At 45.6% G+C, this 288,358-nt stretch overlaps 1 protein-coding gene across 6 annotated transcripts; it reads left to right on the forward strand.

Moving 5' to 3' along the window:
• The first annotated feature begins 11,507 nt into the window (after positions 1 to 11,507).
• On the forward strand, positions 11,508 to 219,503 carry DISC1 (DISC1 scaffold protein). 6 transcript variants are annotated; one of them, XM_069484684.1, is made up of 12 exons: positions 11,508 to 12,656; positions 18,948 to 19,017; positions 49,183 to 49,333; positions 62,332 to 62,461; positions 66,095 to 66,330; positions 82,320 to 82,374; positions 87,581 to 87,683; positions 96,855 to 97,043; positions 175,360 to 175,420; positions 194,280 to 194,556; positions 208,832 to 208,949; positions 218,085 to 219,503. In XM_069484684.1, exons 1-12 carry the CDS (start codon positions 11,595 to 11,597, stop codon positions 218,222 to 218,224), a joined length of 2,592 nt encoding a protein of 863 aa, XP_069340785.1. In that variant the 5' UTR covers positions 11,508 to 11,594; the 3' UTR covers positions 218,225 to 219,503. The 6 variants fall into 6 exon arrangements, with proteins under 6 accessions (XP_069340785.1, XP_069340786.1, XP_069340787.1 ...); XM_069484685.1 differs by having other exon boundaries at positions 194,280 to 194,490; XM_069484686.1 differs by lacking the exons at positions 62,332 to 62,461; positions 66,095 to 66,330.
• Positions 219,504 to 288,358: the final 68,855 nt, after the last annotated feature.

The following is a 288,358-nucleotide window of genomic DNA, read 5'->3' on the forward strand; positions in this document are numbered from 1 at the left end:
ATAGTTACAGTTTTATAGGAAGTCGCAGATAATAGAGGTTCTGCAGACCCTTTGCATAGTTTCCTCCAGTGGGCACAATATCGAAACCAGGAATGTGACACTAAGGTAATAATGTGTGTGCATAGTTCTATGTTGCTTGATCGTGTGTTCAGGTTTTGGTAACCACTAATGCAATCAAGAAACAGAATTATTCCATAACGACAAAGATCTCCTCTTGCTCTTCTTTTACACTCACACCCATTCCCCAGTATCCTTTTAGGATTTAGAGTCCTTTGGCCTGTCATTCATCGGCTATGAATCCACCTACCTCTGCCACTTGTTGGTGCCTCCAACCTCCGTTTGTGCACGGGGAACTTGGGAGAGGCCATCTCAGATCCTTCTGGTAAAGTCCAGACAGTAACGACTCCATCTTCCCTCTGATTGACCATGCCTGGCACACAGCAGAGCTCTCTATTGTCTCTTCCCCTTTCTTATTTCCTGTCTAAATAAAACAAAGTTCGTTTGACATGTCTTATTTCCAATAAACCCTTGTAGGCTCTTTCCATCTGTAAGTGCTCACAGATAACCCTATTTATTAATTTGCAGAAATCCTGTCTGGTATCTGTGTCACGCTCATTGGTTTGCAAACCACTGGCCTTCAATTTACAGCCACGGCCTGTTCCCCTTTTTAGAACATGGGAAGATACGTGTGTCTTTCTAGCTTATTGACACGACTCCTATCCTCCCAGATTCCTCAGAGACCACTGCAGCAATTTGCCGATCTCATTTTCACATTCCTTCAGTGTAATAAGTGAATTAAAGCCAATTTATTACCCAGCATTGCCTCATCTATTTCAAAATAAGCTGTGTACCAAGGAAGCTCCAGTCCCTCAGCGAGCGCTAACTCAAGTGTTAAAGCTCATTCTAGAGAAAAACAGACGTATCTCGTTTGCTTTAGCTATTAAAGACCTTTTTTAAAAAAGAAAAATTAGGCCTTTGGATGTTTCCCGAGGGTGAGAAAAATAGCCCAAAGACTGAAAAGGTAAATGAAAATAAAGGGGGACATGATTTTGAGCACGTAGAGTATTTGAACCTCTCCCTGAAGGGAAATGAGGAGATTTTTAAAGTAGTGTCTGGTCAGGGCACGCACTCGGAGAGGATTTCTGTAACTCTAGGGGAAAATATAGATCCATTAAAATTTTCATGAGTTTCTTATATTTCTTAGAAATTACTTACAGGTTATCTGATATTTTCCTGGTAGTTTGGGAATTTCCATTGACTCATATGTCTTTTTATTTACCCATTTATGTTCTCTTTACTGCATTTTACTTTCTTAGGAAGATAAAACAAAACAAAACAAACCCCTCCTCCAAAAACTAAGTCTAACGCAGACTCTTGAATAACATTACTTTAACTGATGAACAGATTTTCCCCCCACAAAGGAGGAAAAAAGGGAGGAAATTAATAGCTCTCTTACCTCTTTTAAAAGACTGTTCAGGAAAATTCTAAGGTGTTATGAGAATCCAAGGTTGACTTCAGGTGCCCACAAGAACTTGGGGAAAGGAACTAAGATTTGTGAAGTGTTATCATCACCTGCTGCAGGCTTTGATTTTTTTAAAAATACATATGCTTGGCCGGGCTCGGTGGCTCACGCCTGTAATCCTAGCACTCTGGGAGGCCGAGGTGGGCGGATCGTTTGAGCTCAGGAGTTCGAGACCAGCCTGAGCAAGAGCGAGACCCCATCTCTACTAAAAATAGAAAGAAATTATATGGACAGCTAAAAATATATATAGAAAAAATTAGCCGGGCATGGTGGCGCATGCCTGTAGTCCCAACTACTCGGGAGGCTGAGACAGGAGGATCGCTTGAGCTCAGGAGTTTGAGGTTGCTGTGAGCTAGGCTGACGCCACGGCACTCACTTTAGCCTGGGCAACAGAGTGAGACTCTGTCTCAAAAAAAAAAAAAAAAAAAAAAAAATACATATGCTTGATTTTGCTGTATCTTCACAACAGTCTTTCAAGATATGGGGACTATCCCCATTTTACACATGAGCAAACTGAGGCACGGACAGGCTAAGTTCAGGATCACACACACGGGAACTGACAGAATTAAGATCTAACCTATTCATTAGCTATAAGACTTTTCCTGAATATTAAACTGGTAAACCTTATACACAACAGATGAGACTAATCATCTACAGAAGTAACTCAGGGCTTGTCTGTAAACATCCTACACTCCAAGGTGACAGCGGTGTAACCTCAGGAAGGCAGGATTGGAACATGATTGTAAATAAGAAAACTGACATCTAATGCATCATCTTGGTCTTGCCTGAGCAAAAGCTTCTAGCAGAGAGGGATGGGCAGTATGGAGCTGTAAGCAGGAGGCTAAAGAGGCAGAATGTGTTGCTCACACAGAACCTTCCAGAACCCAGGGATCATAGAGGCAGCAGGAACTTTTCCTGCAGGCAGGTGGCTCCGTGTGGGGGAGACGTTTGCTCCCGCTGTCATGGTTGAGGACAGCAGACACAGATCATCTATGTGTTGGGATGAGGCAGCGTGGACAAGTGGCACAGACCACAAGCTCTCTAGGGAACCATGAGCTCGTGATCTCAGATCTTTAAAACCACCTTGCAGGGAAGATATTAGAACTAACTTTCCCCAGATGAGAAAACTGAAGCTGGGGAAAAAGTTATACTTTTAGCAAGTCAAGAGCTATAATAGATTCAGGTGGGTTTAAACCCAGTCTGACTTTAGAACTCCCCTGACTACATTGCTCTGTCTCCTAAAAGTCTTGTCACCCCTGCAATGCTGAGCATCAGTTTTCTCTTCTAATGGAGAGTTGATTGTGGAGACCGGTTCTCACTGGGTGACTCGAATTCCATGGAGCCAGGCAATGTCACTGTCCAGGGTGTCCCTGTTGAGAGATTCCCCGCTTTAGCTCCTTTGACTTCCATGGCCTGAGGACACACCCTCCTCAGTAAGCACCGCCATGGACTGCTGAGTGATTGTCCCATGGTTGGTTTCTGACCCATCTGGTGACCTAGCTCCGTACTGGTGTGTGCCTGGCCGAGATACCTAAGAACAAGAGATCACCATATTCTGAATTCGTGCCCTGAGGACAACAGCCAGCACCTCCAGGTCCTCGCCTCCTCTGGCAGATGGCCCTGCTCTGACAGTTTATGTGTTATCTATCTGACCGTAGTGACTGGTAAAGACACTAGCATCTCATTTTAATAATTTAAAAATCATAAAATGTGCCACTTTGAGTACAAAAGCTTTCAAAAAGAGTTCAGTGTAGATGTTTAGTTGCTTTCCACAATGCAAATACATGTTGATATAACCAAAGCACGCTTCAGATATTTAAGCATCAAAGCATCCCCGGAGACTTATTCTTAACAGTAGAATGTATTGCTTTGTTCAAGACGATTCCATAGTGAAGAGGCATTATAAAGGCAAGAAGAGACAAGAATTCTTTAGAATTACTGTATGAATGTAAATGAGTACTTGAAAACCGTTTATTCTCTTAAACATCCTAAGTATTCCCCACTGTCATCCCTCATAAGGTATTAATCTGTTTAAACAAACTCTCTTTTTTTAATTTCAAAATATTAAGGGGGAGTATAAATGTTTTAGGTTACGTGAATCACTTTTGTAATGCTTGAATCCTAACTATAGATGTGCCCATCACCCAAATAATGTTCATTGTACTTATTAGGTAGGTTTTTGCTCCTCCCCTCTTTTCCACTTCCCCCAGTTGATTTCCACTGAGTTTTACTTCCTTCTGTGCACGTGTGCTCACTGGTTAGTTCCAATTTAATAGTGAGTACATGTGATGTTTGTTTTTCCATTCTTGGGATATTTTACTTAAGAGACTCGTCTCCAGTTCTGTCCAGACTGTGCAAAAGGTATTCATCCTTTTTTTATCGCTGAGTAGTACTCCATGGTATACTTATACCACATTTTATTAATCCACTCATAAATTGATGGGCACTTGAGTTGTTTCCACATCTTTGCAATTGTGAATTGTACTGCAATAAACATTTGAGTGGCAGTGTCTTTGATGAAAAGTCTTCTTTTCGTTTGGGTAAATACCCAATAGTGGGATTGCTGGATCAAAAAGTAGGTCTACTTTTAGTTCTTTAAGGAATCTCCATACTGCTTTCCATAGAGGTTGTACTATTTAATAATTTGCAGTCCCACCAATAGCATATAAGCATTCCTTTCTCTCTGCATCCACGATGGAATCTATTGTTTTTGGACATTTTAATCATATCTTAGGCACAAAACAGTTCTCAAAAAATTCAAAAAAATTGAAATCATACCACGTGTCTTCTCAGACCACAGCAGAGTCACACTAGAAATCAATCACAAGGACATGGAAATTAAGCAACCTACTGCTGAATGATTACTGGGTCAAGAATGAAATTAAGATGGAAATCAAAAAATTCTTTGAACTGAACAGCAAAGGTGACACAAGCTATCAAAATCTATGGGGCACAGCAAAAGGATTGCTCAGGGGGAAATTCATAGCCTTAAATGCCTACATCGAAAAGACAGAAAGATCACAAATTAACAACATAATGTCACACCTCAAGGAACTAGAAAAGGAATAACAAACCAACCCCAAAGCCAGCAGAAGAAAAGAAATAACAAGGGTCAGAGCAGAACTAAATGAATTGGAAAATACACACAAAAAAACAATATAAGGATTAATGAAACAAAAAGTTGGTTCTTTGAAAAGGTAAACAAAAATGACAGACCACTTGCTAGATTAGCTAAGAACAGAAGAGGAAGGACTCAATAAGCTCAATTAGAATTAAAAAGGTGACATTACAACTGATACCACAGAAATAGAAAAAACATCATCCATGAATACTACATATTTATTGCTACATTTATTATGTACCTTTATGGCTTTTGTAATAAGAAAAATATAGCAGAGATACTTTACTTAAAAATTATACTTGCTGCATTTGGAAGCTTTTAATTGTACTTACATTTTACTCTTTAAAAATTTTGTTATTCTTTCAAAAACTATGAAGTGAGACTAGAGAAGTTTTATAAGAGAAGAATCCTCAAGCGTAGGTAAAAGACAATTGCATTCTGTTATAAATTTTCTTTTACATCTCAGACCCAGGTAAGTTACAGGTCGCGCTTGCCACCTGCCCCCGTAGGTACAGCAGCAGATCATTATAATATAGGAGGCATATTGTGCCGATTTCTTTCTTATTCCCTCACACCAGTGCACCAAGTTCCAATACTGAAATGTGGAAAAAAAAAATACTGAATTTCCCATTGGTTTCTAGGAGGACCATAGAGCAGGACATTTGCAATGATTCTATAATCGTATTATTTTTTTAAGGTCAGGCATTTAAAGCAGCAGAAACCTTTGATGTGGGCTTAACTTCTTAGTAATAGAAATGTAGTACAAAGTAGGGACTTACTCAAAAGATGCTTCAGTCTCCAGGGTACTACTTACGTGTGAAATGCTGACAGTTTGGGATCATTTTTTAATAAACACATCTCAAAGTTGGCATGCTAAGTGGGGCATTTAGAAAGCCATGAAAATAAGCCCACGCATAAAATATGGCATGAAAAAGGTAACTGTGAACTTTACAGATGGACTAGCATGGAAAAAGCTGTCTTTTGTTAGGGTGGATACGAGAGCTTGCAGCTCTTTGCAGCAAATAATAAGAGTAGAAACTTAAGTTGTTTGGTTGTTTTGAAATAATAGCTAATAGAGGGCTCCTTCTGGTTCATCCATATTTTATTAGGGCAGCAGTTAAAAAATTCATTAGAGACACCCATCTGTAGCTAGCAGCGCTCTTGAGGGAGGTTCAGATGGTGATTAGATTTTTGAGTTGCACTGTACATGAAAAGAAAAAGACAATCGTTTACGAAAATTAATAGCACAATGGAAAGAGGCAGCTCAATGTATTTCAGAGCATTCCCTTCCGTGTGGTTTATGACTCTCTTGCTACCGAATTCCTCAAGCACCTGCTCCAGTTGGGAGAAGGAGGTCCAGACATAAAAAGGAGAGAAAACAGATCCCAGAAAATTGGATCAGAGAGTCGGGAACATATTGGTCAATGGAGAGCATAGGTCGAATGTCCACGTGACTCTGCGCTGGGCTTTCTGTGTGTGTGTGTGTGTGTGTGTGTGTGTGTGTGTGTGCGCAGATCAATGTTGGTTCCCAGGAGCCTTGTCAATCTGGAAAGAGGCTTGTGGTCAGAGCCCTGGCTGCCTGGGTTTACCTTTGCCTTGAACTCTCCCTCCACGGTGGTAGGGTCCAGCTGCCCTTACTTCTCGAGGATATTTTTGTCTTTATTCCTGAATCGGAAGTAACAGTAGTTATGGAATGGTGATGTAGGGTAGGAGAACTCCCCTCTCTGCCCTCTTAGGTTCCATAGCTGGGTCTCTGACTTTGACGACAGGTAGATTAACAGGAGAACATGCATATGCATTTATTAATTTTTAATACTAGCATAGGAAAAAAATACTGAATACCTCCCCCCCCAAAAGTAGTAAGAGTTGAAAACTTATATACCCTCTTCATAGGGAATGGGTGGGGGTTGTAGGCAACTTAGGGGAGAGTAAAGGATTTTTAGGAACGGGCTCTGAGAACAATAGATGGGGGATAGAGTTTGCCGCAGAGTTTGTTGGGGTGTGGCATCCCCCTCTCCTGCGATCAGACTCCATCCTCTCTGGCTGATGAAACTCCCAGGGAGGGGATTCATGACAATTGAACTCCTTTTGGAGGCATCTATCTTTAGGCACTTAAAGGGAGTTCAGAGAGAGCCTCTCCCAGCATTTGCTGTTTTTCAAGTGCCTTCGGCTCAAAGTAATCCATATACCAAACAAAACAGCTTATTTTAGGTGGCATATTTTGGTTTCCTTCAGTGACTCTGTGCCCAGCATAGTACAGAGCAGTTACATTCATAATCTTACCTATCCTCCCAGCAATTCTATGAGGTGCAGTCCCATTTTACAGATGAGATAATGGAAGCAACAGAGACATACGTCACTTGACCGGACTCACTCAGAAGCAGCAGAGATCAATGTTAAACTCAGGCAGTCTGCCTCGTACCCTTTCCTACTGCAACACACAGGTCCACAAATCATCTCAGTGTGCACGTGTACGTGTTTTTTAGATGAGCTTTTTATTTTGGAATGATTTCTAGAAAAGCTGCAAAGATAGTACAGCTTTTCTAAAGCTAATAGCTTGTATAATCATCGCACATATATTAAGACTCAAAAATTAACCCTGGTGCAATGAACTAAACTATAGATCTTACTTGGATTTCACCAGTACCCTTTTCCTGTTCCAGGATCAAATGCAAGATCCCAGTCTGCATGTGGCATGCGTGGTTTTTGGCCATTAACCGTGAAGAGCGCTGCCTGTTGAACTGCTGGCGGGCCCAGTTCTCCCCACCACTGAGTAGGGAAGTGAGACGGTGTAAGGCAGCTGATGCCTTCTGGCACCCTCCTCGTGGGAGGTCTTGTTGTGGGCCCAGAACTCTCCTTGTCTGATTGAAAGCAGAAACTCTATCTAGGCCAGAAGATTTAGAACAGAGGTATGGAAACAAATTTTAAATATAGACCACATTTTGTCCACATGTGGTAGTTAGTAGCTAAAGCCACATTTCCAGAAACAAAAAGATGGGGGAAAAGAGAAGATTCTGCAAAGAAACAACTTCTCCAGCACTGTGAACATTAACTCTGTGATGCATTTGAATTCCAAGTGTACTAGAATGTTAAATAGGACTTTCCCTTAAAACGGAAATTTCTAGTCTTGGCTGCCCTCTGGACTCATCTGGGGATCTTCAAGAAACACCAGTGCTGGAATCCCACCTCCGATGCTGTGATTCCATCAGTCTTGGGGGTGGCCTGGACTTTTTAAAAAGATACCCTGGTGATCCTAATGCCCTGTTAAGTTTGGGTACAACTGTCTCCAAAGTCTCAGTGTTTCAGCTGAAGAGCAAAAAGCTGAGGGCACGTGTGACAAGTGTCTACACACTCAAAAGAACAATACTGGACACATCTGGAATGCATGTAGCATGCCTGACGTCCTACGGCCAATAGCTCCTGGAATCCCAGTATGGTTTCCTTGAGTGGTTTCTGGTCGCTTTTTCCCTCTTCTTCTTCCAGGATCTCTCCTTCTTTTTCTTCATTTTTTTTTTTTTTTCCAGACAGTGTCTGGCTCTGTTGCCCTGGTTGGAGTGTGGCATGATCATAGCTGACTGCAGCCTCAAACTCCTGGGCTCAAGCAATCCTCCTGCCCCAGCCTCCTGAGTAGCTGGTACTACAAGCGTGTGCTACCACGTCCAGCATCCTGTCTTTCACTTCCCTTCAATGTCAGAGCTCGCTGAGCTGGATGGGGGTGGAGATGGGGGTCGTATATGACCAGGGCCAGCAGGCTGGTGCTATAGAGAGGAAGTGAGGCATAGGCACCCTCCTCCCTAGAATTGATCAGCCCTGAAGCAGGAGGCTACAAGGAGCAGAGAAGGCAGCACCAGGCTGGCACCTCCTGCTCAGAGGGGCCAGATGGGCAGAATGAGGCCACCTCCGGGTTTCTCAGAGCATGGAGAACACCGCGGGTTTGCAGCCAGCCCTCACAGCCTGCCTGCACGCCGGCCTGGCCCTCGCCTTCCCTCCTGCCCTCTCAAACCTCCAGTCGTTGGGAGCTGAGTGCACTTAGGTGCTAGGGAGAAGTGTTTCTCTCCAAGGTCTGAATGCATCGCGACCCTTCCTGAACTGCAGGCTTGGATTTGGAACAAATCTAAGAGATAGGGTTTCAGGCAGGATAATTTAAGTAGGAATTGGTTTCTGGTCACAGGTCGCCTTAAGCATCCTCAAAAAATAAAAATTAAAAGAAAGAGTGGGAAAAAATAGTCTTTGGTTATGGGAAATTGGGGGTCTTCCTAAAGATCTCAGGTCTGCCCTATGTGGGTTTCCTCCAATCCTTCTAGCACGTTCTAGACGTGCCCTCCAGATCGGGCTCTGTTCCGGCCTCTGCCCTCTGAGGTTAGGATTAACAGTGTGTGACAGTCTCTACCTCTTGGGCTCCCTTCTGGGAAGGGCCACAGCCAGGAGATGGAGCATGTGACACTCAGGGGGGTGCAGGAGCTGGGTGGTCCCCATACCCTCCCCCACGTTGGGCAAACACTTCTCTCCTGTCTGGTCTTCTGGGCTTGTTCCACACAGGGCTGCGGCCCCTGCAGCTGACCAGAGCCCCAGCGGGAACCTGGCTTGGGGACTGCAGAGCCCTTGGTTGAGTGGCGTTGGAAGGGCTACTCAGGCCAAAAGTGCTCGCAGGCATTCTAAAAGAAATGAAATTTCAAACAAATTATTTTCCACTTAGCCTTGTTCTTTTAACTTCAGAAGTGTTATTGGGGTGACTGGTACTTGGATTAAAAAAAAATAGTTAAAAGTCTTTTTAAGCCAAAAGAGTATAGATTTCACTGGATTCATTCTCAAGATAGGAAATGGTTGAATTGTTTTCCTTTGGCACTTGAAGCCAGAATTCGATGTTCTCTCTAACTTCCTTTCAGAGGGATTTCTTGTTCTTTAGGGAACATTTTGCCAGTTTCTCAATGGGTGTGAGCGTCAGTCTTTCTCCGCCTGCCTCGACCCTGCCTGACTGCTCCCTCCCCTGGGTCGGGCCCTGCCGCTGCAGGGAGCTGCGTGTCTTGGGGTGATGAAGCACCCCGGGGAAAGGTTGGGGTTCCCATTGAACCAGAGCACGTGGCAACCTGATCTGTCCTATTAATTTTTCCTTCTGTACATTCCTATCATGCCCTTTTCTCCTGGTTCTAACTTTGCATGGCCTCTGTCTTGGAGAAAGAAGAAAAATAAATCTTTCTTCTGCCTTCCTGTCATTTTAAGCTATTGCCCTGATATGTACTTGGAGGCAAAGGGAACAGAATGAGAATGTGCTTTGGAATCAGACAAGCCTCAGTTCAGATCTGGGCTTTGGTAAATTATGATCCAGGAGTTCTGGGGCAAATTAAAGCTTTCTGAGTTTTAATTTTGTCATTTATAAAATGAGAATGGTACTGATCTCCTAGGGTTATAGTGTTACATGGCTCCCTCCCTGCCTTTACTCTGATTTTCTCTACCACCCCTTCATGATCCTGCCTCCATTCCTCCCTCCACTGCAAGCTTCCAGAATTCTGTGTACGCTGGGTGGCATTAGCCCTTCTGACACTCCCCGAAGTTGGCAAGAACAGGTCACCGGGTGAGCGTGTCTTGGGCTCTATTGTATTTAGATGCTCAGCGTCAGGGCACAGGTGGCTGTAGGTCATTGTGCTCATTTCCTTGGGGATTGTCAATGCCACCCCGCCTCCCCAGGGACTGGCATGTGCCATAATCATAGCTCAGTGGGATCCTCAGTGCCTAGCGATCTCTGCTCACCACGACAAAGATCCCAGGACCATGTGTCTGCCGGGAGGCAAAGCAGGGTGTGTGGGCTTGGAGTGAAGCTTTGTTCTGCTTCTCGCCATGGGCTGTGGTCTAACTGCAGCTGTGCCTCGTGCTGCCTGGTTTTACTTATGCCTGACGTATGGTGTGGCAGGCCCTGGGGTGAGACCACTACATGGGCCCGTAGAGTCGGGAGAGTTTGGCCTAGTCACTTGCAGGGATTTCTGGAAAGTCAGCTCTGAATCTCAGAAGTCAAAGGAAAGCTGTAATTCCTGGTCACTTGGAAGGCAGCAAGTGAAAGGAATGTAGATGAAAGCACCTGATGAGTAGCAAAGTGCTCGGCAACGTAAAAATAACAACTAACATTTGTGTTGCTCTTACAACGTGTGCCCGGCACTGCTCTGTCTACCTGTTGTAATGCGTTTAGCTTAATGGTCACGACAACCCTATGGGAGAGGTACTGATCATATTGCCATTTTACTGATGAGGAAACTGAGGAACAGAGAGGTTAAGTAACTCGTGGGAGGTCACGCAGCCAGCAAGGGATACCATCAGGGTTTGAACTGGGCAACGAGGTGTCAGAATTTGTTATTGTTCCTATTCCTATAGCACAGCGAGGAGGGGAGCACAGCCCCTGGTTTGGAGAACACATCCAGCCAGGCTCCCCTAACCCGCCGTGTGAGACGAAATGATGGTCCTACACTGCGCGACAGCCAGCTGCCCACAGTCCACAGCGACAGAGCTAGTGTGCAGGGACGTGGAGAGGTCGGATGATGAAAATCACATGTTGGGCAATGAGTAGCTGGAATAAATAACCTGGATCGCATTTTGAGGAGTGCGCTGCATCCCAGGTTCAAATCATTTGTTTACCAGACCTGCTCTGGGACGAAAGTGCTGATGCGCATCAAAAGACCAGCAGGCGGGGTGCTGGAGGGCGCGGGAGCCGCCAAGGTTGTGCCTCCGAGGTTCACGCTCGTGCAGCGGCGCCAGCTGCTCTGCTGAACAGCGGAGCCCAGACGCCGTGTCGATTTCTGCACGGTCAAGAGACGCGCTTCCCGAGGACTGTCGGGATTTTCATACCGGGTTGGCCTGGGCACCACGGAGCCAGCATCTACCTTTGACAGATGCAGACAGAGATGACCTTTCCACCTAGGGATGTCCTCCAAATGCAGCTCCAGCTGAGCCAGTGAGATCCGCATGTTTATGGTGCCGTTTTCTGTTTTCTCTTTCTTCCCAGGCAGCCGGGATTGCTTGCCACCTGCAGTGTCCTTTCGGAGGCGGCGGCTGGCACAGAGGCCAGACTACATGAGAAGCTCGGCTGGGCCCGGGATCGGGTTCCCCTCCCCAGCAGTGGGCATGCTGTCCCGGGTCCCGGGAGGGGCGTGTGGCGAGGAGTCCCACCGCTCTGAGTCCAGGGCCGGACAGTGCAGCCTCGACCCAGGAGGCCAGCGTCCAGGCCTCTCGGTCAGGAGCACAGCAGCCCCTGCTGTGACCTCTGTGGGCCACCTAGGCCTGGCTCTGGCCTCTGCGAGAGGAACCTCAGCACGCTTCGGGACTCAGCCCAGAGCTGGCACCAGACTGCCCGACAGGCCAAGCGGGCCCTGTGGCCCTGGGAACGCCGGGTGTCAGCAAGAGTTTCCATCCATGGACGGTCCCCAGGCCCTGCGCGCTAGCTGGGACGCAGCCTGCCGGGAAGGGGCAAGGGGCACCCAGGCAGCAGGCCCTGTGGCACCAGCGGAGTTGAGTGGCAGCAGCTGCAGCCTGGGAAGTGGCCCCTCAGCCCGCTCAGCCCCTCCCGGCAACCACGATGCCTTCACCTCCAGCTTCAGCTTCATCCGGCTCTCACTGGGCTCGGCCGGGGAGCGCGGGGAAGCGGAGGGCTGCCCGCCGTCCAGAGAGGCCGAGTGCCATCATCAGAGCCCCCGGGAGGTGGGTGCCAAAGCCGCCAGCTCGGACAGGCCCCACGAGGACCCTCGATACCTCTCCTGGCCCTTGGATCTCTCGCCTGCTCAGGGCTCGGCGGACCCTGCCTGGGCTGCAGGGAGCGGCCCCGGGCCAGAGTATGAGATGCCATCTTGCCTGGACGTGGACGCTGGCTCCTCCTGGTCCCCAGATCCCCTGTTGGCTGGCTGCGGAGGTGACGAGGGCAGCGGCTCGGGGGATGCCCATCCCTGGGACGCCCATCCCTGGGACGCCCTGCTCAGGAGGTGGGAGCCCGTGCTGCAGGGCTGCCTGCTGAGCAGCCGGAGGCAGGTGGAGGTCGGTGTCTGCTTGGCCACCAGAGCTCAGGCTAGTGCCGGGCAGAGGGCAGGGGGTGAGGGTGGCGGGCTGGACCAACTCCCCCCTCCCTAGATGCTGCAGCAGCTCCCTTTGTGGCTGCTGAACAAGGATGTCACTGCCCTTGTCTCTTTGAGTGCAAACACAAACCTCTCTCCTTTTCATCTCCTCTGTCCTGGGCTGCGGCTCCTCCTCAGCAGTCCCTGGCCTAGGTGAGACATGGCCGATTGGCCGGCCTCACTCTGCATTGAAACAGGAAATTGGGGGCAGGGCGGTGGGCTGGCTGATGTTTAGAGGGGTTGCGAGGTACGAAATGGGGTGCCCTGCGCTGGGGCGATCCTGGTCTCCATCTGCGTTTGCTCCACTCGTTTCCTCCCCTCCTGCTGCCGTGGGGGCCGCCCTCCGTGGAGTCGGGGGCTTCATTTCCGGCCATTAAACCTCGCTGGTCCTCAGTTTCCTTATTTAGAGATCACGGCACCTCACAGGACTGTTCTGAGGCTCCAGTGAGAAGTGGGTGCTTTGGAGATGAGGACAAGCTGGGGACATGTCAGCCGGCATTGTCACCTTGCCATCCGTCCAGTTACCTGAGAAGCAGGTGCAGCCGGAGGTTGGCAGGGTTCTGCCCCCCAAATTCCCAGAGAAGCTCAGGTAGATACTCTGTGGCCGACCTATTGACAGACTGTTTTCACTGTGGGGTGTGTGCGTGTGTTTGTATGTGTTTGCACACGTGTGTGTGTGTACATGGGCGTAGGGAAGCAGAGTGCTCACGTGTCATGCATTCGGTGAGAGTGTCTGAAATGCGGAAGTCCTTGTTCGTCCCCTGCAGTTGCATCTTATCCCCTTTCGATTCTTTCCCTGCAGCCCGGTGTTCCTAGCCCCTTCGTCCCTGTCTGCCCTGTTTGGTCCTCAGGGACCTCTGCCCAGCTCTCCGATTTGAGACTCGGAGAGAGAATGAAGGCAGAGCAGAGACGCAGGCCGTTTTTGGGGTGGTGTTTGGACGTGTCCAAAACTGATGGCATCTTCCTCCCTTGTCCTAAAGGGCCTCATGCAGGCCGCAGCCAGCTGCCACAGCTCCCTCCCCCTCCCTCCCCTCATCCTACTGCAAACCTGCCTCTCACGGCCATGGCCACAGCCTTGTCTCAGATCTGTGTTATCTTCCACCCGGGTTTTTGCAAGAGATCCTGTTGCCCTCCGGCGCTGTTTCTCTTCTCCAGTTCGTCCTCTACGAGGCCAGTGGAGTTGTCTTTCTAAAACACGGGTGGGATAATGCTGTTCCTTGGCTTAAAGCCTATGGTGGCTCCATGTTGATCTCGGGCTAGTCTGTGGGCCCTTATCCTGGCAATCGAGGCCTTGCCGGATGTGCCTTCAGCCAGCTCCAGCCCCTCACTCCTGTCAGCTCCAGCCACGTGACGCCAAAGACACCATGCAACCCTAAATTCCACAACCATAGGTCACTTCTCTTAGACATTTTCAGATGTCTGATGCCTGGCACGCTTCTGGGCCTCCACAGGTTGTAATTTTTTTTTAGTGAAATAATTAATCTTATTAAGATGGGCCAAAGATATCTAACTAACAGACTTCTTGGGTTGCATGTCCAACGCAGAAGAGAATGTGAGAGGTAGGCACACAAAGGACAAAGGCACTAAGTGGAGGTTGACATCATCATATTTTTCCAAGTCTAAATGTCAGTTTTCAACACTGCATTTCAGAGACCTTTTTAAAAGAAATCTTGGCAACATCTCTGCATTTCTCTATCTCGAAAATTCAAGTTTTGACCAAGTGAGGCAAATGTCAGAATTTTGTTATACGGGCCAGCTCCCCTCCCTCCCAAATAACCAAACAGAAACGGGCCTTGGCAACAATTCTGCTACAGTCCACAAGATTTGGCCCTCTGGGTTCTGGTAGCATCGACAGTTTCTTCCTTCCCTTTGACTCCCTTAACAGGATGCAGATCACGTCCCCTGAGAACCTAGAGTTGTGGGTAGACTGGAATCCGTTGGACTCTGAGAACATGTGGCTCTCTGGGGCACAGCCCCGCCAGGGGCTCACATGCACCCTCTCCGGACCACTAGGTCACTGGAGGGGCCTGGGAGCCGAAATCCCAGGGCCTGTGGCTTAACCCACTTTTTGGAGTTCATGAGGTTTAGTTTTAGAAAGAAACAAAACCAGCTGTACATGTATCCCTTCCTTACTCCTTTATTGCCCAAACTCAGCTTTTTAAAAGTAAATGAGGCCGGGCGCGGTGGCTCACGCCTGTAATCCTAGCACTCTGGGAGGCCGAGGTGGGCGGATCGTTTGAGCTCAGGAGTTCGAGACCAGCCTGAGCAAGAGCGAGACCCCACCTCTACTAAAAATAGAAAGAAATTATATGGACAGCTAAAAATATATATAGAAAAAAAAAATTAGCCGGGCATGGTGGCGCATGCCTGTAGTCCCAGCTACTCGGGAGGCTGAGGCAGGAGGATCCCTTGAGCTCAGGAGTTTGAGGTTGCTGTGAGAGAGGCTGACGCCACGGCACTCACTCTAGCCTGGGCAACAGAGTGAGACTCTGTCTCAAAAAAAAAAAAACAAAAAAAAGTAAATGATTGGTCATAACCCACTAGAAAGTTACTCCTGGGGAAGGGAGGCGTGGCGAGCCACGCATGCCTGGTGCTGTGTCTGCCACGTTCTTCCCGCACTACTGGAATTGTCCAGGGGGCCTTGCAGCCCGTGGGGTCCTGCTGGCGCATGTGAGCTGACCCAGGGAGCTTTGCAGCCTGGAGGGTCAGTGGGGCCACTGCAAGTGACAGCTGGCACTGTCCTTTCCCCGCTGTGTGAGCGTAGGCAGTTCACTGAATTGTGCTGTGCCTCAAGACGCTCCTATATAAAATGGGGACAATGGACCTCGTACCTACTTCATTAGACCAAGGATAAAAGGTGCTGACACAGGCAAGGTGCTGCAGGCAGGGACTGGCACCAAGCAAGTACCCTGAACATCGCCTGTTTTTAGCATTAGAGAGAGAAGTAGCTCCAAAGAAGAGTCTGAGTCAAAAAAAAAAACCAAGTTCTGCCTTCTTCCTGTAGCTCAGAGTAAACTCATATCTTGTCTCAGGGACAGGTGGTGGACACAATTTATCTGTAGTTTAGGTATTGTCGTCTCTGGTAATCTAACACTTGGGTGAGGGAAAACATGACTCTGTCTTTAATCACAGTCCTATGCCACACAGCGACATTTCGGTCAGCAATGGACCACGTATGTGATGGTGGTCCCACAAGATTATAATGCTGTGTTTTCACTGTGCCTTTTCCATGTTTAGATACATTTAGATGCACCAATACTTACCATTGCGTTACAGTTGTCTGCAGCGTTCAGTGCGGTAATGTAGGTTTGTAGGTTTGTAGCCAAGGAGCAAGAGGCTACCCCAACATAGCTTGGTGGGCTACACCGTCTCGGTTTGTGTCGTGCACTCTAGCATGTTTGCACAACGACAGAATCACCTAACAACATATTTCTCAGAATGTATCCCCGTTGTTAAGCAATGCATGACTGTATTTGAATATCTGTTGTGTGGAAGAAGACTTAACTTTATTCCGAGTAGTGGGAATGACAGAAAGGACTCTGTCCAGGGCATAGGACTTACAGGAAGGCGGATCTTGCTTGAGCAGGAGAAAGAACATCCTGACAGCGGGAGCTGTCTGCATGAGGGAGGCTATGGGGGGTGGGGGGGCGCGGCGGTGGGGAGCTATTTTTCCTCTGTGTTTATGCGGAGACCCGAGATCGCCCATTTGGGCTACTGGTGAGGCTCTCAGGACTGGCGAGAGGGTGAGTTGAGGATCTTCAAAAAGACCCTTTGAGAGGTAAGGATGCTAGTGTTTTGAGGCCTTTTGGACATTCTAATTCCTCAACCCCCTCTCCCTTCTACTTAAGTAAAAATGTGAATCTCAGGAATTCAAGTTTCAGCTCCTTTTCATATGTGGCTGATCCTCAGTATTTATATAGTCTATAAGTGTGTTCTACATGGGTACAAAATAGCTTTTGCCCTCCAGATGTGCAAGGTTGAATGATGTGCATAAACAAAACAAAAGGAAGCAAAAAGATAGCTATACCATGGTGTGATAGGGACTGAGATAATTTCCTGGAACTCCGTTCTTCTGGCGGCTCCGACCGAAAGCCCTGGTGTCAGGATGACTCCTCTTCTCACATCCCATCCGGGATTTATCAGCAAATCCTTTTGGCTCTATCTTCAGCCCGCCATCATCTGAATGTGTCCAGAGTCGGACTCCCTCTCCCTGTCCTCGCTGCTGCCGTGGCACTCCGTGCAATCCAGACTCCCATCAGCTCCCTTCTGGTGTGTTTCATGGCCGCTTACCCGATCTCTCTTCTTCTGCCCTCGCCCACGGCAGCCGGAATGAAACTGTTAAAAACATAAATCGGATCTTGTGGTCTTTTGCCCCAAATCCTCCAATGGCTCCCCATGAATTTCAGAGTAAAATTAGAACTTTTAAGTAGTCTTCACGTCGCATTCCTGATTATGTTTCTGACCTCGTCTATAAACACCATTTCCCCTTCACTCAATCCACGCTGACCTGGTAGGTTCTTGCTGTGACTGCTTTTCACGTCACTGTCACTTCTTGCTTTCCTACCAGGAAAACTTCTTCCCAGAGCTTTTGGACTGGCTCTTTTCTCTGGAGGACTGTTTTTCTCCAGGCAGCCTCGTGGTTCACTCCCTTACCACTTTTAAATCTTTGCTTAAATGTCACTTTCTCAATGAGATCATATTTAAAATTGCAACACTCGTCCTCTGCTAGCGTTCCTGAGCTCCCTTGCTTGGTTCTACTTTTTCCTTTTTTCATAGCACTGATCACTTTCCAAGACATCATAAAATTTACTTACAGTTGACCCTTGAACAAGAGAGGTATGAACTGTGTGGGTCCACTTGTACCTGGGTTTTCTTCTGTCTCTGCCACCCCTGAGACAGCAAGACCAGCCCTTCTTCTTCCTCCTCCTCCTCAGCCTACTCAGTGTGAAGATGATGAGGATGAAGACCTTTATGATGATCCACTTCCACTTAATGCATAGTAAATATGTTTTCTCTTCCCTATGATTTGTTTAATTAAATTTTCTTTTCTCTAGCTTTCTGTATTGTAATAACACAGCATATAAAACACATAACATATTATAAAATGTGCGTTAATATCGGTTTATGTTATTGTTAAGGGTTTGGCCAACAGCAGGCTATTTATTAGCAGTTAAGCTTTTGAGAGTCAAAAGTTATATGTGGATTTTTAACTGTGAGGGGCGTCTGTGCCCTTGCCCCCCATGTTGTTCAAGGATCAACTGTATAATGTTTATTTTTTTTGTCAAGAATGTAAGTCTAGAGGGCTAAGAATTTGGTGATGTACCCTCTGCACCTCAAAGAGTGCCTGGCACCTAGGAGTCAGTCAGTGAGCATCTGTTGCATGGTCTATGAGTAGAAGCAAGTACAGGTCATGACGGCGTATACAAGAAGGACATTGAACACAGACTGGGGGAGATAACACCTGAGCTAGTGTTGAAGGAGATGTCGGTGTGAGCCAGGCAAAGAAGGGGAGGAAGGTGTTTGTAGGGAATAAGCCCAAACTCATTCACTGATGGTCAGGCCAAGGATCAACCTTCAGGAAATCTCTGGGTTTCCTGTTGAAGAACGATGATTACAAGTGAACATATTGGTAATAACCAGAGGAGTAACTGGATCATTGAGTCTGTATGCAGGTTAAATAAGACAGTACATTTCCTCTAATGGACAATATTTGAACTTTAGAACCTTTCTGAAGGGTTTTGTGAGGGCCTCCCTGTCCTCTTACCCAGCCTTGGGGACAGCCTGCTATGCTTAAGTGCCTGCTCTTCTCTTGGTTTCCCTTCCAATTTTGGTGTGTTTACCTTCATAATTTCAATGTGATTTTTAGAACAGAGACCATTTGGTGAGGAAATTTGTATTCCTTCTCACTATGCATTTTTTTCATGCAGATAAGGGCACAGTGTGATGTTTTTCTTTAAAATAACATTCTAACTTTTTTCCTGTGGATTTTATGCTCAAATTACACTTCTTCTTTATATAATCTTTATTTTTTTTTGGAGGGGGGAGAAACAAATGCATCTGGCATTAGAAAAATGTACACTTGTGGTTTTTCTTTTAAAGGAGAATAAGTTCAGTTTTGAAATAGTTTCTAAATATTCTTAGTTTTCGCAAAATACGTTTGCTTGAATGCTATTGTAATTGGGTTTTCATTTTCCCCTGCTTCAAACCAACATAGGTAACTTCCTTAAGATTAAAGCTTCAGAAGCTTCAAGGAGCAGCAGTCGAGGATGATGATTATGATAAAGGTGAGTTTTAATTTGTTTACTTTTCTCCGTAATGTCCCACTTCTCTTCCCCTGCTGTCTCCTCTCGACCTTCCGCACCCCAGCGAATTGCGCAGCCTGCTCCTCTTGTCACTGCCACTGGGGCACAGTCGGCTGTCTCACAGCTCTACTGTGTGTTTCAAAGCACTCTCTGGCCTTTGGGTTAACAGTGCCACTTTGTTGATCTTCCAGAAGCACTTGGAGTATTTGCACAATAAAAATTACATTAACTTACCATTTGCCTGGACATGGCACGATATATCTATAATTCATTCATTCACCAAAATATCATTTGTTGAGGCCCCATTATGTGCGGGATAACGTGGCAGGCAGCGAGAGAGCGGACAGTGTCTGCCCTTGTGATGCCAGTAGATACGTGCCCTCGTGGGGCTTTCCGACCTCATGCCTTCCGGGACCAGAAATAGGAAATGAGAGATGAGAATTACGAGAAATAGGAATTCCAGAGATGTCTGGCTGGGCTAGAGGGGGTCACGTGCATCGAATTTCCACACATGTGGCCTAAAATACTCAAGATAGAAAGGAGAAGTTACAACATGAGGCCAGAAGATAGAGGAGTTGGTCAGAGGTTGGGAAAGAATAATTAAAATGAGGCACCAAAATAGGACTTGGGCCAGAAGCAAATGGGGGTTGACATGGGGGCTCACCGGGCCCAGGGTAGACTGAGTCAAAGGAAGGCTTTCAGGTGTGATTGGCCTGGGAGGAATCTTAAGGACGTCCGAGGCTGATTGTGCAAGATCTCACACCCATTCCTGCTGGAGAGAGGGCTTAAAATGACTTTGGGGTCCCCTAGACGCTCATCAACTTGATAGGTACTCCCGGTGATGGGCAAATTTAATACCTCCAGGGTTGGTCTGGAAATGGAATGCACATTTAAAGATTCTTCTGAAGCCGGTTAGCCTTCAGGCATGGGTCTCCAACCTTCCTGGCCTGTATTCTGATACTCCCATTGAATACGTCACAGGCTGTTAGAATCAGGCCACCATAGGAACAAGGTGAGTGGTTTCCAAGGGAGGCTGGAAATCCGGTTCTAAGGACGTGCAGAGCTGTCCCCTGTACTCACTGCCTATGCCACCGAGGTTGGGTTTGGAAATGGGATGAGGTGGGAGGAAGGGAGAAGGATTTGGGGCTAAGGGTGGGACCTTTTAAACTCTCCCACTCCTCCTCCTCCTCCAGGCTGCTTGATGCTGGTGGAGGACGAGGTTCCTGGGAGGGGAGGCCAGTCTGAGGCCAGGGAAAGGACCGCCACAGCCCCAGTGTTGGCGCCGCGGCCCTGGCCACAGCTGCAGACAGAGAGCAAGCGAGCTGTTCCCGGGCCAAGGTTCACCCGCCGACTTTTGTCTGCGAGACAATTAAACCTGGTTTTGAAGTTCCCCACCATTGCACAGATTTATTTTCCTTGCCGTGGGTCGAGTCCTGGTCCCTCCACCTTTAATGACACAGTAGCACACAAAGCCTGCAACACAAATAGAAAACCAGGCCCTATTTTTGGTCCTTCTCGGGACCTGGTGAACTTTCTTCACTTGGTTCTCTCAGTGGGCTTCATTAAACGAAAATCTCACCTCTTCAGTCTTTGTTCCCAAACATCTCTGCAGCACCCAAGGGAACGAGGTTTGATAGGGCACACCTCATCGGGGAAGCTGAAAGGCTAGAGGCATCTTTCTTTACTTTCTGCCTGGTTTTGTTCTTGTTGGTTCGCCACCGTCAGCTGGTGGGCTCAGCATTCTGTGTTTCCAAAACCCTTCCAGGTGATTGGGGTGTGCGCTGAAGTTTGAAAATTGTGGTGCAGGGCTTTACCCCATGGAGAGCCAGGCCTGGGGGGCAGTTGCCAGCCGAGTCCTGGGGGTGGGGGTCTAGTCTGTGGGCTGAATCCCCCCAATCCACGAGGAAGTCTGTGCAGTGGACGAGCACCCTGCTAGGCACTTAACACACTGACTCACATACCTTGCTCGCTCTATTGAAACTCTCCAAACCTGTAAACCTGGTTCAGTGTGTTGAGAGGCAAATGCTCTTGTGAAATGTGCAAAGTGCCTGGCATATGGTAGGTAGGCACTCAATAAATGTGTGAGGGAATTAATAAGTCACTTGCCGCCTGCATGCACAGAGGCCATGAACGGCAAGCTGGGGCGAGCAGGGAGAAAGGACTCTTGCCATTTCGAGGTGGGATCAGTCCCCGGCTCATCTGCAGGGTCCAGGGTGGGGGTGGGGGTGCACGAGGGGCAAGATTGTTGTGTAGAAGTCGGCTCATGTGAAAAATATCTATTAAGCATCCGCTCCCTACAACAGTACGTCTCAGACTTCAATGTATATATGAATCACCTGGGTAGGTAACTGGTTAAAATGCAGATACTCAGTCAGTCTGGGCTGGGGCTTGAGACTTTATTTCTCATTAGCTCCCAAATGCTGCTCACGCTGCGGGCTTGTGAGCCACACTTTGGGTAACGATGGTGCCTAAGGAATCAAAACCATGCCGTTTATAAAGACAATGCCACATGCTGTCCTCGAGATGGACATCTCAAGGAGTATACAGGTCAGGAGGGGAGAGGGCACAGTGCATGGTAATGAGAAAAAGCCATGCATAATATGCCCTTTAGAATAAGGAGCCACCAAGGGAGTTCCGGAAGGGGAGAAATCACTTCTGCCAGAGGTTTGGGGTTCATGGAGGCTCAGAGATACGGAGGAGGCGGTAGTTTAGCTGGGTCTTGAAGGATGAGTGTGATGCAGCCGGCGGGGCATTCTGGAGAACAAGAGAGGTAGGAAAGGCACTACCGCTGCTGGCCACCACCCGGAAGTCTGGCTGGCTTGAAACGAGCCTGGAATCTGGCTGCCGTCTGAAAGGGACCACAGCAGGGCCCAGCGCTCAGCCCTGCACATAGTAAGTGGTCAGTAAATTCTTGTACGTTGATCGCTAAGTCATTAGGAAAGTTTGGATGACGTCGAGGTGGAGAATTTGTTGCAATGAGATTTGTTAAAATAGGATTCGAATGCAGTTTCTTTTCCAATCTACTTTATCCAGGGTTACTGATAAATAATTTCAGAATTGTTGAGATTTTTCTTTTTCATACTCTGTGTTGGAACTTGCTTCTTTTTCACTGTTTTTTTTTTTTTTTTTGAGACAGAGTCTCACTCTGTTGCCCAGGCTAGAGTGAGTGCCATGGCGTCAGCCTAGCTCACAGCAACCTCAAACTCCTGGGCTTAAGCGATCCTACTGCCTCAGCCTCCCGAGTAGCTGGAACTACAGGCATGTGCCACCATGCCCGGCTAATTTTTTGTATATATATATTTTAGTTGTCCATATAATTTCTTTCTATTTTTAGTAGAGACGGGGTCTCACTCTTGCTCAGGCTGGTCTCGAACTCCTGACCTCGAGCTATCCACCCGCCTCAGCCTCCCAGAGTGCTAGGATTACAGGCGTGAGCCACCGCGCCCGGCCTTTTTCACTGTTAAGAGCCGCTGTGCAGCCCGGCTGTGTCTTGGGGGAAGGGGTCTGCTGGAATCCAAGAGCCAGGAGAAACGAGCGGGTGACCTTATCTCCCTTTGTTTTTATTGCTTTTTTTTAATCTTTCTTTTTCCTAGTTTCACTCATAAAAATGACTTTGTGTTCCAGAGAAAGGAGCAATTGGAACAGAATAGAAAGTTCCATGTTTTATCTCATCAAAGTGCTGGCAGATTTACCCACTAATGCCTTGTGGAGAAACCTTCTGAGGGCTCTAATTACATCGCTCCCTCACTAGGGAAGTAAAGTTAATATTTCCTTATGTGCTTGTAGAAGCCTGGGAGGGCTTGGGAGAAAAAGAATAACGCTTTTTGGTATTGGCTTAGGGTCTTTCTCCAAGAGGCTCTATCGGTTTCAACTCATTAATGCATGTCTCGTGGCTGCGGTCAGCCTAGGGCAAGTCTGACACCTTGGAGTCCTACAGAGAGAAATCATGGTCCCGACGTTGGAGATGAGGAGTCAGGCTCTGCAGGGAATGATTTTCTATGTTGTTCCTGCATTGGTTTGTGCCCACGATGTCCCCCTGACTGCCCACGTCCCAGGTCCACTCGTGACCATGCATGCCACTTTGCTTCCGAAGTGAGCAAGGGGAGATTGTGAGGAGGAAGAAGTAAAGTTTCCGGAATTCAGCATTTCAGCGATCAGTGGCACAGCCGGCTTTGTCCTGCTTGGTGAGAATTTCCTTCTTGGAGTCACCAGCCTGGAATTACTTTCTTGATCCTTTGTCTCAACTCATATCCATTATGACAAAATTCTAGCATAATAAACATTGGAGGCATCGAGGGAAAAATGATCGCAGCACAGGCCAACTATAAAAACACTCCAGGGTGAGAACAGCTCTTGTCTAAATTACCATAATCTCCATTTTTCTGCATTCTGTCTTGAATAAGATTTTTCTGTGTGCAGTTGCTCTTTGGGGATGGTGTGCAAATTACCCAACCCGACACCCCGTTCTTTCCTGGGGAGCTTGCCCTGCACCCCCCTCTGGGCCTGGCGTCCAAGTTGCTTCCTGGAGCCTCATGGTTGGAACCTAAACCTGTGCCACAGAACTGCAGATGTGACAGAGCACAGCAGAAAGCCACCGGTTCCTCTGCAGTGCGTTTCAGTCCAGGCTAGAAAGAAGAAAACAAGATTGAGTCGGATCCGGGCATTTTTATGTCCCCCAGGTTGCCAGGGTCAATGGGAGGTAGAGGCCACCTGGGGCCCATGGAACAGAAGGGCCACTCTTGGCAGCCTGTGTTGTTCTCCTTCTGACTTGTAAAGTGCATTTGGAGTCTGCCCAGACACGCAGGCCCAGCAAAACCGCCACTTTAACACGTCTACAGAGAACACAGCAAACGTGGGCACAGACGAAATTTCCGCCTGCCGCTCCCCTGAACAGGCACCTCCCTCCCTCCCTGAACCCAAGGGCTTTGGAAAGTTCTAGTTCTTTCCTGCTCTTTATAGAGCTCTGCCACCTTTTGCTATCAGGGCTGCTTACAGCATCCCCGTGTCTAGAGATAACACCAAAATCTGTTGATTTAAAAGCAAAATCTCAAGGAGGTGTCGTGAGCCTCACCGCACCATTGGCGCCCGTGAAAAATGCCAGGTTAGACCTGCAGACACAAATGAGCGATGCGCAGTCACCATTGGCCACTATCTCTGCCTCAACTTACGGAATTGTAAGTTCCCTTGTAAACGGGAGGACAAGCTGAGATAATGCGAGCACGTAAAGGAAATGCCATTTTGTATATATCCTCTTCCTGTGATATGTTTGTCTCACTGTGTAGCTGATGCAGTGGGGGCAATTATAACTCTGAATGTTGAAACCCCAAAGGTTAAAATTCGTAAGGATCAAATTTCCTAAAGTTTAAATCCCTGAAGTCTAAAATCCCGAAAATCGCAATCCCGAAAGATTAAAATCCTGAATATTAAAATCCTGAAAGCTGAATTCTAAGGAAGGGATTTAGTGCATCTTCAGCTGTACACAGGACAGTGAGTCATGTTAAGTGGGACTGTTACCTTGTTAATGTCTTCACTTGGAAATTAAGCGTGGTCTAAGGAGATGCGCATGGGGGCCACGTTGACAAGGGCTGGGTTTGTGCATTTGATTTTGGATGTTAACTCGCGTGGACTAAGGACTGCCTCGAAATCCAGCGAAGCATCATTTTGGGTGTGTCTGTGCGGGTGTGTCCAGAGGAGATGAATGTGAGTCTGGGTGGCTGGGGGCGGGGGCGGGGAAGATCCGCCCTCAATGTTAGCAAGCACCGTCCAATCGCCCGGGCCTGGAGAGAACAAATACAGAAGCAGATTGGTCTGTCTCCGAGAACCGGGACAGATTTACCTTCTGCCTCCATGGACATCAGAAATTTGACTTCACAAAAATGCACTGTCCCGCTGTTGGCTTTGTGCATGCGTGCAAACGACCTCAGTAAAGGAAGAGACGTCCTTTTGGTACTTCAGCGCTTGTGAAAGATAAAATTTATCAAGAGCTCTTCCCTTTGGGTGACTGCATGTGACTCCTGTCGCAGTTCTGCCCTGTGCTGGGCACTTCCCATATGTTGTCTGGTTACGTCCCACGATCACCGTGGGAGGAATCGTGGCCACAGAAGCCGCTCGGAGGGGGATGGCTGTGTGCTCTGGCTGCCCTACGGCTGCGCCTCCTGTCTCCTCTGGGTCTGGAACATTTCGTCTCCCAGGGTGGAAGTCTGAACTCTGTAGAAGTTGGAGGACAAAGCTTAGCTAGGAAGTTTCTGAATTCTACAAACTCTTACTTACACAACAACTAGGAAAGGAACCGACGAACACTCCGTACATACCAGGATGCACCAGGAAGACTTTCCAACATTTAATCTAAAAAATTAATCTATTAGGAAATTAACACTTGTGTAATTTTAATTTTAACCTTTAGCATTATTCTCAGAAGAGAAAAGCTTATATATCTGCCTCCTCTTCTTTTAACCAAAAACTTAAAAATTGGGAGATGAACTATACATGAAGATAAGCACATCGTGGAAAAAGAATCTGTACAAAATGTCATTTGTTTAGCTCGGATGTGTTGTCTTAGCTTCTTTCCCTCCTGTTTACAGAAGAATTTACAGTTCTGTAACTTAGGGCAGAGACCTTAGCCACCGGTTGAGCATCTCCCGTTTGTGTTTGCAGGTTTAAATGTTGGCATTTTTCATGGGTGCTAAGGGTGCAATGAGTCAGTGACACCTACTTGAGATTCGAGCTCTGTGCACAGACCCAACAGTTTATTTGCATATAATATATTTTCTTCTCATTGGCAGCATAAAATGTGATTTCAGTGTGCGACCTTCTCCCCTTGGTGCTCACTCCGAGTGCCCACTAAATTCTTTCTAGGTCTTGGTGGGATTTCTTAGAACTCCCGCAGCTCTGGAGGGAGCAGCACAGTGGCACAGACGTCTTGATGGCTGTGTCACAGTATGTTCCTCTCTGAGAATGTGGCCACACTGCTTTGCACTGACTGTGAGGAATCCATTTGTCCTGTAAGGATTGCTTGGAGCGTTGTCATGGTACATTATCCATGATAAAACCCGACAGCTCCAAGGTTAGATGTGCTGCTGAATACAAAACACCAAGCAACATGCACACAATTTTTTTTTCCCCTCTACCTCCTCTCCCTAAATAGGTGCTTAGCTGGAACTTGGACATACTTTCCTGCCAGCTGAGCTACAGAAGGCTGTCGTGCTAAGAGTGGACACAGTATCTTTCTCTGATTTTTTGTATCTGCCTGTGAGAATCTGCAGATGACGCAGGCTTCTCGTGCCATGGAGTCTAGTTGACTGGGCAGAGTGTTGGGTGGGAAGTCCCTCTTGCACTTAGAAGACTGAGTTTGAAGCTGCTCTCTTGGGTTTTCTGTGGTCCTGCCGCCCTCCTAGAGCAGCTGAGGGGCTGGCTTGGATCCCAGGTGGGCAAGCTTACCTGAGGGAATGTTCCTTCTTGGCCCCAGGAACTCACCTGCTCTGTAAAGGTGGCCAGACAGGACAAGGCAGTGACTTAGACTGTCTGGGGCCAGCTCTCTGGTCCAGAGTAATCGCCTTGCTGTGAGGGCACTTAGGACTTCAGAAATGTCAACAATTTCAATTTACTTCTCAAAGATTTTTGAAAGTCTTTCTCCTCTTTGCACAGGTTGAGAAATAGGGAACAGAGATGGAAGGGGTGTGCCTAGATCAGAGGCTAACACCTAATCAACACTGAACCTTCCCACCACAATCATCTTAGGTCCAAACGATCTGTATTTGGCACAAATGGTTGATTTTCGCTTAACAGGAGGGGTGTCTTAGTCTGCTCGGGCCGCCATAACAAAGTACTATGGCTTGAGTGGCTTAAACAACAGAAATTTATTTTCTCCCAGTGCTGGAGGCTGGAAGTCTGAGCTCAAGGTGTCGAGAGGGTTGGTCTCTCTCCTTGGCCTCTCTCCTTGGCTTACAGACGGTTGTCTCCTCCCTGTGTCCTCACGTGGTCTTCCCACTGCATTCCCCTGTGTCCTCATCTCCTGTTTTTTAATGAGGACACTGGTCATATTGGATTGGGATCCATCCTCATGACCTCATTGCAACTCAATTACTTCTTTCAAGATCCTGTCTCCAAATACAGTCACATTTTAAGGTCCTGGGGTTAGGACTCCAACATACAAATTTGTGGGCAGGGGACAAAATTCAGCCCATAACAAGGGGCCTGAAGGGCTCAGAACAGAGCTAGAGAAGAGAGGGAGGGTGACTTCCCTTCTTGGCTCCAGCACGCAACTTCTGGGGGAGCACTGATTTTGTTGTTCACTCCCCTGACCAATTACGGTAGCCAGAGCGGTGAAGCGCTGTGATTGGCCAAGCCTGGTTATCTGTCTGTCTGTGATGAGACAGGGTATATCTGCTAGGAGGAGGTGGAGGAGCTGGGGCCTAGCAGATGAAAGTAGTAGCCAGTATACTTACCGCCCAGTGAAACACAAACACACGAAGTAGTGGAGCATGATTGAGAGCAACCTCTGAATCTCAAAGTGAGGGATGTGAAAAGTACACAGAGAAGATTAAAATGAAAACACCCTGTACGGAGTTCATTCATTTAGTCAAGGAACATTTATTGAACACCTACTATTTCCAAGCACTCTGCTGAATGGTGGGAAACAACGGTGAATTAAATACTGTTGGGGAAGGAAATTCGATTTTCCTCCCCAAACCTGTCTTACAGATTAGCTTGAAGTTGCCTCCTGTTACAAACTTTCCGGGGACTTTTGTCCTGATCTGCCCCGGGAAGCACAGTAAACTTTGATTTGTAATCTGTGATTGCGGCTGTGTTGAGGGTGGCTTTGTGTGTTGGGCTCAGGAAAAGTTCAACCCGTTAACCGGCTGTCACACCTCTGTAGCGTGGAGCTGATCAGGGCCCCTTCCTCCCGCTGAACTGACTGACTGATGAATTCACTTGGCAGAACGAACTCTTCTGTGTCTACACCAAGTGACAATTAGAAACAATTCACTCAGCCTGGGCTAGTCACCACTTAAAAACACCTTTGTGAGCTGTGAAAATTTTAGCTGGTGTTTATTTATTAAGTTTTAATTTTTTATATATTGTTCTTGGGGCATAATCTACAAACAATGAGCTGTGAAATGTTTAATAGTCTCTGCACCTCTGGGCGAGGACAGCTCGGCGGGGAGAGGGAGGAGGACTGGACGAGGACACCAGATTGTCAGCATGGTGGCAGCGGCCCACTTGGGTTCTTCCATCCGTCCTCGAACAGCAGTTTGCTCCTGGATAAACTAAGGATCATAATACCCCTCCTGCTGTGTGGGTGGAAGCTTAGATGCGATAATGATGCGTATGAGATGACGGCACAGTGCCTGGAGTGCAGGTATTGAAGAATTATTTATTCCCTTTGCTTTCTGTAATCTCTACTTATTGCCCCTACCCCTGGGTGCTGCGTGTTAGAAAACACGGTGTAAAGTGTGGATGCTTCTGAAAAATCTCTCCACCAGCAGTTAGTGCCAGTAACATGCAGAAAATAAGATGGAATGATTTGGCTTCTCATTTTCTATTTGGCAACAAGAGGCTTATTTGCATGTAGCCTGATTTCTTTCAAGCTGCAAAAAAAAAAAAATCTGGAAATGAGGTAAAGCAATATATATTAAAACATGCAAATTCTAATGAAGCATTTGAAGCTTGACTACGTTTCCCGTCTTCCTATGGCCAACTATTTTTTTTCGTCTTGCAGTCTAAATTTTATGACGTTAAGTCTCTCATTTTCTGCCTGATACTCTGTTGGATGACACTGGGAAAATGAAATCGAAGCCCTGCTGGGCTTTGAAAGAATTGGTGACCCTGATTTTGAGAGTGGAAGGGAAAGAATGGAAAGGAGGAGGAGGAAAATGGCTCTTGTGTGGAGTTCTAAAGACAAGCCTGAAGAAGGAGAGACGGAAAGCCTTCTGTTTTCTGGTCATTTTTCTGTGGGCTTCTGCTTTTTTGTTACCTTTACCTTGATGGCTAGGGAGGCTTAAGGTGTAATGCCCAGATAAATGTTGGATCTTTGCATTTATTAATAAAACAGTCATTTGCAAACATGGCGCCCATTTCTGCTGTATGACGGCAACGATATGGCGCCCCCCTTCCCTTGTGGAGCTCCTTGCCCTGGGCGATGCATCATTGGACAGTTCATTCATTTTTATAAACTGTCCAGGCACTTAATCAAATCTTGTATCCCATCTAATTAAAAAATAGACAACAAATACACTGCTAACACATTCTGGGTAGCGGAGAGGCACACTGGGAGAAAAGTTTGAGTGGCTGTTCCCTCCAGATTGAACAAGCTCTATAGCTCGTTTTTGGCTGTTCCCTCTGCCCACTCCTTGGCCGAACTCCTCTTCCCAAGTCAAAAGGGCATAAAAGCATAGTGTGACTACATCAGCTACCCTAGAGACCCTGTCTGTGGGAGGCGGATCGTGACCCACTATTTCTCAAGTTATCTAGGGAAATTTGAATAAGTTTCCCGCAGGACTTGGAAATAAAAACCATTATGGTAGGTAAATATTTGAAGGTTTATCAAGGTCTTCAGTTGAAGGGACGCAGACACTCGGCAGGACCAAAGGGCACCTCGTGAGTTGAGGGTAGAAAGTTACGGGAGGAATTCTTCTCTGCTTTGGGGCTGGTGCTGGTAGCTAGGGGGTCTCCTGGCTGGCTGTGTGGTCAGGAGCCTTGACATAGTTTGAGGCAGCCAGAAAAGCCATGTTCTGCCTCCCTCTCCTGCCTCTGCCTCACCAAGCCGTCAGTGTGGGTCCTGCACTGGCCATTTCGGTCCTGGTTGTCAATGAGGAAAGATAGATCTCAGGGGCCGAGGTGGCCAGGCATGGATTTAGAGTAGGGACCGAGTAGGGTTATAGAATAAGAAGCAGTGAAGAAGAGAGATCACCCCAGCATCCTTCTTGTTGCCCAAAGTCTCCAAACCCTACAAACCGAACCCCATTCAATACTATGTGTTCTTTGAACACACACATCAGACAATTCTGTGACCTTCTTATCCCATTTTCCTGCTCATCCTAGCCTGGGAATGTTTTAGTTGCACATGTTTCCTGATAGATCTCTCCATTAATAAGGAAAAAAAAAAAAGACTTGAATTGGTGGCATCACTTCATTTTCTAATACTGTTGCGTAGAATGTCCAACCTTAGGTCCAAAGACTCTATTTTTTCCTGCTCTGCCTCTATAAATTTCTGATTTTTGTGACAGCTGAGCCCAGCTCCCATTGCTGTATCCCCTACTGTAATGAATGGCAGCTCAAGCAAGAACCACCGAGAGTCGCACTGGAATGTCACCCCTCCCTGGACACTGAGGCACTACGCCTTTTAGATTTTGTCTCCTAAATTTCTCTTTCTTCTGTCCTTCTATCTCATCGGTTTTTTGCCTGGACAAACACACTAGTCTCTTGCTGGGTCCCTGGTTACTATTCTTGTTCCCCTCCAGATCACCTTTCGTGTTGTGGCCAGTCTTCTTTCTAAAGTTCATTTATGGTTACTTTCCTACTTCACCTCTGTCCACAACTGATGTCATTGACAGGACAAATGTTAAACTTGACCTGCAGTCACCACCTTCCTGCCTGTCGCTTGCTTGGCTTTCTAACTACCCTTCCCGCCACCCCTCCCCCACCCAAGCAACTGTCTGTGGAGTCCCTCGGTAATTCCCGCAGGGCCACCGCCTCGCCCCGTCCTGTTTTGCACCTCTGCCCGCGCTGCCACCCCCTTCTCCTAGTAGGTCAGCAAGACCTGGTTTCAGTGCCCCTTCTTTCGGGCAGTTTGCTTTATTTCTCTATCCTCATGCATGTTATTAATACATTTTTAATATAGCTGTGGGCTGTCCCCTTGGCTGAAGTGTAAGCCTGCTGGGGAGAGAAAGAGATCGTCTACTTTTAACTTTACACTCAGCACCCAGCATAATGGCTCGTCCAAGTAGCCTCCCAAGAAATAGTTGTTGGATGAACAAATGAACGTTCAAAATACATCATATCTACAACCGATTATTATCACCATTGTGCTATCAATAGTTCATAATTCTACGAACGATAGTATTATAAAGCCTTTCATGTCGGCCTGGTTAAAAATCTGACAACAAAGTCAGGTTCTGCCACTGAGTAGTTAGTTGTATAAGCTTGGAGAAGTCACTTCATCTTTCCAAGCTTCAATTTTCCCATCTGTAAAATGCAGTAACAGGGTTATCTGGAAAATTAAATGGGATGGTGCGTGCTATCCTATTTGGATTATACATCATGCTGGGTGAATGTTAGTTACAATTATACTCACTAGTAAAATACTGAGATATTATGGGTCTAGGTAGGTAGTCCTTTTAACCTCCTGTCTTTGTGTTTTCCTGTTCAGATTTGTTTGCAAACTGGTTATTGTCTTAGATTACCATAGAGGGCCTAGTTAATGCCTTTTGAGAGCGGAGAGAAACCAGAAAGCCTGTAGGGGAGGGACTTTTTAATATTTCACAGTAGACAAACAAAGTTATTTTCCGTCACAGCCATGGATGGGGTGGAATGACCTTTAGCAGCTGATGACAGTGATGTAGCAGAAGGGACAGTTTTCCGCTTGACCTTTATCCAATGTGCCAGCTTGTCTCGTGACACAAAATAAGTTGCAATTGACAGGCTTGATAGCACCGAACCTGACAGGGCCGGCCCCACGCAGCCCCTGCAAGCGGCAGAGCAGGGCCCACGTGCACAGGGTGGCTTAGGAACAGCCACCTCCCAAGTCACACCAGAGCGTTTAGTCCAATTAGTTCCTCTGGGAGTTTATTTTAAGTGAGATTTGCTCAGAATGAACTTTTGTTGCCAAGGACTGGGGCGTTCTGCGTGCCCCGCTCCAGTCTCTGTAGCTCGCTCTCCTCTTCGCCTTCATCCCGGACGTTTTCTTCTGTCTTTCTAATGCTTGGATCTTGCCTTTGTCTAGACGTGGCTACCTCCTTTTCCTGTTCTACCGTGGGATGATTTTCCCCTGAGTCGTTTCCAGGTGAGGGCTGCAACGTGAGCTCTTTGCAAGTTTGCTGTTTGTCCCGCGTGGCCTGGGGGCAGGAGTGGCCCGGGGCTGGGTGAAAAATGCGTCACCATTTCCTCGTCACAGCTCGTGTCCCTCGTGCGGACACTGACTGCGTTTGACAACCTCAGGTAACTTACTTTGCCTGTTCAGGAAGTCAGCGGAAGGGTGACGTTTTTATTTGGAGTGAGCAGCCACTGTGGGTGCTAGTCATGCAAATCAAAAATGGACAATGGCCATGCCGTTCTGGCACTTTTCCTAGCTATTTCCCAGAGCCATGTCTACCATGACGTGAGAGATCACGTCCCCATCTGCTGAATGGGTACAGTAACATCAGCCCTGTCTACTTGCCGGGCCGGTGTGAGGAACAGGAAATAACACATAGGAACATTGTGCGGATTGAAAGGAACTATGTCAACACGCTCACTGGGGCCGTCTCTGGCTGGGGAGCTGTGGATGATGGTTTCTGCTGCAAAATTGGAAGTCTAACAAAACCCTAGTACCACAGCTGAGGATTTGGCTTCATGCTCCAAGGAAGTAAATCTCTCTGAGATTAATATTTTATGCATATTTATGGAATCAGAAATATCAAAACTGTATCAAAAGATGTAAATCTTTCATTTTTCTTAGAGACCTTATGCAATGAAACATTCACTTATATGAACTTGGGGCTGTAACAAAACCTTGGCAGCTTGGAGTTGGCAATATTTACGTTCAACAGTTTTGGATCTGTGTTTTCTTCCTAATTCCAGAAGGCTGTGATTTTGCAGCTGTGTCCTGAGGAGTCACGGAGTCGCCTTAGGAGAGGCTGAAAGGGAAACTCCATCTGGAGCATCGGGGTACCCTGGCTTTTATCTGTTAGTCCTGGAAGATTTCATCTCAATAGAGTTCCCTTGCTAAAAAAACAAAAACAAAAAACGCAACCAAACAAACAAAAATCCAAGAAGCAAACAAAGATACTTAAACAGCACAGCCTTAAGGGATTTAAAAAATATCTCAGATATTCAGAAACTATTGTTGAGAGGAAGGAAGAGATTTCTCTCAAATCCAGTCTTCTTTTTCATATTTGATGGATGCTTGACTTTTGTGTGCAAACACACAGTTACGCTAGAGGTGCTCAGCCTAGAAGGACCGCAGTATCTGATGCTATGGCAGTGAGCAGGCTTTGCTCAGCCTGATGTGGTAGGAAACAGACCTTTCCACTCCTCCACACTGGCACAAGTGTTTTCCAGCAGAAACTTCAGCGCGCTTCAAGCACTGTTAGTCCCAGTCAAGGATGTTATTCTGTGTCCACTCCACTTAGAGGTATTCCTTCTCTTCCTGGCAGCTGGAACCAATTGCTTTGGACGCACCATGCAAACCTCAACATCCTGAACCAAGCTGCTATTAATGAGACCCCCAGATTTAAACAAAACAAGACAAACAGTTATCTACACAGAATCAACCGTTACTTTTTTAGACATCATGAAAAGAAAAAGAGGATCCAGGTAGAAGAGTGTGCTCATTTAAGATAAGGGTGGCATTTTGTTTTCTCTCTCTTTCTTTTTTTTTCCCTTTCAGGGTAGCAGCTGTTTGGATGCTGGCCGTGGGCCTAAGAAATGTCAAGGGGACATTTCTGCCCACTTGTACCACTTCTTCCAGTGCATTTCCCAGTCCCTTGTGGTGGGATGAAAAACCACGATTGTTCTGTGTTTGAATAATTAGATTTTTGTAGGGAAAAAGATCCCCACCCAAAAGTGAATGTGCTATAGCCTGGCATTGCCAGGGAGCGGCCGACAGGAACAGGAGGCCCAGAGCAGGGAGCAGACAGGAAGAAGTATGTCCCCTCTTCCTTCTCTAGCCTCCTCTCCTCTCTGGAGCTGGTGGCAAAGTCAGAAATGTCATTGGTCTTCAGAGGCACAGCCCGGGCATCACAAAACACAAGATAAAAAGATGGGTTTAGAGGTGAGAGACAATAGCTTGATTACTGGCACAGCCCCCAAATAACTTTTTGCTTTTCCATGTTATGAATGGAGATGTAAATATCAGCTTTATTACCAATAACGCTAGCACTGCGGAATGTGGCTTGGGTAGATGGCAACGGTGGGCCTCCTAATGCCAAACCCCAGGATAAGAATCACCCTCCCAGCTGCAGGCAGATGTGAGCTGCAGGTGGCCCTTTTTGGGGGCCTGCCTTTGCAAACTTGAGTTCCGGGAGGAGCAGAGAATGAGTGCTCCCCAAGGGCGTCTGGGCTCCAACAGGAAGGGAGGGAGGGAGCACCGAATTACTCCTGCTCTTTCTTGCACCCAAACTCACCAGTGGGGAAACTCACTTCTCTGCAGATAGAGCAAAGTGGTAGGGCAACAGGGAAAGCCCCTCCTCCTGGGTGCCTAAAGAGTAGGGAAGAGGTATTTCCTCCCTACATACTGGAAAAAGACAATGTCCTCAAAAGCAGTCGACACCGAGGACAGTCCTTACAGGTTGATAGTATCACTCCACAGTGCATTCAGGTGAAACCAGTCTGCAGGTGGCCGCATGGTGTGGTTCCATGGCCGAGCTCTGCTGCTCTGTCTAGTTCAGGAGGTGGTTCTAGAACACCAAGAGAAGAGAATGGGTGGACTGCACTGTCTTTGTGGAGTTATCACATCTGCAATGTCTCTTAGCCTGTGAGAGATAAGGGTCAGCGGTGAGAAGTCACCCTCCACTGCAAGAATCTGGGGTGTGACTCTTTGGGAGTGCTAACTAAGAGAGCATTTTCACGCTTAATAGAATCAGTTTAGGAGTAGGGCTGGCATAATAATGCACTTACTACCTGGTAGTTAGCAATTTTATAATTTTTTTCTTTTTTTTTTTTTTTTTTGAGACAAAGTCTCACTTTGTTGCCCAGGCTAGAGTGAGTGCCATGGCGTCAGCCTAGCTCACAGCAACCTCAAACTCCTGAGCTCAAGGGATCCTCCTGTCTCAGCCTCCCGAGTAGTTGGGACTACAGGCATGCACCACCGTGCCCGGCTAATTTTTTCTATATATATTTTTAGCTGTCCATATAATTTCTTTCTATTTTTAGTAGAGATGGGGTCTCGCTCTTGCTCAGGCTGGTCTCGAACTCCTGAGCTCAAACGATCCGCCCACCTCGGCCTCCCAGAGTGCTAGGATTACAGGCGTGAGCCACCGCACCCGGCCTATAATTTTTTTCTTAAAACACCGGCACCCCCGTACCTGCTACCACTCGTCTGTCATTGCCTGCAAGATCATAAAGTGGTTCAACATGTAGGAAATGATTATCAGTGGAAAAGTCAGAAACTGTCCATCATGACTAGTCTTATACCTTGTTTTTTTCCTCTCTTTTTTTTTTTTTTGGAGGGGGGACATCTGTGTTCTTTGATGTCATTTTATGTTGCGTACCTGTAATGGACTCTTATTTTTTATTACTGATACTGTTGCTAATGCATTTGATGGGATTTAGCATATCAGTGTGTCACGGTGTTCCTTGAAGAGCTTTATGACTTCCAGGTGGTTCAGAATCACTGTTTCGCGGGGAGCTAAAGGGAGGCTGTGCCGCCTACACGTGTGCATGGAGGACGGAGAGAGCCAGGCGTGGGGACAAGAGTTGCACATCATGAAAAAGCAAGCCCTGAGCAAGGCTGGCCCTCACTCCTCTCTATTCGACAGTCTTCTAGGGGTTGGGCCACACTGAACGTCTGCTGAGTTTGAGTAGAATTGAATTCAAACCAATAAGCAATTAAATTCATCATAGCAATCTCTTGAAATCATTTTGGCATTTGTAACAACTCTTCCACTTTTATTTTTCACAACCATTTACGGCATTCTTTTCTCACCATTTCATCATCAGCTGGTGGCCCAAGTGGGGCTGGTATTCTTAATCTTATATATGAGACAAGGAAACTGGTTCTTAGAGGGGTTAAATAGCCCTAAGATCCCAAAGTTGGTCAGGATGAATTCAGGACTAAAATCTGGGTCTGCTGACCCTTAAGCAGATAAATCCTTTTATGGTTTTGATTTTCTTCTTACTCTGGAGGATTTTATGTAGAGATAAAGGAGTCACACCACGTCCCTTTACAGGGTTTACTTAATCATTTTATACATCCTCAGATGTTTATGTTTAGGGTAACATTTCATACAATCTATGCTGTTCACCTTTAAGATGCTAGATTTAAGGATTATAAAGCCCGCATGTATTCTTTGAGAACATATATGGCGCTCTTCACTCGGTCCATTAACGTTAAGTGCCTTTCACAGCATTTGGTGCAGTAGGTGCTGGGGAGACAGCCACCGACAAGGCAGAATCACCCTTCACCTTCAGGGGCCTCCAGCTTAGTCCTTGTGCTCCCGGACAGCACCTGCCAGGAGTTCCCACCTGGGTCCAGGAGATAGACTTCAATACCAAGTAAGAATCCTTGAGCTGTCATCTTCTTTTATTTTTGTAATTAGGGGTTTTGGATCTCTGTCCTTGGAGTTACACTTAACCAGTGAAGGACCTAATGGTTGGGGACCATGACTTCTCGCCATATGGAACCACAGGGGATCGGTTGGTTCTACCAAGGACTTGAGGTCCTTCTTGCATCTGCATCTGGTTACAATTGCATTTTTGCTCTGGAAAATGTTCCCATTAACTCGGTTTCATTTCTAAAATCTGCATGACATCTAAGAAGTTTGGGAAGGTCCTTCTATTAATAAAACTGGTCTTGCAGAGCTCCTACAGTATGTCCTTTAGGAAGGAGAACTTCGTATTTGCAGAGGTAAGCCTGGGGCCCGTACCCATGCAGGTTCGTGGTGAGCTAGAAGAATTGCTCTTTATTAGTTGTTCTTACCATTGGCTGCTGTTTTCTGATTTCTCTCTGTTAACATTACCTTTGAATTGAAGCTTACTGTTTTATTTATACTGCAGTGCTTCAGCCAGAGGAAAACAGCTTAATTCTAGTTTGTTCCAAGGAACTAATATTCTAGCATGCTTTATTCCTTCTGATTGGATTTCATCCTAATTGGAATAGCTCAGGCTAGTGGAAATAATTTATTTAATTTTCTAAGTTTTTTTTTTTTTTTTGACTGTGCTGTTTATCTAGATACCTTTATGCTACTCAGAGAATTTAAGCTCTTGTTCCTGCTGCCGTGTCGTTAACCAGAGACCGATTTAGTACAATCCTCTTGGCACTGAGCCTAACACTGGTGTGTTCCATTTGCCCATTCCAGACAGGGATATTACATCAATGTAATTTGCATTATGTATTTTTAAACAGTGGTGATGGTGGTTGCTCAACAGCGCTCCCCTAATACTCTGCATTCCATTACAGATGAATGTGCTAAAAAATATTCTATAAAAACCAATTATGTTTTGAAAGATTATAGGCTGTAGTGATTACCATTAAAGGGGTGAGAGAGCCTGTGGTTTCTGAGCACTGACAAGCAGCTATGTCCGGCTAATTTCTTACGAAAACACCAGCACGGCAAATTACTCATGAAAAGTGTATTCATGGGAACTAATTGAACGCCATGTTCAGTTTAATGGTGAAAACTGAGTACAGCCAAAAACCAATAGAGAGAAATAATGAATGGCATTTGTATGATTCCTAAAAATAACCTCAGTGCCAGTGGTCTCTCCAGTATCTGAGAGGCACGTCACTCTATTAAGTGTCCCCAAACCCTTTAACATATATGGACAAAGATAAAGGAGCCCATGAAGGGGAAACTTGGATTTCAGCAGCAGCATTCTGCAAAGTTACTGCCAATGTGACAATGGCCCCAGATTCACTCCCTGGATCTATGAGTTGGAGAATTGCTTGCCAGAAATTTCCCATGGTCTTGATGGTAGGGTGGGAGTGGGATACAGTAGCATATTGTGAAGAATTACTCTTTTAATTCCTCTCTTAGGTAGACTATCCCTAATAAACTTTAATATTCAGTGTACAGAATCGGTCCCTTTATCAGATGTGCGTCCAGATTGCTAAGCCAGCTGGTCGTTGCCTATTATTAACCTGTCTTGGTGACAACTGAATCGAAATTCAATTAAAATGAAGTATATGACATAAAAATATTTTATGTAGGAGGACCTGCCATGACATTTTAAAGAAGAGTTTCTCTTTGAGTTTACGTGTTTTTTTTTTTTTTTTTCCAAGACAGAGTCTCACTCTGTTGCCCAGGCTAGAGTGAGTGCCGTGGCGTCAGCCTAGCTCACAGCAACCTCAAACTCCTGAGCTCAAGGGATCCTCCTGTCTCAGCCTTCCGAGTAGCTGGGACTACAGGCATGCACCACCATGCCCGGCTAATTTTTTCTATATATATTTTTAGCTGTCCATATAATTTCTTTCTATTTTTAGTAGAGATGGGGTCTCGCTCTTTCTCAGGCTGGTCTCGAACTCCTGAGCTCAAACGATCCGCCCACCTCGGCCTCCCAGAGTGCTAGGATTACAGGCGTGAGCCACCGTGCCCGGCCTGAGTTTACGTGTTTTTAAATGGCTGGAAACATATCACAGTTCTGTGTATAGGTCTGATCTATGGCATTTCTCTGCAGAACCTAGAAAGGGGAGATAGAGGTTCTGACTTCTGGGCTTACGGTTCTGACTTCTGCTCTACAGCATTTTAAGGATTCGAAGGGACCTTGAAAGGATAATCTGTTGTAACCCAGAATCGCTCCCAAACCCTTATTGTATTTTTATTAGTATATCAAGGTTATGTTAATTTTATGTGTTGAAAGAACTGTGAATTTTATAAAAGCTTCCAAATTAGCTGGGAAGTGCCACTAAGAGATTTAGTCTATTCAGTTTTCCCACAAACTGCCTGCTTAGCACATATTCTATTTGGGCATAACTTTAGCCAATTGACTTATAAAGGGCCTTTAAACAAAATCTAACGCCTCCCCCCTCAAAGTAACAGCAATGGCTCCCACTAGCAGCGTGTAAACACTGAGCCAGGCACTGTGCTATCAATAATCACAGCAAAGTCACCAGGTAGGTCCAGTTTCACCATCCACTTTGCTGTCGAGAAGACTGGGTCTTAGAGAGGTTCCGACTTGTTCAAGGTCATGTAGCTCGTAAAGAGTAGAGTCAGGGTTTGACTTGGGGCAGCTTCTTCGGAACCCGTGCTCCTAAATCCCAACCTTACAGTGTGAATATTTGGGAACCATGAAGTCCTGTCTTGCTGCCCCCACTGTTAGGAGGACTATCCCAGGTTACACTGGCTTGAAGGCTGCATGAGGAAGGTAAGTGGGCATGTACTTTGCAGTTGAGTTTGCTGGCATCGCCAGGCTCCACAGGTAATGATAACTGAGTTCTGGGAAGCATCTATGTGCCTGGGGATTTCTATATTCCACATCATTAATGTTTCACAGAGTCATATCTAGTGTATGGATCAGAAAGTTCACACACATGAGAAGTGCCCCAGCAGGAATTTGGACCCAGCTCAGTTCGGCTTCATGGTCCATACACACTGACCCCAGATAGAGCCCTACTTACTAATGCCTGAACATGCCAGTTGGAATTACATTTATTTTTGAGAATGGAAATTGAAAAATTACTTAACACATGACACTGGAGAAAGATTTAGAGTGTTTAGATATACCATATAAGCAAAAGAAAAATATAGCCTTTATTCTTCTGTACAGAGAGAGCCACTGGAAATATTTTGAAGTGTGTTGCTCAGTGGCGTTTCCTCTTTTGCTGTTTCTATTGCATTATCTTTATTATAGCTACCTGGATACGATCTGAAGGATGTTCTTCTTTTACTGGTAAGTACTTTCAACTCATATATCTTAACAAACAGCTTGAAATTTAGATAGTTCTCTCTTTTCTAGAGGTCGTGGCCATGGTAGTGGTATTAGTGGCAGTGGTGATAGGAGTGCTTGTGGAGGTGATGGTCATAGTGGTGGTGGAGCTGATGAAAGTGTAGATGGTGGTATCAATGGTGGTATCAATGGGGACAGCAGTAGTGGTGGTGATGGTGGTTGTGGGAATGGTGGTGATTGTTTAAGGAATGGTAGTGATTATAAGAGTGATGGTGGCTGTAGGAGTGGTGGTAGTGGTTATGGGGATAGTAGGGATGGTAGAGGTAGTAGGAATGGTGGTAGGAGCGGTGGTGGTGGTAGGAGCAGTGGTGGTGGTAGGAGTGGTCATGGTGATGGGAGGCTTGATCATGGTGGTGCAAGGAGAGGTAGTGATGGTAGGAGTGGTGGTTGTATGAGTGGTGGTGATGGTGTAGGAGTGGTAGTGGTAGTAGGAATGGTGATAATGGTGGTAGGAGTGGTGGTGGTGATGGTAGGAGTGGTGTGGTGGTCATGGCGTAGTGGTGGTGGTAGGAGTGGTGGTGGTGGTAGGATTGGTGGTGGTGGTGGTGGTAGGAGTGGTGGTGGTGATGGTAGGAGTGATGTGGTGGTCATGGTGTAGGCATGGTGGTGGTGGTAGGTGTGGTGGTGGTGGTGGTAGGTGTGGTGGTGGTGGTGGTAGGTGTGGTGGTGGTGGTGGTAGGTGTGGTGGTGGTGGTGGTAGGTGTGGTGGTGGTGGTGGTAGGTGTGGTGGTGGTGGTGGTAGGTGTGGTGGTGGTGGTGGTAGGTGTGGTGGTGGTGGTGGTAGGTGTGGTGGTGGTGATGGTAGGTGTGGTGGTGGTGGTGGTAGGTGTGGTGGTGGTGGTGGTAGGTGTGGTGGTGGTGGTGGTAGGTGTGGTGGTGGTGGTGGTAGGTGTGGTGGTGGTGGTGGTAGGTGTGGTGGTGGTGATGGTAGGTGTGGTGGTGGTGGTGGTAGGTGTGGTGGTGGTGATGGTAGGTGTGGTGGTGGTGGTGGTAGGTGTGGTGGTGGTGATGGTAGGTGTGGTGGTGGTGGTGGTAGGTGTGGTGGTGGTGATGGTAGGTGTGGTGGTGGTGGTGGTAGGTGTGGTGGTGGTGATGGTAGGTGTGGTGGTGGTGATGGTAGGTGTGGTGGTGGTGATGGTAGGAGTGATGTGGTGGTCATGGTGTAGGCATGGTGGTGGTGGTAGGTGTGGTGGTGGTGGTGGTAGGTGTGGTGGTGGTGGTGGTAGGTGTGGTGGTGGTGATGGTAGGTGTGGTGGTGGTGATGGTAGGTGTGGTGGTGGTGGTGGTAGGTGTGGTGGTGGTGGTGGTAGGTGTGGTGGTGGTGATGGTAGGTGTGGTGGTGGTGGTGGTAGGTGTGGTGGTGGTGATGGTAGGTGTGGTGGTGGTGGTGGTAGGTGTGGTGGTGGTGATGGTAGGTGTGGTGGTGGTGGTGGTAGGTGTGGTGGTGGTGATGGTAGGTGTGGTGGTGGTGGTGGTAGGTGTGGTGGTGGTGATGGTAGGTGTGGTGGTGGTGATGGTAGGAGTGATGTGGTGGTCATGGTGTAGGCATGGTGGTGGTGGTAGGTGTGGTGGTGGTGGTGGTAGGTGTGGTGGTGGTGGTGGTAGGTGTGGTGGTGGTGGTGGTAGGTGTGGTGGTGGTGGTGGTAGGTGTGGTGCTGGTGATGGTAGGTGTGGTGGTGGTGATGGTAGGAGTGGTGTGGTGGTCATGGCGTAGTCGTGGTGGTGGTAGGTGTGGTGGTGGTGGTGGTAGGTGTGGTGGTGGTGATGGTAGGAGTGGTGTGGTGGTCATGGCGTAGTCGTGGTGGTGGTAGGTGTGGTGGTGGTGGTGGTAGGAGTGGTGGTGTGGTAGGTGTGGTGGTGGTGATGGTAGGAGTGGTGTGGTGGTCATGGTGTAGGCATGGTGGTGATGGTAGGTGTGGGGGCGGTGATGGTAGGAGTGGTGTTGGTGACGATGGCTGGAATGTTTGTAGTGGTGATGGTGGTAATGGTTAGGGGGCTTCTGGTATTGATTGCTGTAGTGTTTGTGTGCTAGGTTCCATGGTACTTAAAAAGAAGTGGAGAAAATAATTTCTCTTTTTCAGACAATTGTCTGTGGAGGTTCCTCGAGCCCTGGTTTTGAACTGTGAACTTGGACCATGTATAGAAGTGATCCAGGCACTCAGAAAACATATTTCATAGACAGATTTATTTTCTGAAACCCTGAGGGTTTAATGAAAAGTTGCCACAATTCAGTTGGTCAGCTACTTCCCTAGGACTTTGGATGATTGACAGTTGGCGAAAGAACATTTTATTTGAATCTGCTTGAAGAGTTGAGGCAGTGAGTATTTTGGAGTGACTCATAATGAAGTCCTCTGTTCAGAAGCTCAGGGTCTGGAGAAATTAGTCCTATTGACAACAGGTATGTACACTCACCTCTCTCTCTCTCTTTCTCTCTCTCTCTCTCTCTCTCACACACACACACACACACACACACACACGCACCCCCCCCTCCCCGAAAGACCTGGGGTAAATACTTGGAAGTCTCCTTAGTTTTTCTATTTTGCTCACTCACAATTTAACTATTTTGCACGTTAAATTCTCACTGGGGAAGAACAGATGCTTTAACTCCCATATTCTACTAAAATATGAAAATATGTCAGAGCAAATTAACGAATATTTATCAAGAATAAGGCAATAGACTGGGTGCTGAGGGGGCCAATATCACAGTTAAACTATTGCTTCCCTTTGAAATTTTTGTATCATTCCCAAAGGTTTGCTTTTCTTTTTATACCACAACAAAGTAAATTTCTCATTCTTCCTTCCACACATTGGCAAGCTTAAAATACAACATTCTAGAAATCCTCTTTGGTGTTCACTGAAAAGATCTATGCGCCATGGAAACCAAGCTTACCCTAAGCAGTTTAGCATTAAGAATTTGTGGAAACCAAATCTCCATTTTCATGCAGAAATCAAAGAGTAGCATAAGTAACCTGCAGGTTCTTTTAATAATACAATAATTTTGTAAATAAGAAACAGCTTAAGATTTTGCAGCTGATTTTTTAAGTAGAGAAATTGAGATAAAGTTACTCATAATCATACTGACTGATTGCCTAGGTTTTTTAAAAAAACATACTTATAATTAAAAAGTACAAATAATATGTACATATAATTTTGTATCCTGTTTTTATCTTATAATATTAAAACATTTCTTTGCTGTTTCCCTAACTGTTCTTTGACTTGCTGCGTACCATTCCATGGGTGGGTATGCCATTATTTACTTAACCACTGCCCCTGGAATTGGATAAAAGGATTGATATGTAGCAACGTGCTTGACACATTAATAGCTGCTATTTTCTGTGTTTACCATGCTCCTCATCCAAACAGAAACATTCATTAATTTATTTCTTCAGCATTTACCTATTGCCCATTGGATGTTTGACACTGAACTTGATATTGGCAAGACACGGCTGAATAAGGCTCAGCCTGGATCCCCCAGTCTCCAGGGACTGTGAATAATGAACAGATACACGAGACTCCTGTGTGACCGGGGAAAATGTAGGGGAGTAGGTGCTATTTCAGGGGGAGCTCTGGGGAAGCACAATAGCAAAAGCCCCCAGGCTGGCACCAGAAAAGATTAAGTTCAGATTCTGCTTTTGCTACTTACTGTGAAGCCTTGGGAAAATTACTTAACTTTTCTGAATTTCACTTTCTACATTTGTATTCTTACTCTGCAAGTTGTTCTAAAGCTCTAGAATAATGTATCTATAGCACCGGACATGTAGTTGATGCTCAGAATGATTGTTATGCTTGAAGCCTTCGGTGTTCCAATGGTGGCTGATTTTTATGAAAATGACCCAACGGATGCCAATATTCTGAAATGTCAAAGACTGGCTCAGTTGTGCTCAGGTTGGTCTGAAATACATTTTATTACAGTCGAATTCTTTGCAAAGTGGTCATCTGCTCATGATGTGTATGGTAATGTGGGATTAGAATATTCAGCTCTCACTGAATTGCATCTCATGGCCATTATGTAAAAACTAAAGAAAAATGACTTATGAAGACACCGATTGCTTCTTAGCGTTAAAGGGCCTCTTTACGGATGCAGAACGGCTGCACGGCCTCCACGAATATGATTTACACTGTATATTCTGTCCTCCTGCAGACAGAACAAGGCAGTAGGACTTGAATCTATTTAGCAGGATGTCTTTATGTGTGAAGATTTCTTGCTGCTTATAAATGCTCATTTACTTATTTATTCATGGAAGTAGAAAGCACTTTTCTTTCATTGTTTCCTTATTGTTGCCCAAGTAACAGACACTTCTTACTGATGCGCTAAGGAATAACAGATGAGTCCTGACCCTCAATTAAACATTAATAAATACGTTTCGGCAGCATAAATAAATACAGTTGCTCACTCCAAAGTAGAATAAGATGATGGTGAGCGTGTCTATTGCTGAGGTCCTATGAGTAAAACATGTTAGATCCATAAGTGGAACATGCATTATCAGTTACACCGTATTCCTCCATGTATCATTTTGGTTACTGCTTAGTGATATCTTCCTTTGTTAATTGTGAGTTTGTTTGCTTTTACTATTCAGCTATGCTACAAAATGCAACCAATGTTTCTAATGTTATTGTTGCTCTGTTAGTCAGATGGGCTCGACCACATTTATTCCCACCTGCTGTGTGCAGCACATTCTCTACCGAGGATGTGGCCTTCAACCTTGAACTACAGACTGAAATCACATTAACAATGTCTGCAGAAAGGCTGCATCAGTTTAAAATAAAGGAAAACCAGAGAAAATGAGTTATGTTTTCTTGACTACTGGGTTAAATAGGGAGAATAGGAGAGGAGGTTTTTTTTTCTTTTTTTTTTCCTAAAGGCACCACAGGATTCATACAAATAAGGGGACTTAGAGCATAGAGTCACAAATGCAGCATTCATAGTGCTGGGGTTATCTATTTATAGCTAGAAATAATTTATTTTGAAATCGCTTTGCATGTACAGAAAAGTCACAAGGACGGTACAGACAACTCACGTGTCCCGCTCATTCTGACTCCCAGCTGGGACACATACCCATCATCACAGCCTTTTTCTGACCACTGGAGAGTGAGCTGCAGTCATGGTGCCCGTCACCTCCCGAGTACCCCACTGTGTATGTCCCCAAACAAAGACGCGCTCCCACGCCACCACCCTGCATCTCTCCAAGTCGCAAGGTCGACATCCAGGCAATGCTTCTCGTCAGCCCACACGCTCCATTCCCCTGCCACCAGCGGCCCAGCGACGTCCCTTTCTCCTTCCTGGTTCGGGGACACATGTCGCATGCAGTTGTCATATCTCTGCAGCCTCCTCGTACTTGGGGCCATGCTTCAATACTCCATCTTTCCCTGTCTTCCATGTCCTCGAAAGTTTCCAGGAGTGCAGACCTTACGTTCTGTTGGACGACCTCCAGCCTGGGTCCATGTGATGTTCCTTCTGAGTGGGTTTGGGTCACGCGGTGCTGACGGGAACCCCCTGGACATGCCCCGCGTTCCCGGCCCCTCCCAGCACTGCCGAGGTTGACCTTCGTCACCTGGTCATGCTGCGGCTTCCAGGTCTCTCCAGCTCAGCATCAGCATTTTCCCTGGTGACCGATCAGTACATTGTGGGCGTGACATTCTGAGGTTGTGCTGGCTCCCTGCTCCCCACCAAGCCCCATTTCATCATCGCTCTGATCTGCCAGCTCTCTGCTGGCACGGACGCCCGGCTTCCTGTTCCCTTCCATGCTGTGCTTTGCTCCTGCGATTTATTTTCATTCTCAGATTACCCCAGATGTGGCCCACGGGAGCTTCATCAAGGTGTCTCTGTGTTCTGCTGCCATGACCCCATTAGCCTTTGAGCACTGCTTAATACTTTGGTAAAACACGGTGCACCAGACTCCTCTGCGCTACCCCTGCTGCAGCCCTGGTGCCAGCTGTTTGTCCCCGGAGCTCCGGTTCCCTTTGTGAGGACGGTGTTTAGAAACCAGCAGCCGTGTGCTTGGTGTGCTCACTGCTGCTGAGACGTCGTAGCTTCTAGCCTTCTTGGTGGGCAGAGAGAGAAAATATGTGAATGCACACACACACACACACACACATACCCCTAGAACTATTTCCTTATCTTCCTATGAGTTCGTCTATTCAAAACCATTCGTTCAAACCAGTGCTTCTCACTCCAATACAGCACATCAAAGTTCTGTCTACACTGCCTCCCCTTCCATGATTATGTGTATATTCTTCAATACTTAGAAACCTGGCCCTCTTTATCGCCATATACTTCCTTGCTCCATCTGTGTCCTTATTCTCAGGGTAACCTCCCAGCCGTCTGCAACCCGGGAGAGGGCTCCCACCAGCACCCGACTATGCTGGCACCCTGGGGCGTCTTCCAGCCTCCAGAACTGTGAGCAATAACCATTTGTTGGTTAAACTGCCCAGTCTGTGTACTTTGTTACAGAATCCCAAACTGATATAGCCAAATGAGGTCTCCAACGCACCTCTTTATTGTTTAATAATAATAATGATTTTGTTAAACACCTCGTGGGGGTATTATTCCCATTTAGGAGATAAGGCTCTGAGACTCAAATGGGGTAAGTGATTTGTCAAATATGATATGTGAAGTTAGTGTCAACGCTGGTGCCTGAATCCAGGTGCCCTGATCCTTGGTGCTGTGATTCCGTTTTCTTTCCAATGATGTGTCGTCTGCTGCCCCAGGGCAGAGTGCTAGCAAGCATGGGAGAGAGGCTGGGCAAGCTTGCCCATGGTCCTGTGTGCCAGGCACAAATGTTTGTCTGTGGAGGTCACACGGAGTCCTCCAGGACTTTGAGAACATTTTGTAATACAGGTTGAGTATCACTTATCTGAAATGCTTGGGATCAGAAGTGTTTTGAATTTCAGATTTTTTTTTTGGATTTTGGAGCGTACAATGAAATATGGTGGGGATGGGACCCAAGTCGAAACAGGAAACTCATTTATGTTTCTTATATGCCTTATACACATGGCCTGAAGATAATTTTAGGCAATATGTTTAAATACTGTCGTGCATGAAACAAAGTTTTGACTGCAGCCCATCACATGAGGTCAGGTGTGGAATTTTCCACTTGTGGGATCATGTCAGTGCTCCAAAAGCTTCAGATGTTGGAGCATTTTGGAGTTCGGATTTTGCGTTAGGGATGCTCAACCTGTGTCATATACAAAAGCACTTGGAGCGATGCCAGGCACTAGCAGATGTTTCTTCATTCCTTTGCTTGTTTGTTCACTTACAAGTTTGTGCCTAGCTGAGTGTTAGGAAAGTCACTCTGTTGGTGATGTGAAGAAAGCATGGCGGGAGCAAGAGAGATTAGGCAGGAGTGACGGTGACTTGGGCTTGGCGGAAGGGCAAGTGGAAATGGAGATGTGATGGTGGAGGGAGCCTGGGCTGGGTTTTTTAATTTATTGTGAACATTTGAAGACAGTACTTCATGGTACTGCTAATAATAGCCAATCCTTCTGGACACTTACTAAGTGCCAGGCATGATGCTAAAGGCTTTGCATAGATTATCTCAGTTAATCCTCAGAAAACCTTATGACGTAGATACTGTTATTAACCCCATTTTTTGCAGATTAGGTAACTGAAGATTAGAAAGGTTAAGTCACTTGAAGGTCAGACAGCTAGAAATGGCAGAATTGAGGCACAAACCCAAATTTTCTCCTAAGCCCTATGTAATAGATCTTGACGCATCTTTACATACGTAAGCACTTAGCAGGGTGTTATTTTAGAGCATGTAACTCCAGAATTTTATTGCTCTTCAACAAAGGTTTGATTTTATAGAGCAGGGAATAAAGTATCAAGCAATGAGTCCTGTAACGTTTGAATGCTTGGCGTTAAGGAATGGGCACATTTCAGTGTTGTCCTGGAAGATACCATCAATCCAGACTCCATTGCGTATTGTCAGTGGGGTGTCTGAGCTGGCTCCAGTGGTCACTTTTGAAGAAGGTGGCACAGACTAAGAGCCCTGGTAATTACCTGGGACTTGGTCCTGGGCAGATGACCCTTTCTGGCATCCTTAGAATGGATCCTTGGTAAACTCTCTTAGTTTCTGGCTATCAGTTCCAATGCATATGGCGGGTTTGTGGAAGAGGCTCTTGCTTGACAGCCCCAGAGACACGGGTTTGCTGCGCATGGCACCTGGTCCCTGCCTTTCCTCTACCCTGGCATGTGCCTTGGGGGTGGGCCAGCCCAGGAGAAAAGTCGTGTCAAGAGGCCAACTGTGACTAGTGTTGACCTCTACCGGTGTATGGTAAAACATTTTGTTCAAAATGGCATGCTTGCTGAAAACAGTGTTTTAATTTAGAATTGAGTCTTACAGAAATGGCCTCCTTGGAAAATGGCCTGTAGAGCTGTGCTGGAGGAACATATAAAGGAATTTTTGTAATTTAGGGTAATGCCTCTAAAACATTTTCTCATCATGCATAGACAAGGATAATGTTTGCATTGCACGCTGGAGTGAGTAGTAAGTGCTCATGGCCAGAGGTGGCTGCCTGGGATCTCGGGCTGCCCTAGGGCCACCCACTGCCCCAGGGTGGAAGGGACCAAAGTCTCCGTGGCTGCACCAGCCTGGCCAGGACCCCCAGGAGGGAAGCTCTGAGGAATGGTATTTTAAAACCCAGTCCTTGCATTTCTCTAAAAATTGCTGTTTGGGAAACTTTTCAATTCTCTAGGTATTTGATGATGAAGATAAGTTCTCATTGGAGGGGATTCCAATTTCTACAGCTTATTTTTTTTTTAAAGAAAAATTATTTTATAGGGATTCTATATTTATACCTTGTCCTAGGAGACCTAAGATTATTAAACAATTCTAGCAACCCTACTGTCTAACAGAAGTGGATATGTGGTCATCACAGCATGATGGCATTTCAACATTGCTTCTGTGGCCTTGGTAACTGTCTGGCTCTATCTTGCTGGGCAATTTCTTAAAATCAACACTTGGGCACTGACTTCTTCTTCAACCAATTTTATAGTTCCCATCAAAATTAGCACGTTGTTTCTGCCAAATGATCATTATGGTTTTAAAAATAATTAATATTAAGTATCACTCTGTGTGAGGCTCATGATTATGACCACTGTATAAATACATCAGCCATCATCTCCGAGAGTCAGAGGAATAAAAGGTAGTGGGAGGCTCGTGTTGTTGGTAAAAAGAAGATTCTTACAAGCACGGTCGGAGAGATGAAAGTGCTGGCCTAGAAACTGGCAACCTTCACGTGACGTCATTAAGGAAAAGGTTGACCGGGACTGGAGCTAGGAGACACTGGGTTATCTATTTTGAGTTTCATGGCTCTTTCTTCCTCTCTCTCATCGCCTTGGGTTTCCAGCGGAGACGCTAAAACAAAGATTGGAAGACCTGGAACAAGAGAAACGCAGCCTGCACTTTCAGCTTCCTTCCAAGCAGCCGTCTCTGAGCAGCTTCCTGGGTCACCTGGCGGCCCAGGCCCAGGCCGCCTTGCACCACCGGGCCGCTCAGCAGTGAGTATCGTCCTTGCTGCCACTTTTTCCTTGTGTCTCTTCCTCCCTCTCGGCTCCCGTGTAGCAAAGAGCTGGGAGGGACTTGGCTGCCTTTTCCTGGGAAGGATCCCTTTATTGCTTGGTTGGGTGGCGGGGCTGGGGGTACCCTGCAGAGTGAGGGAGCCATGTGTGGCTCGTGCTTCCCTGGACAGAAGCCCTTGCTGCTTGACTGAGAGACCCTCTGCAAATGCAGCTGCAGCCTGGGCGTTTCGCTTCCCCTGGGAAGCCGCACTTCTAGGAAGGTGGGTACCTTTCCTCTTGTCCAGGGCAGCTCTGTCTCCTGTGATTGTGTTAAGCCTGTGAGATCCACAGACGGGTCCCCTCTGACAGAGAGATGAAAACCCAGCCTCCTCCCGACTCTACCTCCAGCTCCTCAGCAACTTTTGCTGTTTGGACCACCCAGCGCTCTGCTGGGATTGGCAATGCATAGAGAGCAATTGCTATTTCTAATCCAGTGGCTATAGGTCCTGGCCGCACACTGGAATGAACAAGAGACATTTTATTTATTTGGATATTTTTTGTTTTAAAATAGTAATGAGGGCCAGGCGCGGTGGCTCACGCCTGTAATCCCAGCACTCTGGGAGGCCGAGGCAGGTAGATCGTTTGAGCTCAGGAGTTCGAGACCAGCCTGAGCAAGAGCGAGACCCCATCTCTACTAAAAATAGAAAGAAATTATATGGACAGCTAAAAATATATATAGAAAAAATTAGCCAGGCATGGTGGTGCATGCCTGTAGTCCCAGCTACTCAGGAGGCTGAGGCAGGAGGATCGCTTGAGCCCAGGAGTTTGAGGTTGCTGTGAGCTAGGCTGACACCACAGCACTCTAGCCAGGGCAACAAAGTGAGTCTCTGTCTCAAAAAAATAAAAAAGTAAAAAATAAAATAGTAATGAGGTACAAGTGTTTTTGTCACATGGATGAACTGTATAATGCTGAAGCCAGGGCTTTAGTGTGCCTGTCACCAGAGTAGTGTACATTGTACCTGATAGGTGTATTTTTATCCCTCTCCCCACTCCCACCCTCCCCTGTTCTTAGTTTCCAATGTCCTTTACACCACTGTGAGATCACATATACCCGCCATTTAGCTCCCACTTATTAGGGAGAACATGTGGTGTTTGTTTTTCCATTCCTGAGGTACTTCACTTAGGATAATGTTCTCCAGTTCCATCCAAGTTGCTGCCAAAGACATTATTTCATTCCTTTTTATGGCTGAGTAGTACTCCGTGGTATATATATGACATATTTTCTTTATCAACTCATGAATTAATAGGCACTTAGGGTGGTTCTATATCTTTGCAGTTGTGAATTGTGCTGTAACAAATATTCGGGTGCAGGTGTCTTTTTGATAAAATGACTTCTTTTCCTTTGGGTGAATACCCAGTGGTGGGATTGCTGGATCAAACGGTAGGTCTACTTTTAGTTCTTTGAGGAATCTCCATGCTGTTTTCCATAGAGGTTGTACTAATTTGCAGTCCTACCAACAGTGTATAAGCGTTCCTTTTTCACTGCATCCATGCCAACATCTATTGCTTTTTGATTTTTTTAATAATGGCCATTTTGATAGGGGTAAGCTTACCAGCTTACCCTTATCTCATTGTGGTTTTAATTTGCATTTCTCTGATGATTAGTGACGTTAAGCATTTTTTCATGTTTCTTGTCCTTTTGTCTGTCTTATTTTGAAAAACCTCTTGTTATGTCTTTTGCCCACTTTTTAATGGGGTTATTTTTTTTTTTGTGCTGATTTTTTTGGTTCTTTGTAGATTCTGGTTATTGGTCCTTTGTCAGAAGTATAATTTGCAAATATTTTCTCCCATTCTGTAGGTTGTATATTTACTCTATTGATTATTTTCCTTGCTGTGCAGAAACTTTTTAATTTAAGCCCAATTTATTTATTTTCAGGGCTGTGGTATTTGCCATTTGGGGCTTAGTCATAAATTCTTCACCTAGGCTGATGTCTAGAAGAGTTATTCCTACGTTTTCTTCTAGAATTTTTATGGTTTCAGGTCTTTTTTTTCAGGCAGAGTGCAGTGGCATCATCATAGCTCACTGCAACCTCAAACTCCTGGGCTTAAGCGATCCTCCTGCCTCAGCCTCCCGAGTAGCTGGGACTACAGGCATGTGCCACCATGCCCTGCTAATTTTTTCTATTTTTGATGGAGACGGGGTCTCACTCTTGCTCAGGCTGGTCTCAAATTTCTGACCCCAAGTTATTCTCCTGCCTTGGCCTTCCAGAGTGCTAGGATTATAGCTGTGAGCCACCAGCCCTGCCTGGTTCATGTCTTACATTTAAGTCTTTAATCCATGTTGAGTTAATTTTTGTCATTTATTAATTTATTATTTTTTGAGTTAATTTTTGTATATGGTGAGCAATAGAGATCCAGTTTCACTCTTCTGCATATGGCTATCCAATTTTCCCAGCAACATTTATTGAATAGGGCATCCTTTCACCGGTGTATTATTTTTTTTTTTTTTGTCTGCTTTGTTGAAAATCAGTTGGTTGTAGCTATATGATTTTATTTCTGGTTTCTCTATTCTTTTCCATTGGCCTATGTCTCCCTACTTTATCCCAGTACCATGCTGTTTGGGTTACTATAATTTTGTGGTGTAATTTGAAGTCAGGTAATGTGATGCCACGAGATTTGTTCTTTTTGTGTAAGATTGCTTTGGATATTTGGGCATTTTCAGTTCCACATAAAGATTTTTTTTTTTATAGCTATGTGAAAAATGGCATTGGTATTTTGATGGAAATTGTGTTCAATCTGTAAATCACTGTGGGCAGTACGGACATTTTAACAATGTTGCTGCGCTGTGCTCCTCTCTTACGTCTGGGCTGGCAAAGGCTTCTGCATTATTGTCTCTTTAGCCCTTCGTGCAATTTGGGTGGAGAGCGATGCTTTTGTTACGGTCTCAGCTGAGTTTCTCATAGAACTTGATTAAAATAAAACCAGTGTCATGTATTCTGAATTATATTAGGTTATTCCCCAGGACATTTCTTATATTTGACTGTTTGAAACCTATCAAAATAGCTATTTTATATGCTCCCTATAAAAGTATAGGTCTTTATTAAACATTTATCAAGCCAATATTAACTGTTGGCTAGCTTTATGAGCCATGATCCTCTCTCTTTTCCTCACAGGAGTTACCTGTATACTGTGTGTTTATGTCCCATTCACGTCTTTTTTTTTTTTTTTTTTTTTGAGGGTATGATAAAACTTTTATTTTCTTATTCTTTTGTTTCAAAACACAACAGTCTGTTCTAACAAAATATTTTTTTCAAAATAACAACTGGTCCTCGTCCACTTTGCCACAGATGCAAAGATCATGTCATGCTCAGTGGTCCCCATTGCTTTTAGGGTAAAATTCATGCTGCTTAGCATGACGTTCAAGGCCTTCACGGTCCAGCCCCCGCCCAGCTCTCCAGCCGCCCGAATGTGATTGGCCGTCACCAGCACCTGCACCTACAACGCACACATGCTGATGTATTAGAAGCCACCTCAGTGTTTCTGGATTCTGTGATCTTGCACATGCCCCATTGCCGTTGCCAACCGTTGCTCATTCTTCAAGACTTAGTGAAGCCACCATCCTCACAAAGCTCTGCCCATCAGCCACGCTGCCTCCCTCTGGCATTATAGAGCACCTGGAATTACTGCACCTGTCTTAGGTCTTTAACAAATCTGTTTCCTTGAGTGTCTGTTTACTCTGACAGATGAAAAGCTCGTTGAGGACAAAACTGTATTATATTTGTCTTTTTATTCCTAGAGACTAGAACAGTGGCTGACCCATGATAAGTATTAAATACTCATTGAGTGAGTGTAGCACATATGTATGTGTATCTATATATAGGTTCGCAAACATATATGGGGATATCCATTAAGAGAGAGAGAGAGAGATCAATCACTTTAGCTGGCGCAGTTGCGCTGGAGGAAATGGTTCTTCAGATTTGCCTGTGAAACTCCCAGCAAGAAGGAGTCGTGCCGTATCTTGACGGAACCCTGGACTGGGGGTCAGGAAGCCTCTCTGGTCCTGTCTCGTCCACTAACCAGCTGTACATAGCTTGATGTAGCTCCTAATCTCGCCACACTTCTCTCCCTCATCAGAGAACCAGGGGGTTGAATTAGATCACCACTTTCCAAACTTCAGCTACTTATGTAATATCCTGGCTTTTCTTTTTACCAAATCTACCTGTCCCGTTATTGCCATAACCAGAAAATCATGATTCGAAGTCAGCTTCTTTCTGACATTTTTCTAATGCACATTAACACAATTACATAGTTATTAATAATTTTTAAAAAATGATCTTTCAGCGTGCCGACTACCCACCTGGCCTGTGGCATTTGTCATCAGGTGGATTACAGGACTTGCAGGCTCCCCGCGTGAGGAGCTGCAGTTTTCGCAGTGGCCGCCAGGGGGACGTGGCGCCACGCAGGCGCCCACCCGCCCGCAGCCTGGACAGAAATGGTCTCAGCCTCTCTCTTAGTCCAGGGGGAAACAGAGTATTTGCAAATGATAAAAATAGTTGTAGCAACACGGAAGGATTTCAATCCTAATGAATAACACGAATCAGTGCCTCTTAACCTTTTGGGGATCAAGTATTTCTTGGAGAAGCTGATGCAAGCCATGGACTTCTTCCTTCTCGAAACCACGTGTACACACATGTGTACAAACCATGGGGCTCAGCTTCTGGAGACTCACAGATCTTCTGAATTATCCACTCACTCCTTAGCACGTCTTTGGATCCCAGATTAGGAAAGTCTAGTTTAGACTAAGATTCAAGGACATGTAAACACTTGAGTACAATCAGGCACTTGACTTTTTATTATTTGTATTGTCACTTTGTTCTTAAAAATCAGCGTTTCATTCAACTTTTTAATAAGCATGGTTTAATTCTCTGAACGTGTGTCGAGTGGCACCCTGGATCACTCTAGATTTGTTCAGGTTCTGCCAGCAGCCGGGAGAGTTTTAACTACCTTCAGGGCTTCATTGGGCTCCTCTATTGTGGATATTGGTACCCAGATTGTTTGGCCCTCCTCTGTGTGGGTTTCCTGGCCTAATGGGTGTGATTGTTGGGGGGATGACTTTTGTGACGTTCATTTGATTCACGGGACGCTCATGTATCTTTGGCACAAAAATGGTGGGCACTCAGGCCACCCCATGACAGACCCTCTGCTCCCTACCATGTGGCTTCCATTCCCTCATCCCTGCTCGAGGGGGCAGCAACGCGTCAGAAGTGTGTTGCTCAAGCAGCTTTTGCAGCAGACACTGTGGACGCTTGTGTCCCAGGCCCCTGGCTTCCCGCTGATGTCCTGCACAGCGGGGGACAGTGCTTACGGGGTGCCCCACTCAGGCACCCAGCAGCTTTATCAGGGTTCTCTGCAGCAGGGGTCTAAAACATAAGGGTGGGGGGTGGATGGTGCCCTTGAAGGTAACCCTTGAAGAATGTCCCTGCCTCCTCAGCCTCTAGGGGGACAGTTCTGAGACATGCTCCACACATTTTTTCCCCCTAGAAGGTTCCTAGTGGGATTGGGACCCATTTGCCCATGTAGTGATTGCCTCAATAATGCACCTCTTCTTGATTTTGCCTCCTTCTCACTCCCTCACTCCAGTTTCTCGGGAATCACTTCTCCAAAAATCAACCTGCATTCAAGATCCTTGTCTCCGGCTCTTCTGTTAGGAGAACCCAACTCCAGACAGATATCCGTGTTGGAGAATTAGACGCCTGTCTTCCTTCCTGCAGGGCACCCCCAGTCTTTAGGAGTGAGTCCGCTGGACTTTTTCCTCTTGGTTTGAGTCAGGGGATTCACTCCCTCGCTGCTCCCAGGAGACGAGGAGGGAAACACATCTCTCAGGAAGACCCCATTGCCTACACGGCCAGGGGTTGGGTGGGTGTTGAGAGCGGTGGCTGGTTGTGGCAGTGTACCGCTCGTGTAGCTCCTGGAGTGGGGCCCGCCACGTCCTCATTTGAGATTTAGAATGTGGAGGACATTTAAGCCAGTGTCCTTCAGCTTTAGTTTCTAATTCTGGAGCAAAAGGAAAAATTACCCCTCAATGTGCTGCCATAGCAAAGATCAGCACACAACAGAGAGGCTGTATCTTGCACGCAATCAAAGGCAAGTTATTTTTTCTTTCTTCCTAAGAGAGGGGGTTGGCCTACTATTTCACATTTTCCTGATAATTTTTTTTCTCAATAATGCTTTGCAGTTTTTCTGACTATACATCCTGTGTGTTTTCCATTGGCTCTTCACTAATACGTGTATTAACACTGGTCACTTCTCTAAGCTAAATTGTGTGCACATGTGTGCGTGCAAGCTGGTTTTTGTTTATCGAAGACGTTTTCCCAATGGATAACTTAAAACACAAGCAAACAAAATACAACCAAGTTTAAAACAAAGGTACGCAATGGCTTTCCAGGGGCGCTCATCAAGACAGAGCTCTGGGAGTTCGAGACCAGCCTGAGCAAGAGCAAGACCCCATCTCTACTAAAAATAGAAAGGAATTATATGGACAGCTAAAAAAATATATATATATATATATATATACATAGAAAAATTAGCCGGGCATGGTGGCGCATGCCTCTAGTCCCAGCTACTCGGGAGGCTGAGGCAGGAGGATCGCTTGAGCCCAGGAGTTTGAGGTTGCTGTGAGCTAGGCTGATTGCACAGCACTCTAGCCCGGGCAGCAGAGTGACACTCTGTCTCAAAAAAAAAAAAAGAAAAGACAGAGCTCGGGTTTGCCTGTCCAACTCCTTCCTGCTTGCGTCTCTCCTGTGAGGTGGGAACAGAGAAGATGAAGGTTGTGTCACGTCATGATACTTCCGGACTGAGCACCTCCTCTGACTAGGTCCTCCTCGATTCCCTTCGAAGCATGTGGTTCTTTATTTCCCTTTGGTTGCGACGTAGGGACCATGGCAGGATTCAATGGCGATCAGCTCACAGACTGGAATCCATACACACTGTGTGAGAGCAGAAAATAACTGTTAGAGACACATATTACCAAGGATATAAAGCAAGATGGCTATGATAAGGCGTAAAAATTCATCATTATTACCACAGTACAAGGATATGTTTCTGAACCCTGAATTAGAGCTGGAGATGGGGAACAGAAAGGGCTACTAGTGTGCCACGTGTCTTGCGCCCAGGAGACCGACTCCGGACCCGTTGTCTTGGCCGCAGGAAGGGACGGGAGAAAGGAAAATAAGACAAGAATACGTTGAGATTCGCACACAGCGGACTCCTCAGAACGTGTTTTGGGACTAGTGGATTATAAATAAAAGCTTCCAAATGAAGTTCCCCCGTGCCATCCTCTTCATTCAAGTTCAGCTGACGTCTGTCCTCGGGCCAGTGGCATCAGGAATAACTGTCATAAACCAAACAAATATTCACGTGTCTCTCTTGGAAGGTGGTCATTTCTAGGAGTGGGATAAGACCGTGTAACACAATGAAGATCAGTTTCCTCAGGAATATGTCTTCCACTCCGTGATCCTCATGTTTTAGACCCAAATCTTACATGTACGGAAGAACGGCAAAGTTACCTGTTGTCCCTGGAAATTTTTCAATATTCTCTGGTGCTTTCAGAGTAGGCCTTGGTGATTTATGACATTGTCTGTTGGATGAGGAAGCTATTTCTAGCTACTCCCGTGGTCCTATGACTGGCCCAAACCGCTTCTGCAGAACCATCCGCCGAAGAGGGAGAGGTGGAAACACACAAGTCCTATGACATACGTTTGATAGAATAGTCATCAACAGGGGGCTGCAATGAGCAGTGTTATTCGCGAGGGCCATGCTCAACTCTTGTTGCCAGAAACAGTCGTCTGGACTGGGTGGCACTCCCTCTGGGCCTCATTTTTCTAACGGTAACTAGGAGATCATTGGCCCCAATAATTTTGGTGCTTTCTGAGACTATAATGATTCCAGCAGTGGCACAAAACAGCATTTTTTCTGGCATTATGGGGACTGACCCCATTAGGGTCCGAGAAAGGGACCTTCTGTGTTATCCGTGAGGCTGCAGGAACCACAGCACGGCCGTGGGCAGATCCGGGGCAGGGTATCCTCCCAGACCAATTGCTTGGCCTCCTCCACCCCGGCACATTCTTCCTCACAAAGGCTTGGGCAGGCAGCCCACTGGGCAAAGCCAAGGGCACTGGAAGGCCCTGGGGCCCGGGTGCTGGGCTGGGGACGAGCCGGCAGTATAGATCCATCACAGGCGCACATTCGTCAGCGACCTGGCGTGGGAGCCACTGACACCCAGGTGGTTGCTTTATTATTTTTCAGTGTTACTGAAATATGTGCTCACATCAGTCACACTGTGAATGTTACAGCAATGGAATGAAAAATGTTTTCCTGTGCAATTGGGAGTTAAATTTTTCCCTGTGGCGTAAGTTCTTATTTCACAAATGGGTTTTATCCTTCTTTAGATTACTGCTAGAAAGGACAGGAGAGTAGAAGGGCCGAGATTTTTCCAGTACCAGGAAGGCCCAGATGGGGACCTGCATGGAACCCTGGGCCTGAGAGCGGCGTCTTAGACATCCGAGTCCTAGCTGGCACCGAGTGCTGTGCCAACGGTCTACGCTGCGTGTTTTTAATTCTTGCCCCTGAGGGATTTGCTCATTTCACATACTGATTAGTTTGTAGCAGCGACGCTAATTTGCACTGACGTTAGGGATTCCACATTGAGAATTATTAGATAGAAAGGGAACAATATTGTCGAAGGGAGAGGGAGCATGACTCAGAGGACTGCAGATTCGAGAGACAGAAGCCTGTCCCTTGCTTCATTACTGAGTGACGGTGTGTCCTGGGGCCATCACTCAGCCGGCTGTGGATCCCTTTCTGCTCCTGGAGTAAGGATAGGAGAGACAGCCGGGGAGTTTTGGTTGTTCGCCGGGGCTTTTCCTATGGATTAAGTAATGAATGTGATGAACGGTACTATAGAGCTCTGTAGCTCTTCTGTAGCTAATTTTCAATTCTGTGTTGATTTCTTTCAATAACTCCCATCCCAACCCAGATGGTATCTATTTAGGAAATTCAGGGAACTCTTAATATTAGCATAAGCAGAGCGAATTGGGAAATAAATTAGTGCAAAGAAATGATCTAATGCAATAGAAAAGTGAATATAAACGACTTCTGGATTTTCTAGGCCACAGACTCATTAAATCAGAACAAATATTTGCTAGGCCCCTCCCTGGTGCGGAGCACTGGGGACGTCACCGTCACCATGAGATGAGCTCAGTCCCTTTGCTCCCTGGGCTCAGGGTCAAGAACAGGAGACGGTGCACGGGAGGAAGTACGTGCCGCTCCCGCAGACGTCAGTAGCTGGGGATAGTTTAGTTCCAGAGGCTTCCTCTTCTTGGACGTATTTCATCTTTAATCTCTGCTCCCCTGTGGAGGAGCTGTGTCCACTGGACACGGGCACAGTGTTCATTTTCTCGATGCAAACGTTGCGGTGTGGGGAGGCCAAGAGGAAACTCCCCGAGGACACAGGTGCTCCGTCTCTGTCCCCAAATGGTCCCTCCCGTCCCCAAACGGTCCCAGTGGGAGGGTGGGGTCTGCATGCAGTCGGTGCCCCGCGGTCATTTGTTGAACAAATTTAACCCCTATAATCGGCTACGTAGGGAAGGCATGCTCGTTATGATCATGGTCAGCATTCTCATTTTAAGGCAAGGTTCAGAGAGATTGGGTAAGTCAGGGACACCCGGCTAGGAAAAGGCAGAAGCGAGGCCCAAACGCTGGCCTTCGCCTCCATGGGCTGATTGCTCGCCAAACAGCTGGGAGGGGGCTCAGTGAAGGGGCGTCGCGGGTCGTGGCTGGAAGCTGGGGAACCAAGTTGCTGATCTTGCTGAGAACCTTCGGCGTACGGTGCCTGTGTGACCATGGGCAGGTCACCTGACCTCCCTGCGACTCCGTTTCCTCATCAGCAAAACTGCAATAACAACACCTTCATCCTAGGTCTGCAGTGAGAAGCGAGTGAGATAAAAGAGTACCATATATTCTCAGTTCATAGCAGTTTACTTTCTTATTATCAGTTTACGCATATTTTTACTGCTACTGTTACCATTTGCCTTTAAGCACACGGAGCAGAAAATACGTTTCTACATTGCATCGTATGTTACAGTAAGTGAGTGACTTGCAAGATTATTCAGAGAATCTGAATCTGTGTCAGGAACAGGAATAAAAGTGAGGTTCCTTTCTCCAGAGCTACCATTTTCTGTCTTAGAAATGCTGAGGTGACATATTTTGTAGTATTGTTTCTAAAAATATTCGGGGTTGCTTCCTTGCAGCAAGGTTGGTTGGGTCGCTTACTTTGTAAGTGCCAATGTTGAGATTCAGGAAGTGGGAGAATCACCCCAGCCTTGAAAGTCTTCGGTAATTGGGGCCGGGCACGGTGGCTCACACCTGTAATCCCAGCAGTTTGGGAGGCCGAGGCAGAAGGATTGCTTGAGGTCAGGAGTTTGAGACCAGGCTGAGCAAGAGTGAGACCCCCTCCCCTGCCCCCGCAACCCCTCGTCTCTACTAAAAACAGAAAAATTAGCTGGGTGTGGTGATGTGCGCCCGAAGTCCTAGCTACTGGGGAGGCTGAGGCAGGAGGATTGCTTGAGCCCAGGAGTTTGAGGTTGCTGTGAGCTATGATGATGCGACTTCACTCTAGCTTAGGCAACAGAGCAAGACTCTGTCTCCAAAAAAAAAAAAAAGTCTTCAGTAATTGGTCTGTTTTTGGATTGAGCATTCCCCCATTGCCTTGTAATTTTTCTGTTGATACATTTGTCTCCCCTGCTCCCTGGAAGAACCAAGTTCAGTTTACTGTTCTGTCCCCGGCACGTACTAGGAGGGCTTAGTAATGTTTTTTCTTTTTCTGAATGAATGAATGACATGGGGCAAGACTGAAAGGAGATGAACATAACACCACACATATTGGGATCATTTTCTTTTCTAAGAAACGCAGAGGTGGTGAGACCCCATGTGTACATACAAATAAGAACATGCAGCTTCATGCTTGTCCCTGAGCCCCGAAGTAAGGACAAATGTGGAAGACAAGATCTAGCCGTGTGGAAGGAGAGTACACGGAAGGCGGCAAAGGTTTAATTTGGCCTTTTTTGGGCACTGCGTTTATGCCTCAAAGTGTAGAAGCTACAGATACCTGCTCCTCTGCAAGGGAGAGTGGCTTCGACGATGAACGTATTGATGGGATTTATTTAAAACACAGCCACGTCCAAGAGCCACAGGACAGGTTGGCTGTGTTGGAGTATTTAAGTCACTAGTGCAGCTGCTTGGTGTATGTGGTGGAAAACATTTTTTTATTATAGTTATGAAAATAAGACATGCTCACTCACTATAGAAACCTCAGAAAAGATTGACTGAAAGAAGTAATCCCACCACCCAGAGATAAGAACCGATGGCATTTTGGTGGATATTTTTCTGTCTTTTGTTTTATAAATGTATCATTTTTAGGTGTACATTATACAGACTGCCGTAAAACCTGCTTTAGAAAAAATAGCAATAAACGGTGAACATTTTCCATGGCGATACATCTTGTGTGACCTACTTTTGGTGGCTGCTTGGCCTTCCTTGGGGGCCGTGCCGTGGTTTACTGCACTGACCCTGATGTTGGGGTACAATGACTGTGATGTCAGTTTGGGCTACTAAGAGAAAATGGAATATTCTGGTAGCTGATCTTTGTGTACATCTACGATTATTTCCATATAGTTGAATTCTTAGAAGTGAGAATGTGGGACCCAAAGTTATATTAAAGTTTAACTCTTATTCCCTGTTCTCACCAACGAATTATGGTTTGTGCAAACCTTTGCCAGTTTGTTAGGTGAAACATGACATTTTATGTTGTTTGGATTTGCATTTAAAGCCATTTTTGGTGATAAACATTTTCCTCAACGTTCTACCCTTTGTAATTCCTTTTTTGGAATTTCTGATCGGTGCACTTGTCTTTTCCTTCTTGATTTAATAGAAATCTTTCTAAATTAGCAATATTATGCCTTTTTCTGGCATATATGCGGCAATATTTTTTCCCAACTTGTCTTTTACCTTTTAGTTTTAGTTGATGGTGTTTTCTTAGCTTCTTAAATTGCTGACCTAGTTCTGCTTAGGGGAAACTTTTTTTTTCTGCTCACCTGTACTGAGTTAGAAATTGAACATTTTAAGGATGAGTTTGTGGTTCTTTGATGAGAAATACAGACCAGACTTCTATAAAGGCAGGTGACCAGCGTAAGGCTCAAGGGTGTGCCCACATTTTCACCAGCATGGCAGTCACCAAATATGTCACCTCCAGCCGGAGCAAGAGCAGGAGCCAAGCAGGTTTCCAGTGGTTTCGACTGTCCCTTAGCAAAACTTTCTGAGGAGCTCTGACCGAAGCACCTGCAAGGCAGTCACACTTGCTTTGAATCTCCATCAGCTCTAGAACTTGGCCCTGTTCGGACGGTCCCAGGCAGTGCGGTCTAATAAAATATAATGCGAGCCACAGACATGATTTTAAATGCTCTAGCTAAGCCACATGAAAAAAATTAAGAAGAAATAGGTGAAATTCATTTTAATAATACATTAAATTCATCCCAGTATATCTAAAATATTATTTCAATATGTATTGAACTTAAAAATATTACTAGTGAGTTATTTTGCACTCTCTTTGTACTAACTTTAAAAAATCTAGTGTGTGTTTTGTACTTTTGGCATATTTTAATTTGGGCTAAGCACACGTCACATGTGGCCCAGGGCTACTGTAGGGGACAGTGCAGGTCTATTAACAGAAATTTGGCTATGGGCAAAAGCAAAGGTCCCAGCAGATTGTCATTAAAGCAGAAACTGACATAGGGACCTCCTCCTAAGGATGGGTAGATACCTCCTAAGGATGGGAATGGCTGGGGACTGCTCAGTGAAATGTCTTACTCTTAAGATACTTGTTGACCCGGGGGACTTCAGCTTCTCCCCACCTGTACTAATGTATATGTCTGTGTTATTTTAAGGGCCAGCAGTGATGACAGCCAAGCCCCACTCAGAATGGAGCCCTGGCCATTGGAACCCACAGCTCAGGACAATCTGCGTGTGTCCATCACGAGGCGAGACTGGCTTCTTCAGGAGAAGCAGCAGTTACAGGTGAGCAGGTGAAGGATCTTCAAGAAATGGGATGACGTTTTTCTTATCCGTTTCCGTCCAGTGCAGCCAAGTGGGTCTTTGCTTTGCCTGAGTATAGCAATTAGAGCCTTGGCCGTCAACCCGGGGAGGACTAAAAGGAGAGACAGTGGAATGACTAGAGGGCTTGTAGGAATCTCATTACAAACAAGAGTTGAAAGCTCAGCAGTGTTGGTGCTGTTTTCGATATTCCTCATTACCTTTTGAATTCGTGTTCCTTGTCTGCCAGGCCAATTTGTCACCTCTTATCATTTTGACCTTTAGAAGCTTCCTTTGAAGGCAGAAAGGGCTCTGTGCTGTGAAAATCCTTTATGGAAATTCCTATCATGGTGCATTGTGAGCAGCAGTTGTGAAGAGACAAGAGTTGTTAAGTCCTTAGCAGGCTACGTGGGAGCCCAGGGTTGGCCCAGAGCAGAGGATGAAAGCTGCCCAAGGATTGTGGGGGGCTAGAAATCTGGGTGCAGCACCGAGTTCCAGCCAGAGGCCAGTTGGGAGCTCTCCAGAGGCAGGGGACCTTGAAACTGGGTCCCTGCATGCCTGAGCCTGGAGGCCTGCGGCAGAGAGGGTGCATGGATTACAGGCAGTGTGACTTCAGAGAAGGAGCCAAATCCTGGCTTAGGCTCGAAATAGCTGGACAAGCTCAGACAAGTTACGGGAGCTTGGACGAGTTACTCCTGCCACGCAGGGTGTTCTTATCGTCTGAGCTTGGCCCATCCACGTGGCCACAACGGCGAGGTAGCAAAGGGAGGCAGAAGTCATTGCGATTTGGAAATGCTCCCCCATAAACGGAGCGTTGATGTACATATTCAGTGAGTGTCATTGTAAAGTTTGGGAAGCTGAAAACATGAAATCTGGTTTTTGGTTTTTTAACAACATTCACCACTTAAAAGTCTGCACAATTCCTGAGAATGTCAGTGTGTACAGAAAATAACCTTAGCCCGGGGCACTTCGTGGTTGAAGCACTCTGGGGAGAGGTGCTTGAACATTCATTGATTCACCAGATATTTATTGAGTCTCCACCATTTGCCAGACTGTGTGAAATGCTTGGGGTTCCCGGGGAGCTTGTGTCCCAGTGGGGGCAGGTGTGGGGAGATAGACAATAAGTGGTAAACGTAATAAACATCTACAGTAGATAACTAGCTTGGTGTAGGGTGGTAAAAGCTACAATGCATAGACCAGGGTATGGGGTGATAGAGTCTGCTCATTGAGCAGTGAGACTGAAGCCAACACTTGAGAGAGGAGGAGGAGAAGGCCGTGTAGAGATTTCTAACGAGAGCAGGCTGGGCAGAGGGACAGCCACACGGAGGCCTACACTGGGCATGTGTCTCATGTGTTCAGCAGAAGCCTGGAGGCCTTTGTGGCCGGAGTAGTGTAGGTGAGGCCATAGGGGAGGAAGTCAGAGGTACAGGGCCCTTGTGAGGACCTGGAATTTCCTCTTGTTGCAATCGGGAGCCACTGGAGGGTTTTAAGCAGTGAAGTGATGTGATCTGACGTCACTGTAAAGAATTGCTTTGACTCTTGTGTTAGGAATAGGATGTAGGACCACTATGGAAAACAGCATGCAGCTTCCTTAAACAATGAAAAATAGAATCCTCATGTGACCCAGCCATCCCCCTTCTGGGTATACACCACCAAAATGGAAAGCATGGACTCAAAGAGGTATTTGTATACCTGCCATGTTCGTGGCAGCGGCTTCACAGTAGCCAAAAGGTGATCGCAGCCCACATGCCCTCTGATGGATGAATGGGTCTGGACACCAGAACATGGTGTGTGCCTACAATGAAATACCGTCCAACCTTAAGAAGGGAGGAAATTCTGACACCTGCCACAACATGGATGATCCTTGAGGACATCTTGCTAAGTGACATAAGCCTGTTACAAAAGGACACGTACTGTGTGACCCCATTTATATGAGGTTCCTAAAGGAGTCACATTTATAGAGACAGAAGCTGGAATGGTGGTTGCCACGAGCTGGGGGTGGGGAGGAAAGGGCGGGGGTGGGGGTTATGGCTCCGTGGGTGTGGAGTTTCAGTTTTACAAGATGAAACGAGGTCTGGAGATCTATAGACGGTGGCGATGATGGTACAACAGCGTGAATGTACTTAATGCCACTGAACTGCACACTCATGTGTACCATGGAGTATTAGCTATAAGGAATAACAGTGATATAGAATCTCTTATGTTCTCCTGGAGAGTAGTTGGAACCCATTCTACTAAGTGACGTATCCCAAGAATGGAAAAATAAGCATCACATGTACTCACCAGCAAATTGGTTTCCCTGATCATCACCTAAGTGCACATTTGGGAATAACACTAACTGGATGTCGGGCAGATGTGGGGGGTGGGGGGAGGGGATGGGTGTGTACCTACTTGATGAGTGCGATGCGCACTGTCTGGGGAATGGACACGCTTGAAGCTCTGACTCAGAGGGGTGGGGGGACATGGGCAATATAGGTAACCTAAACTTTTGTACCCCCATAATTAGCTGAAATAAAAAAAAAAAACGGAAAAAAGTGGTTAAGATGGTCACTTTTATGTTGTGTGTATAGAAAAACTAAAAAAAAAAAAAAAAGAAGAAGAAAAGAGAAGAATAGGGTATAGGAAGTAAAGGCAGGAGTGAGGAGGTGAGCTGGGAGGCTCCATCAGTGATACTGCGCTCTGGGAGCCATGGCGACAGTGAGGGTCTTAGTAGCTGTTCAGTGCCTCATCCTCCTGCTCCCCATCCTGTCCTGGAAGTGGGTTCGGGAGGTCGCAGTTGTAGGTGCTCTGCACTTTGGAGAACGGGGATAGGAGATGGGGAGATGCCTAGGATTAGAGCTGTGCTCTTACCAGCCAGAAACCAACGCACAGGGCGTGGGAGGATGCTCATTCAGAGAGTCCGATTTTCCGTTCAGGGTCACAGGGGCAGTGAGATGGTTTTCTGCTTTGCCACTGTGCACGGGACGAGTGCGATCACCCGCTGCTGGTTTTACCTTCTGCCCTCAAGATTAGATGATACTTTACGGATTATTTGGACTTGAGCTTGCTATATTAATGGAAATTAAATTTATTTAATATTTTTATGAAGTTTAAACTGCATGACAGTATCCACAGCAGCTCATTGTTCTCTCAATCCTGTAGACGTAAGAAGCCAGGAAGTTTTTCGTTTTTTCACCTTTCTCTATACTCTAAATTCTTAGGTTTGGGGACAGACCCACCCAGGATTGTTTGCCTCTTTTGTTCTGGCCTGTGGCTAATGTTACCAGCTTAGCCTATGCGTTGCTGCCCTGGGTTCTAACTCTCCCTCCTAAAATGAAGTCAGTTGTGTTGTTATTTGCTGGGTTCTTCCAAGTCAAAATCTTGGCTCACCCCCCGCCCCCACCAGAGTTATTTAATGCTTGGGAGGGAATGTTTTTCCTTACGCCAACTCATTAGGAATATAAAGCTGGCATGATTTTTCCAGTTCAGCAAAGCTCCAGAAATCTGCCTGCCCTCAGAAGGGGAGCTCCGAGGCGCTGGTGCACCTGGCCAATTCTCATTTAAATGAGTCATTATCCATAGAGCAGCTTGCCATGAGCAGAGTTAATTTATAAAATCTGGTCTCCTCATTGTCTACAGAAAGAAATCGAAGCTCTCCAAGCAAGGATGTCTGTGCTGGAAGCCAAAGATCAACAGCTGAGAAGGGAAATAGAGGAGCAAGAGCAGCAGCTCCAGTGGGGGGGCTGCGGCCTGACTCCCCTGCTGCGCCGGCTGTCCCTGGGCCAGCTGCAGGAGGTCGTCAAGGCCTTGCAGGACACCCTGGCCTCAGCCAATCGGATTCCCTTCCGTGCGGAGCCACCCGAAACCATAAGGAGGTACCTACCGGTGACTTCCAAACTGATTTGGGATCACTCACCTCTTTGACCTGTCTATTGGAATGGTTTTGTCTGCTGTCTCTCATGCATGAATAGTTTCTAAGCAGTCTGTGTTTTTCAACGGAAGAACTATTGGTGTCTGGGTGGGAAAATGCCTCATTGTACGGGGCATTTCTGAGCATTGCAAATTATCTCACAGCCCGGCCACCCAGCCTGCTAAATGCCGGCATTCCTCCCCATCCCCAGGGGCACCCTCTCTCCCTTTGCGGGCTGCTGGAGTTCAGTAGGTTAGAGATTCTGATGCCAACCTCTGCTGGGGACCATAATCTGGAGAGAGGTAAACTATGCCAAGAGCAGGAGGGAGCCATGAAGAAAGGGAGATTCAGTGGCGATGTTTCCATCTGGAAGAGTGAATTGTTACTGGCAGCTAGGATTTACAGAGTGCCTGCTACATACCAGGTCCTGTGCTAAGCTTTGCTCTATAAATGGCTTCTGTTATTGTGTCCATTTTACAGATGAGGAAAAAAAAGTTTGAGAAGGTTAATAATTTGCCCAGAGTCCCAGTTCATAAGAGGGAAAACATACTTAAACTCCTGTTCGTTAATTCTCAAGTCTGGTTTCTCATCTACTCATCGGGAATGAGAATCTTCCCTGTGTTCTGTATCTGTCCATAAGACACACATCTACCTTGTGCCGTTCGGGAGCTCATCATCTTACTTTGGAGACAGAACGCTCACTTACGCATGCTGGACCGAAACGACGAGTGGTCCCCGAATGGGTACGCAGGTGGGTCACTCGGACTGCAGGTGCCGTGGGTGTAGGACAAGGAGAGGGACGAATGCTCCGCTTGGTTACTGCACTGAGGAAGACTCAATAAAACCCACCACCTGCCGTGCTTGAGAAGATGGACTCCGCTATTTGGTTGTCTGCGGTTGAAGGTTGAATCCTCAATCAAGCACTTGTCGGCTGATGAGGAGGAAGGGATGATAATAATGTACCTACCTTATAGGGCTGTCGCACAGATGAACTGATGCGGCACAGAGTCACAGAAATGGAGCACTTGAAAGACGCCAGTGTAGAGTCTTGTGGCTTAACAGGTCAGACAGGCTCTTGGGCCAGTATTTGTAACTAACTGGACATGCTCCTGTTGACTTAATTTTTGCTCTGAAGGATTGACTGTCTTCTGGGAAATACTGACTTAAGGGGTCTATTGGGTAGGTGCCCCAGCCAGAGGAGTCCATCTTAGCTACATCAATAGCTGCCTTTGTTGTTTGGTAGTTTCTTCTTAGGCCAGATGGAGAGATCTGGAAAAACTATGAAACAGGAAAATCCTGAGGTCTCACGAACAGAAGTTGTGGAGACCGATATTATGATGAGAGCCTGGAGCCACAGGCCATTCAGCATCGTGACTGTTATTATCATCTTCCATAAAGACTTTCGTAGCCACACACTCAGGGGCTGTCTGGAGAGAAGCTGGTTCTGATTTACTCAACTCACGGACGTGCGTGCGCAAAGGGAAGGGTTTGCTTCTTTTCCTGGGTAGACCACACGTGAGCTTGAGAAGAGACTTCCTAATAGCACAGGACAGTTCTGGGAGTATCACTGGTAGGGACTCGTGGGCTTGCACGGAGGCCGCCGTTTCTGATGGTGGCTTTTTAGGAATCTGCCGGCCAATGGTAGAGACGGGCTAGAAGTAGAGGGCGTGTGCTGGGGTCGGGGAGACCTCGTGGCTTTCTGTCTGGGTGTTGTAATGGGAATTTTCCTCTCTTTGAATTTTCCAATGTCTGCGTCTGGGATCCAATAACTTAGCAGGAGGAGGGGAAGTGCTGTCTTCTCGGAGACATCGTAGCTACCTTTGGAGTGGAGCCAACAAAAATGGTTTCCTTCCAATGAACGAAAGGAGAACGCTTGAAGCACCTGCAGAATCAGGACGTCCACGGTGTGGAAGCCGACGGGGCAGGGCCGTGTGGAGGGACGGGAGCCACTTAACAGACGTGTTCACTTGCACTTCTTTCACCCCTGGGATTCCAACCCCTCTGCTGTAAAACAACTCCTTGCTTTCTCCTGCAAGGCTTGCCTTGATGAGGGGGTGTAGGACGGTTTTACCCAGTGAGCCCGATTCTCTGCCTGTACCAACCCCATCCTCCTCGTCCCACCCCAGCCACCTCCACTCACGCTCTGGTCAGTGGGATTTCGATGTGGGGCTGGAAGAGATTGGGGGAGTGAAAAGACCAGGGATCCAGGGAGGAGGTGACAGTTTCTGAGATTTTCTGTGGGCCACATCCCTGCACGTGGGCGTGAGGTTCTGTTTATTTATTTGGTATAAATTGAGGAATGTGGCAATTTGCAGCTCATCTCTCTCCAGGGCCATGATGCTCAGCCTCCCTTGGGTTCTTGTTGGCTTTATGTGCCCAGAAAACCAGGGGAGCGTGGCCTGGGACCCTGCGTGTGGCTAACTGTAAAGTGGGGTGGGAATAATTACAGCACCGACAGCCGTGATGACGCGGAGGGCTGCGTGTGACGCTAACGTTCTTTAGCAATGCTCGCCTGGCGTGCGTTCGTCTGTGGTTGAGTTCTGCATTCCTCAGCTCCTGGGATTTTTCATGCTTCGTGGGAAATGTGTTCTGGCAGCTCATGGAGGAATTGTCTCTGGCCGTGCATTTGGAAGAAACATATCACATCTTTTTGCAACCCATTGGCACCAGGTGTGAAACAAACTCAGCCCCTGGTTGCAGGGGGGCTGGCTGGGCCTGGGTTGGAAAGACAGAGAGGAGAGAAAGACAAAGCCCAGAAGTGGAGGTTAAAGAACAACAGTTACCGCTGATGTGCAGGGTTTTCTCTGCCCAGCTGGGCCGGGGAGGGGGTGCGGGGGGAGGAGCTAGGCCTGCAGCTCCCCGCCCCCTATTGGCTGAAATACCCAGGGCTCCCTAGATTGGGGACCAGCCATACAGGGTGCTGGGGTCATTCTCATCACCCTCAGCTCCACACCACGTAGTCCCAGCTGGTGTCAGGCCTCCTTGCAAGTGAGATTTGAAATAATGAAATTCCGCAGCTCCCAACTGGCTGGGGAAGGGGGAAAAATCAATAATCGCACTTGCTGTTCAGATGCCTATCTCATTAGAGCGAGGAGACACAGCGAAACAGCAAGGCCTGAGTTGGAAAACAGAGCCCGAATCCGAGAGGAGCGTGGCAGAGGTTCCCAAAGAGGGTTGCACGGAGGCAGCTGTGTGCGTGGCGTCCTGTTAAGTCACCCCCTCGGGGACTGTGCGAGGCTGTGCCAAATTGGAATGACGCTGGGACAACTCAGAGGCTGTAGAGAGACGTCCCCAAGCTGCTTCTCCATTCGTGGTGATGGCTGTGCTTTAATCTCCACTTCTGGGCTTTGTCGTTCTCTCTTCTCTGTCTTTGCTTCCACCTGGTTGGTTTGCCAGAAACAATGGCTTTATGGGACCGAGGGCATCGCAAAACATCTGGAGGAAGAGGAGAGCTTGGCAGCTGTTCCGGGAAATTCTGACTTGTTTTACCTTGTTCAAAAAAGCAGACACTTTGCTTTTCCTAGGAATTTGTGAGGCAGATAAATATTTTTACCCAAGAAGTGAATGCAGTGAGACAGTTGCTTGTGAGCAATGCTAGACTGGTGGGTCCCCGAAGTAAGGCTTCGCTTCATAGGCAGCATGCAGTGTTTGGAAGCCCCCTGCAGGTATTAATCCTGTCTGTCGTTCTTAGATTGGTAATGGTACCCACGTGTTAGGTTTAATATCTCTATTGTTTACAAAATGCTCATTTTTGCTCGCAGTAATCCTACAAGGTATATGGGCAATGTAATGGTATTACGTTCATTTTGCAGATGAGGCTGCTGAGGGTCTGAACTCACACAGTGGTGCATGTTCTGACATCTTTGGCCAATTTTTGATTGGGTGTCGGGGAGAGAGGTGGTTGACACCGGTGGCCTTGGGCGGAGTGCTCAGTCACAGCAGTGGGAAGAAGTCCAGCCCAGCAGAGCATGGCTGGAAAAATGGATGTCACTTCAGGCCAAGGATAGTTGTCTCTGTGGCCCACAGAGCACCTGGTGTCACCTGAGAGGGATCCGAGCCGAGGGATCTCGAAAAACAGGCAGCCCAGGGTGACCAAGCAGGACGCTGTCTCACGCAAAGAGAGAAGTGGGAGAGGAAGAGCCGGTGGAACGCAAGGCCGGGCCCCAGGGCTAGGGACCTGCTGTTACTCATCTGTGGAATGAGGGTTTGAACTAGATGATGCTGAAGGTCCTTTCTGGTTCTAGAACACTTTGCACTTTAGGGTACGAAATAGGTTAAAATAAGCAACTTAAAAAACCCAATAATTCTGTTCCCGCGAGCCCCAAAATAAGGTCCCCTGCAAAGTTCACAGGGCAGACTGTGATCGTCCCCAGCCTTCGGTGCCCAGGGCGGTTCTTCCCTAAAGGCCGTGCCTGCCCAGAACCACGACCCGAACGGACTCGCGCTGCAGCCGCCGCTCGGAGCTTGGAGGCTGCCTTGCCGTGTCCTCCTCCTGTTTCCCTGGGAAGTCGCCATCACAGGCAATGAGAAAAGTTTACCAAACTGCAGCCTGGCAAAGAAAAAAAAGGGTTGAAGAAGAAGGAAGGGATTAGAAAATACCCCCTACCTGGGAGGGTACAGGTGCTGCTCACTAGGAAACGTGCGTCCCCAAGAAAACAGGGCCCCCATTTCTGGTTTTCATTGAGTGTATCTGAGAAACTCAAGGCAGGAATTCTATCCTAATTACAGATTCAGAAAAATACTTTTTTTTGTGCTACAGTCAAATTTATGATGATTTTTTAAAAACTTAGAACAAGGGAGGTGAATCAGTTGATATGTATTTTATAATGTTGTATTTTAATATTTTACAAATTCTCTGTGCTTTGTTTTCTTCAAGGAGTAATTATTTTCAACGGGTGCCCCATGAATTCTCAAAGATGGGAGACAGTCATCTTAAAATGCTAGCTGGTCTAATGCCATGGCTGCAAATCAACTCTGTGTACGTGAATGCATGTGGCCTGTTTTAAGTCTTTCTACTGCTCAATTTCAATGTTTAGTTCTCATTATTACCACCTGGAGAACTATTCTATACTTAATTGCTTTGTAATTTAGGTGTCTTCTACAGTCCTCTGTTCCCTGTATCAAATTCTCTGATTCTTTCCTGTTTGTAAGTTGTATGTGACTATTTCCTGATTTAACTTTTTAGATGTTAATTTAATACACCGGACTAAATTCTTCTTCATCCTTGAGCTGAAGCCCTGGGAGAAGTGCAGAGGTTTAAGGGTCTTCCAGTGGAAGGTAATTCAGCTCTACTCAGACAGTCCCCTTTCTAATAACCCAGGAATATGCCCAGGTTGGAAAAGCCAGCTCATTGCTTGCTGGGAATTTAATCAGTTAAGAGCACATCTTTCTCCAGCCGCTGAAGGGTGATTAATCTACCCCGTGCTGATTGTTGGGCTGCTGGGATGACCCGAACCAGAGCCAGACAGAACCTCTAGGTTTCCTTTAGGTGCTTGCAGGGGAGCCCTGTGTCTTATACGCAGGGATCGTTTTTGCTAAGCATGCATCGCGACTTTCACTATCATTCATTCCTGTTTTGTGCTTCCTGTTTGGCAAATTTCCTCAGCTTCCTCTTTGAGTCACACTGATGTTGGTGTTAGAATTGCTTATTCAGTTACTTTGTTCAGCCAACTGGGTTTTTTCCTGCTGTTCATTTTGTTCATCAAGGGTCTGTTTTTGCATTCTTTATCCAATAAAGTGTGTCCATCTTTAGTTTTACTCTTGGAAACATTTTAGGAAATGAAATCTACAGTGTCCCCCAGTTTCAAAAATCAGGCTGATCTGTTGCTTTGTCAATAGATTTTGAGTGATGCCGGAGAGAAATGTAAGGTTAAAATTGTCTCTGCAAACTTGAGCTGTGCCTATGTTTGTTCTTAGCCAGACGGCAGATAATTGAAAATGATTCCAGAGCAGAAAGTGCAACCTTTCCGGCACACTTCATAGTCAGGGAAAGCATACATGCTTAGAAACATAGCAGAAACAACATGTATTAAAAAATTAGCATTAAATAGAAATGCAAGCGGTTCAGGGTATTTCTTTAAAATTCATGGGAGCAATTGGGCATTACTTACTAAATACTCAGAATTAAGTGGGGAGTAGTGATTGAAATGGAAGTGCCTTTGGCTCAGTTAGGAGAATAAGCCTGAAGGTGGGATCCTTTCCCCCTTGGATCAAATTGCTGTGTTTTAAGGATTAAACTCACAGGAGTTTGGAGGAGGGGAAAAAAAAAAAGTCCTAGAGTCCAAGTACTGAAATCTTGTTTAAATGGTGGAGCCCGCTTGATTACCAGTCTCCAAAAAATAAAAGGCCAGTAACTTACTTCCTTATTGCATGTAAAAGGTCTTAGGAGACAGCTGGAAGGAATGGGTAGAGGGGAGAGCAATGATGATCTGAACCTAAGGCCACTCACGTCTTTGACGCCTCTCATGTCTTCTTTATCATAAACAACCGCAATCTCCCGCAGACAAACGTTTGTGAGTCAAACTGTTTTTGGCACATGAATTTTCGTTTGAGTTTGGAATACGGTTGTTTGCGAGGCGCCGAGAAAGATCTGGTTGAATTAACACTTGGAGTATTTGGATAAGCCAAATACCGAGTTAATCAGTTAAAAATAAAGCTGTGATTTGTGATGGAACTGGACTTCGATGCGAGCCGTGACTCAGTAACGTCAGGCTGAGCTTCCCAGTGGGCCAGGGAATTGGCAAGAGACGGCGCGGGATGAGAGTGTGCACGCATGCGTGCTTTGCCCACGTCAGGAAAGTTGGAAAGTTTAGCAGATCTAGTAAACTCAGTATCAGGGCTCACTTCTTTCCTCTGTTCACTCTCTTTGCATCCACACCTCTGAATCACATGAAATCTTTTCCAAGAAGAGGTTTGAAATCCTTATGTTCTCCTCTCTCTCTCCCTTCCCCTGTGACCTCTTTAAGGAGTACCTGTAGGAGTTACCTTGGTTGTAGTTTACGGTCTTATAAAATGTGACATCTCATTCTCAGTTTGCTTAGTAAGTTGAACTTGACTAAAAGGGTAACAGAGTGTAGCATCCTAAAGTTCAGACGCAAGATCCTTGGAAGTCAGAGAAAGATTCAGTGCAGCTGTGAGTCACAGATGTATGTGATCTACATCCAGAGAAAGAATCAAAGGGTTACACGTCCAAGTATTTCCCTGGCCTATTTTGCTTTGTTTTTTTTTTCCACTTAATCTCCTTTGCCTGGGCTAGCGAGAAAAACTTCAAATATATTTACTTCAGTTAAAAATGTGTGTGCACTTGATTCATGTCAGATCCCTATTGTTTTACTGTAATATAGGCATGGTTTGGTCTGGATGATTTTTATTTTTATTTATTTTTTTTTTTTTTGAGACAGAGTCTCACTCTGTTGCCCAGGCTAGAGTGAGTGCCGTGGCGTCAGCCTAGCTCACAGCAACCTCAAACTCCTGAGCTCAAGCGATCCTCCTGTCTCAGCCTCCCGAGTAGCTGGGACTACAGGCATGCGCCACCATGCCTGGCTAATTTTTTCTATATATATTTTTAGCTGTCCATATAATTTCTTTCTATTTTTAGTAGAGATGGGGTCTCGCTCTTGCTCAGGCTGGTCTCGAACTCCTGAGCTCAAACGATCCGCCCACCTCGGCCTCCCAGAGTGCTAGGATTACAGGCGTGAGCCACCGCGCCCGGCCTGGATGATTTTTAAAACAGTCTTTCTCTACGTGATTCCTCTCAAGATCTCAGAAAGATGAGCTATTTGATGCGCATGAAGGTGAGTGTTTGACTTGGGTCCAGCACGCTGTCTGGCTTTGGCCGTCACCGAACTGGAAAGAGGTGACGTCCTTCAGCAAGGGGGACAAAGATGGCCAGCAGAGGTACCAGCACATTTATCTTTCAGTACAAATCCCTCTCCACTGCACCACCCTGCCTTTCCCGAGAGTAAAGGTCTCAGATGACCCGCTCTGGTCATTTCTGCAGTCATACAGGATGGTGCGCCCTGTCGTGCTTTATGAGATCATCTAAAGTCTAGAGGAAATTCGTGGCATTTTTGTCATCTGTGCCCCATGGATGTCCCACTGGTGTCGTGTGACATTATCAACTGTGAGGATCAAAGGGTCCAAGGAAGGCAAAAGGCCAAGTGGCTAAACCTGTACTTCCTAAAGCTGTTTCTACTGTCACTTTCTTACCTGCCTGTCCTCTGACAGAAGGCTTAGAGGACTGAGAGGTAATTGGCCAGGTTGTTAATGTCAACGGATTCCTGTTTTTTTTTTTTTAATTCAAGGCCTAAGTAGTGCCCATGTTAAGACAGCTGTCCTTTGTTCTCTCTGTCATTTTTAGTTTGCATCAGTAACAATCTCTTATTTCTTAAACTGATTTTTACTAAACAAGAAATGGGATGGAACAGGGAATTGGGAGAGGCAGAGGGGAGTGAGAAGGCTGTTTGGAGATGAAATTGATCTCCCTCCTCTCCTGCAGCTTCGTGCTGAAAGGGACATCAGTGTTAAGCCAGGTACACACAGGCAAGAAGATGGATGGGCGGCTGTCAGCAGGACCTTTGCACGACTCGGTTCTGAGGGCTGAGAAATGTGTGCCTCACTTAGGAAAAAATGACAGGGATCTGGCCTGTATTTCTGCCTCTGTCATTAATGTTATCTGGTGCACTTTATGAAACTGATGTGTGTTTTAGATTTTCTAAATATCTGCAAATAAAATAAGGCTAGTAAAAGAATTTTCAGTGGTAGAACAGTGAAAGAATCTTGGATGGCAGGCCTGGAGGGTCTTAGAAATAGTCTAGTCCAACTTCATTTTCAGGTGAGAAAAGGGGACCCCAGATGAAAGTGACTTGTTCAAAGTCTTGCAGAAAGTTAGTGGGCTGGTGGTGTCGCTCTGAGTGTCACTAATGTTCTTTTGCAGCAGAGGCCCAGATAAGAGCAGGAACGGAATTTGTTCTTCACAGGATCATCTTTGGGGCAGTGGGTAGTGGCCCTGAGTCTAACGCTGGGGGCCACGACCTCACCTCTTTGGTGCCTGGTGCTGGGGGAGGTCATGGCTGGGTTACTGGTGGCAGGAGGAAGTGTCAGTGATCCACAGAAGAGCACATGGGGTGAGAGGTAGTTTCCCTTGGGCATAACATTAAAGGAGTCCATTCAGGCCTGCCTGAGACTGTGTCCCAGAGCAAGGGGACAAATGTAACTGTCTACCTGTCTTCCTGCCCCTGCGTCTGTCCCACACCACGATGGGTTTTCCATCTGGACACCTAGCCTGTGTGTCCAAGCTGCATCCTCACCCTTCAGAGTAGCCTCTGCTTGGCCACTACTTGGGCCTATGCCCATGGCAGCGTGTCAGCAGTGAGGACCCATTTGGTGCTGGCGAGAGGTGGGCTCTTGGCTGAGACCTTCAGGTGCCCTTCGCCCAAGCCTCGACCTCACTTCCAGCCTCCCAGCTCTTACAGTCCAAGGGGGAGCAATAAGTGGCCCTCACAGGCCTCCTTTCCAGTGCCAGTCTGTATTAGTTTGCTGTCATAGCAAAGCAGCCCCAGAGCCAGGTGGCTTAAACACAAACTTATCTTGGCCAGAAGTCCAAGAATCAAGGTGTCAGTAGGTCTGGTCCCTTCTGAGGGCTTTTATGGGAGGATTTGTACCAGGCCTCTCTCCTTGGCTTGTAGGTGGTCATTTTTTTCCTGTGTCTTTTCACATTGTCTCTGCTCTATGCATGTCTGTAAATCCAAACTTCCCTCGTTTATAAGGACACCAGGCGTGTTGGAGTCGGGCTCATCTTAACCGAGTACATTTGCAATGATGCTGTTTCCAAATACAGTCACATTCTGAGGTATGGAGGGTTAGGACTTCAACATGTGAGTTTTGAGGAGAACACGATTCAACCCATAATACAGTCCGTGAAAAGACACCATCCAGCAGAAGTAAGCCAAAGAGAGCAGGACTCCTAGGAGATGGAATTGAGAAAGAGGAGAGGAAGGCTGATGAGTTGACTCCAAGTTTTTAATCTCTTTCTTCCCCTCTCATGCAAACCGCTACCCCTAGCCGTATGATCGCGAGCAGCTACAGCTTCAGTCCCCGCTGTGCCCGGGCATCTGCAGGAGGTGGGGAGGAAGAGGGAGCTGCTCACGGCGCTGTGCTTGTGTGCACGTCTGCTAGAGCTGAGGAGGCTCCACCCCACCCCACCCCACCCCACCGGCTCATTTCTTAGAGGAAGACAAGAATGTGACATCACTCATTATGCAGGTACTGATTAGGTACCCACCGTGTGCCCAGTCATTCTCTAAACGACATCCGCCCTCAGGGAGCTTTCTTTCCAGTGGGGAAAGGCAGAAATGAATGATAAACATAATAAATAAGTAAATCATAAGGTCGGTTAGTAGGTAATGAACGCGGTGCAGGGAGGAACAGGAGAGGAGGTGTGATTTGCAGTCTGAGACGGAGCGGTCGGGCCAGCCTTGCGGGGAGGCTCAGATGTGAGCAAGGCCTTGCAGTGGGGAGGGAGTTGGCCCAGCGTGTGTGTGCTGGGGCGCGGTGTCCAAGCACAGGGGCCTGTGCCAGCCACGGCAGATTCAAGGAGCTGTTCAAGAAGCCTCTGCGGTCAGGGTGGAGCCGGCAAAGGAGGGAGTTGTAGGAGAGGTGGTCAGAAACACTGGGAGATGGGCCATGCTGGTTCTTGTGGACCTAGCTGGACCCAGGTGTGATGGAACAGAGCTTTGTGACATTTTATCTAACATGTTTGCGAAGACTCACCCTGGCCACAGTCTTGAGAATAGATTGTAAATGGTAGAAACAGAACAGTTTGGAGGCTGTTCAGCATTTCAGAGGTGAGGTGCCCAGGGCCCGCACCAGGCAGCAGCGGCAGAGATGGTTCTTTGCTTGGAGCAGTTGCCCTGAGAGCTGCTTCTCACTCCTTGAATCAAAATCGCCTGGCTGTATCCTTCTGCATCGATGTCTCATTCTGGCCCTTAACCAAGTCTTGGCTAATACTATCGAGATTAGTGACTGTGATTGACTTAAATTCCATTTCCCCTTCTAGTTATTGCTAAAAAGCAATCTGTCCCTCCCCAAGTTGCATTTTTATGACTGATATTTTTGACATCAGTGATAGCGTTCTGTTTGCGATATTGTAGGAGTATTTAAGGGAGCCCCTTTCACTCCTAACCTGAAGGTGGGGCAGTTGTGAGCTTCTGTACTAATCCAAGGGTCCCATAATCATTTTTTTTTTTTTAACTCAAAGACATTCTCACACACAGTTTTCTTAGAGCCACATGCAGAAAGCTCAGCTCCTGAGCTCTGCATTCTGCACGCATGCGTTAGTGCCGCTACCCTCAGGTTCCCGGTCGGGCGGGTTGGGAATGAAGCAGTCTGTCAGTCTGGAGAGATAAAAGAGCTGCCCTGGCTTCTGCTGACTCGCTGCTGGAGCACAAAGTAGCAACTTTTCTTTTCCTTGAACCCTGGAGCACCAGTCATATAGGATCTTAATGACACATATAATTAAACATACCATTAGAAATGGAAAATTCCACGTGCATTAGTTTGCTAGGGCTGCAGATGGGGGGTGGCTTAAACAGAAATTTATTTTCTCACGATTCTGGAGGCTGGCAGTCTGAGATCAGCATGTCAGCAGGGTTAGTTTCTCCTGAGGCCTCTCTCCTGGGCCGTCTTCCCCTGTGTCCTCACATGGGCTTCCCTCTGTGTGTCTGTGTCCCAATCTCCTCTTCTTATAAGGACACCAGTCAGACTGGATTAAGGCCCACCCTCATGACTTCATTTTAATGTACTTACCTCTTTAAAAGTCCCGTCTTCAAATATAGTCACGTTCTGAGGTCCTGGGGGATAGAACTTCAAGCTGTGAATTTTGGGGGACATAATGAGCCTGTGACGGGCCCCTTTATGTTCAAGTTCCTTTGCCGCTGTGGTCCCCGGGTCCATCTGCCACTGATGGGCTTTCTCTGAAGCACATGCATGTCACAAGCCTCAACTTTTATAAGGTTTCATTTGTTGAGGATGAATTTTGGACATATGATTTGAACACCAGTTTGTGAGTAAAGCACAATGTGTGTTTGCAAATAATGGCATTGATGATATTGTATATTTTAACACAATTCTAAAATAGAGTTCCAAAGATCAGCCTGAAGAATGACAGTACATTTCAAATAAGCGCATAGCTTCTAGGAGAGGTAGTTTAGTATAGTTTAGCGGTTAAGAGAGCGGATAGCTTGGCTGTCTGGGTTAGCATTGAAACTCCCCTAGTTACCAGCTGGTTAATCCTGGAAAAGTTACTTAAATCTCTCCTAGTCTCTTTGGCGAAGTTTTCTTGTCTGAAAATGTGGATATTTATAGTTCCTACTTCACAGAGTTATAATAAGAATTTAAAATGCTCATCTATGTAAAGAATTGGGAAGAGCGCCTGGTACATAGTAAGTGCTCAGTAAACGTTGGACTCTATAATTTGCAGGGCAGCTGCTTTGAATGAAGATACTCATTTGAGTAGGTTAGGTCTCATATGTCTCATAGAACATACGTGCTACTTTGTGTGGACAACCTAACGAGTTTCCAAGGTGCAGTGTAGTGTGATCTGAGAGGATAGTTCTTATTCCTTATGAACAATTTGCCAAGTGTAGAAGCAACTTAGGGATGAGTTTTAATCATTAAAGTACGTCGAACTCTGCTGGTTTTCAATTTGTATTCCTGCTCTTGGAATTATGGTTGGGGACCGCAGTGTGATGGCAGGAGATACATGTGTGAGGTGGACTAATGTGACATTTGTATCCCAGGCCAGACACCCACTTCAATCCGAGCAGATCTCCTGTTACCTGTAGTGTATATTACAGTCCTGTGGAAACTTTTGTTTGAGAGAGTTCTACTGCTAAAAATAGCCCGAAACCCACTAGTATATATATAGTTTACTCATATTCTTCTGCCCCCCCCCCCAATTGCTTTTAATCTGTGAATACCCCAGGGATGCAACTAAGGTTAATATTAGCGTGAGCAAAACATAATTAGGAAGGTAAATCTCCTGCAAAGATAATATACCATAAATTAAATTAATTATATATAACTCAAATCAAATCTAAAACAATGTATTCAATTATCTGCATCACTACCTGCTTCCTCTAATGTGGATATTTGAGAGGAGACTAATTTTCTTTCTGGTGTAAGGCCAGACAGGAGCCAAGACCAGTGAACTGCATCAACCCCTGGAAAGATGGTGCTTGACTTATTTTTTTTATTCGGTATTTTGGGCGTTAGCTAAAGGCACTGCCGTTTTGGTGAGCTCAATTTTCAGTATCAGTAAGAGGACCTAATGTCTGCCTTCATTGTTAATGCATGAACTGGTCTTTGTGTGTGGCGGGGAACACCTGTTTATAGAATACTATAAATGCTCTTAGAGATTCAATGTGGTGAACCATTTATTAGTTGAATGGACTCCCATGAGCCCAGCAAGGGCAAGTTCGTTTCTGCCCAAGGAAGGTTTTCACTCTGGACAGCAGGCAATTAGCAACCCAAAGCTGGTGCTGCTGCTAGAATCAGAGGCCGAGCCAGTCCAGGCCCGTGTTCGACACCTTCTGTGCTTCCCAACATCCCAGTTGGTTTAATCCGCTCTGCTCTCCATGTCAGCATGATGCTCAGATTTACTTGCTCTCAAAATATCCGATCTCCAGCCAGCCAGAGTCTAGAATTCTCCAGGCAGGATTCCGAATGTTGTTTTCCCCTGTGCCCATTGAGTACACTAGTTTTTGTCAGGATGGTGACTCCTGAACTCAGAAGAATCTGGTGTCACATGCCCTGCCCATTGTCAACTCTCTCTTCCTCCATTTGGGTTGGTCTCAGCTCAGCTGGAAGACCCTCCTCTGGCGAAAGTCGGTCTAAAGTGGGAATGATCGATTAGCACGGACCTGCACCAGTTCCCAGGTATTTGCAGCTGAGACAAGTTTGCCTGTACTCAGAAATCACAAGTTGTTGGAGGTGATAATATCCAAAAACAGTTCTTCCAGTTGAAGAACAACCGGGCAGCTTATTTTTCATACTTTGCAACCCCTGCTACAGAAGCTTTTCCTGACGCCTTGCACCCCTCCCTTCTCCCCTCCTAGCACGTACCCCAGGAACTTCGACCTTTGCCCTTTTGCAGACCACTGTTTAATCCAGTAAGCACTCCTCTTCTTGCACCTATAATATTTTCTTGCCTTGCTGGCAGCAGTAAGTGGTTGAGGGCAGGGACCACGTCATTATGCTCTAGGTCCCTAACCTACGGGATGCCCAGTGGATACTGGAAGAATGCATGCAGAAATGCAAAGCTCTGGATGGGATGTTCTCACTGCGTTTCAGCATCGACATAATCAGGGACCCGCCCCTCCCTTTCCTTCCTGGCCCCCTCATTCGCTCTGTGTAAGGCCCTGGACCTGAAGACCGGCTGACGCTGCCGGGCCCTGCCTTGGGTTGTCACGTTCAGACTGTCTTCCTCCAAATCGTCTCTCATAGTGCTGCACAGCTAATTTTCCCAAAACAAAGCCGTTTCTTTCATATTGCTCCCCTGCTCAAAACCTGAACAATTTCCCATTGTTTGTGGGATAAGGCTCAAAATTCCTTAGGTTGATATTTAACACTAACGAGAGCTTGTCTTCGATATTCCTTTAAAATTATCTTAATTGCAAATATTCCAAACATATTGAAAAATATAACAGATACTCATTTACCCACAACTGAGATTAAACAAATATTAGCATTTCCCCCATATTTACTTTGATTCTCTTTCCCTAAATAAATAAATAAGCATTATAGGCACAGGCAGGGCCCTACCTCATCCCTCCTTCTCCTTCCCCACCAGGAATGATCATCTCCCCATTTATCTTTCACACTCATGTGTGCGAACCACCCGGTCCAGTTAGATTCACCTTCTCCCTGGAATTTCATTCTCCCTCCGTTTTCTGCTTCGAGGCCCAGTTCACTTTTGACCTCTTACGGTTAAGCTTTCCCCGCCAATCCACTCGTTTCTAAATTGCTCCACAAGTTATTGTCTCCATTGCTCAAGGCAGACAACATTCTGCCTTGTGACAATTCTTATGTGGCAGTTTTCTCCTAGCATTGGGGTTTCTATTCCCCTTCTAGTAATTTTTTCCTCTTGCTTTATATTATAGTTGATTGCCTTCATGCATTTCTTCTCTACTAGGGAGTGACCTTGAGAATAAGATCTGAGCCTTGGTTGCACTGATTCATTCATTCCACAGATGTCAACCGAGTGCCTGCTGAGAAGCTCTAGGAATTGTTTTCAGCACTGGGGATACAGGCGTGAACACGACAGCCCATCCCTGCCTACTAGGAACTTATATGCCAATGGGAGAAAAGGAGAAACTACATGAATAGATGAATATGTCAAGGCGAAAAGTGCTAAGGAGAAAACAGAAGCAGGAAAAGCCCAAGGGGGTGCTATTTCAGACATACTTTATGTATATGTATGTATGTGTGTGTGTGTGTATCATCTATGCTCTGTGTCAATACTAAAAGTGGAAGGCACTCGGTACATATTTGTGGAATTGCATAGTAGGTCCAACAGATACCATTCGATTCCCTGCCAGTGAGACCCCACCCCATGTTAGGCTGTCCTTCTAAGAAGGTGGTTATAGGAATGCAAATTTTAATCCTTTGCTGCCAGGAGCACATCTGAGTTGTTCTTCCCATTATCAGTAGATGTGCACTCTGGGATGATAAGAGATTCTACTGCTAGCCTGAGTAAAGCATGATTAGGGAGGAAAGACAAGCTTCCCAGCAGCATATAATTCCACAGTAGGATGAAACCAATCTGGTATCATCTTTCCTCCTGCTCTCCTCGGCCATCCAGCCGATGCAAGGGTCACTGTTTGCAGAGTTCCTGAACGTAGTGGTATCAAACGGTGGTTACCAACAATACCAACCTCCTCTTTTTAATTCTTCCAGCCTCCAAGAAAGAATGAAATCCCTCAACTTGTCGCTTAAAGAAATCACTGCTAAGGTAAGTACTTTTATACTTCCATTTTCCAAAGACGTCTATAAAGTTTTCTTTTGACTTAATTTCACATGAACCTGTGGGCTTAAGGCCACATGTGGCTTTCTAGGTCCTTATATGCAGCCTTTTGATGAATCTCAATTATACAGAACAAATCCTTTTATTAAAAGGGGTGCAGCGGAGAACGATGAAGCTTTCCTTGCCCCCTTTGGTGCTTAAAAGAGAACGATCTTGAAATCAGCAGGCCGCAGGTTCCCCACCCCGATAGACTCTGGAAGAAACATAGACTTTGCCAAGTTCTGCAGCTCCAGCGATGAGCCGGGGGAGGGCTGCTATCGTGGTGGAGGTCTTGATTTGTGCTCCCCCCGGAAATGGACGGGTTTGGCCCTTGCTTCAGAAGGAGCTGTCAATTTGGGGACGGGAGAAGGACGGTTGCTATGCAAATCGAATGCCTCTGCTTAAACAGGCTTTCGGGATGGGAGTAATTTGAGGAATTAATTACTTTTCCTCCCAGGAGGGCAATGTTCAGGTTCTTCACAAGTGGAAACGGTATAGTAGGTGATTGTTTCTTGTCTCGTAAAGTTTTTCATTTGGCTTGAGAACCATTTTGCCTCCTTTGTCGGCTGCTTATATTGCCCTATCAAGACCTGGGTTTGTGTAGAGACAGAACATTTCTTCATTATTCCCCGAGAGCACATGGTCAATTAAATGAAATAGTCAATGTGCCAGTTAGTTAGGATAACCACAGTTTACAAACAAAAGCCCTTCCCCACCCACGTGGTTGTACCCGACCCAGCCATTGGCAGACAGAGGAGCAGGATCAATTACTCTGTGAATTACTGCTAACTGCTGTGGCAGAGAACTGGGTATGAATCATTAATTATGTGCATTAATTATGAATCATTAATTATGTCTGGGACCAGAGGTGGTTATAAGATGGTCAATAGAGAAAGGACAGTTGCTGAGCAGACAGCAAGGTAACAGAGGAGACCTGCTGGTCTGGAAGGAAGTTCTTCTTGTCTCTGTGCCCAGGGAGAGAAAGTCCTGGGCCCTCAATCAGGAAACATGCTGAGGGTCTTGCTGTCACTGCAGCTAAGCTGGAATTGGGGGTGTGTTGTTGGCAAAAATGTCTGCAGTTACTCTGGCCTTTTTCCCATTTTTTTTTTTTTAATCGAATTCATTTCTGAAAATGGCACCTTATGATGTTGCTGACGCAGCAGCAGATGGTGGGTAGTTAAACCTTACATGCAAGGAGAGCTTCCTGTTAGAGCGAGTGGCGTTCGTAACATGTCATCAGGACCGGGGACCCGGGAAGGCTTGAAACCTGCTCTGCCGTCCCTAAGAGCGTCCTACGAATGTTCTCCCAAAGACGGTGAGCAGGATGAGATTAAGAGCAGTGGCAGGACCCGAGTGCCCAGGCACAAGGCCCAGGTGACGGGCCACGCAGGGGCTGGACTTTTATATATCTCCTCTCCCCACTCCCCGGAATCGCATCTGAGGATCCCACGTTGGCTGGGGCTGAGACCCTTTCCCCTGCCCAACTACAGGGGTGTGGGAGACTCTCACTCGGTTTACCAATTTTGTTATATGAAGCAGGAGAGGAAATGTTAGAGAGTGACCGGAATTTCTGCCTCGAAAGTCACAGTGACACGGCCCACTAGTATTCACAGCCCTGTCAACATCTGCCACTGCGACCTTCGGTGGAGCCAGTAGGGCGGTGGGGAGAGGCAAAAACTTCTTGGCAAGGAAGAGGTGGTAGATGTTCCCTTCCCGTACATATTCTATTATAAATATAGGCCATTTATGTTTTATTAGGTGCTTCCTAATTTCTATGTAGAATAAAACGGTGAGAGGATGCTCTTGGGTCTGGGTTTGTTGATTATCTTTAGAACACACTGTCTTGGTAATATGATTGAGTCTATACACTTGCCGTGTGTATACAGGTGTGCATATCATGTAATACAGATGGTGCTTATATGCATGTGTGTGTTGATGACATTTTATGTTGTGGACACACATATACACATACACAATATTGGAATTTGTTGATAAGCTTCAACCACTGTTAAAGATCTTGGATTTGCCCGAATGCTAAATACAAAGACAGTTTACATACTGTCTTTGTCGACGCAGGCTGCTATATGAAAATACTGGGTGGGTTATAAACAACAATTTATTGCTCACAATTTTGGAGGCTGGAAGTCTGAGGTCAGGGTGCCAGCATGGCTGGGTATTCTCACACAATAGAAGGAGGGCAAGAGAGCTTTCTGGGGCATATTTATAAGGGCACTAATCCCCTACATGGGGGCTCCACCCTCATGACCTAATCACCTCCCAAAGGCTCCACCTCCTACTACCATCGCCTTAGGAGTGAGGATTTCAACATGTGAATTTTGTTGGCAGGGGGCATAAGTATTCAGACCATTGCATATACCTTCTCTGATGCATTCGCCAAAAACTTGTGATTAATTTGATTTTCCATAAAATTAAGGACCTCGTGTCTTGGATTTAAAAATGTAAATGTAGGCCGGGCGCGGTGGCTCACGCCTGTAATCCTAGCACTCTGGGAGGCCGAGGTGGGCGGATCGTTTGAGCTCAGGAGTTCGAGACCAGCCTGAGCAAGAGCGAGACCCCATCTCTACTAAAAATAGAAAGAAATTATATGGACAGCTAAAAAAATATATATAGAAAAAAATTAGCCGGGCATGGTGGCGCATGCGTGTAGTCCCAGCTACTCGGGAGGCTGAGACAGGAGGATTGCTTGAGCTCAGGAGTTTGAGGTTGCTGTGAGCTAGGCTGATGCCACGGCACTCACTCTAGCCTGGGCAACAGAGTGAGACTCTGTCTCAAAAAAAAAAAAAAAGTAAATGTAACAGCTCCATTTGACAATGAGTTCCTTAGGGTCCAATTTCATTTGTAAATAAAAAGGAGATGCAGATTTTCTGGGGTGTGTGTGTGTGTGTGTGTGTGTGTGTCTAGGTGGACTGTATGTGTGCACATACATGACTTCGTGTATGTGTGTGTTTGGCCTATAGTAGTCTACAGGGAATTAAAACAAAACTGCCCATCACACAAAACATCTTTTTTCTCTGCTCTAGACTAGATTTACAGGTGACAATGAGGTAATAGTCTCAGCTTGACACAGTTTTCTTTCTCTAGTGTGCTAGACACCCCTCCCCCCCCACACACACACCAGGTACTGTTTAGATTACTCCCGCAGACGGGGAGATGGAACCTTCATTGCCCTCATTACGTTGCTTCAACTCTTGTGGGTTACCCAAACCAAAGGTAATTAAGGGATAAATGAGGTGGAAGAAATAGTTGGAAATAAATGGGATATCTGGAGATTGGTAGATATTAGATTATATCCAGCAGAGCCTAAAAGAATGAACATTGGAATTTAATAAGAAGAATCAGAGAGGTTGTTTCATATTAATAGTGACAGTTTGAAGGATAGATTTGCTCAACAAAGGAGAAACTGACCCAATTATGATTAACAGATACTGTTAACTAAAATCAGAAATATTGGACAGAGATTGGATGAGACATAAGAATTATGGCTGGTGTTATAGAGTTAATGGAAATGTCCCCAGACTTCTGGTGACGTTCGTAAATGGATGAGATGGGATGTGTCAGTCACTGGGCATTCAGCCGACCAGAGGCTTGGTGCTGAGGGAAAGAAAGGTGTCTGGGACATCTTCCTTTTAACTCCGGTTCTGACTTTATGACAAATCTCAGGGCCGTTGAGAGGGTCTCGAAATTAATGACCATGGATGTGTCGATGCCCAAGACTATTGGTGCAGGCTTTGGTTCAGAGGCTGCCAAACTATTGTCTTCATCCAGAAAATGAGCTTTATAAAGAGAGGTTGGAAAATTACAGCCTCTGGATGGAAAAGAACACGTGGAAGTCCATGAGCGATATAGTGGAGTATTATAGGCAGGAGGGGCGAGGTTTTCTTTGACTCTAAAAATGATCTTAATTCAGTCTGAGATAAGCAAAACATTTCAAATTGATAATCTCCAGCAAGACCCAGATTCTTCTGGGAAACTAAATTTTATATTTTCTCCAGGCTCTGTGAATCCAACTGGGTTAATTTTAGTTTTGAATGGAATCTCAGATTTTTGGCAAGAAAAGAATGATGCTTCTAGGTAACATCTTTTGTGGACAAGCCCCAAATATCTCCACAGATGTATTCACTCTTATTAAATCCATGCTCTGTGCTTTCGCTGAGCTGGAAATTTTTCTAGATAGCCCAATAATCTGAGTATAGACAACATTTGAATATGAGATTTTAGCCTTAAATGAGAGGGGAAAAAATGTGATGTTTTAACTTCCAACAAAATAAAAGATAACCTGAAGGCATTTGGAAAAAGAAATTGAGATTTAAGATTTTTGCTATTTTTGCAAAATCAAAGAAAAATGTAGGAAGTGTTTGGCGTGTCATGGGAAAATAAATGATAAAAACCCTTAAAACTCACTGAGAGTTACTTGTCTATTTTTCATATCTAACTCGCCAGCAAGTATCTATCTGTCCTCAAATTTTCCTAGGCAGTGTCTCCTAGTAATTAAGTTTATCCTGAAGCTCTGACCTTCACCTAGATGGCCTTATCTTCATTGCTGCCCACTGTGTGCCTGGTACAGAACCAGGTCCCTGCTCACGGAGAGCTCGTGTCCTAGCAGAGAGACACTGTAAACACAAAGCAACGTCACAGAGGTATGTCAGCTGGGAAGGACGCCCTGGAAAAACATCAAAGGCAGGGGACAGGGAGGTTGCTAGGTGATCAGAAAGGCCTTTTGTCCCAGGTGATGATTAGGCAGAGAGCCCTGAGGGGTGTGAGTGAGCTACAACACCTGGAACAAGAGTGTTCCAGACAGAAGGAGCAGAGATTGAAGGCCCCGAGGAGGGACAAGACAGGAGCGATGAAGTTGTTTTAGTTTGGGGTGGCTCTCTGCTGTGCTAGCTCATTGGTTTTGTGTTTGAGTGTCGCGAAGGGGCACAGGATCTACTCTTGGAATATCCCAATGCCTGTCTGCCTTGCTATTTTTCTTTCTTTCCTTTTCCATTACTTGCTTTTTAAACACTCTCCTCTGATTACTCTTTATCATCCCTCTTAATTACTTACAAACCCAGAAGTCTCTGGCGAGCTGCTCCATTGCCTTCTGGTTTGTCACTGAGCACGTGACGACTCCTGGCTGTTTCTCTCTGTCCAGGTGTGCATGAGTGAGAGGCTCTGCAGCACTCTGAGGAAGGCCGTTAACGACATTGAAACCCAACTCCCAGCGTTGCTCGAAGCCAGGATGCTCGCCATATCAGGTAACTGGCCACGGAGGCGATGCCGAAGTGGTCAGACTGAGATGATGACAACCATGTTCTGTCCTCGATTAACGCTTCCTCCGTTGTGTTTAGGTCATCCTCGGACATTTCAGAGCTTTTCTGGGGGTTTCACTAAAACCCAAGGAATAAGTGGGCAGCATGATTTCCTTACAAAGGGGTGGACACGACTCTTAAACATATGTATGCACACATAAGACAGCACAAGTTGTTTATGTAGGCATCAAATCTTGCACTTCCAGTTCCTGTTTCGTGAAGAGTTTAGAGACTCGTGTAGTACTCTGCATGTTACATGATTCGAGCAGGTGTGTATACCGCACCGGGTCCCTGCACTTGCTCAGTGAGGACTATTGGACCCATCTCTTCCTACAGGGGCTGGATGATAACATGACGCAAATGTGGAGGCACTCAGTTTAAACATCTATCACAGAACTTGGAGAATTCTCAAGAGCTCGTAGCCCCTCCCTACTCTGGCAGTTAAGAAGGGACCTCTTTTTCCATTAATCAGTAGCTTGATAAGTCCGTAAAACCAGTATCTCACCCTATCATTTGAATAGTGCTTTCCAATATTCCTCTGGATTTGTTATTTTATTTTGTTTGCACAATAGCTAGGTGGGAGAGAGACTGTTCCCACAACAGTAGGCGGGAGAGAGACTGTCATCCCTATGGACAGAAGGGGAAACTGAGGCCGCCATGGGGTGTGTACTTCGGTTAAATTCGCTCAATTAGCTAAGCAGGGGCAGGTCAGGGGCCAGAGTCCAGGCCCGCTCGGTGCGGGATATGTGGATTTTTTACCCCAGTTATGTGATGATGGCCTCAAAGAGTTCTCTGAGTTTTATAGGTTGGGTGAACCCACAGCCCATCAGCTTCAGAAGAATCATGAAAATTTAACAAAAAGGTCTAATGATTACACGTATGGGTTTTAAATGATATTTTAAGAAGGAATACAGTAATTGGCAGCTTCTGCTCCTCAGATCATTAAACATCTAATGTTGGCAGCTAACGAGCAATTTGGTGCCTGGTGCAGTCACGCGTGTTATTTACAACACGTAGAACATCACCATGCGAATGGGAGGTTTGGCTCTTAACAGCTTCACATGCCATTTCCTTGGAGTTATGGCCCCATTTGCTAAGAGAAAAAAAGAAGATTGAACACAATCTTGCTTCTGAGTTAGGGTTTTTGCCTTTCTTAATCAATATATCTTTCCCAGGAATACAGGTGGCTGAGTTTCTATTAAGCCCAAGGGAGAAGATGTATAATTCAGGCAGCAGAGATAGCCTCGCTCCAATGTGGATAATCTTCTTAGAATCCCAGGGAAAGTTCTTCAGAGGCTATACTGCATGTGGAATCCGGGTGTTCTGTTTTAACTCTTTGGTCAGCTGAGAAAATTGGTGAGGCCCGATCTGCTGAAGGATGACCTGGGGTGACCATGATGGGAACTAGTCTCTTGACCTTGCTATTTCCAAATTACTCTTTAGGTGAGAGGGACTTTCCGTCAATAGGCTGTCCCTGTGTGTAGTGCTGGTGGCGGAATGGTCATCCTGCTTTTGCAACTTGTGCATGCAAGGCTATTTCTGTTTTCTCCTATTTCAGTAGCTTTAGAATGGCAAACCCTCACTCCATTAGACAAAAACCACAATGAACAGCCTCTCCAAGAGAAGGCCTTCTCTATTTTGGGTCCCTTTGAGAATACCGAGGGACAATGGCCTGGAGATTCTTAGAAGCCCTATTGAATGGAGAGGAACCTAAAGGATGCCCTTAAGATGCTTAGCGGGTCTGTTCTATGTCTTGAAGTTTCTGTGACTCACTGTCTTAGATTTATAGACCTATCCCGGATTTGATGTATGGCCTGAAGCTGTTTCTTAATTCGAGAATCATTGACCATCTGAGGAGCCTAGAAATAGAAGATAGTTTTATTTTTAAACCAAGTTCTATAGCTGCTTTATATCTAACAGTTTATTCTTTAATTCATCTGTCTTCTCTTGCACTGTGTCATAGGCAGTGACCAGAAGCCAGTAGGCACTTCTATGTTCTGCCTGGAAATCTCCTTGGATTTCTAATTAAAATTATTAAGAACCCTTTTCTGTATTAGGTTAGGTGATAAAAGAGTGATGTTTTGCCACTACAAGCTTCCTCTTTCCTCCAGCTTCCAACACTATTTTTCTCACTTTCCTCTCGGCCTTCACAGATGTCTATTTGGCCTCGGCCTACTACCTAGTCCCAAAGCCAATGCCTCGGATTTTAGGGTTTTGTTATATACAGCAGCACCCCATATCCAGATACCAAAATCTGTTTTTATATTATCTATTGCTGCATAATGAACCAGCTCAAGACTTAGTGACTTAAAATATCACCAATCATTTATTTAGCCCATGAATCTGCAATTTGGGCCAGGCTTGGCAGAGGTAGCGAGGACTGGAGGCTCCACTTCCAAGATGGTGCACATGGACGGTCTGGCTCCTGGTTGCTCTGAAGGCAGCCTGGCTTCCTTACAACATGGCTGCCAGGTTCCAAGAGTGAGTGTCCCAAGAGACTGCATAAGAAATGGAAATGTCTTATTTCTTAAGGCCTGGACTCAGAAACTGACAGGCATCTCTATGAATGTGTAAGAGATGATAAATGACCCCAAAACTTCAGAGCTTGAAACAACAAATCTTTATTATCTCTCATAGGCTTGGAGAGTCAGGAGTCCAGAGTGGCTTAGCTGGGGGCTTTTGGCTCAGGGTTTCGAGAAACTGCTCTCCAGGCGTGGCCGGGGCTGGAAGAGCAGTCTCCCAGCTCATCCGTGTGGGCGTTAACAAAAGGCTTCAGTTTCTTGCCACAAGAGCTGTACCAGAGGGCCACTCACAGCACGGCAGCTGGTTCCCCCAGAGCGAGTGACCTGAGAGAGAGTGCGCGCACGCACGCATGCAAACAAGATAGAAACCACAACACCTTGTTCGGATTTAGTCTTCGAGGTCACACACCATCACTTTGGCTTTGGTGACCAGAAGCTTTGTCTGCGTTTACAGCCTGAGCTCCACCTGCCCCCAGCCTGTCCCCTGACCCACCTCTGGGCAGTGGAAAAATTGTCTTCCATGAAACTGGTCCCCGGTACCAAAAAGGTTAGGGACTTTATATGGTCTGGCCCTTGTCCCTTTGTATACTGAGTCTGCACCCGGCACCGCATTTTATCCGGCTGTTAGAATCAGTCTGAGTTTTATGTAAAATCCTGCGTGTCTGGCATCACGTCCCCTCCGCCTTTCGTGAAACACGGGGCTGTCTGAGATGTTCCACGTGCAAAACCAGCCATGGGGCTCCGCTCACGGGAAATGCTCCTGGCTGTCCCAGGAAATCATGGTGAGCGGAAGAAATCCACATAACTGACCGGAAATGGCAAATGCCAGCTTCAGGAGCTTCCAAGGAGAGGTGGGGGCGGGGAGCAGTTGGCTGGGGCTTATTTGCTGCCTCAGTTGCCCTTTCATTCAGCCAACCCAAGCTCCCAGCAGGCAGCCCTGACTGCACCAAGGGAAAGCTCTGAATGGCCAGGGTGAGATCTTGCCTAACCACGCCCTGAAGCTGCTGGTTCCTCAAGAGATCCGGTGTCATGGAGGAGAAATGACATAAGACTTAACAGTTTTAGGGTTATTATTTTCAGCACTGGCTGTATTTCCTTTTTCCTAGTAAAGAAGTACAGCTCCAGTGTAGGTAAACGTGGATAATTTTAGGAGGATCATTATACCCTGAAATGTCTATGGACCGAGGCAAATGCCACGAATATGAGGCCTTCCCCCAGGTGAGGGGCATCTTGAAGCCCGAGGACCCACCAGGTGCAGGGGACCTGTGAACACAGGATTCGAGATCAGAAGAACCAAGTTTAAGTTTAGCACCCCGCCGCCCCCGGCCTTCGTGGATTGTTGGGAAGATTCAGTGAGACAGTCCAAATAACGGGAGCGCTGTAATCTATAAAATCAAACTCTCAGGTGAAGGAAGAACTCATGAAAATGACCCCCTAGGTACTATCAAGTGGAGGGGTAGGTATTTGAACTCAGAGATGCTGAGGATAAGTAAGGTAGAAAGAACAGAGTGGGTGAAATTGGCTTGGGCTTTAAACTGTATTATTTGCAGAATGCAATATGGTGACAGGTGCTTTAAAAAACCTATGAAGATACTCAAGTTCCATTCCCTTGCTGAAGAGTAGACAGGTCCATGTGTGACACGATGCCAAGGGTGGCATATTCACCTCCACACCCCCCGGCCCCCACGGCATCTGGAAAGGACCCCTTAGAGCTACAAAGATGGGGGTCGCGGGTCGCTGATGGTACTTCCTTCAGGGGTCAATGCTGATTTTCTGCATTTTCGTCACCGAGCTCTTGTCCAAGTTCAGCAATCAGGGAGGGGCTGCGTCAACCAAGATTTACCTCATGGGCTTGGAGCTGAGGTCAAAATGCTTATAAAATATTAGCCAAGGGCAGTGTAGTGTTTTATCGTGGCGGGTTTTAATATGAACTGTCACTTTGGGAATTCACACTTGCTCTGCACATATGAAAAGTTCGCTTCTATTACTATGCATTTCCCTAAGCCCTGTTCTTCAGGATCAAGGAAGGGGCTCAGGTTTTAAAATTAATGATTGTTCTCATGTTTTATTAAGGTCTTTAGAGTTTGCGATGGGTTGCAGGGGATCAGAAGGTGTATTTCCAGCAACCTTCTGTACTCACACTTGTTCTGTGTATGTAGTCTCTTCCGACTTGTCTTCAGAGCTCTTTTCTTTCTGAACTGTTTGTAGGAGGAAATGGCACACTCTGGCGTGGTCTGCCTGGTGGCTCTGGAAGCACAGCTGGTGCCCACCCTACTTTTTGTTAACTCTCTGGCTTGAAGACATGGCCCAGCAGCAAGGTTGGGGCTCCCTCAGCCCAGCCTAAGAAGTAGCATTCGAAGGCACTACATTGTGCACGTGGCCGCCTGGCCCCAAAGCAGTCACCTGTCCGGGGCTGATCCTTCTGCAAGCTCCCGAGAGCACGGGGTCTCTTGGGGCTCTTTGTGGGGAGCTCCACCCCCAGCCACCCTGATGTGGTCATTGCTCAGGATGGAAATCACAGATCTGGGAGAGGTTTTAGTTGTGTTTCTGTTTAAAACTCAAAGCTTGTGGAAGTCTAGATTGCTCTCCTCTAGACTTTGTTGTTTTTTTCCTAAACGGGCCCAGACTCATGAGCTTGGCATTGGGGGCACCGCCATTTTGATCCAACTTCCTTGTTATTCTAGTCTTCACCTGAGTCCTCTGCCTCCTACCCTCTCTCTAACCAGCGTTTCTGTTTCTGCTTTTGGAAATCTTACATTCTTCCCTCCTGAGACCTGCCTCCATCTCTCCTTCTGGAACAATCTCTCTTTTCCTCTGACTCCTTCTGGTGCGTATTTGTCTGTTCTTTGCAATACACTGTATCCCCTTGATTTTTTGGTTACTTCTTGGAGAGCAGGGGCGGTACCTTGTTCGGTTTTGCGTTTGCCACGTTGCCTGCTACAGTGATGGGCAAACAAATAGAGTCTCAGAAAGATATTTATCCAGTCATGGAATTGGAAACTATGGATTTCAGTGACAGATGATGCGTGCTTGGGTGTTCAGAATGCCTTTGAGGTGGGAAAGCATTTTGTAACATTTTCAACATTTATATCGGCTTGAAATAAGCCTATTTAATAGTACAGAAGTAAATGGCATCACTCAGTATTTAAGAGGAGGGGTTCTGGACTTATGCTAGAGTTGGAAACTTGCCCTGTGGTTTACTGCTGTGTGATCTTCAGCAAGATATCTTAATTCTCTAGATTTCCGTTTTCTCAGCTGTAAAGAAAAGATAACACCACGTATTTCAGTGAGCATAAAAAGCACCATTATTTTATACACTGCAAAGAAAGAAAAATTGCTGTCAGTCTAACAATGATGCAACGCTTTCTGTGGCTTAGAAAGAGCTGTTGAAATAGCTCTTTTAGGTATATTTAAGCTTTTAAAAGATCACGTCTTTCCTTAAAAAGGAAAAAATTTGTTAAGGTTTTCCTAAAGCATCTTCATATTTAGTCTGAGCCTTCTGAAACATACAGTGTATCGACTCAAAGATGTCGAGGCTCACGTGTCCCACACCCCAGCCTCCTCTGTGCCATTAAAGCTGTTGGCGATGCGACTTTATTACCCCTCCCCCACCGAGAAGGAACTACCGTTTTCTGTAGGATTTTCTGCCAAGCTGCTAACGCCATTCCTCAAGTTTTAAATGCTAGAGCTTTCCTGATCTTACAAATCTATGTTTGTAACAGAAGGTTTTCAGATAACAGCCAGGACTCAGATGGTGCTGAAATAGTATGTCCATGCAAATGTCAGGGTGTCGCAGGTGGTCAGCCAGGCCACCAAGTCTGACAGTTGAGTTGCATCCTGACTCTGCCTTCTGGCCGGTAACGATTGTAAGACACATCCCTGTTTCAGGGATGTTAAAATGTAAAAAAGAAAAAAAAAGTACATCTTAGAATTAATAATATAGGCTATCATCTATCTCCCAAGACTGCAGTGAGATTTAAAGGAGAGAAGGTTTAAATCTATTATTATTATTAGTAGTAGTAGGTATTATTGTGATTATAGTTACAATACATTCTTAGAAAACAGTGGAGCCTTTTAATAATAGTAACTATCATTTATGGGGCACTCTCTAATGTGATATATTTATTAATTTATGGTTTAATTTCCATGTGTACATTTTCCCAATTTTTTCCCCTTTTTATTGAGGTATGATTCACATTTAAGGAAATGCTATGAGTTTTGACACCTGTGTTACCGACAGCCGTAACAAGATACAGGACATTTTCATCACCCCAGAAACATGACCCTCATGTCCCTTCTCAGTCGCTGTCCCTCCTTCCCAGATGACTTCTGTTCTGGTATCTTCTACCATGCATTAGTTTTGCCTGTTCTAGAACTTGATGGAATCATATGGCATGTACTCTTTGTGTCTGTATTTTTTTTTGAGAGCTACACATGCTGCTGCACGTGTGAAGAGTTTGTTTCTTTTTATTGCTGAGTGTCTTCCATTGTGTAGCTGCTCCACTGTTTTTGTGTTTGCCTGTTGATGGATTTGGAGGTTGCTTCCAGTTTGGGCTCTCATGTGTAAAGCCACTATGAACATTCAAGTACAAGTATTTTGATTGTATGTTTTCATTTCTCTTGTGTAAATACCCAGAAGTGGAATTGTTGGATTAAAGGGTAGGTGCATGTTTAACTTTATGAGAAACTGCCAGAACTTTTCTCAAAAGGGCTGCACCATTTTATGTGTATGAGAGTTCCTGTTTCTCCACATCCTTGCCAAGGTTGACATTTTTAGTTTAGTTCATTTGAGCCATTTCAGTGGCTTTGTAAGTGGAATCTATATGGTTTTAGTTTGCATTTTCCTGATGGCTAATGATGTCAAACACTTTGTCATATGCTTATGGCCATTTGTATATCTTGCTTGACAAAGTGCATATATCTTGTTGCCTTTTTTTCAGTGACACCATTTGTGTTTTAATTGTTGAGTTGTAGAATTCAAGTCTTTTGTCAGATATATGTGTAGCAAATATTTTTGCCAGGTTTGTGACTTGCCTATTCATTTTCTTGATAGTGTCTTTTGGTGAGCAGAAATTTGTAATTTTGATGAAGTCCATTTATCCATGTTGTCCTTTTATAGTTAGTGTTACCTGCGTCCTATCTAAAGTTTTTGCCTACTCCAAAGTCAGCAAGATGTTCCACTATATTTCCTTCTAGAAGCTTTATAGTTTTAACTTCTACATTTAGGCTTCTTATTTATCTTTAATTTAATTTTGTGTATGGATCAAGGTTAGTATTTTTCTCATATAGATAAGCTAGTTTTTACAGCACCATTTGTTGAAAATACTTTCTTTTCCTCATTGACTTGCTTTGGCACTTTGGTTGAAAATCAATTAACCATACAAGTGTGGATCTGTTTCTGGACTGTCTGTTCCATTGATCTATTTGTTCATCTATCTATATGCCATTGCCAAACTGTCTTTGTATTTTGGCATTAGTCTTGAAATCAAGACTAACTTTTTCAGGATTGCTTTGGTTTATCTAGACCTTTGCATTTTCTTTTACATTTTCCCTTATTTTATCTTTTTTTAGAGACAGGCTCTCACTATGTTGCCCAGGCTGGAGTGTAGTGGTTATTCAAAAGCATAATCATTACATATTACAGCTTCAAGTTCCTGGGCTCATTATTCTTTTACATTTTAGAATAAGCTTATAAATTTCTACAAAAGAGTCTCATGAAATTTTGATTAGAGTTGTATTAAATCAATGAATCAATTTGGGGAAAATTGAAATCTTAGCAATATTGAATTTTCCGGTATATGAATGTAGTATATCTTTCTGATTATTTGTCTTTAATTTCATTCAGCAGTTTTAGTTTTCACTGTAGAGCTGCACATATTTTTAAAAATTTATCCCTGAGTATTTTGGGTTTTTAAATATCTCCTAAATTTTTAAAATCATCTTCTAATTGTTTGTTTTTGATATTTAGACATACAGTTGATTTTTGTATATTGACCTTGTTTCCTGCAACCTTGTTACATTCAATGTGCCATATATTTTGCTCAGTGCTTTACAGAATTTCTTGTTTAGTCTCACAATCACCTATGATTCAGGTGTTGCTACAATCATTTTTTATAAGAAGTGTGTCCCAGGTGTGCCAATTTCCCTGCTCCAGGTCATGCAGTTTGAGTGAAACAGAGAGTAGGATTTTAATTGAGGTCTAGACTGACTCCAAGTCCCAGTCCCCTTCCCCCCCTGTTATAATATGTCACCTCTTTCACATTTGGATGTTTGAATGGTGTGATACACTGTGGCTTCCCTGGGTTTCACTGGGACATTTTTTCGCCATCATGTTTCACTGGCATGGCTTAGCCAATGGAACCCCCAAAACAGACATAACAAGAATGAGGTGATAAAGAGCCACTGGTGGTTTTTCCTGTTTGAGGAGGTCGGTGTTCTTCCAGTTAGTGTTGCCCAGGACTGTTACAGAAGCAGTTCCTCACTGCAAAGGTGGGCTCCCTTAGCCACGCTGAGTGCATGCTAGCTGTTGCATCTGCTGTGTTTGTGCATGCCGTCAAACCTGCTTTCTCTCCTCCTCTCCCACGATGTGCTGCAGGAAACCATTTCTGTACAGCTAAGGACCTCACCGAGGAGATTAGATCATTAACGTCAGAGAGAGAAGGGCTGGAGGGACTCCTCAGCAGGCTGTTGGTGCTGAGTTCCAGGAATGGCAAAAAGCTGGGAAGTGTCAAAGAAGATTACGACAGACTGAGAAGAGAACTGGAACGCCAGGAAACGGCCTACGGTAAGGAGTGCACACTGTCGTCTGGTGGGATATTTATGACATTCACTGTGCTGTGTGGCCAGGCCACGTTCTGTGCTTCACGTGAATGTCACCGTGGAGAGCATCATGGAGCACGTGACCCTTCTCCTGGGAGACCTTTTTGGCAGGCGCCTTGGCAAACAGGGTGGAATGACTTGTCAGCTTTTGTTTTGATATTCACATGTGACATCTTTTCTTTTTCTAATCCTCCCCCCTTCCCCCACTGGCATTTGCGAAGGGTCTTGTGATTATTTAGAGCAATCTCTCCCTTGGCACAGGTTGGGAGCATTTTCTTTGCTTGATAATTATCTTCCTTTTGTCCCCTGGCTCAGTCCTCTGGCTTTGCACAATCACAGCCTAAATCAGACTGACTCTGAGACAATTGGGAAAAGACCATGAAGTGCCTCTTCCGTGTTTGTGCTTTTCTGAGAGCTTCTCTCCGCAGGAAGAATGATGTAGATGGTGCCAACGCTGCCTTAGCTGAAGCGTCGGCTCATTGGTGGAGTTAAAGTATTCTTAAGTCCTTTTCTGTTCCAATTGTGAAGAGTAACTGAGGTCGCCTTGAGATTTACACCCTAGGGGATAGTCTCAGAAGATGCTGGTTCAGTTCAAATTGAGATAGCAAAAACATATTCTTAAAAAAAAAGTAAGAGATTTCTGATGATTCAGTTTCTAATTTGCAGAATGACATCATTAAAAGCAAATTTAGATTTAAAATACATTATATGCTGGAACCTGTTTCTTCACCAGTCAAGTGAGAAGAATAACATCTATGTCATAGGCAGATTAAGTGGTACAGATTAATTTACAAAGATCCTGGAGTGTGTGTGTGTGTGTGTGTCTATGTGTGCGCGTGCGTACACACCCTTCTATTCCTTCCTAGGAACTAGAAGCTGCTCGAGGGCAGAGGTCATATGTAGCGTATCATGGTCCCTAAAGAAATGTTGTTTACTAAAAAAAAATTGACAGACATGTATATGAATAAATGGCTATATTTAAAAAGTCTGCTTATTTAAAAAGAAATAAGAAAAGAAATGGGGCTGTTAGAAGCCAGATTTGAAATAGGGCTGTTTGAAAATATTCTGCAAATTGAAGTAAATGAAGATTAGTATTTAAAAAAACCAAATGCAAAAATATAAAATCAGCTAGCAGAAATTAAGTGCATCATTTGGGGATGAATATATTTTGTTTTAAAGGCTTACCAAATTGTGTAGAGAGTTGTTTGCATCACAGATAGCATGTTCAGCGGTTATTATGTCTTCTCTGCAATGAGCACTCTTAAGTTGGCTCAATAACTCAGTGTTTATCTTTTCTTTTTACTTTTAAAGGTCAAGCCTTGTTTTTGCCAAACTGGAGACTGTACAGTTGAACCTAAATAACTACAGTACTAAGGAATGACAGCATGCTCACCCTAGACATGAGAGCCTGGCTCACTGCATTCTGATAGGAATGAGCATTGTATACTCTAAGTAGATCCTTGCTATAGATTTTTAAATATATAAGCAATGAAAACTATGGCATTTCTCTTGCCATCACCACATAATTTGGGGCACAAAACGGGGAATATATTATATCTAAGAATAAAGAAGATGTGAACAAATTTGAGCAAATTTGGTCCAGCTATATTTTCATTTGAATAGTTGAGCTCTCGAAAGCCATTAATATCTCTTTTAAAAAAAGGCCTGTGCAGTATTTTTTTGAATCTCATCATTGTCACTTCACTAAGTATTTTCAAAATGATGAATAAAACATAAACAAATGGAATGAGGGATTGTTACCATGGATGATTCTAAATTGCAGATGGCTCATTACTGTTGCAAAGGCTCTCTTTATGTTTCAGGCTTGGATTTTGCTGGATCAGCTACTCTTTTCCCTATATGTTGATTTCCACGTGCTTTAGGCTGAAGCTAATTTTTAGCCCATCTGAGGTGACTTGCCTTTGGGTGCACCAAATTAATAACCTGCAGGTGGTGAGAATGTGGGAAACAAACAATGAATTCCTGAAAACTTGAAGCTTTTATCTATTGAAATGTGAAAAATCTAGGCCAAAGTCCATAGTCAGCTAATTTGGGGTTTTGGGAGTTGAAACTTGAAAGGGAACTCTGTGTTCAAGTCTCAATGTAGAGCGACTACAAAGGTAGGTTATGCGTGTGCATGTATGTGCCACGGCTCTTTCTGTCTTAGAGAAAACATTTGCAATGAAACTGTTTCAGAAATGAGCAATATATGTAGTCTTCCTTAAAAAGATTTTGATTTCCAACAATGGTTGTAGAATGCAGCGTTCAGGGGACAAAGATAACCAAGGGATGGACAAACAACCCTGACAGTTAGGGACCTAGACTTTTCTGTTTTGTTCTTCTGTGCCCCTCAACCTGGGGCATTCATTCCAAGATGACTGGCCCGGCCACGTGGATGTCCAACTCCAGGCAGAAGTTCCTTCTGAACTAAGAAGGAAGAGAGCTCACCTATCTATCCCCTTTAAGGACCCTTTTTGGAATCTGTGGCCACCTCTGCTACTGCCATATCCCTGTAGATCTAACCTTGTTATATGGTGACAGCTAATTACAAGGGGGACTGGGAACTGTCCTTACCCTGGGCACCATGTGCCCTGCTAAAGTCCTAGGTTCTGTTACTATAGAAAAAGGGGACATTTGCAGTCGTAGGGCATAACGAGCAGTATCTCTCATACAGAGAACTCTTACTGACGTGACGTGTATCTCTAATGACTCATCTGAGATGAACTTGCATCACTTGGATCACTTAGGATTTCCTTATGTCTTGTGTCTCTGGCTAGTCTGAGTCCACTGAAGTCAGAGCACTGTCCTTTGCTTTCATTGTATTGCTTCTGTGTCCTGCCTGGTGTGTTTTAAAATCACAAATGCAGTATACTATAAATATTTGTTTGCTGGAGCCAGATGTTGAAAGGAAACATCAGTCCTGTCTTCCTTCATTTTATATTACAGATTTAGACCTTGACTCTTCCGCTGCTCTATCCATTTTCCAATTTAATGAGAACAGTGATAAGTTTGATTATCTTTCATGGAAGATGCTGAAGTTGTCTGAGTCGGGTGTTCAGATTGGGGTGTCAGGAAAAAAAAAAAACGATCTGATGATGGAAAAGGAGCTAAAATATGCCAAAGTCCTCAAGGGCAAAGGGAGACAGACATCAGCACTGAATCCATTGGCTGTTGTCACCATGACACAGGCTCTGAAAAGGAGAGAAGAAAGTGTGCTTTAACGCCCATCAACTGTTCCTAAGATTCAGGAGAACACATTTGAATTCTGAGCAATTTTAAGTGCTGTGAAATAGAATGAAAAACTAAACCCATCTTCCAACCCCTGAATATTTATGGAAATTAACTATAAACCTTTAATTATTGTGGATGTCAATGTATTTTTTAAAGGAAGGTGGGGTAAAAAAAATCGGTAACTTTTTTTATAGTTTGCTACATCTGCTTTTCAAGAAAAAAGACAATCCTCAGATTTACATACCTGTTTTCCATCCCTTGTGTATACAGTTGGTAATCTGTATTGTACTTTATTAATATTGTTGATTTCGCACTGCGACTCAGATATAAAGGAAGCCGATGTCAAGGGGAGAGATTTAATCACAGAATAATCGGGGCTAGAATTTTAAACAGGACATCATTAGCATGTTAATGAATTTGCCCACCTTACGCCGGCTGCCTGAGTGGGGAAGATCCTGCAGATACAGCTCTAAAATCTGCCTGGGTCCGAGGCCTGGTGAGCCGTCAGAAATCCATGTAGGGGACCCAAACACCACGTAGAGGGATTCTCAGTGAGAACAGCAGGCGGCAGGGTTTTGTTGTCCTGGGAATTATGGCTGGCTATGCTCAGATTAAATTCATTTGCCTTTCTGGGAGCGAGGGGGAAGCGGAAGGAAGAGAAGGGGCAGTCTAAGCATGATGAAGTTGGAGTAGAGGCGACTGTCCAGGTGTGGTCTAGCTTAGGACCACTGCTAGCTTAGGACCTTCTGCTTTATAGAAAAGCCACAAGGCCACATTGACAAGAGCCTGCTCTTATATTTGGAACCAGCTTTTGGAACTATGTTTGGAACTATTTCAAGCTCTTAAGTTTTGAGCTTGAAATAGCTAATAAAAGGAAATGTGACTGTCTTAGCCTGTTTGTGTTGCTGTACAGGAATACCTGCGGCTGGGCAATTTATAAAGTAAAGAGGATTATTTGGCTCATGGTTCTGCAGGCTGTGCAGGAGGCGTGGCAGCAGCATCTGCTTCTGGGGAGGGCTCCGGCTGCTTCCATTCATGGTGGAAGGGGAAGGGGAGCCGGCGTGTGCAGAGACCACATGGCGAGAGAGGAAGAGAGAGAGAGGGAGGAGGAGGCGCCAGGCTCTTTTTAACAGCCAGCTCTTTCGGGAACTAATGGAGCAAGAACTCACTAGGAACTCACTCATTACCAGGAGGAGGACAGGAAGCCACTCATGAGGGATCCGCCCCCATGACCCAAATACCTCCCATTAGGCCCCGCCTCCAACATTGGGGGTCAAATTCCAACGTGAGCTTTGGAGGGGCCAAATAAATCAAACTATAGCAGTCACCTACTGTAGTGAGATATTAGCTTCTTTAACTCTGAAGTTTATGGACACAGCTTCTTTCAGAAGTTTCCCTATTAAGAAAAGGCTTTTGGTTTAGAAATCCCGTGAGTTACAAGTTCTGCATATAGAAGCAATAATTGTCTTTCCATATTCATCAGGTATGTGTAGAAGAAACATTCAAGAAAAATTATAACAAAAGAATAAAATCTGTGTGTCTCTTTTTTTTTCTGGCAGAGGAAGGGAGGAAGGAAATGCAGAACTGGAAAAATACATATAACAAAGATATAAAAACAATAAAATTAACAAATAAGCTTGAAATTTAATAACGGAGAGAGAAAAAATGCTGATGACAAGTGTTAGTTATTTTGGTTTGGAATATGATGTGATAATGAGCTTCCTAGAAGCCAGAGCAAAAAAAGACAGTTGAAGTATCATCCGCCTTCCTCAATAGTGACTTTGAAAGCACACAGTTTTTAGGGAATACAGAGTGGTGCTAAATTCTTAAAGAAAATTTTCTTGAGAGCATAATGGAAAATCTTCATGAATAGATTTATAGTACATGCAAAAGCACTTTTCATATGGCTGTTACCTGCTAGAAAAAAATGTTAGGGGATCCTTCCAAAGCAGGAGAGGCTGTGGATGGGCTGTGAAACTGTATACAAATTTTAGATGTATGGGTGCGTGCAGTTTTTCCCACAAAAACATCCAGTTTTAAGGGACCATTCTAAGATTCTCCAAATTTTAGGAAACATTATATTAAAGTATGGCACCGTGCAAGTGAGTTAGTAAGAGCTCAGGCTCATGAAGTTTAAATATGGCATCCTCCAATGATCTGACATGATTCCAAGATGAGACTTAGTATCTACAAAGTGGCTGGAGAACATATCCTGTAGACTCACCAAATGTCACTTCTTTCCTCTAAGCTTTGGCTAAGACCTACGTAGTGGACAACTTAGCTCTCTGGACCAGACCAGTGGCAGCAGTCCACAACCGAGGGCCGAGCTGTCTGCTTTGAAACCAGATGAGTGTCGCAGGGCTCTGTATCTTGAGTAATTTAGGTGGTTATATGGGAAATAGATCTGTATCTGCCTTTCTAAATTAGAAATCTTTGTTTATTTAGATTAAAAAATATGTCAAACAGGATCTATTGGAGGAAAACCTTTTTTAAAAAAACTTCAAAATCTTTTCCCTTAGGTTTTTCGATGGCCTGAGTTTTCATATCTCTAATCATTTACCTTTTATTCACCTTATTAATTAATTTGTTACTTTATCAAGATTCTGGTTAAATATAGGCTTGCAGGTTTAATATCTCTCCATTTGTTTCTTTCCAATTATATCCTTGCTTCACTATTAGTATGGTTATTTCTCTTTAGCCAGTTCCTCCTGTGAATTTCTAAGCTTGAAATTTACAACTGACTTCCTTCCTCTTTTATTAAATAGCTGTGATAATTCTTTGGGGAGGCATCCCCATTTGGTGTAAAAAGCCTGGATTAGGATGTAGGAGGCCTCAGTTTAATTTTAGTCCTGCCATTCCCTAATCACCTACAGAGCACCTGGCGCATAGAACATCACAACATGGGGTTCAGTGAATAAATGATGTTCAGCGAGTCACTGAATTTTCTCAGTGAGTCTCAGTTGCTTCATATAATACAACACAGTAGAACCAAATCTTGAAGTTTCATTTTCATCCACCCATCCATCCTCTGCAAGCATTTACTGAGTTTTTACAGTAACGCAGTAATGCACCGTGTTAGACCCTGTGGTTCAGAGATGACTGAGATGGTCCCTGAGGCTACTGAGGTTACCATTTACTCTAGTCCCATAGGTGAACTCCTATGTTTCTATTCATCCTTTGTCCATTTCTTTTCTTGCCCTCACCTATTCTACTCTCCTTCTGTTTTATCCAGACGACTTTTTTAGAAGTCCTTCCTTCCTTTCCCACTTGTCTCTCCACTTGCTTTCTATGATATTTTCCCTTCACAATACTTCATTCATATACCTGCTAGGTGGGAATGCAATGGTGATTTGAGTTTTACTTTATGCCAAATTGCAACAGGCAGTTTTTTGGACATACTTACTTGCTTAGAGCAGGAACTTGACTCTATGTAATAGGATGGGTACGTGTGTCTCTTAAACATCTGCCAGATTTTCTGCTTTGTAGAGCATTCTTAGTAACCATTATGACATCTTTTATGAGGTCATAGTTTTTCCAATGACTAATTTTGTAAGAAATGTCTTGTTTTCCTCTTTGGCATCGCCATGAGTTATGGCTTCCTGTATACATACGCCCCTTCCATTTTAGCCGTGCACTTCCTCTTCTTTGAAACTGCCATATGTTAACAACCCAAGAGAGATGATATCTATTTGAGAGATTAGCATTTGTTGCTAATTTGATTTTTCAGGTTCTCTTAGCTTTTGTAAAGAAGAAAAGGTGTGCTCATGAATGTATTCCTGCCCTGACTGCTTTGGGGAGCCCGTTTTTGCTGCATTCTACTTTTGTATTGTTATTTTTTGGACTTGGGGATGGCCATTCTGACTAATCTGCTCCTCACTCAGATTTTTATGTAACTGGGGAGGGTTAGATCACTGTAGGGGTGGACGGCTCTGAGCAAATGCACTGCAATTTAATATTTATGGCCAGAGCAGAAACCATCAAGAGTTACTTAAGGATCTACTGACTTGGTATCATCAAAAATTTATGAGCCAGACATGCACATATTTTACATGCCCACTTGGTCATAAAATGTGATTTTATTTTTCTTTTGGCATTATACATTCTAAAGTCTTTATAACTCATTAACAACCGATGACATACTTTGCTTTTAGATTTAATTACGACCAAACTTTATTTGCCAAAATCATGTTAAATTTTTGGCTCTTTTAGCCTATTTTGAATGTTTCTCTTTTCTTGTGTTTATTATGGCTAATTTACACTTCACATATCCCCAAATCTTATACTTTCCTTCCCCAGGAAAGAACCAAATGTAATTATATTGTGATAATGTGGTCAACTCAATGACAGGAGATCTGTCTTGCTTAGACAAGTGGCTGAAATCCTGAGCTGCTTTTTAACTCCGTGTTGAGTCCAGCATTTGACTTTGGTCCACACAGACCAACGGTGTTGGGTGAGACCGATGCATTAGAATTTGGCCAATGTGCTTACCCTTCACTCAATCTCATTGTTTTTTTAGGAACCTAGTGCCAGTCATGGCTGGATACCAGCTCCATGTGTGCCTCAAGAAGGTCACCAAACACTGACATTTCCCAGTGGTCTGGAATCCTGAGAATTTGTCAACCTTTGGAAGCAAAATGATTCTCTGCTATGGGGTTTCTCGTATCCCTGTGGTTGGGAGGTGAAGAACTGGAATGAGGCTCATTTGCCTGGTTTCAGAGCCGTACTCTTCCTTGTACGGTGACATTTCCCTGCTTGCAACATAGTATTCCAATTTATCATTTATTATCTGTACTGCATTCAAAGAATCACTATACCATAATGTACTTAATTGTCCTCTTATTTTGAGGTATTTAATGATCATTTCATGATTTTCTTTCTGAAGATAAAGTGCCAAGTTGGGATTAATGGCCCAAAGAGCATAGTCATTTTTATGGCTTTGCACATGCTGCAAATTGCCTTTCAAAAGGATTATTATATCAATTTAATTGATACTACCAACCCCTCCTTTGCAATACTGAGCATTACTCTTAGAAGTCTATTAGTATAACAACAATAATAAAGTGGTATTTGATTCATGCCTTATTTTTACATATCTTTGACTAATAGGTTGACTTTGCTTCTTTGTGTGCCTTTATAATTTTGTTCATTGTGTATGGTCCATGGCCTTTGTCTACCTGTCTTATTTTTGGGGGGATAACTTGATAGTTTCCTTATTTTTATATAATATAGTTATAAATAATTCTTTCCTATGTGTGTATGTGTGAAATGAACCCCTTATCATGATTAATAATGCACCAAGAGTAAAATCTTTATAAACCATGATGCCATGTTGAGATAACAGTGCAGAATGAATTCTGAAACTTCTCACAGCATTAGGGTGCAGACAATTTAACGAATAACAGAAGCAGGGCTTCCAGGGTAAAGGCGCTCCATTTCCACTCGGGCATTAATATTCATTGGGCCTGGCCTTTAAAACAAATGTGACATTCAGGGAGCTGCTGCAATGGGGACCTTAATAAACCAATTTCACTTTTCTTCAATAAATCTGTGGCAGGTATTATTTTACATTTCCTCCACCTTTAAAATTCAGAGGCTGAGAGAAGTGTGTCTTACCCATCACTTTTTTTTGTTCACAATGCAGTTCACGTTTAGCACTTCACTGTCTTTGGACTGTTTTTTCTTTATTATTTCCCATTTTATTAAATGGATCCATTCGGAAAAAAAAAAAGCACACACAAAAAAACTGCTGCCCATAGGAGTTTGTTTTCTTTGAAAAGCACGTTTTTATTTCATGGACTGATGCAGAGTGTCTGTGGGTGGTGCCTGTGGCCCCCGAAGCTGCAGGTTGAGGGGATGGTAGAGAAAGGTCGTCCCTGTCCTGGAAGGATGCCAGACAGGATGACCTTTGAAACTGTCACCACAGGCGTGAGAATCGGGTTTGCAACAGCTCCCTGCCCTTCTCTGCACAGACAGTGCGCAGCGTTTGGTACTAAGGCAAAGATCCCTTTGCATTGGTGACGCGTGATCATAAATCGTAAGAAATCGCTGTGATGGGGATTCAGGACGGCGCCTTCTTACCCGTTTGCAGCTGCAGGGACTCAGCAGCTCCCTTCCCTCCCACCACGTCTTCCCGCGGCTTTTGGCTACTCCCCCGATGGTATCCACATTCTTTCGTCCACCTTTGGCAGGTCCCATACCCTCATCCGCCCTCACACCTGCTCCCTGCATTCCTTCCCAGCTCCGCAGGACTGTCCCCTGCCCTCCCAGCTGCCCCTGCTCGCCCAGAGCTCTCGATGAAGCACACAGGCCTCACCCCGCATCTCCTCCTGTGGTCTGGGTCGGGACCCCGACTCTCCTGTTTATACCCCCAGTGTCCTCCGTGCACCCGTATTTATAGTCAGAGTCTTTTTGTGTCTCCCCCCCCACCGGGGCGTGGCACTTGGCCTGATGCCAGGAAGATGATGATCATTATCTCTCCCTCCCTGTTCCTCGGTGATTCATTCCACTGTGCCATGTTTAGTGGAATATTTAACAGCATCTTTGAAGAAGCTCAAAGACTATAAATAAATGCTCTCTTTGGTCTTGAAAGGGTTTTATACAATATAAAATTTAGAGCACATTTTTCTCCTCCGGAACCTTGACATTAATATTCATCATGAGCCCCAAAGTAGAAGCTATTATGCTTTAGCATAATGAAGTTTACCATGTGTTTCAAAGTCACTTGCAATTGTGCTTCTCATAATGACAATTAGAAAGGTCATCTTGTCTTGCAAGGCTCCATTAGATGTATAAACCAGCTCACGGCTGTCACTGTGAGATGTATCAGGGCACTTGTGTGGAAATACGAGGGGGAGACGCGATACTTTTTATCCCAAAGTGTAGCTGTTTACATCTAATTACCAAACATGGAATGTGCCTGTTTGCCTAGGTGATATATGGGCATAGAAACTTTTAAAGCACATTGTCTTCTGTCTTTTCATTAATTATATGAGTCCCCTCACCCCCTTTTTCCATGAAGCATGACATTATAGGTTCCCTAAGACACTGGATAGAGAAATTTGACATTAAGGCAGTGGTGTATTTCTGATCTGTATTTTTTTCTGCCTCATTTGAAAAATTGTTTATCTGCACTGAAGTATGGACACAGTATTGTGTTTCATTCTCCACATGTGAACTTTGATGAAGTGATTCGGAGGAGAAGAGGTGGCCATGTGTCAGAGCAAAGAGGGGTCTGTGCAGAGGGTGTAGAGGGGACGCGTCTCCGTTAGAACTAACGCAGGTTATTCCCGGTAACCTAAAACATGCCGCTGGAGCGGGTCACGGAGCTGGGGTGGAGAAAAATGATTCTTAATCTGGCCTGGGAACAGCAAGTTGGGCTGCCACGGTAAAAATACTAACATAGTTATGTGTGAAATATATAAAATTTGCTCTGAATTATGAAGGAGAGGCTGAACTTCTGTATTCAAGCCTTTAGAAGTTGCAAACGTTTATCGATAGATAATAAAGATAAATAAGAAAGTCTTAGATTCATGAATGCATGCATGTGGCCTCTGTCGTGTTCCAAGTCCTTACTTGGGACAATGCTGGAGAAGATTCTGTGGCCCTTGCAGCATTTGGTTGTTGACATTTCATACTATTCAAGCGCCTTAATTTAAAAAATTAATCTATTAATGTAACACATTCACGGAATGCAGACACTGTACAGAGGGCTGCCTCTGGCTGGCCGTGTTTGTGTCTGAGCTGTGTCTGGTGGTTTAATCACCCTCTATCTGGAACGGTTTGTGTTCAGGTTTGCCAGCGGAAAAAGGTTGGTCCATATTCCTCAAGGTGCTTTCCAGGCAAACGAATTAATTGTTATTATTATTTTTTAATATTAAAAATGAGAGCGGTAGAAAGAGAAGAATAAAAAATTTTAATAGCCCTGGTACCCATAAACAGAGGATAAAAAAACCACAACCACAATGCCAGTGTAAAGAAGAAGGAAACTGATGGTAGCATGACTATAATAAAGGACACCTTTCTTCTTTCTTCCACTTTTTTTTTTTTTGCCCTTTGGCCTAAAGCTGTTAACATTGGTGACTGTCCCTGTTGTCCTCTTGTATCATATCCCACGTTCTGTTTGATGCTGACAGGGATGGATGTCTGAGGCTGTTTCAAGAGTTGCCTGTAAATTTGTGCAAGGCCCTTTCTTTGCTTATAAGTTTTTACTCATATAATGCTCTACCGTGGATGCATTCTGCAGGACTCTAAGCTTGTGTTTCAAATTCCTCTGAAGCAATGGACTCCTGCCCCACCCGCCTGGTCTCTTACTTAGAAGCCTTAGCTGTCCCTCAACGTCTGCGACAAATGTTGAGCACCTCCTTTGTGCCAGGCGCTATGATAGGCTTGGGGAGGAGAAGAGTGACGAGGGTTGACTCCTGGCCTCAGGGGCTTGCAGTCACTGGAGGGGAGGGCAGATGCACGAGAGAATAGGGTACCATGTGATGAGGGGTGAACTAAAGAAATAAACAACAGGGGAAGAGAAAGTGGAGACAAGGACGGCCAAGTGCATGTTGAAGGAGCCGTTGAAGGAGCCAGGGAGAGCTTCTCAGCCCAGGCAGAGCATAAGCCGTGGCTTGAGGGTGGGCGAGGGGTGGACACACTGCCGTCCCAGGCCAGAGGAGAGCACAGACTCAGAGGTCAGGGGGACATGTCAGTGTGGGGCACGATGAGACCAGGATTGAATCCTAGCCCGGCCATGTAGCAGCTGTGTAACTCTGAACGTTTCCCAATCTCTCTGAAATACTGCTGCTCCTATCAACCTCCCAGGGCTGCGGACAGGTGAAATAATACATGTCACGAACCGGGCTTAGTGCCCTGGCACACAATACGGACTCAATCAATCTTAGTCCATATGATTATTGATCTGGCTGGACTGAAGGGTGCAAGAGTGAGAATGGTAGGAGGTGAGTCTGGAGAGGTGGGAAGAGCCAGATCGTGAGATGCCTTTTTGCCATGCTGGAGTTTTCGAGATTTTTCCAGTGGTGCTGGGTAGCATTAAAGAAACTTGATTTCTGTGTCCTCCACTGTCCCTGAACATTCTTATCATATAAAGTGGATGCTTAGACTCGATCTCACATAAATGTTTCTATCTTTAAAAAGCAACTTTCTATCTTTAGAAAATAACTAACACCGCACCCCTATTATGGGTAAGATAAAAAACGCTGACAATACCGAGTGCTGGCGAGAATGTGGAAGTAGATTTCTCATACATTGCTGGTGGGAACAGAAGATGGTAGAGCCATCTATTTGGAAAACAGTGGCAGTCTCTTGTGAAGTCAAACGTTATACTTGCCATTTGACCTAGTGGCTCCACTTCTAGATATTTACTTATCCTATAGAAATAAAAAGTTATGTCCAACAGAAACTATAGTGATTCAAGTAGACCTACCATTCGATCCAGCAATCCCATTATTGGGCATCTACCCAGAAGAACAAAAGTCATTCTATAAAAAAAGACATCTGCACCCAAATGTTTATAGCAGCACAATTCACAATCGCAAAGATGTGGAAACAACCCAAATGCCCATCGATTCATGAATGGATTAGTAAAATGTGGTATATGTATACCATGGAATATTACTCAGCTATTAGAAATAATAGTGATATGGCGTCTCTTTGGTTCTCCTGGAGAGAGCTGGAACCCATTCTATTAAGTGAAGTATCCCAAGAATGGAAAAACAAGCACCACATGTACTCACCAGCAAACTGGTTTCCCTGAGTGCACATTTTGGAATAACACCAATTGGGTATCGGACAGAGGTCGGGGCTGGGTGGAAGGGATGGGTGTATACCTACTTGATGAGTGCGATGCGCACTGCCTGGGGAATGGACACGCTTGAAGTTCTGACTGGGGGGGATGGGGTGGGGGGAGGGGAGGGGTGCACACCTACATGATGAGTGTGATGTGCACTGTCTAGGGAATGGACACAATTGAAGCTCAGACTCGGGGGGGATGGGGAGGCATGGGCAACGTATATAGCCTGATCTTTTGTACCCCCATAATGAGCTGAAAAACAAACAAAAAAAAAATAAAAAAAAATAAAACTGTGTAACAATGTGGGAAAAAAAACTATAGTGAATATTTATAGCAGCGTTATTCATAATTGCATGAACCTGGAAACAAGTCAAATGTCCCTCACTGAGGGAATGGAATCGTAAACGGTAGTGCGTTCTCATAATGGAACACAAGTCCGTAATAAGAGGGAACAAACTATTAACATACACAACAGCCTGGCAGCATCTCAAGTGTGCTATACTGAGGGAAAGAAACCAAGGGCTGTATACTGTAGGACCCTGTTTATGTGACATTCTGGGAAAGACAGACCCCCAGGGAGTGGGGGAGGGAGAGGATCTCACTGAAATTGACAGCTCAGGGGAATTCTTTCGGACCCTTGGGATCATTCTCTGTCCTGCTTGTAGGGACGGTTACAAGAACCAGTCCGTGCGTTAAGACCCTAGAACTATACAACAGCAACAAGGACAAGTGAGTGATACTGTGTGTAAATGAAAAAAAAGTCTTAAAAACTTTAAAATAAATGGTTCATTTACCATATACATTACCTGTTTTATCTCATTCATCCTCTCTATGGGGTCGATGTTATTCTTGCAGGTTGAGCATCCCTAATCTGAACATTTAAAATCTGAAATGCTCCAGAATCTGAAACTTTCTGAGTGCCGACATGATACCCAAAGCAAATGCTCATTAGAACATTCCAGATTTCAGATTTTTGGATTAAGGATGCTGAACCGGTAAATATAATGTAAATATTCCAAAATCTGAAAAAATTCAAAATCAGAAACATTTCTGGTCCCAAACGTTTAGGACAAGGGACACTCAACCTGTGTCTCTATTACTGTATAGTTATCTACTGCCAATATTATTATTCTTGACTAAGTGGAGGCATCATGAGGTTTGGCCCAAGCCCACGTACTCTCCCAAAGGCAGAGCTTGGCTCACACTCTGTAGACCCCGCATTTCCAAAACATTGCCAGTCACCCTCGAGGAATCGCAGAGTGGGTGGCAGATACTTTTCTCAGCTTCCGGTCCAGGCTGTCCCTGTCATCTAGCTGACTGGTCAGTGTCATTGTCCTGTGCATCCCACTGATAACAAATTTTACAATCAGGCAAATATTGTAAATGCTTAATGTCAGAGAGAGAGTTGCCTATTGAATATTTTCTCTCTAACTTCTTCTTTTTTTTTTTTTTTTTGAGACAGAGTCTCACTCTGTCACCAGGGCTAGAGTGCCGTGGCCTCAGCCTAGCTCACAGCAACCTCAAACTCCTGGGCTCAAGCGATCCTCCTGCCTCAGCCTCCCAAGTAGCTGGGACTACAGGTGCACACCACCATGCCCGGCTAATTTTTTCTCTTTTTAGTTGCCCAGCTAATTTTCTATATTTTAGTAGAGAACGGGTCTCACTCTTACTCAGGCTGGTCTTGAACTCCTGACCTCAAGCTGATACTCCTGCCTCAGCCTCCTGGAGTGCTAGGATTACAGGCGTGAGCCACTGTGCCCAGCCTCTCCCTAACTTCTTAACTTGTGCTGTTGGCAAAGTTAAATTTGGCCTCTTTTTGAGGAACTACTACTTCCCTAGGGGGGGTTTAATGGTGATACCGGTAAAAATCTTATTCAGTGTTTGTTCAACTCACAGCTTTAACTCAGTCTCCTTAAACATCATTCAAGTTATAACCGAAGGCAGCTCTGTGGCTGATAGAACTGTTAATTAACTAACACAGTCAACCTCAGACCAGAGGGCAAGAGATAATTCCTTAGAGAAATAAAACAGAGCAAAATATTCAATAAAGAGAAATAGTAAAAAGGATGAAGATATTTAATTCTTTTTGCATGCTTTATTCTTATTTGTTTATATGTCTATTTCCCCCGAATCTGTGCCTGCTTTATGAGGTCATTAGTCTTCTATCCCCAGTGTCTGTGTGCTCTTTGTATACAGTAAGGGCTTAGTGAAGGTTTGCTGCGTTAGAACTCCGTATCAATAGGTACTGAATTTGAGGACTGAATGGAACTTGCGGTGTATGGTTTTTCAAAGTATTATTCATCCAACAATCCTGTATTTCAGAGTCATTCATTTGCCGACTCTTACGTAGGTGCTTTAGAGATATTCTTTGAGTGATTCCTATGAAATCCTATGAAGAAAATATTGAGGAAACTGAGGCCAGGAGTAATGAGCTGACTCGCTCGTTAGTGCACGCTGGACCGAGCGTGAGCTGTGTAGTTAGACACGTGCGAATTCAAGTCCTCATCGTGTCACGAAGAGGGACGTGAGATGGGGTCGCTGTCTCACTTCTGCCATCCTCAGTGTCTGCCTCGTCCATTCTTGTAACCAGTGGTGGGTCCAGGTGTTGTGAGCCCTGGAGCTTATAAAATTTGGAGGTGAGTTTTATGTAAGGAAAAAGTATCACGACTAACATGATGGATGATTTTAATTGAAACCGGAAGCGGAGGGAAACTCGGGTGGGATGACTTGCTGGGGAAACGCAGGCATCGTCCCGGGACCAGTTTAAGAGCTGTCGGAAGGACTGTCGGAAAAGGACTGTGGGAATCAGGCAGAATTGGAGTTTAGATCTCTGGCCTGAAGGACATTTAAGACCAATTTTAGATGTGGAGAGAGTTAGAAACGTTAAGCCGGCATTTCTAAGAACATGGCCCATTCGAGTAGCACAGAGGAACTTACTGTTTCCTGCACGTGGTTATAGAGATCACAAATTCTTCAATTTACGCGGGTTTGCTAGGGCTACTGCAGCTAAGCACCGCAGATTGGGTGGCTTCAGCAACACAAATTTATTTTTCTCAGAGCTCTCGAGATGTCAGCAGGGTTGGTTTAGGGCCCACCCTCATGACCTCATTTCAATTTAATCACCTCTTTGAAGACCCTGTCTCTGAACACACTCACATTCCGAAGCACTGGGGGTTAGGGCTTCAACGTGTTAGTTTTAGGGGAGACACAATTCAGTCCATAACAGCGTATTCAATACTTCATTGTATAATGAGAGGATTTAACATCAGATCGTTGCCTAACACTCTTCCGGTCACACACAGGAATTAATCCAGAAGGTTCCCTTGGCTGCTCAGCCTTGCGTGGCTGGACCCTCCCTGGAGATGAGGCTTTATCTGACCCTTCTCTCCCCTCTATCCATTATGCACCCAGAACCTTCCCCACCTGCCTGGTTGCACCACGCTTGTTCACACCTGGGGGGCGGGGTTCCTCATCCTGGAGTGGTTTCCCCTAAGTATTACACGGCTCTCTCTTTTTTGCCATTTGGGTCTCAGCTTAAATCACGCTGCTCCGGGAGGACTTCCTGAACCCCCAGCTGGAATCAGCCACCCACTGACACCGGATCTCATCACCCTGTCTCAGTGCTCGGCGTGGCATTTATTGCTGGCTTGTAGGGCCTCATTTATCTTGTCACCAAGGCATTCCCAGCACTGAAGCCGTCCCCAGCAGATAGTGTCGCTCAAATATTTGCCGAATGAATGAATAAAACCAGATACATTAGGGAGAGACTAAGAAAGCTGGGCAGAATCTGGTTGTTCCTGAAGTCCAAGGTTTTGTTTTTTCAGGTGGGACCCATCTCGGGGAGGGAGTTTGCCTACAGTCCTGCCCCTGGGTCAAGATAGCAGCAGGCCTGGTCTGACTCTAGGCCTATCTGCCACCTTGATTATTTTAACAAGCAGATGACATTTTTGTACCTGGGTGACTTGGAGATGTGTGTGAATGCCGCCTTTCTTCCCTGCCTTTTGTATGTTAAGCCTGGTATCTTGGGTCAAGTTTTGGGCAGCATCAAACTACGCCGCTAGACTGTATTCCGTGATGCAGGGATTATATCGTATTCACACCCCCTCGGTGTCTTGCACGTAGAGGGCTTACTGCAAATATTTGTAGGGTGAAACAATGAGTGAATGAGTGAATATTTCAGTGGTAAGAGCTGACAGTGGTTTGAAGTTCCCCTAGCATGGTGCCTTGGAGATGTCGCCCTGCATCTGAACCATCTGGCAAGCTAGTTAAAATGCCAGTTCTGATTCAAGAGGGCGTAGGTGGCCTGAGACTATGCATTTGTGATGAGTTTCCAGGTGACGCTGTTGCAGCTGGCCCTTGCCCCTCCTTTTCGTAGCAGAGCTCTAGAAGGTGTGCAGGATGGTTTGTCTATGGGGTCAAAGATAATCTTGTGAGTTGACGAGTCATCAAAAGACCTAGGTCCCTGTCTCCATTTGTCCAAAAAATGACACAGGCAGCTTTTGGCAAGTTACTTAACTTCTCTGATCTTCAGTTGCCACCTCTGAGGAACCTGGTCTAGATGTCGGCGGATACTATTTGTGGAGCACGTACCATTTGCCGGGCTCTTGACACGTGTTATGTCAACTGTCACAACAATCTTTCGAGCTGCATTGTTCCCATTTTACAGCGGAGGACACTGATGCTCAGAGGTTAGACAACACGTCCAGGGTCCCCAAGTCAATAACCCAGTGATAGGTAAAAAAAAAAAAAAAAAAAAAAAACTGTAGAGATATTGATTCTGTATGAATGCAACGTAAGTGGTTGCTCTGTTAAGAAATGTCTCTGGAGTTCTCCATGTACTAAAAAAAAAAAAAGAAGAAGAAGAAGAAGAAGAACAAGAAGGGGGAAGAGGAGGAGGAAGAGGAGGAGGAGGAGGAAGAGGAGGAGGAGGAAGAAGAAGGAGAAAACATTTCTCTGTTTTATATGAAGTTGCAAAAGAATACAGTATCAGAATTGTTTTAAATATGATAAAAGTAGGAAAACTTCTGTTTGAAGGGAGCACGTTTGGTTTATTTTTATTTGGAATTGTTCTGCTGTCCCTTCCTTTGGGGAAATCCGAGGCCCGGGCTCTTTGCTCTCTTTTCAGCCACCAGTAGGAGCGGGGGCACAAACAGCTCGTTGTTTCAATTTTAGATTTCCTTGGGCTCTCCCTGTCACCTAGTCATCTCAGACACCCTTACGGGGAAACCAGCACTGGCGGGGTGTGAAGGTCACAGCAAGGGCACAGTGCTCCCACGGGGACACACCTGGGGCGGGCCACACAGCCCTGACGTCCCCGGGGCCCTGCATTCCACAGGACAAGTGCTTACCAGGCATGTCTGCACCTCCCGTATGTTCAGTTCCATACCTGAGTGGTTATTGCCATCAAAGTCCTAGTGCATCTCTGGCATTTGGGTGACAAGAGCTTCTGAGTGTATGCTTGAACTGAATTTCTCTAAGACAGCGTCACGTGTGTGGGAATCCAGGGCATACAGGCGGTGTTGGCTGTTGGACGCACAGCAGTGTGCGAGGGGGTGACACGCTGCTTTTCCTCAACTCCGTGTCCCTGAGAACCCGCGAATGTGCCTATGACTGTCGTCACCTCCTGAGCGTCCCTCACAGAGCCGGGAAGACAAATATGCCGCAAAACCTGGTGTGAAACAGCGTCTGCCCTGAGCGGCAGGCAATTATTATTGTCACCTGCATAGCCTAATGCAGGCTGGGGGACGCACGTTCTCCACATGGGTGGAAATGGGACCCCTGCATACCTCAAGTGGCACTGCCCACCCAAAGGAAGAGCAGGTGTCCCCAAGCACAGATACGCCATTTATATATTTATTTATTTATTTTCCTTTGAGACGGGGTCTCGCTGTGTTTTCTGGGCTGGAGTGCCATGGTGTGATCACAGCTCACTGCAAACCTCAAACTCCTGGGCTCGAGGGATCCTCATACCTCGGCCTCCCGAGTAGCTGGGACCACAGGCGCGCAGCACCGCGTCCAGCCGGGATATGCCTATTTTATAGGTGTTGAAGGATGTGGCAGAGACAGGGACAGGCCGGGAGGTCCGGCGTGATCTGTCGTTACTGAGCAGGGCCGTGGGGAGGGAGGCGCAGAGGGCGACGAGGCCAGCTGGCCTCCCCGCAGGCTAGTTCGGGGGGAAGGCGGTGGGTTCGCTGGGAGGACTCGTGCTTCTCCGGGCAGGGGTTTGTGGAGAGTGGAGCTCCCCACTCCTCTGGGCCTCCATTGTACAAAAGGTTTAGAATAGAAAATTGGGATATTGGTTTTGGAATAGGAAGGATCAGAGTGTTAACCTGGGCGGCTTTGCAGGACAGGACGAAAGGTTTACGGGGGCACACCACTCTGTCCCTCGTGGGAGAGGGTGCTTAGGAGGACACCTTGCCCGCTGAGACGTGGGGCCTGCCCAGGGCCTTCTGCCGTGGCAGGACAGCACTGTCGGGGAGGGACGGATACTCTTCCTCTGTTACAGTAATGACACGGAGGCCTCAAAAGGGTTGGCAACTTGCTCAGGATCACGCAGCCAGTAAGTGGTGGAACGGGATTAAACATCGGTCTGCTGACCTCCAAAGGCTCGACTGACAAGAACAAATCTCAGATCATTTTACCTTTTCTCTGTCATAGACGAGCGAGATCTCATTTCACAATATCTGCAGGTGACATTTGGAGTCGCTCATTGATTCAATGACTCTGAATCTTTATTTCTGAGCTTATTTATCTTAGGCTTTAGATGTGGAGGGCTCCAGAGCTATTCATTGGTTTCCTTTTCCTTTGCATTGCTGAGTGAAGGCAATATAGGAGAGCAGCTCCCGGGGTCGGGGGCGAGGGGCGTGGGTACAGCCACGGTACAAAGGGTATAAAAACACGCCTGGCTTTTCTATGCATCTTCCTTATACACATTAGATGTAACCAGAAAAGGCTGTCAGGACCATTGTTCGTTTTCCTAATACTTTGTAAAGCATTCAGATATCATCGTTCAGGGGACGTGGTTCTGGTCTTGTTTAAGGTAGGGTAAGAGAGGCTAATTCTTTAATTTCTCAGGCTCCAGAGTTTAAACCAGTCACATTTATTTTTCAGTTTAGGTTTCCTCTCTGTCTTATGTGGCATTAGCATCATGGGCTGCACTTGGCCCACCAGCTTGGTGATATTAATGAATAAGATAGCCACCAATTCCATCTCCCCTGCGGGACGGAGTCAGGAGGGAAGGCGGTGGAGAATGCATTGGCCAGACTGTAAATAATACTGAGTAGAAAGAAGTAATAAACTTTTTTTTTTTTTTTAATGTGAAAGGGAAATAGAATTGTAACTAAGTTTAAGTTACTCTACTGTGCAAATCCCATCTTAAGGGACAAGAGATTTTGCCAGATAGTTTTGGATTTGGGCCCAATATTTGACCTCAAAGCAACTGTAAAAGATTAGACTGCAGTTTGGTAGAGAAGGCCCTCTGGATTTGATTTTTAAACAGAATCGAATGAATTGCACTCTTTTCTGCTTTTAAGAGTAATACTGCTTGGGGAAGCGTCAAAGCTGTGCTAGACATCCTTGCTGATACTTGCCTTCAGCATTCTTTCTGGAGGTATTTAAACTTCTTTGATAAAATACCGTTGTCCTTGGAAAGACTGAAGAGAAAAGCTATTTGTCAGAAACCAAATAATCAAATACAGTCACCCATCGTTTAACGATGGGGATACATTCTGAGAAGTGTGTCATCAGGCAGTTTCGTCATTGTGAGAACGTCACAGAGTTGCACACACCTGGATGGCATAGCCTACTACGCACCGAGGGTATATGGTGTAGCCTACTGTTCCCAGGCTACACGCCTGCATAGCATGTTCGTGCACTGAATCCTGCAGGCGATTGTAACACAGTGGTAAGTATTTGTGTATGTAAACATATCTAAACATAGAAAAGGTATAGTAAAAATATGGTATTATAATCTTATGAGACCACTGTCATATACGTGGTCCACTGTTGACTGAAGTGTCATTAAGGGGCGCACACCTGCCTGCTCTGGCATTTGCAGGGCTTCCGAACAGAGAGGGGGCTGCAACAGGCACAAGCTTCTTATTTAAGGGCTAAGTGGTGAGCGACTGACCACGCGGAGCAGTAGGCTGAAGATGGACCCCAGATGGGCTCTGGGTTTGACCTGGGGCCAAGATCCAGCAGCTGCCCTGTCCTGGCTTAGTGCTGGCTTGGCATCTCCTGTCCCTGTATCCCTGAATTTATGGTTGAACGTAAGGTTTGGAGGAGCTTAGTGGCCCCGATGAGACTATAGAGACTTCCCTTAACAACCTTCTTTCGCAGCTACGTGACAATAACAGTCTGCTGTCCACTACAGAGGACCGGGATGAGTATAGCAACATCCCCGGCAAAGGGCCAGGCTGCTCACCCACATGGTTAGGGTCAGGGTGGCCCAAGGAGCCTCCTGTGTGACAAAGACCTTGAGGTTCAAACAGACCCACAAACAAACAAACAAATCAACAGAACGAAGCCGGCTTCTACATGGGCTTTATTGCTTGGTGGACCTGAGTTTTAATCCCGGTTACTCCTTACTGGTTGGTTGGTTGTGTGCACGTCATTTAACTTCTTTCTCCCTGAGCTCGGATTCCTCATCTATAAGGTGAGGATGAAATCCTGTTTCAGTCATTGTGAGGGACAGCTGAGGTGAGGTAAGTGAACATATAAAATATAATAGATCTTATGCTGTAGAATGTGTAAAACTTTTCGCATAATGCCCATTAAATTATAAAATATATGCAAAACTCTTAGCATATATACCTACTAATATTCATTTGCATATAGTGCTCTTATGTGACATAGAGAGCTATATCTATAAAACTTCTAAGAAAATTCCTGGCTGCAGCTGTGAATGCTCATGTGACCTCCTGATCCGAGCCTCTCATCCTTTTAAATCGTGGCAGGGGTGATCTCTGGTTATTATGAACCGAAATGTCCAGCTTTGCATCCTGAGACTTCACAGTTATTTCTATAATTCCATGTGGTGTATAGTGTATCACCATGTACTTACTGGTATTTGATGGAAGAAACTAATAAAATAAAATAATTCTTTAACCTAAGGAAATATCTAAGGAAAAATGAAGAATTTTAGGTCAGGAAAGAATTTTATGTAGCCGGTTTTTAAAACGTTGGAGAAAATAGTAGTTTTCAATGTCAATGCAGTTTCCTCTGAAAATTCTTAGCTTTGTGAATGACGCTTTTGAAAACTTACACTTATTTCAGGCATCTTCGTTCACTTTATACTAGAGCATAAAGAATCACAAAAGAATGTATTATATTTAAATAATAACTTCCCACACAACATGTACATGTTTCAAAACATGTTGTACACAATACATACAATTTTTATCTGTCAAATAAATGAAAAAGGAAAAAATGACTGTCTGTACATGAGCTTGGCACTTCACCCACAGTGATAAAATGTTCCCCATTTGATACAAGCAATGCAACTTAACTTCCGCTAAAACAAACAAAAATCCTCCCTCCAAAACTTGAAATTCTACTTCTTTTTTTTTTGAATGCTCTTCATAAAGTAGTCACTTTTCTTGTATTCACGATGTAAAACCTGAGCCACAAATATTGGAGGGCAAGGTTTGGGGTCAGCAATGAAACAGAGATATTACTCATGTCCTTAAACCAAAATTGTGTTATGCTCTTTATTTCCTGAGTCGGATTTGTCTTCCTTTCCACGAAGTTATTTGATGGGTGATTTTACCTCAAGGGAGGTGCTGCTTTTCCTTCTGTTTCTTCAGCGGATCGTCCGCAGAAGGAAGCCCCCAATTTGGATCTTGATTCAGAGTCTGAAAAACCGTGGATGCGTCTGTCTTCGTTGAACACATCCACGTGCATATTCCAAAGGACGTTCTCGTTGCTCCGTCAGCCATTAATTTGATGTAACATCCAAATCAGGCAGCCCCCGTGCTGTTGAAATTCAAGCCCTCGCGTTGCCCTCAGAACGTGAGCGTCGTGAAGTTAAGCTGCGACTGTCCCCGCCATTGTCGCCTATTGTACTCACAGCTTTGTTCCAGCCTCCGTGTGCATATGCCAAAGGCTTCGGGGAACATAAACTCCTACAAATGTTTGTCAAGCTGTGTGAGCCTAAACAGCTCATTAGCTGCTAGAATGATCAGATGGGAGATGTGTCGCCCAATTTGGATGGTGACCTTTATGAGCTCTTAGTTGGATCGCATATTTATGTGTCACAGAGCATTGAAACTTAACGAATCCTGTGGCATGTGGGATGGTGACAGGCAGGGCAGAAACTCCGCGCAGTGGGAGGAAGAAGGTGGCAGGTCTGGGTGCAGGAGGACAGTGAAGCATCCTCTGTCCCCTTCTCTGTTCTGCTCCGTGTCTTGGGGAGCAGTGGGGAATGCAAATTCTGTTTTGAAATCAGAGATGTTGAAACAACTTTGTGGAAATCTGTCCTGCTTATTTGAAAGGTGGGTTTACTCATATGTTCTCGTAGCTGCTGCAGTCCGGTTCGTTCCCGTGCAAGGATTTTCTCTTGTATCCCTGCTCCGGGGTAATTCTCACGTGCTCGGGAGCACGACCATCCTGAGAGAAGCCTGCAAGTCCTGACACAGCTGCGACCCGGGGAGCTTGCTAACCCTGCGTCAGCGGGTTGCGGCCACAGGTCCCACTTCTGCTTGGTGGGGAACTGAAGTCAGGGTAGTTCTCCTCATGTTTTCTTGGAGCTTCATTTCATGACCTCGTGTCGTCCTGGGAAACCTGAGGCTAGAATGGCCCCAAGAACGGCGCCAGGAGAGTTCCCGCAAGGGAGTGCCCCAAACCTTCCCGAAATGGGGCTCCTTGGGATTTCAAAGAAACACAAGCACTAAATGTGGGGGTGATCCGTCCAGAGCATTTATTAGGTGAGCTTAGAGAGCTGCCGTAACCCTGGAGACGACAGTGACATATCCACCTCGGCGTGTCTGCAGCGAGGGCGTCGGGGTATGGAGTTTATATAAGGGTGTAAGGAATTTGGCTCACGGCCGGGGCCAGTTTCTTTCAGTGTTTTAGGCAACAACTGAGACACCTTTATCAGTGCCTGGGAACGTTCAAGGTCCCAGTCTGGGTTCAAGCCTGCTGGGAAAACCCTGCTGCTGGCTGGGTCGCAGAGCGGTCAAGGCACTCTGCGGTTTTGGGTCAGGACAGAGAGACAAAGTGAGTGGGGTGGGGGTAGGGGAACGGGGAGACCCTACAGACTCCGATGTGGCACGAATCCAGCTCAGACGTGAAAGTGCTACTCTTACTGCGTTACAATTTTCCATCATTTGTTGACACCGATGGCCTGTCGAGCATGGAAAAGCTCTGGTCTGCTTCGCTGATTAAAACATTGTATATCCGATGATCTGGATTATTGTCATCGATGGAGCTCAAGGGGTGTGTAGAGGCCACCCGCCTGGGGATTACGACCCGTGGGTTTTGTCTCTGGTGTCCGAGTAGCATCATTCCTGTCATTCACACCCCATGGGCCTCCGTTTCCTCTCAGCAAAAGTAAGGGTTATTTATACTAGATATTCTCCAAGGACCTTGCCAGTATCTTTTGGGATGCTGTGAATTTGTAACTAACACAAGTAAACGATAACCTGGAATTGTGAAAGAGTCTTGAAGTTAGCTGAAGCCTGTTTTACTTTCTTCTGCAATCAGTACAGCCCCATGCGCTGTGATTTCTCATTGTCCCGACCAGACGGCGACAGGGACGGTCGCTTAGCGCCTTCCTCCTTCCCACCATCCTTTCTTCACCCTCCTACTTCTTAGTCCACTCACTCGCCATTTTATGAGACTTTTGTTGTTGTTGTTCAACTGAAGGTTGCAATTTGGATTCGATTCCAGTGGTCTTCCTTTTTCTCTTTGCTCTCAAAAGAGATGCCGTAAACCCAGGTTTCCTGTGCACGTTCATTTGCTCTGGGGAATACCGTAGGAGCTACTGCACTTTCAGGCTTCTGGCCTTTTCAGTATTTTACTAACTCCTGCCTGCTTCCTTGGTCGTTGTGCCAGATATCTGGGGAAGTGGAAATGTCAGAAAAGGTGTCTTGGAATGTAAGGTGTTGGTGAATTGCGGGGCGACCTTCGCGAATGGTATTGATTGGTCAGAGGTTTTCAGGAAAGGTCTCCAAAATCCAAAAGGAGATTTCTATTTTAAAATACAATCTGTAACTCTAGAGCGCTGCAGCTCTGAGGAACAGCGTCTGCGCTCATTGTCTCTTTTATGGAAACTGCGTCTCTGCATCTGTCTATTTGGAAACCAGCACACTTCTGCGAATTCAGCTTAAAAACAATCCCCTATCTTTACATTTTGGCAGATCTTCAGTGGTTATGCAGTTTAGTGATGCCATTCGAAACCAAGTTCAGACCACAGGGTGTGCAAGAGGTTGTAGTAACCTGTGGTATTTTTCCCTTTTTGCTTCTTAGGGTGCCGGCATATTCCTTGCATTGCTAATAAAGTGAATATTCTGCTGTCTTCTTTTGGATTTAACATGTCTGATGGAAATGTGCTACACTATATCTGATTATATTCCTCCTTTAAGAGTCTGATTGAGATATATCTCCTCATAGTAGATTCCTTTTTGCTCACTCTTCTGTAGGCCTAGGAAGTTTTAATATACTTATAACAGCAACTAGAACCAGCAGTGTGCTGGTAAGTGGTTAATAAGCCGCTCTCCAGGAAAAAAAAGAAGTCCTGATTTGCAACGTCTGCCCATTTCCATGGTGTAAATACTCCCATTGTGGCTGATTTCAGGCTACTAATGGTGTAACAACTGGTTCATAAAATTCTTGAAAACTTATCAATTGGCTCTCACCAGGAGGTATAAGCTGGCTCCAGCACACCATAACTGACAGCAGTTATATTATTTTATAGATTATAAAAAACTTTATAATCATTTCATTTCTGATTTACAAAACAACCCTGTAGAGTAGGTGGTATGATACATGAGGAATCTGAGACTCAGAGGCCTAAATGGCTGGAAATAGCTCTGACAGCTATTATTAGCCAGAACAGGGATGGAATTCTGGCTTTGAGCTTCGCATTCTTGGTATTCTTGTCACTTACGGCAACTGTTTCCCATGGTGAGAATTCCTTTAGTGGTGTCATATTTGTACTCTAGAGAGGTGTACTCAAGAAGTGACTACTTAGATTGTTTTCCATTGTTTTAGCAGATTGCTCATTTTTAGTTTCTTGAGAATGTCCTTCAAGAATAATAGCCTGCTTATTTGAGTTTGGTAAACTGTTCCCCTCTTATCTTCAGACGTCATTTCTGTCTTTAAAGGATCTTGAGTATGATTGCTTTGTAATATTCTAATTACTTAAGGTGGTATTCAGGCAACTCTCAGTTAATGTTACAGAAGCAGAGCAAGAAGGATTTCTTCATTCCTCTTCTTTAATAGAAGATTTGATAAATGTCTCTGGTCATTTATTAGTTTAATAAAGGTAACCTCAAGTGACTCAGGAAACATTTGGATGTATTTGTTGCATTTGGAAAAACATTTAGTTTGGTGATATTTTCAAATCATAGACGTGATCATCTCAAAGTGACTTGCACCATGGAACGATGACGGTGATGATAGCAGCAGCTGCTGTTTACCGGAGACTTCTTGTGTGCCAGGCGCAGATGGGAGTACTTCATAAATATTACTTTGTTCACTCCTCACCTTGAAGGCAGACACTAAAATTTTCAGTTTGCTGAGACTGAGGCTTGTATAGGTAAACATGCCCATATATTCACATAGCAAATAAGTGACAGACCTGGTATTTGAACCAGTTTTTCTTGACTGCAAAGGACTTACATGGTTTTCATATGATAAAGCTGTTCATCCCATTTTGTTAATAAAACAAACATACCTTCATTAGCCTACAGATAAGCTCCAAGTTGCAGCACATACAAAGTTTCTAACATGCCTCCTGAGGGCCTGCAGGCTTGTTGCCACAAAAATACCGTTCTAATAAGAATTCAGTTACTTTTGACATAGCTTATAAAACATTCTTTTAACGAAAGATTAGTTTCGTGTCAAACTCGGAAAAATTTGTACCATTACTTTTAATAAGACAATATGGTTTCTTTCAGACCCGTTGGGTAGATTAAACCCATAAAACTATCATGGGACAGATTGCAACTTCTTTCCAATACCGGAATCTTTAGACTAGTTCATTTGTTTCTTCGCCCTGGACTTTTTTGAGGAAGTAGGGTAACGAGTCCCTTGTGTCTGATCTCCGTAAGAGTTGAGATGCGGCAGCCAAGATCGAGTCTACTCCCAGTCCCTCGAGGCATAATGAAGAGGAAAAGGACTAGGGTAGATCAGAAGTCTGGAGTGGAAACGGAGCATCAAAGAGGGTATTCAATTCTTCCTTTTCTTGGGGGAAATCACGGTGTCCCCTGAAAAGAAAAATGACCTTTGCTCTTGCGCTCGAGAGTTCTGTTTTAATGCCTTTCCACACAGAAGGACTGTACTAGCTCACACCACAGATATTTTTTTATGAAGATCTTTTCCATACGTCCTTTTGCAGAGTATAGCCAGCTAGCAGTATAGGACCATTTGCGCTGAAACATAGTTTCCATCGTACAAAATTAACAGTATAAAACACAGGCAACTCATCCTACTTATAAAATGGTGCTTGTAACTTTTCACTCATCTCATTTCTGAGGGGAAATTTTCAGATGAAGGCAGAAAGGAATGTGAAAAGTTTTCATCTTTTTTCCTGCTTCTTGCTCTCGTGTATCTAGTCTAGATTTCAAGAAAGCGTTGTTCTGTCATGTCTCATGTATGGCTTGTCAGAGTTGTCTCTGATTTCTGCATATCCGTAGTGTCAGTAGAAAAGGTAAGGGGGTGGGACCCAAGTTTTGGGGATTGAATGACTTACATAAGTGGGTCTAAAAAGAAAGAGTGGGTGTTAAAAGGGCAATCTGGCACAAAAAATCTTGTATGTTGTGCTCACCAATTTTCTTTTTGCTTTGATATGTGAAATCCTATGTTCAGTCTCCCACTCTACATTTGCAGATGATTCCAGAAAGATAAATAGCAGTCTAATTTTTTAATGTGTTCAATCAAATTGTATTCTTAGTATGATTAAATTTCATTTGAAAGTTTTTCAGTTACGTAGTTGTGGATCGTACCCTACCTCACAGCTATGGTAGATCCGGACCAATATTGGGCCCAGGTCATAGAATGAAACTATGAAAGACTTTAGGGGTTACCTCATGAGCCCCTTGTTTTAGAGGAGAAAATCTGAGGCCCAGAGAAGTCACTCCACTTGCCAGGGTCCCACAGCAAATGAATGGGTGAGCTGGAACCAGAACCTGGTCTTCCCATCTCTACTCTGAACCTCTTTCCAAACAAACACGCCGACCGGGTGAGTCTGGTGATTGCTATATGCTGATGTTTCATATTTGAAGTCTACATGTCTGTTTGCTTTGGAAAAGAGTTTTCTAGTTTCCTTCATTAATGGCCACTGTTCATGTTCAGAGACCACAAAATACTTTGGCCAGTTACTATGTTTATACCAGTTTGTGTGTATATCAGCCATAGGTGCAGTCAGAAAATCCAGAGGGGATTAAGAGACACCAGAGGGTCACCCAAAATGGGACCTTAAGCCTTTGGTGTATTATGAGTCTTAATTCAAGAGAAAATAATCTTTAGCCCAACAGACATTAAGTCGAGTAACTAATCTGTAGATTGGTGTTTCATTTCCATGGCAACATTGGCCACACCCATTTAACAATAACACCCCATTCTCCCTCCCCCAGCCCTGGCAACCTGTGTTCTACTTTCTGTCTCTGTGAGTGTTTGACTGTTGTGCGTAGCTCATGTAAGTGGACTCGTATAGTATTCGTCCTTTGGGGATATGGTATCTTCTTTAAAAATAAAACAAATAGAATCTTTCCATGAGAGAAGTCAGTTTTGTAGCCAGCATGCCTCTTTGTTCCACACTCACACAACGCCCTCTTGGAACCTGGGCCTTTGGAGTTGGGTATTATCCAGAAGACGAGGAGGGCTAGGACTCTGGCGCTCTGGAAACAGATTTACAAGCATGGGATGTATGCGTGTTTGTGTGTATGTGTGTGTGATCATTTAAGTCTTCCTGAACGTGGCAGAGGCCAGTATTTTTAGGTAGACTGTCACTCAGATCATCCTATTCTCTCACAGCCTTGGATTAAAGATCTCATCGTCATGGCACTATCCTAATAAAAAAATGAATAGGGATTACTCATTACTCCTGTGCCCGGAACGCTGAGCCTGGTATTTGAATGCGGCTCGGTACCGCGCCTGCAGCATCCTGCATTCCCCCTCGGACCCTGCGGGAAGCCTCTCGGAGCGACAGGAGTGCTTCTCAAAGGAGCCATCTGCAGGAAGGCCGAGGACCTGGGCCCCGTAGAGCCAAAAGAATTAAGTTCTGATTTCAGCTCTGCCATCAGTCAGATCAGCTGGGTCACTTTGCTCCTTTGGATTGGAGGTTTATCAGCTGAAAAATGATAAAATTGGACCTAATTATCTCTGAAGTCTCTTCCAGCACAAATGTAGCAATTCTTTGACTTATTTTAAAAAATAATAAAGAGCAACAGCTAACACTTATTGCAGGGCTCTAGGCACTTTCAAAGTCCTTTATGTCCAGTGTTCAGAACTACCCTGGGATCTAAGTCCTGCAATGCAGAGTCCTGGACACAGAGAAGTTGGTAACTTGCCCAGGGACAGGCTGCGCGCCAGCCGAAGAGCTCCGATTCCAACCCAGCGCGTCTGACTCCAGCGCAAAGCCCTCCACTACTAAACTACTGAAGTGAAAAAGCGTTGAAAAGAGATGATTTTGCAATAAAAAGAAAAAAAAAAAAAGAAAAAAAGCATGTCTTCTGCTTTCTAGCCGTCATGCTTTGTATGGATTCTTCTTCTACGCTTGATGAAAGGGTGTAATTAATCTGTAATTAGAGTAATAATAGAGTTTCTTCGACAGAAAGGTTAGGAAACGGCGTCATGGCGCACTGTGAACACAAGAGGGCGCTGAGGCAAAGCTCACTGCCCGGGCAACCTCTGCTGCAGGAGGGAGCAACTTCCTGGGAGGAACTTCAAAAGAAATTCGGCATTTCTAACACCTCCTTTATCGCCTTGGGATAGTCCGCCTTCATTCCTTTAAAGTGCAGAATAAAAATAACAGAGAAATCAACACAATCACATTCCTCCTTGATAACATCACCCGTCTTCCCCAGGCCTGGAGTCAAACCTCTGGTTCCAATGCTACACGGTGGGGCTCGTGCCTCCTTAATACCCACCTTGCCGCGCTGCTCCAGACAGCTGTCTTCTTAGCAATGCAGAGAATTAAGCACCGTAATGAGGGATATTTTATTTAAATCTGCTGCTGCTGCTTTTCTTCTTTTTTTTTTAAATCTTCCATTACTTATTCATGTCTGCTTAGCTATCACACTGCCATTCCATGTGATCGGAAATGAGAAAGGTTTAAAGAAAAGTAATTGTTTAACATTCCACTGATGCATGTATTTTGCTTCAGTTGAGAATAGGCGGCACAGAGGAACTGGGACTGATTTGTGGAAGGCTCCCCATGGCTAGACCCTGGAGGCTGTAAAAAGGCTTGGAACTGTGTTTAAAAAATAATAATATTAGAGGGACTAGCGAGGGACTAGCAAGGGACTCAGGAGAAGCAGAGAGCGCCTGTTCCAGCCGAGGGAGCGTCCCCGTCAGACACATAGATGCTTCTAATTAATTAGGCTGCTCGTAAACCCTCCTGAGTGTGCAGGACAGGAGGAATCCATTTTCAAGCTTTGAAAAAAGATGAGTCTTGGGCACACAGCCTCGTGGTCCATATGTTATTGTCGTGTTACCCATCAGTCAGCAGTTTTCCTCTCCTGTGTTGATAGATCTTTCCATACAGTTAGATTTGTTTAGAAGAAAACTTTCAACTCCTTGCAAATGATTATAAACTGATGAACTGGAAACTCTGATTCGGAAAGCATCAGAGCGCTACGTATAGCTCAGCACAAGGATACGGTCCTTTTCATCCACCAAGCCTTGAATCATCAGCTTGGTTAAGACCATCTTTAGAAGGTGAGCAGAACGCTTAAAACTCCTGTTATTGGGAAGGCAGAGAAGAAAGCTCCCCCCTCCCCTTAGTGCTCCTCTGCTAATCTTCTGTTTGTGTTGCAATTGCAGCGAAGTGTGTTTTGGCACTGAGCGAGTTTTAAAGCTCCTGACTAGTTGGGTGGGGGACAAGAAAAAAACAAAACAAGGCCTCAGAGAACACACATCTGTGGAGGAATAAAAAAATAAGTAGTTATTTCTGCTTCTGAAAAATAGCTGTGTGCATGTGGCTGGGATTCAGGGGCGGGCAGACGAGGGTGTCATTAGCACCTGGCCCCAGATACTTTTTCCCCTTGAGATCCAACCATTGTCTCCTCCCATCTCTCTGGTTTTTAACCCTCATCCCTGTTTTCTCTTTTTACCTTCTCCTGTCTTTACCTTCCACTGTCTTTCATTCTTCTTTTCTCCTTTCATACATTTTCTCTTCCTTTATTTTCTTTTTCATCTCTTTTTCTATTCCTTCTCAAGGGTTTGTCGATGGTTTTGATGGTTTTGTTGGGCACCATTTGGCTCCAAGACCACCCTCCTGGAAATTTCCATTCCTGGGCTGTGCTTACCCCAGCCTCTCATTAGGCATCTTCAAAGCAGCTGGTAACCTAATCGAACTTTAATATATTTTTTTTTTCTTTTTGCGAGAGAGGTGAAGAAGATCAGACCATGAGGCCAAATGCAGGACCGTTAGAAAGAGTCACCAATTAGACATTTTTGAGATGAGTAGTAGCACATGAAATCGTGGAGTTAGTAACAATGGAGACAAGAGCTGGGGTGTGTGCATCCTCCCAACCTCCCCGAGGGGCAGGAGGAAGCCACACTGCGGACCCCACCATGGGAAGCCGGGCGGAGGGTTCGCAGAGAGAACGCTGATCTTGAAGAGACGCAGCGTAGGACACAGAACACGCAAAGGCGTCGACTTGCTGGAATGAGTGAGCGAATGAAAGGTAGTGAAAGCAGCACGTGGCTGGGCTTGGGAGGAGAATCTTCTGGAAGACACGCAGCCACAGGTGAGTCTCTCCTGTCTCCGCGCACACTAACTCAGAAACAGACTTGCTGGGTGTCTCGAGTGTGGAACGAGACAAATAAAAATGGCCCCTGACAAAAATGACATAAACCGAGGCCTGGAAGTGTTCACTGTTAGCATCTGTCTGAGACCGTTTTGCGTTGCTCAGGACTAACCGAGGCCGGGTAATCTATGAGGAAAAGAGGTTTGTCTGGCTCACGGTTCTGCAGGTTGTGCGAGAAGCCCGGCACCGTGTCTGCTTCTGGGGAGGGCGCCAGGGAGCTGCCGCTCGTGGGAAGGCGAAGGGCAGCTGGAGTGTGCAGATCAGGAGGTGTCAGCTCTCACGACAACCAGTCTCTGGGGGACTGTTTCCTAACAGAGTGAGAACTCGCTCGTGCCTGCTGGGGGCATTCACCTGCTCATTAGGGATCCTCCCATTAGCCGCCCCCTGCGCGCCCCCAACATGCGGTTTGCAGGGACAAATATCCAAACCACAGCAGAGTCTCTTTGTAAAGACTTTGAGATGAAAGGGTCTGGGCTTTGGCTCCTGAGAGGGGTCTTGCCTTATGTAGCAGGCATGTTTTGTCTACTATAAAGCTCTCGCTGTCCTTTGCCCATGTCTGACAAACAGAACACAAAGCTGAATTTCAAATAGGAAAGTTAGCAAGGAGACCACCGCTAGGGGCGCTACTTGAGTAATGGGTGCAAGGGTCCAAGGGTACTGGGGATCAGGGGTCAGGTGACTTCTTTGGGAGGGGGAAGGAAGCAAGAGGAGGAGGTGGAGGAAGGCTCAGAAGACAAGGTTTGAACACCTGGCTGCCATTTTGCCTGGGACCATTAGGAGGTGCTCTTGATGTGGGGACATCGTTCCCAGGCAGGACACAAGGTGGCAAAGACCCGTACGCTCTGTTCACTAAGGGGCAGGACAAGATCAGCCTGGCAAGCGCTTGGGGCCCCACCGGCGTCCAGTTGAATGGTCAGAATGAAAGTGACAGACCACCACAATTTAAAGCCCTTCCTGAGACCCGCTAGGCAGAAGGTCCTAATGATAGACACCCGTCTTCCCTCTCGTTACACTGCATCCAGTGACTCACACGGCATCTCACCAGCTTGTGATACGTGGTCGGCCAGCCTGCGCTGGCCTGCCGCGAGCCGCAGCCCTCCGAGGGGCCTGAGCTGTCTGTTGGTGATTTCCTGGACCTGTGCTGGGGGGGGCTGCTGGATCAGGGAGTGTCGTCCAGCTGCGCCTCCGTCAGCTCCCCTACGGCCTCAGCTCGATCGGTGTGACAGGGACGAGTTGCAAATTAGGAGCTGGGGAAATTGGCAGCGCCCTAAAGGGCCCTCGGAACATGGTAGGAGACAAAGTAGTGCGTGTAAGAAGCTATTTTTGCTTATTTCTGCTCGCCAGCGTCATTTTGCAAAGCCCCTGGCTCTGTGATGACGTGCAGCTCTCTGGAGAAATGCTTTGAAAACAGACCAGGGCGGAGCACACGGCCCCCACGGCCCTTGTCGGAGTCACAGCATTCCTTAAAAGACAAATGACCCCAGTCCTTGCCTTTTCCTCCACGTAAGATAACTTCTGAAGGGGTAATTGCGCCTCTGTAATCTAGGACCAGATGTCCTCTGACACCCACACCTTGATGTGATTCTGCTTTGGTGCAACTTCTGAGCAAGTTTGACGTGACTTTGCACGTCCTGAACCCCCACCGCCTGTGGGTAAGCAGTGGGCTGAGCTACGGTGCCGGAGCAGTCCTCAGTAAGTCCTCAGTCTACAGTCCTCCCTACGACTTCTGAATAAAACCAGCTTTAGCTCTTTAGAAGCTTGACTTCTTCCCTTCAGTTGACAATGGTAAAGAAGAGAGGCAAGAGTGCTGGACATGTCTTCACGATCGCTAACCTGTTAACCTACTGCAAACTGGCTTTCGGAGATTAGCAATTGGTGTTTCCTTCTGAAATTATTATGCCATTGTCGTTTCCTCCGCAAATCGAGATATGCCTGGTGAAACGACTTAGTTTAAAAACCGATTGGGATGAGGTTTCAAAGGATAAATAATTTTTCTCAACGTTATGTGATTTTTGGAAGACCGTGACTTTCATTGTGTGCTCTAGTAATCCAGTTTCTGAGATTAAATGGGAATCTCAAGTTTCGTGTTGCATGCCTAGAATTCTTTTTTGTTATAGCTATTAGGTGTGCACTGTTGGGAGTGCAGTGGCTGCTGGGAGTGCGGTGGGTGCTGGGCCTCCGTGAACCAGGGCAGGTGCTGAGAGATGTTTAGTGAGGCTGAGTGAGGCTGAGTGAGGCTGGGTGAGGCTGGGTGAGGCTGGGGGAGGCTGGGGGAGGTTCTCTACTTCTCAGGGGAGCTTCAGCGGCGACTGGACTCCTCGCTGCAGCCAGTCCGGGCCTTGCCGTGTTTCCTCCCTTGTTGGTGGTGCTGGGAAGTCTACAGCCACGGCCGTTTGGATTAGGCTATAAAATGCACGTGTGCTTTGCAGAGAGCTATTCGTTGTCATTTTCTCCTTCAGAGTGCAGGTAGGTTCTGAGGGCAGCACTTGATACAGGTAAGAGAGAATAGAAGGTTCTAGGTCTTTGTAGATGGAAGAGACTCTCTCAGGCAGAGGGAGAAGGACAGGGAAGCAGTTGTGGGGACTACCACAGTCATCCTCGCTCTAATTCATAACTATCCCGTGAGCAGCACCAACAGTGAACACAATGGCACACACTTCTGCCCACAGTCGTAAGTGGGTTCTCTCTTGCACCAGAACCTGCCATTGGTGTGGAAGTACCGTTGCATTCAACAGATTTGTGGCTGGGGCTTTTCTTCGTATGGTTCAGTATAAACAGCACCTTCCTCGGAGTGGGTTTTGCCGTGTTCGACCAGTCGTGTCTTAATCTCCGCCTCTTTGCCGTGTTGCTCCATTTCTGTCCCAAAGGAAGTCGGTGCCCCCGAAATTGCAGCTGCTCAAATGCACCTGTCTGCTGAGGGTGTGGTTTCCCAGCAGTGGCTGGGTCTCCAATAGTGTTTGAACTTGCTTTCGGGGTGCACCTGCGGTGTATGCGGTGTGTAGGGTCAGGAGGAGTGAGAGCAATTCTGAAATGCTTCCAGGGTTGCTCCGTGTCCCCCTGGCCAGACCCTGCATGTGACATTTACCAGATACTCTTTTTGGTCTCTTGCTGCCTGTCATAACCCCAAAGGAGAGCCACCAATTGCGGTAGATCCACTTTCAGACACTCGAGATGTCCCATCTCACTATTAAAGGGGCACCCGAGCTGCCTTTGGCTTTTGCTTGGGGACGGTGCCTTGCAGAGGCCCTCAGCCGTGCACTAGGACAGTTGTGCGGGCAGCAGCTGGAAGCCTTTGCCCTGACTGAAAGGCACGGAGACAGCCTGATGGATGTGACGTCCGGGGATGTCATCGTCTGGGCAGATCAGTGCCTGTGTCTCCAGAATGAGAACTTTCACTTCAGTACTTGATCACTTTCTCTATTGAATTATGTAAGCGTTCAATTCCCTTTAACACTGGCTTTCTTTCATTGTTTGCTTTTTTTAATCCCCCATCTCAGTAATGAAAAAAAATGTACGTGTCATGCTGATTCTTGTCGTAAGGTTATTTCTCTCCATTTGCTTGAAAACTTTCTTATTACTCCCAACTCCTTGTATTGATTTTGCAACACTAAATGCTCCCGCAAGTCTGACCCTGATCTGGTGACACCCCCAGTCTCTAGGGCCCACCAGACCCCACAGTCTGATCCGTCGCTGAAGGTGGGGAACAGAGGTCCTTCATCTTGAAAGTGTCTACGTAGTAGATTGGAAAATGCCTTTCCAGGGCTGAAGTTGTAGCTATTTCCTAGACTTCTGTTTATTTTTCCTCGCTTTACCCACTCCTGTTTGAGACTCTGCTGTTGTTTGCATACTGTTTGCCTTTGTGTCCCTCTTTCCATCTGTTCTTAAAAAAAAAAAAAAACCAACCAACTGAGTTTTATTTTAAACCAATCCAGATGACAGGCGCACGGTCTTGACAATGCTTTGGAAACCAGCAGAAGAAATTCTCGTTAAATTACTCATCCGCTCAACTCATTTTCCATATATGATCTCTTGGTGGGGTTGCTGCGTATTTCCAAGACAAGTGCGTATTTCCGAGGCAGGTTCCTTGTACCCTGGATAAGCAATTATTTAAGAAATTGGCTTTGACATTTGCTTTCAGTTTTAATTTTTCCCTATGCATTCTAATATCATCTCCTGTTGCCTGTGGCTTCCCTCGACCATATATAAAGATGTGTTCCAGGCACCCGCTCCTGGCTTCAGTTTATCCCACGAAGAGATCGCTGTGGAAAAAGATGGAGAAAGGGCCCGATGTCCTTCACATGCAGCTACCCAAGGGGCTTCGCCTCCACCACCTGATCTCACAAGTGCCGTCTCTGCGCCCAGACTTCTAACAAGATCGTCTGCTATAAAATGGCCCATTTAAAAAGCAACCTTGGGAAGCAGAACCCGTTATCTGATATCGAGTCACTACAAAAGATTTGGGAGTCCTTTCCCATGAGTTCCTTGGCAAGAGAGGCAGAGGAGGATTAGCTGTGGTTACTGATTACCATTTCAAAACCAAGACCAGGTCAATGATTTATAAGAGGGCTACAGAGGAGAAGCAAAGTGGAATTTGGCCTGATAGCAGTCGTAAGACCTGTGTTTCAGCACCTTTCTGTGATGCCCCTTGCTCAGTGCCCCACCCTGCATCCATCCCCTTCACCCCATAGCATTAGGTCTTATACAGGGGACCAATTAGTGAATTGCAAACCAGAGCACATAGAGTACTCATCAAATTTGGTGGAGCACTCATAGAAGGAAATAAATGAAGAGGATTTAGAAATTATAAGGACAAGTTTGGCAGTGAGAAGGCGTGTTGGGAATGCCATGAAGGAAAATTCAAAGGACAAATTTCCAGCTATCAAGGAAAATGAGTTCCACTTCCTAATTGGATCATTCCTGCAGAGCCGGGGAACTGAAAAGGCAGGGGTCCTCCCTGCCATGGGGAGACTGACGCTTGGAACAGAAAGTCGTAAGAGGTGTTCTGTGCGGAAAATGTAATTGGAATCCCCAAATTACGATTTCTTACCACTGAAAGAGGGCATCTTAATCTTAACCAGTGATGTTTAAATGTATGGCCTGGCCAAAGACTTCCTAGCTAACTCACTTCCAGTGGTTTTGTCTCTTCCACTCAAAAACACTTGTTTTCATAGCCCTCTGATTCAAAAAGATAAAACACAATTCATCCCTGTATTAACCATTTGAATTATTAAGAATGCCACAGTTTGAAATGAGATGCTAATGAAGGCATTAAAATAATTTCCATCGGAAACTAGAGTGCAAACCTCATAAACCCCTAGGATTCACGCAAAGCATCAACTGAATGTGAGCGTAGAGCCCTACCTGTCTCTCTTCTTCACTTGGACCGCAAACTTGCCAAACCCACGGACATAAGCACGGATAGGGAAATCAATCTCTATCTTTGTAAATATGCCCTGTCCATGGCAGGCCGAATATTTACGAAGGCCATGGTGGACGTTTACAGCTGTGATATGGTCGGTGCAAAAGTAATCGCAGTTTTGGACTGTGAATTTTAGATCATTATAACTAGGCTCCAACACACCTGTATTAACCAAAATAGGAACCATTCCAATCAGCACATTTTTGCCCATGAGAAATAAGTTTGTTTATTCCTGTAGCGTAAAAATCCGTGCTTCCGGATTCAACGAACTCTTGGAGAGCATTCCTGCATCCTGCAGGTTGTGGAAGCGTTTTCCCTGCAAAAAGTTGTTGAGTTGTTTGAAGAAGTGGCCGTCGGTTGGCAACAGATGAGGTGAATATGGCGGATGAGGCAAAACGTTGTAGCCCAATTCCTCAACTTTTGAAGCGTTGGTTGTGCTATGTGCAGTTGGGCGTTGTCGTGGAGAAGAATTGGGCCTTTCTGGTGACCATAGCCAGCTGCAGGTGTTGCAGTTTTCGGTGCATCTCATTGATTTGCTGAGCAGACTTCTCAGACGTGATGGTTTTGCTGGGATTCAGAAAGCTGTAGTGGATCAGACCGGCAGCAGACCACCCAACAGTGACCATGACCTGTTTTTAGTGCAAGTTTGGCTTTGGGAAGTGCTTTGGGGCTGCTTCTCCGTCCAACCCCTGAGCTGGGGGATGCTGGTTGTCATATAAGATCCACTTTTTGTCACACATCACAATCTGATGGAGAAATGGTTTGTTGTTGTTGTGCATGATAAGAGAAGATGACACTTCAAAACGATGATTGTTTTGATTTTCGGTCAGCTCATGAGGCACTCACTTACCAAGCTTTTTGACCTTCCCAATTATTTGCTTTAAATGCCAAATGACTGTAGAATGGTCGATGTTGAGTTCTTCAGCAACTTCTCCTGTAATTGTGATAGGATAAGCTTCCATGATTGCTCTCAATTGGTCATTGTCAATGTCCTATGGCCACCACTGCTCTCCTCATCTTCAAGGCTCTCGTCTCCTTTGCAAAACTTCTTGAACCACCACTGCACTGTACGTTCGTTAGAAGTTTCTGGGCCAAATGTGTTGTTGATGTTTCGAGTTCTCTGCTGCTTTATGACTCATTTTGAACGTGAATAAGAAAATTGCTTGAAATTACTTTTTGTCTAACATCATTTCCATAGTCTAAAATAAATAGCAAGTAATAAGTCATTAGCAAAAAAACATGCAGCGAGAAATGCACATTAAAATGATGTATAATGTAACCACATTTACTGAAGAATGTATTCCAATATCAAATGGCAAATGTCAACAATGCTAAAACCACAATTACTTTTGCGCCAACCTAATATTTGGAGGAGATGATCCAGGATGCTGTTGGTGGTAGGGAGAGGGGTTTCTGCAGCTGAGCCTATGGGGGAGTGAGCCACCAGCCATGGGCCTTGGTGGGTGAAGGCCACCTGTCAGCGGGGTGTCAGCCAGCTCCTCCTGCTGCAGCCTGGGTGCCCTGCGGGAGGGTCTGCCTGCTGTGGTGACGGCCAGCTGCCTACTATTGCTGCGGCTTTGAAATCGCAGACATTATTGACCACCCTAGGGGTCTCGGGCAATTCACTTCCCTGAGCTTGACCTCACTGTTTTCTCATCTATAAATGGGAAAAAGAGCTGAGATGAGCCATAAAATCCCATCTAGCTCATCTGGGTCTGTCATTATCTAAACTCATCAGTTTGATGGAACTAAATAGTTCTCACTCTAAAGCATCAAGTATACGGCCCCATGGTCATTCCCACTCTCCTCTTTGGTGATAGCAGGTGCAGCTTGGCTTTGTTCTCGCCCTTTCTTCCACTTTTCTCCTTAATCCATAATGGACACCTTAGATAATTCACGATTCCCCAATATGGCTTGGCCTGGGAAGTAGGGCCACAAGTAAATAGAACCAAAGCGGGAAAAAGAGTGGAGCAAACTACATCAGAAGGCATGTGACCAGGAAGGCCATGGTACCTAATAAGACCATTTTGCAGCCCATTAGCTGGGCTTCCGAGGCTCGCTCCTGCACTGGCTCCCGAACGGTTGGTACGCGTTTGCCGCAAAAGGCCTGAGCGTCCCAGCCTGCAGCAAGGATGCCCTGAAGGACCCCCTCTCTTCTCGTATTTCTTTTAGCATCTTACATCTCTAACAATATATAGCAACAGTGGTGGCAGTTTACAGAGCAAGCTCGACTTCTGCAGGCACAGTGTGGGCGTCCCTGATCCACGGTAGCTGCAATCTGGCTGTTAAAGCTTCGTGTGTGAGCACCCCACTAGTTTCAACCTTCCAGCATCCCAGAATTCTGTGCAGCAAGTGAGCTGCTTAGAGGATTCGTGGTTGTCAGGGACCATAGTAGGCTGTCTCTGAAGCCAAAACAGGGGCAGGCAGATTACAGCTATGGTAATTATGACTGTGATTCTTTTCTGCTGCTGCGTCAGTGACAGGTGTGTGGACTTCTTTTGTCCCTCCCCCCTCCCCTTGTCTCCCCTCCACCTTGTTGTTCATGGTGACATGAAGGCTTAGGGGGATGTTCTAGGTATGTAAAGGGTGGCCACGGTTTAGGAGGGATGGTTCTATTTGAATGGAGACAGCTCCGATGGGAGCCAGTGAACAGGTGCTGATATTATACCCAGCTAAAGGGCCACTCTGGAGGAAGAGTGAACTGGGGTTACGTGATCAAATGGTCAAGTCAGCAATCACGAGGAAATTTCCCCACACGTGGTGAACTATAGATGAGAAGGGGGACATTTGGTTTAATATGAGGACCCCTTTCTCATCAAAAGATCTGTGACACCCACCAGTCTGAGGGATGGCTCAGATGAGTCTGATTGCAGAGCCCAGCCTTGTACTGTCAGGAGGATTCACTGGATGTCCCCAGGTGTCTTTGTCATTTATAACCTTCCTGACCTAGGTTATTGACAAGCTCTGTTATGGTGTTGAGCACAAAGGGAATAAAATCATGTCCTACTAGTGAATCATCATAAATTAATGGCTAAATTCAATGTCCAATGAAGGACTATAACTTATCTCCTTTCACTCTTTAAAGAAAAGTCAAGATATAGGCATCCAGAATTTTGTGTTTTTATCACTCTCTTGTTGGTGGAAGGAAAATAATAAGTATTGATGTAATCCCACTGAATAAATAAATGTTAAGGTGCTCATGCTAGGTTGCTTACATTCAAGTCCTATTAATATTTCTGGTTTTGGCTAGCTGAGTAACTTTCCACTTATTACCTGAGTACTGTGAATTTCTGGTTCCTTTCCCCACTGGTGTTGAATTGATGTTAGTTATTAATATTAATTTAGGTATGTGCTATGGGGTTATGTGATGCAACTGGCCATTGCTGGAACATACATGTTCAGATCAGTTTTTTCTCCTCCATGTAACTTCACATGGCTGAGTTTACATTCAAGCAAAAAATGCAGTTGCAGACTAGGAAGGAACGACTGATCTGCGTGGAATCAGCTTATTTAGACTGAATAGATGAAAATCAAAAGTGACTCAATAGCTTAATTCAACGATGTAAAAAGAGTGCGTGGTAAATGGAAATGGAGTAGTAAGTACCTCGATTCATATTCACTGAGGGCAAGATGAAGATAAATGAACTCAAACTGCAGCAGAAAGGAGTGAGACATTGAGAAGGAAGCTTTGTAACTTTGGAGGGTAGTTTTTTTTTGTTTTTTTTTTCTTTTTGAGACAGAGTCTCACTCTGTTGCCCAGGCTAGAGTGAGTGCCGTGGCGTCAGCCTAGCTCACAGCAACCTCAGACTCCTGAGCTCAAGCAATCCTCCTGCCTCAGCCTCCCAAGTAGCTGGGACTACAGGCATCCGCCACCATGTCCGGCTAATTTTTTCTATATATTTTTAGTTGTCCAACTAATTTCTTTCTCTTTTTTTTTTTAGTAGAGATGGGGTCTCACTCTTGCTCAGGCTGGTCTGAAACTCCAGAGCTCAAACGATCTGCCTGCCTCGGCCTCCCAGAGTGCTAGGATTACAGGAGTGAGCCACCACGCCCAGCCTGGAGGGTAGTTTTTTAAGATGTCTGATGCAAAGAAACAGCGTTATTGTTTTATAACAGCTCATTCTGTCATTCCATCGGTATTTATTGAGCACGTACTATGAGGCGAGTGCTGGGCTTGGTGCTGCAGGTATAGTGACGAACAAGACACATGAGCACCCTGATCACATGGCCTGTGAGTCCAGTTGGAGAGGCAGACGTAAATCAAAGACAGACAGGTAACTCTAAGTTGTGACAAGTGACATGAAGGAGAAAGTACCAGAGTGTGAAATGTGGCACCTGACCACACTGGGGGCTGGGCACAAGGAGGTTTCCCCCAGGAAGTGGCAAGGTGACATCCGAGGAACCTGTGGAAGGAGCAACTGAAGGGAAGGAAAAGAACGCCCAGACCCGCTGAGCCGGCAGCAGTGCAGACACCGAGGCCGGAGGGGCTGGGTTCAAGGCACAGCGGTTAGTGCCACCGGGGCGCAGAGACGGGCAGTCGGGGCAGCTGTGGCTTCAAGACACAGGCAGGAACCAGACCAAGCAGCTTCTTGAAGCAAGCTACGGCCTTGTTCTTCTTTATATAAAAAGCATTGCAAAGTTGTCAATGTTTTTGTCACTTTTTATACTTTTTAAAACTGAAGTATAGCATGTAAATAAGAAAGTGTCCAAGTGGGTCAGCTTGATGAATTTCATAGTGTGCACTCCATGTAACCCACACCCAGACCACTGAGCAGAGCGTGGCCAACTCCCCCGAAGCCACCCTGAGCCCCTCCCGATCCCTGGCATGTGCCAAAGGTAACCCCTATCCCGACTTGTAACATCATTAGGTTAATTTTGACCACTTTTAAGCTTTATATAAATGGAGTCACACCATGTGTATTCTTTGTGCCTGGTTTCTTTGACTCAACGCCACGAGACTCACCTTGTTTCTACTTACTTGTAGCCAGAATTTACTGGGTAAGTAGAACATGGTTTATCAATTCTCCTGCTGATGGGCATTTTGGTAGTGTTTGGCTATTTAGAATAGTGCTAGAGACTGAGTATCTCTTATCTGAAATGCTTGGGACCAGAAGTATTTCAGATTTAGATTTTTTTTTTGAATTTTGGAATATTTGCATTATACTTACTGGTTCAGCATCCTGAATTGGAAAATCTGAAATCTGAGATGCTCCAGTGAGCATTTCCTTTGAGTGTCATGTTGGTGCTCAAAAAGTTTTGAATGTCGGAGCATTTCAGATTTTGAATGTTCAGATGAGGGATGCTCAACCTGTACTATGAACTACTTGTGGTTCTGGTTCACCTTTCTTTTGGGTGAACTGTGGGAGTGGAATTTCTGGGACTTAAGGTACACATATGCTCTGTGTTGGTGGATCCTGCCAAGCAGTTTTCCAAAGTGGCTGTTCCGATTTGCACGCCAGCAGTCGTGTGTGGGAGTCCTCTTGGAAGGTTTTCTGTAGCCAGTGACGGGATCGGACCTGTGTTTTTCAAGGACCAAGTGGCATCCTATGAAGAGAGTGGACTACAGAGGCAGGAGTGCCCAGAGAGACCTACAGGGGGCTGTTATGGAGGGCCAGGCGAGGGCTGGATAGGTGAAGACCAGGATGGAAAAAAGTCCATGGGCCCAGGAGAGATTGGTGGGAAAATGGCTGATGGCCCCGGGAGAGGGAGATGTACTTTGTAGGGCTGTGGGAAGGGCGGCGGGAGAGGTGGCAAGAAGGGCCCTATGTCTTGACCTTGCATGACTGGTTAGATGATGGTGTTTTTCTGAACTCCAGAGTTGGGCCAGGGGTGGGGAGGTGTGGATCATAATTCTAGTTTTGGACACGTGGATTTGAGCTGAGATGCATTGGAGACATCCAAGTGGGAATGAGGGAAACAGTTAGACTAGAGGCCTCGACCCAGGTGAAGTCTAGGTGGACACGTAAACTTGAGGGTCATCACAGCAGCATGGGTCAGTGCTATGGTTAGAAAGTGTGTCCCCTCCAAAGCTCATGTGGAAATTTAATCCCCAGCATGGCAGTATTGAGAGGTGGGGCCTTTAACCGATGACTGGATTAATTCATTCATGGATTAACAGATTAATGGGTTATCATGGGAGTGGGACTGGTGGCTTCACAAGGAAAGAAAGAGAGACCTGAGCTAGAATGTCAGCACGCTCAGTCCTCTCTCCGTGTCAGACTCTGCACCATCTCGGGACTCCGCAGAGTCCCTGCCAGCAAGAAGGGCCTCACCAGAGGTGGCCCCTCGACCTTGGACTTCTCAGCCGCCATAACTGTAAGACATAAATTCCTTTTCTTTATAATTACCCAGTTTCACGTATTTTGTTATAAGCAACAGAATGTCACTTATGTTGAGAGTAGGGAGAAGAGAAGAATGTCCAAGTCTATTATTTCTGAGTTTGAGAGCAGTTTTTTCAAATTAAATGTTGAATACTTTAAAACAATTCTGCTCTCCATTTCAAGTCAAAGCTCATTAAGCATTTGTTTGTTTGGTAGAGTCGGTCATGCCCTGTTATAGGCAGGGGACAGGGGACAGAGATGTTTGTATTTGGTATACGACACCACAGTGGCCAGGAATGGAGTTTCTCCGGCAGCAAGAGCCTACAGAGTATCCCAAACTAGGTGGCTTGAACAAAAAACACTTATTTTCTCCCAGTTTAGGGGCTAGATGTCCGAGACCAAGGTGTTGGCAGGGCTGGAGCGCTGGGAGGCAAATGTCTGTTCCGGCCTCTCTCTTTGGCTTGTAGGTGGCCATCCTCTCCCTGTGTCTCTTCTCATTGTCTTCCCTTGATGTGTGTCTGTATGTGTCCAAATTTCCCCTTTTAATTAGAATGCTAGTCATATTGGATTAGGGGCCACCCTGATGACTTCATTGGAACTTTGATTACCTCTGTAAAGACCCCATCTCCAAATAAGGTCCCAATCTGAGGTCCTGAAGGTTAGAGGACTTTAACATACCCATTTGGGGGGACACAGTTCAACCCATGGACCCTCCCAGCCAGGGTCCTGCTTCCAGGTCAACACTTACCTGTCCTTCCTCCCCCCCCCCACCCCCGCACAGGGGCAGAGAACTCTACCTGGCACCCCCTCTGTGTCTCGTTCTGACAACCGCACTTGACATTCAAAATTCCTAGCACCAGTGAACATTCTCTCACCTCACAAGGCCCCCAAACAGCCGAAAGTTCCAAAGGAATAACATGATAATCATAAACGCCTCGTTTGTTACGTGCTGCGTTCTCTGACGTGTAACTGGCAAGTTCACGTTTAACCCTCACAACAGCCCTGGGTCGGTGCGATTTCCCATCCGCATTCAGTGATGAGCATCTGAGACTCAGGGGATAAAGGAACTCGTTCAAGGTCGGGAGAGACTCGGGGTCGGAGCCCCGGCTTGCTGTCCCATCTCCACTCCCTCCTGCAGTGGGCTCGGGGCACCGCGCCCACCGGGGACTTTGCTCTCCTTTCAGATTTGCAAGGACAGTTGAGCCGACAGAGCAAATATGGGCACAGTGATTTTTAACAAGTTTCCTTTCAGATGAGTGCACCATCCTCCCCATCTCAGGCTGATGGATTTGTAGGGCTTGTCGTCAGGTCTCTACCGCTGGGGAAGAGATAATCTCTAAATGCTCCCTGGAGCCATGAGAAATGGCCAGGTACAGAAGTATCTTCCTTCCGACCGGCCGGGTCATGCTTCCTGTCATCTCGAACCAGGTCATCTCCAGGATTCCCGCCAGTCCTGTCGCATTGATTCAGGCACGGAAAAGAGAGAGAATCATACTAGACTGGAATTAGGTTTGCAAATCTTTCAGAGAAAGTGTGTTTGATTTGTCTTCCCCACACCCCAAAGCAGTTCATTTTCTCACTGCATTCGTCGTGGGTCTCTTTGTCCCACTCTCCTTACATAAATCCTTCAGGCACCGTTTGAACCAACAAAACGTACTGTTAATAAACAGGAAATGCGGTGTTCATCGTACTGCAGTGTACCTGTGCCTTGTAACTTTTACCTGTTTGCTGTCTACACAGTGAGGAAGTTTTTGAGTTTCTGAGTGAGAAAGAGGCGTTCCCTGCCATCAGCAGGTTTGCACCGTGGAGCTGAGCGGGTGGTGTGCTTGGACGTGCCTTCGAGAAGGTCAGGCCCGTGCATTAGCCAGGGCAAAGGTTCCTGGTCGAGGTGTGAATGTGTGTGGTGTGGCTAAAATGTGTGGACAGCCTGGTATGTGCTCATCACCGTGCCTGGTGGTGGCCCACGGGGATGTCTGTGACGCTCAGGGGACAGGGCTGGGTGCCTGGCTGTTGGTATCAGATATGCAGGAGAACGTGGAATGGGGTGAGTCAGGGGGAACAAGGGGGGGAGAGAGAGAAAGAGAGAGAGAGAGGGAGGGAGAACACACAGGCTCAAGCATAAGACAGCTCTCGCTCCCCAGAGGCCTATGCTTTGGTGCTGTAGACACACGGGAACCCAAATAGTCACACACAGAATAACAGGTGTTACGAGACAGGTACCTGCAGGATGATGTGGGCAGAAAGAGACATGCAAATGAAGAGGAACAAATTTGTTTGTTGAAATGAAAAGAGGAATCAAGAAATGCTCCCAAGAGAAAATGATGCTTAACCTGAGTCTTGCATAAACCGTTCATTCATTATTCATTCTCTTTACAGTATTAGTCAGATTTCTGCTAATACGTACCTGAAGCTGTTCTAGGTATAGGAAATGCAGCAATGAACATAACAAAGGCACCCGGCCCCCCAACCCCTTGCTCTCGGGAGCTCACATTCCCCCAGGTGAGCGAGGGTGGTGCCGGGAAGGGCTGGCCTGGCGTAGAGGACAGCACAGGCCATCACACAGGGCCTTGTGACAAGGCTGGTGTGAGCGGGTGACCAGGTGGGGAAGGTCAGAGGGGCAGGCGTGGAGTCGCCAGGTGCCAGGCCCTGAATGAGGAGTCTGTGTGCCCGGCCAAGGAGCTTGGACTTCCTCCCGAGGGCCTCAGGGAGCCACTGTCAGTTTCAGCAGGGCGGGGGTCACATCATCAGACTGACATGGAGACAGCATGGGGCAGGGTGGCTGGGCACAGGTTAGAGGCAGGTGAGGAGCCCGAGGCCTGATGAGCTGAGGCTTGAGGAGAGAAATTCATGGAAGGATGAGGATTCCAGCATCATCGCACTTTCTAGCTCCCCTGACCATGTGGCGATGGTACCACTGATGGAGGAGCAGGAGACTGGGAAAGGAGCAGACGTAGGAGAAATGCGACAAGTTCAGGTGTGGCCACGTTGCCTGTGAACTCCAGAATTCTGCCGGCCTCACCTGGGAGCGCAGAGGGCAGAGGTACTTCTTCCCGTGGAGGCAGGTTCAGACGCCAACAGAGGGGGCCGGGCGAGTGATGACAGTGCCCGGTGGTCCGACGTGAGATGTCTGAGGGTCCCTTATCCAGGGCTCGGGATTTAAGATCCACACTGGGACAGGTGAGAGATATCCCTCTGGGGTGGGAAAACTGCGCCCCAAATATGGTACATCGGCCACCCAGTGGGGCTGATCATGCGATTCCCCGGATCTGATGTCCCTGCTCCGTGGAAACACCCTCTAAGCGCGACAGAACCCGAGTCTTTTCTGGGGCATTTTGCATCTGATGCATTGTTAGTATTTGTTATGCGAATATAACAGATATGGCAACAGGAAAAATCAGAATATAATTCTGGGCCATGTCTTTGTGTGATCCAGTTTTATAGAAGGAATCAGTCCAGGATGGGGGAAAGAATGCATTTGATGCGGGAATACGTGAATTGGCCGGGGGAGGTGGGGAGGGCTCTTCTGTCCCTTCCTCCTCTGTCTCTCCCCCAGATGTTTGGTCCTGTGGTCCCCCTGACCCATGGCAGCCTGGCTTTGGGAGTTGCTATTAATAGTTCACCATGCACATCTGCACAAAACAGGGAAGTCCAGCCTCTGCAGTTACTGCCTAGTTAGCGAACCAACAGTCTGACACCGGCTGGCTGTAACAGGCATTTTTAATAAAACTTACCTCGGAGTTAAAATAAAAATGCTGCCTCAGAGATTTTTTTCCCGAACCATATGAAAAACTGACAGGTGGGCTCTCTCATGCAAAACTTCTGCTAGGGCTACAGGAAAATATCTGATAAGGTTGTTTGCCCATGGGGGAAGGATTAATTGGATTTTCTGTCTTGCTTCTAGTGTCTGAACCTCTGTTATTATGAGAGGACCATAGACGTTTTAAAAGCTGAATCACAGTTTATATTTTTAGCATTTTTGAGCTATGGGGCCATTTGAGCTGAGAGTGAGGGAAGGAGTCTGGTAGGGGAGAGAATCCCCACAATACTCCTGTGATGGTTTTCGTTTGTCTGAAGACGTGAGACCAGATATTCAAGCCCTATGTAGCCCGTCCACACCGACCCAGTGGGGGCACGAAGGCCTCAGCTGCAAACCACAAGGATTCCTTCGCGACCTCCCTCTCGCAAAGTCCCTTCCTGTGCTACTGCGGGTGGTAGCCTGGGACCGTGTCTGTTTCACCATTTTCTCCATCTCTCCTGAACCAGGAAGTCCACGGGCTGACCCTGTGGATGTGCGTTTTATGAATGAGTCTCCGAGGAATTCTCTCTCTCGGATCGTGTTTGGGACAGCCGAGGACAAAGAGGAGGACATGGCGAGAGAAAGAACTGCAGGGAGCTTGAGCTCAAATCAGGAACCAAGACTGCCAAAGCGACTTATTCTCAGTTGTCACACTCCCTGTCTTTGTTTTGTGGTGCTGTGACAGAACACCATGAACTGGACAATTGACAAAGAACAGAAAGTTATTGCCTCCCAGTTCTAGAGGCTGGAAAGTTTGAGGTCAAGGGGCTGGCATCTGGGGAGGTCCTTCCTGCTGGGTTATCTCATGGTAGGAGGCAGAAAGGGACAGAGAGAGAGGCAAGAGGGAGGAAGGGGGGAGCGGCGAACTCGTCCTCTTATAATGAACCCCCTCCCCAGATGATGGCATTGATCCACTCACGGTGGCATGTCCCCAAGAACCAAACGCCTCCCCATACCTCCTCCTTGAGGATCAAGTTTGCATCACGTGAACTTTGGGGGACACATTCAAAGCATATCACCACCCGGTAGCAATGAGTCATAACCTTGTGGTGATTCTACTTAATAAATAATATGGGCAAGGCTGCTGCTCTGTGTTTGCTTGTGATGTGTCTTCAAAACTCTTGAGGAGTGTCTGTGGATTTAAAGTTCTAGGTGAGCGTAGAATTCTATGATGGAAAGGTATGTCTAGATTGGAATAAAAAGAGATAGACATAAGGACAACCTAAGTGTCCCCCCTGCCCCCCACGGCCTTTTTCCCTTCCTTGTCCCGGGCTCTTTCCAGACATGTGTCTTATGGAATACAAATAATATGTATTTCTCCTTAAGTTTTTTTGTTAGTTTCTTCCCCTCAGCTAAGTCTTACAAAATAATTTAAAATACCCAGTGCTCAACTCCACAAGCCTATAAAACAGGATGGAAGACATTGGGCGTGATTTGGAAACAAGCAAAACCGTACGGACCTGGCTACTTTCTAATATGATTTTATTCTAAATGCAAGTTATTATTCGACTCTCTCCAATATCAGACAGCTGGTTCCTTCTTGAGGCAGCTCTCAAAAACAGATGGACCAACTATTTCTTCAAAGTGCTGGCTTCGTCCGGGCTCCCATTTCCCGGTTTCTCTCAGAGCCTTGACTTCTTCATCTGCAGCCTCCGATCTCTCTGGCACCCAGGGCTGATGTCGAGTTGACTTGCTCTTTTCCATTTGAAGACGGAAGGATGAACATAAGGTGCCAGACTGGGTTATTTTATTCCCTGACAGATGGATTTGCTCCATTCATGTAAGGAGTTCCTTTTGTAGAATATCTGAGTCTGAGCCTGGTCTACTCTTTACACAGATGTATAATCCGTAACCCCACAGGGTTTTCCCCACAGTTGTGAGTTATTTCATCAAATCTTCATGGCAAGCAGTTAGTATGTGGTCATCCGTTCCGTTTTTCTGTATCCTACTATGAGCACTTGTCTCTGTTATTGAAAACGTGAGATTATTTGTAAGTTACCACTCTAGAAATGAATATAACTGAACTTACTGAGGATTTAAACTAAAGACTGATACCAAATTGGTTCGAGGCAGTGGGGAAAGTAAAAGCAGGATGGACAGCTGCTATTGCTCATTCCAATTTTAATGCCATTTAGATTTAAAGGGGGCTACTCCTTACTTTACAGTTGGAGTATTTGTTTTATGAATAAGTGAATTACAATAACAATTATGGTAACAAAACACCACACAGTTGTGAAAGCCACACATACCAACATGGATGAATCTCATACACATAGTATCGGTGAGAAAAGCAAGTTCTAGAAGAACTCATAGAGTAGGATACCAATTATTTAGTTTAAAAATATGCAAAACAGCATCCCATATGTCTTAAGGATACATACATATGAAGGAAAATGATAAATACCCAAAAATAGTTACTTCTGGGGGAGGTGCTGGAGCAGAATGCAGTCTGGGAAGTGTACCCAGGGAGTTCTTAAGTGGCAGTGGACGGAGGTGAGTTTACGAGCCGGGGAGAGGACCTGCATGGCATCTGGAAGGTGTGCCGGCCCTGGGTCCCAGGCAGGGGCTGTTTGTGTGATTGACAGACGGCAAAGCACAAGGGCTGAATGCTCGAGCAGGCAAACCACGTAAGAGCAAGGGGGACTTCTGGTGCAGGAAGGAGACAAGAGGCGCTGGAAGCCCCCCTCTTGTGGGAAGATGGTGACCCTAGGAGGCTTGGAGAAGGTGCTCCTCAGTGCCCCCCTCCGCTGAGCTGCTGTGTGCCCACACTCTTGGGGGACCGTCCCTCCTGCTCAGGGGTCTGGAGGATGCTTCCTCTCTTCTTCTTCCGGGGGACTTTCCCACATTGCTGCTGGATGCTGAGTTTGGGTTTGGAAGACAGAACTGCAGCTTGCTGTAGCCTGCAGCCTCACTGCCCTCCTGGGATCCTCTGAAGGGGGCTGCGACTCTGAATGTGAGAAATGTCTCCACCCTGGCCCTTGGGGGGTCCTGGGGCCATTTTCCTGCTGCCCTGAGCATTCTCCCTGCAGATGGTAGATTTTGTGGATTTCAGTAAGCAGAAGCCTCTAGGAAGCTCCAGCCAGAAAGCACCTGAGTTGACGCCGAGGGCTCAGAGGTCCAGGTCTGCCTCTGGGTGGCTGTTTGCCTCTTCTAGTCCCTGTGTCCCCGAGTGCAGTTGCAATGATTCGGGCATATGGACAGGACAAGCCACGCTGGTGCACAACGTCGGGTACGTGTCACCAAGACTGAGGCTGAAGCCTAGGCAAGATTGAGAGTATTTGGGGATGCAGAGGAACATCAAATTGAGACAGAGTGACAATGAGAAACTGAAGCCAGAGAACAAAGCATTTTGTACGTAGCATGTCATGTTCCAATCATGGTTAGTGCGATAAACATCAAAACTCACTGCTTATTAAAAGCTCCTAGACAGTGTGTTTGGTGATTGCATTATGAGTTTTCCTTTTAGGTAAGGAGAGTTTTAGCCTGTTTCTGGAATCTTAAAGAGCACCCGTCCCTGCTTTGCAGTTGAGGGACCAGAAGCCCTGAAGGGGCCTGAACCAGTTCACAGAGGAAATGATAGAGCCGAATCCCAAACATTGGGTTTCTGACACTCAACCTAGAGCTCCTCTTACCATACTTCATTTTATGCAGTTTTCTCTCTCTTTCTTCCACCTTTCTTCTCATCTACTGCCCTTACTCTCGGTCTCTCTTTCTGAAGCACATCCAGGCTGTAATAGAAGACATTATGTGAACCAATGGTGATGACATCAATTGTGACAAATATTAGGAGCTCCTTTTGAAAATTACCTTCACAGAAGCTTTTTAGAAAAGCAATGCTGTGTTTTGCATGCGGTCCATGATTCAGGTTGTGCTCAACAGACTTAACTTGGTCAGTAGTAAAGAGAGCTGGGGTTTGTTCCATATTTATTGTTCTAGTACTTCTTGGGTTTTTGGAAATGCAGTGACGAGAAGTTGTTTCTCTTAGACTCCAGCATTTGCTTAGGGAGTGCTTTGCTCTTTGAGTTGCTAAAAATTTGGTTTCCTCTCGCATGGATTTTTTTCGGGACGTGCCGTGAGTTGTGGAGTTGCTGCTCTGTGGCCCGGAGCCTCAGTGTAAACTGTGCGTATTTTAACTCTGTGTGAGTGATCTGTGCCTTCTACAGCTCTGATCTTGGGCTAGCAAAAAAGCACAATGACTGCTAAAATAAAGGAGGGAAATCTCTTTTTCAGTAAAGACGCTATGAAATTACATATTGAGCATACACAAAATACGGAATTGTCTGTACAGCATTCATCAGACAGAAATCCACCTTCACAAAGCAACAACAAACGTCAAAGGGAGAAGGCACGTTAGTTTTGTTTTTAAAAATGTTTGAATAATATCACTGAGTACTTGGAATTCCTTAAAAATGACACTATCTGTGACTCAACTTATATGAGATACCTTATAAGAGTCAAATTGATAGAGACAGAAAGTAGCGTGATAGCTCCCAGGGCTCAGGAGAGGGAGGGATGGGGAGCTGGCGTTTAGTGGGTACCAAGTTTAGGTGTGAGACGACAGTGAAGCTCTGTGGTTGGATGGTGACAATGGCTCGTGCAGTCGTGTGAGTGCACTTGGTACCAGTGAGTGTGCAGTTAAAAGTGGCGAAAATGCTAAGTTCTATGTTATATGTATTCTACCACAATAAGAAAAGGATAAAAAAAAATGACACTCTATCCTCATTATTTCAGACAACTCTCCTATTAACTGATAATTTCACTTGACAATGTATTCTCTTTCCCTATTGAGTGTGTTTTCTATTCTTTTCCTTTGGCTACTGTGTTCGGTATTTTAAATTTTTCAATAGTTAAAGCTATGCTCACATTTTCCTCCCACGATAAAGGGTGGGACTAAGCGAGGCCTGTTTGTCTCTGAGCATCTGTTTGGTAGCTCCACCAAAGCCTTAGGAAACCGAAGGGCAGAGATGCTCTCGCCAAGTTAGCCAGCACTGCTGCTTCCTTGGCCACTGGCGTGTTTGGGGTTGTGCCTGCTCTGCACCGTGTTCCCTTTTACCCCCATGTCCCTTCCTTCCGGGCTATGAGCTATATTTGTGCTCGCAATATCCCTATTTCAGCTTTTTCCTATTTTAGTTTGTTTGTCTTCATCTGTTAGGACCTTATACCTGGGGGAACCGAGAGGATTTAGGATGTCGTGTGAGGTAAGAGAGAGCAGCCTCCGAGCTGAATGCTAGGCTGTCCATGAAGTCCACACACTCTCCGACCGCCCTGTTCCATCCGGAGTATAATTTACACACGGCTCAGTGGCGCTGCTCTAGTTTTGTCGTTATCCTCAAAACTGCTTTGACAACAAGCTGCCACTTTGTGTGTGATTTTCAAGTCAGCATTAATGAGACACCATCCACTCGTGCTATCATCTGTAATCGTCAAAAACGTGCTTAAAACTTTACCATACTTGTTTTCAAGGTCTTGGTAGGTTTGGTTTTCCTCCTACGCTTAAAAGGTTTAATAAGTGAATTTAAGGTCAAATGGGGACAGTTAAGATCCTCCCGGGCACACAAGCTTTCCAGTGGATGTTTTTGTCACGGCGGCCTAAGTGCATGTCTTTCTGGCCGGTGCAGAGAACTTTGCTGTGGGGATTTGGTTTAAATTCATGCGTAGCTAATCTCCTAATTTTATTTTTGTGGCTAAAGTGCCTCAGCAAGCATATTGATGCTGAGACTGGACAGGAAGACCTTTTTTTCTGATAAGCTCTTAATCTTCATTGGACATCACAAAATGGGCTCTGTGATGGCTGCTGTTTTTGTCATAGCTATTGTGGTCTCACAATACCTGGTTCACACAAATAGTATGATTTTGTACACAAAATTTTGTGTATAAAACAATGTACAAAGTGATTAAAAATAATTTTAGATGTTCCCTAAGTACAAGCAGGGTTTGCATGCTTGTATTTTCCTATGGGGATCTATCGTTTGTGATCAGAGGCTTTAGTTAAAATTTCCAGGCTCTAAGCAAAATCTTGTGAGGGTTTCCCTGCCGTCCTTCCAGGACAGGGTTTCTCAACCTCGGCACTACTGACACTTGGGATCAGATGACTTTTTGTTGTGGGGCTGTCCTGTGCATCGTAAGATGTTTAGCAGCATCTCTGGCCTCTACCTGCTAGATGCCAGTAGTCCTCCCTCCCCAGCCCCAGTTATGACATCAAAAATGTCTCCGGACCTTGTCACATGTCCTCTGGGGATATCGGATTGGCAGAGTTAGCAAATAAAAACACAGACTGCCCAGTTAAATTTCAGATACACTACACATGTTTTTTACGGTGGTAAAATACACATAAGATTTATCATTTCAGACATTTTGAAGTATACAGGTCAGTGATATGTTCACATTGTTGTGCAAACACCTTCACCATGTGTCTCCAGAGCTTTCTCGTCTTCCCATACTGAAAACTCTATACCCATTAAACACTAGTTCCTCCTTCCGCCCTCTCCTAGCCCCTGGCAACCACCACTCTACGTTCTGTCTCTATGAATTCGACCATTCTAGCTACCTTGTGTAAGTGGAATCATACAGTATTTGTCCCTTTGTGTCTGGCTTACTTCACTTAATAATGTCCTCAAGATTCGTGCACGTGGTAGCAGGTGTCAGAATTTTTTTCTTTTTAAGGCTGAATAACATTCTGTTGTATGGATGGACCGTGTCTTGTTTATCTATTCATCTGTAGATGGACATTTAGGTTGCTATTGTGAACAATGCTGCTAGGAACACTGGTGCCTGGGAATGATTTTTAGTGTAAACATGTCCCATGCAAGTTTGGCACATACTTATGCTAAAAAATGATTCTTGTTTATCTGATATTCAAATTAACTGGGCATCCTGTATTTTATTTTGTTGCATAACGCTACCAGCTTAAGAACCACAGGGCCCAAGGACAGCGGTCATACCGTCCCATGCAGGTTATCTGTGACTTCCAAAGTGCGTGCAGAACAATGCCAGTGCTATAATATCTACACACCCTACATTTTTTTTAATTCTTATTTCAGCATATTGTGGGGGTACAAAAGTTTAGGATACGTATATTGCCCTTGCCCTCCCTCCCCCCCGCCCCGAGTCAGAGCTTCAAACGTGTCCATCCCCTAGACAGTGCGCATTGTACTCATTATGTATGTATACAGTCAACAGCCATTTGTTCTCCATTTGGAATGGTGATGGAAATATTGACCCTTTCTTTTGATCTTCTTCTCCACCACCTTACTCTTGTAAATTAATGCTTATTAAGGTGTCCGTAGAGAAAATAATATTATGATTGGGTTCTTCAAAAAGTCAACTTAAAGAAACAAGTTGGGATCCTCACTGACTGCTTGTCTCTATTTCAAATTATTTCCTTTTCCCCTTTTTGCTTCCCTGACCTCTACCCAGCTTTATTGAGGAGTGCTTGACAAATAAAGACTGCATATATTTATAGTATACAACGTGATGATTTGACGTATGCATACGTTGTAGAATGATTACCACAATCCAGCTAACTAACATATCCATTACCTCACCTAGTTAACTCCGCGTGTGTGTGTGTGTGTGTGTGTGTGTGTGGTGGGGACACCTGAGATCTACTCTCTTGGCAAATTTCAAATGTATGATTCACTGTTATTAACTATAGTCACCGTGCTGTCCAGATCTCCAGAATTTATTCACCCTGCATAACTGAAACCTTGTACCCTTTGACCAACATCTCCCCTTTTTCCTTTTTCTACTACTCAGAGAAATCAGCTAGTAGATAATATCTATGTAATTGAGGGCAGTCTAGGGCAGGCACCTAGGACTTTGTCTCTGAGGCACAGGGACTCAGGTGAATCTTGGCTCTGCCACCCACTTTGGACAAGTCACTTACCCTGAGCCTCCGTTTCTCCACGTATGACAAAGGAAGTCACACATGCCTTCCTCATGGGGTCACCATGAAGGGTAAAGGGACTAATGCAGCCACGGCTCCTACTGTGGGACGTTCGGCACGTGGCAGGTGTGCAAAGGGTCTCAGGTGTTGAGCGGCATGTGGTTTTGATGGGCAATAACCACTAACGTTTATTAAGTGCTTACTGTGCCCCGAGTACTGGTCTAAAGTTTTGTTGCTTTTAATCCTCACACCGAGCCCACGGAGCTCGTCCTGGAACTATTCCCCTTCACAGATGAGGAACGTGAGGCGTGGAGAAGGTGCCTGAAGCGTGGTGGAGCAGGGCTTGGCATCAGCGCCTCCGGATTCCAGAGGGAATCGTCCTGACCACTGAGCTGCGTTGCTTGCTGTGGGATTGCGCTCTGGACGGAACACACGTGTACACAGGACACACTTGGGGACCACTGAGGCAGGAGGGTGACACCTCCACCTTTCAAGTCCGCCAGGGTAAGCCTGGAGGGCCAGAGAGTGACACATCCCAGTGACCGCACCCTCCTTTCCAGGTTCCAGGTGAGACACCATTACGTCACCTGCAGCCTCGCCGCAGGAGGGGTGCTGCGTGCCGTGTGCAACCCAGAGCTTCTGCGCTTCCAGCCCGCTTGGAAAATTCAACCTGCTGAACGTCATCCAGGTGGTACCCAGAACTCAAAGCCACCAACCGCCAACTTGAAAAAGTGCAATATTTATTTTTTCTAAAAGCCAAATGCTTTTAGCACACCTGTGCTGACTCAAATAAGTAGTCAGTCATGTACCCCGATCTCTCCTGCTGGGTGGCAGGATTCTGTCCCCGGGCTCTGCCCAGCTCATGTGCCCGCCTGCAGACCCCTCCCAACGCCCCCGTTCGCCAGGTGTGGGGCGGTGCCGACAGTTTAAATTTCTGTTGCAAAAACTAGCCTTCTCGTTCCTTTTTCTGCAATGCTTTGCCTTAAGGCCTACAAAGGGATCCTCAGTCACCAATTGCTGTGGACAGATAGTGCCTCGCCCGGCGCGGGTTTCTCCGCCGAAGCTTCTCGCAGCTTCCAGAGCGCCCCGTGGTGGCGTTTCTCGGTGCTGCCGCTCGGGAAGGCGTCTATGCGGGGCTTGGCTTTTCCCCAGGGTGTGTTTCCCGCGCGGCCTCACACACAGGAGATGACATGTCAGAACGGTGGACACTGGGGCAGCCCGAGAACCAGAAAGGAGGATTCCGCTGAGGGCCGCTGTGCTCGCGTGCGACATTCTCACGACTCGCGACAAGTCCTGCTGGCTCTGCACTCGTTCGCTCCTGTATTAGGGGCTGAAGGGTCGCGAATTTCAATGTCTCCATTTTTCCCGAAAGCTCAATCGTGACTGAATCACGGAATTTACTTGTCCTATAAATACATTTAAAGTGAAAAAGATGAACTTTCCCCGCAGTGGGTAAAGGCAGCGATCGGTCAAAGGCAGCACCCTTGAACGGAAAAGCATGCCTGTCCCCCGGTCCCGTCTGTTGTCGCAGGACGGTCCACACGCGCTGCTCTCCGGCCCTTTGTCACCGAGCTGGCGCAGCTGCCACACAAAGGAGGCTGTGTGTGTGTTCACCGCGCGGGAACCCGGAGGGGAGGGCGCCTGCTTGTCACAGAAGGCGCACATGAGCACCATAGTTACGGGACAAAAGTATTTCTGCTGGGAGATCTATTGAAGCTTTTGTGTGATGTTCAACGGAGTGCGTGGGGGGTGGGTGTGAATGTATCCTCGCAGGTGAAACGAGGATAATGTGGCCATGTGAGCAATCGCAGGGAAGAAAGGGCGGGTGACATTGGGCACCCTAATCATCCCCACAGAGATGTGCAGGAGGGTGTTCTCGGCTATTCTGAAGGGCAAAGCGGCCGCTCTTGTTGCTGCAATGTAAGGGCATTGGCAATAGTTTTTAAGAAAATGATTCTCTCGCTCCAATTATTGCCCTAGCACCAGACGGTTCAGCGTCTGTCTCATGGTGGGGTCGGATGGCGAGGTTATTCTGGAACCTGAGGCTCGTCTTCAGGATGCTGCTGCGGGACTTTAGAATTCACCTGGAAATTCCACCTCCTTCCCGTCCTCTCCGTGTTGAATCAGAGTGGCACACAGTTAAGGACACGGCCCGAGCTTGAGTGCAGGACCGGATCCTGACTCAGTACTTGCAAGATCTTAAAAAGTCACATTCCGCTCCGCCCTTAGTTTCTTGCTCTGAAAAATAGTGAGGATAGAATTCCCAACTGCATGGTGAACTTGTGCACCGAGGAAAATCCTTGGAACCACTGGAGCAGTCGGTCTGGAGCTGGAACTTATTCTGAGTGTCCCTTGTACTGGAGAGAGTGACACTGCAGCTGAATGACTGCTGCCAGCGGTGCTGCCCGGAGGTCATGGAGGTGGTGGGACAAGATGACCTCGGAGTGAGACAACACATGGAAAGTACCTCCTATTAAACCTGTAATGGGGTGAATTACGGCCGCCAAAATGATATGTCCAGATCCTAACCCCTGGTAGCTGTGGGTGTGACCTTTCTTGGAAATAGGGTCTTCACAGATTTAAGGATCTTGACATAAGATCATCCTGGATTTCGGTTGGGCCCTTATCCGAGGACTGGTGTTCCTTTATAAGAAAGGAGAGGAAGAACTGAGACACAGACACACAGAGAAGAATGCCGTGTGAAGATGGAGGCAGAGGTTGGAGCAGAGATTCCTTGGCATTTGTGCTATCCTGACACACGATGACCCAGCATCCATTGAGGACCCACCATATAGCTCGGTTTCAACACTGACCTGTGATTTTTCTCACCTGAATGTCTGTTGTTCACAGTGTGGGGAGCCAGGCTATTTGTACTACGGAGGTTTTGCTCGGCACTGACACCTGGTGGCACTGTCCCAAATTGCAAGCGCAGTGTCTAGCATGAACTCAGGGTCCGAGCCCTGGCGTGACAGTCCATGATAGAGCCCGAGGAGTTATGCAGGGCAGTAGCCCTACCAGGGAAGATGTAATCTTACAAAATAACCTACCGGTAACAATGAGCCTCTTGTCTTCTCCTAGCACTGCATAATCAGCATCATGTGATTAAGTGGTAAGAGAAAAGAGCTGGTGGGAGATGCCATAATTTAAAAATACTTGGGAACTACTGGTCTAGTCTAAGTGTTTGTCCCACATATGATGTTAGAACTAATAGAACGACAGGAGTAATATCTATGGTAATATTAATAGCTACTAATTATTTAGCTCCTGTTGAGCACATGACTAGACCTTGTATATTTATTATTTCTAAGCCTCCCAGTAACCTAACACATAGGAATTATTTTTCATTTTACATATTAGAAAATGGATCTTAGGTTTAGTAACGTGCCTGAGTTCATGGTTGGGGCTGGGTTTGAATATTGATTTGTCTGACCTCAAAGACTACGCTCTTTCTCTGTGCCTCAGTGGTCCCCTGTACCTCCAGGGGCACCGTTCACATTGCAGCCAGCGTACACAGCAATTCTGGGATTGTGGGTGACACACAGCCATCCCCTTTCTACCATGACCACTACCTCTCCAGGAGCTAATCAGTCATGTCTCTTCAGTATTCTAAACTGAATAGGTGACTGAGGCTATGAAATAATCCTAAAATGCCTAATTTATCCAGTAGTCAATGCATTGAATATTTATTTACTGTTAGCATCCTTAAGTTCAAAATTTCAAATCTTGCAGCCTGTGAAAAATCATATTGTGCTTCTGATTCTCAACCCTGGATAGCACCAATTAGCTGTGAAGTTGCTTTCAAAATTAAGCCCAACTTATATTAGAAACATCCAGTGTAATAACATGTGACATGGAAGCTAATGGCCTTGTGCCACCCCAGGATCACTGTCATGATGTTGATGGTGGAAATGATGGTAATGACAATAGCAGCAATGATAATATTTAACTATTATCAAGTACCCATTATATCCTTGACTCCTAACGAAAGCCCTATGAGGAAGTAATAGTATTGTACCAATTTTCAGAGAAGGAAATGAGGTATAGAGATACTAATTAGCTTGCCCGAGCTCAGTTGACTGAGCTGGCGAGTTGCAAAGCTAACCCAGTTAGCTCAGTTTGGGTTTTTTTTTAATTTTTTTTTTTTTATTGAGGGAAGATACACTTATATAAGTTACCATCTCTACTTTTTTTTTTTTTTTTAAGAGACAAAGTCTCACTCTGTTTCCCAGGCTGGGATCAATCCTTCCTTGAACACCTGGCCTCAAGTGATCCTCCTGCTTCAGCCTCCTGAGTAGCTGAGACTACAGGTGCACACCACCACACCCGGCTAATTATTTAGAGATGGGATCTCGTCATGTTGCCCAGGCTGGTCTTGAACTCCTGGCCTCAAGTGATCCCCTTGCCTCAGCCCCTGCCAAAGTGCTGGAATTACAGGCGTGAGCCACTGCACCCAGTCCGTCTTTACCATTTCTAAGTGTATAGATCAGTAGTAATAAATATTAATATATTTGTATTCTTTGTGCTGAGTTTTAATGGACACAACATAACACAAATAAGTGAAGGAAAAATGGAAGTTTTTAAATCAAACACAATCAGTCACAACCAAATCAAACACAAACCAACCACAACAGGAATATTAAACTTGCAAAGGTAAAATCCTTTTAGTGCTAATCTTTCTTAAATATAAACTGCTTTGCAGTTTTAAGGTGTGTATTCTATATATTGTCACCTAATAGGATGAAAAGCAGCTAACTCAATGATTGTTAGGTATCTTATATGAGTGATCTGTTTGATGAAATTATTGAAAATGCATTTTTTTTTATTTTGATGAAATGGAAAATTGCTCAATTTCATAATTGAAGCCTGACTTCCATTTCCGAAGAGGTGATTCGAAGGTTGCCGGGGGTGAAGGAGGGTGTCCCAGCCCCCTCCCATCTGATGGGCAGAGCTTGCAATGGGGATGTGCGTCTTCCACGAGAGTTCACTTAGGGAGAGGTTGGGTGAAACCCAAAGGAAAGGTTTATCTCGTAGCCTCCTGCTCTTGTTTGAACAGCCTGCGGGGGATTAACTCGTGGTTGGGTCTGAGCCAGAGAGATAAATGACACAGCTCTGGTGTGCTCACGTTCAGAGGGAGCTCTTGCCAGATGAGACAATGAAGGATTGTGCTAAGGAGATTTCGGAACATCTTAATACGGCGAGATGATACAGTCTGCACCCTGGACTTTCTGTGGAGCACTGAGCCAAGCCTCAGAGGACCGTGACACGTCCTGAGTCTTTAATGTGCAGGTGACATGTAACGGGAGAAGCCAAGCCACTTGGGAACACTGTTGGGTGGGGTGGGTTCTCACCTGTTTTCAGGACAGATTTTTTTAACAATCCTACACACACACACACACACACACACACACACAAAGGAAGTAAACCCCCAAAAGGTGGGGTGGGGAAGGAAAGCTCTAACTTTTATTAAAGCGCTTCTCAAAATTCAGATCCCAAATTTGCCAAAGCAGGAAAGATTAGACTGAAGGTTGGGAATGTCTCACAAAGGTATGTATTGCCCCTCACATGTGACACAAGATTGCTCAACGATAGGCAATTTCAGAAAATATTAATATCAGCAGTGTAAAGCTTTTTATGAGGAAAGCTATGCAAACACCGTTCAAAGGACTTACATGCTTGTAGAATCTCGCTGTTAATTGGGCATACTTACAAAGCCCGTTCAATGAGTAGAGGGACTTGTGCCTTATACAGGGTTGGGTTCTGAAGCTAACACTTAAGGCAAACATTGAGCACGTTGAAAATTGCCCTTGAAAATTCCCTAAGTTGCCCATAAAATATACAAGGTTTGTGCGTATGAATCTTTTCAGTCATAGGGATGTGTCAGCATACAATGCACACCATTTAATAGAGTACACACGCAAAACAGAATTTTCCAGGAATTCTCTTGCATAAAACATTCGCACAGAGCACACCTGCTTGAATGCATGGACGTTATGTGTGCGTGGGATGTGATTGTATCTGTGGGTAGAACTTTTTACAGCTTCCTCCTTTCTGGAACCCGGCTGGTTCCTCTGTTCTTCTCAGTGTGATTAAACTGAAGGAGGAAGCTGGCATTGATTGCTGGGTTCACGGGGCTGCTCCTTTGAAAGAGCTGAAAGCTTGTCCACACTGGGGAGGGTCAGCTGCGGTAAAGGTCCCAAGTCGGTGGCAGTCTGACCCGGAGAATCACTCTGGGCTGACTCCCCAGTGTGCTGGTTCCTGCTCATCGGGCTCAGACCCTGTTGGCCCCTGGCTCTGGGGTCACCTGTGCCTCACTCAGAACTGGCATCTTTCGATGTGTTACCTTGGACTCTCATCCCAGCCACCCTACACTTCGCTTTTTGTCACTCAGACCAGCTGTTTTCATCCTGCCCATGCTCTGCCAGCATCCGGCCCCTGCCTGGTCCCATTCTTAGCTCTGCCTCACCTCCTGCAGGGCAGACACTGTGCAGTGTTGCTGTTCTCCAGCCAAGGTGGCAGGGCGATGGGGCATGTCCCAGAGGAGAGCAAAATGTGCTCTATCCAGGAGTCCAGACTGTGTGGGGTAACTTTTGTACCTCTGCACCCCTCCACCCCTACCGTGAAAAATAGGGAGATGACTGCATAGCATTCTTCATATTGAATGAGTTTGTTTTTTTTTTTTTTTTTTTTTGAGACAGAGTCTCACTCTGTTGCCCGGGCTAGAGTGAGTGCCGTGGCGTCAGTCTAGCTCACAGCAACCTCAAACTCCTGGGCTTAAGCGATCCTACTGCCTCAGCCTCCCGAGTAGCTGGGACTACAGGCATGCGCCACTATGCCCGGCTAATTTTTTCTATATAGATTTTTAGTTGTCCATATAGTGTCTTTCTATTTTTTTAGTAGAGACGGGGTCTCGCTCAGGCTGGTCTCGAACTCCTGACCTTGAGCAATCCACCCGCCTCGGCCTCCCAGAGTGCTAGGATTACAGGCGTGAGCCACCGCGCCCGGCCTGAATGAGTTTTTTTAAATGTTTTCTATTGGTAGAAGATCGCTGTCAAGAAGAGTTGCATCATTAAACTGGTACAGGGGGAAATGGCAGAGAAATTAGTTATAGAGCTGGGTTTCAATAAGGCTGACAAATCTGTCTCTGCAGGTTTGGGAACTGTTGTCGCTCGATGACAGTGCGTGACTGTGGCTGAGGTCGCTGCCCTTTATGTCTCGAATCTCAGCACCTGTAATGAAGAACAAGCCCGTAGTGGTTTCATCCAGGTTATTTTCTGATATTTAGACAAAATGAATGCATTTGCACAATCTCTTAACTCCAACCCCCTTTTAAAATCTAAATGGGATTCTAAGGTAGTAACAGGGCCTTTCTGATATTATCTGGAAAATCAAAAACTGGGCTTAGAGTTCCTATTTTTTCTTCTTCTCTTTGGTCAAAGGAGTCCCCATCCAACTCACATATTCATAACATGTCCCCGTGATAAAGAGAAACAGCTCACTTACCTCTGAGTCCAATGACAGAAAGTATATCAGAAAAAAGATACTCCAACCCCTCAAGCCCACAGTCGTGTGAGACGAAAATTACACTTTAATCTGCAGTCGGACAGGTTCTGTCTTCCATTAAACCAGTATCCCCGTTTTATTACAGACTTGAGCCAGTTATATATGACTCACTGGGAAAGCGCGTTTTATGATCTTGTTAGGAGGAATGGTTTCACTGGGATCATTTTAAGCCAATAATTTTATACCTACCTCCCCCTAAATATCTAGGACATTAACTTATTAGCCGTTTCTGGTGTCAAGCCTAATGCGTTTTAAATACTTAAAACAAATGCCAGGAAACGGCGGGGATTGGAGGATAGATTTTCCGTGGCATTTAGCGCCGTGGGCTGTCGGGGGATCAATTTCCGAGGATTTATTGGGGACGGGCTCTCGAATCTTGGCTTCCTCTGCGCACAGAGCTTTCGTTTGATCCAACAGGAGGGAGAACGTGCTCTTGGGATGAGAGCTGGTCTGATTATTTCAAAACGCAGGCTCACGGCTATTTGACTGACGAGGTCCTGGCCCCAGCCAGTGTGACAGCGTTGAAGTGTCGTCCCCTCTACGCAGCTCTGCTGACGGGTCCTGTGTGGAGGCGGGTGGACTGGGGGACGTCCAGGCAAAGGGACTTTCTAAACATACCTGCGTGTGCGTGCGCGAGTGTGCAAAGCCGTTGTCAATCACGAATAATTATTTTTATTGCAAAACCCAGGCGGTTCTTCCAGCCCTCTCGGCAGTACCTGATCCCATTGATAGCTTTGGGGACACTTTATTCTTACCTGGCCTCTACAGACACCCGCTCCTGGGTCTTTACTTCTCTGACCACTCGGTCTCTGTCCTCTTTGCCAGCTTCTCCTTCCCAGCCCCTGCTTAAGGTTTTGTTCTGTGGGATTCTGTCCCCGGCCAGGTTTTCTTCTCACTCTACATGCCAGTGTGGTAGGCAGATGTCCATGCCCCGATCCCCAGAAACTGTGAAGAGGTGGTGTTACAAGGCCACGGGGACTTTGCAGATGCGGGTGCGGCTGTGGATCCGAGGTGAGGAGAGCAGCCCGGAGCATCCGGGCTGGCCCAGTTGAGTCACCTGAGCCATTCGAAGGGGAGGACGTTCGCAGGCTGGCGCAGAGGAGGATCGAGGCAGGAGGGGAGTGAGTGGGGTCTGAGGTGTGAGGAGCACTGGGCGTGCCACTGCTGGCGTTGGAGAGAGAGGGAGGGGACACAAGCTGGGGAAGTGGGCGGCCTCTTGAGGGTGACAGCAGGCAGGGAGATGGGGACCTCAGCCTCCATCTGCAAGGAACTGGATTCTGCCAACAACCTGAAGAGGTTCAGAAGTGGATCGAACCCCAGGCCCCCAGAAAGGAACACAACCCTGCGTTCACATTGGTTTCAGCCTGTGCGGAGAGCCGGCTGAGTGTCTCTGTCTGGGACTTCTGACCTACAGAACCATGAGATAGTACATTTGGGTTGTTTTAACCTGCTGAATTTGTGGCGATGTGTTACAGCAGCGATAGAAACGAGTCCACCCATCTCCCGGTTTCCATTAGCCATGTGCATGGACAGCGGGTCCCTGAGCCCCACCTTGCTGAGTTCCAAACCCTCACGACGCCCTTCTTTTGGGCAACTCTGCTTGGATGTCTTCAAGACATATGCAACTCTACATGTTAGAAAGTCAACTCATTTTCTTTTTTTTTTTTTGAGACAGAGTCTCACTCTGTTGCCCAGGCTAGAGTGAGTGCCGTGGCGTCAGCCTAGCTCACAGCAACCTCAAACTCCTGGGCTCAAGCGATCCTCCTGTCTCAGCCTCCCGAGTAGTTGGGACTACAGGCATGCACCACCATGCCCGGCTAATTTTTTCTATATATATTTTTAGCTGTCCATATAATTTCTTTCTATTTTTCAGTAGAGATGGGGTCTCGCTCTTGCTCAGGCTGATCTTGAACTCCTGAGCTCAAACGATCCGCCCACCTCGGCCTCCCAGAGTGCTAGGATTACAGGCGTGAGCCACCGCGCCCGGCCTCATTTTCTTTCCTACCAGAGTTTTCTTCTCTGATGTTCTCCATTGCCCATTGACCAAGCCGCTCACCTGGAATCGGGCTGCACCTTTCCTCTCTGCTTCACTCCTTGTGCAATTTCACCTCCGTCAGGTCGTGGTTGAAATGTCACCATCTCAAGGGGGTCTCCCCTGACCATCTTTAAAACGCCAGCCCACCACAAATACATACATTGTCCTTTTCCCTTATCCGTATCTGGCATATTATATATTTACTTCTTTGCTTATTGTCTGTCTTCACTCTTGCAATGTCAGCTCACATCTGTTTAATTTTATTCATTCTCCTAAGCAAATAGTAATATAATAGCTCTCAAGCGTAAGGCACTGCTGTAAGCAGTTTTGCAAATACCCACGTCTCTAACACTTTTTTCACTGTTGTCGCTCTGGCTGTCGGACTAGGGCCCAGCACACAGTAGTTGCTCAATAAGTAGTTGTTGGGAGAGTAAATGAATGAATGAATCCAACCTAACACTAAATCCTGATATTTATTTCATAAATGTCTTTCATTTCAGCCCCTCTTTCTCCATCCCTGATGGCCATGCCATTCCCCTTTGTGGGACCCTGGAACGGCTTCCCTTTATCTGGGGGAGAAAGTCTGCTCCCACAGCGGTTTACACTCTCGTCTGGACCTGCCCGCTGTTGTCTGTCTCTGTCCTCATTTCCTGACACGCGCTTCTCACCCCCTCTCCTTCCTCGCTTGCTAGTCTTCAGCCAGCACTGCACACTCTGTTCCGATGTGCCCCGTCCTCCTCCTGCTGCCCAGCCTCTGCGTGTGAGCTCTTTGCCGTGGACGTTCCTCCTGCCACGTGCCCGTCCTCTGCTTGTTCTTCATATTTCGACTCAGCGGTTTCCCTCCATGACGCGACGCCTCCGGGACCTCCGTCTCCACTGAGCAAGTGCCTTTGCCGAGAGCTGGAGAGCGCGTCCGCTTGGGCACCAGGTGCAACCGGCTGGCACCTCGCAGGGGCTGGCAGTCACCTGCCCAGTGAGTGAACTGGCTTCCCGAGGCTCGGGGAGCCCCGGCCAGGCGACCTCACGAGCAACGGGGGCACTTGTTCTGCCACTGTTGATTTGTGGGCGCAATTATATGTGTAAATGCATTTTCCCTGTTCTGCCTTAGGACCCAATTTTTGAAAATTAGATTTTAAATGTCGTATTCTCCTCACTTACATCTTATGCTTCTCGACGTTCAGCGCATAATTGAAAACGAAAGGCATAGAGAATTGGACTCATTTAGTTTACTCCGTTTGAAATCCATGCTAGGTTATTTTTAAATTCTCACAGACCTTGTGCTCTTTAGGGTGTGTCTGAGAGGGAGGAGGGAGAGGGGGAGGGAGGAGGGAGAGGGGGAGGGAGGAGGGAGAGGGGGAGGGAGGAGGAAGAGGAGGAGGGAGGAGGGAGGGGGGAGGGAGGAGGGAGAGGGGGAGGGAGGAAGAGTGGGAGGATGCAGGGAGAGAGGGGCAGGAAGGAGAAGACACCCATCATAAGCTGTCCGAGATGCTGCCTGCCGTCGCACTTTGTTTTCATACATTCCGTTTTCGCATCAGTGTTACCTCAAATACGATGTCTAAAAGCCAAAGACTGAAAATGAGATTCTGCCTCATCGTTGCTGCTACATTACGTTCTTGATTGCAAAGAGGGGCCGTGGCCAGCTTGCACCCTGCGTCCCAGTGGGTGCAACGTTGCAGTTTCGACGTCCTTTCTTCTGCTTTCCGGCTGACATGTTCCTCCACTCTGCCACACGGCAGGTGGGGCGCGGATCAAGGCGTGGGCGTCGGCAGGGTGTACAGACCCCTAACTTGCAAACACCTGCTCTCATAGGCACTCGGGTGAACAGATGGGTGGGTGGGGGCTCCCCTTCTCCCATGGTTCTGAGTCTGAGTTTTTGGGTCAGAACTGGGTGCTGCAACCTTCAGATCTCGCAGATATCCCTACATGAGGCTGCTCTGCATGCCTGCGGCGTGAGATTTTGGGCTCCTCACAGCCAGGAGGTGCCGAGTGTTCCTACCAAGGCCTGGGCATGTGAGACACCAGCGACCCCTACACCTGTCTTGTATGACGCCCTCACACTGCCCCAGGGGCGCCTGCGTGCTTACTGCCAGGGCTCCCCCCTGGGAGGCTTCCCACCTGCCCTCTTCTGCTTTGCCAGGTGACAGTGAGGTTCCAGGAGCAAGGCCAGCAAAGTGAGGCCAGGCGCGTTTTGCAGGAGAGTTCACGGATACTCCAGCGAACGTGCGTGGAGAGCCCCGTGGGGTGCTGTCTTCGTGAGACTTGAATTCTAAGGGGAGAGACGGAAGTATGACAAACGGGAAAAGATTAATTGCAGTTGCTGTGAAGGCTGCGGAGGCAACAGTCACGGATCAGAGAGAGAATTACCGGGGCGGCAGGCGGCCAACGCGAGCGGAGGGAGGTGGCCCTGAAGGCGGGAAGGTGGAAGCGAAGGATAAGAAAGTCAACCCACGGGAGGCAGCAGCGCCTGCCAGGCAGAGGACGGGGAAGGAGCCTGTGCAGCGAAGATGAGGAAACCGGACCAGGGATCGAGGGGAACAGGGGACACGGGAACCAGGGAGAAGCGAGGTTGACCATGCTGTACCCCAAGGCCCTGGGGAGGGGTTGCATTTTGTTCAGGGAACACCAGGGCTGCCAGGGCAGGGCGCTCAGCAGGTTTTTCTGGGTGCTATTTCCAATGAGAAGGGCGAGTATAAAAAGGTTGGAGGTTGCAGGCTCCTCACCTATCGGGGAGCCTGCCGGGTGGCCCTGGAGAATACAGCACTCACAGTTGTCACCAGAGTTCTGCATTCCACCTTCTCTGACTCCCAGAGCCCTGTCTGTCTGGCCTACGGAGGCCAGAGGTGCCAAACGTCAGCCCCGGGTGCTGGGTCGCAAACGCTCAGAGCAGCACCGGGACAGACGCTCGCAGCCCCCAGCAGGCCGCTGCGCCCCGTGCCCGGCATGGCCTCCTTCCCAGGTGCTTCTCCCAGGAAGGTGCCGTCCGGGAGGCTCTTGAGACAGGTTGTTGCTTGGGTTTGTGGAAGATCAAGGCGTCTTCCCTGCCAGTGACTTTGCTAAGGTTGAAAGTCAGCTCTTCATAATGCCGAGCTCGCAGCCAATAAGGCTCTCCTTTGTTTTCCCCCTTGTCTATTTTAGGATCGACTGCAGATATTGGTGAAAGCAGGCTCATCGCTAACACATGTGGGGCTGAGGCCATGGCTCCACGTGAGGCCCATATGCCGTATGTCTGAGTATTTGCAGTGACGAATCAGTCTGGTGAACGGCTAAATATAGCGCGTTCTTTTGAGCCCCACGGAGGAGGTGGTTGGGGTGTGGGCTCTGGACCGGTGGGTGGGTTTCCCTGTCCAGGGTGTGCCCACAGGTGGACTGTTTACTTTCTCTAGGAATCGGCGAACCCTGCGAGGGGCCATCCCTCCAGGGTCAGCAAGATGGCAGATGTCAAACCGTCATAAAATACAGAAAATAAAAAACATGGTTAATGCACTTGACAAATATAACTTCTGAACAGCTAGGAGACCAGGTATGAATTTAGGATTCTTGGATCCCTCGGATTCTGTGTCAGAACGTGGAGGTGTCAAAGGTGTGGGAGAGGTGGGGCTGTCCCCTTCTGGGCACAGCTATTGTCCCCCACCGTGAGGGCCTGGCGCACACACATGCAGATGCCCCAGCTGTGTGTCTGGGCTCTGCCCACCCCCCTGTGCTGGGGACTCAGGGGCGCTGCCCAATGCCCCTTCTGGAAGCAGGGACCTACTTCCTGCAGCGGCTGGAAGTGCTGCTGAAACATGCCCTCGGCTGTCGGCCGCTTTCAGTTTTGCTGGGGCTCAAGAAGAAATGGCCTTGCTCAAGGCCACACCTGGGTCCAGCGCCCAGTCAGTGCAGGGGTGTAGAAGCTGGTCCCTTCTTGCAGCTGGGAAGAACTCCAAAGGGCTCCCCGACAGCAGAGCTCCCGTGGGTTGGCTGCGTGCTTTGCAGTTCTATGCAATCCTGTCTCAGCAGGTGCTACGCTGAAGAGACTCCCTGGTTAAACACTACTTCAGAGTCAGCTTCCTGGGGAAGCCCACCTGCCACAACCCCTTCCCACCCCACCCTCTGCCACACACCCTTGGCACAGCCACCCCAGCGCCCCCAGCCTAGGGGTGCACACTCAGAAGGCCAAGCTGGGGAAGAGGCTGGCTCGAGTTTAAGAAGTGGTTAAGATGGCGGGGAGGCAGGCGTGTCATTGGTGGTGGATGGAACCTCACAGCCAACTAAAAACTATCCTCAAATTGAAAATTGCTCCACTTTGTGCCTCCATGTGGCCAACTTGGCCTTTCCCCCCCGCCATTTCCTCTGTAAAAGACTCGAGAAAATAAGTCAATGAGCAAAGCTAGGTGGAATCTTCCCAAAATGCAGATGGAATGCTTATCAGTCTAATCTTGGTATTGCACCATGATGTAGATCACAAACTCACAGATGTTTTAATTGTCATCTTGGGGACATCCTATTCATATACCCGAGTCTGTTCACCCGTCCGGGCTCCTGAGTGCAGTGGGGACAGGCTGGGGTCCTGTGAGCTGCAGCCGCCGGCCTGAGCTCTTTGCTCTCTGCCTTGGAAGTATGCACCGTGTACTCCACGTCCTTGCTGTTCTAACCCCCCTGCCCTTGGGTGGAGGAATCAGTTTGCCATGGTGGTGACTCTGGCCTCTGTCAAAAAAAAAAAAAAAAAAAAAAAGCCTGGTTCGCTGTGGTCCTTGTTCCAGCCTGTAAGAGGTTGGGAACGTCTGTGTGGTCCGCACCTCATAAACCGGTTTCATCCCCCCGATTTCCACTGTGTGCGCCCCTAAACAGCCCCAGGCATAGCCATGGGCAAGGGCCCACGGGTCTTGTGGCAGTGTGACATTTTTGATGACTTGGTGTCTAAAGAAGGGATTTTTAAACTCTTCTCTCTTGGTCTCCTTCCTACCATACCTCCCTCGCTCCTCTTCCTTACACTTTATTTTGTTTGTTACAGAAACCCAACTATTAGTACGTCTCTATCACCGCTTTCCTCCAAGTTCACGGGCCCACAGGGCTCATCTCTCCACCCCGCCTGGGCTGCCTCTGAGTCCCCATCCTCCAGTCCCTAATTCTCTGATGGCTCCAGCTGCTCCACATCCTAATAGTCTGTTCTGATTTCTGTCACCTCTTCAGGTCGTTGGTTCCATGAGAACATAACCCGAATCAAAAAACTTTGTTAGATGACGTGTCGGGCACCTCACGCCTTCCTTGAGCCCAGGACTGCGCTAGGCACTAAGGGGGCAAAAGGACGGGATTCTCGACCCTCGCAGAGGATGACCCAGGCCCTAAGGGAACTTGGTGGCTATAGGAAGTCTGGGAGGCCCATGGGACCTCAGCAAAGAGGAGAGAGTGGCATGGGAAGAGGAACTGCGGGGCGAGAGAACAGGGTCTTGCCGACTGGAGAGGGCCGTAGTGGGTAGGAAGCAGAAAGGTTTTAGGGAGGTATTCGGGGCAGGAGGAAGGGTGGAAGCCAAGGCGTGAGTCGCAGGACTCAGAAAGGCTCTGCGTTTCGTTCAGGTCACCACGCTGGAGGCAGAGGTGAGGCTGGCAGTGAGACATCGGGCCCAGGGACTTGGAAGCTGACAGGACCAATAAGTAGAGCAGTTGGTGACGTTACAACCTTCCCTCGCCCTCCCTAGTCCCCATCCTGCCGGAACCTGCTGGGTGAGAAGAGCAGGCGGTGTCCGGGCTGGCTGCTCAGAAACTTCCTAGGACAGTTGAGGAGGCCACCTCAGACATGAGGGACACTTCGTAGGGCGGGCTCTGGCTGCCAGCAATGGTCGCGGTCCCGTGCCACTGAGCACTCTCTGAGATCCTACCCGCGTTCCGGAATTCTCTTCCACAGGCAATAGCTCAGACAGACCATCAGAACCCAACCCCTTTGTGTGTTTTTAGCAGCCACATATGTGCACCCTCCGCTTTGGGGGGGAAAAGTAAATTCTTTCCTTCTGTGAAATACAGAATTCCTTCAGTGAAATCCATAAATTCTATTTTTTAACAACAACTGGGCAACAGTATTGTGTATTTGTGAAAAACATAGCCTTTGGCGTAAAACCCAAGAGAGTCTGAATTTATTTAATCCTTGAAATAACTTCTCACAGCCCCATTCTCCTGATCCTCAAAAGGGATTTGGAGAGTTTTTGTGGGAATTAAACAAAATCATGACGCACATGGAGGCGTCCCAATGGCACCCAGCGTGAGCTCACTTGCTTTTAGCTTAAGCAGATCAAGTGTGGATTGCGGCTTTAAAAAAAACAACCAAAAACACAAATTGCTTCTGAAGATAGCGTTCCATTTAAAAGCAAAGTCCCACATTTTATTACTTATCCTATGAAAAATAATGGAGAGAAATAAAGTGTGTGTGTGTGTGTGTGTGTGTGAGAGAGAGAGAGAGAGAGAGATGCTTGCGTTCGAGGGGAGTAGAAGAAAGAATCAATGAGACTGCACATTCTCAGATGTTCACTGCCAGGCAAGGCACAGAAATACGCATTCCAAGCAGTTTCGAAAATATTGCAAATTAATTCCCAAGTCACAACTCTTTCAATTAAATGCACTAGAAAGCAAACCCAAGACAGCCCACTGCTGTCAGCAGGGCTGGCTGAGGAAAGTGAGCCTGTCTTTCCATTCAGTGAAAGCGTTTGACAAGGGCACGTGCGTGGGAGGCTGTGACGAGAACCTGCTTGGAACTGATCTGTGTTAGCTTTCTTCTGACCCGCTTTCCGTACCGCGAGCATTTGATTTTTCTTTCTGTCATTGACTCGTGCTGATTTATTAGGCTGTGTGCTTCAAGGGCATTGGGAGATTGCATCTAGGAGCAGGTCTCAACTGGGGAAGTGAGAATTACTGTATCCGATGATACCCAATTAACTAGTGACAAGCACAGCAGGTAAAATTGGAACGTGGGCTTTAGCTACCATGTAGCGTAAGCACTCGCTACATATTAAACATCTTTAAACCTGGTGGGGCTTACCTACCCCTTTCTCATTCCCTGCCTCCTGCCCCCTCTCTCTTCCCTTCTAAGCAGGAGCTGTTTCTGCATTCATGAGTCTCAAGACTGACAAGTCCTTGAGATGTGTGCCAGGGTTCAAGGGCAGAGCTTTCTGAGGGTGGTGTCTCGCTGGGGAGCCGCCAGCCGCACACCAGCCCACGGGGCCAGACGGCGGAAGCAGAGGCATAAACCTAGTTCAGAGTAGTTGCTTTCACTTTCTTCGTGGACAGCGGAGTCATATGATGACGGTCCAGCTCTGAAAAAGCTTTTCCACTCCTGTTCTTCGGGTACTTCTGCCGGCGTGAAGTTACTGGAGCACGACATTGTCACTCGACTCACCCAAAGGCGACATCTGGAAGACCGAGTCAATCTCTAGGTCCCCTTCCAAGTGTGGCCCTGAGAGCAGAGATGGAGGCTCAGAGCTCCGCCTCTGTGCCAGCCCATAGCTGTCTTGTCTTCCCTGGAGTGGCACCGTGCAGTGTATCGAGTGACCATAACGCAAGCTTAGGGACAAATGACTTGGGAATTAATGGGAAGGTAAAATGATAGGACATTATATGTCCGATATTCTAAAACCCAAGTCTGATTTTATGTGCAGCTACTGTTTTGGATTATCCTTGCCTCCCCCTGCATCAGCTGGCATGGAAAATCCTTTGCGATCGCTAACTCGGTCACTTCCTCCAGAAGTCATGTTTTTAACCCCCTCAAGCTGGCCCAGATCTCCCCTGCAATGCTCCCAGCATGACTGCTGCTCTAAGTTTTTATTACTGAATCTAACGCATTGCTTTTATGCGACTGTGTCTTTCACCAAGCCTGGTTTTCTTGAGCTCATGGGCAGCATCGTATTCATCCCTGCAGCCCCGGTGTCTAACACAGAATCGGGCGTGGGGCAGGCATTTAAGAAACATTGAACAAGAGTCAGATACAACCTCCAGGAGAAACCTTTTCTTTGTTACTATTTATTAAATCCGTAGGACCCACATCTGATAATTTTTCTTCTCTCTGTAAAATCTCTTATCAGCATCAGAGGAAAAGCGAGAGAGAATTAACAGCAACATCCTGAATGATGTCCTGCCGGTGAGCAATGAATCCATTGCTAACTTGGTAATGTCGCCTTTATTTGTTTCTGGCCTTAGAGAACCTACAGTCAAAAGCTTAGGAAGGATGGCGTCCTGTTTAACTCAGAAATCCTCTCTTCAGAGTTCTGTCTAACCTAGAACCGCCACATGTAGTGATAGCAGGAAAATGCTGCAAGTAGACAAATTTATAGATGCAAATAAACGTCTGCTAGTAAAATCACATATATATAATCTCTTACTGTGAAGAGTGAACCAATGAGGATATAAGCATTAGAAAATTGGCTGGGTGCGGGGGCTCACAGCTGTAATCCTAGCAGTCTGGGAGGCCAAGGTGGGCAGATCGTTTACGGCCAGAGTTTGAGACCAGGCTGAACAAGAGCAAGACCCCATCTTTACAAAAAAGTAGAAAAATTAGCCGGGCATGGTGGCGCATGCCTGTAGTCTCAGCTACTCGGGAGGCTGAGGCAGGAGGATCGCTTGAGCCCAGGAGTTTGAGGTTGCAGTGAGCTAGGCTGACACCACTGCACTCTAGCCTGGGCAACAGAATGAGACTCTGTCTCAAAAAAAAAAAAAAAAAAAAATTACCATTGCAACCTACTTTAAAGTCACCTTGGCCTATCGTCTCTCAGGAGCACATATGTATCTCTCAGTTTATTTTACCAAATGTTAATTTATTTTGTGCTGTGTTAGTAGCACTCTTCCCTACAGTTTACATATGATGAGGTTTTCATTTGCTGATGCCTGTTCTTTGCAATCGCCAGTGCTCTGACTTTTTACAGCACAGCCTTTGGGCTCTCCTGAGTTTACTCTGTCTTTGAACATCTGCTTCATTTTGTTGGTGCTGAAATTTCACATGCATCCATTCAGTGTGCGTTGACTGATCTCCAACTGTGTTGTGTGAAGTTGAATCTATGTGCTCTGTAACAGTGGGCGCTGGGACTGTCCGTCACTAGTGGTGTGACTGTGAGCCTCGCTGCGGCTCTGATCAACCAACTGTAAAATGAAGATCATGCTAGGGCTGCTTCCTGAAGTACTATTATCTAGTCAGTGTTTAGAACAAGGTGTTTAAAACAGGACCTGGTACACAGGAGGTGCTAAATGAAATGGTAGCTAAATTGGTATCATGCATTTCACACAGTGGGTTTCCAATGTGACAGTCAATATCGCCGCAGTTTGAGCAGCCAAAACTGTCTACGTCTTAGGGGCTCGTGGTTGGTGTCTGCATTTGACCCACGTAGGACTTCGTAGAAAGGATCTTGCCAGCTTTCACGGCCCCGCACAATCTTATCCTGCCCCACCCACCAAGACAGTCCAACCGCAAGGCCATTTTTCTGTATTGGTGACTTCTGGCCTTTGCTAGGACCACGTTACCACTCCGTCATCACGCCCGGGTTATTCATAAATTACCCAGACAGACGTCCTTTCATTAACTTGAAAAGAGACCTCAGAGTTCTAAAATTTCTCCTTTGTCTTTTACATCTTCCTTCTGAAAGGTTTTACTTGGTAGAAATTAATTTAATCTAATTTAATCCTAGAGTAGTGATCTTTAAAATCTGATGACTTCTTTTCGTAAAAGTAGGCCAGGTCTTGCTTGGTACTTTAGGTTATTTTAGAAAATTCCAATCACGTGACTAACGTTTGACGGATTTTTGTGACTTATGCTAAGCTGATGAGGTACCTGTGGTTTCCATTCTCAAAGGTGAGATCCTATTGTACTGATCCGATGTTGCCCTCCTGATTAATTGCGGGTGGAGGGGCTGAACTGTCTTCGAACCACTGCTCCATTGAGTCTGATAGCAAGTCTGCCTGAGTGCGACTCATTTCCTGTACTATTTTCATGACAAATACTGCTGTCCTTATTATGCAAACAAAGGATACAATTCACTGAAACCTAGTTGGACTTGCTTCTGCTTAACACCCTCCTGCCTTCCGTGTTGACATTCTTCTACCTTCCAGCCTCCATGTTTATGCTGCAAAGGCTCTGGCTGGGGAGTGTGGTTCTTTTTTTTCCATCAGACTCACAGGGATATTTTTGGATTAGTGGTTACGATGAATATTTATGGAAAATGTTGCTGTGCTGTCCAGCGAGCCATCAATGTCAAAGAGTCTGGCCCCACAGCTATCTCTGGGTCCCTTGAACCCATGCCCGTTTTACACTTAAATACTACCAAGTGTAGCACCTCACGAGGCAGGACCCATATTAAATTCTCTTAGCATTGATTTGTGTTTGTGCCATGTACAATGCTAAATGTTTTCACAGATTTATTGCATTTAATTGTCAATCGATTTTTGTTTAATTGGGTTCATAAAACTAATTGTATGAATTCCATTCTGATGTTAATATTATGGCCTGAATGTGTTTATCAGGTTCCCTTTGCAAATGGGAGAAGTGAATTACTCTAGCGTTTTCCTGATCTGGAGGCTGGGGGTCCTCTGGTCCTCTTTGTTTTCCTGGCATCTCCTTTAGCGTTCAGCATTTCGTCTAGCACCCTCCTTGGCTCTTGGAGCCGGGCTTCACCACCCCAACATTCTCACAGGTCTCTGCTCTAATGGACCCAAGACGGTAGGAAAAGGAAAAAGAGCAGGGAGTGAGCAGAGAAGAAAAGATGAGCACTATTCTCAGTCAGTGTGTCTGTGGGCGTATTATTTAGCATGTTTGGTAAAATCTAAACTCCCTGTCTACAGTCCTGGTCTGTCTTGAAGGTTGTGAGTCAACTCGGTAGACACGCGCAAGGCACTCTTAGGCTGCCTGGCTGGGAGATGGGTCAGAGTTTCGTGAAAGTAATGTCTCAACACAGCCTCCTCCTAAGGTGGCAGCCTCCGGGTGAGTGGCAAAGCGCACGAACCTGCCCAGATGTTTTCATGCAGGTCCGGTGTCACCAACCGGCGCTCCCGGTGCTTAGATGAGCCAAGGATTTAGCATTCAGTTTCTTAACAAAATGGTAGACGCCTGAATTATTCCTAAACCTAAGAGTGTGGCTTTCTTTTCCTCCAGGGAGGTGCTATCCGTGTTTGTCCTTTGGAGGGCAGGCGCTGTCACAGTATAAACGTAGTTGTATCTGATCACTAGGCCTCCTTAAGTTACTCCCACTTCCTGAGTGATATTGTCCAGCTCATTGCTTCACATGCCAATCCCAAATGTCCACCCCATTCCAGAACTTCCTCAAACTCCAAACGCAGATGTCTCACGTCACACTTGACGTCACCACCGGGTTGTCTAATAAACTTCTCAAATTTAGCAAATCCTAAGCTGAACTCTCGGCTGTCTCTCCAAACCGGTTTCACTTATCATGCTTCCCGTCTCAGCTGATGGCAGTTCTATTTTTTCCAATAGCTTAGGGCAAAAACCTGTAGTCATTCTTGACTTCTCTCTTTGTCTCCTGCCTGACATTCAACCTACCAGGAAATCCTATTGTCTGTGCCTTTAAAATAGATCTAAAATCTGTCTCCGTATCACCAACTCCTGCTAACACCCTGCTCTAAGTCCCTGGTGAGGCCTAGAATGTGCTACTCCAAAATACAGCACCTTGGAAACTGAGAAGACTGCAGACATGGCACCTGGCCATGTCTCTGCTTTGTAGAACCGTACGACAGCAACAACATCCCCATGTTAGCACAATACTTGGCACGTAGTTGGTGCTAAAAAAAAAAGCAAAGTATTTCACTAATTTATTTGGAAAAATACCTAGCACCGCTAAGTTTGTAGGTTAGGCCAAAGTAAGTCACTAAGATAAAGAGACCAACTTAAACAGTTGCTTTCATGGTATGAATTTCTCTTCTTATCTTTTATGGACTAATGGATCAGAACTTTTAATTGTTTCAAGGTCCAACTAAATACTTGGTTTCTTTGTGAGGAATTTCAGTGTACTTTTTGCAGTTCCAAATGTGTGCCCCTGTCCCTCACCCCAACACATGCATGTTGACCAAAATAGGAATCTGGAGGTCACCAGAGACCCCAGGAGCACAGACCCAGGCGGCCTGGCCTTGCCTTCGCACGTCCCCGACTCCAGAGTGCCTGTGAGCCCTTCAGCATAGATTACCTTTGAGAATAAAGGTTGGAATAAAAATAGTGAGAAAACCCTCAATAACAACAATAATAGTAACAAGAGAAATGGCAGCGCCGTCGGTAATTACAGCCACCATTTGCTGCAAAGCCCCTGGCGGCGGGTATTCTCCCAGGCACCTTGTGTGTGCCTCTGGCAGTCAGCACCTTGAGAGGAAGGCGTTTTCATTTTCAGGTGAGGAAATGCAGGGTATCAGAACTTGCTCCAGGTGCACCAAATCTCTTTTTTAGTTGTAAAGTGCCTCTCAGATGCATTGAACCATAGCAATCATTTATTCCCACCTCATTTGGTGATTTAGGAAGCACCGAGTTTAAGCAACGAGTTTATCTCAAGGAGTAGTTGATTTCATCACCCATTGGAGGTTGGCCAATCACTTTCTCGTTACGGGCAGCATCCCATGTTTCTGCTTGTTTCTCAATGGAAGGTTCTATCTACAATCCTCTACCACCACTGGGGAGCCCCCCCGGTTCATCCATAGGATGGGGGTTACTCCACTCTTGGGTGCTCTTTTCCTGTGTTCTACAGCTGAGCTTATGGCTTCCAGGTGGGAAAGGGGACAGGCACAGTGTGCACGTGATCCAGGGATAGACATCAGCGAGCCACCTTTGAAAGAACGCAGCAAAGGCGGCACTGTGCCATCGCCCCCAGCCTCTGACTCTCTCCTGCAGAGACACTTGGAGCTCAGAATCCTTCCCAATCCATGACTCCAGGCAGCCAATCCAATGGATCTGAGTGTTTTCCAAACATAAGATGTTACTATTACCAGTGGCTTGACTACAATCCTTTGGTTTTGGGCTTTTAGTTGAACAGTTCAGGGTTTTGTTCAATTTTGACTGCAATTGCATTCACTTTGGATTTTTTTTTTTTTTTTTTTTGCAGAAACATGTGTGAAGGAAAATACCGTGAAATACATGGAAATGCTTGAGGGCAAACTGTGCAGGTAAGGATAATAATTCCTGTATTATTGACTCCATGACACATCTGGAATCCTTATTATAACAGAATTTAGTTAAAGTGATGAAAAAGGCTAGCCAGTTTCTATAATAAACTAACAAAAAAGACACAAAAAGTCCTTTGAATCTTACAAGTGAAGAAGCAGGTGTCAGCCCTGATCTTCTCTTTTAAAAAGTAAATAGATTAAGACACTTAAAAGTGTCTTGGGGAGATCACAGGATGGTTTTCATGTTCTATAAGAAAGAGAAGAATCTTCTTTGGTATATTAAATTCAGAATTTATCCCTTGTCTGTTTTTCCTTTTTTTTTAAGTGTGTGATGGGGGTCTTAAGGATTTCTACATGGTTTAGAATAATATGGAAATGCACATCTGAGGTTCTGTTTTGAATCCTGAATCAAAACCAGCGTGAAAATTCCTGGTCGTTTTTTTTTTTCCCTAACCCAATTAGGAATTCAGATTGGAGAAATGTCAGGGATGCTGCAACATGTCAAGATGTTTCTGGCTTTTGTGGATGTGCACTTAGGAAAATAAATCCTAGTCATCAGGATCTGTTCCTGATTAAGGAAACAAGTACGAGAATGTAATATGTGCTTTCTTCCCTGGGAGTCGTTTAGTTTTATGGAGACCATTTTGCTACTATTTTGGAAATTGTTAAGTAATTCTTTATATAGGCTATGCCTTAAGCCTTTGTCTGCTAGGATAATGCCATCGGCTAAAATGCTGCTGCTTTCTTAAGAGAGGTGTAGAGGGCCTGCCTTGCTGAGCCCTGCTCTTCAGGGTAAGCAAAGTACTGCAGGATTTATTCCAATGCTTGGAAAGAAAGTCCTTTAACCCTCTGCTTGCTCTTTCTCTACCTCGCATGGCCCCAGACTTAGCAGAGGTGGGGGGTGGGTGGATAAGGAGGGAACACATCAGGGTCAAGTGCTCTGCTCTGAGCCGGGTCTTCCTCCTCTCCTGTGTGTTCTGAGGCAGGTTTCTGGCATATCACTCTTGGTCTTACCCTTGGCTATCATTGTTTTAGCCATAACCACCGCACACATCGTAAGTTACATTAGGTTATTGGGAGACAAGTCGTGGCCCTACAGTACATGGGTAATAGTAGAGAGATGACCGTTGACATTGTAGCTCTACCAGTTACAAGCTGTTAATACCTAACTTCAAGTAAACGCTCATCTTCAGCTTTTCTAGCTACCAAACTGGAGGAAGGGGACCTACCTCCCAGGGCCAGCGTGTGGATGTAGGTAAATATTGCATGTAAAGCACTCACATGGCTGCCACTAGGCAAACATTAGTTCCCTTTTTCCCTTCCCCTTCTCCTTATCCGCAGAACTGGTTGGACACACAATGCAATAATCAACACACAAGACTTCTGTGAGATTTTCCCCACCACCAAGTGAGCAACCAACTCTGCAGTGGACACCAGCTGGGTGTCCTCCAGTTCAATTCCGACACTACCTACCTGGAGATGGCACCTGATCCCACAGGTTGAGAGCTCAGCCCCACAAGCCTGCCCCCAACTTCCAATACTAATCACAAGTCCCAGGTTGTTTCCCGTGGTTCTCACGGACCCGCTATAAATCGGGGATCCCAAGAACCCCTCCTTAGATTCAATTAATTTGCTAGAGTAGCTCACAGAACTCAGGGAAACACTTAGATTTACTGGTTTAATAAAGGATATTATGAAGGATACAGATGCAGCGATGCACAGGGTGAGGTATGGGGGAGGGGCTTGGAGCTTCCATGCTCTTTCTGGCCACACCACCCTCCAGGAACTTCCACACGTTCAGTTATCCCAGAAGCTCACCATACCCTGTCCTCTTGGGCCTTTATGGAGACGTCATTGGATAGGCATGATAGAAGCGTGGACAAAAGGGTACAATCTGATACTGATAGGCCGAGTGGGGAAACCCAGCAAGGCCTGTGTGTTCAGATTCTTCTTGGCCTCTCTGAGCAGCGTCCCTTCCTCCAGGGCCCCTTCTGAAATGGGGATCTTATGGCCCACAATCAGACCAGGTAGGTCAGAGACAGAAAGGTAGGAGAGGATTAGAGTATATGCTTATTCTCCATGGCCTGCCTTGGGGAGAAATAACAAGGGCTGTGGGAGTTACAAGCCAGGAACCAAGGACAGAAACCAGCCGTCATGCCCAGCACGCATCCTCTGTCCCTCCACACCGGCTGCTCCTCCCGTGTACCCAGCCTGGTGCGCGGCCCAGCACGCCGCTTGCCTGGCTGCCCTGTGTCTCCCCTCCTGCTCAGCCCCAAGTCCTGCCAGTCATGCCTCTGGTCTCTCTCAAGCCCGTCTAGCTTTACCATGACAGTGTGGGCCCTGCTGTCCCCCTGAATGACCACAATAGCAGCTTCGTCTGCTTTCCTGGTTCCACTGTTTCCCTTTCATGCATTCTCCAGCTGGTCTTGAATGAGCATCTTAATGCCCATCTGGTCGTTGCATGTGGCTGCCTGTTGTCCTAAGGACAAAGGCTGAAGGCCTTCCTGTGGCTCCAGGTGTGCTCTTCCATGTGGCCTCTGTGTGTCCTTGAGTGCCACCCACCATGCCCCGTCACCACCCTACTCCTGCTGGACTTGTTCCCTTACACTTCCCAATGCCATTGTGCTTTTTCTGGAAAGAAACTAGTTAAGAAGGGGAATGGCTAGGGAGCATCATCCGGAGAAGTGTTAATGTTAGCTTGAACCACGTGAGACTACCGGCATTCGACCATTTCTGACCTGGACAAATGGCAACTTCATATGGTTCAACCCAGTACTTTGGGACATGAAGTCATCTTCAGGAGGGTGCTGTGGCCTGGTGCTGTGGCCTGGGACTGGCCAGTCTCCTGGCCGTGACACACTGGACATGCTCGCTCACCCTCTTGCTTTGAGTGTGCCCTGGTGGGGCTCTCCCAGCCCACCTTCTCCCGACCAGGCCTTCCTCCATCTGGTCCTCTTTCATCTTTTGAGTTTTAGAGTTCTCCTCTTTGAAGCCTTCTAGGACTCCCAAAACTGAGGAACATGCCTTCACTGAATTCTTCTCCTCATTAAGTGCTTCCTGACAGGCACCGTAAGACTAATCTGCCTTGTTCAGGGCTGTATCCTCAGTGGTTGGCCAGTGCCGGGTGGTGTAGGGGTGCCCAATAAACGTGTTGAATGAATGGTTGCCTAAATGAACAAATGAATGAATGCAATTAATTTATAGACATCCCAGTCTCACCTTCCATCGCCTCCCACCTCTCTCCTTGCTTCTCCAGCCAAGCCGACGTTCCAAAGCCACCGTGTGCTTTGCCTCCCGACTCACACACACCAGTTACCTAGGACCCCTCTGCAGTCTCACGCGGCCAGGGCAAGAGTTGGCCCCTCCTGCAGCCCATTTCTGGAAGGTTCTTTCCATGGCTAGTTCAAGCTGGTAGGAGACCTGGCTCAGTGGAACAGGAAGGGGAGAAGCAGCCAGAGCCCTGTAAGCCCCCTGGCAGCAGGCAGCTTTATTGCTGTCCCAGAACAGGAGGTCAGGGCGGGCACCGCAGATTCCGCTGCAGTTTGTGCCGTCCAATCCACAGTTTCTCTGTTTGAAAGCAATGGTAGGATCACTTGCCCAGTGACATCAATTTAGAAATCAACTAATATTTAAGGAGGTCCAAGAGACACGGCAAGGTGCCCAGTGATTGAGGAAAGAGGGTTCCTCTTTCTTTATTTTGTTTCGCTTACTTTGGCAGAAAGACACCGGGCTGTGACTACTGCATTAGCGTGAGCTAAGGCGGGCAGCCTAGCAGAGGTTATGCCCGTGACGTTCTGTGAGCTTGTGTGCCCTTAACTCCAGATATGGCCATGTGCGTCACAGCGCACACACTCTCAAGGTACGTGTCATAGTTTAAAAAAGACAGTTATAATGAATCAATAGCAAATGTTCAAGCTAGGATGATTTTTTTATGAACTCAAGAAAAACCATTATAGCTTGAGTGTTTCTGATGCGTTTTGGCTGGGAGTTGAGAAGTCTTAAAGAAAAATGAATTGCTATATCAATGGAAACCCCAGTAGGTAGATATCCAATTTGTCATTAATTAAATGAGAAGACTTTTCAGCTATTCAAGGAAGCGTTGTTGAGATTATACGATAGTCTCATTTGCTAACATGGTATGAACCTGTTAGCTTCAGACACATGATTAATAAAAGTAAAACTCCTCATGGAATTTCTCAGATGCTCACTTCTGGCGTGCAGTCGCTTTTAAGACTCTGCTCAATGGCCTTATCTCACTTTACGGATGACAGTTCTGCAGCAGCCGTGACAAATGTAGGTTAGACAAAATATTACGCATGGTATTTGCTATGATTCATTTTGCCCCATTTTCACCCTCCCCCTCCCCCAGCCAACCCGAGTCATACAACAGCTGCAGGGACATTAGCTACCAGGGAGTGGGCTGCAGACACTTCAGGTGCTGGGCTGTGTCCCCTTCTATCTGGGAGCTCACACCAGGATGGAGTCTAAACCCCTTATCACAGCTGCCTCAGGCGGAAAACATTTTTTTCCTTTCTTCTGCTGTTGATATAAAGATGACGTTTCTTGAGCTCAGAGAATTTTATGTGATTGTATTGTATGCTAAGCCTCAAAAGATAATTCTGTAGCTCCTATTCACAACAAAAATGGGACCTTTCAGTGGTGCTTCTTAAAAAAAAAAAAAGTTCCCCAATAGAAATCATAAAATTATTCAGGGGCCTAAGAAGGGAAAGAGAATCACCAAGATGATGACTTGTGACAGTCACACAAAGCAATCTGACTGAGTTACTTCCTTGATGATGCTGTAAATGGGAAAATGAGCTGACACCCTGGTGCTCAGCTGCGGTTTTGCAGTAGATGCGTTCCACTGGCGCAGACTGGTGACTATGCCACACCTGTCCCTTTGCAAATGAACTCAAGCCTGTCTCTTTTAATTGACTCTCTGTCTCCAGAATTTTCTTGATTTATTGCTGCTCAGTGGAATTGACTTTTGTTGGTGGTGGCATTTGTCAATTCTAGTCGTTACAGAAGGGAAATTGTTCGAGAGGGTTGCCTTGGCACAAGTGTGCTCATTTGTGTGGCTTATTGGAGTGTGAAGGAGAGACGTGTTTCCGTAAGGGGTCTTGCCCTTCTGCTTGCCAGAGGGGCAGGGTCTCACCTGGAGTATGTTTCTTCCGATTCCATACATCTGTAAGTGACTATGAATCCTTTCAACCGGAAGGGTTTAGTCAAGTGTAACTGGTCGACTTCAGAATGATTGTGGTCCTATCTTTGCTTGCTGGGTTTCCAGCATGTTGACCCTTGTAGAGCAGCTGTGGCGATGGGAGCTTGGTGTCTCACCTCAAACTACTTTAGTCTATCTGGCAAGAAGGATTCTTCTCTAAGATTCAGTGGGGCCACGTCTAGAGATTCAAATTTTAAGAGACAGACTCCTGAAAGCAAACCGGCTGCCCATTTGGCATCGGACTCCATGCTTACCTCTCCACATCTCACTCCTGATCATGGCATGGGACTCCGTGCTTACCTCTCCATGTCTCACTCCTGATCATACCCACCGCACTCACAACACAGGATTTTGGAGGCAGATAAAGAAAATGGGGTATCAGCCTGTTGCTGTGCTGGTCTATGCTGATGTGTCAACACTGTCTGAACCCCAGAGTAAGAAACAAGTGCAACCAGCTGTCAGGTTTAGGAAAAAGCAAATACGTTACCCCAGAGAGAGGTGGACCACGAGTTACTTACAGGACACGTGAGCCACAGTTCCAGCATGAAGACTGTGACACTGGGTTCCAGCTACTTTTCCGTCTGTGATTTGCCCCAGTTGCCTCATTTGATGGAGCCGAGTCAATTGTAATTTTGGGGACTGGGAGGCTAGCCATGCCAATATCTTGCACTTTACATAAGCATGTGGAAAATGGCCACAAAGTCTAGAAGCACCAATGTCAGGGACAGGGCTTATTGGTCACAAGTAGCTTTGGGCAGGGAAGGCTTTTCCAGTGTCCTTCAAATCAGTCACATCCTCTGGATCATGGAAGCTGCCGATCTGCTGTTGAAACACAAGAACAGGCATGTTGGAGGACGTGGTTTATAAACATCAGCAACCCACCAAAGCTCCAGTCTCTTCTTCTTCACACTTGAAGCCCTACATTCAGATCTTGCTCTGAAGCTACGGCTATTTCTGTGGTTTTGTGTTAATGGGGATTTCTTTTTCTTACAGGAGTAAATGTTTTATAAACATTTATAACAAGGTATTTCCTGCAGCCATACACACTAAGCAGGGCAGAGACGCATGATTCAGGGGTGTGAGCCAGGATGGGGAGGGCAGCGTGTCTGTGGCCTTCTCGTGGTCTTAGAGTGGGACCCATGAATCTCTCTCTGCGTGTTTATCTCTGACATCGCCTCAGAGTTTGAGCTTGATCGAAAACAAAACAAAAAATACTGGATGCTGAAACCACGACAGGCACATAAAACAAACTCAACAAATTTTAAATCAACATTATTGGTTATTTTTTTTATTGAGCCACTTTACTGGTCTTTTTTCTTAAATCAGGAAAATAAATATGTCCAGGTCCTCAAAAAAAAAAGTGAAAATGGGCCTATTAAAAACCTGGTAACAGACCAAGCAGCTCACATCCAGACCTTTTCACGTGGGTTTTAAGGGAGAAACATGGTTATCTGTAGTTTGTTAGAGTTCTGTTAGCTTAACTTCCACAATAAGACACCCTACCCAAATCTAGAGAAGTGGAGAAATTGGATGATTGAGGTGATTAAAATACTAGAAAATAATATTTCAAGTATAGTTTGATGGACTTTGGGCTCCTTCACCCTGACAAAAACAGAGAGGAGAGGGAAAGTTCAAAATCATTGTTATGAGTATAAAGAGATGTCACTCGGAAGATCTTGATAAAATGTTCGTCACCCCTAACGGGCATGGGGAGTAAAAAAACAAAACACGGAACAAGTGACGGGTTTTCAGGCAATTCTACACGGAGCTCTGCCCATGAGCCAGGCTCCGTGCCGGGTGCCAGCGACACAGGGATGAGTGGGGGTCTGGCCTGCTGTCTCGTGGCTGGGACATGAGGAAGATGTTATTATAGACACGCATGAAGAGCTGTAGGAGGGAAAAGGGGGTGGAAACTAGTTCTGCGTAAAAGGGAGGCCCAGGGAAAGTGCCAAGAAAGGGTCGCGTTTGAGTTGGATGAGTTGCTGGCTGAGCTGGCCAGGGACAGGGAGGCATCGGGATTAGAGGCTGGCACAGGGAAGAGCCGGTGACTGGCAAGGACATGAACTGAAGGGGACTGGAGGAAACAGGGTGACACAGGGTCAAGGATGTGGATTCTGGGATCAGATTATGTGATCCTGGCCTCCTCAAAACTTTCCAGTTTGGTGACTTTGGGCATGCTATTTGATCTCTCTAAATTTTAATTCCTCTATGTATAAAAGGAAATAAAATGGTGCCCTCCCCCATGTGATCTTATGCAGATTGAATGATATGAAAATCATGTTTTCACCATGCACGGCACATGCTCAGTCCGTGTTTGCTGCCAGTGGCAATCGCAGAAGGAGGAGCATTGAAACGGCTGGAGACTAGAGCCTTGGGCAGACAGTGAGGATTAGAGGTCGGGAAGCGTGTCATGATGCGCGTGCACATGTGTGTGTGTATGTGTGTGTGTGTGTGTGTATGCACACAGGATTTTGAAATAGTTTTCTGTTGAAATTTGGTGTTTATAACTGGCAGCATAGGGAAGCGTGTTCAGTTTTGCAGATAGTAATGAATGTCTGTTACGTGCGTTACCATTTGCAACTACTGCTATTTCTGTCATCTCCAGAGAAGTGTTTCTATAGTTTCACAAAAATGAGCAAGGCCAAACATGCACACACACACACACACACACACACACACAGAATATATCAGGTAAGGGTGGCTTTGTGTGTCTCATGCTGCGTATTTGACTCCAAACTGACTAGCCGTGCCAGTTCCTAAGTGTTCTGTTTGGTTTTAGTGTAGAGTAGGAGATTGTGTTTCCCAGGTGCAGAAGGAGACTTTGAAATGTTTCGCCTAAAATGAGCGAAAACGTGGCACCAGCAGACAATGGGTGCTCCGGGATGGGATCGAATCTCAGATCCACCAATCAGCTAGCTAGGAACTGAGCAAACACGGGACACTCACGAGCCCGTGTCCTGATATGTAGAGTTGAGATTATAATAATAATACTCACCTCACAGTGAAAATTGTACAATAGGATAAAATCACGCATGGAAAGTGCCTTGTACCCAGCTGGGCACAGAGAGGGGGACACATACCAGTCTCCTCCCTGGAGGAAGCTGCCATGTTTATGTGGACCTGGTACAGACATTCTATTGAAAATTCAGTGGCCGGGTAAGGTGGTGTAGGGGAACTGGTTTTTAGGGGAGCAATATAAAGTCAGAGAAATCACATTCTCTCATCTTTCCCTACATTCTTCATGGTCCCTTTTATTCTCTGAAGACAAATGTACTTCAAGCTGCCGAGTGTTTCCGCCAGGCGCTGAATTGATGGCATTGTTTTCCTTAGAATGAGCCACAACATCCCTTTGTTCGCAGAGACTGTAAACCCTGCATCCTCCAGATTAGATCATGTATGTTCAGTATCAGTAGGAAACAAACAGAGAAGTAAATATTTGCTGCCAAATGTCTTTCTGATGTCCTGGAAATTAGTTTCCTGTATCTGACAAGTCAGTTACCCTGATTCATCTGCCTCACACTTAGGAGTCAAAGGGAAAACAATCCCCGCAGCAAGGGGCCTGTCACTTGGTGTATCCAGTGGAGATAATGTGACCAGAGTGCAGTGGCACTGAATATTGATAAGGCTGTGACAGGCCGGGCTTAAAGTTTGGTGTCTTGTTCAAATGCCTGGCTGAGAGATGAAAAGAAAACAGAAATTAATCCCCCTCTTGGAATGTCCTAGAGATCCACTCAGTGGCGGGCGACTGCTCAGCGGTCTGTCTCATTTCCCCCCCATTAATAATCATAATCAAGTACCCATTATTGGTTTTCAGCAACAGAGTAATTGCCTTCCCTCCTGTCTTTTCTGACGCAGACTGTCTGTTCCCAAGAAAGGGCAGTTGTGTAATCGTTCTCTCTGCATAAACTCGGAGAAGTCGGTTGTGCCCTGCAGATACTGATGTCAGCCCGCAGTGAAAGAAGGAAATGATTTTATTGTGCTATTTTTAGACTTCAATTTAGATTTCAGCCTTTATGATACTTTGTGTTCTGGGGATAGAGCTGTTGATGCACAATTCAGCTGTAAGACACTCTGGATTCTACTGGCCGCTGATACATTTCCTCTCTGAGCCTGAATGCCTCAGGACTGCTCCTTCACGTTGCCTTCCTTGGCAGCTGGAAGCTGAGCCAGGAGGACGGGGCTGAGATGTGCATTGTATCGACAGTGTTTGCCAATGGCCTCGCTGCCAGCAGTCTTCAATCTGCCTGCAGAGTTTTAATCTGATCTCTTCTATGCATAAACAATCAACGCCATGCAAATTCTTTATAAACAACAGGAGTTTATTGACTGTCCTCGCTTTTCTAGATAGTTTCCTAGAGGTGGGAGATGAAAGTCAAAATGAGGAAAAGCTATTTCTTTGCTAGATTTCCTTCCGAACAGACAAGAAGGGTCTAGAAACCTGGTATTCTAGTTATCTTTTTCTGAGCTGCGATGAAAGGCCTGAATATATGCAGGCTTCCCAGTTCTTCGGTGTTAGTAATGAGCTGTCCTAAACCCTAAAGGTATCTTAGAAAGCCCCAGTAATACCTGTCTGAGCTTGTCCTGTTTCGTGTGCATGTTATCACATGTACTGAAATTCACATCAGTTTGTATCCCAGTCCTGTGGGTGCGTGTGCTTTGGCATTCCAGAGACTGTCGGTTTTAGTGTGTAAGACCCACAATTTGGTCCTTGCTATTCAAATTGTCGCCTGAGGACCAGCAGCACTGATAGCACGTGAATGTGTTTAAAGATGCAGAATCCCAAGGCGCCACCCTGACCTACAAATCAGAACCTGCATTTTAACAAGCTTCCCCAAGTGATTAATAGGCACATTCATCATCTTTTAATATCATATGCCTTTTGAAGAATCTGTTATGATCAGAATGTTTATGTCCCTCCAAAATTCATATATTGACACCCAAGCTTCATTGCAATGATATTGAGAGGCAAGGCCTCTGGGGGTGATTAGGTCACGAGGGCAGAACCCTCACGAATGATGCTTAGTGCCAAACTTGCTGGCACTAATTTGAACTTAGACTTCCTACCCTTCAGAACTTTGAGAAATAGACTTCTGTTGTTTATGAGCTACCCAGTTTATGGTATTTTCGTTATAGCAGTCAGAATGGACTAAGACAGAATTAAGTCTTCGTGCTGCTTCAGCAGACGGTACGCCGCGCCGAGGGTCCTCCTGGAAGCCCACCTCTGTGCCTTGCTCTGGACTTTGATCCCTCTGATCCCTGATGGAGGCCTAAGGAAAACGCAAGGCAGACGGAAGCAGCCCTTTAGGAACTGCTCACTCACGGGCTGATTCCTTTATCAACGACATGCTCTGACCTTGAAGAGTCCTTGCTTTGGTAGGGAAGCACATGTATGAGGATAATTCAAACATATATGTCAAAATAAAGGACACAGGGCTGTACCTACAAGGCTACAGAGGAAGAATAACCAACTTTTCCAAGAAGGGTTAGGAAGAGCATCGAAGAGCATCTTTTGGTCTGGGTTTTAAGGGATAAAGAGAACATTGCCCGAGACAAGGGCTGTAGGATTGCTTACTGTGAGAAACCGCAGAACGGGGAGGACGGAGTTGAGCTGGTCATGTGAGCAGCAGTGAGAAAGCCGGTGGCTGTGGGACACACACAGGCGTAAGTCCTTTACATGCAGTATCTTGTGCAATCCTCTGAGCGGTCCGGCGATCATTCCGTTACCGATGAGGAAATATCCGACACATAGCGAGTTCAGTGACTTGCCTAGTGGTGGAGCTGGGCTTTGAACCTACGCAGTCCAGCCCCTGTGCTGGACTCCTGGGCGGGGGGCCTCCCTTTGCTTCCAGGATGGAACTTGCATCACTGCCCAGTTTAGGATCTGAGAGGTACTGTTTTCTGCCCCCGCCCCCCGCCACTGGTCCTGCAGTCTTTCCAGCTCTTTCTACTTCGTCAGTGAGCTGCGTCCATCCTCACATCAGTAAGTATCCATATAACACGTAGGGCCTCTCAGTTACGGGGAAAGAGAAATGGGTATTTCTCTGGATTATCTAGTGGTTCTGTCATATCACACTTCATGGGACCCCGGTCACACCATACACACAAGGCACTGCCTGACTTGCAGCCCAGAGAGCCCGGCCCACAATCGTCCTTGAAATTGAAAGACAGAGGCAAAGGCGAGCAGAAGTGCGGGCAGCCCGAGGGCACCTCCCACCTGGGCAAAGCTCCCTGTTCTCCTGCCCCTCCCCGACAGCCCTGCCCACCCCTGAAGGTGTTTACACCATGGGACCATGGCGGAGTTGAGGGTCCAGACAAGGCTGCTTGGACCGGAAGCATGTGTGATTGGTTTGCACTGCTCCTTAACACTCTTGGCACATTCCTCACCCCCTCTGTGCATGTGGGGTGACAGGCTGACAGCCCATCAGGTCAGACGAAGCCCGGGTTTCTCCCTTCTCCCCCTTCCGTCCCATGCTTGTGCTCTGCCATTCATAAAGAAGTCACACGTGGGCTTCCTTTGCCAGAGGGAGGTGTTGCTCACATCTTTTGTTTTCAGGCACTAGAAATGACTCTGCTCCCCCTGCAAGGACACACTTCACGAGGCTGCAGGACTCGCTCTGCATCTTTTTCAACCTTAGAAACAGAGGCTCTCTCCCTCGACGCCCCCCCCCCCTCCTGCTCCTTGCTTAGTCAGAGACGTTTCCTGAGCCATAATTACCGTGTTTGGAGATGGCATCACCACCTTCTTTGCTTTGTGGGTGGGGAATACCAGCCACAAGAGAAAGCGTCTCTAAGATGTTAAAAATGACACTGCTCCATGGAGGCTTCACCCAGCCAAAGCCCCAGCTCTCTGTCCTGTGGTTTTCACGCTGAGCCGTCAGCCTCGGCAGGCTGGTGAGCGTGCACATAGCTGCATCGCTTATGCTTAAGACTTTGACTGTTCTCTCTAGAACACAGTCCTAGAGACATTTCTATACTTTCTTTCTCTGACAGCCAGATATACATGTCTACTTAGCCGCACGTAATCCTTGCCTCCTTAACTCTTTGGCCTGCACATTTGTCAGATAAAATATTTGGGGTGTGAGCTCTTTAGCAGGTCTGTCTCCACCCCACTCTCTTGGCACGTATTAGTGAGCGCTCCTTGGAAAGCCGCATGTTCTGAGAGATTGGAAGAATAATATGTTTCACCTACAGTGTGGGGTTTGGCCAGCTCCTTTTCTTTTTGCATCAGTTCCCGGAATGTATTCAGGAGATAAGCTGGCAGGCGATTTGCAAGAAGCACTCACTCTCTCCTTGTCTTGCTCCTGTTTCCCTTTAAAATTCGTTGGCTGCTCTTAGTGTGGCACATGTTTCCATTTATCCTGTAGTTCTCAGGATAGCTCAGCGTAGCTCTTGGACGTCTGAAGGGCACTTATTAGGAAGCCAGTCTCCCTGACTTTCAGCTTGCACCGATCAAAACGTGGGCGCTCCAAACCCTCACAAGGACTTCTGTGCAAAATGTGGGGGACGTTTAGCACCGAAATTAAGGACTGTGCACATTTTGGCAAAAATAACAAGAGGAAAATAAGTGGACAAAGTATAGTTTAAATTTCCTTTTTATTAGAAAAGGATGTCCCAAGTTTATTGGAATGAAAAATTAAGAAATACAACAGAAAGGAGTAAGATGTAAAGGAAAAGCTCCTTTGACCTTCCCCCAACCATGAGGACGCTGTTAACAGTTTCAGGTGGGTCCTTCCAGAAATATCTCAGTAGTGCATATGCCTATATATGCCTGTCCTTTTGTTACTTTTGAGAAATTCAGATGGGATTGTAACAGAATATCCTGCCCTGTCTTTTTCACTGAAGGCATTTTAAGAGATAAAAATGGCTGCATGTTATGTAACAGTAAACTTGGTTGATTTCAGTTTGCTCCATTTGGTTGTTTCCAGTTATTTTTCATGTTGCAATGATAACACTTCTTTGCGTATCTTTTTCCTTGTCTGAATCTTTCTATGGGGTAAATGCTTAGAAGAGGAATAGCTAGCGCAGAGAGCATATGCATTTTTAATTTTGACCAATATTGCCAAATTACTGTCCTTAAAAAGGCTGCTGACCAATCCCCCCCACCCATAAAACAGTGAATTATGCAACTTTCAGACCTTTGTCTCCTACTCTACTCATCTTCATGTTGAACACAAATCTTTTCATATATTGATTGGCCATTTCTATTTCTTCTTCTGCTTGTTTGCCTATTATCTCATGGAATATTTGCTTTTTACTTATTGATTTTCAAAACTCTTTGCTGGTTAAGAAATTTGACTCATGGACCATGCTACGTGTTAGAAATATTTTCTCCCAATATGTCATTTGTAGTTTGACTTTCATTTATGGCACTTTGGCCCTTTGGAAGTTTGCATTTATATGTATTTAGATTTATCACTATTTTTCCTTTTTGATTTCCAGACTTTGTGTTTTGCTTAGAAAGGTTTTCCCCACTTCAAAATTAGAGACAAATAATTTAAAATTTTCATTTGGTCATTGGGCAGCGTAGAAACCAATATTAGATGGCCAAAGGGAGCAGAATGGTGAGACTGTAGTTTTTAAGGTAGCCAATTTGTTGCGACCACTTATCAGCAGGTTGTTTCCCCTATTAACCTTTATTAGGGTGGATATTTTTAAACTTAATTGCTTTTTTTTTGCTTCAAATTTTGCACATGGCTTTCCTGAATGTTCATTCAGTTCACTAAGTGGTTATTGATTTCCTATTGTGAGTGACATCTTGCTAGAATATATCCTTCCTTAGAATTTGAAAAAATGAGTATGAAGTATTCTCGAACCTCCTTAAGTACAAACAGTAGAAGAAGGCGTATGTAGGAGAAACCCAGAGATCAAGGCGGAATGTAGTGACTGCTTTAGGAGCACTGCGGGCTGCCATGTGGCTCAGGGAAAGGAGATAGCATATGTGGTTCTGGGGGATCAGGGGAGGGTTTTTTATTGAAGTGACATTAACCCTGAGATGGGCCTTGATGAACTGGTTGGATTTTAATGGGGGGGGGATTGTGGAGAAGAAAAGGCACAAGAAACAGTCACCCCTAAGTAGATACCTGTGCATTTGTCCTGGGAGGGGTGCGTGGCCCGCTTTGCTGACATCTGGAGAACTCACAGGGCTGCCGTGGGTGGAGGAGCCCAGGGCAGGGCTGAGGTCGTCCTGGGAAAGGGCTTGCAGAACTTTGCTCTCCACTTGGCAAGGAATGGGGGCCGTTAACAGTTTTGGAGCAATGACAGACGGAGGCATGACATTATCTGAAGGCAGGAAAGCTCGTCATTCATGTAGTTTGCCTGGAATGAAGACATGAAATGCTTAATTTGGGGTAGTAGTTGAAATGGGGAAAAATAGATCTGAACAATATTCCCAATTTATAATCTGTGATTGGATATGGGAGCTAAGGGAAAGAGAAGTATTAAAGATGACCGAGATTTCTAGCCTTCATTCAGTCTCCTCTCTTAACATGCATTGAGCGTGTGGCGTATGTCAGCACAGAGCTGGGCACAGGGAAGAGAGGAGTTGGCACGAGACAGGCCCCCTGCCCATAAGTGGCTGAATTCTGATGGGACCAGAGAAAACGAGCCAGCCAGGATGATGGCAGGAATACAGAGACCATGAATATAAATAGCAAAACTAACGGGAGGGGCTGGTTTGATGGGGATCCCTGATAACTTTGATTTTGTGTCCTAAAACTGAGTGTTCAATACTTGCTCCAGATAATTATCTATCTAATTATTTCTGGTGTTATTCTCTTTCCTTCTTCACCCTGGTGTGCTGCCAAGTGATACAGGGAAAAAAACAACCCAGAAAAACTTGTTACTTTGAGTTTTAAGTAGGCTGCAGAGTTGGAAGGGACTTTAAAAATCGGTGACTAGCTGGCTTATCCACAAGAGGAAAGGGAAGCTCGTCACGCTTATGATCAGGATGTAACTTTGATTTTCTCCCCTGCAAAATAGAGGCCAGTCCTAACACAGTCGTTTTACTTTGCTCACAATTTGGTGAGTCCTCAATTTGCCTAGGCATTTCTCTGCACGGGCTGGCAGTGGGCAGTGGCCGTCCCCTGAGATCCCAGCTGGGGCCGTGGACCAATGACTGCATGTAGTGTCTCCAGCATGGTGCTCTCAGGGTAGGTGGATTCCTTGCATGGGAGCTGGCTTCCCACACGCACGTGTCCCAAAGGAACCAGGTGGAAGCTACAGGGCCTTTCTCTACCCAGCCTTGGAAGTTGCGTGGCGTTACTTCCTCTGTGTTCCATGGGTTATGAGGAAGGCACTAAGACCAGCTCAGATTCAAGGGGGGAGTACCTAGACACCAGCTCTTTATTGTAGGCCTGTCAAAGGATTGAAATTGATGCTATAAAAACACCACCATGTAGTAATGCTATCTACCTCATGAGGTTATTTTGAGGACCAAATGACATGTTATATCCTAGAACAGTACCTGAGCAACAACTGTTAACAATGGTGATGATGATGATGATGGTGGGGGAGGGGGATGGGGATGATGATGATGATGGTGGAGTGATGAGTAGCTTACTGCCCTTCTGCAAAAATATTTAATATCTCTTGTTGTCACTGGCAGATTGAATTTTGGGCAGAATGAACTATTGATCTCAACCAATCTATAGTTCTTGTGTAATAACTACAAAGACTTGTCCAGTGGGTTGTCATAGGTCGATTGCTTTAATCTCATCACATTCTAATGTCCTAAGGAGCCAGGGAGGGTTTCATAGCTCCCTATCTTGTCCAAAACTTGGTATTGTTAGGCTTTTAAATTTTAGCTATTTTGTTGATGTGTAGTGTATCACAATGTGATTTAATGTGCATTTTCCTGATGATTAATGGTATTTGAGCATCGTTTCATAAGTTCCTTATTGGCCATTCAGATGCCCTGTTTTATGAAGTACCTGTTCAGTCTTTACTGCCCGCCCCCGCTTTTAAAATTGGGTTTTCTATCTCTTTCTTACTGACTGGTTGGAGTCCTATTTATATTCTGCAGTCAGCCCTTTGTTGGTTATATGTATTAGAAATAATTTCTCCCACTGTGTGGCTGGCCATTTCATTCAGTTGATTCTTTTTGATCCATAAGTCCTTACTATGAGGGAAGCCAAATTTATCACTTGTTTTCATTATGGTTAGTACTTTTTACATTCTGTTTATATTGTTTTTATATTATTTTTATGTTCTGCTTGCCACAAAATCATAATGATATTGTCGTATGCTAAGTTTACTTGTTTTACCTTTCACATTCTGATCTACAATCCACCCGATATTGATATTTGTATCACGTGAGCCAGTAATCATAATTTGATTTTTTTCCTATAGTGATATCCAGCTGACATAATATTAGACAATATGTTCAAAAAACTGTCCTTTCCCCACTACACTTTATCTCCAATAATGCTTTGTCGTTATATCATTCCTGTCCTTTTACTTACAATCTGTTTGTACCCTTATGTTTATGTCTCTTGTAAGCAACATATAATTGGATTTTGATTTTTGATTCTAATCCAGAATCTTTGCTTTTTAAATATAGTATTTGCCAATTTATATTTAATGCAATTTCTGATGTAATTTTGGTGTTAATCTTTCTATTTTACTATTTTTCCTCTCTGTACCATGTTCACTCTTGTCTCCTCTGTTGCTTTTGTTAAAGCAGTATTTAATTAATTCTTCTTAATTTCCCCCATATTAAGTGAATAAAGAATTCTTTTAACCTCTGTGTTTTATTTTTACCATAAAGAGTTCAGTATGAATCCCTGAATTTTTAGCCTAATGTAAAGGAGTACTTTTACTACTTCTCGGATAATGCAAGTACCTAAGAATACTTTAATTCCTTTTATTCCCTCTTTCTCTTAGTGCTGGTGATCATGAATTTTAATTTTAAATATATCTTAGAGAAAAAAGAAATTATCATTGTTGTTTTGTACATTAATCTTCACGTCGACTTACCACATATTTACTCTTCCCATTGTCCTTCATTCCTTCACACATGTCTTTGCTTCTGTCCAGGATCATTTCCTTTATTACAGATGTACTGCCAATGAATTCTCTCAGATTTTGTTTATCTTAAAATGCCTTAATTTTACTTTTATTTTTGAAGAAAATTCAAAATAATTATACAATTCTAGATTGGCAGCTAATTTCTTTCATCATTTTTAAGATGTTGTTTTATTGTCTCCAAACTTTCATCATTTCTGTCACCCATAATTTTGTTCCTTTGAAGTTAATGTGTGTGGTTTTCTTTCCCCTCTGGCAGCTTTTAAGAGTTTTGTTCTGTCTTTGGTACTCGGCAGTTTCCTTATGATGAGCCTCAGTGTGTATTTTCTTTGATCTTTTCCTGCTTTGAGCTGTAGTGCTTCCTAAATGTGTTGTTTGATGTCCTTTGCCAATTTGTGAATGTTCTTAGCTTATATGTCTTCTAATATTGCTTCTGTCTCATTCTTTCTTTTTTCTTCTAATTTAATCATTCATAGACATGGGCTTGAAAATGATGATGATTAATATGTTCAAGAAAATAGAGGTCATGGTAGAGAATTTCAATAGAGAAGTGGAATATATAATGGAAAATCAAATCAAAAATAAACTAGATGGATGGATTGAATAGCAGATTAGATACAGTAGAAGGAAGGATTATTAAATGGAAGATAGATCTGTAGGAAATATCTAGCATGAAGTGGGATGGATGTGTGAAAAATATATATTTTCATTGAAAATTCCAGATTTGGGCTTTCTATGAAAAGTCAAATTTTTGTCAATATTGAGTCTATATTCCTCAAAGCTTTAGTTGGCCTGAGCTGATGAGCTCATGATGTACTCCCTATAAAGGATGTGTCCTCCCTGCTGCCACTGAGGCTGACCGTCAGATGTTATGGTTTATATCATCCCTGTTCTGCTCCACTCATTTACATTACATGCTGGGCATTCTAGGAATTTGAGTTCATGGTCCATGTTATGTTCTAGCCACAGAGTAGAGAACAAGATAGACATAAGCCCTACCCTCAAAGAAAAGAATCAATAATCACATAAATAATTAGAATTGTGGTAAATACTTTGAAGGAAAAGTACAGGGTGCAAAGAAACCTATCATAAATTTCTAGTTGGGAGGCAGGGAAGGTTTCCCCCAAGAAAATATTATTGAAGCTAAGATCTAAGGATGATATGATTTAGCCAGTTGGAGGCCTGGGGGGGGGGGACGGTGTGTGTTGGTGGGAGATGATGGGGGGAGACGGTGCAGGCACATGCAAAAGTATGTGCTTAGCCAGGGAGAGTTGGGAAGGTGTGAGGACTCAAGGAAAGCTAGTAGGGCTGAAACACAGACATGGGCAGAGGCTGTGCTATATTGGGCCAGTGAGTCTGAAAACATATACAGGATTTTGGATGGCCCTGTAGACCAGATAGCTAAGAAGGACCAACACATTTCATAGTGACTTAATGGTATACAAACTTGGCCCCTCTGAATCCTCTGATTGAAATAATCCATCACTATGTGAAATCAAGTCGTTAAGTATAAGATGACTAGCTGACTTTTAGCCAGGTGGACAAGCTATTGACTTGGCATGATGAAGCATCACTGAGTTCATTTTTATGCCTTGTTCTGCCCCCGCTGTGTCTTAGCTGCACGTGTCCTCTGCTTGGAAAAGTGTGGGAAGCTGACTTGGAAGCTTGTCGGTTGCTTATCCAGAGTCTGCAACTCCAGGAAGCCAGGGGCAGCCCGTCTGTGGAAGACGAGAGGCAGATGGAGGACGCAGAGGGGGCCGTCTGTGCAGACACTGCAGCCGTCCACCACAGGCCCCACTCCGAAGACGAGAGGAAGACCCCTTTGCAGGCTTTCGAAGAATGGAAGGCTCCCCGGATCCCCTCTGCGCATGGTGCTGCAGGAGAGCAGAAGGAGGTCTGTCTGTCCTTTCCCCACAGCCCGCTGAGCTCTGCTTTTTGGGGTGCTTTGGGACCACGTTCCAAATGGGGGCAGTGAATACCGGGAGGGCTTCCCATCAAACCATACTAACTCTGTAAAGTTTTAATAACTCTTGAATAAGAGTACAAGATACTGTAGAATGTTTGTAGAAGTTTAAAATATACAAGAGCAAAAAAAACCCCCAAAAAACCTTTAGCGTATTTAGTTCTAGTCTCATTCTAATTTAATGGCTAGAGTTAGAATATACAATCTAATATAGCATACATTACATATGTCATATATATAACAAATAGTTATTGTATATACTATATATTATATATCATATATATTTAATTATATATTTAGAATCTATATATTACAATATTATGTATTAGAATGCAACATTCAAATATATGCATATATCCCCTTAATTGTTTTTACTGAAACCAGATCATAATGAATTAGTTTATAATGTACTCTTTCTGTAAAAACAACAAGGAATACTTAGCCGGAGATATATGTATTACAAATTAAGATGTAGTTTTATGTAACTCTCCCTTTCCCTCCCCCTTCCCGCATTCCCCTCCCACCCCAGCTGAAGTCCTTTCAGTGAAAGGCCCTAGGAATTTCCCCCCATTTCTGTTCCGTGCCCTGAGGCTTCAGAGCTCTCTGCCTGGCCAGGTTCTCCAGCATTCTGAGTGTGAAAAGGAAAGAAAAGTGTGCGGCGCCTGGAAGAACGTGCCACTTGGCCTTCAGGTTTCATGGTTGATATTAGACGTTACCTGTGCCAGGACTCACTGCAGGTGGGTGGGGAGAGTGCTGCCCGCCCCCCAGGCTGGCCCCGTGGCTCGTGTCCTGTCTGCAGGACCATGGTCTTTGCAGAGCAGACACTTGTGTGGTCAGTCACTGCCTTCTGGACTGCTTAAAAAACTGATCTTTGACCCTATATTTGAATTGAATGACATTATAAGAAAGCAGCCATTACCACTCTGAATCCCTGCTGGCCCAATACAGAGGCTCTACCCTGAGCTACCAACCTCTGAACGCCTTTGTTAACCCAGGTCAGACAGGAAAGCCTGGCTCCCAGTGCCCTGGGTAGACGGAGGCGTTGAAAACCTACCTCCTGCTGCAGGTGGATGGCTTGGAAGAATATTCCAGTGTGGAGGGAAGAGCAGCCTAAGCAAGGGAATAGGAGCCCAGGGTGGATGGAACCACAGGCTGTGAGGACAAGTCTCTGAAGGTCGAGCTGGCTCTCCAAAGTGAGCTACGCGGAGAAGCTTGGGGTGGGGCCAGCGGCAGCCAGGCCAGCTGTGTGATGGTGTCCTCCGGGTCATTGACTCTGCTGGAGGTCAGGACTGATTCAGCAGAGCAAGTGTCAACCAGGAATTTCCTCCCTTCCTCCCTCCCTCTTGTAGGGGAGGAAAAATAGTATCTTTCCCTTGCCCATCGAAAGGAATTTGAGAGGGATGTGATAGAAGTCTTCTGTATCCCCAAAAGAGAAAGATTCAACAAAGGGAAAATCCTGCTTGTCCTGCAGCCCAGAATTTTAGACGGCTGCAAGCAGAGAAATGGTAACGAAGGGTCTCATCAGGAAGGTGTCATTGTTTTCCTGCCTGTGTTTTCAGGAAGCCATTGCCATCCGGGTACTTGTGCATTTATCCCGTGGCTAAAATGTCTATTTGCTTTGCAGCTCTGGGCTGGTTTAGCTTTGGAGCTCCCCGCTGGGCGGTGGCCATCCTGGGCTGGTTTCTCTATTGAAGCACGATGCCCTGAAGGCAGTCAATTTCTTTTTGACCCAAATCTTCCAGGAAAAATTGCTGACTTCTTATAGACGTCCACAGGGAGATGGGTTTTCAAAGCCTTTGCTGTGCTCATCTGGCCGATGCGGGCCCGTGCATTCTGGTGGTACTTGGTTCTCATAAGCGCTTTGTCATTTATTAAACCCTTCCCTGTGTTTATGATTCCTGCCAGGTCGTGAGCGCCATTTCCCCATTTTACAGCCGGGCCCATTAAGGCAAAGTAATTTGCTCTGGGTTTTGTTGCAGAGGAAGTCGGCACCAGGGCTCAAGGCCAGCATTAGCATGCACTTCCTCGAATTGCAAGAGCCCTTTTCTTTTTCGGTTTCATTGCAGCTCTTCTCCGAGCCTTTCCAAGGACTCTGGAAACAATCAGCTGTTGTTGGCCCGGTTTCACAGATGTCACAGAAATTGCACGGGGGCCAGACAGGAGCTGGGGAACTCGGTGAGCCAGGCTTCCTCGGCTGGGAAGGCGCTCTTTCTTTCAGACTGGCTGTTCTGCCCATTTTACCTGCGCATTTTTCTCTTTCCTGTCTGCGACCTGTTCTGCTGAGGTGCTTTCTGTTTCTACATGATGTGCTGGCCTCCTGCGGAGCTCTCTGGGGAGTGTCACTCCCCCCTGACTTCTCAGCCCGGCTGCTGCTTCCTTTCTGAGCCAGTCACTGCCACCAAAGAGGCAATGTCGCGTCATCCCAGGCAGTGTTTATGATAGGAATTAGCAATGAGACACAACCCAACAGTGCAGCTCCATTTGTTCGGATTTACGTCTCCCAAACTCATTGTAGGTTTAGGGGCAAAAAGGTGTGATACCTTTGCTCACCCATCGTAAGGGTCGCAGCCTGACTCTCCTATAACAAAAGATAAGTTAATAAGAGAAAAGCATAATAGATTTATTTAATCAAAGTTTTATATGACACGAGAGCCTTCAGAAACGAAGAGCCCAAGACCTAGGGAAAATTGTGAATTTTTGTTTTGGGTTTCATGAAGAATCAGTAGCTATGAAGAAACAGATTGGACAAAAGAGGATGATCTAACGGTAATAGACGGGGCGGGGGAGGGGAGGACCAGCAAGGCCTGTCTGTTCTGATTCTTCTTGGACTCTCCATGTAGCAATTCCTTCCTCCTGGGTAGGGGGCAGGGATGAAGGAATGAGGGTCTCCCAGGGAGAAGGGAGAGAGTGACCTTTCCAGGTTTTATGGCTTGCTTTGTGGGGAGAAGAGTCCTGGTTTCTATGAAGCCAGCGTGGGGAAGAGGAATTCTGGTTTCTACGGCTTGCATCTGGGGTTGGGAGACAGGAGGGCCAGAGAAGACCAGAGAGACCTTGCACCCAAGGCCTCCCAGTCTCCTTGAGTTCAAAGTGCTCTGCCAGCCAAAGTGCCACACTTTGGGGTACCATGTTCTAAGCCCCAACACAGGCATCTCCATTCCTTTTTACTCAATGTCACGTGAAAAGAAAGCTGGAAAAGGGGCTCCATGATGAAGACATGTGTCCTCCTCATCTTAAACTGATTCCTAATTCTAGGAAAATCTCTCACGGACAAAAGTGCTTCCTCTTCCATCCTGGCAGGTGCAGATCTGATTCTTTCTTTTCTCTGTCGCTTACTGGCTCTGGGATAGCTGGAAACTCACTTTGGCTCTCTGAGGAGCATGTCCCAAACTACACGATCTCTTGATGTCTCTCCCACCTCCAAGTTTATGCGATGACAAGGGACAGATGACCACATACCTATTAGCTGGTGTAACATCCTTCTGGAGAAAGCAAAGAACTGGGGCGTGAAGAAAAGTTCTACCTCCACTGCATTTCAGAGTACTGCAGACCTGGATGCCTCACCCAAGAGTAGAGCAGCAGAAGTCAGGATGCAATCAGGATTGGTGATTGGAGAGTTAATTAAAAAGTCAGAAAAGGCAGAGAATCATAGAAAATGATACATGTGCATTTTAAACGTTTTTTTTTTTAACTGAAAATATACACATTCATTTGCTAATCATTTGATACAGGACCAAGGATTTTGTGTGTGTGTGTGTGTGTGTGTGTGTGTGTCTGTGGTCTACTGAGTGGCTTTTGGCATGGCTCTTGTTGTGTAAACCTGACCTGTCATGCATCACCTACAATTTCTAGTTTTGGTATCTTTAAGGAGGACGGGAAATTTAGAGAACACTTGCCAAGTCCGCCCACTCTTAACCACTACTGAGTCTCTGCAACGTTTTCAACTTGTTCTTTTATGGAGACAAGCATTTTCTTTCCACACTAATATTTCATTGCTTTACGTAGTATTTAATTAAATTATATGATTAGGATTTTAAACACAACTGGCAGAAATGTTAATAGCTTTAGAAACAGACACACCTGGAGCACCAGGAACGGAAGCGCCCTGGCCATCCAGGGCCCTGCCCTGGCCTGGCCTTGGTCACCGGGTTTGGTCGAGGGAGCAGAGCTGTGGGACAGGCTCGGTCCCTAAGAGAGGAGCTGCTTCTGCAGTCCGTGAGCTGGCTCCCGCTGGTTCTCTCAGTTAATTAATGTCATCAGCTTGTCAGCTCCCTTCACCTGCCCGAGGGAAGGCAGTGGATCCTCTGATCTGCCGCTTTCCCTCCTTTTGGAACATTGTGGAACCGCCTCCGTGCTCCGGGGCCTCACTGCGCCACTTCTTCCACTAATTAAAAATAGCTCTGCACTTCTGAGGAAGACACCCTCGGGGCTCCTGGAGACCGCTTTCACCTTGGAAACTCCTTGTGGTCGGCTGCGGAGGACTGAGGGATGGATGGCAGGGTGGTCACCACCTGGCTGGCATCTGTAGGGCGCAAGGCTCTGCGCAATGAATGCGCAGCCGTGTCCTCAGCGTGGCTGAGAGACTTTTAATCCGGGTTTCCCGTTTCTGGAAAATGAAGGAACACTCTGCCCCGTCATCATCATATCCGGGCTGCGTCTGATTTCCCCACCTCTTGGGGGCCAGGGCAGCTGAAGTCAGGGGTCCTGGACTGGAGTTCTGTGCAACTCCTGCCTGGGACTATCTCACCTCTGCCCAAGGCTCACTGCGCCCCCTTCCCCAGGGAGTAACGTGCTGCCTTTCCGTTCTGTCGACGTTGCTATTTTTTCTTTGCCCGCCATTGGCCACCCCCGCCCCCCCCCCCATTTATGTAATTGGAGCTATTGCTTAAGGCAGAGCAGATCTCATTTTGGGGACACAATGAGGAGCCCAAGGCCAGCAAGCTCGAGTGGCAGCGTGAGAAAGAAGAGTAGTCCTTTGCTCTTCTTCTTAGTCTGAGGGATGCGTCACAGCACCTTGTGACGCAAACAGGAGATGTCACCAACCCGAGTATCCCCATCTCTTTGCAGGGAGCTGCAGGTGCCTGACACTGTGCAGAGTGGGAAGCATGCTCTTGCTTGGAAGGGCTAACATCTAGAACCAGGTTTAAACACTGGCATTTAAAAACAGGAATTATCTCAGTCTCATGGTTGCACAGTTCACAAAAGACACTTACAAGTTCGATTTTTTTTTTTTTAATATGAAATGAGCAGGGATGAACTTTGGCATTTGATTCTTTTCTTACAGTCCCTCCTTACTCTTTGCAGTTCGGTATTTCTTAGCAACAGGCACCTCAGAGAGCATGTTCCCTGAAAAGGAATCTCCAACTGCTGCCCATTTTTATTTTCTTGTACAAAAAGGTCTTGGGGTTTGATGTTACTATCCCCAGAATGTGAATCCTTCTGTTAAATGGAGATTGTTTAGGTAGTAGCTGATGACATGAATCTCATCTATAAACAAATTTTTTTTCTATAAAGTTCTAAGGGGTGTTGGTTTTGTTCGACTGATGCTCAAGCTCAGTGTGCTAAAAGAAAAGCCATCCAAACCCTCCTGAGTGATCTTGTAATATGAAATACAGCTTTTAGAAGATTGTCCTTCCTGTACATCAGAAATCACAGGCCAACGAACACATACCAAGTATCGGGCAGTTTCTGTTTTTATCAATCTGTTTGGTTCTGTTAATTAGCTTTATTCAGAGCTTGTTTCTCCAAGCCTTTTTTGAAACAAGCATGCAGGCACTTGAAGACAATTCATTGCTTGCTCTGAGCTAAAGAGGTCTAAATATTTCAGATGCTTTCCTTACCACTTACGACATCTGGATGCTTTTAAAAGGGATATCCGCTTACTCAGGGTGTAACCATGCACTTGGATATCTGAATGAATACTTGTATTATGAAGAGTAATAAAGATGCGCCCCGTGTCCTGATTGGTGCCTCCCTGCTTACTGGCACGTACACGGTGACTGCAGAACCCAGCGTCTATGTGGACAGATGAATACGTACTATAAAATCTACTTCAAATAGATGTGAAAGATACTCTTTGTGAGACAGAAGGCGTTTGTCTGGGGTAAATATTCTTTATGTCGACAATAGTTTAAAAAGAAAGAGAAAACCGTATAGCATTTCTGAAAGGTACTTGCCAAGCAAATATTTTGGGAAACAGCCCAAAGGAACATATGTGAGGCTGTGATTTTAATACGGAACCAAGCAAATGCTTTAATGCGTCGGCGAAGCTCACGGATGGCGGAGTCACATCTGGTTTACCTCAAGCTGGAGAAGAGGGAATGAGGCTTTAACATAACAGACATCGTGAGGTTTAAGCTGCGTTTTTGGCTTGTAAGTATGTATGTGCGCAGTGTATGGTTTTTTATTTTTTAACTTTTTAAAAACTTAGAGATCGCTATGGCTTGGAAATCTGTAAACACAGATGGCTTGATAGCTACAAGGAAGATGGGACTGCTCTGTCACCTGTCCTTTCTTTATTGTGTAGCCTCTGACTTTCACTGCAGGAATTCAATATGTTTGTGGATAGGCACCTACTGCTGATGCCTTACTACATGGCCGGGAGAAACAGGGACCTGGGGCAGTCAGCTGAGCTAGAGCAGAGAGCGTGCGCTCCAAGATGAAGGCTCACGCTAGCGGTACCGATCCTTCCCCTGCAGCACAGACCCCTGGCAAGTGTGGAAGTAATTCATGATTTTACAGCACAGCATCCCGCACAATGCATTTCCCGCATGGAATATAAACCTAAGTTACCCGTTGGTTTTCTCAGATTAATCTTAAAACCATAGCAGGACTTCTTACTCCAGTTACGAGATTTTTCTTGTTCTATTGGTGGACACTTTTGCAGACCTCCTACTGTCTCTCCCTTCAGAACGACTTTTGACAGCATTTTAAGAAATCAATTGTTTGAATCATCTTGATCCAGTGACTTAACCCAACGTGTAGCCCGTCTGCTCAAATTTGCGGCAGATCCATCCACTGATGAATAACGTTTCTGAAAACCTACGTGCTGTTTGGTGTGGAAGACTCTCCTAAGCAGAGCTGGCAGCGCAGCAGAACCGCCTACCCAGCAATTTACCTTCAACAGTTTCCTATTCCACGTGCATTTTCTATCCAGAGTAGAAATAATAAATGTGATTTCCTCATCACTAGATACAGCCTGATGGGCTATTGTTTCCAGATACTTGCTCTTATCAAAACAATCATTGTTATTACATAATATAGTCCCTACCCTTGGAATATGAGCTCTGGTTTTAAGAAAAGTGCTGATATTTTCCAAATGTCACAGGCGGAGACTTAGTCTTATTTATGGGAAATTTAACTTAAGTAAAAAAGTCCTTGGAGACCCTGGCCGTGGCACTTGTGACTGTGTGTTCACCGGGGCGTGTGGTTTAGACATCTACTTAGACTAGCAGCTGAATGCATTTTTGGATCACAGTGTATACTTTTATAGATAAATGTTTTCAGAAAGTCGCTTTAATGGGAAAATCCTGCCCAACAGGGGAAATCCTATTTTCTGTTTTAAATCACACTCTCTGAGTTGGGTGAGCAGGACAGAAATTTGACATCAGCGCTAATTCAACACAGCTGAACGTTTCTGTCCAGCCATTCAGGCCTACAGGTTTGGATCATGAGGTGAGTTAAGCAAATTATATTTGCAATACTGCCTGGCCGAGTCGGCGCTACCGAATCATACCCGCGTGGAGGGACAGCAGGGAAGATCGTAGGCTCTTTCTGAGGCCAATAAAAGACACATGTGTGTGGCAGTACCGTGGCGGGCAGGCAGGACCCCACGGCTGCCCTGGCGGCAGGGGCACTGTCACAGACGAGGCTGTTCTTGGCTGCGCTGAGGCAAAGACACGTGTTCAGCATCCAGAAGGGTTCTGATTGCTGGTGGGTGATGCCGCCTGGCTGTCCACACCCTGGTGAGAGGATGTCTTGGATAATGCAGTCTGAGAAACAGTGTGGCTTCCTCAAGACCTGGTGAGATCCAAGAGTCTGCTTTCATTGCTTTAACAAATATTTACCGAGCACCTTTTAGGAGCCAGGCAGGTGTCAGTCGCTGGAGCTACAGAGGCGGCAGGACACCAGGCTGTTGTCGTCGAGTGGGGGGGACAGGCAGTTATATACACAGGGAAGAACCTTCTCCACCCAGAGGCGGGTGGGGTGGGGGACTCAGGATTGAAATTGTCCTGGAAGAAGTGGGGTCTGCAGGGCTTTGAAGAGAGAGGGGTGTTGGCCAAGCGGAAGAACTCAGCCGTCAGCCCGCTTATCTCTTACAACGACTTTTCATTCTGACCCACAGGGAAAACAGTTATTCCCAGGGCTAAGGATGGGATGGGTGTTCAGGAAGGAAAAAAAATAATAATAATTTGAATTGTTGAAAAGACTGCCTGACAGGACAAATTGCTAGAGAGTTTTCAAAGACACGTTGAAATGCCAAACAACCCTGTATTTTAAATTATCCATTCGGAATTGCAAATCCTGCCAAACTCCATTTCAGCTGGGAATCCCAGCGACTTTGTAGTGGGTGGTATTTTTAATTGTCGGGAATCAGTCATGCGGGTTTTCTTTCCTTTTCTTTTCTTTTTTGCCACATTTTAATTTAAAAGTAAAAATGGTTGCAAAAGTTACCAATTGCCCACGGCCAGGAGCCCAGTGTGTGAAGAGCTAATGGACATGGTTCAGGGTACATTCATTTGGAAGCCATGGAGGAATGAAGAAGGTGAGACCAGAGACTCGGATTCCTATTCGGAGAGAAGAAACTCTTGCCACCTTTCCCGAGTGCCCACCTGCTTTCCTCCTCCTCCAGCCTGGTGTCTTCTGGACATGTGTGTGGATGGGTGGCTGGTCCTGAGCTCACCCTGCACCCCAGGTCGTCGTGGTTGTCATCATTGCCACCTCCTATCAGTAGGCGTCTGAGTTCTGGGGGGACCAGTCCCTGTTAGAGAGGCTGAGCCCTCCAGGAGTTGGGGGTGACTTTGCAGAGTTCTGAGGGTGGACCGGGAGAGTCGCTGTGTCTTCAGGTGCTGTTTGCGTCTCTGATTACTTTCCATCAACACTTTGCCCAAGTCACGTGACTCTTTGAGCCTCTTTTCTTGCATGTGAAAGAAGGAATTGGACTAGATGGTTCCTAAGACCCCTGCCAGCTCCAGCGCTCTCTGCTTCTAGGCGTGAAGACCCTCAGGGAAGGCTGGTGATGTTTTCACTACCCCTGGCTACGGCACCCCTTTGTAAATGCTTGTGGTCTCTCGATTTGAGAGCCTCGCTCCAGCGTGTTCTTTCAAGCCAGTGGGGGGCTTTGAGATCCCACTGGCTTGAGAGAGCACACTGGAGCAAGGCTCTCAAATCAATAGAGAAACCGGAGGTCGCGTGGCGTGCTCGACGCTTCCTGCAGAGACTGGAACGTAGAGATGCTCATGTACCAGGAGGACATGGCCACTAAAATATGGCAGCAGTTATGTCCTTCCCTCTAGGCAGTGGGTGTGCCCCAAAGCCAGTGTGAGAGCCCTGGAGACAGGAATCCCTTCATCTTTTATCTTTCTGCCTCTCAGGATGTGAGCACCTTGTTGTGCCGAGTGTCTGCTAAAGAAAGAGCCATTTCTCCCAAAGCCAGAAGAAAGCGAGGCTCTGTGGGTCTTACTGTAATCAAATATGTTGGAGTCACCGTGCTATGTCTTTCTGAGGAATTTTCTAGGAGATTTTAAATTTTGACTATGCTTAGTTTATATCCACACATACTCCTCCCCCAGGATATGTCCCTGCCCTGTTTCATAACTTGTACATTGAATCAGGAGCCAGGGATCTGGGGACCGGGGACCAGCGAGCAGCGGCAGTGGCTGCTCATTGTAGTGTTTTTCTGCACTCCCCGGCCTGCTGGCCATAGTTGCAAGCATGGCTAGGAGCTCCCCTCCCTGAGCCCAGTCTGGGCATTGGCACTTCAGTGAGCCTCAGAGGTCTAGTCAGTCGTGGCAACCACTCCCTAGGTCGGGACAGTGAGGATGCTCTTTCTGACACATTTTACAACAGTCCTGTTCATCCACGCCGGGTCCTCTGTCGGGAATAACCCGTGTAGCCCACTGTGTCAGCTACTGTGGCTGCATACAGATCACGCCAAACTTAGTGATGTAAAATAACTGTTTATGAGATTCATGGATCTGTAGGATGGGCATTGGGAGGGCGCAGTGGGGAGGATGTCTCTGCTCCGCTACGTCCAGCCGAATGACTCAAAGATGGGAGCAGGGATCCCCTAAGGCTGTTCACGGGGAGCCTGAGCCGGGGCTCTCAGCCAGACACCTCACACAGCCTGTCCTTGGAGATTGGGCTGCTCACAGCATGCAGGCCGGGTTCCAGGGTGAGTGATTTGAGAAGACATGTCGCTTGGTATGACCTGGCTCTGCAAATCGGGCAGTGTCACCTCCGCTGTGTTCTATTCATTGAAGAAGCCTCCAGGGCCATCCAGGTTCAAGGGCAGAAGTGATCAGCTCTGTCTCTGGACGGTGGAGAGGCAATGTGATGTGAGTGCGTGTTGCTGAAGCCACACAAACGCTCTGCCATCGCTGGGCACAGCGTAGAAATGGACGAAACGTTCTGCCTGGCCCCTGATTTAAGGGATAACAGGCAGGGCCTCAGGGACTTTGTACAGCTGGTACCCCTGGCCCTGCCCTCTGTGGACAGACAGGATTTCTTCGGACAGAGCAGAATTTTTCATCAGATTGACAGCAATATGCTAATCTGCCTCTTATCAGCTGTCAGTTCTTTAGTTGAGGTCTAAATTACTTGTATTACCAAGATTCTAAATGACAGTATTATAATAAAGCAATAAATCCCTCCAGTAATACTCACCTGGGTCTTCAGGATCAGAATCTGTCAGGCCGACAGGGAGTGGTTTTTGTAGGAAACTTGTTTTTCGGAAGAGCAGCTCCGCAAGAGAATGGCAGTTGGATCTTCTGTTACTAGACATGGTGCCTTGAGCTTTCTGAGCTTCTTTTATGCCACTTTGTGTCCTTTTAATCTTTAAAAAAAAAAAAAAAAATTCAGGTGAATTTCTTCCGTACTTTTTCATTATGGTTTGAATTAGTGTTTTTGGTAATTTTTTTCTTAATTTATATTTTAGAGATGTGGAAAATTCAGGAAAGTATAGAAAAGAAAATAAAAATTTCCAATAATACGGTTCCTCAAAATAATTGTAAATTTTTTAATGCTCTGCCTATTTATTTTCTCATATCGAACATTCTTACATTAAAAATGGTTCTCTTGACTAAATGTTACAAACCTGGTGTACCAGACCTTAGTTTACCCATTCCCGTTATTGCTGGATAGTTATTTCCTCTTTCTCATACTTTTAATGCCATTTTCTTTGCATAAATAAAATCTTGTATTTCTATTTGATATATATAATCATATGTGACTGGCATTTTTCCATGCTTATTACAAAGGCTTAATACAAATTATTTCAATTTAAATATATAAATTATTTCTTTCTGATAGATTCCAGGAAGTGGGATTATTGAGACATAAGATATGAACAATTTAAAGTGCTTGTGACATGGTCTGAAATTGCTCTCCAAAATGTACACCGTCACCATCAATCCGCACATCGTTTTAAAAGGAAAACAGACAGGGATTATATGTTGAGGGGTGGAATGTAAAGCTATATTTTAAATTTATTTTATTTAGCTTTGATTTCATATTTGCTGTAGCCTTAAGATGAAGATTGAGTTATTTGATCTTGTTTGAGTGTTTTAAATTCCTGTGTTTCCTGTTCTGAGTCTACGTGTTTTTTCTGTTTAAGTGTGTTCTCAGCCATGTACCGTTTCCCACTAATACTGTGTTTTTCTCCTTCATGTATGACTTGTGGTTTCACTACTGTCAATCATGTTTTCTCCTGTTCTTTTTCTTTTCTTTTTTTTTTTTTTTTTTGAGACAGAGTCTCACTCTGTTGCCCAGGCTAGAGTGAGTGCCGTGGCGTCAGCCTAGCTCACAGCAACCTCAAACTCCTGGGCTCAAGCGATCCTCCTGTCTCAGCCTCCCGAGTAGCTGGGACTACAGGCATGCACCACCATGCCCGGCTAATTTTTTCTATATATATTTTTTAGCTGTCCATATAATTTCTTTCTATTTTTAGTAGAGATGGGGTCTCGCTCTTGCTCAGGCTGGTCTCGAACTCCTGAGCTCAAACGATCCGCCCACCTCGGCCTCCCAGAGTGCTAGGATTACAGGCGTGAGCCACCGCGCCCGGCCCTGTTCTTCTTCTTAGTGTCTCACTTGTTTCATGCATGACTATCGTGTATTTCACTGCCCATTGTCTTAAGTGTAGACAATGGACAATGCAATCTGTCTACCCCTAATTCCACACCTTTGAATGATAATGGTGCTACTTTTAGGATCAGTGAAATACGGGTATCTGTGATTTTTATGTATTTGCTTTCTTCTTATCACTGTTATGGTCAATTGTGAGCAAACTTCATGCATGCTTCACATTAAAGCTCGTTTAATTGTGTCCATATGTCCTCAAAATTGTGTTATTTTCACTAGATTTCTTTTCTTTTGTATATATGTTTACTTGCAGTAAACTGGACTTCTCTAATATTTATGATAGTTATTTATAATTCCCATTAACCCTGTTTTATTCTAATATAGTTGACCGTTTGGTATATAAACTTTAAACCATTCTGGAGCTAATATAGCAAATGCCAAGTTGCGTTACCAGGATTTAGTTGTCATTCATGGGCTCTGATTATAATGTTATATAACACGTGATCTCCAAGGACTTTTTAACAGGAAATATTACCACACCTGGGCATTTTGTGGCTATCCTTGGGTATTAATTATAGCTTTCATAGTAACCTTGCAGTATAATCTGAATACATATCTTAATTCTTTCCCTTTTGCAAAATTCTCTTTAGTCTACCTTCTAAGCTTTTCATAATAGGCTGGGAAAATACTGCCTTTACTTTGGTTAAGTCTTAATTCTGAGCTCATTTCTTGCTTTGCCCCCCTTTATTCTAAGAGTCCTTATTTTCCACTCTCATTTTCTTGACCTTGTTTGTTCACAAGTCCGTGACCTTCTATATGCCTGGGATTCCCGTGGGGGCCTTGGGTTGAATGACTAAGCCATGATCCCTGCCCACAGGGAGTTTATACTCACTTGAGAGGACATAGCACGTATCAGAATATCTGCACCACAAGGTGGAATTATTATCTGGGGGCCTTGCCGGGACGGCAGGTTTCAAAGAAGAATGCAGGAGAATGCACAGGTGCAAGAGCAGGGAGGCGACGGGGTCAGTCCAGCCGACGAAGGTCAGGTGGCATCTGGAAGACTAGAAGGATACGGTTGAACAGTGTCAGGTCATACAAGGGCAGAGTCTGGACTCTGCTCTTGGTTTTGTGCAGGAAAGTGACATAAAGAGGGCTCTTTTCTGGCTCATGTGCAAGGTGTAAGTAGGAAGGGGAATCATTAGAGAAGGGAGCTCAAAGACTCAACTGTTCTTTCATCAAACCAAATACTACTCTGTGTCTGCCACGTGCCAGACACTGCCAGGAGCTTCAGACCCAGCAGTGAGCAAGACATCATCACCCTGCTCTCGTCATCACGGGCGTACACTCCGTGCATGGTGGTGGCGACAGCAGGTATATAGACAGTACACACCTCATGGCATTTAAAGTCTCGTTAATATTGTAGCCTTCTGGGACTGTGGCCACAACACTGTTTAGTGCCCTATTAAATCCCTGTGCCTTTAAGGGAATATCCCTTTGTTCTTACAGGTCGGCCCTGTTGCTCCTGGGATGCCCTCTTCCCTTTTACTAGGATTCATATGAAATTGTGGGTTTGCCCACAGATGCAGTGGAGAGAGTCAATCTTCCCCTTTGGTAAATCCACATCAGGAGCTGGTATACTAGAAACAGCACCTTGAAATGACCGGATACGGGAAGTGACCTGTGGAGCTGTGTAGACGCAGCTCAGCATTCAGTAGTAACTTGAAATCGGTTCATGTCTTCTCCAGAACGGCCTCTATTAGAAGAAGACAAAGGGTCTGGGACGATTCCGACTGAGGTGCAGTAGCTGGGATGCTCGTTCAGGAAATCTTCCCTTTGTGTACTGTCTGTGTTCGTGGCCCTAAAAGTGACTACAGCGTACAAGTGATCTTTTTCTTTTTTCTCTGGCCAGGAATCTTATGTCCTTTCTGCAGAACTTGGAGAAAAATGTGAAGCCATAGGCAAGAAGTTAATGCGCTTGGAAGATCAGCTTCACACAGCGATCCGTAGTCATGATGAAGATCTCATTCATATCCTTTTCCTCTTGCAGATCAAGCAGCTGTGAGGTTATTTTGTAAAAGAGAGTCTTTAAAAAAAAAAAAAAAAAAAAAAAACCCACGCAGTTTTTCCATGCCTCAAGCAGATGGAAACAAATACATATGCTGCCGTTATTTATAGCACAGCACACCTCGATCCCTGAGATTATCAAGTATGCAATGGTTAATCTCTAGCTTTTGGCAAGCAATTCAGTATTTTTGATTATTAAACACAACCACCAAAAATTAGCCACGAAGTTCTGACACGCACACAATGAAGCTAAAGCACGGTGTGGTTTTCAGTGGGTGTAACCCAGCTCTGTGTGGTCCTGGTGAAAGAAAACATTTGACTAGTGCAGTTTTCTGCAAGCTTTTGTAACAGCATGAGACCCAAATACATCTTCAAATTTCTTTATCTAACAGTTCTGCCTGGTAATAGGTAGTAGCATATCAAAATTAACAGGACTTTGGTCATTCCTTTGCAGTTTCTAACCATGTGCACATGGTTGAGTTCAATCTAGTCCTTTATGATTTCTAATAATAGGATTTTCTTGCACTGGATTCAATATTGTGGTGTCACACCTGCAAACACCGTCATCAAAACCAGCTGCCAGTGAGCAAGATGGCGCCAGAACATAGCAACTTTGGTGTGCATCCCCATGAACCGCTCCATTCCGTGTTGGTCTGTGGGTGCATCCAGTTTGTCACCGGTTAGTTCTCTGAGAGCGGACAGATGGGTGTGCTGAGCAATGAAGGGACATGCGTCCCTTTCTGTATCTTTGTATTTAATCACAAGCTGTCACTTCTCTAGCGAAAAACACTTCTCTGTCCATTCATTCTTTCTATTCAGCAGTAAGCCTTTCATTAGACGTGTTTGTGGGAAATGTAGCTATTTTGGCCTTTGCTTCTCATTGCTGTCCTACTTTGCAGAATGCTGGTTCTTACCATCCTTTATGTCGTGTGTGTGTGTGTGTGTTTAAAGTAGCTTTAAATGGTCAAAGATTCATCTTAATCGCAAGTATTCAAATCCATGACTTTTTTTTTTTTTTTTAATATTTTTTTTTTTGAGACAGAGTCTCACTCTGTTGCCCAGGCTAGAGTGAGTGCCGTGGCGTTAGCCTAGCTCACAGCAACCTCAAACTCCTGAGCTCAAGCGATCCTCCTGTCTCAGCCTCCCGAGTAGCTGGGACTACAGGCATGCACCACCATGCCCGGCTAATTTTTTCTATATATATTTTTAGCTGTCCATATAATTTCTTTCTATTTTTAGTAGAGATGGGGTCTCGCTCTTGCTCAGGCTGGTCTCGAACTCCTGAGCTCAAACAATCCGCCCACCTCGGCCTCCCAGAGTGCTAGGATTACAGGCGTGAGCCACCGCGCCTGGCCCAAATCCATGACTTAATAATGATATATTAATGCTGTGTTTCCTTCCCTGTTATAACTTTAAATCTTGGACCTCGCTTATTAAACTTAGAGGAAATTTCTTCAACTTAATCAGCGATGATTTTCACATTGCTCAAGGTAGATTTTTCAAAGCAGACATTCTGTTCTTCATCATTTCCTGCCTCTTGCAAAACTAGTACTTAAGCTATTACTAGAAAGTTTCCCTAAGAAGCAGTAGAAGAAGGATGGCATTTTTGTCTATTCTGTGTTCATGGGGTGACACAGATTTGAGCACTTCTAAGGGGCAAACCGGCAAGTGGCGGGGTACAGAAGAGCAACCCTCTGCAGACAGCCACGGCACCAGGAGGAGGGCCTGTCCCCTGGCCCAGCAGGTGGGGTGGTTCCTGAGTGGGACGTACCTCGGGCGTATGTGGGTTCAGGTAGCAGTTATGAGCTCGGCAGCTGCAGTCAGGGTCTGTGTTTGTTGGTCTCTTGCTTTGAAATTTTTTAAATCGTTAGTTTGATTTTAGGGACTTGAGTCTTTGTCTTACTAGAGCTGGGAAGGGCCCGCTGTGTTTAAATAAGACCCTTTTAGTTTTTGCAAACCAGATCCCGTAGCAGTGGGATCACAGACAAGTGATAAAGCCTCTTTGAGCATCAGGGTCCTCATCGGTAACATCGGGACAGTAATACATACCTCTGAGGCTTTCATGGCTGTCAAATGAGGCTATTACTGTATTCATGGTGTATGTTTAAGTCACAGTCCTTATGTGTAGAAAGTGCTTGGTTTTAGGTAGAAACCTATGTTGTCCGAGTCCTTCTGTCTCACAGTTCTTCGTATCTTTGTCACCAGTTCAAACAACATCCCATTTATACCTAGGAAGTTTCACGGTAGGTCTATTCAGCTATTCTGCAATAAATGCTTTAAGGAATCCATCAGTAACCCCGCCACAGCTTATATAAACAGTCATTAAATTCTAATAAAACTTCTATAAATAGTCAGGGACTATTATCCCTACTTGACAGTTGAGAAAACCGAGGCTGGAGTTGCTTGGCCGGCCCCAGGTCCTTTCTGATGAGTGGCAGAACTTTCCAGACACAACCCCTTGGTCTTCCTTGGCCTGTCAGGAGGCAGCTGTGCCTGTAAGTAAACGGACAGGTCTGGTCCATGGAGCCTACAGTTACTTTAAAATTTTAAGCTATAATGTAAGTGTTTTAGTGAAGTTATGTTTTTGAGACTTTTGCTGATCCTTGCTGCAATAGAAGAAGACATCCTGGGGAAATGTCCAACCAGGGAAGCGCCGGTTTAGTTACCTACATGAGCTCTCTCCATCCCTCCAGTAAAATCTACACCACCATCCGCGTTTCAACCCAGACTTTTCTCTGAAGCCCAGACTTTGTTCTGTGTCTCTGATTGAGAATAAATACACAGAAGGTGTCTTTGAACTCATACAAAGCGGCACTTAGATTTGAGTGGAACATTCCGCCCTGAGATAGAAAGGCATGTTTACAAAGCTCTGATGGAGGCTTCCCTGCACAAACAAAAGCTGTTGTTTCAACTTAGAACTTATCTAGAGATTCAAAGAGGCTACCAGAATCCACCAGCCAAACTCTGACTGGTTTGTATTTCCATTTCTGATCAAAGATGCAATGCTGAGTATGGTTAATAGAAGCAGTTTGCCATCCACTAAACGGAAGAATTGCACAGTGGGTGCAATATTTTGTGTGATTCCACTGAGATGCTACCGGAGCCCACTGTGCAAATGAGGTAGACGGCAGCTGATTAGTCTAAGTCCATTCTGGAATATGATTGACGTAAGCCCACGCTGGACATCCACGTCTGGAAGATTCAACCCTGGATGCTGTGATGGATGTTCTTTCCCCACGTGGAGGGACTCTGAGCCTTTGCCTAAGCCATGTGTGTGCGTAAACACTGCCGTGTGGCATCCACAGGGGCTAGGGATGGGTGGTGGGATTGAGTTTCCAAACAGGTCCTCATGGCATCCTGACTTACTATTCAAGTTTTGGGCAGCCTGCTGGGCGTCCCCTACTTTTACGAAGAAGACACGGGATTGACAAATCCAGAGAGGAGGAGAAAGCAGCCTGTGCCCTCCGTCATCCTGACGGGCTCACTCAGTTACATGGAACATGACCCAGTGACAACCCAAACCTGTCAGTTACTGCAGTGGTGGGTGTCTGAAAACAGTGCACCGTTAACTAGGAGAGCTGGTGGCAGAGAGGTGGCTCTCGCCGTGTGTCTAAGGAGAGGACAGGAGGTGTGACTTCACAGCCAGGCAAGCCGGGATTTCCGGGAGCATTAGTCTGGATCTGCAATACTATGTCACAGTCATTTGGGGCCCTAGTTAGCAGTTACGTTTTGAAAAACATTCTGAGTGTGTGTAATGGCTCCTCCACGTTCAGAGTGCTTTAACCCAAAACCTTCCAGGTTAGGTGGATTTTCTCGTTTTCTTGTTCTCCTTCAACATCCACAATATGCTTTCAAAGGAAAAAAAGTGCACCTGGGATTTGCACAGTTTGGGCATATTTCAAAGCCCCCAGAGCAGTTCCGCCTGCCTCTGAGTCGTATGAGATGGGCCCACACTGATCCCATTTGCGCTTGTGTTTACATCCATGTCCGGGAAGCCCGTGTGGAATTCCGTCCTGTCTGTTTATTTGGAATGCGTGGTGCCCAATTGATTAGTTTTGGTGGTGCTTGATGGCGTGCAGATACTCTAAACACATCCAGGCTCGTGCGTACACGAACTCCACAGCTCTGTAAGGCCCCTTTTGCTTCAACCTTCAAATCCATAGCTTGAACAGACAAACGTAATAGAAGTTTGGAGAGATTGCTCGGCATTTCTTGGAAATGTTTTCAGCGTCTAGAGTTGAGAAGCTGGAAAAGGGGCCATGAGGGTTGTGAAGCTCCACCAACGTATTTTATAAATAAGAAAATCAGGAGTGCTAAGAAGTTGGTGCTCTCAGCCTCGTGCAAGCTGGGTGGACGCAGGTATGGTGGCTGCGGGTCTTTCCTTTGGCTTCCACTTGGGTTTTGCAGAGGGAAAAGGGAGAGTTGGAGCCCCACGGTGCAGGGAGGGGATGCAGACACGGGGCTGTCCTGCTGCTGGCTGAGCGTAACGTGGTCTTAGCACGAAGTGGGCAACACAGAAGTTCCCCCATGCAAGCATCAAATCCTTTGAACCAGGTCTTGTGTGTAGGCGAGGTTTTCATCTTTGCTCTTAAAAGACTGTGACCTTCACCTCTGGCTTTTCCATGAAGATAAATTCTCCAGTACGACAGGCTGTAGTGGCCTCAGAGTCACTTCTTACAATGCCTGTGAGAAGAAATAATGTGGCCAATGAGAAGCAGTTCCAAAGGATGTGCAGGTTGAGTATCCCTCATTCAGAATGCTTGGGACCAGAAATATTTTGGATTTCAGATTTTTCCAGACTATGGACTATTTGCATTATCCTTCCATATCAAATCCCCAAATCCCAAATCTAAAATGCTCTAATGAGCAATTTATTTATTTATTTATTTTTTGAGCATCATGTCAGTGCTGAAAAAGTTTCAGATTTTGGAGCATTTTGCATTTCAGATTTTCAGATTTGGAGTGCTCTTCTTGTACTACTGTTTCTCTATTGACCAAATTAGATCAGATGACCTGAACTCCGACTTTGGACTAAGCCATCAAAATGATCACTTGGATTGAGAGTAAAACACTCAATTGTTTTTGTATAAAAACAAAAGACCCCATTGAAAAAGTTCCTGGATCTTTTGCAAACGGCTTCCCTGAATGACAACGTGGCCTTACCACTGTATTCCTGGGGGCATGTGTCATGCTAGTCTCACTCCTTCACTGATTGCAAACACAGACATTTTAACAGGTTGTGCACTGGTCTAATATGTGGGTAGTTTATCCCAAGGTGGTAAAGAATAGCCTTGGGTTCCAAAGGTGTTTTAAAGATGTTAGGATGTCAATCCCTGTGACATTATTATAACTAATCTGCTGACTTTCTTAGATACCACAGAGACCTGGTGGCATATCCGCTACAAGGGAACAGAGATTTAGCCACTCAGGTTCCTAAGACACAAGCATTATAAGAATTATTCAGCTCCTTTGAGACCTATTCTTACACTTAGATGGAGTGAGCACCTCTATTCCAGGTACCTAAAACTCCAATACTAGAGTTTTATTAATACTTTATTCTGCCCTTTGACAAAAATCAAGGTCAAATATGTCCATGGGCTTCAACTATGAGCTTTTTGGATTAGCAGTCAGATAATCTGCTTCTAGCTCTACTCACTACTTAACCTCAAGATCTTGGTCAGATCTATCAAATGGGATAGTTTGTTTTTCTGTAAGTCAACGGAGAAAATGTTGTGAAAGTATTTTTTCAAATATTTGGTCCAGTATGAATGTCAGACTCATGTCCATTTCCTATTCACCATATCCTCTTGGGTAATAGGTTTCTCCAACTTACCATGTTCAAAATGCAATCCTCTGCCCATGCCCCCACTCCCCAAAAGAAACTCAAGCCACTCGTTCCCAATTTTCTGCTTCTCAATAAACTGCAGGCTGTTTTTCTAGTTCTTTGCTCAGATCAAAAATCAGGGAGTTATTCTTGATGCCTTTTCCATCTTCTCATATTCCGCATCCGGTCTATGGTCGTACACTGTTGGCTGTATCCTTGAAAGACATTCAGTGTCTGGTGCCCTCTGTCACCTCCACTGCCACTGCCCTGTCCCAGCCATGATTGTTACTCTCCTGAAAGATTGAAGTAGCCTCCTAGTCGGTCTTTCTGTGCTTCTGATCCTACCCCCTTCAGCCCATTCTGAGCACAGCAGTCATATTGATGACACTACCCCTCTGCTCCAAGTCCTCCCATGGTCCCTGTCCCACTTTGAACACTTAGCCCTGCCGGACAGACTGTCCACATGCCTGCGTGTGCTTATTTTCTGCTGCACTCAGAGGTACCTAAACGCCATCATGGTAGGAACTTTGGTTCAGTCCTATACTGCCATGTTCATAACATCTCTTAACACACGGTAGGAGCTCAGGAAACACTTGAATATTTGAATGACTGACAGAAAGTATGAGAATCTCTATCTGCACTTCCATTTCTCCCCCTGCTCAATGGAGAAATGTGTCAAGTGGCTTCTCTTAGAAACATATTGATTTAAATGAGAAAGTGATGCACATCCTTTGTGACTATCTCAGATATATGGAAAATATTACTAGAAAAGCTGCATTTCTCTCCCACTGCCATTACCTGGGGGCCGCTACTCTGTGCTCCTAAATCCTTTTTTCTAGCTGCGAATGGCTTATCTCTATGGTCTTCGTTTGCAAAATTAGGATCATCCCAATCGTACTGCAACTTGCCTTTTTTCCCCCCACTCTGCATTTTATCCCAGACACTTTCGTTTCAGTACCTCCAAAATGTTTTGGAGCTCACATTTAGTAAGGAATCAGACACGCAGGTTGGTTAAAGAGAACTATTTTGTAAATAAAAACAGGATTTTAATTATTTTAATGATTGTTACCCCCATAGGCTCATTAAAGGAGGTTTCCAGCATTTCTGATGTCAGACAGAGCCTAAGGTGTTTGTTACGTCTGTTACATTGAGAAATAAACCTTAAATCTCATGGCACCTCACAAAAAGCACTATACTCTCACAAGAAAAATGTATTTCATTGAACTCTAACCCTTCGAAGAAGGTACGAGATTCTGTATTTCACAAGTGGGGCAATTAAGCATTGAATGATTTTCCCAGCTTCCCATAGCTGGGGAGTTGTATGCTCAAATCCCAGTTTTCTGACTCTTCTGTGTGTTAGTGGAGATTGTTTTAGGAGGGACTGATGTGTTAATTTCATTACATAACTTCATCTTTTATAGCCTCTCTCTCGCTTCCACCTTTTTTTTTTTTTTTAACTTTTTCAGTTTGTGCTGCCAATGCCAGATTATGAGGTTTTTTAAGAAGCATCACATTTTGGTTCCATTTCTCTCTCTAAAAACCTTTGTCATCATTTACCATATTACAAATAACGGCGTGTAGTCCCAGGTTGTGTATCAGAGGTAATTAAATCTCAGGAGTTTGTCAGGATTCATAAACTACTTAAACCCTGTGCTTGGTCTTTATAAACGTAGCAGAACATTGTGATTAAACTCCAGCTTGGTATTCAGTCTGGGACCACTTATACTTTTGCTTATATAAAGTCATATGTGTTTGCACTAAAGGTTAGCAGAGCCGTCCAAAAAAAAAAAAAAAAAAAAATGGAAGCAAACAAAACCTCTTAAAAAAGGGGGAAAAAAGGAAAATATTGGATTCTTTCCTCCCTTACACCACCTCCAGCCAGCCTTCATTCCCCTCAAGATCAAGTGCAAGGAGGGAAACGTCATAGTAAATATGGGTGAATTATACAAATGACGCAGTCTGGTAAAGCTTCAGAGGATGAAAAACTGCCAGAAGTTTTTCAGGGTGATTCAGCATTTCTGCTTAGGAGAGGTTCATTTGCATAATTCCCAGGATCCTCTGGAATTCCATTTCCAAAAAAGAAAGGGAAAGCTTTCTGCGGTCATGACCTAAGGTATCTCTTTCTCTTGACACTGTGTTGACATTGCACATAGAAAAAACAACACTGTAGCGTAGGTGGCCTGTGAGCATTCAGATCTCTGCAAGCTACCTTTCCCAAAGCTCTCTGTCCCCTCTGTTCCCTCCGTAGCTGGCCTACTAATATTAGAGTGGTCTGACCTCATGGGATGATTTCACCCTAAATGGAGTCAATATATGTCTGCTTTTCCCCGTGGTCCCTGTTAGATGAGGTTGAATTAGTTTGCTTGTTAAACCCGTCTCCCACCTGGTGTTGACCTTCGTGTTGTTCTGACCGCTCCGTACACAGGGAAAGGGCAGAGGGACCTGGCAACGCATGAGCAGAACAACCCCTGCTAGTGAAACGTTCCCCTGCTTGAACACCCAGAAGAGAATCCATTCTCTTAAGTGAATGACAGCTTTATCTATTCCAAATTCTATTTGTCAAGTTCTTTGAGATTTGTATTCTCTATGGGTGAAACAACTTTACAGGTTAGGAAATTTAGAATCCAGCAGTTTAAGGAAAAAGGAGCCAACCACCGTAGAGAAGGCAAGCTCCCTGCATGTTTTCAAATCTTGAGTTGCCTTCCTGGTACCTGGGAGCATGATAACAGAGGACAGCAGGCTAAAGCCTGGAGGGGTTTCGAAGTCATCATTTCCTGAGAACACTGAGGTTCAGAGTGGTTTGCACAGGCGACAAGGCTGGTTAATGGTGAACAAGGAGCATAATTCCTGCCTCTCAGCCCAGTCCGGTGTGTTTCTCTGTCCTTATGGTGACTCCAAATCCTGGATTTCTTGAATTCTGCTCTTTCTGCTGTCAGAGGACTTAGATCTGACAGTTGCCTCAGCCCAGCTTGGGGCTTAGCGGGAATGACAGTCACACTAACCTTGTACCATTGAGCATCCCCGGTCGGCCATCTGTTTCATCTAAGAGCTGACTCTCTTCCTTTCTGAAACCTTCCTTGAGAGAGTTAATACCTCAGGCCTTACAGAAACTGCAATCGTTCTTAAAAGAAGAAGTGTAAGATTCGTATTAATATTTAATTCCTACAATTTGGAAGAACTTGACACTGCAATTAGATGGCAGTGCCCATCTGCTCCTATAGACCCCTTGGAGGCCGAGATCACCTTCGGCTGTGTCCCTTAACCACGCGCCCACAGTCTCTCAAGAGGGAGCTCCAGATGGTGAAGGAAACTCTTCAGGCCCTGAGCCTGCAGCTCCAGCCAGCAAAGGAGGTGGGAGACAGGGAGGCTGCAGCTTCCTGTGTGACAGCTGGTGTCCGGGAAGCACAGGCCTGAGGCGTGCTGGGATGGGGAAGGGGTGGGCCGCCACGTCATCCGTGCGGGCTCGGGGGGCTGCTCCCCTCCTCCGCATCACTGATGGGACAGAATCGATCATGGAGATGCAGCGCCTTAGGTCTTCCAGCGGAAAGATCGTCCCTGTTCGTTCTCATGAGGCTGAGATCGGGGAGTCTGCAGATTGGAATATGGAGAAGGGGGGACGATTTGCTGAATTTTCTTGTAACTGTCATGCAGAGATTTCTTTTCTGTGTCATTCGTGGGAGAATCCTGCACGGGATTTGAAAATCTTTCCATCTCAGCCCCCGTTAGAGAGAAGTTGGGATGAATCCTCTGGAAAAAATGTCTCCCTTTCCTATACCGTTTCGCTTTCTGCTGCAAATAAAATATTTCCTGATTCAAGAGCCTATAAAAAGGAAACCGAGCAGAAGACTCTGTCACCATACCTGTTATTCTGTCCTACGGGCGCATGATCTAAAAAGCTAATTAACCCCACAGTCTGGAATTAACAGCCTTTCACCTTACTTTTCCTGTAATCTAGTGCTATATCAGAGAAATTGGTATGCAACTTGCAAAAATATTTTGGTAAGGCACCAGCCCCTCAGTTTTCCTTTTGTTGCAATTGCTGTATCTACAGAAAGGATCTCTGAGAGTCTCTGTTTCATCAGAACATTCTGAAATTGACCTACAGTGAGGGCGTGGATGGATCAGGAGACTTGTATAAACCTCTGGAGCCTCTCCTGTTTGCCTGTGGAATCTCTTCCACTCGGTGCCAGGCAGTGCGACACTCAGCGAAGCAGCACAGTACTTGGTAACACAGCGTAGTACTCAGTGGGGCAGGACAGCACTCAATAATTCAGGAGCATCGCAGGGCCCTGCTGGGCTGCTCCTTTGGCCTGGCTGGGCCTAGCTGTTAAGACAGCTGCCAAATAGGCTGAGTTCAATTAGACAGCATTTCCCAAAGTGCACGGAGGAAGGCGGCCCCAAGAGATGCTCCACAAACAAATGGGTCACCTTTATGGTCAAGTAGCTTTGGTAAACATACCATGCCATAATGCCTACTTGGAGAGCCACAACGCGTGCTAGGATAGTAGTCTGTGAGGCCGCCTGTACTACAGATTTTGTCTAACCGCAAACTTCCCAAGTAGAATGGATCACGTATTTTTTTTTTCATGTAGATGCTATTCATATCCCACTGATCTAGTGTTGTGCAGCACTGCATTCTCTGGGGAAGTCCTAGTCCAAACACTGATTTGCACCATTTCGATATATGTGTTGGAGACCAAAGTCAAACTTTTGCAGCGTGTTGAACTTAATAGCTACCTGCCATGGTTTTGGAAATTTAATAGAGTCATTGTTCTTTTTGTGCTTTGTTTGTTTGTTTTCTGTTCTCATTCATATGCATAGGGATAGTGATATTCCTGCCTTCACTAGGATCTATGGACATGAGACCATTTTTGTCATTTCCTGAAGTCACACTGCTGTTTCTGGCAGGCATCTGGTGCTTTGCTGAGCCTTCCGTGCCTAGCCGTCGTCCATCCTCAGTCGAGAAGATGCCTCTGCCCAAGCCAGCAACTGGCCAGGGTCCAAGAAGCCAAGCAAAGGCACAATATGTGAATTTGCTGATTGTGCTCCCTACGGGCTTATCTTGAGAGGTTTTGAAAACACACTCTACATATTTTAATAATAAGTGTAATTAGTTTGGTTTTTTCCATGATAGACCAAAATTCCTGAATTATTTATGATTGTGTCTAAAACTGGTTATGCACTAGTCACGTGGCTCTTGGAATCCTTGAATGAATTCCAGTGAAGCAAAAGATGGGAAGAGTCAGGATTGATCACATGACCAATAACAAATTCCTCCTTTGGTATTAGTCTTTTTAAAAAGCTTCCCAGACATAAAACATCTTCACAGTCACTACCCAAGTGTTTTGCATTACTCAGACACCATCGTGAAATAATTCTGTGAGGTCATGATGTATTTGAAAATTCTGGAAGTTAATAACTGCTTCGAATGTGCCCCAAATCAGGGTGTTTTGGTACCTCCGGTGGACAGCATGTTCATTTCCTTGCTGAGACACCTGAACAAATTCAAGTATTAGAGCAGGTGAGTAAGGCTTTAACCATTTTTATTGTTGTTGTTTGCCCAGTGGGAAGGAACCCTTGTCTGTAACTTATCTCTAGTCTTCGCTTGGTCTTAGGGTGTCATCCAGGAAACCTGATAAAGGCCAGGGTGTTTCCTCTGGCTACACAACCTTCTCAGGACAACCCCACTCTCTAAAGCCACTTTGTCCCTGGAAAGACCCAGGACCCTGTATTGTCAACCATACAACAGTGCAGTTGTTGTCAGGGTAGCATAAAGATATCCAGGAGAGGTTAGGGCTTGGATTTAAAAGCAACAAAACAACAACAATAAAAATGTATGTTGTTATGGAAACAGCCAAGACCACAAGCAAAAGCACATATTGAAAACGATGACTTAGAATCTGATTTCACTGTGACATGGTCTAAGAGAGTGATAGGTTACACTGCTCACCTTGCTGGAATGCTGGCCTTCACGTGGCCACCCATTTCTCTTTCACCAGCCTGAATTAGGACACAGTTTCTCCTCAGTAACAGTCCCAGTTCCTTCCAACATCCTGAAATTTCAAACTTGAACTGATCCTTCCCCAAATCAAATTAGTTTGTGGCTTTGGAAACTTGTCTTCCTCTGCAGCACGGCTGGTTTCCCCACCCCAGAAACATGGAAGGGTCAGTCCCATGCTAAGCTCTTTACAATCATGATGTCCTATAATCCCCATATCATCCTTGGGAGGGAGGTGTTTGTAGGTGCTGCAGCTGAGCCTTAGGAAGACTAATTCCCTTTCCCCCACGGGACAGAGCTGGTAAGACATGGAGTGAGAGTAAACCTAACTGAGACAGGCAGCATGCTCTTAACTAATGCTCTTCCTGAAGTTCCTTTAATGTCCTTTCAGGACTGTGAGCCATGGAACTTATTCATTCACCTGGTTAAGAATGCATGGCCACCTTAGTAATCCTAGCTGGAGAGTCAGCAAAATTGAGCCAAGGGCAAGAGAGGCTTCCCACACCCCCAGGGGTCTCATGGTGAAGTCTAGGCTCAGACAGGCTCCAACAAACCTATCCCCCCAACCATGGTCCTGACCTAACCATTCCCCAGTCGTCCCAGGAACAGCCACTCACAGCCTGACACTGGACAGATTTCCTTGAAGATCCCCATCAAATTGGTGTTTTCCAAAAAGCATTTGAGTCCCATGAATTCTGTGCCATGGAGAAAGAAAAGATGCCCTCATTGGGCAATGCCTTCTTGTACATTTAATTCAATACTTTTAATATCCTCACCTTATCTAATCTTTGAATTTTGTCATGTAATTTATTGCTTTATTAAGTTCACTTTTTGTTACACAAAATTAAAACTTATATCCAAGCCATGGTGCACCTTGATTTTTTTTGTCTTCTGAAATATGGATGATAAGAAAATGTATCAGGTTCATTCATCTCATTTTTCTATTACAGGATGATTAATTGTACAATTACTTGCATCACACAAAACATTTGTAATAAAGCCACGCTTTAAAAGTGTGCATGTGTTTGCTTTCAGATATCAACAAATCCAAAAACCATGGGATTTTCTATTCCAGATTCCTTGATTGAGGAAATTAAAAATAGCGTTACGACTAAAGTGGGAAACAGAACAAGAGTGCCCACTAACACCACGGAAAATATTTTCCTGCAGATACTAGCTAATTAAGTTAGGCAAGAAAAATATATGAGGGTTAAAATTTGGAAAGGAGTAGATACAACTTTAATACTTACAGATGATGTCATTGTAAAATAGAAAACCTAAGAGAATTAGCATAAAATCTTTTACATGATTAACGTAATTAATGGACTAAAATCAACAGGCTTTATGTATACAAACAATAATCAGAAGCTGGAGTATAAGAAAAGACCCCATTTTCGTAGCAACAACAAAAAAAGGGAGAAAAAGACTTGGAATAATTTAAATTAAAAAATGTGTTAAGTCTTAGATGAAGGAAATTTTACGATGAAGGACACGAGAAGAATTGAATACATAGAAAGACACATTAAGCTTTTGGGTAGGAAGTCATCATATAAATTGTCAAATTTCCATAAATTATAAATATTTCTTGATCCCAACTGGGGCATAGCTATCTAGTTAGTCCCCCATGCTTTCTCCCCTTCATGTCTTCTAGCAATTCTAAATCCAGGCACTTAAACTGCAGATATACTTACACGTGCAGAATTGCAGATGTGCATTTATAGTATTGTTTGTTAGAGCAGAAATGGGAATCAACCTACATTTTCATCAACTGGAGACTGGTTAAATAAATTACGGTACATCCACAATATGCAATGCTTTGCAGTTACTAAGAAATGTTTATGTTCCATATATGCTTGTATCTGCAGAGCTATCACTGGAAAGAGAGCCAGGTGGCTTAGGGAAGAAGGATGGGAAGGAGACTTACATTTGGGCTGTATACTGTTCTTTTAAAATTTTGATGCCATTTGCATGTATTTACCTATTCAAAATAGCATAATTTCTTTAAGAAAGCAACATAATCATGGAGACTGAGAGGGGACCCTCATGTAGGGCAGGACACACAGGCTGTTGAATGGTTGCCCAGGTCCCCTTGATGCTATTGCAGCATTCATCCACTATTTAGCACCCACTGTGTACCCAGCACTGTGCTAGGGAGTGTAATTGGTATTGGCAATAAAAAGGCAAGTATGACTTATCATGATCAGATGATTTGAAGATGGGAGGAAAATGAATGACCATTATTGTAATTATTATCATCTTAAAGACAAGGGATGAATTTTGTTCTCACACTTTCTTGAACAGGTATGCCTGGCGGTTTAGTGCTAAAAATTCTGCACTCTCTGGAACCCCAGTTCTGGTCCTCTGAGTTAGGGAATTTGGTCAAGTCTCCTTCCTTCCAACAGTGGACCAAAGAGACCTGAGAGTTGGTTGCCGGGACAGATAGAGAGTTTGGAAGTGGAGTCACATTCTACCCCTCATTGTGCCTTAGCACTACTTATGCAATCGATGTTTTGTGCAATTTTAGACATGTTTTTAAATGTATATATCATACACACACTTTCCCACTATAGAGAAAAAGTTACGACAGACACCAGCATAAAGAACATTCCAGAAAATATCTTGACCTCGCATATTATTTCTGTAGGACAAAACAACTTCTTGAGTCCGTTAGAAACAAAGCCTTCGTCTCAGGGATAAGATCTCTTCCCACTGTCTATTTATTCATTCAATCAAGAAACATTTATTGACCTCCTTCTGTAAAAATTGTTCTTCCTATAGATGAATACATTTATGTATACAAAGGTTAAAAAGCTTAGTGAAAATTATCTAGCAAGTAATGAAAATTTTGAGTGTTGACTCCCAGAACTCTTGATTTTAAATCTGTAGGATAAATCATTAAACTACACACACAGACACACACACAGCAGTTTAATTAATGTTGAGAACCATTTACTATTTATTATTCTTGATTCCTATATGATTTTTATTCATGATAAGGAAATTTAAAAGAAATTGTGTAAAAAGATTCATATATAAGCTACTATCTTCACTTTTCCAGTCTACGTCCATATAAAAACATATTTTCACCAAACTGTAGCCAGCATATATTTTACTCTTTTTAATATGTTTAATATTATGGTATTTTCCATTTTGCTACATAATCATCATAATCATTTTTATTGCTGCATAATATTCTATCAAATTGATCTCCCATAACAGATATTCCCGCATAATTAGATATTAAATTTTTCCAATATTTTATTGTTATAGGTAATGCTATAATGCCATTTTCATGTATATAGCTTTTCTTTTCCTTTGCATTATGTCCTGAGGAGAAATTCCCAGGAGCCAGACTGCTAGAACAAAAGGTAAGAAATCGTAGTGCAATTAAGATGAAATTAGCATTAGGGACAGAATTAAAGGCAATAGCCAGATCAGCAAGAGCTCATTCCCAGGCTGGGAGAATTCTCAGCCAGGTATTGATTGGATTAATTGATTATGTGGTGTGTCCGCTCATCGTGAATATATCCATAATAACCACATCAGGGGAATCACAGTCGGACAATTCCTACCATTGAAAATGAGCAGTGTCAAATCCACGCTATGGTTTATTGATCTTCAATACTGCTCTTGTTGGTCTCAGCCATGCTATTTTGTGTACAGATAAAAAGTGTGGAGCTGTGGAAAGATCCAGGATTTACAGACTAGAGGTCTGGACTGAAGTCATTTTCTACTTTCCACTGGTGTGATTTTGAGCTGATTTCTTTCCTTCTTGATCCTGCAAAATGAAGTTAATAATAAAGCCTGCCTTTCAGGGTTGTGGAAAAGCTCAGTGTAGTTAGTACATGTGAAAGACTTTTTGAAAAATAAAGCAACCTATACATACATGCTTTCAAAATTTAGGAAAATGACTCTGGAGAGGGGCCTGGCAATTCAGGTTGATTTTTTTTTTTTTTTTTTTTTTTTAGTATAAAAAGGAATGTTTTCAATTTGTGGTTCTGTCGACCCTCCTCCCCCAAACCTCATGGTGGTCTCAGACACTCAGGAGAACTTGAATGCTTAAGATAGAAAGTACTTTAGGTAATGTCTATTGAATGCTTAGCCCAGCCTAGCTGAGAGGTAAGTACTCACAGACACCCAGGGTTTTTCTAAAACCCCTTTAATTACACAGACTTGCACACCAACCAGAGCTTGGCTTAGGATGATCTTAGCCAGAGCCCTCCTTCCAACTGCCTGCTCCCAACCATTTCAGATCCTAAGCCCCTAAGCAATGTGGGAATGCAGATTCCAGGCCTGTGTGGGTGAGTTACCTAAAGGTGCATTTCAATAAGAACTCTTTTGATTTGCCATTCTTTTTTACCTCCACCCAACTCCAATGACCTATTTTTCCTAGTTTTTACCAATATTTTCCACTTGGGGCTTTTATTATTTAGATGCTTTTTTCTTACGTCATTTATTTGCGTTTCCTCTGTAGAGGAAAAGTGGGAAAGTGGCAACTCCTGATGACTTCAGAGCTTCAGGTTGAGCTCATCATGATTCTAAAGCACCCTCTTCATTTACTAATCCTAAAAGCAAGGCTGAGACTCAGGCATTTGTTTCTGCATTCTGTGGGGGGCTGTGGCTCCCAGCAGCATGACAACATCTGTAACAAAGCTGAGGGCACCAGGGATGCAGATTTAGCTCTGCATTCGTCTGTGCCTTCAGTAAATAAAAACCCCATGCCACAGTCTTCCTTTGCCTGAGTAGAAGCAGCTGATGCTTTGTGTTGGCCCAGAGTTCCCTTCTTTACAAGTAGAATGAGTAAGAACACTGGACAGCGGAACGAGGGGAAGAGCTGGAGGACGTTGATAATACTCGCCTTGGGCAAAGACGCTTGTTGAGATAGGAAGAGGTTGTTTAAAAAAAATGAGGATTATTAAAGTGACTGACTTTAACAAATCCTATTAGATTTGTATCAACTAGTTACATGTTCTATTCGTAGTCTTTTGTGAATCGTTGCCTTTTGTTTAAAAAGATGGCCTATTTTGAGCCTTTGTAGAGGTACATTCCTGTTTTTGTGACAAAAGAAAAACTTTAAAACTGTCCCAAACAGAAAAATAATGGCTATCAGAAGTATGTTTTGTTTTGGTGTGAGTTACCGTTACTGTATTTGTTTATTGTAAAGGTGGACATTTAGCATTCAGTGCAGTTTTCAATAAAAAGTAATTAAAATTTCAAAAAAAAAAAATGAGGAGGACTCTAAACCAACGCACACTTACAAAATAGGGGAGGAGATAATGAGAAACTAACTGAGGCCAGAAGGAGGCAAATGACATGTTGCAACCTGTGAGAAAATAAAGAATTTTAACAAGGTCTTTGTGCACCGGCATGTACCATACAATGCACAGAAAACCATCCCTGATTTATTATTTTTCCCATGAGGGAAGTTGGGAAACACACAAGACGTTTGCCAAGTGGTTGTCTTGCTAGGAGCAGTTTTGACTTTTAAGGGAGCGTAGAAAGGGTGCAAAGAGCTGGCAATTTACCAGCTTACCTTCAGGGAGATGCTTACCTTCGACAGATTTGACCTGAGTAAAGGCAGGTGGATCTTTTGTGCCTGGGAAGATCTGAGTCCTTCTAGCTAACAAAGGAGCTGCGAGGGAGATTCTCGGCTAGTCTACAAAGTCATGGTGAGCTTGTTTATTCCATGCTCTGTTTGGTGCACCGCTTGCGTTTCTGTCCTTCTAGCAAGCAATAGGCCCTGGGGCGAGGCAGTGGTAGAGGGATCAGTCCTGGTGTTTGTCCCAGAATATTACGCAGGGCGTCCAGTGCAGAATTCTAAAGGCAGACAGGGCACAAGCTAGGGAAAGGACGGATCTAAAGCAAGTGTCATTGGGGGAGATATTAGAGTAGACATATGGCGAATTGGAAACGGACTCAGTCGGGAGAGGCTGGGGGCCAACATTAAATCATTTAGATGTTCTCCCCACCCCCACCCCCACCCTGTCCCTATTTCGCCTTTCTCGCTCTTGTTCAATCTCTTCCTTGTTGGACCGACTATTCATGTATGATGGTCTTGGAACATCTGAAATCATAGCCACTGAGATTACGACAGTCACTCCCGACCTGCTTACACCCTATTTTTCACTTTGATATGCTGTTGAGAAAATATGACTCACCCTTCCTTGATATTTTTCTTCATAAAGAGATCCCTCCCTTCTGGAGAGGAAGGAAGGGATTTTCTGGAACTACTGAAAGACTTCCCAAATTAGGAAAAACGTTGACAAAGGACTCAGAATGAAGGCTTCTCTTCCCCAGACACTGCCTGGGGCAGACATGTAATTCCCCCCTGTCAGCCAAATAGTGTCCTTGGGGTGAAATTTATGGTTTGGTTCGGAAACATGACGGAAGCTGAGCAGAACTATCGTCATGGACGTTTTCCACATGCTCGTAACAAAACGGTTACATGCACAGACAGAAGGGAAAAAAGACTCATTGTTGTCCGTACCACCAGCAGACAACTATGAAACTTGGCTGTGGGACCATCTGTGACACTTCTCAAGACCCCGTCCTGTCAGGCATTACTGCCCCACTGGTCTCGCCTGTCACACATTCGCTCCATCAGTCCCACAGTGTGGTTTCTCTCCCCACCACTTCATTAAAATTCTTCTCACACATGATCTGCCAAACCCAACAGCATTTTCCCTGCCCTCCCGCTAGTCTACAGTTTTGTAGGAATGTGCAGTGTTGCCACTAACCTTCTCACTGGGTTCTCTTGGGTTCCATGAAGCCGTGTCCCCAATGGTCTCATCCTACGTCTGTCTTCCTACACGACAGTTCTGCTTTGTGCTTAGATGGGCACCCCAGGGCCCTGTTCGTTAGATCTCTTCTCATTGGGCAATTTCATCTGCTCGAACAAGTTTTACATCGTCTTTACAGAGGTTATTCCCAAAGATATAATATTCATTGGCAATGTCTACTGGATATGCACCACATTTTAGGTACTGGATTGGACCCAAAATTGAGAATTGAATATGGCTCAGTACTCTCAAACCAGTCTCCAGTTATGCCCTATTTCCTGAGCTTTACTTCTGCTGGACATCAGCATCAACACCTGACAGACATCTTAAATTCAGTGTCTAAGACAAACATCGTTTTTTTCCCTTCTAAAATCTGCCTACCATTCAGGTGTTCTTAACCATAGTTCTTGGCATTTCCTGGAAACACTGATGGGAATCCTCATAATTACCTTTTCCTCTTTCTTCTTCTTTATCCCATATCCAATCAGGCAAGTCCTAGAGCCTTTAGCATGCCAAGGTTTTATATCTCTCATTCTCTCTACTGTCCAGTTCAGATTCTCATCCTCTCTCACTTGAATTATTGCTATACGTTTCTAATTGTTTCCCTACTCTAATTTCTGATCATCTAAAATCAAGGTCAAGTTATCTTTCTAAACCAATGGTCAGATCAGGCTCAAAATCCTTCCATGATTTTCTATTGCCTAAAGGATAAAGTTTGTATTGGAGAACACTTACTATCTGTCATCAAACTATCCCTCCAAACTCATCTGCAACTACCTCCTTTCAGCTGCGCTGGATCACTCACACCTGCCCATCTTTCTGTCTATTGTCACATGGACATTTGCTCATAGCTGCACCGTTAGCCTTGAATCCTGGTCTTCACTTTCGTAAACTGTGCTCATTTGTTGAGAGTAGGAGGGAAGAGAAACAATCAAATAAGAGCCCCAGGTTTTAGGCCTGAGCAAGTGGGTAAATGGCAGGAGCGTTTGCTGAGATGGAAGAGAGCTGTGGCAATTGGGGGGGCAGGGAAGAGGGTGCAGGGTCAGTAGCTCGGCTAGTTGAGTGTGAGATTCTGCTAGACGCACAAGTGGAGATGTTGAGTTGGCAGTGTGACGGTGTGAGTTCAAATTGAACTGGGGAGTCTTATCACACAGATGGTATTTAAAGCCATAGAATTGTGTGAGACCAAGTAGGGGTAGAGGAGTATTTAAAGGAGAGCGAGAAGGCCAACGAGCACAGCTATGGACACTCTAACACTAGAGGTCTGAAGGGGAGGTGATTCCACCAAATGATCTTGAAAAGGAGCAGGTGATAAGAGGAAAACCAAATGGGCATGGAGAGTCCTAAAGAGAAAACATTCAGAGAAGGAGCAGGGCTCTGCCAGGCTAGACCCCGCAGGGAGCTTGAATAAGAGGAGGATAGCGTATGTACCGTTGGCCTTCATGAGACACGCTCCTGAACGACTCTGGTGGGAGCAGAATCAGTTGCAAAGTGGGACAAAGCAGGGGCCTGCTGGCAAAATGGCTCTCCAAAGCACAAAACAAAACCCTGATTGATGGCATTTGCCAATTTCCATGGAATAAATATTTCCACTGAGCTGGTTTCAGGCAAACAGCATGATGTCACCGAACCCAAAGTAGGAAAGAGATGCCATAGTGGGCTCTTTCCAGCAGCTCTAGTGCACATGGGACTGAAGCATGACTCGGGGGACAGAGGAGGACAGGGGAGGATGCCACGGGAGTCAGCAAGAATTAACTACCTTCGGGAGGAGTTTTGATGTGCAGACATGTGACACAGTGGATGGCAAGATCAAGGGTCAGTCACCTTCCAAATGATTTGCATAAACCATCTTAGTCCTAACAACAGCCCTACAAGGTAATTACTTTTATCCCCCTTCTACGGATCAGACAACAGAAGCTTACGGATCACTGCATATGAGGATATATTCAATTTCCTTAGTCCAGATGTAAAACAGCAATGTTAACAGAAAATAAAACATCTTTCTTCCCTTTTTATGTTGTCCTATGATTAAAGTAGAGCAACTTTTAGCTAATGCACAGGCATTTTTTTTTTTCTCTTTTTCTTGCATGTCTCTTTTCAGCATTTAGGTATCAGCAGAGGTGGCTTGTGATTTACACCACCGAATTGCTTTAGGCAATCCTTGAAACTGTGGGAGCTGATGAGCGCCCCACTGTTAATTTGTGAATTGTTTAATTGATATTTGGCAGCAGAGTCCATCTTTGACAAGATTGCAGCTTCCTCGAAGTCTATATTTAGCATCCTCCTCCTTCCTACATTATTTTCTCTCCCTTTTAAGCACTTCCATTCTTCAACCTAGATACCCGGTACTTCTGTTGCAATCGGCCTTCTCTGGTGTCCTGGTATGCAGGTATATGATGGCCTCACCTGCCCAAGATGAATCCAGCTGTTCCCCGACCCCTTTTCTAGTTGTCCAGGAAGCTTGGAGATACACGCTGAAAGTGAGCAAGGTAAATCCCTTCCCAGAGCGCTAATGATGGTTGGATTTCGGTCTGGCATTGTTGGGTTCAAAGAAAAATTCATGGAAAATACAAAAAGGTATTGGTCGATTCAGGTCTTACTGGTGCCTGGGGTTTCAGGAGGAGGAGGAGGAGGAGGAAGCGGTGGTGACAGGAGATGCTTCTCTTCCTCTGGCTCATGGCCCTCCTGTTGCCTAGCGTAGAGGGAGACCTGAGCACAATACTCCAAAACATGACTAAAGATTAATAAATTCTTTAAGAACCAATATATCGGCTGGGCACACTGGCTCACACCTGTAATCCTAGCACCCTGGGAGGCCAAGGCAGGAGGATCGCTTGACTCAGGAGTTCGAGACCAGCCTGAGCAAGAGCGAGACCCCATGTCTACTAAAAATAGAAAAAAATTAGCTGGGTGTGGTGGCCAGGGAATTGTTCCAATAATGCATAATAAGACATTCTGACCAATGGGAACTTACTCCAGAAATGGAAGGCTGGCTAAATATCAGTCAATCCATTCACGTAATTCAACATATCACTAGATCTGAGAGGGGGGGAAAAATGACCATTTGCCATAGACGCTGAAAGGCATTTGACAAAATTGACACCCACTTATGATTCAAAACTCTGAAAAAATAGAAGTCAGATATTTCCTCAACAAAAAATATACAAGTGTCTCACTATCTCTCTATCTCAGTCCCTAAACTCCCATCCTTTTTGGTGGGGAAACACTGGAGGCATCGCCGCTAAGCTCAGGAGCACAAACGTCACTACTATTTCACCTTGGACTTGAAGTATCAGCCAACAATGTAACATATAGAAACCTAACAGTTTTTATACACAGCACTAATAACCAATTAGAAGCTAGAATGAAAACAAGGCCCTCATCTACAATAACAAAAAGACAGATAAAACACGTAGATGTGATTTTAACAAGAGATGTCTAATAACTATTTAATATATGAGGGAAACTTGGAAACACTCCCCAAAGACAGGAAGACCAAATTAAACAGATGGAAAACCATACTGTGTTCTTGGAGAGAAAGAGCTGGCGTCCTGGGAATTCCAACTCCCGGCTCCGCACACGTTGCTGCCCTGCGCTGGCCTCGGGGACGCGGGGCTGTGCGAGGACACGCTTTCATTCACCGGCCTTCGTGATGTCCCATGACTCCATGCAAGCCTGTGCACGCACGATCGTAGGGCCAGGGATAATGAAAGCAAATGATTACAGTTTAAAAGTCATCCTGGGTGCTAAATGTGACTATTCCTGGAGTCCAAGAGGGAAGAAAATCAAGCAGTTAGAATTTGTGTGATGCCTTCATCGTCTTGGCCCCTGTGTTGAAATCTACCCTCTCTTCTCCTTAGAAAGAGAACCACTTCCCTCTATCTTCAGTAATACAAATCACATCTTGCTTTTGGAAAAATCTCACCACCTTCTCACGGGATTAGGACCCTACCTGTTTCCTTCTACCACCGGGCCAATAATCCAGTGTAGTCTCCGATTCTGAATGAGTCAGTGAAGACGCTGCCATAGGAGGGAAATAGCGGTGGTGGGACCTTCAGCAAAATAGTGGAGCTTTGTCACTTCAAGTTCAGCACTGTCGCCTGCCCGCCATAAGCTCTCTCACCTGTGGTGAGGTGTGCATATGCTACCTCGTTCTTCCTGCGACCGTGGACAGGCACCTACTGGATAAAACACGGAGGTTTGCATTGCAGAGTCTGCACGAGAAACGTTTTCTTCAGTGCAACATCATGTCCAGAAGGTTCCTTGCTTACAATGCAGACAGTGCCTGTGTGGAGGGATGTCACCTCCACCTTGTCCAGCTCCTGCTTTCAGACTCTGCCAGAGCTCTCCTGATGCACAGGACGGAGTATCCAATATGATGTCTCTTCTAACAACAAAGCCAGCTACCTTCAGTGGCCGACCTTGGGCCACACGTAGATCCGGCCAAATTTCGCAACGGCCCAGGGCCAGAGTAACTCTCAGTGGGATATAGTCCCTCATTCCTCTCTAGACATTGAAAATGACAATGACAATGTCTTTGTCCTTGTGAGGGGATATATATCTATATCCCGTTTAGTCTGAGTCAGAGACTTTTGTTCCTCCAGTTACACGTCACAAAAGGTATAGAAGTGGACTTACCAAAGATGGTTGTACTGGTTATTACTGGGTGGCAGAAAAAATGACAGTTTTTCTTTCCTTTTTTTTTTTAATTTTTTTATTTTTTGACACAGCGTCTTGCTCTGGGTGGAGTGCTCTAAGCTGGAGTGCCATGGCATCATCATAGCTCACTGCAACCTCAAATTCCTGAACTCAAGCTATCCTCCTGCCTCAGCCTCCCAAGCAGCTGGGACTACAGGTATGTGCCACCATGAATGGCTAATGTTTTCTATTTTTTGTAGAGATGGGGCCTCGCTCTTGCTCAGGCTGGTTTTGAACTCTTGGCCTCAAGCAATCCTCCCACCTTGGCTTCCCAAAGTGCTAGGATTATAGGTGTGAGCCACCAACCCTAGCCCTTCTTTTCTTCTTTTTGCTGATTTTTCCTGATTTTTTTTTCACTACAGCCCTGGCTTATCTTGCAATTAAACATGAGTTTTAAAGGGGTAAAATGAGGACCAACGAAGCCAGGGAAAAGAGGAATGACTTGCTGCGGGTAAGCGTAGCTCGTGCACATTCACCACCAAGGGAATTCGAGCAAACCAGTGAATTAAACAACACCCAATAGTAAACGCCTAAGGATTAGAAGAAAAAATAAGTTGTGATGCCAACCCTATATTTTAGGATTTTCTGTTTAGAAAACCTTTTTGAGCTCCTACAATGTGCTAGGTGTTGGAGATATAAAAGTAATTAAGTCGCATGCTTGGGTTGTAGGGACGTGGCAATCCTTGGTGCACTACCTCTGTGACCTCTACTCCTGTCTCTAAATGGCCTCCTATGGGAAATTAGCATGGATCCACGTTGTGAGACATTCTCCCCACGCTCTCTTGTACATCCTTAGCTGTGAGCAGCGTACACAATGGACAGGCCCAGGCACTAGCTATGAGGGGCTCCACCCACCTCATTGCAAATGTATCATTAGGCAATTGCATCTCACCTTGAATATCATTATTATTACTATTATTATTCATGTTGAAAGATTTCTCGATAGGGCAAAGACTATGTCTTTTTTTGTTCAAGATTGAAACCTCAGCATGTAAAACAATGTCCAGCACATAGACGATCAATCAAACCTTGTTAAAATGGAAGGAAATTACTTTAGGAATGAAAGAAAGGAAGTAATGCTTGTATGTTTGACTGTGTTTTATCCGGTACCATCGGGCCTACTCAGGAATCCTTGTGAAGTTAGAAATTCTAAGTTGCAAATTATTTTCAAATGTAGTGATATTTTTATGAATAACAACTTAAATGTGTAATGGAATTGATATGATGGTGTGTCAAACATCCTTTATTAATTGTGATGTTGGTGGGAGTATTTTGTGCGTCATCTAGAGCCAATACTTTTTCATATTGTAGATGTTCTGAACTGACAGTTTGTTGTGTGTGTACTTTCTCTAAAGAGGCTAACGATAAAATGGCCCTGTAGCATGTTGGGTGTGTGTAGGGGGCGGGAGGCACAATGAAGGTGGACTGCCTGGAGGAGGGGGCGTGGCTGAAGATAAGGAAGGAAGGCAACTTCTTGCTGCTGTTACCATCCAGCCAGTCGTAGCTGCCCCGTCCTGATGGGCTGGGTCCCACTCTGGGGTGACTGCCTGACACTGGCTTTATTCAAGCCTGCTGCACGAGTTGTTCCTGAGCCTTTTGTTCGCAACCCTGATCCGTGGAGAGTAGAAGTCTGCTTTCAGCTCCTCTCCAGGATGCCCGTGGGTGGCTTCCCTGCACCATATGTTCCTCTGAAGCTGTGCTGCCCAGTGACTTGCCTTGGGGCTCGGTGCAAACGCGTCCTGGAAGTGGAGAGCTGCACAGGATGAAAGTGCCGTTTCCAGCTGGCACCAAGTTAGCCTCTCGAGATCAGCATTTGCTGGGAATATGTTTACAAGGCAAGAGAACAAAGAAGGAGTCTCTGGAGATTTTAAACAATCTAGGGCCTTGGATGCGAAGTGGGGGCGGTAAGGATGAAATCTGGGGGAAGAGGCTGGGGACCAGGCAATAGGGCAAGGGACAGGGCAAGGGACAATCTATTTCAAACCCACCCACAGCCAGTTCTTACCTCCTCCCGGCCATTCACAAGGAAGCCAGTGTCATTGCCAGACAACACAAATTATTAGTATGATTTAGAAATGATGATCACACCTGATCAGTTTAAATCTGAATATGACTGCTTTTAATATTACGAAAACCCTGGCTTTAGCGATGCCTTCACGAGCTAAAAAAGAGGTCTTGTTTTCCTTCCATGTACAGCTAGTGTTTACTTTGCACTTACTATGAGTCGGGTATTATCACATTTCATCCACAAAGTCACACTGAGAGGTAGACATTATGACACTTCCTATATTGCAGATAAGGACTCTAAGGTTTAGAGAAGTAAAAAAAAATTGAAAACATATCCAAGATCACACATTTAGTAGGCGGCAGCTCGGAGCTGCATTCCAGGAGTGGGGAACCAAGGTCAGCGTTTATAACCTCGGTGCGAACTGCCTCCTGCCCTCTGCCTGTCCGTTTTCCAGGCTGCTTTTGTCTGAGTCTTTCCTTTTTGGCTGAGGGACAGCAGACTCTTCGCGATCCTGGTTTCTGTCCTCAGGTTGTCAATGGTCTAGTGCCCAGCTCTGTACTTGACTGTGTCACCCAAGAGCTGCTGGGTCGATCCTTAGTTCCTTTGTTCTGTCGGGGACGGCACATCTGTAGCTGCGTTGCATTTGTATCCCCAGATGCGAATCCCCAGAGAGATTCTCGTGCAAGTGATTTATTTGGGAGGTGGTTCCAGGAATCCCCTGCAGAGGGCGGGGGAGGTGAGACAGACAGGAAAGAAATCCAGTCGTCGAGGGTGCTGAGCAGGTGTCTGCCCTGGGTAGGTGACCCGTTATTAACGGAAGGCAAAGTCCTGCAACCTGGGGTCCCTGCGAGTGTCCGGGGTAGGGATGCTTGAGGCCACTGTGCAGGCTGGACACCCAGCTGTGTGACCAGCCTCATGGACAGGGCTCGCAGCAGGGACCCGGGCTCCTTCCCCATCGGGACTGTCCACTGCCCTTGGTCCAATGGATCCGGCTTCTTCCCCTTCACACGTCCCACAGCCAAACAGAAATGACAGCGCTCTCAGGGGACGCCAGCCAGGCCCTCCGGGATCTTGGGTTGAAAGCTGGCGTGGAACCCAGACTCGGGTGCCGCGTCACGACTGCTGCAGTCTTTACACACCTTTCCTTCTCCCCTGTGGCGTGGCGTGTCCTTCCGTGTTCTCCGTCAGCGCCTTCCTGCAGCTGGCATCTGCTCTGTTCTATTCCAACTCGCCCCCCTGAAAGCCAGCCAGCTGCCCACGCCGGGTGAGGCCTTGGGAGGACACCAGGCCTGAACGTGTGTGTGTGTGTGTGCGCGCGTGTGTGTGTGTCTGGGCGTGTTTGTGGACGGGGCTGAGGTGGAGAGGAGGGTGTAAGGTGGCTTCTGCTGGCCTGGTTCGCATGAAGCATGTTTTTCCAACAGGTGCCACTCGTGTCTGTCACTTGGTGCAAGAGGCACCCCGTCCCCTCCTGCCCACCCCGGCTCTGGGCAGTTGTCCAAAGTGGCCTGTCTGTGTCTCTTGCAGTGGCGGCGGCTTCCTGCAGCCTGTCCTGCTCCTCCTCCTTGGAGCCCCTGACATGCTGCTCCATCCTCAGTGGCCTCTTGGGAAGGGACAGAGCTCGGTCAATGGCTGGAAGGAGCTCAAGGAGGAGAGAGTCGGCTCTGGGTCTGATGGCCTTTTCCAGAGGAGCCGACTCTTCCAGCCGGGGACTGCGGACTGGGACCTCGGACACCTGGCGCTTCCCCTTGCCCGGCTCCGCAGAGTTGTGACATTCCTCAAAATGCATAATTTATAACAGAACGCATAAGAAAGGGCTTTGGAAATTTTATAGCTTTATAAAACACGTAAGGTACTCTTGTGATTTGGGAAGCTTTTCTAGACCCCATGCACATTTCACGTACATTTACACACACGCACATCTGCCTGGCTGCACATCTGTTGAGCTGGCCCTGAAGGACACGATCTAATGACCGGCTATCATGAATAAATAATGTTAGCAAAACGGCAAAGAAGAGCGAGAAACACAAAGTGGCCCTGTGGCCAGCAAGGTCTCTGTGCATTCGATACCCGGAATGTGTTTTTTTTTTTTTTAGTTTCTTCACTTCTGTTCCCTTGATCTGTCCGAGCACCAGAGGGCTGAGCTGTGGACACGAGTCCTCTCCTTCGTGCCCAGCCATGAGCTGCTGTTCCCGTGCATTCCGCTGCAGAACGGCACGCTCTGGCTGGCTGCGCTCTGCAGTGAGAAGAAGGTACTAGATCCTTATGGTGTGTCCCCATCCATGAGGCACGATGCTGATGCCCAGAACTGTTGGGTTCTTCCTGGTTAGTACAACCCACTCATGTGCATCTGACCATTCTTCCAAAGCTAGACGGCACATAAGCCATTTAATGTGTTGCCAACTTGAAAATATTGGGGAGATTTTTCCAGAAATTATAGATTTCCAGTTTCTCTTGGAAAAGTCGGGAGATCTCCCACCCTGGAGATGGAAGGGCTTCCAGGTGGGATGGTTGCTGTAGGTGCCAGGAAGCAGTGACGTCCCCAAGGCAGAGTCTGGCCGTGGGCAGGGGGCTGGGAGGGACGGGGTGTCCCTGTTCCAACTTCGCATGACCCGGCCACCTGGGCACCAGCAGGGCAGTCTCCCAGGACTGACTGCTGGCAGGAAGGGGTCCCTGGAAAATGGTCAAGGTTGAATCTTTCACCAAAACTGACACATGAAAGCTTTGTTTTGTTTTCTCTCATGAGACGGTCAGCAGTAAGAAAAGACACAGGAGAGGTTCAGGAAAACAAAGTTCCTGATACTTGCGGTTTCTAGAGCCAGAGGCACGCCACCCCAGCAGGGCCGGGTGGGAAGGACGCCCGGTGGTTGGGAGGCACTAGCGTTTCTGGGGAGAGGAGAGGCAGAGCACGTGGCCAGTTTGCGTCATTTCAGGGGGCTCGAAGCTACAGGACCGATCTCTAGTTGCCTGGCACCTGGCCCTGGGATGATTAAGGCAGGGGAATGTTGCTTGTTGTAGCGCAAGGGCCCGAGAGAGGAGGTGTGGCTTGGTGTCGGTCAGAAGAATTCCAAAATGTCATTCATAAGGCTAAATTATGTGCAGTTTTAAGGATGAGTCTTTAAAGCTTAGGAGCCTTTGAGAAGGATAATTGCCAGGTAGAGTCCAGGTGTTGAATGCGAATTCATCAGAGACCAGTCAAGCTTATCTACAGAGCTATTTCATTGTGATTGTGTTTATTTGTTTTCTTCTTATTCAGAATTCAAAATGGGAAGGTAGGGAAAGGGAAGCACATCAGAAGAAAGCTGGCCAGGTACCACGGTGCACACCTGCAGTCCCAGCTACTCGGGAGGCTGAGGCAGGAGGATCACCTGAGCCCAGGAGTTCAAGGTTTGCAGTGAGCAATGATGACGCCACTGCACTCCAGCCTGGGCAACAGAGGGAGACTCCATCTCTAGGAAGAAAAGTTTTCAAAAAGAAAGCTGTAAAGCCTTATGGAATATGTTTGGAGAAGAGTTAAATCCAGCCAGAGACTAAGAGGAAAAAGCTGCATGGAAGCCTCAATGTCAGGTGTTGCTGGAGGGAGTCATTTGTGGGATCACATGATCACTGAAGTGTTAGCAAGATGTATTCAGTCCTACCTGATTTAAATAAGAACATTCAAATATCCATATCCACACATTACTCTGTGATTTACTTTCTGTATAAACACATATGGTTCCACATTGCCAGCTTCTCCGGCTTTTTGGTATAGCTTTGGAATTATTTAATCATTCCCTACTATTGTTTCCAATAATGGCCCGGGATAGTATTGCCTACTAAGGAAGTGTGTATGATTATGGGTAATGTTACAAAGTTCCAGGAAGAACAGTCATCCTCGAGAAAGTAGGCTGAATAATCAATGAGGGCGAGATGAGCAGTAATACACCAAATCAGATTTTGTTAAGCATAAGTTAAACGGCTTTGCCATTTACAGAGCAATACAGACTGCGGAGGAAAGTTGATAAGTTGGTATTAATTGTGGATCTAAGTGAATTTTGCTGAAATGCAGTAGCCCATTGTAACTACTTTAGAGGTGGCTCATTGCCTGACTATTAAGATTAGCTCAACTCAGAAGGATGGCCGAGATTTTTCTGCAGAAGTGCTGGGGGAGGGGCAGGTTTATCCACTGTTGACTCTGTTATATTCCTCTTAGCAGTCTTTGTTCTCCCTATTTCTGATTTTTATTCCCATGGAAAAAATGCCAAATCCAGTATCCTATTCTCTTTTAAATATCTGTTAAATAGGATAGTTCTTTTTTTGGGGGGGGGAGGGGGACAAGTGTTTTAAAAAATATTTAATTGTGATAAAATATACATAACATAAAATTTACCCTCTTAACCATATTGAACTGTACAAGTCATAAGTGTTAAGTACATTCAGGTCATTGTGAGATAAATATCATGAAGTTTTTTCATCTTGTAAAAACTGAGATTCCATGCCAGAGAAACAGGAACTCAGTAGAATGATTCTTATGAACTAATGTCTGATAAATAACTTATGAGTAATGACAAGGAGATGGCTTGCACTTAAAAATTAATTTAAAATAGTTTGAAGTGCAAAATAAATCTTTGTTCGTGATAGAAAAATTATAAAATAGAGATAAGTAAAAAGAAAAAAAATCCATAATTCAACAGTAAATTTTAACATCTGTATATTTGAAGACTTTTCCAAGCAAAAGCAGGATCATGTTCTCAAGCTCTGTACTTTTTTCTTTTTTAACAATATATCGTGGACATCCTTGCATGTCAATTAATATAGATCTGTATCATCATCATCATCATCATCAACTTTAATGCTTGCATAAGATGCCACATGTGCGGAAATGGCAGCGTTCGTGTGATCTCAGGGTGGAGTTTGGGGCCCTCTGACATGAAAATCCCGTCTCCCAGGCACCAGTGCAGGCCCAGTTGAAGGGTCGGTAGTCTCGACTGGTTTGAACTGGACAGGAGCTGGCCTAAGTTCCTAAAAAACAACAGATACAACCATTACCGTGGCGACTTATGAACATTATCCATAAAGTAGCCAGTAGAAGGTGAGTTTTGGCATTCAGCGGCGTGGCAGGCAGACTGGGTCACATTAAACCGTCAGCTTCACTTCCTAGACGAGGCAAAGTGTCTCGTCCTCAGAAATGGCAGCAGGGACCTGGGCGGCCTCAGATCTGTGTGATTCTGGGTGAGTCAATGAGGGTAGAATTAACATGGTGCAGGAGACCTGAGGAGCATTTCCAGAATCGGGGGCTGGATTACAATTCATGCTCTTCCCCAGAGAAAACTCTAACTCCCTCTCCCTGCCAAATCTCTGGAGAAGGTACTCCACGGCCACTTGTCATGTTTCTTGACCTTTGCAGCCACAGAGTTCTTTCCAATTCCTGACTCGAGTCCCCTCAGCAGAGGCTGAGTCATGGGAAGCCCTGTTGACTCTGCGCCTCTCTGAGTTCTCGTGTCCCCAGCCCAGCTGCCCAGAGGAGCCCGTGTCTGGGTAAAGGCTCTGCCCGAGGCACAGGGCCATGGAGGTAATCAGAAGGCATCTTTGTCTCCCTCCTCCTGGACTCCTGCCTTCTGCGGACAGCAGAGGGATGAACGAAATGTGCTTTGCCCTCTCCCCGCAGGGCAGGCGGCTGTGGGGCTTCAGGAATGGCCACCACCCTGACGTCTGCACTCTGACATCAATGCAGAGCCGATAGGATCTCAGCCTACCTGGCTTCTCCCATAAAAGGAATAACAGAAGAGAATAGACGTGCATGCGTGTGTGCGTGTCCTTGTGTGTCTGTGCGGGGGACGTTGGATACATAAATCCATCTTTATGGATTTGATTTAAATATTATCCTTCACTTTGTACATAAAAACAATTTGCAAATTCATTTTACTATGCAAGGGTTTTCCGAAATAAAATGAGAAAATGTCCACGAACTTTCCGTGTCTGGCAAATAATAGGGGCTCCGTGGATATTACGGAGTGAATGAACATCAGAAAATTCTAAAAAGCAATTCCTTCCGACCGCAGTCACCAGCTCTCCTCGCTGACCTACCGCCATCCTCGGGAGCATTTATAAACACTGGAGATTGTCACTTTTACTCACTTGAGGCTGTGTCCTACCTGAATTTTCACAGAAAGCTGATCGTCAAATGGATCTTGCTCTAGTTCGGTTTTAGTAGTCTTGAGGACAAAGGATTACCTAAATCTCCATTTTTCAAACTATAGCATGGAAACCTGAGAGGGATCTGTCAGTGTGTCTGGAAAAATCAAATTAGCAGCGTGGATATGCCATATCCTTCCTGGGGCAAATTGAGTAAGAAAATGATTAATTTTACTCAAAGGATGGGGGACATGATGCTAATTTTGTGCAGCAAAAGCATTTCAAAGTCACAGCAGGTGCCATTTCGGGATACCCTGAATAAGGAGGGCACACAGGTTCCAGCAGAAGACTTTAAGGACAACTTCGGGTTCGGGGGTATCCGAGAGAGGGATGGGGGGTGGTAAGGAGTGGGACTGAATTGGAAGGGCAGAAATTATATTTTGAGGATTTTGTCTTTGACATTTGGGAGTGGCGGATTAGCATGGCTAGAATTGTAAAGTTACTCTAAATTCATTTAGGAAAATAAGAACAATTTAAGAAGAGGAAACATGAGAATTAACCATAGGCCCTCATGGTAAACAGTTGATTCATAAGAAGACCCAGAAAGGTCAAATATTATACAGAGCCCTGTTCTCTTTTCCCTCTCCAACCCCACGTCTGTGCCAGGACGTACAAGAGACAGACTCCCAGAGGGTGGGCGTTCATACTTGGTGTCCTTAAACCCTCGCTCCCTCTTGCCCCGTACTGTCCCTCCCCGGAGGTAAGTAGGCAAAGGCTGCCTGCATTCGGTCAGTTGAGCTTCCCTGTTGCATTCTGCAAAGCAGCGCCCATTCTTCCTAGAGCTGATGTCGGATGATTATAAATTTCCATTAATCAACAAAGTCAGTTGGCGTTTTATATTTCCCCACTCTGGGGTGGAAGCTTCAGGCTGAAGACAAGCTTTAAAAGCACATTTTGATGTCTTATAGCTTCCATGATTTTTCAAAAAATAACAATTGCCCAGAAATGTACGAGCTTCCAGCTGTTACCTTTCAGTGTGGTTCACAGGTCACGCTGCATTGCAAATTCAAGTTCAGTAAAGACGCCTTCACGGGATTGTCTTGTTGCTGTATTTTAACAAGGATAACATGTGAGATTTGAGCTGGGAGCAATATTACAATTTTGATATCAGCTCCTCCGCACATGTGGTTTTACCTCCCACGTCCCTCCTTTCCTCCGAGCGGAAGTTTTCTTAAAGATGTTTCAGCAGGCAGATTTATGACTTGTCATGATTCGGGGATTATCTGTTGGACGGTCTTGCTATTTTTTCTGATACCAGAAACTAAAAAGAGCAGATCATTTGGCTTTCAGGGACATAGACTACATTGTAATCACTTCCATACTGTGAACGCAACCTGCAGGAACACGGGTGTAATTCCTGTCGCTAATTGAAAGACTCCCTTCTCGTGGAGCTTATGGAGAAATATCAGATGGTTCCCCACGTCTTTTGAGGCTGTTTTTCACCAGATGCTTTTAGGATGGGAGAGGATTAGCGGATGCTCTAGTCAATAAACTGTTATCTCAAAAAGAATATTTCTGATGGGGCATCACAATAACTTGCTGTCATGTTTTAATGTTAACACAAAGGGCATCCTGAAAAGTACATTCTGTCACATGGAGACAGATGGGACCCTAATGCCAGAAACAATTTGGTCCCTTTATCATCATTTTTCAATTACTCGCTTCCTCTCCCTCCCCGCGTTCCCCACTCTCCCTTCCTCTTTTTCTCCATTTTCTCATTTTATTCTGATTCTCCCTCAGATCCTGTCTTTCTCTCCATCCTTTCATTCCATCCTATTTTCCAATTCTCTTCGTATTTTTCATTCCCTCTTTTTTTAAAAAAAGCCCTCTGTCAAAGCTCTAGACTGCCACAAAGACCCTAGCACTGCTCGATCCTATGGAAAGCAGAATCTGGGCCGGGCGCGGTGGCTCACGCCTGTCATCCCAGCACCTTGGAAGACTGAGGTGGGAGGACCGCTTGAGCTCAGGACTTCCAGACCAGCCTGAGCAACATAGCAAGACCCCATCTCTTAAAAATAAATAAATAAATAAGCCAGGCATGATGGTGGAACACACCTTTGGTCCTAGCTGTTGTGGAGGCTGAGTTAGGAAGATCGCTTGAGCCCAGGAGTTCAAGGCTGCAGTGAGCTATGATCGTGACATTGCACAACTGCCTGAGTGACAGAGTGTGACCCTGTCTCAAAAAAGAAAAGAAGAAAGAAAAAAAGAGCAAGAAAGAAAGAAAAAGAAAACAGGATCTGAAATAATAGAGTAATGCTACATTTTGATAATCGTCTTTATTTCTCTTTTAGAACATTGCATTGCAGTGGCTATGTCTGGATATGAAATAATTCTAGCTAAGCTCCTGGTTAAAATGCTAAGGAGAGAAAAGGGAAAGCTTTGTGAAATGCATAATATTTATGTAAGTGTGGAAAAACATCTGCCCATTAGGAGAACAAATGTTTTTGAAGCCCTATGCAAACTCTAAGTACTATATATTCTCACTTTGCATTAGAGCAGGTTCTCAGAGCACTTTGACTTCACAACATTTATACCTGAGTTATAATTATTATTGAAAGAAAACTGAAGTAAATTAACCTATTCAAAATTCTTTACAATTTAGCATTTTCACTATTGAAACACCATTTCCCCCTTTCTCCTTCTGACCTCTCACCCATTACCTCTTCCAGCATCCCACTGGCCTCAGGGAAGACAGTGCTCCCGTTGTAACATTGTTCCCAAGTAGCTTCACCCAGAGGCAGAAAAGAAAGCTGCCCTTAACTTTATCACTTAGTGCCAGGCATAAAATTCGCACTGCTCTTAACTCCCTGTATTGCTGCTACAAATATGTTTCAAAAACTCTACCATGCACCCATGTAAGGGAATTGCAAAATAATAAGCAACTTGCAATAATGGTCCCTCTATCTTCACCCTCCTGGATCATTCCTGTGACAAAGACTTTCTCTTAGAACCTTGGTCTGGGCTTCTGCATGTCAGTTGCTTTCTGAAATTGTTTGCACAATTTTGTGTGCACATCACACATTTGCAATGCCAGCATCCTAGGCCACAGGGTGCTCATAGGACCTTCTTTGCCCACGATTCATGATTTGCTAAAAAGCCATGCCATATTTGGACCTTATCTTTCTTACACAGCCTGTCGTCGTCGTTTTTCTACAGGTTTTGATGCCAATCTGATTCAGTCAAATATTTTCTAGCAAACGTCTGTTTGATTCTTACTTCTTATTTTTCCCTCTCTTCCTCATGGCTTTTATGATCTTATCTTCATCCCTTGTGTCCTGGGATTTCACAGTGATGTTTCTAGATATGGCTCTCTTTCATTAATATGGCTTTGTACCGGGAGATTTGTGCCTTTCTTCCACTTAGAGACTTTTCTTGTGTCATTTTCTTGATAAAGTATTTGTTTTCTTGGTTATCTCTTTCTGGAACTCTCATTTTTTATTTTATTTTATTATTTTTAACTGATAGATAGTATTTGCACATATTTATGGGGTACAGTATGATATTTTTGATATATGTATATAATAGGCAATGATAAAATCTGTTATTAGCATATCCATCACCTTGAACATTTATTGTTTCTTTATGTTGGGGACATTCATTTTTTCAGTCTCTATTTTCTTCACTGTTTGACTTGAATCTGCCCAACTCCTGCGTGATTCCCATTGCCGGAAGGGTAGGATTTACTCAGAAGGTGGTGATAAACAAAAATGCTCAACAAATTGCCCTAACTCATCCACTTGGGTTGGAATACCTGGTAGTAGATAATAATAACAGTACAATTTATTAAAGTCTCACAAAATGCTGGGCCCTGGACTAAATGATTAATTCAGACTGATTTCATTTTACAAGGAAATAAATACAAAGGTTAAATACCTCACTTTTCTTACGGAAGATCCAAGAATGCATATAAATAACACTTTGCAGTCTGAAGTCATTTTTCTATCCACCCAAAGCCTCTAGAAACAAGAAGAAAACATTTCTCCTTCGGCCACGTCCATCTGGACCGCACGTGGGCTAAAAGACGGATGCCCAAGGTCAAGTCCAACCTCAAGAAGGCTCAAGAAAGGCAACAGCAGAAATAACTTGGCCCCAGGGCTGGGTACGACTCAAGCGTCGCCCAGCACCGCTAGCTTAGCTCAAGGATGGGGAGGGGGCCACAGCTGTGATCTCGTCCCTCAAACATCGAGACTGTTCCCTTTCCCCTCCTGACAGGGGAATGCCAGCTCTCTTCTCCGTCACCCAGCAGCCAGTCCCCTCGCAGCTGTGCCCAATAGCAGTGAGTCACTGTGGTCCCCCATCTGGAGTCCTTGTGACTCAGTGGCCTGGCCACGGACAGCAAGTGCTGACTGTGGTCTGCTGCACTTGCCAGAGGTGTCCAATGTTGGTGACGGACCCCGAGCAGGGGGAAATGAAACTTCCGGGAACCCTGCAGAGACACTGGCCTGCCCTGTCACCTCTTCACCCCGGAGTGATTTGTCTCCCCAGCTGTGAACCCTCCTGTCTGCGGCGGAGCACGGTGGATACGGAGCCAGAAGTCCCGCAGGAGGGTGAGGAAGCAAAGCCCTTGTCATCAGCTGCCCCCCACGCTGCGTCCCTGTCTGTGAAGGTGGGAGAGTCAGCAATAGCACCCGGGGGACAATGACTTGGGTCCCAGGGCTTCAGAGGGGCTGACGCTCTGCCTCTTGCTGTTTTCATTGACCCCGTGCAAGAAGTTTCAGCTGGGAGGACGCCACTTCAGGTAAGTTCAGTTGCCAACAAAGGTGAGGATGCTCAAATAAATAAACCCGACTGTTCTGCCGAGAGGCTGGGCCTGACGAGTGACCAGCGTGGAGTTGGAGCAACACCAGAAACGCTGGAAGTAAATAGGAAACGCGGACTTGACTTCTGGGGGGAAACAGCAAAGGAGCCCGCCGCCTTTCTGTCCTAGCTCTTTGATATAAACCTCTAAGACCAAAACTTGAACCCTTTCTTCTCCCATGCAGAGAAGGGGACAGGACTTTTAAATGTGAATAAGCAGAGAAGACTGAGGCTGCAGCAGGCAAACTCGTGAGTTCGGTGATTGCTTTTTGCCATCGTGGAAGATCCTTCTCCCAGACTTTTCCTGGGCATTTTTTTTTTTTTTCAGGTAGAATTTATCTCCTGTTACCTTAAGAAAGAAAGCTTTAACCCAAGCAGGCTGCTGGCTTGAGGCCTCCTCAATGGTAAATGGAACTTACAAAGTCAGAGGCTGTTTATCCCAGCAAAAGCTTTGGATCCTCTACCAATCCTAATTGTGGCTATAAAGCTGGTAAGCGGTGAAGCAGGAAGCTGCGGATGAGCCGTGAGATCCCAGGAGCGTGTTCCCCTCCCTGCCAAATATTTGGATCAAAAAGCAACCATTAGCCGCAGTGCAATGCAATCACGTTGGAAGAGCTTCGGACAGATGGCTGAGATGTTTCTGTGCGTGATGTAATTCTTTCTTACCCCTAAAATGTGCATTCATTTGATATCAAGCTAAGTATATGGAGATGAATAGCTTGTTCATCTTTTTTTCTTCTCTCTGGGACCCATTTTTATAAGAAAACAAAACCAAAAACCCCTTTTTGCCCTGAGTATCTGTTAGAAGAATGTACAAAGATGAAAGGGCAGAAAGTTAGCTTTAAACCTGGCAGTAAACCCCATAAACCAACCAGCATCAAGAGAGAGGGCACTGGGGCATTGTCAACCGTGGCAAGATAATCTCAGACCCGCATCCTGCTCAAGTTCAAATTCAGTACAGACGGAGTTTTAAAAAGATCGTGGTCTGGGAAGGAGAATGATCTTACTTGACCTAACCCCGAAGCAAGAGGCAAGATCTGGCCCAAATTTTAAAAATAGAGAACTTCCCAAGAATAATAATAGTATCTTGCTGGGAAAGACTTTTTTATCTTAGTTTTGTCAGAAAAAAATAGCCTGTAAAGCTTTTCTTCCTCTCTCCAGCCCCACATTGTGAGCCCTGGGTCTTTCCTGGTCCATCCCTAAACCGTGGGGAGATACGAATGGCTGTGGATACCTTAAGCCAAGGAGGGATCGTGGGGAAGTGGAGATGTCAGGCAGGGGAGGGAGACAGATCACCAGTGAAGGCACAGGGATGGGCTAGGACCATGTGGATAGAATCCTTTGCAGAGCTACTGATGGTTTTCTGAGCAGCCCTTTGTGTCACAGCACTTGTCCTTGCCTTTGCACATGCTGTTCCCTCTCACTAGTCTTCTTGTCCACGCAGGGTAAGACTTATCCCACAAAACGCAGCTCAGTGAGGGCCTTCTCTGGAAATCCCTCATTTTTTCCTGGTGGAATCAACAACCACTCTTCCCCTTGGTGCATCCTGCCTCTGTCTCAGCCTCTGTCTCCCAGAGTGATGGGCACGTTGACTCCACTGTCTTAGACACTTGCCTGCGAGTCCTTTGAGAGCAGGGAACTTATCCTTATCATGTCTGTGTCCTGTGTGACACCAAATTATGTAGTAGGCACACGGTGAATGTTCACCGAATTTGATTGTATTAGAATTGAGCTGAATTGAATGGAGAGTTAGATCTCTCTTTCAATGGCTTCCACAACAGAATTGCTAGAGTCATATGTTACCGTTAAGATTGTTCTTTAACCAGCGTGATTTAGGCAAGGGCGGTAAAAAAGCTCTCAGACTATATCTAGAACAAAAATTAAAGTGAACCTTTTTTTTTTTTTCCCCAACCCAGTGAGGCATTGTAGGGTCATATATCAATTAGCAGATGATAGCTTAAAAATACAGCCCATAGGCCGGGCGTGGTGGTTCACACCTATAATCCTAGTACTTTGGGAGGCTGAGGCAGGAGGATCACTTGAGGCCAGGAGTTTGAGACCAGCCTGGGCAACATCTCCTCTCTTCAAAAAAGAAAAAAAATAGCCAGGTGTGGTGGCATGCACCTGTAGTCCTATCTACTGAGAAGGCTGAGCTGGGAGGATCACGTAAACCCAGGAGTTCGAGGCTGCAGTGAGCTATGATCACACCACTGCACTCTAGCATGGGTAGCAGAGCAAGACCCTATCTCAAAAAAAATAAAATAAGATAAAAAAAGAAAAAGAAAAGCCCATGGACATTTTAAAACCAAACCCTTGATGAACGTGAAGCTCAATACCAGTATATGTTAAAGATTTTGTTTTTTTCTTTATCCATAACTTGTCAGGAGCTTGGTGAGGAATCTTAGAGATACAGTCACACACCACATAATGATGTCTCGCTCGATGGCGGATCACATGTATGATGGTGGTCCCATAAAATTATAATGCAGTTGAAAAATTCCTATTGCCTAGTGACACTGTAGCTGTTGCAACCTTGCAGTGCACTTACTTTTTTAAAAAATAAGTTTAGTGTAGGCTGTGTCCAGTGTTTATAAAGCCTACAGTAGTGTATGTACACTGTAACGTCCTAGACCTTCACATTCACTCACCACTCACTCATGGACTCACCCAGAGCAACTTCCAGTCCTGCAAGCTCCATTCATGGTTAAGTGCCCTATACAGGTGTCCTTACCATTTTGTAAATCTTTTACACTGTGTTTTTACTGTTCTCCTTCTGTATTTAGATATGTTTAGATGCATAATTACTACTGTGACACAGTATTCAGTGCACTAACATGCTGGGCAGGTTTGTAGCCTAGGAGCAACAGGCCAGACCATCTAGGTTTGTGTAAGGAACTCTATGATGTTCACACAACCGCTAAATCATCTAAGAACACATTTCTCAGAACGTATCCCCATCATTAAGCAACATGTAACTATGTTTAAAAAGTCCTAGCTAGTTGCGTAAATTACCCTTTTAGTTCCTATTTTTCATTAAATCGAATTAAAATCAGCAAAAGAGAAAAAGTCTCGCTTCATTTCATGCCCAGTCTCTCTGGGAACTAACAGTATTCCACGTTATGGTTTGAGAGGCTCTGAAACACGGTGGTGGTTAAGCGTTCAAAGACTGCAGTCAGATAGCCCTGAGTTGGAATCTTGGATCTTCCGTAAGAAAAGTAAGGTATTTAACCTTTGTGTTTATTTCCTTGTAAAATGAAATCAGTCTGAATTAATCATTTAGTCCAGGGCTCAGCACTTTGTGAGACTTTAATAAATTGTACTGTTATTATTGTCTACTACCAGATATTCCAACACAAGTAGATGAGTTCAGGCAATTTGTTGAGCATTTTTGTTTACTTCTGAGAAAATTCTACCCTTTTGACTCCTGACATAATACTTGCTGTCCATTAATAATGCAATTTGGACTTAGCATCCTGGCTACAAAGTCCGTTTTTTTTTTGTTTGTTTGTTTGTTTTTCACCATCTTGAATTTGATTATGACATTTAATAGGGAAGCAATTAGAGAAGACCAGTTTTGTTTTTTTTTATATAAAGAGATTAAAGAGTTATCATTTAAGAGGATCTAATTCAGGCCTTGCTTGCCAACAGCATTAACTCAACCCTCAGGACACACAGCCAAGCAGGCCGTGGGTTCAGACTCAGGTGACAAGATACCAAACATCAGAGCATCATTCACACATGAAGGTCCCCCACAGAGCTCATTCTGCTTTTTTGTTACACCACTTACAATGGAGTTAGGGTGTCTCTCTGTTGATAATACGCAGTAAATATGGACTTTTATGGCGTGAAATTTAGAGAAGACATACAAGAAGATGGAAACACTAAGCTCACAAAAGACACTCATCAGAAAGGCAAAGGCACGTGGTTGATGCATTTGCCTGGTTTTAGATAATTATGTTGAGACGTGTTCATAGATGATGCCTGCTCCCTGCCTCACCCAGACCTAACCCATTATGGAATCCAGAGAAGGCATGGTGGGGCATCTGCTGTCAGACTGAGCTATAATTGGGGTTATCTGGTTAATCGAAATTATTAAATGGGGTCCCAAATGACATCAGGAAAAATATATTCCCCAAATATAACCAGACAACGTCCACATTGGCTAAATAGACGATGTTAACATTAGCCAGCTAACTGTGAAATCATTGATTTGTTTTTACAGATTGGATAGAAACAAAAGTACAACTGATTTTAAAATAAACTATTGAGAAGAGTGGCATTTTTCTCTGTAACAAAATTCATTGAGGTGCAATTCATATAAAATTAACCATTTTATCTTGAACTCCTGGGCTTAAGCGATCCTCCTGCCTCAGCTTCCCGAAGTGCTAGGATTATAGGCGTGAGCCACTGAGCCTGGCCCTAAATTAACCATTTTAACATGAACAATTAATTCAGTGGCATTTTATGCATTTGCAATGTTTTGCAACCACCACTTCTATCTCGTTCCAAACATTTCCATCACTCAAAAGGAAAACCCATGAGCAGTTTCTCCCAATTCTCTCCTCTCCCCACTCCCTAGCAACCACTCATCTGAATTTTTTTCCTCTTTGCATTTCCCTATTCTGGAAGTTTTATATAAACGGAATCACACAGTGTATGACCTTTTGTGTCCGGCCACTTTTGCTGAGCACAATGTTTTGAGGTTCATCCACGCTGTAGCATGTATCAATACTTCATTCCATTTTACGGCCAAATAATATTTCATTCTATGTATATACCACAACTTTATTTATCTTTTGATGGACATTTGGGCTGTTTTCACTTTTTGGCTACTGTGAATTGTGCTGTTATGAACGTGTGTGTACATGTACTTATTTGAGTACCTGCTTCCGCTTCTTTGGGGTATATATTTAAGAGGAGAATAGTGTGGCCATATGTTAATTCTATGTTTAACTTTTTGAGGCTCCACCAAACTGTTTTCCCCAGCTGCTGAAGCATTTTACATTCTCACTAGCAACATATGAGGGTTCCAATTTCTTCACATTCTCGCCAACATTTTTGTTTGTTTTATTTTAGCAATCCTAGTTTCTGTGGAGTGGTAACCTCATCTTGGTTTTGATTTGAGTTTCCCTAATGACTAATGATGTTGAACATCTTTTAACGTACTTATTGGCTATGTGTGTATCTTCTTGGGAGAAATGTCTGTTCATTGGAAGGAACCCATGTGTCCCTTTTTCTCCGTGGCAACATCTGGAATGGGTACTCATGAGTTCACTTTGCATGGGGTTGTTTTAACACATAGTGAATTGATAGAAAATTTGAGGTATAGTAAGGCCAGCGTATCAGGAGATGATCACCATTGAAGACAATTTATTACTCACAGCTCCCAAGAGCCTGGGGGAGGGGAGTCAAACTGTCTCATGGGGCGGGGGGAACACAAGGAAGCCCTGGGCCTGGCCAGGAGGCAGAGAGAGGGGGCAAGACGCTGTCGGCAAGAAGCTTTTGCTGTGGTTTCTGCAGGAAGGAACAGGCAAGGCAGGGCAAGGAGGTCTAGGGTTGGCTAGTTTGAATAATTTCAGTAAATTTGGGGGCCTAAGGGCTGGGCTGTTCTTAGTTGTTTGTACCTGGGCCTGGGTCGATTTGGGCTGGGGGTTTGTGGCCCTGAGTGTGAGACCCTGATAGCGGAGGTGGTGTGGGTGTGGGCTCTGGTTGGGGGTTTGCCTAAGGGAGAGTTGTTTGCTCCAATCTCTAGGAATTAGCTAATCCGGAAGAGTGGGGAGAGAAGGTCGCTCCAGGGTCAGCAAGGCCCCAGCTGTCAAAGCGTCAAAATGTAGAAAAGAAAAGACACGACTCATACAATATTCTGAGATGCAAATAAAACCCTGAAAGAAAAACTAAGAAAAAAATGATCGCCATGTAGAACGTCTCCATGTTGCTCGCTGGTTCCTGCCAACTTCCCGTATGTCAGGTCACTTTGCCGGAGCAGGTCAGTCACTGCGGCAGGGCCGGCGGCTCCTGGGCTGAGGTTGGTGCTGCACTCTTGGGAAGTCAAGTTCTGCAAGGCCCAGCTCGGCCACACCTTCCGCTCCCCTGCTGGGTCACACCCATCTCCCGCTGGCAGGCAAGGAATGCGGACACCCCAGGTGGTATCAGCAGTGCTGAGTGGAACCATTTTGCATTACCTGGACTAGAGAGGAGAAAGAGGAGGCTCTGGGCAGGAGGATGGCTTGCTATGCCAATATCCTAGATTAGCCCCCCCTTCCCTCCAAGGACCTTAGCTGGAATTACTGTCACTGGGGGTGCCTTGCTGTGCTCTCCGTCTCGTGTGGGCTCTTGCCTCCCAAACCTGCTGTTCGTAGCCCTCTCCATGGAGAGAGGGGTCTAATCATTACGATGTGATCCCTTGCTTTGCAGAAGTGCTGCTATGTTTATTCCGCCTTGCGCTGGCCTTGAAGGGAGCTCTTTTGTTCTGTTCTGTTGTTCCTCCGTCTTCTGCTGAGCTCAAACCTAAGCAAAGTCTAAGGAGGGCACGAGGGAGCAACACCCTCATCCAAACAGAAGCAAGGGCAGGATGCTGCAGGGTTGAGGAAGACGAACACTCCTTCCTTCTTACGAGATGAAGCTGAAATCTTCACACTGGGAGCACTGGAGAGAGAGTCCAAAGTTAAAGCCACACCAATGAAGGATCCAGGATGGGAAAAGAGGGCACCCCCTCACTGTTTGATCTTTGCAAGACGTCACGTCCTCTCACACCGTGTCTGCGTCCTCGGTAGTACCTGTTTTCCTTGTGGATTCTAGTTTCCCAAAGATCACAGATATAGAGATCAAAGAACACCTGCCTGTTTCATTTCATTTCTTTTTGTCTTCAATGATGCCTTGATTCATCCATGATGGATACTAAATAAATAAGTAAGCCCACGCGTCAACTTTTCATGATTGCCTTTAACGGTGTAATGAGTTGGGAAAACTGTAGTTGCCCTAAAATGTAGGCAGAATGAGATAAATATAGAAGCTCGTGGTGCCTTTGCTATTTTTCTTTCACTCTGTTGCGGTTGTGATCATTCCATTGCCGCCAAAGATCAGCTGGCTGGGCTGTCTGCGTTGCCACAGAATGACCTGAGGGAGGAATATTCTACTAAACTGGGTTCCCTCAAAGCCCTTCTGTTTTTGGCACTTGGTTTAGGAGGAGTTTTACAGGATCCCAGGCCCTGGTCTTTGTGTCCTGGCCCTGCCCCGCCTCCACCCTCTGAGTTTCAAAAACGACCGTTTCTGAGACCACTTTGGAAAACCAGTGCCAGTATCCGAAGTCACATGGGCACCGTGTGTGCGCACCTGTGTGTAGACTGCTGAAAATGGGAGGCGGTGTTGGTTGATCCTTGTTTTATTTGTGGCCTTGGGCAGACTCAGTAGCTAGCCGTTCTATCTTCTTTCTGCTTAACTCAAGTTGCCCAACCTCATAGCACTTGTGGTCCTTAAACACCAGTTTCCTCATAATTTCTGGATTTATTTTTTACCCACGTATCTACAGAAACACTTTTAATTTTATTCAGGAAGTTGTTAATTTCCTTTTGCCCATGCCCTTTAAAAAATATTATACTTTGTCCATTTCCCCGAAAGAGAGGCCATCATCTTTTCTAAGAAAACTTTATAATAAGGGATTAAGATGGTAACTAGAAAATCAAACAAAACAGGAAATCTTCTGTGAGGAACTGTGATACAATTGTCTATTGTTTTTGATACTCGCTACGGTCTCTGAAAAAAAGTTCTATGGGAGCGATATTAAGTAATGTTTTCAATGTGTTAGGGGGCCATTGTGTAAGAGTGTTTCTCTGAACACCATTTATAAATTGGTTTTAATAAAAGAGTGTAAATACTCGAAGTGTTGTGTTTTGGCAAAACATGTATGTATGAACGCTTGTGGTTTTAAAGGTAAAGATTCTTAGAGAGTGGTAGAATAAATAACTTTCGTGGTTTGTAACGTGACTTATCATGCATTTCGTTCTCTGCTTTGGCAACTAGTCATCTAAGCATCTGCCAGCTCTGTGCCAGGTGCTGCTGACAGCCTGGATGGTTCTCTCGTGCTAATGCACCTTATCTATTTCAAGGTGCTGTTAAAAAGATTTATGAGTCGGTATCTGTAGGAAAGTGAGCTTCAAGAACAACAAAAAATAATGTAAATAGCACTCTTTTTCTATTCGGTTGCATCTAAAAATAATTTTCCTTAGTTTATTTAAAAATTAGGTTTATTGGTTTTCATCACGCAGCAGCTGGAATACATTCGTAATTTATTTTTCATCTCACTTTTCCCCATTTATAAGTCTGACCAGGAGGGGAAATTGGGAGTTTGGGGGCAGTAAGAAAGAAGAAAATCAAGATTCTGGGTTCTATAATGATTTGGGAGGAAAGTTTTATTAAAAAGAATATCAATTGAGGTTCTTCAGGTGAAACCCCATAGGAATTTCGACAAGATGAGTTCCCCAACCCTAAGCTGGAAAGTCACATGGTAGCTGAAGTCTTTCTCTGAAGACAGGCAACAGGCTGAAAATTTAATTGCAGGTATTTTGACTACATTTCTAAATGTAGCACAAAGTTTCATGAAAATTCAAAGAGAACAGTATAAAATACAATACTAGAATAATCCTGTTCTCCAGTGACCTCTTCTTGGGTATGAGCCGTGATACCTCCAATCCATTGCCCTGATGGGGTGACAAGGCTGTGGCCCCTGGCTGTGGCGAGGAGGGTGTCACAGGTAGCGGGTAAGAGAAGGGTAGAGTGTCAGTCCCCCTCACCTGTGAAGCGAGACAGTGGGACTACAGACCTATGGTTGAATCATATATGTGTGTTTGCTTCAAATTTCTTAATTTTAAAATAGACTATCGAAGGATCAGAAAATTTGCAACTAAGCAAATATTAAAATACATTTTAAACAAGTGTCTATCAACGGATGAATGGACAAACAAAACATAGCATATCCATACAATGGAAATATTATCCAGCCATAAAAAGGAAGGAAATTCTGACATACGCTATAACATGGATGAACCTTGGGGACATTATGTTTCAGTTTGGGAAAATGAAGAGAGTTCTGTGGGTGGACGGTGGGGATGGCTGTCCAACAAGGTGAATGTATCAAAGCTGAATTGTTCACTTAAGGATGCTTAAGCTGGTAAATTTCATGTTTTGTGTTATTTTACCACAATTCTAAAAATTTAAAAATACATGAAATATAATTCTCAGTGTTGACAGGAATGATGACTGGTGGAACTGTCAAGGTGAGACTTTCTCCAAATGCGATTAGGTCAGTTTGCAATTCACATACTAGTGATCCCACGCCTGGAAATTGCTAAGATTGCTGAGTGTGAGGATGTTTGGTGCACCACATTGCCATAGTAAAAACCCAGAGCAAGCTGAATTTCCATTAATATGGAGCAATTAAATAAATTATGGTGTTTCCATAACAGAAATGCTGTGCAACCATTATAAAGCCAATTGTGCCAGTGTGGAAAGAAATGCAAGATCAAACATGCAAAACAGGAAATGCAAATCAGTACACATAGTATAATCCCATTAAAAATAGAAAAACATAAATAAAAATAACTATGTAAATATAGATATGTGCATGTATATGCTTGGAAAATTTCTGGAAGCATCTCCAACAAAATGGTAACAGTGGTGACCTCATCTGTCTTAAACATGGCATAATAAATTCATATATAAAAAAGTGAAATAGGACAAACCAAAACAGTGATTAATTCTGGAAAATGTGAGTGAAGAAGGTGTTATTGGTTGGCGGACTTTTATTTTCCATTTTTCCATACTTTTGTATTATTTGAAATATTTTATGCTAAATAGGAAAAGCAAATAAAAATAATATAAATATTCCCAAACCAGAAAATTTTACAATACATGATTATTTTCTAAAATACGTGATTATTTTCTAAAATACATACATTGTAAAAATAAAAGAGAGAAAAAAGAAACACAAGCAAATGTAAAAACAGCTATCTGCCAGAAAACAACCATGAAGAAATAATTCCGTGCAGACTCCAGGGGACAGATTCAGAGACCTCAGTGGATTCCGGTTGCTAATGTCTGTGATTCCCGCACTGGGTAGCACAAGAGTGTTTGACCAGCAACCAACTGAACACTGGTTCTTGTTTTCCACTGTCATGGAATTTGCCGAATCTCACTTTCGGCTGCACAGAGGACTTTGTGAGCTCCACGCATGAAAAGTGACATTTATAACTCCCCCTGGAATTTCCATGTACCCAGGACCCTGCCAGGCCAAAGGATGAATCACAGCTTCTTAGAATTGTGGAAGCCGCTTTGGAAACAGCTGCCAAATAACTAACGCTATTAAAAATAGCTCCCTAAAAAATGAATTGCTTATTTTAAGAAGACAAGAGTGGCTTGAATCTGTCCTGCTTGCGTTTTTCATCTACTGGGCACAGTGCCAGTGGATCCAAGAAAGCCCTGCTTGTCAGACAGGAATACCATCTGCACTGACGATGCCGTGCCCAGGCAAGAGCCTGGCATTGCTGGGCCAGGGCTAACCGGGGTGCGTCTGAATCACCCTACGTGGAATCCATCTCTTTTGAGACGTGGACCATGGGGCATGAATTTCAATGCTGCTTGCCCTGCAAAGGTTTGCTGTTCAGACCACTGGTCCCGAAGTGCGGTTGCACCCCAGGTGATGAGCAAGACGCTCCACTGGAGTGCAGAAGGAAAATGCTGGAAGGTGAATCTACATTTATTTTTCGACCTAATGAAAACAGAAAGGAAATTAATCTTTGGTGATATTGAATGTGCACATTGACATGGGTGTTTTGAGTCAGTCTGTAGCAGGCAAGTCTTTCCCTGGAAGTTGCACATGGCACCCTCCCCTGTTTATTTAGTTTTCCTATGTTGGGATCTAGGGCAGCTAACCTATTTCTTCTGGTTTAAATCGTGTCAACAATGAACAAAGCCAGACACTATTTAAAGTGATAAGGACAGATTTCAGTCAGTACTCTGATTTGTGCGGAGGTGACTGGGTATTTTAAAGGGAGAATGAGGAAGCGGGAAGGGGGATGAGTAGGGGCTTGGGGAAGTCAAGGAAGTGAAAAGTTACAAAAAGCAGGAAAGGGGGCTTGGTCCATGTGAGACCCATCTGAGTTTGCTAACTGTTGCTGGGACTCAGAAGATAATACTCCAGAATGAAGGCCTCAGAAGCAAAAGCTTCTCTCTGACCTTCTCCTGCCCTCCTGCCTCTCAGTCCCATCCTGCCCCGAGGTTAGCCAGAGAAACTAGACTCCCTTTTTCTCCCTCCTTCTTTCTGTGACCTCCCCAAGGGAGCCATAAAACCTAAAAATACCACTCTAGCATCCCCCCCTGCCTTTCTGTGTAAAAACTGGCCGTAAAGAAATTCTCTGGTTTCATTGTAGCTCATAAGACCCCCATTCCAGAGAGGGTCCTGCCCCACACCCAGAAGGAAGAAATGTATCCTCAGAGAGGCCGAGAAGACTCTAGACAGACAGGTCTTGGTGGTTTCCCTTCTCAGTCTATTAGTATTAGACCATACTCTTTTTGTCCAGTGGTATTTCTACATGGCTGTTGATACTTTGTTGAACCTAAGCATAAACATGGTTATCTTTGGATCATAAAGCTATGAACAAATCAATGTGTATGCTTCTTGTCATTAATCTACCTCTTGTCAGTGATTTTCAGGGAAACTTCCATGGGCAAAAAAGAAGTTTTCGTTTTCCCTCACACTGTTCCTTATCACACTTAGGGCCCTGCCGTTGTCCTAGAGGCTGGGAGACAGGTGGAACCTATCTTCATGTTGGGCTGAAACAAACAGAAATTCTTTGAGCAGCCTCCAGTTCTCTCAGGCAGGCACTTTAATGGGGTTAGGGCGATCCTAGAGCTGCAGCCTTGAGATGCTGGGCACTATGTCTGTGTCCGTTCAAGTCTCTATGAGCCAAGGCTGAGGACTAGGGCAGAAGAGGGCTCAGAGGGTCCTGATTAGAGTTTGTTCAAGAAGAGTCTTTGTCGATATCCCACAGATGTTACCTCAGCACAGAGAATCATTATAATATTTTGTAATAAGATGGGGGAATGACCACTAAAAATAATTTTTACCTCTTAGAGGCTTGTAAGTTATCTCATAAGGGTTTTACTATTAGAATTATAAAATTTAGTGATGAATTAGAAATTTTTTCATTTACAAAAAGACAAGGATTTGGGGGCAAAGGAAGATGGCCAAATAGAATTCCCCAGTGATCATTGCTCTGCACAAACACCAACTTCAACAACTATGCAAGCCAGCAAGCACCTTCGGAAGAACCAAAAATCGGGGGAGAGATCATACCACCTGGTTTTAACATTATATCAAGGAAAGAGGCCCTGACGAGGGCAGAAAAGACAGTCTTGCATTGCCTACGCCATCCCATCCCCAGCAGCGCCACACCAGTGTGCTGAATGGACAGAGATCTATGTGCCCAGGTGCCCAGAGGAGGGAGAGTGAAGTGATTGTGGGGCTTTGCATTGAAACTCAGGGTCATCCAGGCACAGGGAACATAGCACAGGGCAGAATTCTGCCAGTGTCCACAGAGGGAGCATTTATTTAGACCAGCCTGGCCAGAGTGAACTCCTCCTCCCCGAAACCTGAGTTCCCACTAGCCCCACTACCAGCTGAGACCTGGAACCTGGAATAAGTTGGGGAAACCCTTCAGGACATTGGCCACAGTGTCTGCCTGCAGCCAGGGAGCATAACCCAGGAGGCAGGAACGTGAACACGATTCATTTCATCTTTATCTCATTCTGTTAAATGTTCTATTTTTGAACAAATCTGTGTGAAGTAATATATTTATTTATATATATAATAATAGGGAACACATGCTCAAAAATTTTTTTTTCTAATAGGGTTGCACGATCAGAGAAGTTGGGAGTCACCTACTGCTTTAGCCCATGTGCCCTGAAATACACTCAGCCCCTCAGGTGGAGGCAGGTTAGTGAGGAGGGACAGCTGGCTTGCCACACACGTGTGGGCAAGAGAGCTGCTTCCTGGATCCTGCACGGGCAGGATGGGACGAGCTTGCCTTGATGTCAAGCCTTTAGAGCTGCGGTTGCCAACCCCCAGGCCACAGACAAGTACCGGTCCCCAGCCTGTTAGGAACCAGGCCACACAGCAGGAGGTGAGCAGCGGCAAGTGAAGGAAGCTTCATCTATATTTACAGCCGCTCCCCATGGCTCACAGGACTGCTTGAGCTCCGCCTCCTGTCAAATCAGCAGTGGCATTAGATTCTCACAGGATCTCGAACCCTACTGTAAACTCCACATGCAAGGGATCTAGGTCGCACGCTTCTTATGAGAATTCGTTCAAAACCATCCCCACCCCCACCCCCTGCCCCTGTCCGTGGAAAAACTATCTTCCATGAAAGCAGTCCCTGGTGCCAAAAAGGTTGGGGACCACTGCTTTAGAGCATGCAATTCATAATATAACTCAGAATGTCATCTTATGGGGAGTTTCCTGTTAGACGTAACACCATATTAATGTAGAGCATGTTCAGTGTCTTAATAAATATCCTTTTAGAGCAATAGTAATCTCCCAAGTATTCACCAGCACCTTGGCTATCATTTGGTCTGTCACTCTGTTCATCTTGCACTCTTTTCATTCTCCTTGGAACCAAATTAAGCTTCTATAGGTTCTACCCACAGAAAATAAGGCAGCAAAACACCCTATCCCTCCAACTGTAATCAAAATACAGTGGAATGCATTGAGCAAAATTCTGTCTATTTGATGACTTGGATGGTTTTTTTTTTAATATGCTGCATCAAATTTTATTCCAAAAATATTGAATCTTTTTTTTTAATAGTGTCCCTGATTTGCTGTAAATGTTGCTTGGCTTGCCTCTGGTTAATCTAGCCCAGGCTTTCCTTACCGTGCTGTAGCTCTGAAAAGGGAGCAAGAACCAAGGCTGATGAGGTGTGGGCAGTCACGAGATCCTGGCACCACAGCTTCCTGGTCCTTCTCCTCTGCCCACTGGTTCTACTCTGCATTTCCTGGTAATTCATTTTCAGCACTCCCTGCTGCCAGGGTTTTTCTCACCCGTGTGCTCTCTACTCTATTTATTGCCATGGATACTCATTTAGTTGGGTTCGATGATGACAATGCCTTGACACTAAGAAGATTAATGACTCAATAATTGTCAAGACAAGATAAATGTGAGGTTAAATTGATTGTATGAATTGTTTCTTTGAAAGCTAGAGGAGCGTCTTGTTGTGCTTCCCCTGGTACCTGTATCTCGGGTGATTGCATCCAGGTGGTCTAGCGTCTCATTATGTTTATAGTTATTGGCATATTAGCATAGCTGCTTCTTTCCCATCCACATTTTTCCTAAGATGCAAACTAGAAATAATTCTTCTAGATTGCTGGAACCAGTGATTCATGAATGAGTTATTAATAAGAAGGACTACAAATGGATGTGTCGGCTTGTCTAATGAGTAGACACTGTTTACACAGCCATTCAAAGATTTTAACCACACATTTCTCCGACTATCTGAATTGAATAAATGCCTTCTGAACAGGGGGATGTTCTATGTGATATTTCTAACTGAGTGGAACATAGGCAGAAAACACATTTCAATTTTGGATGCAAAAAAGTAAAGCATGATTTAAAAAAAAAAAAAAAGTGGCTCAAAGGAGAAAAACAAAAGTGTTGTCTGTATCTAAGTGATCTATGGAAATACTCAGAGTTCTGAATCCAAACCTCTGTCTTAGAGAGGATTCCACTCATGCAGAAGCTGGGGGCGGTGGGAGGACAGCGCTGGATTTGGACAGAGAAGTCACAGCACTTTGCTCTGATTCTGTCCTCCGCTATCTTGGTCAGGTCACTAAAGTGGTGAGCCCCACTTCTCTTCCAGAGGTGGCGATGGAATGTTCTGGTTACTAGGAACTGTCCTAGTAACCAGATGAGGCAGAAATACCTCTTTAAGCATCTTGTTTTTACTGGTAAATAAACAGAGGCACAGAGAAGTTAAACAATGTACCTTAGCTCATGCAGTTCACAACCGGAGGAGGCAGGACTTGGAACCTAAGCCTTTCGGCCTCCAATCTATCTGTAGCCAGCGTCCTATACATTTTACTATTAAAGCAAGTGTTTTCAAATATTTTCTGATGCATCTCCTCTATTTAAAAATGTCCTCGCCTCCCAAATCTCTCCAACTGAAGGAGAAAAGGGAGGGTGAAAGATCTTTTAGTGGTGCAATGGGGCCATTGAGGATGAAGAAGTAAAGTCGGGGAAACTAAGACATTCATATGAAGAATTCCCTTGAGATTTCTATACTTCACCTCTTGACTCCTCTACATAATCTCTTGTAGGTAATTTTGGGAATACTTTGGGTAAGAGAATAGAAGTTGAATATTTTTCACATAGGAGAAAACAAATTAAAACACTATATGCGTGAATAAACATGAGGAAAAAAAGAAAGATGGAAAGAGAGGGAGGAAGGAGAACAGGAAGAAGAAAGGAAAGGAAGGAAGGAAGGAGGGAAGGGAAGGGAAGGAGGGAGAGAGGGAGGAAAGAAGAAGGAAGGCCCTTTGGGCATTTGTTCAAGTGTAGGAAAGCTAATAAAGAGAAAATTGAAACGGTTTGTCTAGTTTATGTTTGTAGGCACTTAATAAATACTTATCAAACAAATGACACCCTCCAAAAGCCAAGTTTTGCGCACTTGATAGCATAATATATTTTTTCTGAGACGAATAGAAACTTTAGGCAGGCGTGTCTATAATTTTGTTAATTCTTTTGATTGATTCTAGGGCTTTGCATTTGTTTGTATACCCGATCTGCCCAACTTTGAGGGTTTTTTTTTTTTTTTTTTTTTTTTTCACAAAATCTGAAATTCGAGATGAAAATGTTTCCGATTTGGGGACTGTATTCTCTCTTTCTCCGTCCTTGGCTAAATACAACCACTTTCCTTTGTGCCGGACTTGGCCATCCCTCCTTGCTTTCCGCGGAGGCTGAATTGCAAAGAATAAAAACCCTCTTGAGGCCAGTTTTCCTGACCTGGGGGGAAAAGTGAAGCCTCAGGAGGGATGAGGAGCTTCCCAGGCATTTCACCCGTCTAAGAAGGTAAACACATGAGGTCCTGCTTCTAAGAAAATGACGTCATTAAACGCGACAAGCCATGACAGGTGCAGTCGTGGACATTTCGGTGCGTGGGGACAAAGGCTACTCTGGAAAAGAAGTTCCAGACTTGCGCATTTGCCTTCAGCTGTGGCCACTTCCTGCCGTCCCCTGCTGGGCGCTGCTCCTGTCTTCTTTCCCTCATTAGTCTTGATTTTGTCTCTGCATTGACCTCCAAGGATTTCAACACAAATTTCTACCGTTCCTCTACTTTAGGTCCACTTCCTGCACTCGCTCTTGGCCACCTTCAGTCCACTCTCCGCACCGCCGTCGGAGAGATCTTGCTAAAATGCAACTTTTAAACACATCTCTCCCCTTGTTAAAATCACCGTTGAAGCAATGAGATGACTGTGTACGACACTGTGATTATAGATGCCTGTCCTTGTACATTTGTCAGAACCCACAGAAGGTACACACTAAGAGCAAGGGACCTTGGGTGATGATGATGTGTCAGCGTCGGTGCATTGATTGTAATGCACAGACCCTGCTGGGGTGGGAGGTCGGCAGTCGGGGAGGCCGTGTTTGAGGGGGTGCAGGGGTAATGGGAGCTCCCTAGGCTTCCTGCTCGTTTTGCTGTGAACCTAAAACTCCTCTATAGAATAAAGTCTATTAAAAAGAAAAAATAACACTCAGTGGCTTCCCATTGCATTGGAGATAAATGGGTTATCGTTGGCAGTACCATGGCACCAAGGCACTGAGCCCTTGGACATGCTGCTTCCTGTGCCTGGAATGTTCTCCCTCCTCCCACTTCCTCCTGTAATTCCCACTCAGCTCAGCGTGCACCAGCCCAGGAAAGCCCTGACTGCCCAGACTGGGCTGGGCTAGGTCCCCTTGGTCAAAACTTCAGAACCAATATATTACAAAATTAATTGTTGAATATCTGCTTCCCGCCAGAAAGTATAGTTCATCAGAACAGGATGATTTCTGAACTATTCCTGGCTGTGTCTCCAGTATTTAATGCCGAGGCACTCAGTATATATTTGAGGAATGCCTGAATAAAGCAATTTAATATTTACAAAGACTGGCCACGTTTATTTCCTATTTAATCCACTCAGATTTGGAAGATAGGCATATTTGCTTCATTTTATAAATTTAAAAACCCCCTGAGACTCAGAAAAGTTTGACGATGCTGTAACAAGTGGTAGAGCCAGGATCGGAATTTGTATATTTTAAATTTAAGTCTAACATTCCTTCCACTATTTCACAGTGCCAATCTCCAACATTTAAAATGTATCCGTCACTTAAATGTACTGTACACATTTGTTCTAACTAAAGCATTTGTGGGTGGTCAGAGAATTTACTACTCCTATTATTAGCGAAGATACCATGATCTTAGCAAAGTGTCCATCTCTTCCATGCAAGCTTCAGCCACTTTATCCTTAGCTGCATGCCTATAAACACACAGAATTGCGTGCACAGTGAACATATGCATGAGTGAATACACATGGTCTGTTGGCTATATGGTTTATAATACACAGAAATGTCTTAAACATCCTGTGTATATCTTACAGATTAACAGTTGACCTGCAGACCTTGTTAAGTATACTCAGCGTAGCAGAACACCCCTTTTTTACAAGGTAAAAAATGATAGTCTGACTGTGTTTAGACACATTGGAAAAGGAGGTAACGTCTGGAACCCTAACCCCACCCAGGAGAGTTCAAGAAGAGGTCAGAAAAACAGGGGCTTTTCCATGGGCCCCTGTATGGAGTTTTCAGTAATGGGAAATTATCAAAAGTGAAGATATCCTTGGACTCTTAAATTTAAAAGTAAGTTGGTGTCCAAAGAAGTCTAATTCCTATTTGTGATGAATTAGTTGTTTGTTCCAAAAAGGACAACGCAAACCAAGGCAAACATAACCACCCCCCCCAACCCTGCACACAAAAGTCCGTGTGTAGGCAGATATTCCAAAACAAATGAACTTTAAGGATAAACAAATATTAAATCATTTTAAAATCTATTAGAGAATCGATTGTGAGTCAAGTTCTGTGCTAGAGTTTCTGGTTGAAGACAATGGAGTAAACTTTAGCTAACATTAGCAAAAGGAGCAATTAAAGTCGCTTGTTAGCTTTGAGGATTTCTGGGAATACCAGAGAACCAGGTGTGGCTGGGGAAAATATCCACCATGGCCTGGGAATGACTTAGTAGAAACACAACTACCCTCAGCTTCTACCACTTAGCAAGATTGACACTCCACACTGCACACCAGAAACCCTGTCCCGTCAGCCTAGAAAGGTCTGATGCTCCAGCAGATGCCCTGTAGCGCTCTCCTCATCTGAGGCCACCAATGTGCATTGCTCACGGCCACTGCCCAGATTTACCCAGTGCGTTTGCTTATGAGAACCCTGGTCACACATGGACTTTGCCTGGAAGGAAGTCTGGCGAATACAGAGTTTTCCTTCCAGCCTCTATAGTACAGAGAGAGGTTGAAATGGATATTGAATGTGCTGATTCACAATACAGTCATGTGTCACTTAATGACAGGGATATGTTCTGAGAAATGCGTCCTTAGGCAATTGAACATCGTACAGTGCACTACCTAGATAACATAGCCTGCTACACCCCGAGGCCACATGGCACAGCCTACTGCTCCCAGGCTACACACATGCACAGCATGTCACCGCACTGTAGGCAACTGGAACACAACGGTAAGTATCTGTGTATCTAAACATAGAAAAAGCATAGTAAAAATACAGTATAAAAGATAAAAAATGGTGCACCTGTATAACACGCTTATCATGAATGGAGCTTGCAGGACTGGGCGAGTCAGTGAGTGGTGAGTCAATGTGAAGTTCCACGACATTACTATACACTGTTGGAGACTTCATAAATACAGTGCACTTAGGCTACATGAAATTGATTTAAAAAATTAATTGCACTAGGAGGTTATGATGGCTGTGATGTCACTAGGCCATAGGAACTTCTCAGCCCCATAGTAATCTGAAGGGACCACCGTAGTATGTGCCATCTGTCCTTGACTGGACCATGGTTATGCAGTGCTTGACTACATTTGCATGTAGCAAGGCCTCAATAAGCTCTAAAATATTTTACTTGCTATTTTTCCTATAGGACTGACTTGACCTATTTTCTGCTATATGCTTCCTGATAGCATTGGGGATCCTAAGAGAAAGGATACTTTTTTCCCCCAAAAAACTCTATGAAGACTCGGACAGAAGGAAAGGCAGGACATTTGCATTTATAGAGTGCCTATGAGGGACCGTGCATCCTGCTGGATGTTTTCCATATTGTAGCTCTTTCGGGACGTATCAGATGGAATCCGCAACACCTTTGGTCTCTTCTGGCTGGACTCAGCTGAGAAAATGTTTGCAGATATATCTGACCAATCAGGAGGGGAACGAAATAAGCTTTTTTATAGCAGCTCCTTGTCCAGTTCTTTGCCCACAGGGTTAATTTTTTGTGCTCTCACCTGGCAGTCATTCCTGCACACCCAAGGTCACTGGGAATAATGAAACATTTAAACCAAGTCAGCCTCAGAAACGGTATTCTGTACGTGACCTCACAGCGAGTTTAACTGCTCAGCTCTGGTTAAGCAAAGATTATGCTCAAGCCTTAATTCAATTTCTGATCGCTAAATGTGGACACACCGGGAACAGGAAATAAATTTGTACCGTACGTGCCTCAGTGAGCTGTGTCCCAGGGTGACCCCTCCGAACCGGCACCGACTATTGGCTGTGCTCCCCGTAGGCCCACACTACCCAAATGTTGTTTCGGGAACAGGGACAGGTGTGCTGAGCTCTTGGGATGGGTGGGTGAGCCCAGGTGCAGCTGGAGCTCCCAGAATCAGAGCCTTGTCAGATTACCCCAGAGTGTCACACGAAGCAGTCTAGGTGGCACGTGATATAAAGAAGCTGGGAAGCACAGCTACAGGTACGTGTCACCTGCTGACGTCCTTCCCCCGAGGATCCCTTTCCACAAAGTCTGCATCCCCAGAGCTCAGCCCTTGATGCTTTGAGCGTGTCAAAGAGGTATCAGATCTGGTAATTTTGTAAGGAGAAATTGGCCTGGGAGGGGCAAATAAGAAAGCACGGCTGTGGGGTACCAGGTTAAAGACACACTATTGGCTAAAGGTTGATGAACCCAGAAAAAAACATTTTCTTTTATGATTGTCAGAATCTTTCATGATCTATGCACCAGAGGAAGAAATCAGTTCTCTATACATTTTCCCTACACTGTACCCTAACACTGCTCTGCCACCAGTGACCTGTGCCACCTGTGAGTCCTGGGAAAGCCATTTAACTGCTTTGCCTTCTGTTTCCTCATCTGTACTAGCTATCAGATCATAGGACCCTTCTAATTATTTTTAGTTGCAAAACTCCATGAATCCACATGATAGCTTGAAAACATCGTCCATGCACCAAAACTCTAGGTAGAAGAATGGTTTTTTGGATGGCACTGGGGCCTTTAATTGAATTTATTATATTGAATTGGGACAAATGATAGCCTAGGAGGAAGGAGTGGCTGTCTGCTTATCTCCAGTGAAGTGGGCATTATAAAAAGCATTAATATATTTGCCTGTAATTTCGGTCTCAATCGTGAGAAATTAAGGGGGTTCACTTTAATCATTCAGCACCTTGTTTATCACATTACTCATTTTGTATTTAGCATCTAAATGAAATGAATGCATTATCACAGGTAAATCCATTTGTTTTCCATCTCGTACGACACACTGTGGCATTAGCATTTATAATACATAAACAGCGATGACATACGTGTTCATTTTCTTGAGCTCACCAAGGAGGTGGAGAAAATGAAACGGGATCGCGATGCCTGCCTGCGGCAAGACCGCCTATAAACAGGGCGCCTTCATCACTGCAGAGCTTAAGGCTGAGTTTAATAAGATCGGCAAGGGCTCATGAACTTCTGGGAAGGAAGCATCGGCAGGCGTAAGGCAGACTCCCTCTTCTCGCTGGCTACCGCGAGAGACCACAGGGCACTCTGTCTGGCACAACTGGAGAGGGACTTAGTTCCAGCACTCAGATTTCTTAGGTCTCTGCTCACCATTCCAACAACATCTACTTCCTGGACTAATTCTCTAGGTATTAGAGATGATGGGGGCTTCAATTCTCTTCCCAACAACCACGTGTCTGGCATCTCCTACATGTCATGCCCACAACAGTAAGACAGGGTCCTCCACTGGAGAACCTCACGGCCAAGTGGAACCGAGAGGGAGGGTGGAGTCTGGCTACAAATGCAAATTAAAGCTTCCATTCAAGTCCAGGCTCCATCATGAGGACATTATCATCTATGGAAATGGGGATTCAGTGGAAATTGTCAACCGTGGAGTGATGCATTAAGAGCAGGTGACTAGCGATGCCAGGTTCATAGGGCAGTAGCTTGCAGCTACTGCAGACGTCCCTCTTTCCGCGTCCCTGAGTGGAAACAGGCTGACTGGGCATGAGGGAAGATGTGGGCATGTGATTTATTGCAAAGGCATGAAATCATAACAGTGACACAAAAGGAGAGAGGACAGAGGGTCGCAGCTACTGTTTGGTTTTCCTCTTTGTTAGTGGAAATCCAAGGTGATGGATTGGGCAGGTCGTCTGGTTTCTATCCAGCTCTGACGGTGTGCACAATTCAGGCAGCTGCACATTGCAAAGATCAGTCTGAGGAAATCTGTGAAATAAACATCTGGAAGAGAAATTACAAACCAAGCTGTGTCCCTCAAGGCCCCGGCTGAGCCGGCCTGTGAGAAATCCCCAGGGTTCATCTTTTCAGGTCGTTCGGGATACCCCTGCCCTAACCCCACACAAACTCATCAGTCCCCTGCACTGCAGAAAGGCTGCCTGGTCTCCCATGCGACTGGGAGGCAGAGGGTAACTTCATCTCTCGGGGGAAACGCAGAATGGAGAAGAGACACAAGGATCATACAAGAAACCTGCCTCCCATTAGCGACAAAGGAGACAGAATTTTCCTTTATGTTCGCAGTTCTGTTTACCATCCTCGGTGATGTAACACCAGAGAATTTTATTTCTTGTCCACAAAGAATAAAATGGCAATTAGGGTGGTGTAGGGGACTCACCCTACTCAGGAGTTGTCTATCTTGTGCCTTTTGCAAGACCCTGGAGTGCTCTTCTGGGTTCTCTGCCTCCGGTCAGCAGACGAGGAAGGAAGCTCAGAAGGTCACGTGCCTGGCATTTATGGGCAGGCCTAGAAGACGGGCTTTACTTCCGCCCACCTCCCATGGCCACAATTCAGCCACTCCTGATTTCTCGATTTAACCTACTATCAGAACTTCTACATCATAGGAACATAGAATGTTAGGGCTGTAAGGAGTCTCGGAGACTGTATGCCCCCATCCTCTCATGTGCCAGATGAGGAAACAGAGATAACTCTGTTCAGAGCCACAGAACTAATTAATACTAGGGCCAGGATTCCGACCTGGGACTCTCGCCTCTTAGTTCGGCTTTCTTTCTGAATCTCTGTCATACTCTATCTCCTGATGGTCTCTTTGGTTCAAGAACCCAGCTGAACCAGCAGGAGATGCTGTGTAAACATGAGTGCCACTGTTATGACCAAATACTCCTACTTCATCAGAATTGCCCCTGTATATAGGAGGCAATATGCGTTCGAGTACAATCAGTACATATATCTAAAAAGGGAAACTACAGTGGTGATGCTGGGATTCACCACTGTTAGTACATTATATGATAGATCTTTTGGATCGAGGAGAGACAGATGGGAAGAAAAGACCGAAATCCAATGCCTATGAAATATAAATGAGATGATTTATAAATTCATTACACACCATTCACTTTGAATATCATTAACATTTTAACTCTGTCCTACAGATAAATGCACCAACTCAACAATTTATGAACAAAAATATGATTAGCTTTTCTCCCCTCTTATTTGGAACATTATATTAGAAGCCCTCGGGGAATCTTCGTGGATGTGCAAGTGAGAAGGTGGAAAATTTCCCTTCCTGCTCTGAGGATAATGTGACCCCAGGCTTGTTCCCAGTGTTGGTTTAAGAGGGTCAGTTGGAGCTGCGTCCTCTGGTATAGCCGCGGACACAGCAACACTGTGTCTGACTCTGGCTTGGGTGTGTCTCTGCCTCTCCCACTTTTGATGGAACATCATGGAATTTCTTTGCTTATAACTATTGTGATTATATTTTCTGAATCCTGGGTCAGGATATATTACACAAGGTCCTGGGTTTCAGACCACGGGACGCTGCTAGGAAGCAGGCTTTTATAACAGAAGTTGTGAGACCAACATGGAAGGCATATGCAAGTAGATGAGAAAGAGCCGGAAGATATTCTGGGCAATGGCTACCATCACTGAGGGTGGCCTTTCATGGTAACCAACAAGAAATAACATACAGGGGAAGTAATTTAACTTTATAGGAAGAAAATATCTCTCAAGGGCCCAGAGATTCTGTGTTCGGAGAAAAGGCAGCGTGTTGCCAAGATATTAGCATTAAGTCAAAAGAGAAATAAAAGGAAATAGCTAAGATTGGAACTAGCTATTTCCCTCCCTTCCTCTACTGACTTTGTGACAGTCACACAGTATTTTCTATAAATTAAACATCTTAATTCAACATTAAGAGCATTCCTAAGACATATTCTTACATGGCAGTTATAGCCAGGCCAGAAATTACCGATGTAATTGTTTCACATTTTTAGGACTGGGAGTGCTTTGGACTTGCTCATAAAAACAGCAACAGAATAAAGTAACAGTCAGTGACTTACAAATACGATCAGCCCAGATAATAAATAACTGGACTAAAAGAATCTAAAAGCCCCTGCTCGGGAAGCTGGGCAGGAAATTGCAGTCAAATCTGTGAGGTTTTATATTCCTCCCTTTTTTCAACCAAGCTGAACCAGCAACATTTTCATCTGAAATGATCTTCTCGGGTCTCCCTGGTCCCGGACAAAATCAGAAGCAAAATAAGAAAAAAACATTTGCAGAGAAGGAAATGTTATAACGAAAACACTCCGTTTCCAGAAGGTGCTATTTCTTTAGAATTACCTACCCTGGGGAGTGATGCCGCTATGTTTGCTGTACCTTGATCCAAGAGGTACATCCGTCCTGTGAAAGGTCAGGGGGCCAAGTGCGCTGGCCCTCAGTAGGACCCAGAGTGTTCGTAGCTGGAGATTAGCGCAGGAATAAAAGATGCTGGTTTGGGGGTATGTAGCTATTACATATGCATGGGTAATATTCCATATTACCCATGCATATAAAGTATACAGTTCTGGTACACAGTATGTGTGATCAAGTAAACTGTGCCGTAAATAACACATAGTCTAAAGATTCAAAATTTGGAGATGATTAATCATTTCATAAAGAACCCTTTAGTTTTCAATAAGGATCGTTACAGGCTTTCTTTTTTTTTTTTTTTTTTTTTTTTTTTGAGACAGAGTCTCACTCTGTTGCCCAGGCTAGAGTGAGTGCCGTGGCGTCAGCCTAGCTCACAGCAACCTCAAACTCCTGAGCTCAAGCGATCCTCCTGTCTCAGCCTCCCGAGTAGCTGGGACTACAGGCATGCGCCACCATGCCCGGCTAATTTTTTCTATATATATTTTTAGCTGTCCATATAATTTCTTTCTATTTTTAGTAGAGGTGGGGTCTCGCTCTTGCTCAGGCTGGTCTCGAACTCCTGAGCTCAAACGATCCGCCCACCTCGGCCTCCCAGAGTGCTAGGATTACAGGCGTGAGCCACCACGCCCGGCCCAGGCTTTCTTTAAATAGCAGTATCCATTAGGGCATCTCAAAATGGTACGCATTTACAATTATATACAACTTTTTAAGAGTACATCTGGTACATGTAATAATCTTCATCAGTAAATAACCTCGTGTGTGCATAGATTTTACATGCACACCCAAATACATTTTAGCAAAATGAAGTCCATTATTTACAGCCAAATAAATGTATGACCTCACATAACAATTTTTGGTGGTAATAGGTGGGGATTTACACAAATGAGATTATTTTACTGCCACTTCGTCACTTTGAAAGACCGGTAATGAGATCATTGGGATATAAAGTAGGACTTAATAGAGATATTAAAGCAGACTTCATCTTCGTGTTCCTGATGCATGTTCATGTGGCCCCTGACCAGAAAGTCACACCTTGCCCTGGCTCGAGCCCTAAGTAATGACTGTCATCGGAGTCCTATCGACCCAACTCACAAGCAACTGTCTTTAATGTGACTTAAGAGTCCATCAGACAGGCTCCCTGTCCCTAAACCATCGCCATCATCTTGCCATAGACCCTGAATTACCACCGTGAATTCTTTCTCTGGATGAAGATTTTATCATTTAAGGGCCTTGCTAACATGGGCACATTAACCCACTCACTATTTAGCATAACTCGGTTTTTCATTCCATAGAAAGCTTGGCCCTAAGAGGAGGGTATGATGGGGAAAAGGCCCAGCATACAGGTGCGGTGGCTCACGCCTGTAAGCCTAACACTCTGGGAGGTCGAGACAAGAGGATTGCTTGAGGTCAGGAGTTCGAGACAAGCTTGAGCTAGCGTGAGACCCCGTCTCTACTGAAAATAGAAAAATTTAGCCAGGCGTGGTGGCATGTGCCTGTAGTCCCAGCTACTCCAGAGGCTGAGGCAGGAGGATCCCTTGAGCCTAGGAGTCTGAGGTTGCAGTGAGCTATGATGATGCCACTGAACTCCAGCCCAGGCAACAGAGTAAGACTCTGTCTCAAAAAGAAAAAAAGAAGAGAAAAGAAAAGAAAAGACCCAGCCTAGAGTGCTTGGCAAGGATGCAAAGGGGAGACCAGAGGACGGAAACGGTGTGTGGGGTGGGAGGATAAGACAGAGTGACAAACGTGCCCCACGCGGGGTGGGGTGGGGGAGGGGAAGAGGGGCGGCCAAAAGAAGGTGGTGAAAAGACCCCATGCAGATCCGTGGCTCGAAACAGGCCCAAGACCCGAGCAGGGGCTCGAGGAGGTAGATGCACCTTTTACCACATGGATTCATGGGGAGGGCGCAGAAATGGTCACAGCGTCATTCTTCCAAACACTGTTCCATGACGTTCAGAGGGAGATGCACTAAAAACGCAAATAGATCCAATTAGCAGCATTTTTTTTTTCATCTGTTTGGCATTTTTGGAGAGAGAAGGGAAGTGAAACCACTTTTGAAAACACAACTTGATTCAAAAGAGCCGTAATGGTCATGAGCCTTCTCAGCATGTAGACGCCCCTCGGTGTGCGAGTCCCGAATTCCCCAGCAGTTGACGTTACGCAGGACAAGAGGGGTCACTATTGCCTTTGACGCCCCCTCCTCTCTTCTCCTTTTTGTATTTCCACCAAGAATACTGGGCGTCTTCTTTCAGAACCTCCCCTAATGTTATTTATTTAAAATAACAATAATGATGGCAAAGCCCTTTTTCAGCCGCTATTTTCAACGCGTATTATCCCCGAGGGGTACGTCTATGCCTGCTCAATGTGGGGCTTAGATGTTCCAAGGGGTCCCACTTCCACTTCCACCAGGAGTTATTTTCAAAAGGTTTCTATTCCTTCCTCATTGTCTGCATTTTCCTTTTCATTGCTGTTGCTGAGGACGGGTTTGAAGAATGAGTTCAATATCTTGGCCATTTCAGACCCGTCATTAATTTCATGCCCAGCCTGATTTATTTGTGGACCTGTTTTCTCTTCAGTGTCTCTTTTCCCCGGATGCATTAGGAAAAGCCCTTCGATGCCTCTAACCCTTTTCCCTGGCATTAGCTTTGCAACTACCTTGCGAGTCACACACGATGTGGTTCTGTTCGTATTTCTTTTCTCTCCCTTGAAGTCTCAGCATGGATTTTCCTAACAGAAAATCTATGTGGGCTCATCCCCCGATCACAGTGGGCATTTCAGAGTCTTTATGTTTTCCGTCCTTGGTAGAATGTGATGTTTCTGACGTGTGATCGTTTCAGGAGGCAGTTTGGTCTGCCTCAGGTGTTGGTTACTTTCTTTGCTCGTTTGCAAGGTGGTGCACACCTGCTTCTCCTGCTTCTGATCTGTCCTCTTGGGAGGGAGCCGCACCTGTGGACGCTGGTTCAAGCCACCTGTTCTCTCGGGGCAGCAGCAATCTTGGGGAGTCAGGCCTGTGGAGCCTCTTCCTCCCAACCCTGGAATGATCAGGCCTGTGCAGCAGGGATGCTTGTCTGTTCTGTTCTCTGACCCCTTCCTTTACCACCATCTATACAGATATAGAAGCCACAACTGGTTACTAGGACCCAATTTAATTTGGGGTGGGGGGTCTCTAAGCCAGAACCAAGAAAAAAAACAAGAGGAATGTTAACAAAATCTACCACCAGCCTTTCCCCCTGACCTCTTCTAGCATCTTCCACTCCCAAGTATCCAGCATCTTGTTCTGGTTCCTAAGCATCTCGTTGTAAGTGCCTTACAGCTTTCCATAAGCGCACGTGCCCAGATCTGCCCTCCTGGAACGTGTTCCTCCTTTGGGACATCTCTGTATTCTGCCACCATTACTGTCTGCAGGGAGCATAATGTGATCTGAGAGACAAAATAGACACCTCTTTATCAATAAGATGGGCTCTAAAGGAAACAAAAGTGACCTACAGGTTGAAGGTTCAGGGCCCGGGGCCTGGTTGGCATGGCAACTTTCTAAATTCCTGTGGCTACAAGAAAAATCATACTCTTGCTAAACTTCCTAACAATAGGAGGTATCAGGCAAATTATCAGACTCCTCTCAACTCTGATTTGGAGATCACTAAACTCTGATTGGACAGAAAATGGGCCTTGCAAACCTTCTTCCCTGATAAACAACTGCAGACCTCAGTCCAGTTTCAGATCGCTGATGGAAGCTGTGCACAAACTATCTGGTGTCCTGTAGTTCCCCTTTTGATGTAAAGAGTCAAATTCTACCTCATTTTAACACTAAAACCCTGCCCCAAAGTGAACATGGGTTGTGTGTTACATATATGTTTACCCGTTGTGCATGTGCCCACGCCCCCTCATAAATATGTAAAACTTTTCTCCCACACCTGCTGAATATGTATGACTCTTGTATAATGCCACGCCCCCTCATAAATATGTACAGCTTTTCTCCCAAACCTGCTGAATATGTATGACTCTTGTATCATACCAACACGGTGAGGCATAAAAACCCAATCTGCCCTTTGCCTCTTTGAAGAGAGAGCACCTTCCATCCACCCTGGAGACCGTCTCTTCCTGGTTCGCACACTGATGTCGCCAAGAAAGCTCTCCTTTCTACTATTGAGCCACCCTGGTGGTCTTTGGGATGACCCTGGTAGGATAAGAAGAGTAGTACCCATGTGTTATGGGCCTCCAAAGTGCCAGGCACTGTGCGGATGCTAACCGGAATCCTCAGGAAAATCTTTGCCAGGTGGAATTATTGCCCCTGAGAAACGAAAAATAGCTCAGAGCAGTCTGAGCTCTGTAAAATATGCAAAATTTATCAGGCCCACAGAGACAGGCACCACACCCAGGCCTGGGGGCAATTGTTTAAAGGCATTTTGTTCCTAACCAGCTGCCTTACCAATATCTTCTTGGTGCTGGTGTCTGCGACACAAAGAACAGTATATTGCTATAACAGAGTAATCACCCCTCCTCCCATAGAGACGGAAGGGAAATATCGGAAGTGGGGAATATGTAACAGAGAGAATGGCCTGAAAAAATGGCAAAAATATTTTCTGCCTCTTTAAAACATCCTGCGCTCCTTTTTGAGAACTAAAACCTGCATCCCTGCCTCTGACCAGTGGTTGGGAGGAGCAGGGTCAGTCTTTTATTATTTGTGCTAAAGGAGATGGCCCAGGCTGACCTGGGAAAGGGAGGTCCTGGGTGGAGGTCAGGGGATTGTCTTCAGCAGAGATGGGAGGATCAGAATCTCCAACTGTAGTTGAACAGCAATTGCCTGAAGCTGGGAACGCAGCCTTTAAAAGCTCTGTGTTTCTGATTATTATTAGGGTGATGGCATTTCAGACAGGAGTCTCTATCCCCCTCCTTTGCTGGCAAATACAATTTCTCTTTCCTTCTCCTCAAAACACTTGTTTTCGTTCTTCTAATGTGGCCTCGAGGACAAGTGGCCGAGTTTTCAGTAACGTTGCTGATCAACAGCTTATGTTATTTTACTGTAAATCCTTGGCAAACAACTTAGGAACTGCCTCTTCTTTTCCTTAAAACCCACTTGTAACTGTTGCTAATCGCAGTATACATTCGGGGCAACTTAAACCTGTGCTCCTTGGTTGCAGTCCTCAAACTTGGCCCAAGTAAACTCTCTGCTTGTATTAACTGCGCCTCAGTTTTTTCCTTTATGTTATTGGGGTGAAAGGAAAACTTCCCCTCCACTCTCCAAAGGCTCGCTGAAAAATCAACTCACAAGAGAACAGATTAATAAGAGCAGAGCTATGCATATTTTATTGTTACCCTGAACACGGGGAGAATCACAGGGTGATTGCCAGTGTCCCAGTGAGACCCAAATACCTATATATCTTCCTTCCAGAGGGGAGGGGAGATGAGGACTGTAGGTAGTTCTGCTGAGTGGCAGTAAGTGGTTACCAGGGAGGATGAATAGATACTTGGGAGAACGAATGGATGCAGGGAAACAGGTTGGCTTGTAAATGATTCTTTTTGGAAATTAAATTAACCTGAGAGACAGGTTTATCTTTAAAATTGGTTGGGCTAGATTGGTTGCATTCTTGATCTTCTTTCCTACAATATATAGAGATAACAGACAGGGGAAGGAAAGACAATTGTTCTTCCTGATGGCTTTTTTTGGTCTTTATGGAGATAGACCAAAAGCCTCTACTAGGGCCCATTGATCTCTAAGGGCCTTTAATTAAAAATACTTTTTATACCAAGGAGTCATGTTTTGGATTGAAATTTCCTACACTCCTTCAAGGTCAACATCCCTCATACAGCTGGCTGAGCCCAGGCACAGAGAGGCTAAATGCTTTGCCAAGGCCACAAAGCTAGAAAGGGGCTGGGCCTGTTTGAATCCAGGTGGACAACATCCCCCACTCCCCCAGACCCCTACTTTATAGCTGTTAAAGTAGTAGGATTTGGTTCAGGAACTCATCATGGGAGACGTACCTAGACCATGCACAGTTGCCTAAGAGCTGGAGTGAAGAGAAAGAGTCATGGGTGAGGGTGGGGACAGAGAGAGGAAGGGGAGAGGGTCCCTCTAAAACAGAGAAGGAGATGTTCCTTGTGGGCATCTGCCCGAGGACACGAAACCACCACGGCCATCAACCTGGCTAACTCAGGTCCACCAAGCCCCTCCTTACCTAACCAAGTGGGTATCGATGACTCTCGCTCTGACCTAAGTGGGCGTGACCTGGAGTGGACGAAGAAACAAGCAAACAAACAAAAAAAACAAGCAGACAAAATAACAGAAAGAAGCGGGGGAGAGGCAAAAAGAAAAGGAAGGAAGGAGTCCACCCATTTCTCACTTAGGAAGATTTTTTTCCATCTTCCCAGCATGAGTTGCATTCATGTGCATTCACGCATGCTAAAAGCTGATGGCTGAGGTCAGTTGAAATTTCGGAAACAAATAAGCATAATGCGGTGCTATGAATTTAGAATGAGTTTTGTTTTATTTAAATTTCAAACTCTTCTATACGCCTCCTCAGAGCCACCTCCTTTCAGAATTATCAGGAAAGAGGAGGAGAATTCTAGGAAACAATGGGGCATGTTTTACCATATATTTTGGTTTTTATTTTTAAATTTTTTAGAACATCAATGTTTTAGCCAGTGAAAATGAATAATAAAGGAAATATGTTTCTCATTTTCCCTTTGGCCCTACTAAATTTTTATGGTGCAAATATTTAAAGGGCTTTATTTAAGGGCATGTCAAGTTATGAGCTCGCTGAGGGCGCCCACATGCCTGGTCTGGCCCCGGTTTCAAACAGGAATCTGAGCCAGCACCACCAATCTGGCTGGGAGGACAGGTGAGGCAGGAAGGTGAGGTCAGGAAAGGTCAAGACAGGGCCAAGGCAGGGTTTAGGCAACGGCTGAACTCTTCCAAGGGGCCTAGATTCTGAGATGGATTGTCATTGCGTCCTGTCACTGTTCCAGAGTAGTTCTGGGTACGTCCAGGCAGCCCTGCCCTGGAGGACTCATCCAGCTGTGTCCTTTGTGGATCCAAGTCCCCCATGGATGCCTTCTCTCCAGCTAGGAAGGGTGCACAGGGAGCTCCTTGCAGAGACAGGCTGCCGACTGGAAGAGGACATGGACATTTCTCACCCAGATGAGCGTCTGTGTAGGCAGCAGACTTCTTATTTGAGCTGTGAACCAAAGGCAGAGCAGACCGACAGGAGGCCGACAGGAGGTGCAGCCAGGCGGCCAGCGGGCCCCCGCCCCCCCCCCACAGATGGGCGTGGCTGAGCGTGGGGGTCCTTGGGTCACAAGGCTGCTCCAGAGGTCGCTGGTTTGGGCAACTCACCAGTGTGCCTCCAGAGAGGGCTGCTTTTAGAAGGAGGATCCCAGGAGCAGTAGGCTGTGAGGACAGCTTTGGAGGTGGGAACAGAGGAGTTTTAAAGTGGTATGTGCGCCACAAGCCAGCCAGCACCTGTCTACCAGCCCCTCAGGTAAGCCAGGTGAGCTGAACCCTGGGCTGGGACGGAGGCACAGGCTGTGCATCGGGGACCCTTCTGAAGCTCCAGAGCTCAACTCCCCGGAAGTACCTGGATTCATTTTCCAGGTGCAGCCTTCTTTTCAACTTTGACAAATGACAGCAAGCTCTAGACCCTCACCTTAGCAATAGCAGCCAATGATACTGCAGGATTCCCATTCACCCTCCCACCAGCCAGGGGAGCCGGGGAGTATTGTCATTACCACGTTTACTGATGAGGACTCGTGGCCCAGAGAGCGGGCAGATAGCTTACTTTCCACCCAAATTTGCCCCCCACCCCCACCACTTATGTAATCGAGTTCTCAGTTGCCTCTGACAAGTGGCTGCTGCCGCCGGGGACTGCAGATCCCAGCTCTGCTTACACCCTTCTCCACTCCTCCTCCCCCATCGCCTGGCTGGGTGCTGAGGCCCCCTCGGGGATGGTGGGGCCACAAGACCAGGGAGGCTGCTTTCCCAAATCAGGATGTGGAGAGAAGCTGCCCTCCAACCAGAAGCACTTGGATTGGAATGGAAACAGAAATGAAAAGTAAACTTCTATCATACCAAACTACTGAGATTTTGAAGTTCATCCATTGTGGCGGCTTGCATTATCCCAAATAGCACAGACAAATGGCGAAACTGAGGCAAGTAATACAGCCAGTGAGTGGGAAGGCTGGCGACAAACCGTGATCTGCCCAAGTCCAGAGGAACTCCCAGACCAACGCGCTGTGCTTCCCTCCAACTCTCTGAACCTAACGCTACCGGGACAGGGAAGACGAAGGCTGAACCAAAGAGTGGAAACAGGATGGCTATTCTGAGTTCACGGTTCCCCTCTCGCTGCAGGGCATCGTATTGGAACCTGACACCAACCCCACCTTGACCTGGGACCAGGCAGGTGTGGCCAGCAGACAATGTCTGGTTTCTTTGGATCAAATTGTACATGGAGAGTCCTCCTAGAATGGCACCTGTTCGCCCGATCGTCCGTGCTGACTCAGGGCCCTGGATTAGGAAGTGGAAATGAATGAAGAAGCGCCATGTTGTGGACCCCAGCAGAGCTTGGGAGCCATCCAGAGGGCTTCAGCTTTTGCCGTTTGATGTGAAATTGACCTGACAGGAACAGTGATGATGACAGCTGACATTCGGCCAGGGCTTCTGGTGTCCCAGGTGCTGCACTTGCATTGGACCATCTCACGTCATTCCCAACAGTCTCCTGCGTGAGGGTCTCCTGCCAAGTCCACTCTGCAAATGAGGAAACAAGGATTTCAGGGGGCTGAGTGCCTAACCCGGGGTCACCCAACCAGAGATCAGCAGAGCCAGGACTCACAGCAAACTCTGACTCCAGAACCCCTGCTCTGAGCCACGGATCTCCAGAGGCTTTGGATTGTGTTCGCCATCAGAAAAAAGCAAAGAGAGAGCAAAACTTAAAAATTAATTCTAAACATGTGCTACTCTCACTATGTGTATCAATAAGAGTAAAGCATAATTCATTTTATCTGTAGGAAGACAGGGAATAAGGAACGACTTTCTAACACTTCTTCCCTTGCCCCAGCGGACCGTCTGTGCACCCATTGGGGTGGACACACTTGTCTTGGAGACAAGCTCTGGACCCCACTCTGGATCGTATCCCAAAGCTGGGGCCACACGTGCTTCCATGGCTAGTGTCCTTTCTTTCGGTGTGCAGCCCTGCGCTGGGACAGGACTCGGGGCACCTGGGCAGACAAGGGCACCACAGACCCTGCGTTTCGTCCATTGCATCATCGGCTTCATTGCGCGGGAATGCGCAGTTCTGAAGCTCTGTGGTTTCCAAGGCCTCGTGAGAGCCGTCGCTAGAAGTCACGTGCTTTCAGTAGAGATGTCCAGTCAGGGCTGAAAGGTGGTCGGGGTGGGGGTGAACGCATCCTCAAGGCCCGCGAGCCCCAGGAGGCCTTGGAAACCAGGAGCTCCAGTTAGTTAGCCTGCTGTTGGCATTGATAGAATGTTGGGCCCCATAAATGTTCCGCAGGAAATACCCCAATAATTCTGCTTTCACGAGGTCAGAAACCTGCCTTTGTCTAGCTTGGCAAGGCGCTGGAGGGAGTGGAGAGAAGCCAATGCCATCTGCACCTTCCCTGTGTGCGGTGCCTCTTCTCGAGAGGACAGCAGGATGTCAGGGAGGCAGGCGGTCCCAGCGCGGGCCAGCAAACCTTGGAAGGTGTCATTCATAAAATATTGAAACACCGAGGATGCAGAGCACAAACCAAATGGCAATGGCAGGGCCCGTGCAGGGGAGCGAACGGCGGGTCCCGATCTCCATTCATTCCTCACTCTCATCCGGCTCCCTGGGCCCCGGTTTGTGTGGACTCAAGCCAGGGAGTGGGTCCAACGGTTCTGAAATTAGCAGAAGCCAGCACTGGCCATGAATGGTCACTCTGTGAAGGGTGCCACATGCAGTTTGAAAACATCACTCCACGTTTCTTTGTAACAAAACACAGTGGGGTCTCAGCCAAGGAAAGGACGGCAGATAAACCTTTGTCCTAAAGCTATGCTCAGGTATAAAAAATTGGTATAAACCCTACTTCTGACTACACCCAGCACTCCAGGTTAATGGAACAATCCAAGAGGGAGGGGAGAGTGACAGGCAGGAAAGGGCAACACGATATGACATTCGAGTCACAAACAACACATGTCCTACCATTTGTGGGATTGCAGTTTGGGCTCTGCCTGCCTCTTAGCGAAGAGATGCCAACGACAGCCAACGACTGGTGTCGTCCCCATCGAGAGTCCAAGCCACATATGAATGCCGAAGAGACACTATTCACTTTCTCAGGCGGGTGTCTCTCTCTTACTGCTGGTCCCCTTCTTACAGAACCTTCCAGACCCCTTTTCAGGGAGTCCTCTGCAGTCCCAGCGAGATGGACAGAGGGAAGAGGGAAACTTCCCCAACCCACAGTCGACTGGACCCAGATTGGACTCTGAGTTCCCCCCACTTGCACTAAAATGGGCTTCTCTCGTCCTCTTTCTTGGAATTTGGACCAAGAGGTGCATGCTTTCCTCTGGAATCTTGAGATATGAAGGGATTTAACATTGAGGCAGGGGCAGGTGGGAAGCCATGTGGGATCCAAACACGTAGAGAGAAATGAGGACATTCGTTTGCACAGAGAAAGAGAAAAGATGTGGACAGAGACGCAGAGATGAGCTAAGCAGCCCTGGAAAAAGCGGGGTGAGAAACCCCTGTTCCTGGGTCTACAGATGCTGGTTCTACCCACCGTGAACCCTGCTGCGGGCCCTGCGCTTGGGTTCTCTGAGCTCGCCTCGCAGCCTCCAATAAGTCCACTTTGACCTTGGTTAGTAAGGTTTCTCATGCAAAGTGACCGAGACAGAAGGTTAACCCTGGTAACCTCCCTCCTGCCAGTGCCGCAGGCCAGCAGGGGACTCCGGAGCCCGGTGACCCAGCCTTCCTCCCAGCTTAATCCACACACATGTATCCAGTCCCCCCCCCACCTCCCCCCCCCCCCCCCCCCGCCACACGCCAAGCACGCAGCTAGGGGCTGGGACACCAGGAACAACACAGGCCATGCACACACATGTCCCCGCACGCTTCCTCTCCATGCCCATTAAGTTCCTAAAGAATGAGGAAATAACAGAATCACTTCCCTTTAAGCAGTTGACATTGGCGTTCATGCTTCAGAGCATGAACACATACATATTCTACGTGTCTCTGACACCTGTGATGGCAGCGCCCCAAAAGGGGACGTGCACCGGGAAGTGGGTGGCAGTGACAACAATAGCCTTTATTTACATGCTTCTCCCTTAAACAGGTGGATGGGGGGGGGAGTATTTTGAGCTCGACTTAATGCAGAGCTAAGAGGGAGGTGCTTCCCTTTGCGTCCTCGGATCCAGAGTTTGCAGAGGGAACGGTGCAGGCTCCCTGAGATTGCGCCTGTCCAGCAGCTAATGAGAAAATCAAGTCCAACCTACCCGCCCAGGGCATGGGTTCTCTCCCGGTTGGCCCTCCATTTCCATTGCCTGGACTGACGGGCAGGTGGAAGGGGGCCGCAGCAGGCTTGCAGCCCGGGATGTGCCTGAGCTTCTCAGCCCTGAGCACGCGTTAGGGTCCCCTGCAGCGTGGGTGTCAAATGCTGCTCCCTGGCCTCACCTCTAGAGCTTCTGATTCACCTGAGTCCAGGTGATTGTGACCGGGGGCTCCACGGCCACACTTTGAGAAGCAGGTAGAGTCTGCCTGTGTGTCTTCCCTAGGGTCCCTAGGAGTTAGGTGAAAAAGAGGCACACGTTTAAGCATCTAACTTATTTGTTTGTTTGTTTGAAGTTATTTGTTTGAAGTTCAGGTTTACGGTCTCCAATTCTCAGACCGCGGCAGAAGCAGCTGGCAGGAAATGACCTCCCATCCCGCCCTAACTGCAGCCAAGGGAGTCCACGCGCTTAACCTCTGGGCTTCTCCCGTCCCGGACAGCCTTGACCCTGGGCCTGCTCCGTGCGTCTGGAGAGCACAGGCAGCCAGCAGGCGTTTCTGCGGTCTGGGTCGGCCGCTGCTGAAGTCCTGGGCAGGGGCTGTGTGATGTGCCGAGTGTGTGTTGGAACTGCCACTTGAGACCACTTGCCTTGGATGTTGTCCCTAAAAGCCTTTCCCAGCTGCAGCTGGGGTCACACACCACAACAGCCCAGCCACTCGGGGGACCCATCCATCTTCATTTTGCATCTGGGTCTGTCTTGACCTGAGTTTCCATTCATCCAGCAGGGCCCCCCTTTTGTATTGTTGTTACGACAACCCCCCACGTTAAGTCAAGGCTCCGGTAAGCGGGCCCGGCCTTGGTTCCCGTGCTCGGGTTGCTCTCTTGAAAATCTGCCCATTCCTTGGTTTCCCCAAGGCTGAGATTTTACTTTCCTGTCTTCCCAGAACTCCTCTCTGGGGACAGAGTTGGCTTTTGGTAGATATATCTAGTTGACATTGAGCTCTGCTGTCAGCTGGGTGCCCCTTCACCATGCTCTGCCTACCTGACGTGGCATCACCTTTGGGGCCCCCAAATTCTGGCCATCTGCCGGGACTGCCCCCAGTGCGGCTGCTGGTCTCTGCGGCCGCGCTCTGCCTGCCTGGCCTCACTGCTTGCCACGTCCCCTCCTCCCACCTTCCCTCCCTGGGTCTGTTCCAACTCGCTCCCAGCCGATTGGGATGTTGAGTTCCTGATTCCTGGTTCTTTCCCACCAGGCTTGTCTAAGGTCCGGTTCTGACAGATTCAAAGCCAGTTAGAGACGTCATCTCCTGAGAGTATAAATGTTTCTTGTTTGGCTTCTCAACTGGATGGAAATGTTAAGAGTCAGGCTCTGGTTAGGAAATTGGTACCGCTGCTATTTCAGCAAAACAAGGGAAGAAAATATGACAGTGGGAAGCAGGAGGAGTGAGTAGAAGTGGGGAGAAAACCGGATTTTTCCCTCCAAATCTTCCATGGTATGCTGGAATGCCTCTCCTTCCCCACTCTTTGGGTCAGCCTGGGTTCTCAAAAAACCCGCACATCCAGGCTGTCTCTTCCTGAGTCAGCCGAAGGTGACTAAGCCACTGGAACACTTCCGCTGCTTCCTTCCTCTTGGCCCGCCAAGGTCTCATGTGACGTCTGGATTCGGTTCCCCCATCCCCCCTTGACAGTCTCTTTGCACCTGTCCCCTCCCAGCTCCCCGAGAGGCAGCGTCACCTGCGAGCTAAGAGCACACAGTGCAGTGGGAAATGGTGCAGTTTCAATCCCACCTTTGCTACTTATTACCTGACTTTGGGCAAGCCACTTAACGCCTCTGACCTCAGTTTCCCCATATGAAAAGGGGCATTTGACTAGCACATACCTTACAGGGCTGGTGTGAGGACTAAATGAAATATGTATCATGGTCTTGGAATAGTGGCTGGCCAGTAGCAAGGGCTATACTGTGTAAGGGTCCAGTAGGATTTTATTTTTCCTTTCTCTTTCTCTCTCTCTCTTTAAGATATAGGGACCTCTGCTATGTTGCCCAGGCTACTCTCAAACTCCTGGGCTCAAGTGATCGTCCCACCTCATCCTCCCAAGTAGCTGGGATGATGGGCACGAGCCGCCACGCCTGGCGAGGGTTTGCAGTGGTTATCATGGTGCCATTCTAGCTGATTCTCCCGTCAGCTTCTTTCCTGCCCAGTCTGGTCTGCAAACCTCACAACATTTCTATAACCTCTTTCAGCTCCGATCGCAATGTCGTCCTCAACTTCAGCTCAATTCTGAGTCTACTTCCTCTAAGATGGAACCCACCCTGTCCCGGAAAGCAAGGAAGTAGCCATTCTTGCCAGGAGCCTAATCACAGTCGGTATTTATCCGAGATGCTGGTCAAGCTTCTACCACCTGAACTGCCAGGTTTGGAGGCAAAGGCAGCGCCCGGGGTTCTCTGTGCTTCCCATGTTGCCACGGGAATGTACGGCAGCTGGTGGTGCGCACTTTACTTGCTCTGCTTCCCTTTACCGCCCACTCCCCAGTGTCATCTTCAGGTAGCAGCATCGTTGGTCTTGCCCTTAGCGAGAGCCGTTGTTTAAAGACTATGACACAGAGGAGTCTCTGGCTGTGTGATGGTTATGACCACGACTGCAGATGCATTTGCGAGACGAAAGGGTTTATAATGAGGAATTGTAATTTATAAGGAGGAATCCCATTAGAAGAAGCTATTAGCCCAAGTCCATGAACACAAGCCCCTCTTAAATTGGTTACTAGGGCCCAAAATTCCAGGCCTTTCGCCAGAATGCTTCGCGGATCAAAGCTAAGCAGGGAAATTTAATACAGCTCCAGACTCGAGTGTGATTATTCACATCGGTTCACCAGAATCACCCTTTAGGCCACAACGCTTCAGCGAGTCTGGTCTTTAGCAGGGCAGAGAATGTTTTTTGGCAAGCTATGCAGGTTCTTGTCTTTTTTAGGCTGCAGCCAACGCCAGACCAAGAATGTAAACAGGCCGTCGGTTTAACTTTGATTTCATAAAGTATGAGGGAAGTAGCAACAGGCTGCGGCACTTTTGCCATGGGGCAGCAATTACGCAGGTTGAGAAGAGACTCGAACAAGGCAGGGACTCACGCTGAAACGAAATTACTGGAATTTGCTCTGTCGGAACTGTGATTCATGCAGAGATCTGAGAGGCAAGCCTAAAGACTAAGGAAACCACCTTCCTTTCAACTCCAAGCTAAGTAACTAACAACCCCTCTACACCTTGTTGCTGAAGTCACAATTTTTCCAGCTGTCATCATAGAAATGTCCCTACTGACTGGGCCTAGAATATTCCATGTTGATGGAGAACCTTCATTTTTCACTTATCTACATGTTGATTGCATATACGTATGTCCCCATTGAAACAAATGAAAACATAGAAATCATTAGCAAAGGAATAGAAGTCATACAAAAAGAGCCCAATGTAAATTGTAGAACTTAAAAATACAATAAAAGAAATAAAAAATCTTACTGGATGGGATCAAGAGTAGAGATGACAGAGGATGTCATTAGATTATTTGAGGGCTGATCAATGAAATTTACCTAATCTAAACAACAGAGAAAATAAACTGAAAAAAAAAAAAGTGAACAGATTCTCAGGAAATAGCAGGACAAAAGAAAAGAGTTAACATTGTCATCAGTGTCTTAGAATGAGAGGAGAGAGAGTGTGTGTGTGAATGAAGAAGTACTCAAAGAAATAATAGCTGAAAACTTCCCAAATTTGGAAACAAGTATAAACTTATGGAATCAAGAAGCTGAGTAAACCCCAAGTTGAATTAACTCAGAGAAATCCATGGAAAGATATATCACAGTTAAAATTCTGGCAAAGAAAAAATCTTGAAGGCATCCAGAGAGAAATGACACACTACCTATAGAAGAACATCAATTCAGATGAGAGTGGATTTCCCATCTGAAACCACAGAGAACAGAAGAAAGAATGTAACATGTTTTTCAAGTGTCGAAAGAAAAGAACTGTCAAGTGCAAAGTCTATATCTGATAAAACCATCCAGGAATGAAGAGTAAATAAATTCTCAGATGAAAAAAAAACTAAAGAAATTTGTTGCTACTTGACTTGCCCTTAAGTAATGACTGAAGAAAGTTCTTCACACAGAGGGAAATGATAAAAGAAGGAATCACAGAGCACCAGGAAGGAAGGAAGAACCAGGAAAAGAGCATAAATAGTGGTACATATAAAACACTATCCTTGTCATGAGTTTTCAGAACCATATGTGATGACTGAAGCAAAAATTATAACACCACCGGATACTAAAGACAATGATATTTAAGAATTGGAAAAGCAAATTGTCTAAATGATATCAAGTTCACACTTCACTAAAAGTGGTAAAATGTTGATACCAGTAGACTGTGATAAGTTACATATGTATATTGTGATACTAGAGCAACTACTAGGAAAACCACAAAGAGAGACTCAAAAACACTATCAATGGATCAAAATGGAATTCTGCAAGAGCTCCACAATTGCAATACAGATGCTTCTCAATTTATGACGGAGTTATATCCCAATAAACCCATAAGTTAAAAATACCATAATTCAATACACCTAACCTACCAAATGTCATAGCCCAGCCTCAAAACACTTAAATTAGCCTACAGTTGGACAAAATCATCTAACACAAAACCTATTCTATAATAAAATGTTGACTATCTCATTTAATTTATTGACTTACTGTACTGAAAGTGAAAAACAGAATGGTTGCACAGATATTCACCAATAACATACACAGCTGAAAGCACACTGACACCTGAAGAATGTTGGATGCATTGAACTAAAATTAATTGCTGGATAATGAGGACATCACAGCAACAGGGTCAGCATTTCTCTCTCTTCTAACGCTTGAGAGTAGCCTCGAGGAAGGCACCGGGACGTCAACACTTGTTGATAGTTTAGCAGGTGTAGTGTTCTTCAGGAAGATATCAAGTTTTGACAGTACAATTGGTTTCTTTTTTTCACTATATATTTCTCTATAGCAAGTAAGAGCATCCTGAGCCTCTGCCTGTCAGCTCTTGTGAATCTCTTGTAAGTGGCATCCGTTTCTTCTCACATCCATACCCAACCGCTGATAGCAGCAAATGACTCTGCCATTTTCTTTGCTGTCAACCCTCTTCATGCCTCAGGTATAACTTCTTCTTCCTTTGCCTCAACTTCTTTACTTTTTTCTTCCTTCAGTTTGATCAGCGCCCCATTAGAAAGCTTTTCAGCCTCAGTGTCAACAAGCTTATGAATATCCTCTTCATCAATGTCCAATTCTAGCTGTTTCCTAAGCACTAATATCTTGTCACCTTTCTTCAAATGCCGTTCACGCATTGCTGTGACATCTTTTCTTGCTGCAGTGATGTCCCAGTTAGCAGGTAGAATGTTAAAACATCTCCAAAACTCTCAGAGTGTTAGGCCAGATCCAGTCTCTTCAAAAGCCTGTGCAAAGGTTTGGCATAAATTGGATGCTTAGGATGCAGCTATTGTGCCTTGGTTCATTGGTTGAATGAGTATGGTTGTATTCAGCGGCAAATACACGACTTTTACATCAGGACGCCCGTCACCTGATGTGCTTTGGATGCCTTGGAACATTGTCTAAGATCAGAAGAATCTTGAATGGGATGTTGGTTTGCCTATAACATTCTCTTGCCTGCAGAATAAAACAGCTCAAAAACCAGTCTTCAAACAATGCTATTGTCCTCCAGGCTTTGTAGTAATGACAATGATAAACAGGAAGTGAATGTTTGTCCACATTCTCAAATGATCTAGGGTTCTCCATGTGAAACCACCTATATTCAAGTAATCTAAGTCCATAAGGCAAATAAAGCACAAACGAGGTCTAGCTTCCTCTCCAGAGCACTGAAAAAGTGATCAGCTTTGCTTTGAGCTCGTTCCACTCTGATAAGGATTTTGCATCAGGTAGACGTTTGTTTTGTTCTTCTTTTCTGACAGTGGCCAATGAGAAAAATCATAGTGGAAGAAAATTATGTTATTCTTTACCCTGGTATCAAATTGCACATAGGTTAGTGACTTGGTAGGAAGAAAAAAATGAGTCAGTAGTCTATAGCGAATCCCTGTGAGTGCAACGGAGAAATCTGAGTGTCAGAGACGTAGAGAATCTTGAGGGACGTTGATTCAAACCTCTACATTCAAGCAAATCGCTTCTCGCAGGCTAGAGGATCAGAATCCTAGGGGGAAGGGGAGGCTCATGTAGTTTGAAAAATCCTATCTACCTTCTATCCATAGAAAAATTTTATGCAAAATTCTTGTCTGTTGTGAATATACAGAAAAGAGTATGAGAGAATGTTGTAGGGGACAAAGTTTAAAAAAAAAGTTTGAGAATAGTCTTGGGAACAAATGGCTGTACGATGTTAAAGTGACTCATGAGAATTTTTTTTTTTTGAGACAGAGTATCCCTCCATTGCCCTGGGTAGAATACAGAGGTGTCATTGTAGCTCACAACAACCTCAAATTCCTGGGCTCAAGGGATCCTCCTGCCTCAGCCTCCCCAGTAGCTGGGACTACAGGCGTGCACCACCACGCCCAGCTAATTTTTTCAATTTTTGGTAGAGATGAGGTCTCGCTCTTGCTCAGGCTGGTCTCGAACTCTCTGACCTCAACTGATCCTCCCGCCTCAACCTCCCAGAGTGCTAGGATTACAGGCATGAGCCACTGTACCCTGCCCTCATCAGAAATTTTTATCTCTATTGGCTATACTTGGCTTAAAATAACACTGCGGTTCTTTGCGAAGTCTTTAAGTGAAGGAATGCTGCTATACACGAGAATTCCAAAACAGTGAGCGTAAAACCGGGGAGCTTCTCAAAACTAAGGGTGACAAAATGATAAGGCATTTTGAATAATATTTGAGGTTTTCTTAAATTAAGATCACCTGGATTTTTTTTGACAACTCCCGTTGGACTTTGAGCTATCACTGAAGAGGGCAAATAATTGTTATCTCTGTGATGCTAATGATGCCCAAACTTTACCTTAAAGCCTACGAGTAAAGAGTAGTATAAATAGCTCCTTTCAGAAAAAAACAGACTCCCCTCAGGTAGGTGGAAAGATAGCATTGTTCCTAAGACCATTATCTGAAGTATCTCTGACTCAATTACAGTCGGAACAGGTTGCTGTGACTGACAGCCCCAACAATGCCAGAACTCACGCTCCACGCTGCAGAAAAACTGCAGATGAAAGCAAATCTCGTCACATTTCCGGCAGAAGGATTTCTCAAGGTTTGCCAGCTTTGAGTGTGAATGCACAACATTTTCTTGGTGTCAGCAGCAGCTTGAGAATGGATTCCAGGAGCAATTAATAATCTGCAGATTAACTCTTTATCTACAGATGAGGAACTTGAAAATGTCTATCGACTCAGTGTTTGTGTGTGTGTGGTAGGATACACAC

This window comes from Eulemur rufifrons, chromosome 11 (genome assembly GCF_041146395.1).
Source record: "Eulemur rufifrons isolate Redbay chromosome 11, OSU_ERuf_1, whole genome shotgun sequence".
NCBI classification, from domain to species: Eukaryota; Metazoa; Chordata; class Mammalia; order Primates; family Lemuridae; genus Eulemur; species Eulemur rufifrons.

What these genes read in the sequence shown, in the direction of transcription:
- DISC1 (XM_069484684.1), top strand. Translation starts at nt 11,595, where the DNA reads ATGTTTATGGTGCCGTTTTCTGTTTTCTCTTTCTTCCCAGGCAGCCGG. An exon ending in CACCACCGGGCCGCTCAGCA is followed by an intron (nt 49,334 to 62,331) that starts GTGAGTATCGTC and finishes TGTTATTTTAAG; the next exon opens with GGCCAGCAGTGATGACAGCC. An exon ending in CTTGAGGGCAAACTGTGCAG is followed by an intron (nt 175,421 to 194,279) that starts GTAAGGATAATA and finishes GCTGTGTCTTAG; the next exon opens with CTGCACGTGTCCTCTGCTTG.